Source organism: Calonectris borealis, chromosome Z (assembly GCF_964195595.1).
Source record: "Calonectris borealis chromosome Z, bCalBor7.hap1.2, whole genome shotgun sequence".
NCBI classification, from domain to species: Eukaryota; Metazoa; Chordata; class Aves; order Procellariiformes; family Procellariidae; genus Calonectris; species Calonectris borealis.
The window spans coordinates 23,575,803-23,864,160 of NC_134352.1; the positions used below are offsets into that span (position 1 = coordinate 23,575,803).

The window sequence follows — 288,358 nt, forward strand, 5'->3', positions numbered from 1 at the left end:
TATTTAAAAAAACAATAATTGTTTCTCATAAGTTTCAGGCTATGTTCTGAATTTCCTGGCTGTTATTCTCCTCACATATCAAATCCTGAGGTAGGTTTTAATAATAATCACCTAAAAAGACAAGAAATGCTTCCGTGGTAGAGAATAAGAACTGTTTAGTTAGAATATACCACAAGATTGCACCAAAGCTAGGAAAACAACAGGTCATAGGGCTGAAGGAGGCTTTGAAGATAATCAGGTTCAATCTCCTGCCATTAGCACATCTGAAAAATAGTTTAGGTTTCTTGCCTCTGCCTGGAAGCCTGAAACAGAACTATGTTGCTCTGTTAGTTTACTTACCTAATACTCCCAATATTATGTATGTAATTTATAACCAGGATGAAGATAAAATCCATGACGACAAGTCTGTTTTGGATTGGCTGAGAAAATTGAGGCATTTATTATGTCCATATCATTAGCTGATTAAGACAGAATGTGTGTTAAAACAATTACATCATATTCAATTCATTAGGCAAAAAAGTTTAGTTATTTTCAACTGCTAATGCCATTTTCTCAAAGGAAATAGCTCAGACATCCAAGATAAATGTATCTTATTTAACTGAAAAGTTGCCAAGCAAGCTTCAAGATCTCAAAGCTGTAAGTTCTTACCCTGGAAGTACTCTAAGTAGTTTCCATTGTATAACAAAGATAAGGTGGCTATTTTTCTAAGAAAAAATAACATGTAGGGAGTGTTCTCGCTTAAAGAAAAAAATTGACAGACAGAACTAGATAAAGGACTGTGTGCCATACTGTTCTGTCATCACACAGACAAATCATGACTAAAAAACTCAAGGGAAAAAGAATCCAGCTACAAATCTGTTTCTGGGAAGCAAATGTAAGAGAGTTAAGTATTTCAGAGCATATACTGTATAGAAAGAAATTACTAAACCCAAGCATTTCAGTCTAGCCTGGAAATCATAAGGGTCAAAAGAACTCTTGCTTTTCTTGACAATAGCCATGACTGTCATACAAAAAATAATCTTGAAAACAATGGCAGCCCTGTACATAAACAGGTAAAATGGTAAAAGTGTCTGCAGATTTAGCGTATTCAACCTGACTTGTAAAAGAATCCAAGCATTGTAGAAGCAAGTGTAGCAGGAACAGGGTTCCTAGTTCTGCTAAAGCCAGGATTATACCAAAGCAGAGCAGAGTGTGGCCACAGGGTTTTGCAGAACATGTTTATGGGAATATAACACAAAAAACTACCGTGCTGGTAGGGCATGGTAAATTAAATAATTAAAAGAAAAACCCACAGAGAAAATGGATCTGATATTTACTCATTACTGTTTCTCTTTTTTGCTTGACCCACGGTTTCCTTAAATCTACAGCAACTGAAGTGGTAGACAGCTTGAGTGGGCAGAGATTGAGCATGGCAGAACTGTGCTACCGGTGTAACACCACTGAGAGGACTGGTAGGAGTAAATGCATCTTCAGCTCTGGCACCATGTGGCTGCAGCAGCTGGCTCCCTTAAACACATCCTCTGTCTTTGGGTGGCGGGAGAAAAAAGGAAACATGGCAGACACTAAGATTTTAAGAGTATAACTGCAGAAATCACAACACATCATGTTCCCACAATAATCCAAAAGCTGGAAATCTATGAGTAGTTGGCAAGAAGCTTTCAGTGCAGCACATTTCTAGAAAAAATTAGCCTTCTAAACAAAGAATGCTAATTATTGCTTTAAGTTCTCCCAGGCAAAGTCTAACATCCTGGCATCTTAATATGTAGTACAGAGTCTTTGCTTTGGTCCAACATCTGCCTTTCAAAGAACTGCAATCTCAGCTTTTAATTTTTGTTTTGCTATTACCGTGGTAAAAGATTTGCTTTTCTAAATCTGAATCTTATCTTCTGGCTGTGACCTGAGCGATATGTCTTTCTTTTCAAAGAACACTTGCATCAGTCCTGAGGGCTTTTTACGATTAACACAAAGAAGTTACTTTTGTTATTCATTAACAGGCTTCTATGTACACCAAATTAGGAATTCCTTAGCATGACCGAGATAATGAGTTAGAACAGGCAGATATCCAGCAGTTATGCCTTGCTGATATTACTCCCACATGTCTCACTACAAGCATGGACAATTCACAGAAAAGACAATGAAGTGACTGCTTTAAATGAAGAGGCTGATTTAGAGTAGCTGCCTGAGTCTGGAAGGGATCAAACTGTTTTAGGTACAGCTGTTAATGTACCACAAAACAACATTTCAACAGCAGAAAATGCGGGATCAGTACTTCTCACAAAGAAGTGTGTTGTATGTAAAAAACAAGAGTTAACAGTACGGTGAAGATTTTTTTTCTCCAGCTATACTTTTCTCCTTTTATTACCAGGGCAAGTAAGTACGGACAGAACTGACCATGATTATTTAAGCAGGCTGCAAAGCCACAAACGACTGCTCATTTCCTGCGTGCGAGAAAGTTCTTCTGTACGCTGCCTCATGGTCCATGATCTGTCCTTTTGATACTTGGCCAAGACACAGCTATTGCACCTGCAGAATGGTGCACTATTTGACTGGCTCAGTAAAGAAGTCTCTCTACCATTGGCACATCACCAAGGCTGCCTGTCCTACAAATAAAAGCTGTCCCTGTTAGAAGGCAAACAGCTGGGAAGGCAGCAGCAAATGAGGAGATTAGGGACAAAAAAGAAGAGGCAATAAGTTCCCAAACAGATAAAACTAAAGAAAGCTCTTGAATGTGTCACTGAAGGCTGGCCAAAATATGTTCAACAGCTTTCTAGAGATAAGAAATACTACTTATAAAGACTTTTTTGGTGAGAGTCTTTCTGGTTCACTAAGACAAGATGATTGCGTTGTCTGCGGGAGAACAGCGGAAATATTTTTATCAGATTAAAAAAGCTCTCTGGCACTTTAGAACATGTACAAATTTAAAGACCCACTACAACAAGATGGGGGGAGGACACAGATGACTGTGTCAAAGAAACCAGGTAAGGCGAGAGAGGTTAAAACCATGTATGTCCTTGGATATGGGTCTTTTACTCAGATTGCTACACTTCGGTGAACGCTTAAGACCCCCTAAACATTATTAACTACTGTGCCACACAATGTCTTCTCTGGGTTACAGCCATCACTGTGGGGCATTTAAGGGAGTTTGTGGTACAAGACTATCCAAGCAATTGAGAACTGACAGTAAGACTCCATGTACACCACTACTGCTGATCCTATTGCTACACACTGCTACTATTACACTGTTGCTACTCATCCCATGCTTATGATGCAATTGTGACCATTGCTTTTGAAAAAGGAGATGGGATGTTTTAAAAACCATTCTATTAAGATTACACTGAAGGGACTAGCCAGGAGAGGAACAGAATTCATTCATTTGAAATTCTCTTGCAGAAAAGATTATAGCAGTTTCTTAATATCAGATGACACAGGCAGATAAAGAACAAAGGTGATTTTAAGACGCCTCTACTTTTTATTCTTCACATCAAGATGCCTTCTGAACCAAGTCAGCATTTGAATCTCCTAACTGGTTTTGCAGTCAACTTTGGGAATAATGTGAAGGTAGATTTTTTGCAAGGGCAGAGTCAGAAAGTATACTAATAAAATATATAAAATGAGGATTAATCATAACTCAGGAAAATCATGGTTCTTCTTCCAGATACAAAGAGACTTTATTCTGCATTTCATTTGCCTGTACACCATATTCCAGTGGGATCCAAAAAGCAAATAATCAGGGTTAGCTTTTTTACTTTCTGTCTATAGCAAAATTTGTCCTGACGCACAAACAGCAGATAAGAGAAAGATACAGTACTATGGTTTAGCGCAAGTCACAGATAGATCACCTTAATTAAAGGAATATCTAACAGATTTCAAAACTTTATAAGGCTTTAGCAACACTTTAATACGGAAAATTAGCCTGCTTCTCTACCGTATTTGGTTTTAGATGGTACTTGCAAGTCCAGCTGCTTCAGCAAAAAATATTTATTTTGCTTTCCTGACATCTTGTGGCTTAACCGCAAAATGCACTTAAAAAAAGAGGTACAATTGCTGGTTTGAGAAGAAACTGCTTTTTAAATACTATTTGGCCTAAGCGGTGCTCCAGACCACCACACCTCCTCCCTAAACAGCACTGCCGATTGCAACAGCATGGATCTTTAGCCCAACGAGTTTCTCTGACAACTTGATCCTACAGAAAGAAATTGTGTCGACTAGCCCAGATTTCACCGCAGAGGCGATGGGCCATTCTGTCTTCTAGGGACCGTTCCCTTGACCCAGGTCTGGCTAAGGCAGTGACTGTCTTACTGCATTCACATTTCTTATATAAATATACTAGATTGAAAGTGATTATGTGAGAAGTGAACTGAGTTCTAGGCTGGCTCACTCATTAGCAGAGACAAATGTTACCAGTGCTATACTAGTGAAACATGCAAGATTTTTAGCTCTGTTTCTTACCATCTGGAAAGTTGCATTTGGGAACATGTATGAGTGCTAAGAATCCAGTCTTAGCCTTTGGGGTTTATTTCACATTTACAGGTAATGGTCAAGGCAGCTGATTTAATACAGCTGATTTAATACAACTCATATTAGGCAAAAAACCATGAAATCCTAATGCCATTTCCGCAGTTATATGTGGGCCAACCAGCACAAAATAAATAAAGACTTGCTTTCCATCACACTCTGATGTGAGTGGATCAGCACTCTGTTCACTTATCCAAATCCAGTCAAAGAAATTAAATAACTGGTTGAAGGTCAGACGTGAAGAATATTAGAGATTTTCTACCAAGTTTTTTTTGTTGTGGCTTATTTTTTAACAACATTGCAAGAATCACTAGCTAGCCGACTATCTAGAATGGCTCCACTGACTGAACTGCCCAACAGCAAAAAAAGTTCTTTGTTTTCTTCATACCTGTGACATATTTCATGAAAAAAACCACATTTTGCCCATGATGGATTAGAAAGAGCTGCCTACCACAGATGTATAGTCAGTTGGATTTAGTGGCTCATGTGACAGTTAGTGGGTGAATAATATTTATGCATATTTTTAGCAAGAAATCAGCTCTTAAGAGTGAAGACTTCACTGGCTGATATTCCAAGAAAGCCAGACTTCTCCAGCCATTTTCCTGCCCGTTGAAATGCTATGCTAGTCTGACTGGAAAAACCAGGAATGGTTAAGGACAAAACACTTCTGCTGGTCTATTATTTAGTGAGAAATATCATGGGCCGCATCATTTCAGATGAGTTCGTAGAAAGTTTCAAGAAAAAAATGGTTTTGATTAAATATCAGGCCTGATGTGCAACTTGCAGAATGCTCTATCTAGGACATTTTCAAGATCATGGTTTTCCAAAACAGCTGCTTCTGGAAGTTCAACTTTCAACTGTTCTTCTACTTAGAGCTGAGTTACAAACCTGGAAACCCGTATTTTATTTCCCTGACAGAGAACATGAATCGGGTGGTTAGAGAGGTGAAAAAAACATCTTAGGAGTCAACGGCAGATGAAAAGTAACTGCAGGATTTCTCACAAGATTCTCATAAAGAAGCTGTGGAAGTACTGGCTGGATGAGCAGACAGTGAGGTAGATTGAAAATGGCTGAACAAAGGGTGGTGATCAGTAGCACAAAGCCTGGTTGGAGCAGTGTGCCCTACAGGTCAATACTGGGTCCAGTCCTGTTTAACATCTTCATTAATGAGCTGGATGATGGGGCAGAGTGTACCTGCAGCAAGTTTGCTGATGACACCAAAGTGGGAGGAGGGGTTGATACACCAGAGGGTCGTGCAGCCATCCAGAACCTGGACAGGCTGGAGAAATGGGCCAACAGGAACCTTATGCAGTTCAACAAGGGGAAGTGCAAAGTCCTGCGGCTGGGGGAATAACCCCAGGCACCAGCACATGCTGGGGGCTGCCCAGCTGGACAGCAGCTTGGCAGAAAAGGCCCTGGGGTTCCTGGTGGACACCAAGTTGGATATGAGCTAACAACATGTCCTTGACCCAAAGAAGGCTAATGATATCCTGGGCTGCATTAAAAAAAGTACTGCCAGCAGGTCAAGGGAGGTGATCCTTCCCCCCTACTCAGCACTGCTAAGGCCACACCTGGAGTGCTGGGTCCAGTGCTGGGCTCCCCAGTACAAGACAGACATGGAAATACTGGAGAGAGTCCAGCAAAGGGCCACCAAGATGATGAAGGGACTGGAGCACCTCTCCTAGGAGGAAAGGCTGAAAGAGCTGGGGCTGTTCAGCCTGGAGAAGAGAAGGCTCAGGGGGATCTCATCAACGTACATGAATACCTAAAGGGAGGGTGCAAAGAGGACGGAGCCAGGCTCTTTTCAGTGGTGCCCAGTGACAGGGCCAGAGGCAATGGGCACAGACTGAAACACAGGAGGTTCCCTCTGAACATCAGGAAACACTCTTTCACTGTGAGGGTGACTGAGCACTGGCACAGGTAGTGGAGTCTGCATCCTTGGAGATGTTCAAAAGCCATCTGGACATGGTCCTGGGCACCTGGCTCTAGGTGGCCGTGCTTGAGAAGGGGTGTTTGACCAGCTGATCCAGAGGTCGCTGCCAGCCTCAACCATTCTGTCATTCTGTGATACTATGTGTCTGCAGCGAAGAACAATTTTAAAAGGCTATAAAGCCCGTGTGTTTTGTGCAAGACCCAAGGCCTGGGTGTAGAAAGTATGAATGTTACCATGAAACTTGGTCCCTGTGCAAAGGCCCCAAACCTGCAGAACTCTTACATATATGGAGTGTTTTCTACCTTTCACAGTTAAAAGCAGCATATCTAGGGGAAAAAAAAAAAAACCAGCAATATTTTGAACTGTATTTACAGTTGTAAGTACCTTCCACTGCTTGAAATTAATGAGGTGTCTTGCACCAGTGGGCAGGTTCAAGGAGGTTCGAGTCTAATGTCCTGGTAACACTGAGCAGAATAACCAGCTCAGGAAAACTGAGCAGTCAGAAGAGAGTAATGGAAAACATAATGTTGATGACCAAATTGAGCACTCGCCTAGGAACAGATCAATTGGTCAATTAACCAATCATAGCACTCTTCAATATTCTACAGAAATTACTAATCGGAAAAAAACCCCAACAATTCATTCAGATAGAATTGTACTACAGAACACATATTGGCACAGACATTGCAGCTACTTCTTGTAATTGCACAACTACTAAAAAAGACTCAGGCTCAGAATATGTTGGACGACCTTGATAATCACCGTGCACTGATACACTGTAGTCTATTCACCAGAAAAGAAATAGTTTAAAAACCAGCAAGAAAATGCTGCTTTTTCCTCACAAGTGTTAAGCAATACTATTATTTAGTTACACTTTCCTTCTCAAAAAGTTGTATAACAGCTCTTGGCAACCCATCAGCCAAAGGGAATGCAGATGCCCCAAAAAAATAAAGGATGCCAGGCCCCATTACCTCCAGACTTCTGCATGGGAATTCTCTGACACCTCTAATTGCACAAGCCTTAGTCAATGCTTGTATGAAGCAGAAAGCTCCTAACGAAGCAGAAAAATAGGAAAAAAACCCCAGCTTTTCATCTTGTCTATAGCTATTGATTAGCTAGTAAAAAGCAGTCAGAAAACGGGACTGATCTTGGTAACACTGATCTTGGATGGCCTTTCGATTTCCAAAATTCAGATTAGATTCTGAAGAGCTGTATTAATTTAATCTAAAGGGAGCTATTGTACCTCCGAATGATCAAGCCAGCTCAACAGGCAAGGAGCAGCCTTGGGAGGACAAAATGTGGTATAAAGTGCCTATTGGACAGAACAGGCTTTCTCAATAACCTTTTTAGAGTTCTCTGTGTGACACAAGTTCAAATTATATTTGAGACTATTAAATACATTAGTAAGTGCAGCCTGTTAGCTTTCTATCTGGAAAGGGCACTAGTCAGTCTGGAGACATGTAAATTTAGGAGAAATATATTGGTCAGAATAACTTTAATGAGGTAACCATGTGCCGTTTGTTCTTGTTCTTCCAACAGCTGGAGTTCAGGTTTGGGACAGTAAAATACTTCAGTACTGTTTTGGACTGCAACCGGCCTGCTGATTGTCATATAGGAGCGAGCACATTAAATACTAATGGTTCTATACCCTCTTCTAGAAAAGCACAGTTTGGTCCAGGGTGTTTGGTAAATTGCACTCATTTTATTCCCTCTAACACAGTTGCAAGACGTTAGGGTCAGATGTGTACAGTTCCTTGTATTTGAAAACCACCCAAAGTGTCCTCCTTACTATTTGTTATACATTCCACAGAGGAATACCTTCAGCGATCAAACCGATTTTTAGGCATGGGTTAACTGAAATTAAATTCCAGTAGTTAGTCTCACACTTCCCCATACTGTAGTATTTCTAGGATAAAATATCAGGCATTCTAAGACAACAGTTCATCTTCATGGAGGTGAACGCAGTAGTTTTCAGGATAAATTTTATTTTATCAAGTTACCTTCAAGTTGGGGGATAGAGGTATTTTGGGCTTTTAACAGTGCTCATGGATCCCATTTGTCATGATAATCAAAATTTCCCTGTGCAAAGTGTTGTATGACAAGAGGAACAGTTGATGTTCTACAGGAATACTGCATACTTCTAGGGCGACATGGCTCTGGTGTACTTTGGGAACGGTTCAGGAGTTACTGCTGCAAAGTTGTGCCACAGAGGTCAGGAGGAAAGGAGCAGCAAAGGCTCAGCTATGGCATGGTTAACAACATTTAACATTTGTCTCCCCATAGCAGTTTCCTCACATAGGCAAAGTTTGAGTTGGTAGCAATGTAGGTATTGCTGTCGTTTGTGAAGGAATATACCTGGGAAACGTATGTAGCAGCACTTGCACACCATTATCTCAGGTGCTTCACTGACGCTTTGCACCACACAGCTGCGAAGCCTAGAAGATATGGAAATACTCATCTCACTGTGGTGAAGAACAAGCCCTGAAAGCACCGAGTTGGCCCAAATCATAAAATTAATATTGAATATCAGAATATAGAGTATCCAAGGGCTTTAAAGAAGACTTATAGACCTCCTAGGCTTAAGAAACTTGTTGTATGAGCTGCCAGAGCAGCTTTCGAGAGACCAGGAAGCCTTCCATTAAAATCCATCCAGCTCATGGAAACATAACACATTTCTACAAATAAGGTATTATTCAAAAACCATCATTTTCCAATAAAAACTTGTCATTCCCGCCTTCAAAGAAAAGAAGTCTCCCTCTAAAAAAAAGAACAAGCTTACATTGGTGGTTTAAATTAAGTAACAGTCCATGGGGAAAGAAAGTCATACGCAAAGAAAAGAAAACACAGGACTTCAAGAAGTGCGACAGGCCAGGGAAGAATGGAGAAAGCGTCCAGGGGCTGGTCAGGTGCACACTTTTTCACTCACAGAACAGGAGTCTGAAGGAATACCGGTGAAATGCATTCCTATAACGTTGCTACACTTTCAGCTCAAAACTACTCTTTTCTGTATTGTAAAATTTCAAAGATTACATGTAAGACATCTTCACATTTTGTTTAGTATGTCATTAAAAACACAATCTGTGTTTAAAGACCCATCTTCATTTAAGGAAAAATGACCAAGACCTGTAAACTGCAAGGGGAGCTAGGGGCATTTCAAAGAGCCTGATGTAAAGCCATGTATTGAGAACACAACAATGGTCAAACAATTCATTTTGGGAGCCAGCATTAGCCAAAATGAACAACATACTACACAGAATCATAGAATCATTAAGGTTGGAAAAGACCTCTAAGATCATTGAGTCCAACCGCCAACCCAACACCACCCACTAAAACCACTAAACCATGTCCCTAAGCGCCACATATACACATCTTTCAAATGCTTCCACAAATATTACCACACAAAGAAGATCTGTTGTCCCCACTCTTTCTAACCACCTACTTCTTGCCCCATTTCTTTTTCTGCCCTTCCAAGATTTTGGTCTTTTTGCATGGATGTTGCCCAATGTGATTCTGTTGGACTGAGTTGGGTGAACAGTGCAATTCTGCACGAAACAAGCAGTTACCATTGAAGTCTGCTTCAGCTCTGGGCTGACCACAGGTGTTGCCTTATTCCTGAGAAGAATCTGGTATGCTTGCTGCTTTACAGAGCAAAGCAAAACTTCAATACTTTCTCAGTCTGCTGAATCACACTGTAAGCACTGCTGACCGAAAGCAAGTGTTCCTCAGGCATTCTCACCGCCATGTGCCACTTGCTGTGCTCCGCACCATCTTAAGCATTTCACGGCTGGACAAACATTTTGTTTTCAGTTTTAGATGCTGTGATAAAAGTCATAGCTAACAGCAGCCCGGGAGCGCTGACCCCGGGAAGACGCTCTTCATCGCTCCCATCCACTGCATCTGTGCTTGCAGGACAGGTCTTGGCTGAGCAGCGCATCCACAGCACACTTCAACTGGAGAGCTGCAACCCTGTGTACACCTTTATCAACTCAGAGTAAAAAAAGCCTTTACAAAGTGACAGTAACAGGCCACACCTGAGAGAACGAGCCCCGAGCAGACCCAGCCTGGCCTGCTCCCAAGGCGACACAGCGACGCTGTGGTAACGTGCTGCCACTGCAGTCGGCCGGGGCCAGCCCGGTGCTACCAGGCCCGTCCCGCTGCCCGGCCGCAGGGCTCCCCACCGCCCCGGCGAGGCCAGGCCAGGCGAGGCGAGGCGAGGTGAGTGCAGTGAGGCGGGGCCGCGCAGCAGCCACCCCGCCCCGCCAGGCCCGGCCTCGCGCTGCCCTCCAGCTCGCGCAGGCTGCCCTGCCGGGCTTAACCCCGCCCCCTCCCATCACTCCACTCCTCCCACCCAATCAGGGCGCCCTCCTTCTCCCGCAGCAGCGAACGGGAGGGCGCCCTCCTTCCTCCAGCTTATGACGACACGCCGGTGACATGTCGAGAGATCGCGTGATACGAGAAGGCGGTGAGCCCTCTCCTCCGCCCTCCCTCGGCGGATCGCGTCGCCATTCGCTGCTCCAGGAAGACGGCTGCGCTCTCATTGGCTGCCGGTATCAGTCGTTGGGCTGCCGGGCCGGCCGGCTGTGCCGCCAGCGGGGGAGGCGGAGGAGGCGGAGGGCCGCGGCCGCAGGTGGGCGCGGGGCGCCGGGGCCGGGGCCGGAGCCGGGGCCGGAGCCGGGGCCGGAGCCGGGGCCGGGGCCGGGGCCGGGGCCGGGGCTGGGGCTGGCAGCAGCAGCGTCAGCGGGGGGCTCGCGCCCGTCACGCGCTGCTAACGGCCGCGGAGCTCCGGGCGTGGCTCTCGGCCTGCGCCCCCCCGCCGCGCCGAGGGGTCCGGACGGCCGCCCGCTTCACCCGCACCAAGCGGGGGATGTGCCTGTGGGGGTGGGTGGTAGTCCTGCTTTCTGTGTTCGAAGTGCGCGGATTTAAATGAGTCGCGCTGTTGTCGACGTCCCTAATGTGGCGTCTGGTGCCGAGGTGTGTGCCTGTGTGACAGATCTCTACGCAGGAGGAAAGCAGATGGATCTCCTGCCAAATTCAGCACCCCTGGCTAGGAAACTGCGGAACACGCTGATTCAGTACCACAGCACCAGAGACAGCGAATGGCGAGTTGCGAAGAAAACTGTGAGTGGTCTGGAAGGCTTCATGCTGGGGCCCGGTGTGTTCTTCCGCGGACGCTGTGGCTGGCGGGGGGGGCCGGGGGGAAGAGCTTATTATGCCGTGTGTAGCGAGTGTAAAACATTTGGCAAATTCTTGCAGGACTTTCAGATGAGAGGCCCTGTGAAACCATCCTTGTAGGATAGCACAGCTTTAGATGACAGAATGCCTTTTTCCTGTCTACAGACACACTCTGTCATTCTTTCTACCCATTTTGAGGGAAGTGTCTCGCAGAAGAATCCTACCTGTATAGGACTATAGGCTTTTCTTAAAGCAAAGTTTGAAATGCTGAGAGCCCTGTCCGTGTGTCGAGATGCTCACCTGTACTTTCTAAAAAAACAATCACAGCCTGCAGGTAGGCTCTGCTGGCCTCTGGAATCTTTTTGTCTATAATGCTTGAACGCATCATGCTTCACCTTCCAAATGTCTTCCTCTTAAAAAGTGAGATCATTCTCAATTCTTTCTTTCTTATTGCTTCATGTTTCTGTCGCCTTCAGAGCCCCCACATTATCAGGAGTTTCCTTCCATGACAGAGAATGCAGTTCTCTAATGTGTGAGCAGACATTGATAAGAGAGGTCAAGTGTTCCAAATGTAGCTTGATTATTTGCAGAATTAGCAAATTCACAGTCTTGAAAGAGAGGAACAGAGCATCCAAGCCTTTCACTCTTGTAAAACACCTACACCACCTCTGCTCTGCTAAATGCCATGTCTTATAGCAACACCATTATTTTCCTTTAAGAAGTTATGCGAATCTCACTGTTTCAGATCATGTCACTCCCCAGGTTTTACCCCTGTAAAATTTCCAGCTGGACTTCCTTCCTTCCTTCCTTGTGTTTTGGTACTGTGCCATGAAAAAGAAATTCAGAACATTAGCTATCTGCCAGGGAGGTGTATTTTGCCCCTAAATATCCTCAACAGTTCTGGATGCAATACTTATGCTACTGTTCGGACGTTTGGTCCTTTATGCCTACATAATCATGATTCCAAACAAAAAGGTGCCATACGGTATTCTCTTTAACACTGAAATTCAGAGATTTTGTACAGAGGTTCCATTTTATAGTTAAATAAAAATCAGAAGATACCGTTTTCGTTATTTTCTCTGGCTAACTTAAAAATAAATAGACTACTGCTTGCAAGGCACTTCTAGTCAGGCATCTAGGAGAGAAGGATAACTTAAGCTTTCTTGTCTGCCAGTATCAGCACCTCCTGCACCCATGTGCTTGTGTTACAGGAGTGCAAGCAGAAGTTGTGTGGTCTTCCTGTCTAAACAGTGTCCAGATAATGGTTTTCCAGTTGCCTTTTAACTGAAAGGCTTTACCTAGTAATGCGGTTCCATTATTCTATGTGTTTTCCTAGTAAACTGGCTTGGCCTGCCAAGCCCTGTTTCTGCACAGACTTCTAGCATTTGACACTGAGAAAGGCAATTGACTGATTTTTTGAAAGAATGGAAGATTACGAGCAAAAGATGTCTGAAACATCTGCTTATCTTCTTAAGAAAAGTGTCAGTGAGCACTTTGGGGTGAACCATAGTTAACGGTAAAGTCTTTTGCTTTCCTTCAGAAAAATTGAGGCATTTTCTGCACATCTTAGAATTGTATGTGACAATTAACATCATATCTTCCATTTTCTTTCAGAAAGATGCAACTGTGTGGCGTAAACCATCAGAGGAATTCAGTGGATACCTGTAAGTTTGCCTGCAGAGCAGATACATTTTTAAGTTCCACAAATGCATTTTGTAGAATTTAGAAGTGAAGGCTGTGGATTCTACAGCCTTCAACTACACAGATTCTCCACAGGAGAAGCTAATTGGATCATCTAGGGTGCCTGTACCATTATACTTTGATGCATTAGGGTTGCATAGTATCTAGAACAACTAACAATGAAAACTGCGGAACACACTACAAAACTCCTCTTGGCTGAAGTGGGCAACAACATATGCCCAGACCTTTTAGAAAGATGGTCTGCAAACCACAGAATCAAGGCCAGGTTCAGTAGGTCTGAAGTGTCAGTGCTTGGACTGTCACCCTGACTATGCAACTACAGTAGAGTAAAATATCAAGCATGTAGTTGTGTGAAAGATGTGTGACATAAAGGCCCTTCCTGTGTCAGTTTCTGTCACTGGGTTCTGTTGGTATCTGTAGGTCTAAGTAGAGAAATAGTTACTAAAAACCAGCACTGTAAAGAAAGGAAAAGTCATGTGAAAAGGTAGTGTTTGACAGTATCTGAAAGACTGATGCGCTCTGTGGAATTTAAATCCTGTTAAATCTGCAAGAGCTGATGACCCCAGACATCAAGAATCTGCTGACCCTGTACCGGGCACACTGGCATCAACAACAGGTGTAGCTTGAACCACTGGCAAGAGGGCAGTGGCTGCTATGTGCAGATGAAGACTGCAGGGTCGGGTATACACCTGGTGTGATAAAGGACACTTGGAAGACCTTTCCAAACACCTACCTAGAAGCCACTGGCATGTTCATGTCGTCCTCCAGTTCTGAGCATACAGCTGAGAATGGCTCCAACTGGGTAACTGTGAGTGAATACGGGTGAACTATGCAAGTGAATAGTTGAATGTGTTGCTTGACCAGTTACCTACTATTAATAAGAACAGCTTAATGAATAAGAAGTTTTTTGAAAACAATGGCTCTGATGGATTCTTCCCCTTCAGGAGCCGGAGGTAACTCAAGTAAGCAAAATCTCCAGTGTCTACAAAAAATATCTGATAACAAATGAATGTTCTGTAGTGTCATGTAACAAATTAGATACTCTAATAAGCCACCAAAGCATAACGTACATTCTCATTAGGTTGGTCCTAGTACTGTTACTTCTACTTTATGAAAAATGTTTTTCCCATTGTACCCCTGCTGTCCTTTCTCTTTGCTTTTAGCTTTACTTGTCCCTGGTGGGCTCCCTTGCTCTGCCAGCAAGAACAGGAAAATACCAAGTTGTTAGAGAAATAAACATGATGATTTTTATCTCAGGAAAGAGTTGAAAATACTGATTGCAGCATAAGGACAAAGCTTCTCAGAATAACATGTATTGCAGAAGAGACTAGATGCACCCATAGGTCTTTTTCTGTACTGTCTTTCTGATACAATTGCCCACTGACCATAACTCCAGGTACCAAGGTATTACAGTAAGTGCTATTGCAAATTAAAGGAACATTTATAAAGAATTTCTCGCTTTTAAATGTAAACATATGTCTCTCTAGCTACAAAGCTCAAGGAGTGGTGGAAGACGTTACTAACAGAATAGTGGATCATATTCGCCCTGGACCTTATAGGCTAGACTGGGACAGCTTAATGACTACAATGGACATCATGGAAACGTTTGAAGAGGTGAAGACTTGTTTAGATTCTTAAGGGAAATGTGTATAGATGCATATGTGAATTTAACAGTACAGCAGAGCAGTTGTTCCAACAAATACTAACATTTTTCTGCCTGTTTTCTGCATGCACGTGGGATATTGTGCATACATGCTGTAGGTGACCTCAGCCGAGGCTTTGTGGCTGCACAGTCCTATTCTGAAGCTTGAAGTTCAGCTTTCCACCAATGCTAAAAATAAAGGAGTAAAACTTGGTTGCTCACGATTCTCTCAGACCTGGGAGCTCTGGTAGCCTCTGATAAAATTCACATATAGAGAGTTACAGTGTAATATTTTATATGCCAAAACCTTTTCATACAGCTTGTTTTCTTCCATTCCACAACAAACAAAATTGTGGGTATTAGTAACCCACACATACAGAAGCTGCAACCTCTCCCTCCTCCTAAAAGACTGACTTCACTGTGTGGCAGGGCTTTGTGCTGGGAGCCAAAATAGTTCATACTGAGGGGCAGGACTTGCTAAAGAAAGGTAGGTTTGAAGTTGATTACAGAAGAGCTGGTAGATTTTCTTTGGTTACTGGGACATTCAGTATGACTTCAAAACCCTGTGGACATCTGGCTTAAACATGGATTGTCTTTTGCTCTGGCTATTAAGGAAGATAATATATGGCAAGCTATTTTTGGTAATTCCCTAAAATTTATACAAATTCCATTGTCTTATAAGAAAGCCTTTTCTGAAGACTTGTTTGTGTTCTATTATTTACTTGGTGGATTAAAAGTACTTGACAGGGCACCTTAGTCCGGAGAGACACCTCTGGCAATTTATACGTGGTCCTTTCAGACTTGCTAAGTAGTGGCTAAGCCACATAAAAGCCACATGGCTTTCAGTTCCCAGGCGTTAGTTCTCAGAACTCCCAGACGAAGTTCTGTAGTTTTAGTCAGTATGGTTTAAAGGTGCCAGATATTCTCAGCGCCTGCAGCTCTCAGTTGCAGACTGCAAGTTCTTAGAAACTTACAGCATTTAGACTGAAAACGACACAGCCATTCAGACCTCATTTATTATTTGTACAGCGTAGTTGACAGAGGCTGCGACCTTTGTGGAAAAAGCTAGCTGCCTACAAGCATAAATTTTCCTGTATTCATTATACTAAGATATTTTTGTTTTTTACCCTCCTCATTCTGTCACTCAACAAGAACTGCTGTGTGATGCGCTACACCACTGCTGGCCAGCTCTGGAACATCATTGCACCAAGGGAGTTTGTTGATTTCTCTTACACTACAAGCTATAAAGATGGACTTCTAACATGTGGTAAGGCACCACTTAACCTCTGCGTAATTCTTATTTTGCAATAGCTGCTTGGCTTAAGATTTGATTCAAATTAAGTGTAGTTCTGCAGTAAGCATTCAAAAATGGTGTAAGATGGTGTCCAAAAAGTATTTCAAAGGTATTTTAACATTTTACAGATTTAAAGAATCATACACGTTACAGATTTACCCATGAGCTAACCCTCTGTGCAAAGTTTCGTTTATGCCAACTGTGGGACAGGAGCGGTAGCGACAAGTTGAGAGCTGTGACCCAGGTCTTACAGCAAACTGGGTGGAGTAACAACTTGGTAGTAAATACAAAGAATGTCTTTTTAATGGCAGAATTTCTGCTTATCAAGTTCTGTTTGCCTGTTGTGGAATTTGGATGAAGAGCAGAGAACTTTCATGCAAGAAAATACCCAGAAACTTGAAGTGTGTCTGTCACTTCTACTAAATTCCCCAAGCAGAAACGTGTACCTTTTAAATTTACTGTACCTTTATTTTTTATCATCTGTCTCAAATTAATTTCCCTTTTTCTGTTTGTTTTCCTTGATAGGTATAAGCCTAGACTATGGAGAGGTGAGACCTAACTTTGTCCGTGGATTCAATCACCCTTGTGGTTGGTTCTGCATCCCTCTCAAGGACTGTCCTAGCCACAGCCTTTTGACAGGTTATATTCAGACTGAACTGCGAGGGATGCTACCACAATCTGCAGTAGACACTGCCATGTCTAGTACCCTGGCCAATTTCTACTCTGACCTCAAAAAGGCACTGAAAACGTAGACAAGTAGTGACTTAAAAGCCCACACATTTCTTGCAGTCAAATTATATTGTTTAGCTTAGTATAGGTTAGGCTACTGAGTTAAGAGGTGAGTAACATTGTTCCTGAATGGTACCTGCACCTTTATGTAGAGGGATCCAAACAACTTTACTAAGTACTTTTTGATGTGATACTTAGCATACATTCCTAATTTACGGTGCGAGATTCTGTTTCCTGCTCAGCACTCTGCAGCTGTGTGAGGAATAGCCTGAATGTATAAACCTCTGGATTCCTAGGTAGAAAACACAAGGAGTGTGTGTGGGCTTGAAAAACGCAGCATGAACTCAGCTCTCACCAATAGTATTGAGAGTGGAGCGCTCAGGATTTTGCAGGGGCAGGTCGCTGTACAGGCAGGATCTCATTGAAGGTATAATTTTGCAATATATATATTTTTATATTTACTTAAAATTTTTGATTTATGTAGTTTGTAGAGGTGCATCTGTAATTTGTTTTAAAAAATTTGCTGTGATTTTTCGTAGGGATATCATAGCTAAATCGTTAAATGATAGTATTCATAAGAAAGCTATTTGCTTTTGTTAGCAAAAGTAAGTATTCATTACTGGCATTTCTTTGATATTGTAACTGTAACTTAATTAACTGTTATATATAAGAGTCTCAGTGCATAAAGAAATGCCCTTACAGCTGATCCAAAGCTCATTTAAGTCATCAGGTGTCTTTCCATAGTTTTTAGTGAGCTTTTAATCACACAGTTGTCAAAATAGCAAACTGCCAATGGATCTTCTGTGATACTCTGCACTTTTAAAGAATTTTTTACTTAAATTTACATGTAATTGTGTGTGTATGTTTTTTGTGTCTTCCTTAACTGAAGAATCTGGAATAACTAGAGCAACAGAAAGGACCACTAACTTGCTTCAGGTATAGGCGTTGGTGTAGCCACAACAACACAGATTGCCAGCATGCTGGTACAGCGCACTGGAGTGTTCTGTGGTAATACCTCTAGATTGATCTGTGCAATAGATGAGATGAGCATCTTAAAATGTGAGCAACTGAAGGCCAAAGCTCAAGATGCAGATCTGCTGGAGGATGGAGGGTCAGATTTTTAAGGATATGTAGCCACCCAGTGATGCTGGCACGTACATAGCAGGGGCTTTCAAAAGATTACTGTCTGTGCTCTTAGGAACCTGAATTCTGTTTAAAACTTGACATTAAGCTTTTAATGTTGGCATGCATCATTTGCTCAGGTGAGATTGTAATTATCCCTATCCTTTACCAGTGCTAGTAGAGGCAAGTTTACTGCATAGCAATTAGGGAAAGTACCTTGGAGCCCTAATATTTTGGTGCCAGTTCTATGCATACAATCCAAGGATGATAATAGATTCTTAGGAAAGAAGAATTCAGATGAAAATTGTTCCCCTGCAATATTGGCTCTTTGGACACTGGCCACTGTAGCTGAACTCCGAACAGTGATGACTTCTCTTTCTCATTGCTCAAGTGGAGAGGTAGAAAAACCATGGCACCAAATATAGCGAGGGCTCTCCTGATGTGCTTCATGTATTAAGGCATTTAGTGCTGTGTAAGACACTTAAAAACAATGGCATCAAACAGCTTTTGGTGTCTTCATAGGGAGAAAATGTCAACTCCCTGTTCGTTTTTGTGTATTCTGCAGTTCCCTTTAAATTCCTTGGTTACTCTTCCCATCTTTTTTATCTTCCTTGCTTCCCCTGCAGTGCTGGATTCACAGGTGATCTTGCACCACCAAGGACACAAAGGAATCAGAGTCAGCAGACACACTTTTTCCTAAATGCTAGGGTCCACTCCTTTCTAGTATGTGTACAGAGGCAAGTATGAAAGCCCTAGCAATACTGCTCTGTGCGATGAATGCTGACATGATTATAGAGGCTTTTGCATTATAGTAATTTATTCCTTAAACACTGATTAAACTGGCTTTGTGTATTTTAACAGATGTAGTCTATCACTTCTGCCAATGAGGCTGAACATTCAAGTGAATAAAAGAGTAGAGACTACCAGAGACAGAGAATGGAGGCAGATTTTTTTTTTTAATCAATAAAAGAGCATAATACAATTCTCCAGTTTTCGGATAAGGAGAAATCACAGAAGGTGCTAATAAATTTTAAGGATTTATTTGGGGAATCTCACACTTTAAATATATTTCTGATTTAGGAGTGCAATGATTGACAATGTATGCTGATTATGCTGCTGAAGCAATGCATAGCTGATACCCTACAGTCGTTATTCCAAGCAGTTCAGCTGTAGAGTAATACAGAACTAGAAGAAAGATGTCCAGTTTCCTAGTATTGTATTTATTTGAAACCAAAACTTATCTTCTTTTTATATAGCTGCTAAGGATTGAGAGGAGTGTTAGATCTTGAAGCACAGTACATTCAGAACAAAGAAGACCACAGAATCAAGTACTCATCAATCAGAACCTCTTTTCCCACTTTGGCATTATTTTTCTCCTAAGTTAGTGAACAATCTAGATGAAGCCAAGACAGTACTAACAGGAGATCAGGTGAAAGGACAAAGTGCAGGAGCCCATGTTTTGCTTCTTAGAAGGTGGTGGGAGACAAAGTAAATTACCTAGTATAGATTTTTGTCATCCTCACAGCACCAGAATTTCTGCAAGTTTGTGAGGTTTGCTAGTACTTAAGAGTGTTTCAGTTAAGCTGGAATACAGTTATCTGAAAGCAACTTCTGAATGAGGTGCCCAAGAATAGCAGAGACCAATTTTTGCTAGGGAAATGGCATATAAATAGACACATCAAAATTATTTTTATATGACTAGTATTTTTTAAAAAGACTTACTTTTTCAGGGGTTTAGACAATATGACAGTCTAATCTTTGGCACTTTACGTGCTCTGTGTGTGGATGGGAAAGGTGGCTAAAGATAAGAACATTTTCATGTTAGGCTTCTGTTCTTCATCTAAAACCTCCAGCACTGATCTTGCCTGCAGTTGTGCTCCTTATTTTACATATGCAGAAGATACAGATTGGGCTAAGTTCAATTTGGGGGCAGTCCAAGGTACTCTACCACAGCCTGCTGCGAGGTGGACCAGTACTTCAGATAGACACTCTGGGAACAGCACAGGCCCTGATCTCAAATTTGATGAATTTATAAACGTGAAACATGATGAATTTGTAAGATGTGAAAAGTGTATAATTCCTCCTGTAATCATAAATAACCAGAACTATTGTGATGGTGTAAGCTGGTGATTCAACCTAGGAGGTTAATTGTGGTAAAAGTAGCCATAGTTCTGTTGAAACCAGTCAAGTTGTGCCTATGTTCAGAAAGTCGAAGTCAGTCTATCTTAACAGTGGTTTTAACTGACTATGTTCAGCACTTAAGAGAATTGTATTTATATTTTGTATGCAATTACAGAATAAATTAAAACATGGATTCCAACAGACTCATGATGTAGCTTTTTCAATACTTGTGCAGGCAGATGTAGCGTTCAGTTATTTTTTGGAGAGTTATGTCTGATGACATAGTTAATCTTCAGCTGCATGGTGATCTCTAATGCTATCAGTTCGTCTAATTTAAAAGCCAAAAAGCTATCTTTATTTAGAAACTTGATTTAGGCCTAGGAAGATGCACAACTCAGATTTCTGCTAAATTGAAATCTCTTGAAAACAGTACAAATAGGATTTCTCAAAGCTTAAATTCTAAAAATATATATTTTTTTTGTAATTAACCCATGATTGCTGTGGAAGAACTTTGTTAGTTTTATCTTAGTATTACTTACCTTTTAGCATGTTTAAGAAATGGTTTATTAACCATCGGAATTAAGTTAATCCAAAACACATGAGTGTGTAGCACCTTGCAAAAGGCATATAGATGTACATTAGGGTTATAAAGCATGCTGCAACATGTATTTTGACATTTATTTAATTAACACCTACAGAAACCAAGGAAGAAAATGCCTGCATCTTGCCTAGAACCTTGTCTTGTTTCTCCTACTAAGCCTGCGTAAAGGCAGGAGCGTTCTGTAGCATTTGACTTCAGGGCAAGGAGCTGCAGCCCTCTTCTGTTGCTTTTCTAAGGAACTGTGACCTCTGAGATACAGTATGCTCTGTATAATGTCACCTGCAAAGTGGGGTAGAAATAGGTGCAGAGGCCACTGCAGATCTTCAGAAAATGATTAAGGACATTAATTAGAATTATTAAGAAAAATTGTGATGTTTAAACCCATTTCCTGGTGAGAGAGAAGATGAAGATGGGAGAGATTAATAACAAAATCTATGCTAAAGATTAAATATTCTCTAGCAAAGAATATATCCTGAAGTCCTAGACCATAATTTAAACTTTACAATACATTCTGCCTTTTCTAGTCCTTACTGAGCTGTGCTGGTGACTCAGTTTCACAGTACAGGTAGGGACTGATTATCGTGGGATTAACCTTCCTCGGGATTATGCCACTAGCGGGGAGAAAATAGGATAGAGGATGACAGCACATGACAAGAGATCAGCATGTTTCACAGCTGATCCACAGAATAAGAGATGTCACATACCCTTGCTTGGGCATCTGGGTGAAGGTGCCCCAAATCCCCAACACATTGTCCAGAACTGTCTCTTCCAAATGATTTTCTTCAAAATTTCTCATTCAATGAGTCAAGCCAGTATGACTGCCAAATGATCCTTGAAAATATTTCTTTGATGCAGGCAATGTAGATGGAGCTATTAGAAGATCAGTTACTGCCCAAACTGTAATCAGAAACTGACCTTGCTCAGGCCTTCCGTGGACCAGTTTGGCTGTGCCCTGGGATGCCTGACAGAAAGTATTTCCTGAGCTCTGTACCCGGGACTGCTGACCTGCCTGCCAGCACAGGCCCAGCTCTGAGGCAGGTTATGACCCTAGGGAGCAAATTATTATCCGAAGTAAGATTCCCTGCAGGGTGTCAATCTGAGTGCTGCCATTAATTTGGGTTCCAATCACACAGCATTATGGCTAGCGTGCTGGTGTTACTAATTCAAGCTCCAAGGCTCACTGGGGTTGCAGGGCAATGCTCAAGGGGGTGCATCTGAGCCGTTGCAAACATGAGTACTGTGTTATTTGGGTACCGTACAACCTCTCCTCCTCTGTATGCCTAACAGGATTTTGAGCTCCTTAGAATTTGGAGAAAGAAGGAAAGAAATCGCAGCATGCCTGCTCACTGGAGCATGAGGAATGTCCCTAGAAATCAGCATCTCTTATGCATACAGGATTAAACATGGACCCCCTATGTGCACAGCCATCTCTGCTGAATTTCATGGTCTCCCTGTCTCAACCAATCAGGCTAATTTAAAAAATACAATTAAAACTTGAAGATCTGTACAGAAACACAGCCCATTGGAGTTGAGATGCTGAAAGTTTCCCAAGACCAGCAGGTGTAGTAATCTTCACCAGAGGACTGTCGTACATGGAGATGTTAGTGACCGCACAGCGGTTAAGCGGAGCTGGGCCAGGCCCGTGCTGCGCCGTGCATGTTCCCTGGCTGCAGGATAACCTTACCCAGCTAAGGACAGCAGAGGAGCCCGCAGGCAGCTGCCGTGCGGAACCAGCGATTACACCTCCTGCCTGGTCTGCCCTGCATCTGACAGTGCAGCAAGAACTTCATGTGGACATCCTTCCTGCTTCCTTCCTTGAAGTGATAAATAGTTTGGTGAATGAAATGATGAATTGTTTTAAGAAAATCCTGTAATAGCTTGAATAATAAAACATGGGGTAACCCTTCCAAGGGCAGGATCTGCAGAGCATGCAGGGGCCTGTTTGATGCCTCACAACTCAGGGTTCCCAGCATTTGAAGGCATGCAAAATTATCTGTACTACCCTCTCTTTCTTTATTGTGTTAGCTCTAATAAATAACACTTTAAATGATACTTTACAGAGGCTGATTGCCTTTTATTGGGATCGTAAGGAACCAACACTTCCTGGTGCAAAACTGCGGGCAAGATGAAGACTGAAGTTTTGTATATGCTCTACATGGGCAAAACTCTTCCGTCTGTGTGCCTCCCAACCCATACCATGTAAATTGAGCATTTGTGGAAGAAAAATCGAGGAATCGATGCCCACCACACATTCTACTCCCTACACGCTACACTGAGCAAGAGGGAAGAGGCCTTTCATGCATTTTTTTTTTAAATGTCAAAAGTTCAGAGAATTTACAATGCATGTAAAAATATTGAATCATTTCCCAAACCTTCTGCATCCTTGGATATTTTAGACAAAAAGTTACTTGCATGTGTACTACATGTTGAAAGAAAAAGGTGTTTTAACTGCTCAGAAGGACATCAGAACTACAAAAACCCAGGGCTTTATAAAGAAGCAGACTGCACCAGGCATCAGCAGAAATGCAGATTTTTGTTACTTATGAGGCAGGATGCTTTTGTTTAACTCTCCAGCTATGCTAACTTATGGACAGTCCCTCTGAGTAGTTCTGTCAGGTTACAGACTTGTCAGTTCTTTCTTATGTCCCATTTTCTTGTTTGTCTCAAGTTTGCTATAAAACCAGTGTAATGTTATGCTGTAACACGAGCTTCCACACTGCCGTTTGATGCGCTATTTTTAAGAGGTCAGTCCAAAGCACAAAAAACTTGAGCTCCAGGGAGAACTCAAAGTCCATAAGACCCAGCTCCTATACATGCCCTCTTCTCTCCTTTTGACTTTCCACTGCCCTTTTGCACTATGTTATGGAGATGGGAAGAAGATGATTTAATGAAATTGTGGTAAGAACCTATGCCTTGCCTCAACTTGGGAAAAGATTCAGCTGCATCCATGGAAGTGCCAAATTAGACAGTTTTTCTGGAGCACTGTTACCACACAGTATGTCTTGCAGAGCTTATCATCGTTTATTTCTTACACCCCTCAGGGGTTTTGAAAAAACATCTCCATTCAAGCAGTTTGCAAGCCTAAGGAGTTGTAGGTGGCAGAAATATAACAAGCTGCACCAGTACAAGACAGTGGCCACTGGCCAAGCAGCCGTTCTGCAGACCCATGGCAGTTGCGACCTATGGCAAACTGAGCTGGAGGGAACACCACCGAGGGTTCTAAATGACAGATACGGAAACAGAGCAGAGAAACAAAAAATAATCCTTCCAACACCTCAGTCTTGCCAAGGCTTGCACTCAGGTACCATGTGCAGCTTTTGGCTACATAGCTACACAGCTTTTGGCTACATAGTTCAAGACAGAGCACAGTCAGTTACAGGCAGAAAATCCGTAGTCAGTTACAGGCAGAAAATCCGTAGCAAGAAGAGCAGTGGAAGACCTTAGGGTGCGTGACCTGTGGGGAAGGACTTGGTTTGTGCTGCTGAGAGAGGAGGATGTTGAACAAAGGAGCATTTTAATAACCTTTGGATTCATAAGAAATGGTTGCAGAAAACAGATCACCATGATAGACAAACTGTTAACTGCAACAAAAAGACTCAGAACTTTATTAAATACTTTCCAGTCATAAGAGTAGCAAAGCGATTTGGTAGATTGCACAAGGAAGTGGCAGTGTCTTCATTGCTGTAGGTCTATAAGAACAAGAGAGACAAGCACCTATCTCACATAACCCGCCCCGGGGCACGGGGATAGCCTGGACAACCTTACAAAGGTCTTTCCAGCCCCCTAGTTCTGTGCTCCACCACTAATAACAGATTTAGTTTGTGATCCAGCTGCTAAGGTTTTGAGGGAAGAGGAGAAGGGGAAATGCTATGCCAAGTTGGAATTCATTCAAGACTGTGCTAGATAAACAGATAACACCCATTGTTACATCTCCCTATAATGATGACTATTGTTCCTTATCCTACACTGAGCATTAGCTGTCAGCAAATAATAAATGTAAGCATTTCTAGATTTACTAGTTTATTTAGTATCAGATCAGTCATGCAAGCCACTTATTAAAAATAGACTTCCCACCATCAGAGCATATTCTCATGGCTTATCAGCATTTCCATGCAAGCACACAAGCAGGTACATTGGTCCCAAATGCAATACACTGAAACAACAAAACTCAATTTTTTCTGGTTCCAATTTCTCTCTGGTTCATTTGCACAGTATCAGAAAAATTACTACACAAACAGGCTTAGTCTGAAGTAAAAGTGTGCAGTTAAACAAGCAGTACATAAACTTCTATTTAGTCACTAACATCTTTGCTAATACAAGCAAACACCGTTGACAGTACAGGATATCTTACACATTAAGCAGTAAAAGAATGAGTCAGGTACACAGGACACAGAGCTAATTTGAGAAAGTCTAATAGATATACGACATTTTTCATTGTTATTATTAAGAGTCCAGCCGCCATTGCTCTGAGATCAATGAGCTTCTGTAACAGGCTTATAAAATACTTTGTGTTACAAGTCAATAGCACCATTTGTCTGTTTGTCTTGGAAGCATCAGCACATAACCTAACCATGCAGCATATATTCCTCTTGAATTAACAAAGAACAAAACTGCCTGCTTACAGTCTGGTCCTTAACCAGCCTCAAAGCCAAGAGCCACCAGGGGCCTCCAAACCAAGGCCAAGCCAGACATAAGCCCTTAATGTCTCACATTTCTTCAGGTTAAAACCAGCTTAAGCTGATGAGCTCCTTACCGTGGGTCTGGAGCAGCCAGCCAGACTCTGCTTGCAAGGGCAAGAGCATGGTGGTATAGCTGCTTGGGAGTCACAAGCTGCTTCCCCCAGGTGAGACAGAACTCAGTGACTCTTCCCCTCTTCTCCCATTCCCTCACAAGCTGGATCAGCCACCCTTGCTGTTCTGAAAGAACATTTTATTTCTCTTAGTCTTAGGGACTAGGGTTCACCCTCCACCTCTCCATCTTTCCTTCTCCCTGAGCATCTAATCACTTCAGAGTTAATTTTCTGACAAGCAGAGGCCTCTCAACACTGTGTATTCAAAAAAAAACCCCACAACAACCACAGCCCAAAACAATGTCCCTTATGGAATATTAAATGAAATTTCTGCTATTTAATCAGAAGCATTAGTGTGACTTCTCATGAGCGTGTGGTGTGAACTGTTATCCTGTTGTGCATAACGGCATGAAGACACAGCTGGGGTTAGCTCTCAGCAGTTAGTAGTTTAACTCTTCTTGTTTCTAATTACTTTCAGTAAAAAATGTCTTGGTTTGTAATTACTGTTTTCCTGCAGCCAAGATGGTAAAGATTTGAGCAGAGTGAACAAGGCACCCACCACTACACTGAGGGCAGCAGGTTGGTGGTGGCACCGGCCTGCGACCCTCTGCAGGGTCCCATGGATCACTGTCATTCCCAAGGAAGGTACTTCTCGGGGAGGACACTGCTGCAGCAGGATTTAGAAAATCCTTCGAAGATATTTTTATCTAAATATGCATACAGTCCATTTGCTTAATTTCATGAAATGTTTCTTGACAAACTCCCGTTTGCCGTTAAAGGCTGCTCCAGGCCCCATAGCAAGCTGAGGAAGAGACTGGATATTAACAGTACAAACAAAAGAGCTTTGATGTCTTACAAATTAAAAGTGGGGTCAGTGGTGAGGTTTTTCCATCTAGAGGAGGCTGGTGCCGGATATATTTGAGGTACTTTCATAAACATGGCTGATGGTGATGTCTGGAAAATAACAGAAATCAGGGAACCTGAGACCTTGGAGGAAACACTTAAAGACACTTTTCACTTTATTCCTTGTCCTTCTTTATTCCTAAGAAGGAGCTCTCTTTGATGTGCTCTGTAGCAAGATCCTCTGTTTTTTTTTTGTTGTGGGCATTTATGGTTTGGCGGTCCTTAGGGATTTGTGGCGGTGGTTGTGCTCGTTCATGTAAAGTTAGCATTTGTAAGTAACACAACCATTCCTTGGGATCTGTTTTCTCCTAGATACCTTGGTTCTTGCACGTATGGTAGCTATAATTTCTCACAGTGCAACACAGCTATTTGGAGCTAAGATTTGGAGGGTTTTGTGGTTAATGTCTGTAAAAACTGTGCCTTAATCTGCAAAGATATTCTCACACGAGTGCCTTTATTGCTGTGTCTAGGCCAATTGATTTAAATTGGCCTAGTCATTTTGGTTAACTTCAAGCAGAAGTCTAAGATGGAGCTGAACAGCAATGTCTCAGATATATGGCTCTCAAATAGCCATGGGTCTTTGCACTTTAGTCTTCATACACCCTGTTTGGTTAGCTAAATATGGTAATTTGATCAGGTAGTTTGATCACTGGACAGTTGCAAAACCTACAGCTCCTCCGGCTTGTCCAGGGGGGAGAGAGAGAATTCTTTGGGCAGGATTAAAATAACATTACCTTATCACAGCTAATGTGGTGCCCAACACTATTGCTTTGACAGGGGTTGAAAGAGAGCCCCCCTCGGGGCTGCGGTGTTCAGGAGACGTGGATGAACAACTGTTGACTTTGTGGACAATTAATTTAAATTTCCTAGATGAATGAAAAAGCTGTCTTTTGGAAGGAGTAGCTCAAAAGGACATGGCAGGTGATACTGAGGGCTGATATGATAAAGCAGACCCCTACGCACAGTTCTGTGGATGAATAAATACGACTCAGTGGCTACTGGAGCAAATTGTCTCTGGGATGCCATTTGCAGCTCTAAATCATACCCAACAGCTTGCCTCAGCTTTTAAGTTACCAGAATAACTGCCTAAAGTCTACCACAGAGTAATTTCAGTCAGGAGAGCCATCCCAGATGCAGCCAACAGGGGGATAAGAATTAGTCTTTTTTTTCTTTGATAGACTTTCCCTGTGTGTACATACACAGATGCAATGATTAGGTCCACACAGTTTTGTATTATAAAGCAGATCATTATTTACAGTTCCAGAAAACAAATGGGACCATGTGTTATGAACTGACTTTGCTGTTTCTTCTGCCAACACTGTAAGTGACAATGCTGCATAAAATGTGATACTAAGTATATCAACTGGTATTAAGTAGATGCTATTAAGAAGATCACTGGTCATAGTACACATGGTATTTTTCAGAGTTCCTAAGCCTGATGTGCTTCTTTGGATTGACCTAAATGACATCTTCTCCACGGAAGGAAAAAGATCTGTTGATGAAGGACCTTGCTGGTGCTGAGGAGCAGAACCTGGCACGGTGCTGTTCTTGTGCCACTTTTCTCTGAACCCCTCACCCTGAGCGTTAGCAGCTCGTACAGCCAAAGCATCTACAGCAGCCCAGGCGCCTTCATTTTCTATTGGGAAACTAACTCAAGGAGCTGAATTCTTTTCTGTTTCTGTCTGGCATTTGTTGCACAGCACTGGGCTATTTCTGTCAGCCAGGTGTAGGCTCTTGAGAAAGGAAACAGAAGGTGCCAGAAAACAGCGTGAGTCTAGGAAATGGGGAGGGAAAGGAGGAACACCTCTCCCTGGGTACTACCTGGCAATGACAAATCACACCAAGGGCAGCTCACAGAGGAATATATTTATACTCGACCCAGACTCTTTTGGAGCACAAGCAACTCAAAGAGCAGGAGTGAAACCATCTGACAGAGCAAAGGGCAACAGCAGATTTGTCAGGGCAGGGCAGCTGAAATCTGCCAAGCGTCAGATGGCTCTTCTCCCACTGACTGGCAGCTGACAGCTCTTCCTGAGTGCCTCATGGAGTCCAGGGCCACAAAAAAAGATGAAGCATAAAGGGGAAGAAAAACAAACCATTTGGCCATAAATGCCAGAATTAACACTTGTTTTTGAAACCAGAGTTTCAAATGGAAAAGCAGAAAAGATCCCTTTCTTTTAAGATTTACTCTTTATTTATCATCATATAACTCTCTGGAATGCTGCAATTTCTCAGGCAGACAGAAAAAAAGTAGCTGATACTATGGGAGGAGCTATATGCTACTTAATAGGAGTGAACACATGCTGTTTAACATACCTTGGCCAGTAAACATTTTCCTGATATAGAAGTTAAGGCTTAGATCGTCAGTTCTCAGTCACACGTGTGCTGTGGATGGAGCATCACTAGGCAGGGGCCTCTGGTGCAGTTTAGGGCAGCTCTAACCCATCACAAAATGCTGTGCTTGTGTTGTCACCCCACTTCAGCCCATGTCCTGAGCACGCGAAAGGACGAGGCCACTGAAGCACTCTTTCCCCAGCTGTGTCTTGGTATGAAGGAGCCAGATCTGGGGAAAACTCTGTACCAATGTATTTATTAATCTTTCATACCTTGATATCCATTACACTGAATTTCATCCAGCGATGATCCATGTATACAAGAATGTGAAACATTATGGTTTCAGTTCCAGCTGAGTAATGCTGGCAAAGGGCAAAAGACGGCTTAAAAGGTTACTGCGACTGTTAATGCAGACATGGCTTTTAAGAGACTGTTCAGCAGTCTCTGCCTCTCTCTTCATAAATTTATGTATTTGTGTGTGTGTGTACATATATATATTTTAATATATATCTATAATTTTATTGATAAATTCAGAATTGGGCCACTTTGACTATTCCATTCTGTTCCTGCTTTTGTACTACACCTATGCCCACAATATCTGAATGCCTTCCAATAATGACTAAGTTCATGACTGTGTTCATGTTCTCTGTTCCACTCTGGAGGGATAGAAGAGCATGCAATGCAAGGTTTTTTTTTTGCTTTTGCTGGATTTTTAATTATATGCATGTACATCGTTCCATCCTTATATAAGTTAGAGGATTCACACCCCAAGGGATGCTCTCCGTATTTGCGCTGACCCTCTGTCAATCTTCACTGAATTACTCTGGCCAGAAGTTTTACCTCCCAGACATAAAGCAAGATTTTGCTTATGTGGAGAATCTAGAGTCTTGTCAGTAAAAGTTTATACATGTTCTGGAACTAAGATCTTTACATTCCAGATATAACTAGACTAGGTAATTACTTTATTCCTATTTTTCTCCTCTTCGTTCCTTATGATTTTATTTTCTTCTTATTTTGCAATGCAGCTTATGTTTTTTGTTCAATGCAACATGGTATTGTGCAGGGACTTACTGGGGAAGCTAAGTTTCTTTATATAAAAGCAGAATTAACTCTCACTATTGTAGCTGTATGTTCTAACTGAAATTACTCTGAAAGGGAGGAAAAGACATTCTTTGAATTATTACTGTTTTATACAGTAACTTTAAGGATGTTCTGAGCTGTCTCTTTGTTTACCTTTGGTATCTTCAGGACTTGCTTGTATCGCTGCCATTGTGCTCTAGGTCTAACTGTGCATCTTGCTTGGTCAGCCTCATTCCTGCTTTTCTCCCATATAAGAAGATCTTTTTTGTTACTTGAATGACATGCCTACGTGTAACCTGAGCAGCAAAAATGTAGACTCAGCCACACAAAACTGAGTTCTTCACCAGGGCAAATATACAGGCTCTGCACAAGCCGGGGTTCAAGGCACTGAGCTGAGACTTGTGAGTGTCTGTCACTCTGTAAAGCAGGCAATATGCAGGACACTGTGCAAGGATCTGCTGGGAGTCCTCCATCCTACACTTTCATATACCACTCTTAAAAAAGCCCCCGAGAGCTGTGCCGCAGGGCTCTGTGTAACAGCATGCCCCAGGACGTGTGTGGCAGCTGAGGGACAGTTGCCAATCGTTATTTGGAAATGGATGTTTATTCTCCAGAGTCCTCCCGTATTTGCTGCTTAGCAGATACTGCTATCTATCTGCTAAGTTGGACACTGAAAACTCCTAGCATCTTCTTCCCTTTCCCTGCTGCGTGGTTGCAGAAAATGCGATGTTGTCCTCACTTCCCCCATGGCTGCCAGCTGCGTCTGTGTTTCACCTGCAGCGCAAGTTGTAGGAGAAGGACCTTTATTTGGTAAGTGCCGAGGCGAGGCTGCCAGTGAGCCACAGCCTCCTCCAACCTGGGACTCCCTGCTGATCTGAACCCCTCCCAAAAACTTTTTGGTTGCTGCTTTTATCCTGCTCTAGTACCACATGGCTTTTCAAAGCACTTTGCTTTATTCACGGAGGCATGGCGTCCTTGCAAAGGAGATGCTGGGCAGTTTTTGTCACTCCCCTCCACGTGTCCAACAGCCTGCTCGCTCGTGGGGACAGAGCCCTTAGTACTCTTCTTCTGAAGCACATGCTGTATCACAAACTTTTGCCTTGATGCTCTTTTGCATTCAAAAGTTTGATTACAGTGTATCTGTGTCTTTACAGCACGCTTGCACAACGCAAAGTACAAACTTCAGCTAACAATCCAGCACTGGGCTCATGCAGTGCAATCTACTGTGTCATCCACAAAATCGCAAGCAAAAGTGTTCGAAATGACAGGAAATCTGTTCTATTTTGGAGTGAATCTTCCTGAACTTGTAAAAAAACCTGTTGTTGTGCAAAGGCAGGACATCGTTAGCCATTTAACAACCATCAGATCCTCAGCCTAGCTCTCAAATATTAGACTTTAGTTGGCTAATACTACAATCTGCCTCTAAAGGAAAAGTTTTACTAAGTTCAAATATTTCAAAAAGGTGGCAAGGTTCCCCCTTTTGTACTTGAAGGACTTTGTTGAACTTTTTAAAAATTTAAGGCGTAGGATTTCAACAGGAAAGAGCATCAGTAATTTTCTACCTAGTTTATAACCACAGATGTGGAACTGGCCCACCTCCAGTAGTTTTCAGGTGTGTTCATATTTTTCAGCCACAGTAAGACACTGGTGTTGCACTCCCAAGTCCGAATTATGGCAGATGCCACCGGGATGTGATTTTTCCGATCAAACCAATGCACATAACACTCCGTAACACTTCAGTTACATGCATGCACCCTAGCGCTGCTCTTCCCTCTGTATAGTAGTGTCATACATAAGCCAGGCATACTACTTTAATGAGTCACATATTGGTAATTCATTCATCACAGACATCCTGATTGTTTCATATTAAGCATAATAAAAAAAACCTAAGCAAAACCAGCTGAAAACCCAGAGCCTTTATGCACAAGACTGAGCTGCCACCGAGATCATGCTATCACAGAGAGGTCTCCAGTTGCATGGCATCAGTTCATATTTATGATATGCTATGGTATAATTTAGCAAAAAATAACTTCAAGAATCATCTGGGACTACTTTTCAGCTCACAAACCATGTCTCAGATGAAGATGCTTCTGCTCAAGCTCTCATAGACGCACAATGACTGTGCAGCCGGCTCTACTTCTGCAGATTAGAAGCAACTATCCCAAACAAAAGAGGAAATGTTACAGAAATCCAACTTCTCCCGTCAAACCTCCGCACTGACCGGCTTCACCACTGTAACTGGGGGAGGAGACCTGTGGCTGAGAAATGCATTTGTCCTGCAGTCACCTCGCAGGAGATAAAAAAGATAGTAAAAAGTGAGACAGGTGGATGTTCCTATCACCTCCTCCAAAGTGATTAGTCTTACTGTACTTGTTTTCAAGGGAAAATCTGCAAAAGTGTCTTGTTGGCCTGTTCACAGCTGCCATGCCCCCAGCAGCTGTTTCAGCTGACCTCAAAGTGTGTCACCTGGGAAAAGGATGGATGCATGTACTTTAAATTTCAACCGCGATTAATTAGCAAACCTTTTTGTACAAGTTCAAAGAGTTATAAGAAATGGATAAAAAAACTCAAGTACAATACATTCATTAGCATGCATTCTCACCTAGTAAAGACAGTATCTTCAATCTTCATTTTTCTATTAATCTAGATTACATTTTATTTATCAAACCTACCATATGAATAACATTGTATTACCCTTTAATTTCATCAGAAAATGTAGCTACTGAATGTTTTATTAATGACTTGTTTTTTCAGTAGCTGTTATATTTTTCAAGGCAAGTTGTGCAAGGTCTAACTTAACATAAAAATACTTAAAGCAAAAGAGGAATGTTGAGTGTATTAGGGTGTTAGGTAACTATCAGTATTAAAAAGTTTAACAAACATAAATGACATTGTTGTACATCAGGTTCTTTTTGCCATTTCTGTTATATATTAATAACATTAAGAAATTCATGTGCTATCGAAGTGATAACAAACAAATGTAAATGGTCATACATACTGATGTTAATTTTTCAGTTCTTATCAATTACATTCAACAAAAAAAATCAAGATAGCTGAAGAGCTAACCCTAAGTTAGCTAGCTGATCCATGCACACAGCTTTTAACTTAAGACACAGGAGCTCTGGATGGATGCAAGATCTGTGCTGGTGGATCACTTTACAGGAGGGGTCCTTTGTTAGGAAAATCTGGACTAATTATGCTGACAAGTGGAAACTGATTACTCATGAGGTTAAACTATTTGGGAAGCAACTAGATTATACTACATGCTCCCAGACCTTGTATAAGAGTGTTTCCCCAGAGCAAAATCATTAAGTTGTGGAATAGCTTCCTTCAAGCATTTACAGCTTGTATAATTGCAGATTATTCTCTTAGGCCCTATAAAAACGTCTTCTAGCTGCACAGTTTAGAAATTAATGAATAAATACAATGGTATTTCAAAAATTTGCATCTACTCTAATCCTCTTCTAGTCTACAGTTTTATTTTGCTAACACTTTACCAGAGAATGAAATGGCAGAAATCTGAGTAATTTTGGTTGTCATTAAAATACTGTATATAAACAGGAAAAGTCAGAATAAGGCATTCTCAACACAAGCTTGAGGAACGTACATTTTCATGCCCAGTGGAACTAACATTTCAATTTCTTCCCAGAAGTAGTGGAATGTTTTTTGCATATAGATCCCCAAATACTTTTTGAATTTTACAGATAAAAAGCTCTATTTCGTACATGAGTTTTAAAAGCATTGGCTTGGTATTTCCTTCCATTTCGTCTGCTGCAGGACTCTGAATCTGGAAGGAAGCAGTTCAAAGAAACTGATGACATACAGAAGACACATACTTCCATAAAACCAAATTAAATAGTATTTTGTTTCAAATGCCATCTAGAAACACTGGATAGATGTATATGAAGTATACGCACTATGGTAGGTAGTTATTCATCCCCATGTTTTTACCTGCCGGTATTACTGCAAATAACACTGTTTCCATGACATGCCTTATGGAACAGTTTACTATTTTCATAAGCAGTCACATGCATTGAAGGTAGGATCACCAGCCAGTGCATTTGGCACCCCAAAGCAGAACCAGAGAGGCCAAGCTTACGAATCTCTCTTGCTGAATGACAAGATAGCTGGTGTATGAAATGACAGATCTCAGCTGAAACACGGAAGCACATTGACCTAAGACATTTCTTCTGGAGCTGTTTCTGCTTCCTGAGTGGGTTTCTCTTCGGGTTTGCCATCGTGGACGGGAGACGGGTTACGGCTGGGCTTGTTGCTGTCGTGCGTGCTGTGACCGCTGGCGCTGCCGAGGCGAGTTGATGCCACCACAGCTTTTACTGCGGCCTGAGAAAGAGAGGATCAAGCAAACATTCCTTAAAGGACACAGTCGGTCAGCACCGTAGCCTTAGCATCGTCCTGTCAGGGAATGTAACTGCGTTTAGTCTTCACGGTAATGTCACATTCAGATACCTGCCTGGGCCTGGACAGATTTAGAAGTCCACCTGAAATATCGGATTGAGGTTTAAAATTGCTGCTGTCACATGGTTACAAGTTGGCCAACATGAACCATGAACAGAATTTTTTTTTTCAGCTGCACATGCTGCATTTTTTTTTAGAAACTACTTTAGGTCTGCTATGTTGAAGTTAGATGGCAAAAAGAAAGTTATCTTCTGTCATAATAATAACAGTATTATTACTGATTATTCCATGAAAAGTTCACAAAGGGAAACAATATTTATCACTATTGCACTATTGCACATGCCAAGCACAATGGTGCAGAGCACACAGGCAACTTCCTCTGTATATATATAAATACATATTGAGGATAGGCTCTCATATCACATAAAATCTCACAAAATGAAGACACATATTAAGACAGTTATCTTAGCCCTCGCCTTGAAGAGTTTTATTGCCTGAAAAAACAAACATACAGAGTTGAGGAAAAGAAATACTAATCTCTGTGTATGACAACTCTACCTACTTTTGACTTGGCTAGCTTTTTGCTTAGGCATCACAGAGGAAGCAGGTCTGCAGCAAGGGATAAGGAATATAGCAAGTTTTGTGGATGGTTTGGAGAGGTAACCATGCAAAAACAAAAAAAAAAAAAAGGAAAATAAAAGAAAAGGAAGATGCTAATGAAAAAACAGACTATATAAACATTGGCAAGAAAGAAGAATCAGCTAATATAGAATATGAAGTCAAAGTACAAGGCATGAGCCAATAAAAGTGGCAATAATTTTGAAAGTGAAATGACAGATTACAAACAGAACAGACCACTCAATGACATTATAATGTATAAAGATACTTTTAATGTAATTTACTCTCACTAGCCATGTGGATGTTTATGAAACAAATTCAACACAATCTATGAAAAACCAAATCATGACTGAAAGCTTTGGAGTTATTCTATAAAAATATGTCTTTACGTAAAGAAAGCCTGCTGCTGGACTTGTATGTTGGGAAAGAGAGGATAATTTTATGTTATTCTTATTAACAAAACAACAACAAAACCATGCATTCACTACCTGGTTTTCTGCTTTGTTCTTATTTTTTGGACAGGAATTAATTGTCTAAAAATTGATGGTTCATTTTATACATATATATGTGTAAAACTATTAACTCTACAATAACTGCTAACTCAGTTAATTCCCTTAATAATTGGAGATTTGGTCATTTAATCATTAATAGAAAAACAATGAAGAAATAAACTTATAAAACTTATAAAAAACACAGAAGTATAAATTGGTTGACTATAGGGATCTAAATAAACTGGGCTTAAAAAAAAATCTCGTTGGTGATCAAAGGTGTAAAAATATAAAGAGAATCAAAATCAAAACACGCAAAAAGGGCACGTGTTTCTTTGTGACCTCCTGGGCAGGGAATGTTACAGCTCACTCAGAAATAATGAAATTTATGACTTTGCTTATGCTCTGAAATCATCTTGATATAACAATGTTGCATGGCATCTTCGGTGAATACACAGCAGTCCTGCTGTCAGGCTACAGAAATCTTTTGAAGGGAACAATGTTAATAGATACGTTTACTCAGTTTTGGATGGGGAAAGCGTCACTGTGAATTGTATCTACAGTGTCTGAGACCTTTGTAAATGACAAAACTTTCTTCTTTGCCCTGTAGAGATTCGCTATCAGAGTTCCCTAATAATACTGAAAAAAAAATGAGCAAAACCAAAGTTAAGGGTCATTGTTTGTGAATTTGCTTTTGCACAGGGGTTGAAAGTCTCTCAGACAAGATTTCTTATTCCCCGGGGCTACAAGAGCAGCTTCACCGAAGCTGTTGGTAATAATTTCTGTGCTGAAGTATCCCTGGAAGTCTCTCCTAAGCAGACATAAATCTTTAACAACTGAAGAAGGGATTAGGAGAGAAGAAAGTTTCTCGATGTTATGTCAGTTAGATGCCCAGCTGCCTGCCTTCTGCACCTAAAAATGTTTCCCTGCTTCTTCCCATGGTAGATACATAGACTAGATGGTAAAGGAGCATACTGGTGACTCAAAACCTAATGTAATTTTCAGCACAGGTCCCACCTGTACTCCTGCCTTGCAGCGCTTAATTTCCAGATAAAGAATGCTATTGCACATTTGCTCTCAGAGGTACTTGGAAATGCATGTTTTGGACCTGTTAATCTCAACCCACACATTTTATGGAGCTACAGGGCTGAAATGCTGACTCTAGTTCATACAGAAGGATGGCTTAACCTCCTGCTTTGTATTGACAGGTATAGAAACTGAGGGTGGCTACAGATCAAAATATGCTATAGTAGATTAAATATCTTCGGATTTATGGATGCTCATGAAGATACTACTCAGACTTTTGTTCTTTCTGGTCAATACTCTGAGGATGCGCAAGCAGTACAGGACAGATGGCTGGTCAGAAGCAAGGAAAGAAGAAGGGAAGAAAGAAAGGAAGGAAAGAAGGTAAGGAATTTGCAAAAGCTGTGTACACTCTCAGCAGTTCTGTCTGTGTAGATAGAGTTTTCAATCAACCTCACACATTTTTGTTTGTTTGGCTGCAGACATTGACTAAATCAGCTTCAACTTTTTCATTTTCATCAATCATCTTAAATAAAAAGCTTCCATACCACTATTGAACATTGTCCTGAAAAGCGTGCAAGGTTTCTGTAAGGGTACTAATTTAATTGCATGCTTTCATAGCCAAAACAGAGACCATGTCCACAAACTTGCCTTAAGTTTACGCCGGGCATTGAATTCTTGAAGTTTCTTTTGTGCATTGTCCATATGTGCAAAGTTTGCTGCCTTCCCTGTGACCCATGGGTGCTGCAAAGCCTGTAGAGTGGTGAGGCGTTTCTTGGGGTCTAAAACAATCAACTTTTTAACCTGCATCACAAGGAAGAAATACAGAAGACTGTTAACCATACCCTTCATTTACATTTATTGAGCTTTGCATTTTGGGGCTTTGGTCTTGGTTTGGGAAGCATCTTAGTGAAACACATTCTAAGAAACCAACAAGAATTTGCATTCAGATCTTTGCATGTGTTTTGTTTCCAGCATTTCTTGGTCCTCCATAAATAACATCTGAATAAGACAGTCACTAAGGGGGAAGAGAGGAGAAAAAGAAGCAACTGGTTACCAACATTTGTAAGAGTACATACCAATGCAGCTGGCCTGTATCCGCCATAGGCTGTTCTATGTCGGAATTGTCACATAAACCCTAAGAGATTCTCAAAATACCCCCATCCAGGCAGTTCTCTTAGCAGTATCCCCACTTGTGGATTTGGACAAGGTTTAAACTGCATTAGAATGTTTAAATTCTAGTGTATGCAACTCATGCAGACTTGTACCATGCAGTCACTGCCAGGTACATCACAGACGAAATGCTTCTTTCAGTCACCGTAAAACCTCATGTACACATGAATTAAAAAGTACTATACAAGTATTTCTCTCTTAGCCCATTCTGAAATTAATGCTGTTTATGCCATTGTTTCTGTTATTGAAACCAGGAAAGCCGCACCTCTTCAAACACAACAGTAGGACATTTTTGGGAACAGGGCACTGCAGACATACCCCTGGGAGTGGAGGTGGTACAAACTCTGGATACAAAGTGTGTCCAGTCAAGCTGCATTTCATGGGTTTTGCTGTATGTCTGGACAAGTGGTGTTTTGAAAAAAAAGAAGGGTGAGGATAGAGTAAAGAAGTACACGAATGGTACTCTGCTGACTGCACACCCTCTTGGAGCAGAGTGCAAGTGACGGCACAGGGCTCCACCACTGCTATGTGCCCAAGTGTGAGGGGAGGACTCACTTTAGGGCTCTCTGAAATATCCCTACAAAGAGCTATTAAAGAAACTCAGTGCCCTGAAGTGGATGCAGGAGAACAGGCATCATGATGAACACCCACTGTGCATCCACAGAGGAGTTAAGCAAACCACTTCAGCTGAACATCCCAGAACTTCCCACAGCATGCGTTTTGAAAGCCATGGTCTTCATCCTTATCTACAGCTTGCTATACAGTGTTCAAACCTGAAACTCTGAGTGGTACTGTAGCAAAACAGTAGGGACCAGTTTGGACCAAAGCTTTCTGTATACAATAAACGAGCAGCTTTGTTGCAGGCTGCTGTTTATCTGCTTTTGACGACACAAGGCAGTAAATGATATTTTTTTGACCTTAAAAAAAGTCACATCTAATACAACAACAAAAAAGTACGTTGAACTTCTACAGTCCTTCCATTTGAGGCATCCTGAAGTACTTTACAAACACTAATTACGTAGTGTTTTATGGCACAGTTTGTATAAGTAATACGGAACTGAGCATTTGTGTCTTCAGTGCTAATGAAATAACTGAATTGTGCAAGTTATTGTTGACTAAAAATCAAACTCAAGCATACCTATCTTTGCAGATCAGTGTCTCCTGGATCCAATTTACTTTATCCAGTAATAACAAAATACAGTGCAGACAGCATGCCAGCCCTTGCATTTTGCTAATGGACCACACTTAAAAGCAATGAGTCTTCCCTCATTTACTAAGAAAAAGCTTAAATGGACAGAAAAAGGTTGTCAGCAAAAGAGGGGGGGGAGGGAGGTGTTTCACTCCTTTTTATATCCTTCCTCCAAAGGTCAGATTTGAAAACTGGGCTTGTTTCTACATTCCCCTGAAGGCGGTTGCCTTGCAAAGAGAAATGATGAAACACCTCAGAGCTAGCATGAAAGGCCCGCATACATGAACACTGACAGCTGCCAACAATCTGTGGCTTAGTTCACAGAAGGACCTGAACATCCGTGGTTTTGAGTGCGAAATTACAGCACTGGACTAACAGGATATTTAACAGCACATAGTATACCAGAGATAATAAGAAGAAAAGCACGGAGCCATATGAACAATTAATTAACTAATTATTCTGCCCCCACCCCAAAATGGACCCTTTTTCTCAGTGGAAGTGATACTAGCCAAATACGTATCAGCAACAGTACTCCAGTCTCATTTTTGCTTTACTTACTAAATCCTTGGCATTCAGAGACACGTCATCCCACCAGGGGGACACAAAGTCATATTCACAGTTCAGGATTCTCTTAAACATGTACTGATCTCCCCTTTCATCATAAAATGGTTCAAAGCCACAAAGTCTGCAAGGATAAAAAAGAAAGAAATTTATCAAAGATTCATTAGTCTTGGGCTATTAGAAACAGTTCCTGGTATTATCTTTCCCTACTTTGTGTCCTGTACACCACTTTGGGAAACTAGACCTGGATGTACCTATGAACTCCTAATTCTACAGAGCCGAGCAAAATGTGGTCATAAGCGTTCATAAGCAATGGGAAAGGCTCAAAGGCTCAAAGGATCAATGGGAAAGGATCAAACTGTAAATTTTCCATTTTCACATGTCTGTAATTGGAACTATTAATATAGGGACTTAACATAAGAGTAGCCATCCAACAGTTGATACCTGATTACCTTCTACATGCCAATAAGTATTTTCTAGCAGCTCTTTGCTCTGCTGGTCTCAGGCTTAAGTCCCTTGGACTATTTAGTCATTCCTCAGTCTGAAACTTTGCTCATCCCTGCTTTCTTCTGTGAGTCTTCTCCAGCTGTGCGTCTTTTTGACGTGGGTGCAAACAGCATTCAGCATGGGCACACCATGGAGTTGCAAATTAGCATAATGATGTTTTCTATTTTAATCTCCATTTCTTTGCTAACAACTTTTGACCTTGGATCTGCTTTTCTGGATTGTTTACAAGCACAGAGTTAACATGTTCATAGAGGACTTATCAGAATCCCTGTAACTCTTTCCTGAGGGATAGGAATTAGCTGAGGAAGCACACTTTACCTGTGAAGTTAGACGTTTTTATATGTCCAGTTAGGACTGGTTTTTTATTATGTTCATTGCTGTATGTTATTTCATTTTATCATCCACAAAATGTAAAAACCTTTGGTAGGTTTTAATAATCAGACCTCATCTTTACTTAGGAAACCTACATAGTATGAAGAAATTTTGTAATCTCACTAATGACTGCATTTATGAATGTATTGAATAATACAGATCCCGATGCAGATCCACACTGCTGACGCTGGGGAAGGCAAACTCATAGAAGTAGTTTCCATTTATATAAATTCCTTTTTTGTTGCTTCATTGAACTTTATTCTGCCTGCACAGATAATCCGATGTTTTAAAGTGAACTTCCTGTTCAACCAGTATGTGTTCTGAACTAAACAGAAAGTCTATCTGCTACTTTGCCTCCAGAAAATGCAACAAGCAACGAGATGACAGGAAAAGAACAGCATACCATAAAGAAAAAGACAGCAACAAATCTAGAAAATTTAACCTTACTTTTTAGCTTGTTTTTATGGTTTTAAACCCAATCAGTGTGCTTACTGTCCACAGAAAGGAGACAGATGTTCAAGGAAGAAATGTGGTTTTGAGAGTGGTGTGTAGCCATGGGTGGAACAGCTGCATCACTCTGCAATGCTGGAGAGGAGAAAACCTCCACCGTAAGCACATTCTGGGTGCGTTATTTATTTCCAAGTCTGGCAGAGATGGGTTAAAACACAAGAATCCAACCTCCAGATACTTTGCTTCAGTAGGTGGGAGTTGGTCACAGTCCCTCTGTTTGCCTGCCTCTCCCACCACCATTTCTGAGCTTGGTTCAGGTCGGCTCCTATCCCCACGGAGCACCTTTGCTGAGCAGTGTTGTTGGGCCACTAACTGGTTCACCCAAAACAGGCTTCTGAATACCAGGTAATTGATGACATACAGTGAGACCATGCTTAAGGCTTGCTGTGACTGTGTTGGAAGCCTTCTAAGTGATTCTCTATTTACTCCTAAAAATATTTTCATCGTAACTCACTACTATCACCTATTGTTGTCTTATTAACAATTTCTAAGGATATGCTTCTACTTAAAAAAAAATTCATTTCAGCAGACAGATTAGATGAATAAAACTAGAGGTGTGATTTCAAATTAGATAAATTAAACCAGGGTAAGACCCAGCATGGCTGCTCTTGATTTCATTTAAACCAGGATTGTGCTGATTCATTTTAAATCAATTACCTACCAAATAAAGAAAAATCAACGTAAACAGCTTCAAAATCTATTAGAAATGACCTGACAGTGTTTAGTGCCCTTTTAAGTAAGTTAGTAAAAAACCACCTTTAATTAAATCCATGCAATTTTGACTACAGGCAAAGCCTCTGTATTTGTTGACCACTATCTGCACCTCAAATGTGCAGTAGCATTTCTAACCTGCTGTAGGAGTACAAAAGGACTGGTCCTCTTTGCTGTTAAAATTATAAATGTGGCTTCCTTGGAATTATGACAGTTATCATCAATAGGTCTTAATATAATTTGCCTCAGGAATAATTGTTCAGTCATAATATGTGTCAAAGTTTTTTTTAATCACACGGTAAGTCCACTTTGTATAGGTGAGAAGATACGGGTTTATGCACATGTCTTCTGTAGCATGGTAGTTAACTCTTAAATCCGCTCTATTTTGGAGGCACATACAACAATGTATTTTTTTGACTGTACATAAGTGCATTCTCTCTATTAAACTACGAGACTGAAACATGCAACACTGCCCTTTAGGCTGCAGGATTAATCAATTAATTACTGTACATGTACCTTTCTGGTCTCAGCTTCTAACCCATCAGAAATGTTGACCTACAAAGCTTTACACTCAAGTAAAGAGTTTTAAATGTGGAGTATTATTAAAGCTAAATGGAAGAGATGGTCAAGTGGATTCAACTAGCACCCTTTTTGCCTGGCTTGCTCCTGTAGGTCAAATTGGATTTGGGAGGGGAAGGAGGAGAGGAACAGAAGGAGGAAGAAGTAGAGGAGTATCTGTATCGGTGGTGTCCCACCCAGAGCAGGAGCTCACACACTTGTGTTTACACCAGTGCAGAGGTTTAATGTGGCTTGGGAGCATCTTCTGAACAGCTGGAAGGTTTTGAAAGGCTGCATATAGCAAATGCCACTCCGTATATTCAAATAGGAATTTGCTGTACGTTCTTGCTTGGAGCTTGCCTACACTTGAAAGCAAGTTCTGCTTAAGGAAGGCTCTCAGTTTCAAGTACAACAGCTATCCCTCAGTCGTTGACTAACTAGGCAAGCCTGTGGCTTAATCTAGATATCTTTGTAAAGGGACAAGAAAAGGCACCTCTCCAATCACAGGGACAGCCGTGCTGGCAAATTTCACATCTCTCTGCAACGCATGGACCACTAGAACTGAGAAGAAATGATCACCTGGCCGGCAATATCTGAGATGTGATCTTCTACAGACTTGAACCAGGCCTTGAGATAAAGATTCATTTTAAAAGGAGCAGATAACAAAATGGCAAATAGGAATATTGTAGCCTATTATTTACAGGCACCCAAAAGGACAGCTGTGACTTATTTGAAGCTTACAGGTGTTTTCTGATATTTTAATCAGAGTGTTTATATATCCTCACAAGTACTTTTCGTATAAACCCTAGAAAATATAATTCTTTCTTTGCAAAAGACATAAAGAAAAGAATTGTATTATTACACACTGTACTTGCTGTACACATTCTTCTCTCTAAACTGGAGAGGTATGGATTTGATGGGTGGACTGTCCAGTGGGTGAGGAATTGGTTGGATGGACGCATCCAGAGGGTGGTGGTCATCAGCTCAATGTCCAGATGAAGATTGGTGACGAGTGGTGTCCTTCAGGGGTCCATATTGGGGCCGGTACTGTTTAATATCTTATTCAATGACATAGACAGTGGGATTGAATGCACCCTCAGCAAGTCTGCAGATGACACCAAGCTGAGTGGTGCGGTTGACATGCCTGAGGGACGGGACGCCATCCAGAGGGACCTGGACAAGCTCGAGAAGTGGGGCCCTGTGAACCTCATGACGTTCAACAAGGCCAAGGGCAAGGTCCTGCATCTGGGTCAGGGCAACCCCTGGTATCAATATAGGCTGGGGGATGAAGGGATTGAGAGCAGCCCTGCCGACAAGGACTTGGGGGTACTGGTGGATGAAAAGCTGGACATGAATCGGCAATCTACGCTCGCAGCCCAGAAGGCCAACCGTATCCTGGGCTGCATCAAAAGCAGCGTGGCCAGCAGGTCGAGGGAGGTGATTCTGCCCCTCTACTCTGCTCTGGGGAGACCCCACCTGGAGTACTGCGTGCAGCTCTGGAGCCCTCAGCACAGGAAAGACATGGACCTGTTGGAGCGGGTCCAGAGGAGGGCCACAAAAATGATCAGGGGGAAGGAACGCCTCTCCTGTGAAGAAAGGCTGAGGGAGTTGGAGTTATTCAGCCTGGAGAAGAGAAGGCTTTGAGGAGACCTTATTGCAGCCTTCAGTACTTAAAGGGGGTTTATAAGAAAGATGGCAGCAAACTTTTTAGCAGGGCCTGTTGCGACAGCACAAGGGGGAATGGTTTTAAACTAAAAGAGGGTAGATTTAGACTACGTATATGGAAGAAATTTTTTACAATGAGGGTGGTGAAACACTGGCACAGGTTGCCCAGAGAGGTGGTAGATGCCCCATCCCTGGAAACATTCAAGGTCAGCTTGGACGGGGCTCTGAGCAACCTGATCTAGTTGAAGACGTCCCTGCCCACGGCAGGGGGATTGGACTAGATGACCTGTAAAGGTCCCTTCCAACCCAAACTATTCTATGATTCTATGATTCTATGACACAGTTAATAAGTCCTTAGAAGGGTAAAGAAAATGCCCAGATGTATAAAATCCTCCATATCTTTAATGTATATGCGCAAAATCCCGTTTTCTTCCTGTAAAAGTGTCCTGCAAGTATCGCATACAACTACACAAGCCAGCTTAGCATTGGTGTTGCCAAGGGTATAAATGAAGTTATTTATTCTCCCGTAAAAAGAAGTGTCAATACATCAGATAAAATTTTCCCTTCTCAATAATCTTCCTTTGAAAGATTCCATCGATACAATAAAATAATTACAATGCTTACCAATTGAATTAGGACTATCCATATTAAGATGCAGACACAAGTGCCTACCTTTAGACACAACTGTTTGAAAATTTTGGTCTATAGTTGCAACTAGAACTGTTTAAAATATGTATGGCCAGCATCGCTCACAGCCCTCTGTCAACATCGTCTCTGGTTATTTTGTAAGAAGTGGAACACTTCAACATTAATCATTTAACCCATCGGACTGATTTGCAGACAGAGAGTCCGGGGCTGTTCCCTGCCTCCTGGCTGAGATGCTGTGAGACAGCAACACTGATGCCAAAGCTGTAGCAGTGTCTGTGGCTGACACAGATGGGGCAGCTGCATTTGGGAATGTTCACAGACACTGTGAAACTACTGCAAGCACCTTAACTTCTCCTTGCCCCATCTGTAGTTGAGAAGCTGCTTAGGATCATAGTATATCTCACAGTTTGTGTGAATGAGAAAAAAAAAATACGATGGTTTCTTACACTCGTATGCTTGTATTTTTGCTTTCAGAAGCTTTGCTGCTTTCATTCACATTAGTAGCATGATTCTGTGCAGACCTTGCTGCTGCTCAGGAAGAAGTGTTACATTTATCAAATATATAACCTGAGTGTTTTGCCATGGTCCTCTAGGATTTGACTTACTTAAATAAGATTAGGAATATCATAATTAAAGTTCAGGATCTCGTGTCTTCCAACGGCACAGCTTATAATGTCATAAAAACCTGCAGGTGCTCACAAATGAGCCACTCTGTAATGCTGTCTGCACTTACAGGATGTAGGTGATGATCCCCAGAGACCACATGTCCACCTCAGGGCCGTAGGCACATCCCCGTAGTATCTCTGGTGCTGCAGATGATAAAACACTTGTCAGTAAGATGAAAGTTGAATGCAGAAATAACAGTCACAAAGTCAATTTGAACTCTGCGCACACTCCTAAGTGTCTTTTAAAAAGTTAGGGCCTGCTCTTTTAAGCCCTTAGTTAGGCAAATGCTTCCCTTCACTGAGTATAAAGCAACAGAAGTCATGTCCAAGCACAGTCAGAATAAAATTAAAAGCGGACTTTGGTTTCAAATTGTTTTTTAGGTTTAGGTTTGTTAAATGAACCACAGAAAGCTACAGCAGCACTGGAGCTGCAGGGTGACAAAGGAGGTGGCACTTTTACTTTAGTATTTTACTTATTTACTTGGTACTTTATTTGGGCTTTTTTTTTTGATACTCTGTTTTAATTGTAAGGAAAGACATGACCATTTCAGGCAATTGCTTTTGTTGCAGTGCGGAGCAGGCGGAAAGGCCAGGCAGTCTACAGGAACTCCGGCTCTGCAACGGTAAAGAGGAGTTAATCTCTGCCCGAGCAGCTTGACAGACACACCTTGAAGAAAGATGAGCAGACCGTCGTATCCCTCAGCAATATCTCTTGCTGCTGTGTGTGACTAAAAATGTGCACGGTTGCACATTCAAACTGTGACGTGCCTACCTCAAGCACCCCAAGGCCCGGCGCCCCCAGGGCTCGTAGCTCCGTGCACCCTCGAGGTTTGCTGCCTCCCTGGGCAAACCTCCCTGGGCAAAGCTCCTGAGGTGGCAGGATGAAAATGCCACATCTCCAGAGGAGGAAATGGAAGTGCTTGATACTGGGGGAAGCAAGACCCTTCCCTCCCTCATCTTTTGGCCACAGGCAAAAATACCCAACTAATTGGAAAAAAAAAAATTAAAAAGACACTGCTGAGCTACGCTTCCATATATCAGTTGCCCTTCTTCTCAGCAACCACTGCATCTGTATTAATATCCATCAGATGTACGGGATGGCAGCACAGCCCCTGAGCCCACCGGCTGTATGATGCACGTGGGATGGCTGCCACATTTCCGGGGCAGAGTGGACTTGCTGCACCTACACGCGTCAATGCGGCAGCACGTTTGCATCTCTTCACCTTCTTGCATTACACTTTTACAGCCATAAGCAGCAGGGCCAAGAAGGGCTGGGGCTTCCCGAAATGTATGACAGCTCCCTGCTCAGCCTGAAGCTTTGGTTGCCCGTCCGGACTGATCCAGGCTGCTGGCACTCTCTTGCTTTGCTCCAGCCTGTGGGAAGTCTCCGTTGGGGCAGCTAGCTCTCCCGAGGCATGTGCTGCAATATCCCGGGGGAGCAAGGCTCCCCCAAGCATGATTTTAATCAGAGTATACACAACTTCCTAATGGCCTCCAGGCAGCTGGCTCAGACTTCTTCAACTTACCTGAAGGATTTACCATGCAGGGAACACATCAAGCATTTTTACAAAGCATTAATATAGAAGGCAAAGGACATTAATCACTAAGTTTGCTACATACCACTCGTACAGCTGGCAGCTGGGCAAACACTTGCCAGTCTAAGCACAGACTTTCCCTGCCTCCTTATTCTTCTGCTAGGTAAACTGATGAACAGAGAGGGGGTGTTTTTGAGAAGGAACACTAGATCCCAACTGATTTTAACTCAGGTCAACCCATAGCTAACAGGACGGCCTACAAGCAAAGCAGCCAACAGCTTCAGAGAAAGAGATGGAAATGGACCCAGAAAAGAGATCTTAACCACCGTTCTCCCTGCCATGTTTGTTAATGCCATGTGGGGGGTTCTGAAGTACATAGGACTTTACTTCTGAAGTAAATAGTAAAAGTGGCCAATATGCTTCCTCTTCTAGAGAATGCAATGTTTCTTGGGATGTCTCCTTGCTCAGGACAAGGGCAGAAGACACTTCCTGCCCTTCTTTTCTTTTCTCCTCCTTTCACCTCAGTATTGTAAAATGGTCACAAAGGAGACCAAAGCTTTGTATATACAGGGCTGCCTTGCTACCTGGACTGTGATCACACGGTTATACACCTTGTAAATATGATTTTTTAATATTTCCAGAAGTTTGCTTTTGGTGAATGGATTTGACAGATATGTTGCTGCTAGTTTAGATGTTGACTCTAACAGACTGATCATGAATCACTGCTCTGCACTGGCTTATTTTTATGTCCTACTGTCAGAAATCACTTATGCCCTTCTCAAGTTCACTGAAAGCACAATGCCTCAAAGTTAAGTTCTTTGTGACTATCTTCTTGCTTTCAGTCCTCTGCATCACTTTGCACGTTCCAGTCTTGATGCCAAAGTATCCTGGCTCCAGTAAGTGTTTTTGTTGCTGTGTCCTTTCTGGAGAAGCTGCTGATAGCTGGGTGGGCAGGATGTGGGAGTTGGCAGCCTGTGACTATCAATTATTCATAGTGTAATTTGGCATTTCAACAGTATTGCTCCCGGGTTTCCTCCGCTTCTGGAAAGTAATGCTTTAATATTTTCCAGGCACCAGGAATTCTGCATGTTAACTCGGGTTATGTTAACGAGTTAACTCAGGTCGTAAAGCAAGGACTGCAGGTCCATGTCTGTAGGCACAAAGCTCCTTTCTTCTCTTCTCAGCACAGACATTCAGCCCCAACCCTCCCCAGCAACTCGTCCCTACTCTGAGGGCTCTTCTATGGGAATAAGCCTCATCCTATTTTTATATTATACAAAGACAGGCATAAAAAGGGCTAAATACTAACTACAGTTTTATGGCATTTGTAGTATAACTGTCATGAGAGAAGACAACCAGAACATTAATAGCCAATATGTGAAGTACAGTTTTACGAAACTAAGCAGACTGGAATTCAGTGCTGCTCTAAAGCGTACTTGGCACCTGTGTGTGCTCGGCAGAGAATGTCGTACAAGGTATTGGACATGTCACCTGAATTGCATTATCAGCTGGTCTACGAGGTAACAGAGTAATCTTATGGTCTTCTCCAATGTCCTCTTTCCTTTGCTTCTACAGTTATAAAAGCAAATGCCAAGTCTTTAGTTTCTGCATGGCTTGGCTCAGCTCTGTCCAAAACTACCTCAGATGCTTATCACCCAGAACACTGCTAGCAACTTGCAGCCTCTTGCAGGAGCCCATTCAGGATCTAGAGTTCAGCAAGAATGGCAGAAATAGGTTTCTCCACAAGGTCACATTGGTTGCTGGAGGTGAGCACCCACCATGGGAAGCCCAGCAGGCTTGCCCTGGTGTAAACAAGATCACCAGCCTCCCGGGCCATTAGCTGCTTTGCTGACATGGAAGTGCCTTGCAATGAAGGGCAGGCAGACTGCAGAGGCAGCTGCAATCCTCTTTTGCCATGTTCTTTTTTTTTTTGCATGTCCTGGCACTGGAGGATCCATTTCTAGCTCATTTTCTGGTTCCAGGAGTCCAAGTGAGTTTCTGCACGTGTCCAACGTGTTCTGCTCTGACAGCGAAGCTGAGCACAAGGGTGCTGTATCGGGAGCTGGACAGCATGCACGGGATGCCCTGCTGAAAGCTCCAGGCAGTCTGCAAGGCGTCGTCCAGCTGCTGGCTGCTCAGCCTTGCACGGCTCGGGGCCACCACAGGACACGGAGCCAGAACCCAGCAGGGGTCTGCCCTGCTGCACAGACCAGCCGCCCGCAGGCAGGCTGGAGGCTCTCCGCAGGGACGGAGCATCCTACAGGCCAGTGCCATCCCTCCCTACCTGGGGACGCTGCTGAAGAAAAGTCTGCTGTGTGCAGGGGACAGCCAGGCTGGGCACGTCCCCGCCTGCAGTAGGACAAGCTCTCGCCGCAGCCCCGTGGGCAGAGGGAAATGTTCGGGCCCCACGAGTGAATGGCCGCCGGGGCTCGGCAGCATGTTTTTGATTATTTTTTTCAAGGTCAGTTGTATGCTTCCTTTCTCCCTACTGTGGCAGGTTATGTGCTTGAACTCTGATTTTAGATTTTGGATTTTTTGGGGGTTGGTTTTAGTTATATCCTCTTTGGATTACTGATATGCAACATATAGCACAGCTATGGCATTGTTTGCCAGATGTAATGCATATGGCAATTGTAGTGTTCATTCTCTGCCCCACTTATTTTCTCCCCAAAGCAATGGAGAAAAAACCCACATTCCTAATTATTCATGGACTGTTACCAGTACTGTTTTTTCACTTACTGATCAAAACCTCACTCTCCCGTATGACAGTGAGGTAACGTATTTTTACCTAAATGTGATTCTATGGAAATTTGTTTTAATTTGAAGTATCAGTGGTGGTTTTCCTGCATTCAAATTAGACACCTTACATTATGAAAAGCTACAAGACTGAGAAGCATGAACTAGCTGTGATTTTGGAAAAAAGAGAAACATGTAAGAACAGGGCAACTGAGATGAAACACAGTTTCTAAACTTTGTTAACTACAGTTAAACAAGTAGAAAGTGTCCTTAAAGGCCACCAGCTCAAAAATATAAACCCAATATCATTAAGTATATAATTTCCTAATTTCTAATTACTAGAGGAATTAAAATTGCCATCCTTGTGTAATACAGTGCTAAGCTCATGAGTTAGATGTTTGTTCTGAAGTCATCCATAAACTCATGCTTGTTGAAGTATTGCGAATGCACAGGCAAATTAGTCATTTTGATAAGCAGCCGTTCATGCTGACTCTCACTCTTGGTAAAACTGAAGCAAACCTATGATTTCATTCTTACTTTGTTAAGGAGAAAACAGGATTACTTAAAAGTGCCAAAGCCTTTTTACTGCTGAAAGGATGACTAGATCTACACCTGTTGCCCCAGCTGACAAGATCTGCCACAAAGCGCTCCTTGATATTGCACTCATAATTCTGTTATACAGGTCCCACTCCAAGCCTGAATTTAAAACCATGTATCTGAAATGTTTTGGGTTTAGGGGATTAATTTATGACCCTATTCTAAGGAATAGTTTGATTTTCTCTATGTCAAAAAAAATTACTTTAAGATAAATTCAATGTAAGCAATATTCAAATATTCATAATTGTTATGAACTCTATAAATTTTTAGTGTTTTCCATTATGCCTTTTATAGTCCAAATTTCTCCTAATGCCTCTCCAGTATTTTTTTAGTAATTTCAGCATTTTTACGATGGTCAAACTTCTTTCCATGCAAGTAATGAACTTGCATCTTAACATATCTTTTGATTATTAAGCTTCAGTGCTAGAGAATATGAGTTTAGAAAAATTTAACCCAGTGCCAGTTCTGAAATTTAGTTTTAGCCCCCCTGCTTTTTAGGGGCTTTTTGAATTTTGACTTTAGGAAGAAGAATTTCACCTTGGAAAGAGAAAATGTTAACATCCTCACATTAAGTGCAGCATACTGTAAATAATAAAACAACGTACCACAGTACCCTGGAGTTCCACAAACTGTCTTCATGGTCACCTGATCTTCCACAATCTTGGAAAGTCCGAAGTCAGCTGTTAAGATTGTTTAGGAATATTAATGTTCTTACTTCCTTATAAAATCCTTTTTTTTTTTTACATTGTATATGTAATTGAAAGAACATTTATGCATTAAATAAACAGTACTGTCATTTCCAGAGATGAGGATCAATTTAAAGAATCTACCCAGACTGTAATCCAGAAGTAAAATTTGTCCATATAAATGAGTATCCCTGGCTCTTGTTTGACAGAAATGTAGCTTGTATTTTATTGTGAAGACTGCACAAAGCCAATACAATGAGATGCCTACGGGCTTACAAGCAGCGATCCAGAAATGCATTCTAGGTATATATTCAGCATCCACTCTGTGAGTAATCCAATAAAATTAACAGAACAATTTTGGGTTAAAAAATTGTGCATTAGTGATTTCTTGGGTAAGAGTCAGAGTATGCAGTCCCTGCGAGACAAAATCCCAGCAGTATTTTGATAGAGGACTTCTAGGGGCATGGAGATTGTGCCAGGAGAACAGGATCATCCTTTTTGCAGCGTTTCCACCCTGAATTACTACTCAGACAGCAAAAGCCTTCATGACATTACATGTTGTACTTGCATGACTCACTTTTTAAAAGACATAAAACCCGAAGTCTTTACAACTCTTTTAATTTTCACTGAGAATAAACTGAGCTTCTTCAAATTTCAATTTAGGTGATGACAATATCTGGCCTTAAAAAATGCAAAATAAAAGCATTTTTTTTTGTTACGGTGAATATAAAAGGGAATGTTTTGACTCAAAATCAGGATAAAAATAGTTCATATTTTATTCCAGAAATGCATAGTTAGGGTTCACTTGTCCCTAAATGGTTATAATTTGTGTATTATTATTTATCTAAACAGAAATATACTTTACTTTTATAAATACCGTCACTCATTGCAAATCTGATTTCAATTTAAACAAGGCAATAATCTTAACCAGTGGCCGTCAAACCAAGGCCACTGGCTGCTGCATTAAACTATCACATTACAGCTGTTTAGAGCCTTTCCAGGAAAGGTAAGCACTAGGATAAAATGTAAATTAAGGTACCATCATCCTGAGATGCAAGACTTTCCTAGAAAGTTATATTAAATTGCTTGAGACTAGTTTGTGGAAATCTGGCTCCTGAAATCCACGGTGAACACCGGCCTGATGAACATGGCAACACTCATTTCTTGCATGCTCATGTGCTTCCACACTCCCCGGTAAGGGAGCACGAGGTGGTATTTCCAAATCGATCTCAGGAGCATTGCACACAGCTCCTCTTTGCTCAAGCAAAAACTGGGCATACCCAGCATTTTTGGAGGTCATGCCCTTTGAAAGTGGCCACCGTCCCCAACAGAACTGGCATGATACATCCCCATTCAGGAGAGCCTGGTCTCACCTTGTCCCTCTTCATCCCCCCCATGGTGCTGACCATGCTTCAGATAGCTTCCCTATGCTCTTTGCGAAGATCACTTCTTACCCTTCAAATCTGCCTTCAAAACAGAAGTCAGCCTTGCTCAGTTTGCTTTCTACCACTTACCTGCACATTTGTACTTTCATGCCAATGAATCTTTCCTCTTAGAATACTAGTTTAATGAAAAAAAGGGGCACAGAAGTGGTGCACACAGCTATATGCTGATCTCATGATCCTTCCTGTTCCTCCTGAGCTCTTTATTCTTTGCCACATTCTGCACCATTTCGGCTATAAATTCTCTAAGCAAGCATCTAGTTTTGTATTGGTTTTAAAAATACCATGCTCAGCTGTGCTGCTGAAGTAGTAACATGCTGTTCATTTGAGTATAAGCATTAGCTTTGAATAAAGTGGTGGTGAGATGTATATACTGTAAACATCAGTTAGCACGTATTACTGGTACAAAGGAATTAGGGAAGCATACATTTAATGCTGCTCACCAATTTTTAGTGGTGCATCCGGTGCTGGTGTTGCATAGAGTAGGTTTTCTGGCTTCAAGTCACGATGCACAATTCCATTTGCATGCAGGTACTAGAAAAAGAGAAATTCAAAACATTTAAGTGAGAATAAGATGTTATGGTCAAGCATGAGTTAACACCTTCCTAATAATCTATAGCAGCAGATTAATAATCTGCTATGTCTGTGACACAGAGTCACTTAATTAATTTTTAGCAGCTGTTTTTCTGCAAACCTGCTCAGCACAGGACGCTTGGATGCATATTGTAATCTGAATGGGAAATTAAAATTTGGGAAGGCAAAGATAACATCACGTCCATTTGAGAAGAAAAACACCTCAGAAAGTATTATTGACTTTTTAAATACAGTGGTAGCTTCTAGGAAGTAATCTAATAGATGTGAGATGCCAAAGTCTGGCTCAGAGGAAGGTAGTTTCTGCACATTATAACATTCTGAGAGATAAGAAAATGGTCATACAACTATTAAGCTATTAAATAGACACCTTTGAGTACAAAGGGTGCAGTATGTATCCTGGGCTAACTATAAAATCCTTGAGGTCCCTGGAGCAGACTTCTCAAGGGTTTTAAAATCACCCAATTGCAGAGTCTCAAAAATCCATCTGTCTTGCTGAAGCATATGCAGTACATGTGAATTCACTCACCACTGAATTCCTTTAAAGATGCTGTTCCTGCCTTGCACTAATAGAAAGAAGAATTTCTGGAATATATGGCTGCCTCTTACGCTGCTATAGACAGACATAGAAAAAATATATAATATACTGATAGACAGAAAAGGATAAACTAGTGAAACAAATCCTGTATTTTTTATTGATAAAACATTCAGCAGAAACCTCTGAGGACTTGGAAGAAAGATGCTTAAGGCTAGAATCACATTATCTTATTTCAAAGTCTCTTGGTCTACATTTTAGTAGCATCTCTCTCAGCTGTGTTTTCACTATTAAAAAAAAACTGTGTGTGTGCACTGTTATGCAGCAAATGACAAATGGTTGAATATTCATCTAGAAAGCACAGCTACAGTGTTCACTTGAGTTAGCATCTGAGATGAATTCTTGACTGTGTATCTCATTGGAATTTTAGTTTGTATGAGTTGCCAGTGATTAAATAACATTAAGTAAGAATACATTGCTCTTTCCTTGGGCATTGTTTTAGTGACACTGAGTGCTTTTTCAGTGTATGTTTCTTGCAGCGCAATAAATGTTTTTTGTTGACTTTCTCTAAAATCCTAAAGTGGCAGTATTTGTCATGACGTGGCTTGTGGAGATCCAGCCAAAGACTCTCATCTACTTTACTTCTCGTCTAAGTGCTTGTCCCAGCTGTGTTTTCTACAATGAGATAGCTAATCAGTTATCCGAGGTAAAAACAGGCAACAATGTATGGAAACTGATGGATTGCACGCTGCTACATCATTTAATGCAGTCACATCTGCATGGCTGCACACAATCATGTCCACCCTGGATAAAAGTATATCCTTATCAGCCAGTGAAGACATAACTGTAGCAAAGATGCTCCCACAGCATAACACTGATGTGTTTGACATGCAGAGGTAATAGTGGCACACAGGGAGTGCCCCAAAAGCCATCAAGTTGGAGCGGACAGAAAGAGATGTCTAAACTGATCTGTGTTCCTGTGCTGCAAATCAGTTTAGCTGACTCTGTAGGAGTGAGAAGAATCAGACATTTCACGATCGCTCTGTGGAAAGCAGACACTTCCGATTCATTTGTACAAAAAAATGTTGAACAAATTTGTGCAGAGAAATGTTCCAGCCAAGTCTGCAGCCTTTTAGCAGGTCCTTTTTTACACATGCCCATAATCTTAAAAACATTTTATGATGTAAGGCTGAAAACATTGAAATTTTCTTCTCTTCCCAGAATTGCATTTTTGTGGGAGGGAAATTTGGGGAAAAACTTTGGGAGAAGCTGTTCAACTTTTCCTCCCTTTTAAGTTGTAAAGTGAGACTGGCTCCCAGGGCTCCTTTCTCAGACATAGCAAGAACTATAACCAACGACATCTTCTTGCGCCTCATGACTGACTGACATTTTAAGAGATTTGTATTGAACTTGCAGCGTAAACTCTTTTTTTATTAGAAACTCGTAACACCCCCATGTAGGGAAATTTCCCTCCTCTACCCAGCCCACCATTTGCAGAAAACTCGCGGCCAAGGGTGCCCAACAAATGTGAATTCCCTCAATAATCTAGCCCATGTCTTTCAAAGACTGCCACTGCAATAGTCTGAGCTCTCTCTCTCGTGTCCACTTCTCACAACACCCGCAGCTCCTCCTACCCTCTCCACCACACCTTCCCTTATCTCCCCAGCATCCTAGCCCAGAATTCCTGCCCACTCATAGTACCTCCTCTGACCTCTCCCTGCGGTCCACATAGATCCCGTCACAGTTGCTACAATCCCTAATCTCAGTCCGTGCTGCTCTGTCCTCTCTCTTCCACCATTTCTTTTGCTTGACTTCATATTTGGGCATGAGGTGATACCTGTGGTGCTCAGACCAGCCACGCGTGCGGCTGGGGCTGCCCCAGGCTGCCAGGTCACAGGTTTAACAGACCTACTGTTGGCATCTCATATCTTCGAGACCTAGCCTCCGGTCAAATTTTGTTGAGCTTGGCCAATAGGGTCAATAGTTTTGTCGTGAACTAACAGATAAAAGGGCAAAATGGACAAAACACTTGCCAGTGTTTTCACTGATGCAGAAATCCCATTCTTCAACCACACAAAAGTATCAGCTCGCATCGTGGATCCCCAGCCCTCCGAAGGGAGAGACCACTGGCTGGACTTCTGTAAAAGGTACCTGCCTCAAAACAGCCTTGTTACTAAAGGTCTCCAGCACACGCAGCGACCTCCTGTTCTCCAGTCTGAGCCACCTGTCATTCACTGAGCATGTCTCTTGCTCCACAACCCGCTACGAACAGGACCTTCCAAGACTGTATCCATTTTCAGCATTGGTCCCTTACTTCGTAAATACGCTGGGACTTGTTTGCAAATTTTCACCAGTCCCAACAGCTCTGCTCCCCAAGTAGCATGATAGCTCTTGGAATTGAAGACTACTTGATAATTACATTGTCTTGTATATACGTGAACAGTATTCTGAGTTAAACTATCTTGATTTAGAAACAGATTTAGTTAAGTTAGCACAATCCACTTTCTATAACACTTATTTCAATTTATGTATGCTCTATTTTGGTTGCTCTTCACTATATTTCTCACATACTTATTTTAATAAGCTTCATGGTCCTTCGCAGGCAGTGCCTCTGCAGCATAAGTTCAAGGATAATTGTTTCTCTCTCCCAGTTTGGAGTACAGCTTTGGGCACTGCGTACTCTCATTGTAAAATAGACAACCTCTGCTCTACTATTTATGCATTATGTCTCTTAATGGCTAAATGATGTGATTAAATGAGGGCCCAGGTATCACGCCAGAGCAGCGTACTGACTCAGTTTATGATCTAGGCATTGCTGAATTACATCACTTTCCCTACCTATAAGATATGGACAAGACCTGAAAAACATTTGAACAGTTTTTAGATGCACAGTGCTGTATAACAGTTTAACATAGCATGCACATAAAATGTGATCAAGACATGATAGTCTTATAGTAGCTAAAATGTCCTGTTTTCACTGTCTTCTGATTTTCAGTAGACAATGGCAAGCACTAAAAGATAATAAAGACATGGCAGTTCTTTGATTGCAGCTTTGCTTATTTGTGTTAGTGAAATAAGGTAGATACAGAAAATTTATATTTACATCAAAATTCTGTATTTCCATGGCAACATTAGATGGATATATTTAGCTCTAGTTATGTCCTGTAACATCTATGTACACAGGATCTCACAGCAAGGCCTGTGGAAGAAGACTTTGTGGAAAAAGTCTTCCCCATGAACAGTTTCATCTGAGCAGCTGGCCAACGGCACAAGGAAGAGAAATTATGCTTTCTCCTGTACCTTCTCCTCTGATTTTTTTTTTTTTTGAGCACCACATCAAGGCAGGTGCCATAAATAGGGACAGTATTGATTTTAAGGAACATATGGCTATTCCACTCAGCGAAAGAGAATGAACAAGAAAAAGTAAAATGGAAACACTAGAGACCCTGAGCAGTCTGTATTAAATTAGTGAATTTAAATGCAAAGGAAATAGAATAAATACTGAAAAAATATATTTGCATATCCTATGATCACACTTCCTTTTCAATTGCTTTGGCCAATGAGATGTAAGTAGGCCAGGCGGGTGAATTGGCTGTGCTTCAGGCACACAGTAGGGTACTGCGTTATTAGTGTAGAGCATCTCAGATAATTTGGGAGAAATGTATTCTAGCAAAATTGAGTATGATAGCCTTATTACTCTTCGATAAATGTTGAGGAGAGACTCAGCATGACATTAGGTGGGAATAATACACAGGCCCTCTTCTGAAAGACTTACCGGTTAAAATAAAGGCAGCCTTCATCTTGGCCTTTATTCCCACAGTACACAACAGCAACTCATGACTGAACAATTGCTGTGACTCTAACTGTGACTGCAGCAGAAAGATTTTTTTTTTCTTTTTCTTTTTTTTTAAGCTTCTTTCTAATTGCTGCATTAGAATTCCTTTTGCTCTTGTTTTATCTTTAATAATTCAGGTTCCTATCTAACTTGAAAGATTTTATGACAAAAGGACAAATGAAGACAATGCTTAAAACTCTGGCCTTTTTCCTTAATTTTATTTATGGTACCTATTACACAGAACTGTAGAAAAGTAGGGCTGAAATGAATCTGAATCATCTACTCCTCTCTATGCTCCTAGGCAACATCAATTACATCTACAACAGTTGTTCGTCCACTTTATGCTTAAAGACCTCTGATACTAGTGACTCTGCAATTTCCCCAAGCAATTTATTACAGGGCTGTGCTATCTTGACCATTAGAAAGTACTTCCCTGTGATTTACCTGGATCTTGACAGGGGCAGATGAAGCCCATTACTTTGTTTATTATATACCGTAGAGGCAGAAAGCAGATTATTCGCTTTTTTGCAACAGCCTTTCGAGTACTTGTTACCATGTACACAATCATTCTTCTCCCTAAGACTAAAGGACTCTAGTTTGCTCAGTCTTTTCTTACAGACCATCTTTTCTAGACTTGTGATCATTCTTGTTGCTCTCTTCCAGGCTCTATTGGCTTGCATCAATGTGTTGAAAATGCAAAAACGTATTCCAGCTGTGGGCTGACAAATTTTACAGGATGTATTCATAAATCTGTTTGCCTTTTTTGCAACATATCCCACTCCTCTTTGCCTTTTGATCCAGTGTAACCTTCAGGTCCTTTCTGTTTTGTTCCCACTCCCGTGTTTTTACTGTTGACTATTCAATTTCATGTACAATTTTGTCCTTGACAGCACAGAAAGGACATTGAATTTTACCAAAGTTATTTTATTTCTAATCCTACTCTCCAAAATACTTGCAGTTTCTCTCAATTTTATGTTGTCCAAAATTTTCGTAAGTGTACCCTCTATTCCATCATCCGAGGCTGTCCACAAAAACACTAAAAAAGCAGACCAGAGAAGATTTTTCCTGAACCTCCTCTCTTGATATCTTTAGATACACTGATAGATATTCTCTCAGTACAGACAACCAGTCTCCATCCAGCTTAAAATCATATCACTGTGACCACATTTCACTAATTTATTGTGAGACTGTCAGGTGACATTTATTTTAATAAGCTGCATGGTCCTTCGCAGGCAGTGCCTCTGCAGCATAAGTTCAAGGATAATTGTTTCTCTCTCCCAGTTTGGAGTACAGCTTTGGGCACTGCGTACTCTCATTGTAAAATAGACAACCTCTGCTCTACTATTTATACATTATGTTTCTTAATGGCTAAATGATGTGATTAAATGAGGGCCCAAAAGCCCTCATGTCAAGTATGTATGATACCTTCTGTTCCTCCCCTACTAACAGCACCTCTTACTCTGCTTGAGAAAAAATCAAAGTATTTCGGCGTGACTTGATCTTGACAAAAACTTGCCTTGCTGGTGACCTCCCTGCTTTGTTATCTCCCAGGCGCCTCATATTCCTTTGCTCCTCCTTATTTACTGCAGATTTTTTTCTGGGGAGTGGAGTCAAGGCAGCTGGTCTATAATTCCTCCCTTCCTTCGCTTGAAGTGAGTGCTACATACATCTGCTTCTCTGCCCAGCCTCCATCAGAAGTGAGTGTTACCTATTCAATCTGTTTCAGACTTAAAAAGCTTGCTCTTTGAAGATTGTACTGTGAAGGTCACCGGGTGCAACCAATTAAAACAGATCTAAATTATTTGATACTCTCTGACTTAGTCTTTTTTTATTGTAGGCTCACATTTTACTGCTCAGTCACTGCTGTTAATTGTGCTAGGCATCTAGTTATAGCTGAACTTTTACTGAAAACCAGTGGGACAAAAAAAAGACAAAAACACTGCTGCCTTCTCCTAGACATCTTTCAATAGGTCTCCTTCACCTGGGTTTCTTCTTATGAGCATGATTTATTTTGCTACGCTTCTTATCTCATGCTAGATGCATCTCATTTTCTGCTCTGGCTTTTCTGACTTAATCCTTTGAATTCCTGCTATTCTTCCAACTCAGGGTTAAACCTGTTTTCTGCTTTCTGTATATTTTGTGCCTGTGTTTAACTCCAGGATGGGCTATCCCTGAGCAACAACCTTCTGAACTGATGAGAAACCAGCTGATCCCTGATGACACTGCTATGCTCCCAGGGTCCTGCACTCTCTCTGACAGGCACAGGACCACTGCTGGCAGTGTTGCAAGTTCCCTTCTGTCAGCAAGTAAGGGAAAAGTCCTAAAATACCTTTGTTTCCACTTGTGATTGTGTGCTGCACAGCCTTTGGGTTTCATGATGTCTCCTCATTAACCAGGGGATTTTGATGTCAACTGGATCCCAACTCTGGACAGCATCTCCAGTGTTGCAAAGAACAGAGCTCCGGCAGCAATGACTGTCCTCACGATTATTGTTGTGCATATGCTCTAACTCTTTTGTGAACCTCTCCTGTTCACTAGCTCTTGGTCTGGCTTACAGACCCTCCTGCTGTGTATGAACCTAGCTCCCTCGTAAAGTTGCATTAGACAATCAAAGAGATGGTTAAGGGAGCTCCACCTGCACCTCTTGTTCACACCCAGCTCACACTTGCCCTCCCAGGCAGTGCTGCTTTGTACAAGAGCACACACCACCCTCCCAGGTTAGTGCTGAACAGCCACTGCCATGGAAATGCTCTGGATCAAGGACCTAGTGCTCCCTTTTCTCCTCAGACAAGACGACGGTTTTCTGTGTGCATTGGTTTAATAGTGGGGAGAAACCTATGGTCTGGTGTGGCTGGGGCAGTGGTATCATTATACGAATTTCTGTCCAGGATGCCTATAATACGACTGCCATATTCATGAATATCAGATTTGCACGTGTTTTCAAAAGGAAAATTTTTACCAGTTTTATTACTCCACAGAATATATTTAGGACTTGCATGTTGGATTTATTACAAAATCAAGCCTGTAGGGTCCTGAAGGGAGAATCAAAGCCATACATACCAATTCAACACTGGACATCTTCAGCTATAAATGCAGTCACTACAACCTTAAGAAACTGAAAAGAGCATGTTTTTTTCTCCCTTTTCAGGAACGTCTAGACTTGTAATTAAGCGTTTTCTGTAACCCTTACAAAAGCGTGTCATTGCATAATAAAAGCTACTGCACAGTAATTTAGTTTGATTACAGCCATATGCTGTTTGATAGAGATGTGGTTAATTGATAAAGTGTCTGAAGCAGTTAAGAGAAAGTTTAAATAGACTTTTAATAATCTAATAGGACAAAAAAAATATATATTCCTATTTTCTATTCCAAGGAAGGTGAGTGAGCTCACCTTACATTTATAGAACGGCAAAGACAGCCTCTATAGAATTCATGTCTAAAATAATCGTTCAGCACGGATCTTACAGAGTACAAAGAAATAATATAGAATCATAGAATCATAGAATCATACAGGTTGGAAAAGACCTCTAAGATCATCGTGTCCAACCGTCAACCCAACACCACCATGCCCACTACACCATGTCCCTAAGGGCCTCATCTAAACGTCTTTTAAATACCTCCAGGGATGGTGACTCCACCACTTCCCTGGGCAGCCTGTTCCAAGGCCTGACCACTCTTTCAGTAAAAAAATTTTTCCTAATGTTCAATCTAAACCTCCCTTGGCACAACTTGAGGCCATTTCCTCTTGTCCTATCGCTAGTTACTTGGGAGAAGAGACCAACACCCACCTCGCTACACCCTCCTTTCAGGTAGTTGTAGAGTGCGATGAGGTCTCCCCTCAGCCTCCTCTTCTCCAGGCTAAACAACCCCAGTTCCCTCAGCCGCTCCTCATAAGGCTTGTGCTCCAGGCCCTTCACCAGCTTCGTTGCCCTCCTCTGGACGCGCTCCAGCACCTCCATGTCCTTCTTGTAGTGAGGGGCCCAAAACTGAACACAGTATTCGAGGTGCGGCCTCACCAGTGCCGAGTACAGGGGCACGATCACCTCCCTATTCCTGCTGGCCACACTATTTCTGATACAGGCCAGGATGCCGTTGGCCTTCTTGGCCACCTGAGCACACTGCCGGCTCATGTTCAGCCGGCTGTCAACCAGTACCCCCAGGTCCTTTTCCTCTGGGCAGCTTTCCAGCCACTCTTCCCCAAGCCTGTAGCGTTGCCTGGGGTTGTTGTGGCCGAAGTGCAGGACCCGGCACTTGGCCTTGTTGAATCTCATACAGTTGGCCTCGGCCCATCGATCCAGCCTGTCCAGGTCCCTCTGCAGAGCCTTCCTACCCTCCAGCAGATCAACACTCCCGCCCAACTTGGTGTCGTCTGCAAACTTACTGAGGGAGCACTCGATCCCCTCGTCCAGATCATTGATGAAGATATTGAACAGGACCGGCCCCAAAACTGAGCCCTGGGGAACACCGCTCGTGACCGGCCGCCAACTGGATTTAACTCCGTTCACCACAACTCTCTGGGCTCGGCCGTCCAGCCAGTTTTTTACCCAGCGAAGAGTGTACCTGTCTAGGCCGTGAGCCGCCAGCTTCTCTAGGAGAATGCTGTGGGAGACAGTGTCAAAGGCCTTACTGAAGTCCAAGTAGACCACATCCACTGCCTTTCCCTCATCCACTAGGCGGGTCACCTGGTCATAGAAGGAGATCAGGTTGGTCAAGCAGGACCTGCCTTCCATGAACCCGTGCTGGCTGGGCCTGATCCCCTGGTTGTCCCGCACATGGCTCGTGAGCACCCTCAAAACCAACCGCTCCATGATCTTCCCCGGCACCGAGGTCAGGCTGACCGGCCTGTAGTTCCCCGGATCCTCCTTCCGGCCCTTCTTGTAGATGGGAGTCACATTGGCGAGCCTCCAGTCGTCCGGGACTTCCCCAGTTAACCAGGACTGCTGGTAAATGATGGAGAGCGGCTCGGCAAGCTCCTCCGCCAGCTCCCTCAGAACCCTCGGGTGGATCCCATCCGGCCCCATAGACTTGTGAACATCCAGGTGGCATAGCAGGTCATGAACTTCATCCTCTTGAATTATGGGGGGTTTATCCTGCTCGTCGTCCCTGTCTTCCAGCTCAGGGGGCTGAGTACCCTGAGGATAACCATTCTGACTACTAAAGACTGAGGCAAAGAAGGCGTTGAGTACCTCAGCCTTTTCCTCGTCCTTGGTGGCAACGTTCCCCCCCGCATCCAATAGAGGATGGAGATTCTCCTTGGCTCTCCTTTTGTCATTAACATACTTATAAAAGCATTTTTTGTTGTCTCTCACGACAGTGGCCAGGTGGAGTTCTAGCTGGGCTTTTGCCTTTCTAATTTCCTCTCTGCACGACCTAACGCGATCCCTGTACTCTTCCTGAGTTGCCTGACCCTTCCTCCACAAGTGATAAACTCTCCTTTTTTCCCTGAGTCCCAGCCAGAGCTCCCCGTTCAGCCAGGCCGGTCGCCTTCCCCGCCCGTTCTTCTTGCGGCACATATGCATCATTCAAAATGTATACTTAGTCATACACTTATATACTTATATACTTATATACTTATATACTTATATACTTAGTCATACACTCCACATTGGTATAGACTTCAGAAAACAAGACACATGCAGCTTGGGGTAATCAAGAGAAGTCTAAAATTTCACTTTGAAATACACTTGCAGAAGTGTACCTAGAATTTTTGCTTAAAGAGCTTTAAAAAAAAGACACTGTCAGTGATAGTGTCAGAACCCAGCTCCAGAGGAATCAGCAAGGTTCCAGTAATAAAAGTGTGAAATCAAGTTACATACACAGCATAATCTTCCCTCTGCCACTATTCCCTTACTGCAGTCACATTGGCTTTGGGGCTGAATGAACAGAAGACCATTTTATCATTGCAGAAGACAAGACCAACATTGATTTCTTTTCTGAATATATTTCAGCAAGTTTTGGATTTCTGTATCTGGATAACAATAAAATGGAGTCTTAGAAAGGCACCAAATAATGAAAGCTTCTGCAAACATCTTGCAGAAAACCTATTCTTTGCACTTGTCTTGCTTTTACTGGTTGCTCTGGGAAATCAGAGTAAGCCATTATGTCTGCTACTTGATATACTGACTTCCAAATATTTTCATAAAACTTCAATTAGTTTAGTTAAACTCATTTAACAGAATATTGTTTTAGTGGAACAAAGAATATTTGCCTTTGTACTTTGTATAAGTATGCATTAATACAATTAATTTCATGTATGATTTCAGATAATAAAACTGTGTATTATAAAAAAGTATGAAGAAATGCATCAGCATAGATGCATAAATTCAAATCTGTTTATTTTCTTTGCTGGTCTACTATATTCGAAGTGATGAGATAGCTCAGAAGGAAAGTTCTAAATTAAGTAATTAGGTTATGTAAAGTTTTAACTGCAATCTCCACAATTATTTTCTTTTACATTTGGAAACAGTTTTATCTTTTGAATGTTCCTGCTTTTAGAAGAGTGAAGCAGCCTTAAGGATGATGACATTACACCAGGTGTGATCACAGCAATCATGTACAGTCATTTCTGTACAGTCTGACATATGTAGGAGAGGATAACGCACACACCTTCCCACACAAATCCCACACGAGCGGGCTTTGTGCAGAGAGCTAACTGATTGCAGTGGCATGAAATTCTCCTCTTAAACTGTAAGTAGGCCACAGCATCAGAGTAGGTATAAGAGCTTTGCTGTAGTGGCTTCTCCTTAAACCCATCCAGAAGAGCCGCCCACTTGCAGACTATTTGAATTCAGTGAAGAATTAACATACATTAACAATGTTCCTCACAGGGCCACTCTCCTTAGACTTCCTTTTTCTGCATGTCTGCAGAAAACAAAGATGTTGTTTCTCTTCCTGCAGTTGCCCAGACCTCTCGCGCAGGGGAACCTTCCCACTGCGGTCTCCACACCTACCGGGCACCCGCCGCGTGCCTGCTCTCTCTCCAGTTGCATAACGAAAAGGTGAAGGATATATGTTCTTTTGGGAAAACTCAGTCATTTGTGATGGAATTTGAAAGAACCATGATATTAGATGCAGCGTAATGCTACAAAATTGCAATGGGCAGAACTTACTTAACGTGTGACTTGACCTGTCAGAGCTGCTGAGGTGCAGTACACTTTTTTTCCCCCTCCACAAGGAGGAGTTGCAAAAACAGTAACAGGAGAACTACAAAAACCCACCAACAACCCCCTCCTCAAAATAAGAGCCAAAAACTAGCAGTCCTGCCCCCTGGTACCAGCACCCCTTTCCTCTGTACAACTCGCAGAACCTCTCTGCTCAACTTATTTCGAGTCACTCTTACAACCCTCCAAAGTGTGCTGAGGTTTTATTGTTTGTACAGTGGTCTGAAGACAAAAAGCATTACATCCACATTACATTGCTATCACTTTGTTCTACTCACTCCCTGTCTTCAGCATTTTTCATGTTATTGACCATAGTCATGTTATAAACAAGTAGGAAAAAAATCCATAATAAGCAAGAGTTTTTAATAAACTTCAAAATATGAAAAATATTTTAAAAGTATAAGAGGTGCAATTATTTTAAGATGAAGCTAAACAAAAACCTCAAAACTTCATAAATCCACTATATGTGCCTTTGCAAATTTATGCCACTATAGCAAATTTAAAGGGAAGCAGGGAGGGATTTTGCAAAATCAGGCTTCTTCCTTTAAGCCGATGGCATAAAACTGCAGAAGGTATTTTATCAGTCTGCCATCCCTGTTTAGAATACGAACTTCAGCAACATCATTGTAATTCTAGCAAATCAAAAAAAGAAGTAGATTCTGTATTCTGAGCAGATTACCAAAAAGCAAGTAATGTTTTTGCAGTCCAGTAACGTCTTTGGTTTTGTTATTAGGAAATTAAAAAGATAAAAATGAAAAACACAATCTAGGATAGATCTAAGCTGCTGTCAATGATACCTGGTGCTAGCACAGGCCCCAGTAACTTCCAGCATCAGAGACCTGATGGAAAAACTATTCCTGGCAGTGTTACAATTCGCTTACCACAGAGATTTGCTAACCATAGCTCTAGTATACCTGTAATGGGGCCATAATGGAATGCCCTAATTAGCCATGGGTGCACACCTGTTCATTCTACACCGACATATTTTAGTTTTCTTGCAATAATTTAATTTTTTGTATTCTAATCAAAGCACTACATTTCATGGCTTTTCTCCCCCTTTTTAAGAGGAGTATTTAATAAAATAACGTAACTTAGATGGATAGGTTGGAGTCCATACTACTTGCTTTTTAAGAATAAGGTGATTTTGTTCTGCCTGTATAGTACAGTTATGCTAGTAAATTAACCCATGCCAAGGAGTGCTCCTGGGTGCTAAAACTCAATTGCCTACACCGTTCAAATTTTCAGAACAGTCTTGGGTAAATTAGCACTGACCAAAACAACTCCCTGTTAGTTAAGCCAAAGGTTATTCCCACCAGCCAATTTTAAACTGGCCACTTTGTTTTGAGGGCTGGCGCAATTTAATGGTATGGATATTGGCTGTTGCAAGCCAGTTGGCACCGCTGAGAGAGGGTGATCCCAACTAATTTACTAGCATCCACAGAGATCTCATAATTACAGTTGTGGGGTGCTAGTAAGACCAGACTGGAATTTCACATCAAGGATGCGCGTGACCACAGCAGGGTACAGAAAGCCTCACGTGTTTTGGTAGGGTCAGACTTACAATTGTTCAGAAGGTGAGATTTCAGGGTAATAAACCAATGAAGGAGGATGACATTTCTCTTGCCCATCTGTGAAACTCTTCCTGAAATATGTATACAATAAGTCTGTCATCTTTAACATATCATTGTATCTAACGAATAGTTATATTTCTGCATTTGCATTCCTATTTATGCATAAATAACACATAGATGTTGTTTTGGGTTAATTACACTGCTTTCCTTGAATGGTGAAGCTTGGCCTACATGTAATAGCATCATTTGCTAAGCCTAATATTGATCTTACATTTAAGAAAGGAATGCCTAGACCATATATTAGAAAAAAAAAAAGAGTTCTTTTTTTCCTTTTGTTACAGACTTTTTACAAAACATAGTTCTAAATAGCACAGCCTTCACGGTCTACGTGCACAGAAGTGTTTCCATTTATTCATCCGCCAGAGGTGAGCCCTCACCCCGTGTGAGACACAGGCCCATCTCAGTCTTCCAGGTGCCATTACATTAAACCATAGCAGTGATGTAGCAAACTTGGACTGATCCTCACGCACTGTGATGCATGCATTCTCCTATTCTGAAGCGAGGAAGGAAAACAATGTATAATTTCTAGCAGCAACACCATACCTCAGGAACCTCCTTGCTTGCAGGCTAGATCTGCCAACTATTCTGCCCTTTCATGCTTTTGCAACACAAAATTTACACTCAAAACCAGAAAAGATGTCTACTGTAGTTCTACCATGGTCTCTTAGTGCCCTCTTTATCTGAAAAAAAAATTAAAAATCTTCATGGACAGTTATTAAGGATCCCCAAAACAGCTAGAATTCGTAAGATCCACTTCCATTCTAAGGTTCCAAGCCTGAATTTGTCTCCAGGTGATGACATTAAGAAAAACATTCCTGTTGTACGTGACCAGGTACCAGCAGTATTTGGGAAAAAATCATATATTTAAAAAAAATTGAAACCATAAATATGAGTTACACCTGCAAGAACTGGAAAGAGTTAAAAAATTCTCATCTACAAGAAAGAGGAGGAGGTCAGGATGATTCGGCTGTGGATATCTCTATTATGTAGGTGACTGCTTCCTTTGAAAAGCTATCTCAGATTGCATGCTAAAATAATTATGAGTTTTTTGAAAAGGAATAGTACATGGCTTATGGAGGCTCCTGAATGCAAAAGAACAATTCTGCTGGGAAATGTGACGACCTTGTCAAGGCACCCAGCATTCGTTTTTTGAACAACTGGAATTCTGAAACACCACATGCCACCCAGAGAAATGCCGAATTGTAAACCTGAATTTGCCATCAGCTCCTCTGTTTTCAGAAAGGTCAGCAACAGATCAAAATGGGATGTTTAATTTCTGTCTAACAAAGAAACATCTCTGTGCGTTTGGTGCTCTAGTCCAGAACTTTAAGCAACACTGCTGATTTTTAAAACTTGCCATATTATTTTTGTCTAATGTACAGAAGGCTACAAATATTGTCCCTGATGAGATCCACTAATACTGGAAGAAATTTCATTTCAAATTCTATTTTTGTCAGTGAAAAATTTTCAGTATCCTGTTTCCATACATATTTTTCCTAGTTTCTACATGGATCTTTAATTCCAAATTTTGCTATTATAATGGAGATCTCCAGAAGAACCTAAAAAAATTAAATTTCTGTTTCTCAGTTATTGTGCCATACTCTTCCCAGGGTTCAGAAAAACCTTGTGAAAATATTTGACTGGAACAAAACTGTTGTGCTAGGTATCACATTCTACCAAAACTTGCAGCTATGGAACTGAGAAGAAAACCTTAGTATTTTGACTTTACTTTGTGGACAGATTGTATTCCCAATGCAAATAAGCCAACCTTTTCCAACTGCAACTCCCAGGGCTATTTCTGTAGGAAAGCGACAATAATTTGTGACAAACTCGTATAATACGAATGCTTTCCACAGTGAGCAGCAATAAAATATGGCTATGAACATGCTGCCACCTCCAGCGTCTGCCTCAGGTTCTGTCAGAAAAGCTGCTGATGGCAGAGGAGCCTGGGGTGCAAAACCAGCTCAGATGTATGTCTTATGGACCACTGGCAAATAGTAATTTTCAGTTAGGACTTATAGCTAGAAAAACCATCAGCCAAACATGACAAACTGCAATGAATCCCATGAAATCAGTGGAAATGCTTCTGTTATCTTCAAAGAAATCAAAGTGTGTGTGCTAGTTTTGGTTTTTGTACCACACTATCATCATAATTCAAATATCTCTGTAGCCTTGATCAGCCTACAGTTAACACTGTAACTCTGAAAAAGAGTGGAGGCCTTTTGTTTTAAAACTGTGGAATTAAATGCAATGACTATCATTCAGTCCCATGTTATCACTGCACTCTGAAGAATGGAGATACAGTGGCAATATATTTTTCTTTTTGTATTTTTATTTAGGATTGTGCTTTTTATATCATGTAAAAGGGACTTAAAGATTAGAGACAGGGTTAAATTTATTCCCATACTAAAAAATAGCCACAGGATAGATTAGGAATCTGTCTGGTCCACAGTTTGATCTTTATTGATTAGTCTGGCAATCATTATTAACTATAATTAATAATATATTACAATTATTATAATAAATTTTAATATTTATATTTAATATAATATACTTTTATATAATATGGTAATATAATATATTATGATATAATGAATATTATATATGATATAAATAATGTAATTCAATATAATTAATATTAAAATCGTGTTTATAAAAATTATTTTACTCAAAATCTCAGTAAATAAAATTAAAGCATGTAATGAGAAACAAGAATGTCAACTGGGATGAAAAACTTTTAATCTCACACCTCTGAATCTAAAATTAAACCAGTGTTAACAGGAACAAACTCTTTTGGCCTCATTCAAGTAAACAGCTAAATTCCTATTGATCACAGTGAGAAAACAATCTGACTGAAGAACTATGAAGAGTCTGATTGAAAGTTATGTCCCCTCTTAACACGCTAGCTTTCACCTCCTCAGTCTCTATAATGCCATCATTTATGGGTGTTTCTAATCACAGAGGCTTCTGGCTTGCTACAACCTGATTATGAATGTGAAATATGACGAGGAAACATACAATTAAAAATTCAAAGCCCTTCACTGTTTCGTATGGTATAAATAAGCAAAAGGAGCCCAAGCCCCCTTCAGTCTTTGCAGGTTATGGTTGAACAGATTTGCTAGACTAAAAAGTGCTAACGGAAGATAAATCAAAGTTAATTTTAACATACTTCAGAACACGGGGTGCCACTCTTACCTCAGATGAACCTCTTGTCATCAAACCACAACTGCACTGGGCACAACAGCAGATGTGAACGTAAACACCAACGCTGAAGGAGAAAGCAACGCTCTCCCTGTGGACTATTTACAGAGCAAAACATCCTCATCTTCAGAGGTTTTGATCACCTAAACTTCATGCAACAATCACAGACATGAACGTGTCTGCATTTCAGTAAGGTATCTGATACTACTTCAGATCAATTACTGGTTTAGCTAATGGAAATGGAGATTAGCAGGAGAAATGCAAAATGGGCAGGAAATTTAATACAGTGCAGTGGGACTGGAGGAGGACACTCGGGCTGGAAGTAGGAAGGCCAAAAGAGAAACAATGAGCATTGTTCCACCAATGAACTGGAAATGACAACTGCATCCTTACTTAAGTATTGATCTCAATTTAGTACTTGCCAGGGTAAGCATCCTACTGAGAGATGGTCTCTGCTCAGCCAAGGCAGCAGTACACAAAATGCTGCAAACTAGTACAGGGAAACTACTTTCCTGTCTGCTCAGCGCTGCACTGGAAGAATTTCAGATGAGGAATGTCTTTTGTCAGGCAAGAACAGCTCAGGCTGCAAGGTTGTTAACAACATGTCAAAGGGGAATGATTTAAGGGGCTGCTAGCTCCAGTTCAAGGCGGAATGCGGAACAGAGAGATCTCGGAGCTCTGAGGAAGTGATAACAGGGAAAGTTACTGCTGAAAATGACGTCTTTCAATCTGTGAGGCTCAGAGAAAACTGGCAAACATATGTTTCAGTCAGATTTTTGGCAAACACCAAAGATAGCACTGCAGACTATAAGGCTGAGCTTCTGCACAGTCTCGTCTATGACAAGGTCTCCAGTCTATGTACGTTCTTTTGCTTATGTTTTTAATTTTGGATAATTAACATTCTTCAACTTAGCCCTCATAATTCTGCTAATAGATTGCCTATAATCCATCTTTGCTTCTATTGCTGCTTTTTTTTTTTTTTAACTGGTTTCCAGGTACCTTTTTTTTTCTCTCTCCTATTCTTCATCCCGCAAGGCTAAATAGTCAAGCCAGTTGTATTTTTTTTCTCATTTGGGGGCCTGACCCTCTTCTCTACTATCACACTGACTCTTTGCTTTAGCCTGTCCACCTTCTTCTGCTCGGGTCTCTCACAACCCCTTGCACTGTTTCTGTTACCCAGATACTCTTACCAAGATCTGTATTAAGCACCAGCTCCCATCCACCTTTATGCATCTTTCAGCATCCTGACAGAACATCCTGTAATACACACAGCTCTGCCATTTTCCTCACGGCAAAGATAAACAATTTCATGTGACTGCTAGAGATGAAAAGCATTCAGTATTGTCAGGTCCACTGAGGTCTGTAAAATATCAAGTTCTCTCAAGGGTAGTAATTATTCCTGTTACTGGACATCTGTATAATGTTGCTGAGCACACAGATGGGGAGTCATCAGCTGGAAATGCAAGAGGAGGGGAGAGACTTAGGTGTATTTATACACCACAAGATGTACTACTAGTACATCCTAGATGTACAAGATGAACTCCTAGTGTGATGCCATTTTTGCAACAGACAAATGCAGTCCTTGGAGGTAACCGGGGAGGTATTGCTACAGAGAGAGGTGCTGCTGCACAAGGCTCTTGTTAGACCAGATGCCAAAACAGGCTGATGGTTGCACTACCATATGCTGTAGCACCAAACTTATATATTGAGACTTTTCTGGACTGAAGAACAAGCAGGGATTTTTGGAGAACACGAAAATTCTTATTTTGTCAAGGGAAAAAAAAAAGTGGGATGCAATATTTTAAATTTATAAGGGGTTACGTGTAAAGATAAGGTCTAGCTGAGTGATCAGGATAATTTGTTCCATTTTGAATTATTTTACCTTGAACATGGGTGCCTACAATGGTATCTGGGACTGAAGTTCTCCCAGAATAGTTGAAATCACGTTCAGAACTCCCAATAAGAAATCTGTTAACCCAGAAGACCGTGTCCTTATGAGCAGAGATTAAACATGCTTATTTAGCTTGACAAAAGTTGTAGGCTTGGAAGGGAAACAACTGCTGTTTCTCAAGACAGCAGGTAAACATCTAGAAAGGAGGAGATGGAAGGAGGAATGAAACCCTACAGCTGTTCCCTAATCACTGGGATGAGAACAGGTTTTCAACAGGAATTCAGGAGCAAAAAGATGACTGGTCTTACGATTGTGCCTCATCACGCTGTGAGAAGACATATCTATGATGGCAGCACCACAAAAGAAAACTGTCTAAACTAGAACTATGGAGAAGACAGAAACAAAAGGTTGAATTTCAGACTGGAGCATCCTCCCCAGGCTCCAAAAAGGAACCCCCCTGCGAAGTCAGGGATGCTTTTTTCCAAGCTGTGGAATCAACAAGGCCAATCTTAACGGCTGTTTTTGCTCCACTGACTTCAGTGCAGCATTGATGATCCACATGAATGGGGGATCCAATCATGGTAAAATCTGTACTTTTATGTAATTTATGCCTATGTTTCAGTATGGGCATGTATTTTTCCCCCTGCTAAATCAGTGAACAGAAAGTTTGAGGTTTCAGCTGGTAGTTACATGCAGTCAGCATTCAGCTTCTGTGAGCTTGCAGAGATGAGAGTAACTGTGTTTAGACAAATATGATTAAACAAAGACAGAACAGTTTCAGATAAACCAATGCTGTTTCCAAACAAGGAAACAGACACTATCAGGCACACGGTCAAATGTAAGATGTAGCAGGAATAGCTCAAAACTATAACACTGATGAAAATGCCAACATTTTCCACCATTAATTTACTGGAGTTACCTCTTGGAGGAACTGAATTATCTTAACTGCCACTGTGTTTAAGCTATCTTATCCCAGCTTTGGAAGCTTTTATCATGGAATTGTAACAGTATGCATATAAACTGTGGGCAAAAGCTGACTATTTTCCACACAAAAAAAATACTACAGAGCCTACTGACAGCAGCCAATGTTAAGTTACAGACTATCACATTACATGGATGACTGTATGCATATAAATATATACCAGCACACAGTACACAAACTGAGTTAAACCAGACACATTTTTCTTAGAAGAAAGCACATGCATTTAACCTGTTATACATTAGTGCAAAATTAAGAATGTGCATCACACTGACATCAGTTCCACGTGGAGCTGTGCATTTGTACCTGGTGCTGCACATCAGCCCCTACAACAGCTGAGGGACAACACCCTCCACCAGTATTTTAAGACCCCTGTTTGGTAAGCTGTGTCCGTCTTGGAAGGGGACACTAGTTGGCTGCCTACCACATGGCTAGTCTATGCAGAGTTGTAAAAGCAAAGGGAGAGGTCATGCAATGACAGACACTGTGGCCGCCAGGAAAGTATTACGTTTTAGCTGCTCTCTGTTGGCATGCCTCTTTTAAAAAACTCTGAAAAAGAGATGCACAAAGATTTCAGCTGAGGCTTTATGTGCTTTCAGTGGCTGGTGAGAAGGCCTATAGGTTTGTATTGCCCTCTTCAGAGCATCTTCCCTCCTTTTGCATAACCCTTCATGAAAGCAGGAAGGATTGATTCTGGAGGTATTATTACCCACCGTGAACTAAGTATGCCACAATGAGTTAATAAAATCCCTAGGAAAAAGTGTTGTTTCAGGAAAATGCTTGCCAAAACCAAAGTATTCTAAAATTCAGGACAGGACCTGAAATCTGTAGTCTAAAGGGCTTCAGTCTTTGAGACAGCTCTTCTTGCTTCAGCCAAAGCCTATCAGTATATGACACTTGAGGATATACATATTATGTCTTAAAGACTGAATATACTTCTCTGTGTACTGCACATTAGAATATGTGAATCTGTGGTGTCTCAGTCCTTTCCTCAAGACAAGCTAGTTCTTTTCAGGAGAAATGCCAAAAGCAAAATACTAAAAAAACAAATAATAAAAAGAGGCTTTAATTTTAGCAGCCAAGAAGAACTACTTTTTGTAAATGGCTGCAGGCCATTTGTATTTATTTTTTCCAGCCATATCTGAAGGCATCATTTTCTTTACACCGTCTTCTCAAGGCAAATCCTGGGTAAAAAGTTGCAGTGGTGGTTGAAGGCAGAAATACTTAAGAAGTATTCAAACTAACATTCACTCTTACTGTGCTGCTCTCTATTGCACAGCCTTTTAAATATTCGCTCTTCTGACCTTCACCCCATGGAGAGGAGACAGAAGCTTACACAGCCTGTGGTCGACAAATGCCTTTAATTCTACCAATCAAGGCCAAAACAAGAGTTATATCCACTAAAAATGTGGATGACATTATTAGCCTTGCAGAGTTTTTTTCTTGTATTTTAAATCTGGGAAGATGAAAGTTTGAAGATTTCTTTCCTATCAACATCAGGGCACAACTGGGGCTCCAGGCAACCCTCACTGCCCCAAGCAAGGCAGCATGAATGGCTGCTGCTCCTAGCACTTGGACCCTCTTTCTGGAGGGGGCAAATCCACCCCAGACAGATGCAGAAGTGGGCAGTGGGACACTGTGGAGCAGCTGCTTGGTGACATCTCATTTTTGCAACCAGGTGCCTGGTGTGCACAACCTTCTTGCAGAGGGGTGTACTTTTCAGCCTCAGAAAGGGCTCTGGTAACCCAGCATGGCCTCAGCTTTTTTACCGAGATTTGATTTTGGGTTTATTCTGGTTTGTCCAGGTCACATCTCACAGCACACCTGTCTTCCAACACAGTCTTTTCCTCTTTACATTGAAATAGGGTAAGGAAGCTTAATCAAATGCAATAGAAACAACGTTTTAAATAAATTTATTTCTAATATTGTATTTCAGTAGGCTGCATTTATTTAACATGCAGAATGCTTTGGTCTGAGTAGACTTATTTGAAATACAAAATGGAGCTATATTGCTAAATCACATTAAACAATTTTCTAAGTTAATTAAAACATAAGTTCTGTACACTCGAAGTCAGGAATGGAACAAGCCCACTACTGTTATCAACAAAATTTGCAGATAAATTAATCTATCTATTAAACTAAACACACCGCCTATTATTGTGGGGTATTGATTGTTAGTAATGTTCCCCTGCTTAGAAAAAAGCAAATTAACACAAAATGCAGGGGAAATGCAACAAAAGAAGACCTACGCTAGATCACAAGAAAGAGTGGCCAAGCCAAGTTCAAAGTGCCTTTCCACGTGGTTAAAGTATATCCATGCACAAATATACTGCAACAGTTATCTTTAAATACCATGACTACATTACATAGAAGATGAACTCTGCCCATAAAGTGATCATCAGCGCTGTCTGCCCCAGTGAAAGGTCCCAGTGGCAGAAAATCCTTTTAGGGTGCCCTGAAAATATCTGCACCTCGCTCAGGCCACGGTTGTAAGGTCGATGACACTCCTGCATAGAAGTGCAATGGTGCTCAGAAACTCCTTCTTGCCTAAATACAATGTCTATCATATTTACCACTTTCTTTAAAGAAACAGGTTCTTTAAAGTCTCTGAGATTTAAACTTGACCCCTAAATGATCCTTGGTAGTGAAGATGGGAAAACCGGAGCTTTTTCTTGAGGCTGAGTAATAGCCAAGGGTAGAGATGGGAGTTTCAGTGTGTGTGTAACACTTGACTTACTGGAGCTTCTTTCCCGTCCGCTGCAACAGGGGTACCAGCTCTCGATTCAAAGCAAACATTACTAAGGCTAGAAGGCAAGTAGGCGTTGAACCTCCCGACACTGGACAAAAACCATGCAAATCAGTAAAAAAAGTCATAATATCTTTCACTTTGAAAAACATCACCTTCCCCATAAGTTGCAAATGATGCGCATGGTATTTTCCCGGGATAGATAAGAAGAAAAGCATAGTGGATTTCAGAGCTATCTCATTGCACATTATCCTCTGGTCACTGTGCATTAGTAAATCATTTTTTAGTGAAACCACACAATCAAAATCAGCCAGTCATTCTGACTATAAGGTCCCATATGTCTTTGTCATTACAGACCAGCAGTCCCTGAATCTAATTATCATGAAATGTTAAGTACAATTGCCTGCATTGCAAAACATCACAGAAAAAAGAGTAACTTAACACCTTCTCAAAAGCACAAATCTTGCTTGAATATTTCACTCTTACATACTTCTTTGTTACTTTCAAATAAATTTTACACATTTATGTATAAAATTAAGAGGAAATCAAAATGGTTAGGAGCTGAAGAAAACTACAGTATGTAAGGTGCTACAGCTTATTCTCAAATCTCATGCGGTTACTCCCACTGCAAATCTAAATAGCTTTAAGGGCCTATACCTGCAGTAGAGGGAAGGACAACAGGCATAAAGGTAGATTCAATTTTGTTTCAGCAGGAAACATTGCATTTGGAGAGGGGCTCAGAGCTGGCTCTTTGATCTCCCAATGTTTTAGATGTATGCTTCTTTGCAGTTCTCTTCTGGCATGCTGGACTGTGTGAGGAAGGGTCCAGACTTTTGGGAACTGGAGAGCATTTATGGCCTCACATCCTGCATTTTTTTGCATTCACTGATCAACCCAAAAGCATGAATGCAGCTGTCCTCTCCTCAGGATTACAGGAGGAATGACAGAGAAGGTCCACATGGTCTCTGATACCCCCAAGTACACTGGTGAAGGATTATATCTCCCTGTCCTGGCAGATAACCTCCTTCCCCACGTGCAATTCAGAGCTCAGAATATTGATAAAATACAAACTACTTTTTCTAATCAGAAGAAACTGGGCACTCCCCCTGAGTGCTGCAATGTTAACAGAATAGCATTAAGCTACCGTAGGAAAGCAAGAAACACAGTCGAGAAGGCCAGTGACGAACACGTCTGCAGTCCCTACTGGCAAGGGCACACTTCTATGTATGCAGTGCTTTTCACACCATTTTTCATGAGTAGGCTTTTGTGGGCACTCTGGGGTCTTAAGGGTCTCATGTTTGAAGGACTGCCAGGCTTTTTTCATCACCTCTCGCTGCAGATGAGACTTTTGGAAGGGGCTGTGTCAGGGACGATTTTAACTGATCTTTGGAGAAGGGCTATGAAGAAGGCTTTTGTTCTTATGATCGCCGATGGGAGGGCCAGCAGGGAAGCATAAAGAGTTACCTTGTTTGGCTGGTGTCATTTCTTTTTACATTTCCAAAGCTGCATGAACGGATTTCAGCCAAAGACCCTTGCCAAGCATGCAACGTATTGGACACAGCTCTGAAACAAACCCCAATTCTCCAAGGAAGATTGCTAGTGTTTGAAAACAACAGCCTGGTGAATTACTTCTTTTCTTTTGCTCAGCTGTGCCCTACCATGTTAAAGAACTGAAGTTTCCTTGCGTAGATCAAACACATCAACTCTACGATTTTAAACATATCAATCAAACTGACAACTGACAGAAAGCTGTGAACCAGTCCATGATTTTTCACTATTTAGATACACTGGTCTGTATTTCATGCGGAAAAAACAATTCTAAGAAATAATAAAAAGAAAAGGTCACAACAGAAAAAAAAGTCCAGGAAGAACAGTAAGTAAAAGGTAACAGTTAGAGATGAATAATTTACTTTTAAAAAGCCACATGCCCATTCTGTGTAACAGTTTAAATACATTATATCGACTACATCAAACCTGAAGGGTGGTAGCATTTAATGAATCTTTCCTTTCATAGATTAAAGGCTTTCTGGGGAAGACAGAGTTATCCGAGTGACAGATCTAAACCTATCTAAATCCAGCTGGCTCTGGCATTTGTTTCGTGGGGAAGCTGGCAGCAGGCTGGCGCATGGGGAGCCACGCAGCCCAGGGAGTATGTCCTGCACATCTGCGTGTGGTGGGGACACCAGGAGCAGAGGCCAGCCTGCCAAAGCCATGCAGCTGCTTCCAAAGCCTGATGTGTGATGTGAGCCACAGAGCATGCTTAGAGCACCGTCCTGCTTGACAGGGGCACTGGAGAACAGCCCCAACATCTAGTCCTTAATTTAGATTACCTGCAACAGATCTTAAAAAGATGCCCAAAAGAGACATGCTTTTCTGGCTATTTCAATACCTATCTCTCAACAAATGCTCTTGCAGCAATATTAGCCCAACTATATCACTCTTCTGCTTACCTTACTTGATAGTTCGGAAAGTACCTTTCTTACGTTATTTAAACATTTCTTCATATCACTAAAACGCAATTGTAAATATCTCCCATGCGTTCCTGAAACAGGCACTCAAGGATCTGCTCAGATACATACCTGCTTCAGCCTGCTGCTTCCTCCAGAGCATTAGCAGAGATGGAGAAAAGGCAGCAAGTCTGAAACAGAAGCAGGTCTGTATTCTGGCTAAACAGAGCATCCTTTGCAGACCTTTACTTTGCAATTTAGCTTAGGAAAGTGGCGGCTTGAACACCTCTACTGATAACACTTGTGACGACCCAGCATCAGACAGCAGCAGTCTCGCACGGAAACAAGTGGAAAAACAGGTAGGGCTGGAAGTGGTTATTTTATATTGAAAAGTGACATACCGGAGCTGATCCTTGCTGTAAGTTTCAGTGACCACACGGGTATTTAAAAGCAAAATATATAAAATATATATAAATATATAAAATACATAAGGTTTTGCCTCCGAGTTGAGTTCTCTGCATGTTACCGGATTTTTCTTCACACTACCCGATTAGAGAATTCAGAGCTTACTAGAGACTGGAGCTTTTAATTTTATTTGCAGATTTACTAATTTCTTTTGACTGGTTTGTCCTTCTAGACAACCATACATAAAAAATTATTGCAGGGAGTCATGCTTGCACAGAAAACCAGATAAATCCTTCAAAATAGTGAGATCATCTCCTATTTGTTAAGACTATTTTGTCTAAAACGATGCTGTTCTTATCAACAAAAACCAGCTTGGTAAATCACCCATTTGATTTACCAACGGATAACTGAACAGCAGAATCCAAAATTTACAAAATAAATACCACGAAGGCTTCAATTTCTGAATCGACACTGAATCATTACCCAGCCTTTCAAATGATTCCAACCCTCTTGGACGAGACAGACCTCTCTTTTACATTTCTCCCTTATCAGTTTTGCCACTGAATCCTTACATTCAAGCAAGGGAACAAGCGATGGTAAATCGATCCTTCACGACTGATGTGTCCTGTCCCAGACGGGTTACAAGCAGCATGAGGAGCTGCGCTGTGCTGTTAGAAGAAGAACTGCAGCCCTTTTTCTCTTATGTGAATGCAGCTGCCGTGGTTTGCTGCATTTGAAAGGCGTACACGTGGCATTCATTACAGATGCACTGAAAGCAGCCTGCTGTGTTGCAACATCCAAGATGGTTCATCACAACAACGACAATTTTAACTGCTAGAGTACGAGCTAACACTCACGTGAGCTACAGCAGCCCATCCTGCTTGTTCCTCTGCTCTCTGCAAAAACCCAAAGCTGAGTATAGAGTACATCACATTGTTTGGAGAGCAAGATTTGAGGAAAGCTTCCAACGTGGAGGGCAATCACCCCTCCAGCAATCCCTGCAGAGCAGGCAAAGATGCTGGCAGACCCCAGCCGTGCACACCTGCACCGGCAGCCGTACCGGCAGGGGAAGGAGAGGAACCTCCCTCTGCTGCTGCACGGTGGCGGCGGCACCCCTGCAAACCCAGGGCAGAAGCAGCGGCCGAGCGATGGAAGCACCTCTCCGAGGCGATGTTGGTGGCTCGCCACCAAGTGACTGTCAGTTCGCATCAGGTGGGGAACTGCGGTGCTTTGGCTGCCTGCGGCAGTGCACCAGCATTTGTCTGCTTGTTGATCCTCCCGACTTTGGATTTCCAGTGAGAAATTAACTCAGAGGGAGGATCTCAGAAGCAAAAACATGAGATGAGGACAGGGGGAGGGAAACCCTATTTCCACAGACCTGCTCTTCAGGACATTAGCAGCATCGTATTTATGTCTTCCACCCTTTCTTTTTTGAGGAAGGAGATGTAAGGAGTCTGCTTGCTCCCTCCCACTAATAATTTTTCAGCCTATTGACTAATTTCAACTACATTTTACAGGAAACTAAGACTTTTGAGACTTTACCAGCCATCTCTCTCCCTAGGTTGAAAAAATTAAGCAGCCAGGAAGAGAAAAGAGATCTTTTTAGTCCTGTTACCAAGGGGAAGACTACAAGACAAGATGCACCTTCAGTATACACCTGAGTGCTCATGTGGTGCTCAAATTAAAGATACTTCAATGAAGCACTCTGCAGGAAGAGAGAACTCTTATTTATGAGAGACGTGGAGCTGCTAAGTTTCTAGTTTGTGAGTTTGTTCAATTACTGATCCTTTCAGACAGTCACATGTGCAAACTTATTCTAGCGTGTTATATCTGTACAGACAACCATGTTGAATTTTTTGTTAGCAGCAATATTCCATAATACATCTTATCACATCATAATGGAGTTTTAGATTAAATCTCGGTTTTTAAATGAAGGACATAATTTTAAGGCTTTAAAACTGAGAGAGATTTTTATTGCATGCCTTTCAAAGTTCTTTATAGCAACATAAAAACATGCATCAATGTGTCACATAGAAAGATACAAGAACATCAGTGAAGCAGGCACAGTCAGATGCAAGAAAAAGGACCAACTTGCAGCTCTGATAGTTTATGGTACCTAGCTCTACAATTGCTAAATCTTGCACACTAAAGTAAAATCCAGAATTACCATATTTTATTACCATACAGTATGATAATACTTTATAGATGGGAAAGCACAATGATACAACAAAGTCATTTTAAAACCCAAGCAATAAAAGATGTGTATGTTTACTTTCTAGCTGCCAGCATACTGATTTTCTGCTCTTGCTGCTTATCAGAGGGACTCAGCTGACCAGGGTATTTGCAAAAGCACATTCCAATAATGAAATACACTGTTTACACTCCAGCTGCTGCCCATCACTACTATTGAACAAGAACTTGTGTCAGAAAATCCACCAAAACCCCCACATCCAGCACCGTTCACCAAACAGTCAAATATCTCAATGCCCAGAAATCAAACTACCATTGGCTGTGCGCTACGTTCAGGCACCATGCAATAAATCTGGAAGGCCTATGCTCCTGAAAAAGCCCGTGATCACCCATTACCTGAATCAAGGAGACACCCTGGTTCTTACATATATCCTCGCTCATTATTTCTAGCTCATGAAGTAACATGCACCATCATGCACTCCAAATCTACTGGAGTGATAAGCGTGAAGTGGCATTGACTCCTGAAAACATCAGCTTCATTATTCACCTCTGCTAGAGTTTGGATCTTCAGACACAGGAGTCTATGAAAATCTCAACTGAAAAGAAGGGGTGTGTGTAATTTAAAGCCAAGACACTCCCTGGTTTTGTTGATAGTTATTGAGAAACATTAAAAATGGAGGTAAAAGAGTTCAGAAAGCAACTGGCACATGCCAGCAAACTAGTATGAGAACACCATGTAAAACCAGTCACACAGAGACATAAAAAGTATCAGAGAAGAGTAAATGAAAAAGGAGAAAACTAGACTCATTACAAGTTCCAAAATATCCACTGTTGCTGGCATTTCAGGGGATCAGTATGGAATCTCGAGGGAATAAGTGAGGAATTTTGTTTCACTCATGCTGTCTGGGCCACAGAAATGGAGCCACTTATCTGAAATGACAACTGATAAATTATTACACGGCCTGTTTAAGAGTGATCAATGTCAGTCAATCTTAATTCATGCCACCCCCTTGGCACATCAGGAACCTCCCCCGAAGACAGCAGAAATTCTCTTAGCATTTCTTCAAACCACAAGCATGGAGATTCGGGTAAGTTTCCATATTACCTAATGAAAAAATGTAATTTTGTAAATAGCCATTTTGCTGAGACCCTGCTATCTAGTCAGTCCAGTACTATGAAACTGGAGACTAAAAATTGCACGAGGCTATAACAATACTATTGAGCAATTTTTTTGCAAATGTCTTTCATTTCACTTGTTCACTTGCAATTTACGTCTGAACAATCAATGTATTTTTATCCTTACCAGGATTACTGAGGCAGGAATGACAAGACACAGGGAGACAAGCCTGTCTTCGCCTAGATCTGCAGGCACGGCAGGCTTGGGAGACAGAAAAACACAGCCCTGTAGATGGGGAGAGCTGAAGAAAGGGGCCTCCTTAGGCTTCAGCAAATATTTTTGGGGATAAAGCAGTGACTTCTGCAAAGGTGCTGCTACTTTGTGCCAGTTCCTTGGGGAAGCAATTTTCTGCCTGGCAGCATACTGCAGGGACCGGGGCTGCTCCTGTCCTCTGGCTGGTGCCTGCGCAGGGGAGCAGGGGGAGGCTTCTTGTACACAGACGTGTTCAGGCCCTCCTCACTACACTGAATTCTCTGAAAGTCATTAAGCCTCTATATGTTTCCTCAAACCTTAGAAAAGTTTTAGGGAATTTAATGTAACATTTAACTAGATGCCTTTTAGCCCTTAGAGAAATAAGCAATGTAATATCTGTCCACACAGTGATCACTTTATCAAGGTTGCATGGTTTCCATGAAGAGCAGTAGCTACTGGTGACGCTCCTGCAGTGCCAGTTGGCGTTTCATGCACATCTGGGTGGTTTTTTACTTTGATATTTCCCCTAGGGCAATTTCTAAGGCAAGACCTCCTCAGTCTTCATTGGGATCTGCCATGAATCCTTCTTGACCCTTTCTGTAGCATCCAATTGCTATTTTTTTTACTGTTTCTACACAGTATGTGAGGCTCTCAGGATGCTTTAGGAGCCTCTCCAGGTCAGAAGCCTTCAGAGCCCTGCCAGACTCCTAGAATGAAATGTATATTTTGTAGATACAGACCGTACACTATTTACATTCCACAGGGACAGATATTTGGATGCCATGCCCCTGCATGACAGTCTGCACAAAACATGCAATAAAATTATAATAAAAAAGGAATATTAGCAGGCTAAATTCTGAGATAAAGGCAGTCTTCTCCCTTTACTTGTGCTTTATTAATTGTTAACAGCGTGCTCGGTAACATACAGAAGAGAAATGGGTAGCTCTTTAAAGCCAAGACTCAGATGCACGCCCAGCATCAGCACAGAGCTTGTTTCCTGTGCCAGCCCATTCTTCCTCTTGGAGAACCTCTGTTCCCGGTGGGAACCCACTATGGGGTGGATGGCCAGGCCACTGCCAAATGATGCCCCAAAGATCAGTTCATCAGGCAGACAGAACCAGCCTTTGGACTGGGGCAGCACTCTCCTCACATAATATTTTCAACCTATCTTACAAATGAAGGTACAGGCAAATTGCCCATCTGCCTGAGATGAATTGGGAAGAGGTAGAATCTGTGAGTTCTTAGTCAGTTCTTAGACAACAACTTCCCTGTAAATGTCAGTCTCTTGGAATAAGAATCAACTGCAGGCACTGGCTCGAAAACAGCAGCATTTAGCACTTTGTGGAGTCTTGTGAGTTAAAACAAGAGCTAATTAATCACTTCCATTGCTATTTTCAAATATTTTTCAAGATTAATACTGTGTAACTTGTTTCCAAAATGAGAGAAAGACATCTTACTTAGATGAAAACATAATTTAAGATGATAACAACTTGGCAAACATGATCCTGACTTTTTGCTGCACTGGACATTAACTGTAATACAGTAGATCTGCAGCATGATCATTAGTGTTTGTTCCATTTCCTCTATTAGAGATAATAACAAATACAATACCCTCATTTCCTTATTGCTGATGGCAGCATTGCCAGACTCTTTCGACTCTAAATCTTTTTTTCTCTGTGTGCTGCAAAAACGCTTTGCACTCAGCTTAAAACAGGTCTCCAAAAATGTTTTTGACAAAATAATTCTGAATCAAGGCACTGATAAATCAGGCTGGTGTGAAAATAAAACCCACTCTATTTCCCTTCCAACAATTTAAATACATCATTAACACGAAAAATTTGTTTTAAATCTGTTTACAACAAACAGGAAAAACAAATGAATGTAAGCTAGCAAAATGATGAAGCTACTCGTTCAAAATGCCCTCACCATCTGAACAGATTATTCTATGTATGAAACCATTACCTAACATTGCTTCAGAAATAGCACATTTAGGACACAAATGCATTCCTCTCCCAGGCAGTGGCAGCATTTCAACAGGTTTCCTACATAACTTGACAGTTTACCTACTTGCTTATTTGTTCTTGACAGCAATGTGCTAGAAAGGTCTCCCCGGGACACTCACGAAGCCCTTGTTAAAATCTTGTCACCAAATGGAAGAAAAGGCCAAGACGATTTCCCGGCTTCCTTGGAGTCATCTCTGTACATGATGTGTTAAATCACCCCTCTCCGAGAAGATTCACCTTCAAGCCTCACAAACAAATTTTGAAGAAATAAACACTTTGTGCCTGGAATACATCAAATGGCAATTATTTTTTTAATTAAAAAAACCCTCAACAACAGTGCCTTAGGATAGATACTGTTACTTCTCCCTAGAAGTCATTAAATTGTATGCCATGTCCACAGCAATACTTGCAGTTCAGATTCAAGGGAAGGATGTATATAATTGCCCTGCAAAACACAGCTTGATATCAATCCAATCATTGGTCCTGCCTGCCTTCACTGACTGCAATTATAAGAAGGTATATGCGAGCAAACAAAAAGATTCTCCCCTTATTTCATTCCTCCTCTCTGTCTGATACCCTGCCTTGATATATAAGGTTTATTATGCATATGAAGCATGTTTTTTTATGGAAGTCCTTTTTAGAAATACTGTTAGAACCTCTTTATTCTGCAGTCTACTACAATCACTATTAAATTGGCTGTTTATGCTATTTCAAGAGGGTACAAACAAGCTCACATCAGACATACACGTTTCTCATTATGGAGACTAATCTCCATGGTTTTTCTCATGCTGTGATTTGCCTACATAAATATAATTATAATTTTATAAGTATAAATGCTTATAAATAGCAAAATTACAATTATATCCGTTCTCTTCCCTTACAGTGACTTCAAGTGCACTGTAAAACCCTTTGCAGTAAGCTATCCCTATAATAGGATCCCGTTTAGCCACTGTCTCGTACCTTCCTTCAGGACAAGACTTCACAGGGAATTCAGAATACCTATCAATTACCCAAACTTTGTTAAATCACATGTACAACCAGTGTATCTGCTGTGACATTCCTTGTATTAATTTGCCTAACAAAGAAAGGTTGCTTTGAGACTTTTTGAAAGTCACTTCACTTACATATCCATCTTCAGGCCAGGCATTTCTTTATAATTCATGAAGTACAACTGTTGTATACATAGTTAGTAATCATTACGACTACTGTCACATTGAGTGTAATATATTAAGTATATATAATTTTGTCACATCCACAAAATTAGCTTAATAGAAGCAGATAAAACTGCCATTATGGAGGCTTACCTATTAGAATATATTCTTCGGGACATCTGTTTACAGTCAATCATATACAAGTTAAAAGTGACTTGTGTACCAGGTAAGCTGCTCTGAAGCTAAAAAAGATGCCATACAAAAGAAAGCAATACTATTGGGTTGCTTTTTTAACTGAGCGAGATAGTTGGAAACATATCACGTGATGATACATGTGGATGCAGGGAAGAGAGGAAATTGGCATATTGCGTGTGACAGAGAAAAGACAGGCAGCCCACTGATTAAACCACTTTTGGGCACAGCCTTGATGGGAAGCAGAGACAGATGCACGGGCTGCAAAACTGGCCAGCAGGGCTGATGTGGAACCTGCCTGCTCTCCTTCCCCTCTGCCTCCAACAGCCTTTAGAATAATCAGGACTCAGAAAGTAACATGCATGACATCAATTTTCTTGTACTTTGCCTACAGAATATAACTGTGCAACTATGCAGTTGTGTCTTTGAGTATAGGGAAACGTCTAGAGTGAAGTGAAGGTTATTATAATTCCCTAGGTCAGAGAGATGTACAAAGTTTTATGCTCTATATTAATTTTTATTTTCAGAAAACAAAATCTCTTTCAATAAAGCAAAAGGAAATACCAAAGAATAGTAATAATTTCAATGCTTTAATATGACAGAGCCCAATTTGTAATTAGAGCTTTACACCTATTTTGGTAAGTTTATTTGAATAAAAAGCAGATGTTCTCAGTATAATTTTCAAATTACTTTTAGATTTATGTATGGCACGCTTGCATATCATGTACATATGCAAATCTCTTATCCACTTAAACATAATTCCAACTAGGCATTTAACTGGAAACGGATAAAAGCATATATCTGATTTCTGCACAACTCTGCAGAGCTTCATATGCACAATTTGTGCAAGGCCTACTGCCACAAGCCATGCAGATGTCCTTAGCATGAAATTTTTGACATTAGCATTTGTAAACAAAGACAATATTTTATAAAAAAACAGTTCTTTAGGAGTTCTAGGAGTGATCATAGCTGAAGATATTAGAAATAATGAAACTTGATGAATGAGTGCACAAATACTGCTGTAGTTAATGTTCAGGTGGTAAATCTTCAACTCTTGAGCTAAATAGCTTCAAAATATTTGGCATCTAACCTAACTCTTACAATTAAAATGCAGTACTCTCCTGTATTTCTGTGTCAATGACTGAATATTAAGAAGGGGACTCTTTTTCCCTGTAAATAAAGCGCAAAGTACCGGTAAAAGATGTCAATAAAAGGAGGGGACTTGGAAAATGTTGGATGCCTTGTTACTTCAGGCCACATTTCTGAAATGACCACAATTTTTAACTGGTACTAGAGATCTTGCTAAATTTCTTTATAAGGATGGTTCCACCATCCTCGGTTCCTATTGACCGGTTCAGTACTGCGGGAATATTCCAGAATATGGTTTTGTAATTCTCCGGTCAATGTCACTTTGACATTCGAGTAAAATGAATTATATTTAGCTAACAGCAACAAACTCTGCATATGTCCAGTCATGTCAATGTCTTATGATTCATTAATGTTTTCTATAAATTGAGCTTTCTTAACATTAATAAAAACTTAGCTTTTTAAAAAAAGTTTTTGAGAAACACAGTAATTTGAATTTTATGTTAGTTTGCTACAGTTATCCTTAATATAGATTCATTTGCCTCTAAAAACCCTGAAATAGAACGAATGCCAAAAGACCCTCTATATGTATGGGAATTTTAAAATTTAGGGTTCCATTAAACCCACTGACCCACTGGTTCCTATGTAGTTGCATTAGCCTTATGACAAGCTCACAAGAAGGACCAAATACTAATAAAAACATAGAAAGTTACACAGAAAACTCTTCACATGTTCCTACACAGATTTCCAAAACAAGACCACAGAAGACATTCCTGAAAAAACATGACGGGACCTATTATGGATTGCTGGACCCATCTCCTCCTTTTTCTTCACAAGTTATATCCCTACCACAAAATGGAAAACAGCTAAAGTCCGAATGCACATGGGTGTTTACACAGCACTTGTGAATTTCCAAGATTAAAAGCCACCATGTGCTTCACCACTTCACTACTGAACACTGTAAAGCAAGCATAAGTCCTAACCTTTGAATGCTATTTCAGAAAGCCCTTCCCCTGATGTTTATCTTGAACAGGACAGGACAGGAGCCAACAGTGTTATGAACTTACTATTGCTTCTTTGATGAAGAGCACACAGCAGTGTCAACGCTACAGCTACCGCAAGCCAACCCTGCAAGCCAGGCTGAGTACACAGCTGGTCACATAGAATATTGTGTTTTCCTCTTTATTCTTCTCAACAAGCCAAGAGAAAGTATCACCCAGTGGCAGTTTTGGTTTTGTCTTACTCTTCAAGGTGACAGAACACCAAAGGAGGACAGCTCCATTTGGAACAGGTTCCTCTCCTTTTCATGTGGTGCAGGGAAGTTCAAAGACTTTTGTCTCCCAGTCCTCTTCCTGAAAACAGGAGGATTATCTGAAATACTAGCAGCTAACACTAACAGCTGCTATGAAGAAGCCCAGAAACATGTACAATTTTGTACCTATTCTTCTGCTCTTCCTTCACGGACCACAGTTTTAGGAGATTAGACAGACAGCTAGGGAGCACACTGAACAAGGTTTGGTGACAGAAGGTCACCAGAGAGCAAAGACTGCTGCTGGGTAAAGTTATGTTAGTAGGAGTTTTCCAGTCACAGTTGCTGAATAGAGACCAAACTAGCTGGCGAAGATGAAGACCACTTTACCAAAACTGGTCAGGAGACAGGGTGTCCCTTACAGCCCCAGTCAAGACGTTACGGACAACAAGGCACTCCATAATCGCATCTTGTGTGTCCTCCACCTGCAGCCCATTTGAGAAGACTGAAGCACAGAACCGCCCAACATATTATATGTCAAAGGATAAAACAAACAAAACCCAACAACGAATATACAGGGAGAAATCTGGCAGGCAAAATAAAATGTCTACACAGTCAGTTTTCCAGGATATTATAACTGATAATTTTACAAAGAAAATGTATACTAAGGACTTTGTGTTTGTGTTTCATCCATTAAAAAAAGGCACCAAACACCCCAAGATCTGCTTCTCTACAAAAATCAGAATGAACAGGACAGCTTATGAGGAGCCACTGGCACTAACTACTCTGAACTACTCCCAGCTCAGGGACACAGGTATTGACATCACATCCCCCTGAAGGTTCAAGTTCAGTTTCTGTGAGCAACCCTTACTTCCCAGGCAAGCTTAAGGCTAATGGTGCCACCTCGGTGACAGGAGATAACTGAAGAGTTAGCACAAAGAAAGAAAACCGATTCAGCATCTAGGTTTTCTATGTTGTGTTTTTCCCTGCATGAATTACCATAAAAGTAATACAGAATTTCTCCTGCATATTGACAACCTTTTTTCTTCTAAAAAAGAGAAAAAATACAAGCGTCCTCATTATATATTTCCCCAATTACATTGCAAATGGTGCTTTTAACTCCAGATAGCTGCTGTGCCTCCTCTGAACTCAGCATTCATCTGCCCCTTCTTCCAAAATGCTGCCATGCAAATTTCCCAGAATGAAGAGTATTCCAGAATGCAAGTGTTAAATCTGAAAACAAACAGCCTCTGTGCTTTCCTTCCCATTCCTGTTGGCAGGCTAGAAGAAGAATGGCAAAAGCGGACCATGCTGTCAAGAGAACACGATACGACATCATAATCCTCAGCACAGAATTGCAGCCGGAACAGCAAATTCCTTCTTGTCTTACAGCATCAATCATTGGTCCTTTTACTAACAACTGTATTCTGAATGAACACGCTGAATCTGGCCTAAATCTGCAAGTTACTGAAATACCACTTTTGAGCAAACATTCTGAAAATTTGACAAGATTTTACATTTCTCCTTCCTCCCCCACCAGAAAAGCAGAGATTGCTAGGTTTTGGTAGCTTTAGATCAGAACAACTGCTGTTTCCTAACCAGACCCTGAACAACACTTATGCTGGGAACAGACTCAGAAAACCACTCCCTACTGCCAGAGGGAGAATGGAAAACACTCGGCATTCATCAGGGAATGGGGAGAGATCTGAAGGTGCAAATGCCTCCTCTATTAAAACAGAAATCTTTTGCAAAATTTTCTAAAGAGAGGAAGTCAATGTTCTTCAATATCTACAATCATGCATAAGATTCCTCGTCTTACATACAGTATTCCCAAATTTTGTTACTATTTTACACAGGTCTTTATCCTGTGTTGTAATACGTAGGCGTCCCTGCCATTCTCTTTTGTGGAATTTAACTTCATTTTCTACAGAATTGAGCCCCAGGTTTCTTCCCTATTTGTCTCAATACACTTATTCTTCTTAATGGTGTGCCTTTTTAGGCCTGGCTAAGTATATATTGGTAAAATAAGACATTTGCCGAGTTCAAAATTTCAGGATTTTGTGACATTTATACCTTGGTTAAGTTCACCTCATAGCTGGTGGCTAAAACTAAAATCCATTAGTCACCTCTACCTCCAGCAAGCACTAACTCAATGATTGTATACAAAAAATGAAACCTTTTCTTAATCTTTATCTAATGTTCACTCTTCTTTCAATGCTAAGACCCCCAAATATTTTAATCAATTCTCTTGGGTCTCAGCCAGTCTTTAAAAGTCTGACTACCTCATTTGGTTTAAGCTTTAATTTTTAGACACAGCAGTGCCTCAGGGTCTGTAAAATATACTTGCAAGCTGCACATTCGCAGTAGGTTCTTACCTACTATCATACAGCTCATTATCGGACAGATCAAAGTTCACTGAAATGAATAGAAACTTTTAATCTAGATTTTCCTTCTCAAACCTGCAAGTGGCTAAGTGTCCTCAGTCTTTGCAATCACAGCTGAGAATTTAGCATGCTCCCTGTGAATTTAAGCTGACAAGGAACTGAATAGAAGTGCAGGCATAGAATCAACCTTGAAGTGGTAGAAAATTGAAATAAAAAATAGAAATGAAAATGGAGGGAGTCCCACATATAGCTTCAGGAAAATGTTCCTATCTAGACAAGATAATGGCCAGTCAAAAGAAAACAACCTATTATAAAATGTGATGGGAAATTCACTTAGAGACTGTTGGATGAGTTCAAAACTACATATAGAAGGTATGCTAGTAACCACCCTAATTACAAAAAGTAAACTGTTAAAAATAATTTCAAATTTAAATATAGTGAAAAGATTAATTTAACCCCTAAGCAGAAACCTATAACTTTGACATTAATGCAGAGTAGGGAAGAAGGAACACGGTTTATTTTTAGTGACAAATATAAGATTTTGAAGGTACACATTTAAAAAAAATCAGTGTCATTTTCTTAAGTTTGGCCAGCTAAAAAGTAGACGTCTCTTACAGAAAAAGTGTGTAAGTGTCTTTTTCTGACCAATATTTCAAGGATGATTTGAATTCCATAGCATCAATAACACATTCTGCAAGTCAGGCAGTGAAGATCTGGCCTCAGGGCACCTGTGTGCAGAAATTCATTAATTATACAAAATAGAAAAATGCTACCAGAATAAGCATGCAAGAAAACTACACTGTATACAACTGATCCTCTGAGAAGGAGAGAAAGGACAATGATGTGCCAAAAGAGACTGTCCTTAAATGCATCTTCTCTCAGGAATGAAATTCACCCTGTTCTGAGACGTTGGGTAGCAACAAAACCTGTTCTGAATAGCGCAGCAAAAGAGCTAAAAGATGAATGCTGGTTTGCCCTAGTTTTGCACAAGCCTTTTATCTTATGAATCAAGCTATCTCCCAGCTTGAAGAACAGCGGAAGAATAATGGAAAAGGCGAAGGTGCAGAAGAGAGAAAAAAAGGTAGTTTGTTCCCACTAAGGGCAAATACAGTCACGGACTGGGAACACTGGATCAGAGGTAAGCAGCAGAGAGAAAAATCATGGAAAAGCGCAAAATGGATGTGATGGTCTTCAAAACTACACTGGTTTTGTTATTTTCTCTGTTCTTGGGAGGACAGATGTTGGATATATTTATGCTGGTTTGTGACCTGGAAGATTAAGATTCATTTTCTGTGTGCTACTCTGACTGCTTGCTTAATTCTTGGTAAGCCAGTTAGAGCTAGGCTTACAGGTACTCAGATATTACCAGAAAGAGATTTACCTAGAAGCTTTATGGGATTCTTTTTTTTTTTTTTAAGAGTATTAGTCCATTTGGTTTAACAATTTCAAAAGGAATTGAACAAAAATACTTAGGTGCTTTTAAAATCCCACCTTATACTTTTGATTAAATCCTTTAGAAGTGTCTCAAAAAAACCTTTGCTGAATGAAGACATAATACCTCCTCATGTCAATGATCCACTGTGACGACAGATTCATTACTACAGTAACAGCCCTTAACAAGGGATTTATAAAACAAGTAGATAGACTAGTTCAAGAGAGTTCAGCAAAGGGAAGGCTAAATGCTTCTCTTGCTAAGAGCAATTTCTAAAAATTGCAGAGGTCAAAATACCTACCTGGTGCCAGGAGGGTATTCGTTGGCACGGTCTATTGAAGGGATTGTACAATTATTTGGTTTTAACAATGGTCTATGGATATATTTCCTCTTTATTCTGGAAAGATTACTCTGCTGCAGCAGTATTTTCCAGTTTCTAACAATAACTCCCGTTCTGCTCACAAATGCCATTCTGTCAAGTTTACAGCCCCAATCTACCACAGTACTTCAGCTGGGCTACAAAGATCCCAAAGTTGGGAACTGCCACTTCCAAAGCTTTCCAGCTTTGGCTTAGATGTGCAATGTCAGCTGTAAGAGCAAAAGTCAATGCAGTCCATCCCAGCTGGGGATCTAGTACAAGGATCTATAAAAATCCAAATTATCGCATGCTCATATAAAGGCCAGTCTTTTAGCTTTCGTACATCACTGTTCCATTGATTTCAACCAAACTATTATATAATTCATAGAAGCTGAAGATCTTCATCTGGTTCCTGGCTTTTAAAATAAAGAGCTGAAACACCTTCTGAAACATCTTTCAGCAAAACTTAATCATCATTTTCGCAAAAAGAATGATAAATAATGTAGAACCATCTTAACTAGGGCACTTCCACTGGAAGAAAAAATTGGTCATAAAATAATAATCTGACCCAATTTTAAGAAGTTTATACAAATGCATTATGCTGTGTGCTAAACTTAAATACATCATTTAGATTATGTTGGATGAGAGTGACTCAGTAAGCATCAGATCGTTCAGAAAGTAGCATGAAGTGAACACGATGGTCTTGCAGTATGTTTGGTTACGCAGTAAACACTAGTTCTCACATCTTAGCTAGTGTTCGTATTTAGACTTACAAATAATACCAAACTATGATTTATAGGAGTTTTTCACAATGGGGTATTTCGTTGGCATCCCAGGTAAACATGCCCAAGTTGGTCTGTTCCTTCTGAATAACTGCATTACTGCTGTTTATTTATTAACTTTTCCTCACCTCTAGGTACCTTCCATAGAGGTCAATCATCACCACCAGTGCTATCCTGAGGGCAGCTCTTCCGACACTACATCTCTGTGGATTATCTGTACAGATCCTGCCTCACCACTACCATCCTTCAAAAGAGCCCTTCAGGCTGACCTCTCTTTTTTCACAACTGTGATCAACAAGTCGTTTTTTGTTTGAAAAGTCTGACGGTCTGGAAATACACCCAAAGTCAGTTGCGTCCCATCTGCACTATTTGCACACCTCTGAGCACTTGTGTCTGCTCAAAGATCTTTGTAATCTTTCTGCTACCTGGCTGCTTCACCCCAAACATCTGCTGCAGACAACCACACAGTGCCACTGGATAAAATCCAAAATATCTCCTGCTGACTCTGAAGTCAGACTACCAGGCACAGCAGAAGGCAAAATCTTTAGCATCTCTCTCTCCTTAGGCCTTGCTAACATCTTAGTTTCACGAAGTAAAATTGCCGCTATATTACTATCCGTCTGAAATGCTCTGAGTGTTCCCAACTGGACCTTTTTTTCTTGTCCAACATGTCCCCTCTCTTCTGCACTGGAAGTGATCAGTGCTAGCGTATAGACTAGATGTTTGACAAATTAATTTCTTAAGCACTTTCCCAGCATCTGGTTGCTGGTTTGGTGAACATCTGGTGTGAAATCAGATGGAAGAGCTGCAAGTGACTAAGAAGTATGGATAATGTACACAAATACTGTATGTACCCACTAGACGCCTTCATCTTCTTGTCTCAAAAATCTTTATACCTTTCTCTAAGCGATAGAATGTGAAATAGTTGTACAAAAATTCAAATGTTTGAAAACTACACAAAATATAGAGGAAGAAGGTATATTAGGAACTGCACAAACTAGTGGCACCAAACTTTATTCTGATCTCTGTCAATATTACTGTCATTCTGTGTATATACGTGCAATTTGAAGAGCAGTGAGAATTGATTTTTGGTTAGATATGTTGTAACCTACACTATCTACTTCCCCAGTAGACACTCCATACTTCCTTGCAATGAGCCTTGTTTGTATAAATGCTGCTGCATAGTGGCAAAAACTGTGATGGGTCACCTTCAGGCAACAACTGCAAATGAAGCGTAACTATTTTCATGGCAATATTCTGCAGGACTATCTGACTCAAATTCTTGTACCTCTTCACATCAGCTAACATGCCCGGCCCATCTACTACCCTTTTAAGTTGAGAGGAAAAGTAACGAATTTTCTTTTGTTTAAGGTTCCAGATGAATTACTGTGACATACTCTGCAAAAAATGAATGAGAGACTACACAAGTGCCAGTGATTTCGAATTACTTTTAGGGCTAAAACAACCACTGCTGAACTCCACAGATTTTTGAGATTGGACAGAGCATACACTTCACTGTAACGGATGACTTAGAGCATTAAATGTATTGCTGTCTGCCATCCAAAGTCACTTCTTGCCCTTTAATATGCCACTACCTTAAAAAAAATCAATACAAAATTAATTATAGGAGGGAACTTGTGTGGACTGTCTCCAGTGAACTCTGCTTCTTTCACATATAAGTATTTATTGAGCCATTATAGGTGAAAGATTAGGTGCTGAGCGTATGATGCTAGGTAATACTCACAGCAACCGCCTCCAGGATTTGTTTAACAGCATCAGCAGCATCTCGTTCACTGTAGTAACCCTTTTCCACAATCCTACAGAAAAAGCAACAAGAGAAATCATGTTCAGGATTATGTATTAAGGTAAAAGCTTCTTTTGAAAAATGAGCTAGAAAACAATCAAACTTAAATATGACCAGGGCTCTGGAATGCCCCCTAAAGAATAGAAAACAACGGTTTTGCAATTTAGGTTACCTTTGATTCCCAGTTAAATGAAAAACTGGAAATAAAATATGAACTAGGTAAGAAGCTCATAATATATACACAATCAGTTGAAAGGTTTTGGAATTTTCTAAAATTTAGGGAGTCTGAATTACTCTCAGATAAAGCTAGGTATCCTTTAGGAACTGCTTTTTCACTTTTATATTTAACTTAAGCTTCCCCCTGCCCCCCTTATTTATTTAGTTAGTTATTAAATAAAAGCTTTCTTCTTTAATAATGTTATCTCCCTGGAACCTTACCATGATAAAAACATTAAGAAAGAAAATACTTTTCTGTGTTAAGGTAATGTTCTGAAGTGTTGTATTTCAATATGTTGTGTGCTATCCTGCACAGAAATGGCAGTAAGGGTTAATGCAGACTTCTGGGTTGGCCTCCCAAAGCCCAGCTGTGCTACTGCAACTCTTTTAGAAGAACACCAGCAGTGGCACAGGGGCCTGACTCAGGATTTGCATCACATGTTCTCCAAGAACTGCCATTACAGAATGAAACATTATATAAATGCATAGTTCAGTTAAACAGAGTCAGCAGAAGATAAAGATTTGCACAATGACATATAAGAAGTTAATAAAAGAGGGATCTATAATTAACACATACTAATGCTCCATTTAAGAAACCTAACAGGCTTTTTATTATTGTATCTAACTACATACAGTATTTGTGAACTACAATAATTTTCCCTCAGAGAGTTACCATAAAGGTCAGATCCTTGACCTGAAGTTTTGATTTTTTACCATATTCATTTTTCAAAGCCCAAGAAAACGTAGACAGATGTTGTCTAGAAACAGAACCTGTGGTGCCCATTATACATTTTATAAAATGATCTCCTGCAAGCACACAAACCCGTTTTACAAAACAATGTCCTAAAATTCCCAGGAAGAAGAAGAGCAAGAAGCCTGTAACGTCTGAAGTCAAAAGTCACTGGAAAGACCTTCTCCCTTTGGGGTCCAGAAACTCTGCTTGTGGCAAGAAGGGTATACTCCTTTCTCCCCACTTCCCCTGTTTTCCAGTATCTTTTTATCTTCTCCAAAATACCACACTCATATTGAGCTACCTTCAATGCAACTCCTTACAGCTTTACAAAAGCTGACAGAAAAGGTGTTGACTAATGTACATACTTATTAGAAGATTAAGTGCAATAAGAAAAAATACAAAAATGATAATCCACCAGAGGGAGATGTAACAAGCATGGCACTGCAGAAAATAGTCTATACAGGGATATTCCTAACCAGCTGCAATTACTTTACCTTAATACTCATTGTGTTCACAGATAACTAAGTCTATTCATGTGGCATCAGTAATAGCAAGCAATGCCTCTCAAGCAGGAGTTCTATTTCACCATGATTTCTTGGCTGCATAATTATTTGGCCTTATTTCTAGAAGGTTTTTTTTTCTGGTAGCCCTTCAGCTACTATCCCATATGCACTGCTTTACCTCCTTTGCATTTTTGTACCTCCAGCCCTTCCCCTGCTTTGGTCATCTGTTTAAACCATCAGGGAGAGCTTTACTTGACCTTACCACCACAAGGGTAAAACAAAGCAAAGTTTACTCAATGGGACATTATATTAGGCTTTTAGCCTCAAGTTTAGGAAAGAGGTTACAAAAAATCATAAATTACACAATAAAATGCTACATTATGCTTGAAAGTAAGAATCTTCCTCTGCTATTTCAGGCTGAATTATCCTCCTCTGGTAGATTACATGGTGAGACCTGAGTCCCAGTGACCCTCTTGCTTGGATCTTTGTTCCCCCAAATATACTGGTTTGGCTTCCTCCTCATTTTTAATTCAAATGAAGTATTTAGTGTCAGCCAGCAAGTTCCTGTCTTTACCATCCTTAAGCATTTCTGAGAATACAGACCTCGCCCCCATCCCATCTTCCCCCTTCCCTGCTGGTATTTTGGGTGCTAACTTGCTCCTCCCCCCATGGCACAAGCACCATGTTAAAACACTGTCCTTGTTTTACAGGATTCCACATATTAAAGGCATTCACATAATCATTCTGTTAAGCTTACAATCTTTAGTAGGGCACGGGAGATCATAACAAAATTTCAAATTTGGTCACAAGGTAGTAAAACCAAGAAGTCTCCTGTGCTAGTTTGATCCTCTGCTTACAAACTGCTGTAGATTTTGGAATACATTCCACAATGCACCACAGGAAAAAGACAGGCATTGCGGGGCTGCTGCTGGGGAAGTGCTTCACACAGGCTGAGCTGCTAGGAGTGCACCAGGTTTAATTCCACCATCGCTCAGGCATATGTCCCCTGTGAACAGGCCACCCTGCCCATGCCTCGTGCCCAACAGCTGCAGAATGACCTTGTGCACCTGACCTCAGAAACGCATAAGGCAGAAGGTTTTAAGGTTTCAACAGGATTTGAAATTGTCTGATTTTCCAACATACGTGACTAAGATCAGAGAAATACGCAGCAACAGTTACAATTCAATATACATTTCTCCCTTCATCCAACAAATGGCTAATTTTACAGTATGGTATCCCAGTATTTGTTGTATCCTTTCTTTTTCAAACAGATAAACATGGGTAAAAAAGCCCAGAAGACATCTCTTAAATGCAGCCAACTTCTTTCTCTTTTCCTCCACTAAAAATCAAAGAAAAGATGAGGTTCTTAGCTTCCTGTCAATGCCCAACCAATGCAGGAAAGAAAACCACCAATTACCTGACCTCTGGAAACAAGAGACATCAAAGAGATGCTCAAGACTGCCCTCCTGATCACAGCATGTAGAAGACCACCCTGACTTTGACAACTATATGTTGGTATGGATAGGATACTGCTCTCATTATTTACATTAAACACATAACAGAAGCAGCACATAGACACTGAAGATGAAGCCATTGTGAATTTACACTTTACAGTAAATAAATGTAACAAAGTGTGGGCCCATATTTCAGGAGAGCAATAATAACCAATTGTAGAATTATTGTGCAATACACATGACTTATCCACTGATGTTACATGTAAATGACATGCACTGGCAAGCCAATTTCAGCTTATGTCAGTGCAGTTAACTTTCTAGTTTTTCAGAAGTTTAGAATCTAGACTTATTGAGAATACAAACCTAATAATTAATAATAATCTAGCAAGTTGAAAACCTAATCTCCTGTAACAGCAATAAATTAAAAAAGACATACTTCTTGCTAAAGATGAAAATTTATTTCTAAGGGCACTCTGCTTTAAAGCTAAAACCTGGCTATTAGGCAGTAAGGAATAATACTGAAAAAAGATTATCCTGTAGTTTAGGTCCTGTAATAATGCTGGGGAATCATTTGCATATCTATTTTTTGCATCCTCCCTGCGATAGTTTACATAAGACAAATGGTAAGTGTGCCAGCTTGCTTTATTATAACAACACTCCTACCTGAGACCAATGAAGCTTCTTTACAAGGATTTTTCAATTTCAGTCTGCAGATTAACAATGACTCATTGCCCTTTTTTCCTTAACGAGAAGGAACTGGCACAAATGTCTTATTTTGTTATTATGGAAGCAAAAAGAATTATTTATACCCAGTTTACAGAATGATCTTTAAGAAAAGCGTGAACGAAGAAAGATTAAATCTTTGTTGAGAGGCAGAAAGACAGGAACAGTAACAATAAGGAACTAATTAAATACTGTCTTTGATATGCAAATGAAAGAGCCAGGTAGGCCAAAAGAGTGCTGGAGAGAAAAACTGGGAGGAAGACAGCAGGGAATCCAGAAGAAGGGATACAGAAATGCTTAAAGTCAAAGAAAAAAAAACCTTGGAAAAACACTGAATTTGGTGTTGCAAACATGCAGGAAATTCAAGACAGCGCTTCAAATTGAAGATGACATTCTAGAACAAGCAAAAATGCAATGCTGATGAAATAAACGATTCATATTCTAATCACATTTGTGTAGAATCACTTTTTCATGCTTGCATGTACAGATTTCTTGAAATATGCTGGCTCAGTTGTTTACACTTGTACACGGCCAGACACACATCCAACAGAGCACGTACGGACAGACACCAAGCTACACGTCTCCTGAAACACCACCTGATTTAATCTTGGCTTTCCAAGCACGTGTGAACATATTTGAGACAAATCCGCCTCCTTCTACAAAGAGGAGCTGGGATGTATTTCCCACAGGCCCTTCCTCGCTCCTCCTTCCCACTACGGCCAGAGATGGAGATGCCCCTTGGGAACAGCCCCGCTCCCCGTGGTGCCGCGGCGCACCCCTGCCTGCCTGCAGGGTCCGCTCACCTGGCAAAGCCCACCCCGCTGCAGCCCCCGACCCAGAGCCCACGGCCGCCCCACCAAAGCAAGGAGAACGCCCTCTCAGCTGCTGATGGAGCTCAGAGGTGGAAAAGCCTTGTGCTGCCAGGTAACGTGAGGAAAACCACCCTTAGCGTCACACCACCCAGCAAGCCTGTGGAAATGGTATAATGTGTTTCTTGTGATCCACGCTCTCTTATACACAGCAGGTAGTTGAAATTGGGCAACTTCCACGTGATCGTCAAGCACACGTAGGCATTCAAGTGTTTAATAATTTGCATAATGCTTGCCAGCTTCCATCCAGCCTTTCTAGCATTTCTGTTCCTTCTGAGTACTGCAAGTTTTATGGCGATATAAATCCTTTAGTTTTGCACTGACGGTTTTCAGTGTAGCCTCCACTGTGCCACTCTACCACAGCAGTGCAACATTCCCTATGCTGCTTATAATGTTTCCATTATGCACATCTTCATCAGAATCTACATCAGCAGAAGCATAAATTCTTACCAGCGTTCACCATAATTCTGCAGCCTGCAGTATAATTTGGGAAAACCATGCACTGGATTTTACTCCTTTTGGGACATTCTTCTTAGGACTTGGTACTATGCTTTAATTCATCACATCTGTATGAAGTCACTGAAAGCAATAGTATATCACAGTGAAGGGAGGTAGGTAGTGGCCACGTTTGCTCTGCAGAAACTTTATTACTGGTAGGAAAAAAATAAAAGGAAGAGCACCGTCCTGCTAAATTAAACACATTTGATCTGAAAATCAATGAGGAAAGAGATGGGGAATCCCGACATGTCATTTTAGAATCAATTTTCAGAGCAGTATTAAAAGTATATCGATACACAATTTTTGTGGTTGACTGGAATAGATGTATCTGCGGATTAATGGCAAGCATGTTAGGCAACAAGTGGAAACAATCAATCAACTCCTACAAAAACAAACAAGTGAACCTTTCACCACAGAAGGAAAGAACTAGGCTTTGGGTTTGATTTTTCAATGAGTAACAAAACAGAGGGACAGATCTTTCCAAATCCAGCAAGAGAAACAGCTGTTTGCACAGCTGCAGTGGTAAAAGAGGAGTCAAAAATACCCAGCAACCTGCTTTGAACAAGCGGAGGACTCATCCAATGTCAGAGGATGGTAGACTGGGATAGTCACCAATGGCACACACCTCTTCATGCAAGACTGCCAATACCTTAAATTCTTGGTCAGCACCGGCTGCTGCCTTGGCAGTGAGACCTCTTGCTAAGAGTGGGGAAGGGCTGCACATCCTTCCCTGGCAGCGCAGCCTGCAGAGCCACTGCAAGCCTTGCACTGTAACAACTCCTGAAACGTGTAATTGAGGACGCCAGGGGGTGCAAGAAGTAACAGAAAAGAGGAACCAAACGGTACAAGAAATGGGTACTTTACCAGCTCCCTGACTCTGACAGCAAAGTCTCTTTCTCTTTTGTTTTTCTTGGGTATGGGAATCCAGTGCAACGACTATTCCTGCAATTTTAAACGCAAGCTGTTCTCATGACTCCTTGTGATCAAGAAAATTTGAAATCTTACCCACTTTAACAAACTTACTTTTTCCTCCCCCACACCCTAAATTGACTAGTTGTCCTATTCTTAGCTTTACTTCCCTGCTTCCCTCCTGCGCAGGCCACCCTACCCATCCTCCAGCCTTGCCTGAAATCTGAGCAGGCAAAGCCTGTTTCTTGCTTCCCTTACCTCAGATTGGTAAGTGCACCTAGTTTTATGCTAATCAACCTAAACAGTTACTCTAAAATTTGCAATATTTAGCCATATTTAATATTGCTACTACAAATACTATTTCTCTCCAGTGTGGAGTTGGTTGCATTTCGGTATTAGGTGAATCTAGAAACACATAATGTAGCTTGCAAAAAGCCTGCTAAATCAATTTAGCCATCCAAAACAGTAAAATGTATTATTACTTTATCAGTTCCCAACATTACTTCTCTTTCTTTCTTCATGCTATGTCTGTATTTGCTTTTTAGATCATTCTTTATAAATATCACAATATTTTTATATATATATATATATAAACCGCATTATAGAAATACATATATCACAGAAAAAGCTGTCACTGTTTTTAGGGTCATTTTCATTCTGCTTCTAGCTGGCTTTTATCCAAAACTCTTGTATCACATCTCACCTGTGGGCCGCATTCTATTACATCATGTACAGCCTCAGGCAAGACATGGGCCTATATAAATACAACATCTGTTCCAATGTCAGTATGTGCTAAGAATTTTTTAAAATATTTGGTTCTATATAATAAATGTTCACTTATCTAAAATTCTTTGGTTGTCATGGAGATTTTTTCTGTACGTATTCACTTAATTCTTATGTAAATTCTTATATTTCATTAAAATGAAATAAAAAAATTTCTACAAGGTGAAGTGAGACTGAAAATTAGTTGAAACAGGAGAAGAAAATGACATCACTCTATTCAACAGCAAAAAGATTTCCACAAGGAACACTTTCTCAATGAGTCATTCACAGATCTATGGGCTCATACCTGTACAGAAGTGATTCCAATTCCTTATTGCTTTGATGCATTTGTTTAGTTAAAAAGAGAGGTTTCTCTCTAAATATTTATGTATTTTCCATACTACAGCATTGAAGAGTAATAAATATAAGAAAAGGAGCTCTGATTCTCCCTTATTTTACAACCATTTTCATAATTCAGTGCAGACTAGCTGTTACTGTTGCTAATGACTCAAACTGTCTGCCCATGATCTGAAGAACGATAATGGGAAATACAGAACTAGGTTTGGATCTGACTCAAAGTCAAACAAGTGAAACATTTTTCTTCATACCTTGTTTAGAAATGAAATGCAGCATTGCAGTCATTCAGGAAAACTATTTTCCCTCCATCGTTATTAGGTAAGAGGCACTTTCTGATAAATGTGGCATGTAGGAGAATTTAGAGAAAGACTGCATATTTCTTATATCTCATACTAGGGTTTGTTTTCCCCTCTTTAACTTTCTTTCTACTTCCTACTCAGTATCTCTATAGCACCCACAGAACTATAAAAATCTTGTAGGAATATCAAGAATTATGCATTAAAAGCCTGGGGAAGACTAAATAAATGGCCACACCTTCAAAAGTAGCAATCACCCCGGTGTCTGCAGTGAAATCAGTAAAAACAGTTCAGTGCCCATCATTTTCAAAAAGACAGGTTCATCTTTCAGAAGCTTAATTTCAGTATACATTTTTAAAAGTAATAATCTTTTATTCTAGAGGTTGTGAAACCACAATGCTCATAAACTAGCAGCTCAAACTTCTCTCTCAAACAAAAGTTTCTGTGTTACTGACTGTGTGAGGCAATGCAACAAACTGAGTTATTTCAGCATTTCACAGCTCCTGTTTGGTGAGCAACAGGGATGGGGCAAAGGGAAGGGTCACTGCCAGCTTTCAAAGGAGGCAATGGCCTGGCGGGGCGGGGAAAGAGCAGCACTGAAGGCACTGATGAAGCCGACCTGCCAAGAACCTCTGAGGCTTCCATTGGATTTCTTGTCTAGCTAAGTCACCACACTATAAGAAAGACGTGGAAATGTGAGAAGGTTCAACGGACAGTAATTGAGACATAGAAAACATGACCAGGGTTGAAAGATTGCAGGGACTGCAAATATATAGTCTTCCACAGTCCTCCACTGCGTGAGAGTTTGCTATAAAGAAGGAGGTAATCGCCTTCTCTCTACTACTGGGGACAAGGCAAACAGATTTTGGCCAAATTTGCAGAAAGAAAGTTTTTCCTAATATTGAGGCAGAATCTAATTACCAGGCTGGAGAGCCACTAGAATAGCCTACATAAGAAGATTACAGAAGTGTTTAAGAAACAAAACCCAAAACCCTGGACCCCGAAGGATGGTTGAAGTATACTGCCTGAGCTCAGGTGAACAACCTGCCCACTCCAGCCCTCCATGCCAAACCAGCACAGCTGTAGCTGCCATGACGTTTTAAACACATTGCCCCAGAGCTCACTCTGGCACATGGCTTACTTCCCAGTAAGAGAGAAACAAATGGCCATCAAATTCTGAAACTGGGCACTGCTTGCATAACATACATTGTGCCTATATCCCTCCATGTCACAATTCGCAGGAGTATTCACATTATCATTATTCAGTTCAGGATTATTTCAGGTTCACCTGTTCCAGTCCTCCTTTGGTGGCCTTGGCACCTCTTGCAGTGCATGGATGTGTGATACATTCCTTACTCCAGCGACTGAAGTTCAACGTTGAACTCAGAAGTACACTAACTGAAAAGGATTTGCTTTTCAGGCTTTCATAAAAAAATCAACTTAATTATCATTTAGGACAAGCATTTTGGTGGTCTGAATATTTAGGATAACTGTACTTCTTCCTAAAATATTTTGGTTTCCGTTTATACTCTTGTCATAATGTACATAGAAAAAGCAACGAGAAACAAAATGTACAAAGCACTCACATCCTAAGCGATTTCATAATTTCAGGAAAGATGTTGAGTCAAGGCATAGAAGACACATCATTAGCTCTTGGATCAGTAAGAGACTTCCCGTATACATATATGTAGGTATATATACCTCAACTTGTCACCTGCACAGAGCTGTTAAAACCTCTCTGCATTTCAAACAAATATGAAAGCTAAATTTGTTAATAATTGAGCAAATCGGCTAAGGCTCAATCAGCTTCCTGTTTAATTTAACAGGTGTATCTCTCCTCGTTTGTCTGGCATCCAGACCATGTATGTCTACACAGCAGTGAGGCTGTGGCAGAAAACCAAGAATACATATGTCAGAGATGCTCTAATCACAAGAAGTATCGGTATTAAAAATACCTAACAAACTGAAGAGCTTCACCGGCACTAATGTGTCCTACCTCCAAAAGGTGTGCCCAGTTCCAAGAGCAGGCTAGCAACATACAGACTGGTCCCAACTAGGACATACTCATGCTAACAATTCCTGCAAAGTTATCTTGAGCAATAACAACAAAAGGCAAGAGGACATTTTAAATGAAGGTGTTTTAAGTGAAAAGCATTCCACAGTGAAGTTAAGAACCAGGCAATTTAATGTCACATCAGTTCACATTTACAGAGTGGCAGGAAGCCAGCCAGTATTATAATTGCACCATCATCATTGCTTGAGTCATTTAGTCATTTATAAAGCTGCAAGTGTGTTTCCTCTGGCATCTGGTGTTTCACCTAATTGTAAGTGCATACCTTGACCACACCATAAGTAGTATCCTATGCACAAACATTTACAAAAAATCATTTATATCTCTCATCTTGAAGAGAATATTGTAGTCAGTAGATACTGACTGACTTAGCGTAATTCTGTCCAGTGACAGAAAACGAGATGCTGACCACAAAAAAGTGTAAAGGCATTATTACAATTCTCTACAGGAAGGAAATATCAAATTACATTGGAATGGCTACAAATGAGCATTAACGCACGCTTCTTTATTCTTAAATTACTGGGCTTTATCATTACTGCAGCTGAAATCAAGAGACACTAAATGAGCTATTATGACATCAAGGAGCACTCTTACCAGAGCTAATTTGTGTGTTGTCTTCTGATTTCAGAGAATAGGGCATAGTTGGTAGTCAAGCCAGACCTCTTTTTTTTTGGCCAGTCCTGAGTGAGGGGTCTGTAACTTGCTCATGTGAAATAGAGAGTCCAGAGGACTGCTCTGACCCCTGTTCAGAAGACAGACTGCCACCACATAATGAGACAGAGCTCAGAAACAAATAAAAGATGCTACTTTGCCACTAGATTATAAGAGACCCCCACTTTAGTGACTGATTAATTCCTTGACTCTTTTTGATGTCCCTTAGCAATTCCAATTTCCATAGGCAGAAACATGAAGGTGTGTGCCTGAAGCCTGGGAAGGCTTCAGGAAATTTTGTCCATAAGAGGTAATCATTCCCACATCTCTTAAAAAGGCAAGTTCTTTAGAACAAGTAATTAATATTTTTGTTAATGTACACTCCATAAAAGAAGATAGTATCAGCTTGAATCTGTATTTCAGCGGAAATTATATGAAATCTGAAATGGAAGCAAGTCGAGAGACTGCCAGCCATAAGCAGTATTTTTAGACAATGTTTAGTGCACTTAATAAGATGAAGGAAGAAACAGAAGAGTTTGTGGTCCAGATGCCAAAGTACAGACAAGGAGAATGTACGGATTGACATTATCATTTGAAGTTGAAAAAAGAAAGACTCTAACAAAAACTACTCTTATCAAACTGCAGGTATTCTGATTAAAATGAGATCAAAGTAGAGTTGGTGTTTTTTGCTGAAATTTATATTTGGAAAAGTGATACATTGGTGATTCAGCCTAAAGGCAACAGATATGAATAAAATCTGAATGTAAAAGACCAACTTCAAAAAAAGTTAGCCCATAAAAGACAGATACCAGACTTACTGTGCTGCAAGATCTATTACTGCCTGTAAAAATAAAGAGGTTAATTGTCAAAGCAAAGCCAGATCAACAAAGTGACCAAGAATCTGATGAAATATACCGTGCGATAGAAAAGAAAGTCAAAGTTAACAGTACCAAGAAATTACATTTAAGTAAAGAACAGTGAAGGGACAGAGGGCAAAAGGAAGAGGCAAGAGAAAAATATAACTGAACCAAGCTTAAGAAGAATCATCATTATTCTAAAAGGGAAGAACTATGAAGAAAATGGAAGAGGCAATAATCAAAGGGTTTAACACAATAAAATGAGGCCACTGGCTACTTATCTAACCAAATCTTTGAACAGTCTAAGGTTTACTGTTTATTAATAAAAATGTGTTAAAAAAGCAATTAGTTTGACAAACAATTTGCCTATATAAATGAAATGAGTCTATTTTTTTTCCAGGAAAACTACATCTATTTTTGCAGTGTCAATTCATTCTACATTCCCTTACGGTTCACTGCATTTAAACTCTTTTTTCCACTGTGATCTTCAATTTATATTAAAATGTTTGGTTCCATTTATTTGAGCTCAAATTTAGTCCCATCTATCTGAGAGCACCTAGAGGGTTAATTCCATCAACTCTGCCTCTCGCTTTCTCCTGTTAAATGGAGAAGAGCTGAAATGGAGAGAAGCTTTCTGATTATAAATCTGCCTTTTAAAAGTACCCATATAAGGTTTATAACTTTATTTTGTCTGCGCAATATGATGTCATCCTAAAACCTAATAAAAACAAATTTCGTCATGTCTTTCCATCACTCAAACTTCTCACGTAAAAGATATGTCTATGGTCTGAACTATGACTCTGCAACACTCTTCATAAGAAGACGAGGTGAGAAGGAAGATGCGAGAGAGGCATGAAAATTGACCTTTGCCTGCCACTTTGCTCCCTGTCCTGAAATTTCCTATCCACAAGTGTCGTGGAAACAGGGTCCTTTAAAGACTGTTCAAATGTTAGAGCGATCACTCTGCCATGCATTTGAACAGCTGTGCTGATTTGGGGTTTTTGTTTGTCAGCTAGCTCCTGCCCTGGTGAGGACCACTGTGATGGCAGCCTGCCCTCGGTATCGTGGCAGCGTGAGAAACACGGCTGCCTGCTGTTGGGCACGCCGCTGCTGGGACACGCACAGCCACACCGGAGGGTCGTCCCTCGGGACTCTGTCAAAACACTGCTGGTTTAAATGCACTTCAACCATGCATGTCTGTTTTAAACATGCAGGAATGAAAGGGGACGGCCAAGCAAATGTCAAAGTCGTATGTGCCAGTACTGGGCTGGAGACGCGGCAACCGGAAAGAATTAGAATAACAGTTAATGTAGACCTACTGCAGTTTTCTCTTTGTCTTGGTCAGTGCGTTCATTGGTTTGTCTTACTTCAAAAGCTCTTTGTCACCGCTCACTTACTGGGTTGGCAAAAACCATCATGCAAGTTGGCAATAAATATTCTAATTTACACAAACCTCTCCAAGTTTGTGCAGAGTTATATTTCTTGTGTTTGGGATGGTGGAATATTATATGTCAGGATATGACCTACTACATGATTTATGAAGTATGGGAAGCAGATTTCGTTTTAAAAATACAACCAAAACCAACCCGATTTCCGCTGTATTAACCCAGATGTGTAACTGATACTTTTGTTTGAATTTATCTCCTTTTGGGTAACACAACTGAAAAATTGTCAAAGCTCATTTTAGCAACAACGTGGATGATTTGACAGAAATATTAAGTATGGTTAAGGAAGTGAATAATTGTATTACCCAGAACTTTTATGTTAGAGTGGCACGAAACCAGCAGCACATCAACAATGCTAACAGGATTCTAGAAAACTAATCGGATCTTGGGTATTTATAAAATCATCTTCATCCTGACAAGGGGAATGTGTACGTGAAAGAACTTACTCATCTGCAGCTCAAATACTATTCAAAAGAAGAATGGACATCTGGGATGGCAGAAAACTAGAGCAATGAAACCGTTGATATAAAAAGTACCAGCATATTACCAGAATTAGCAGTAACAGTAACAGCAATGAAGATGTTTACAGTAAGGAGAGCAGATGCGTTTGTGTAATAGATCTATTTGTATCATTTGCTGACAGCTAATTTGAAAGAGGCATAAGAGTAACTCCTCCAGAGTACAGAAGTTGCTTTGCTGCCAGTGTATGGACAGTGGTTTACAAAGTCACGTAGCTGTGCACCAAGCACATAAGGTCCTCCAAACCCTTGGGGTGGTCCCTGGCCACGTCAGGGTCCTGCTTGCCCACATGCTCTCTGCACAGAGTCTTGCCTTGAGGACAACCATAGGGTGGATTTCAAGACAGGGTCACAGCTCTCCCTCCACATCTGACACAACCCCGCTGCCCTGCAGGAGATTTTCCAGGGTCGTTTTGCTTTCTCCCGGGACAGGAGTCATGCAAGCACAGGGGAAAGAGTGCACAAGGCCTCTCTGTGAGTCAGGACATTTCCTTCATGCGTGGTAAAAAGATGTATGGATTGAAAAGATTAAGCATGAGAGGGGAAGCCTGCGCTAAGGCAGAAAGTGAAGTTTACCCTCACTAAAACTCAGAGGGCAGCCATTGTATAGCACAATGCAAGTGTTAATCCTTCAGCCCAGCCAAAAGAGAGGACAGGGACAGCTAATACTTAACTGATGTGACTAGTGCAAAACATCTTGGCTGCATATTTCTATTAAATTATTTTTGCTTTAAGGTTGAAGAGTGAAGTAATACTCCTATTGCTAGGCTAACAGCTGAAAATAGCTTTTTATGTTTTTTGTTTTACTGGTTGTTTTTTTCCCAAATCACACATCAGAGAGGACTGTATTGCCAAAGTTTCCAGTTCTGTTGTATACGGAGAAAAGGAGGACGCTGAATTCAGAAGACCTCCATATTATTAGTGCTCATTCGTAGCATCACAAGGGGGCATCGCAATTCTAGTAAGTGACTAAATGGCTTTGCTTCTCATCAGGCAATGCCAGACAGCTCGTCCTAGCCAAACTACTGGATTAAGCGTATAATTTGGGGAAAGATCAATCTGAGAGCTCAAATCCCATAATCACTGCTGACTACAGATTCTGACAACAGATTACAGAATGTTGAAAATATTGTAATATTAAATCCTAGTTCCATCAAATAATGCAGTTCCCCATCCTGGATCCCATGGAGTCTTTTGTCTTCAGTTCTTCTACCACACAGATGGCTGCTTCTCAGGAACCATCCATCTCACTGGCATATATGTTTTTTCCCTTTGCAAACTCTTCTCATCAAGGACATCTGCAGAGTATTCACCCTTCCTGAAAACCACCCAATCTGAAACCACGTGGATATATAAAGGGCTATGTGAAAGGTAAGGCATCTTGCACAGGGTCCTCTCCAGCTCAGGACTGGGTGCTTGCTGGAGGTTTAATTTGCAGCACATTTCTCCTGATTGCTTTGGCTGAGTATTGAGACAGTATGCACCTTCCTTCTATAGAACTAAAGATGTTACAGGAGGAGTTGCTTTTGTTGTTATTCAGAAATAGTTCATCTCAAGGTTGTAGCTATGACCATTGTACAAAAAAAAAGTATGCTTTTGTTTTCTCAAGTCAAAGATACTTCAGATTGAGTCTTTGATGCGTATTTGTGTAACAGTCCTCTAAAATACTAAACTTTAATTACAGAAGAAGGAAGATCAAATAACCTGTCCTTACATGAGTTGGAAATCACCAATGCCAGTGAATTAATTGATTTACTCAAGCCAGTATCAAATGTTTTTCATATCTTCTCTTGCTCTAAAAAACCAAATCCCTACCAGTAAAATATCATCCCAACACTATTACAGAATTATTTCGCCTTATGCATATGCACCTACACCACAGGCATGTGCAGCCTTATGAGCAATACCTTCAGAACTTAACAGCTGTCTTGCAGAACCTTCATAACAAAAACAGAGGTTTTATAAATACAAAGAATACCAAAGAGAATTTCTTTCTTGTTACTCTGCTTACCAAATTTTTATCTGACATAACACTATCCTCCCGGCAGGCTGATTGCCATCTACCGTATTTTATGATGACCTCTCAAGGGGATTTTGCTAGTTTTTCCTGCCTTTTGTCTGCTCTAGCACACTCTGATGCTCTGTACCTGCTGAGCACCTTCCTTCAATAGTGTGCACTCTTCAGAATTTACTGACAATTTCCTCCATTTTCAACTCACATATCCTTTCCAAAAAAATCTCCTGATAATCCCATTTCCAAACACATTTTTAAGCCAATTCCTGCAGATATTTATTCATGTGAATAAACTATATGCTGATGAAATAATTCCAGTAATCACTTACACAGGGATTATGTGCAGAGAAGAAATCTGGACTGTAACATCCTTGGGGAAGGTACTGAGTGAGGTGTGTACAGTTAACTTACCTGTCAAATAGTTCTCCACCTGTGACCAATTCCAGAACAAGACTGATTTCTGTAGGGGTCTCAAATATCTCCTTCAGTTTTATCTGGTAAAAGATTACAAAAAGGATTCATTTTGCTTATTTGTCTTCTTGCTGAGCATATCACAGGGCCAACAGCAGGTAACAGACCACAGTCAATAAAGCAGAGGATGGTACCAACTGAAGTTGGTGCATCATTTACCTTGCAGGTGAGCAGGTTATTGTGCGTGTTCTCTCCCACCTCCCTTCTTTTTTGCTAGCTTTATCTCCTTTGCATTCACTTCTTTTTTGTTATTTTCATACTCCTCATACCTCAGCAACCTCTATGTAACACAGGAGTTTAGGAAGCTGCTTTCAATACCTGTCTGCCAATCTTTCAGAGTAAGTGAATGTAAGACCTTCCCCACCCTCCAAGGACTGACAACACCAACTTCCCCTTTCATTTACAGAACTTCTTTCTCACTCAACTTTGTCAGAGCATCAATTATTTATTTTAAATTGCAAGTATAATTCAACAGTCTTCCATAACGAGCTGCTAACGTGCTTATGAGGAGAACCCAAAGCTTTAATCCAGGACTCTCCCAAGTCTGTATAGGTAAACCACAACAGTAATCTGTCAGGAATAGAAAGAATTTAAAAAAAACAAAGAAACAAACCTGGAGTGAAAGAACAAGGCTAAACTTACAATGTTTGGATGTGAAAGGCGAAGAAGAACTCCAATTTCTGTGCGGACAATTTTCTTGTCTACCTGGATAAAAGCGGAGAGGGAAAAAATGAAAAAATTATTTCTATGTCCACCATAGAAACTTCTAGAGGCATCACAAGAAAGTATGTATGAACAGCATTTCTAGATCTCCTAGGAGAATAAGTTGATGTGAGACCCACAAGTCAAATATACTGTAAGGAGTAATTTTCCTTTAACACGAGACAGATACTACAAGAGAAAAACATCTGCATCTAGCAAAATGATTACAAATGTACATGTAAGTCACACAAGAAGTAGAATATAGGAAAGACATCTGAAAAAGGTGCTAAAATTCCTATTTTTATTCAAGTCCTGCCCTCATCTATTGCTACTTCTGTTGGTTCAGTTCATGCCAGAATAGCTTCCTTTTGACACACTGTTCAACAGCTGTACTGGAAAAAGGTTTCTGCACACAGACTTAGAACAAAAAAGTGATGCAAAGGTCAAACACCCCCACCCACAGACAAGGTATAAGGTTTAACTTCAACTTGCTTCAGATATATCTAACAGAATGGTCTATTTATGCAAAAGACTATCTGTTCATTAAACCTCTGGGAAGATTAGCCCTTCCCTTCTCAAATTGCAGTCTTTAACAATCCAGGCATAAACCATGTCCTGTTGGGGGACATCAGTCATTTCTCACAAGAAATGCAGACCTAGGGAGTATTTCACTCAGCAAAGACAACTGCAGCTCTCCTGGAACTTGAATGCTTAAGCAAGCAAGAAAGGAAAATGCTCGTAAGCAAATTATGCATGCTTTTATGTGGGTAAGGTAATTAATACATTTATGAAGAAACTATCTGGTTTGCAAATATTCTCACAAACCCTAGAGAAATCCTACACTGATGACAATTATAAACATATTTCTTCTACAGCACTTTTCATCTCAGGGGTTACGAAATGAATGAGAGTCAGCAAGTTCAGTCACTACCTGTTTCCAAACAGATGACACAGATCATGTCAAGCAGAACATTTTGAGGGGGGGTATGTGGGTTTTTTAGTGGAGGCTTTTCATCAAACATGTTTTGGTTTTGTTTTTTCACATCATATGGGAAATGAACAGTCATAATACAGAAACCTTTAAAAGGAACATAAAACTACCTTCAAATTCTTAGTGAGAAAGAGACATGCTTAAAAATGATCCCCTTTTTTTATCACCCGAAAGAAGAGATGAACTTCTCAGTATTTTATTTTTTCCAGCAACAACAAAACCAAGTATCAGTCACATTCAGAACTACACGATAAGCAGAATTTGATTATCCTCTTGTGTCAATCAGGAATGATTCCAGGTTAGTAATACCACAGTACTCTGACAGTGGTATAAATGAGCAGAGAATAGAGCCCTTAGGGATGTCTTGAAATTCATTGACATTTAACCTCTTCTAGTGGCTCTGCCAGAAAGCAAAATGAAAGAAAGAAAAAACAACTTTGGACACATTCAGTGCATGTGAGAAGCAGCAGAAAGCAAAAATCAAAGAGGAATGAAATATTCCATTAGCTGAACACCTAATTGGAGGTAAAGAACATGGTCAATAACTAAATCTTCACAGGTAAACACCTGCTCTGGGATCAAACACAGGATCCTTTAAGCTCTGTAACCGTCACAGGCTTTATAAACTTTATTGCCTTCTACTCCGAATGCAAGTGTTTCCTTGCTCTTGCCTGCTACATAAATACTGATCAGCAGGTTTGAAGAATGGTCTCCTGTGCAGTTTTCCTAAAATGCTATGAGCACTAGCCTGTGGTCTTACTCAATTTCAACATCTCCTTGGCATCACTGCTGTTACTCAACTCTGGGTTACTTTTGTGAGTGCAAATGCACAGCCAGGGGCTCCAAAGCTCACTGCTGGGTAGCAAGGGGCTCTTGATCAGAAAGCAATACACGCCTGGACTGTTTTCATATGCTTTGTACCTCAGACAGGATTAGAAAAGTTAATGTACAATATCGCATGGATGGTCATTTCCCCAGGAGAGCTGTTTAGACTGAGCAATTTACCTTATCCAAAAGCACCACTACAAACTGAACAACCTACAGTTTGTTTTCTGCAGTTTTGAAAATGTTTGCGCATCATGCATGCCTGGCTACAAGCACGGAAGGGGCTGTCCAAACTCTAAAGATGCTTCCTTGTGGCACTGAGTAGTTACAACTGAGAAACTATACAGGCCTCCTCTCATCTTGCAGGTGGCAACAAGTTAAGTGAAAAAATGAATTGAGATCCAGTTTCGGGTCTTTTCTTAGACATTTACTCTGCAACCATAGGCGAGCCCCTCTGTGATCCGGTTCCTGACCTGACAGAAAACAGTAGACTTTCATAATACTTCTTCAGGTGGTGGTATGAGGAAAAGGTACCTAAAAATTGAAGATGCTAAGAGGTAATGGCAAATATGCCACAGAGAAACACTTAGGGGTGTTACATATTTATAAGCATCCTGGAAAATGGCTATTGGGATAGATCTTACAACAGAAGCGTGCATGTATAAGTGATATGAATCGTTCCAGAGTAAAAGCAGCAGCATATGTAGTCATGGCATTTTATTACAGACAGCCTGTTTTATCACTTTTATTTTCTTACCTTCTCCTACACTAAGTATAGAGCTATATCAACACTTACCTTGTTTCAGCTCCTTCCAACAAAATGTACCTATGTATATCAGGGCCAAACTTGGCCTATTTTTAGTTTGGGCAGGAGTACCAGCAATTCAACTACTTATATTCCTGACAGAAATTATTTGATAGGATGACAGTCAAGCATTTCACTTTGTAGTGTATGTTGCTAGAGTAACAAATTTTAAAACTCAGATATTTTACCAAAATATCCTATTACCACCAATATTTGGGCAAATTAAGTATGTTTGACTAGATCAAATACAGTGGTCTGATTTGTGTAGATATAATAACAGACCAAAATGAGGCTGCAAGACTCTTTATTTTTGTCTCGTCCTCTTTGGGTGCAATTTAAATATGCAGTACAATATGTAACAATTTATCTGAGCTTTCCTTAAATTAACATTTCTCACAGAGGCATCAGTGAGACCTTTGTGAGTATATCTACAGTCAAGAATAATAAGGTCAGCAGAACCGGTCTGCTTGTGAAGAGAGAAAACAATCAAATGTTAACTTTCAGATGTTTCCCGGTTCCACTAGTTCAGTGATTATCCTTGTGCAAGTTTCCTTTATTCTTTGCTTTTAATCTAATCCATGACTAGAGTATGCTTTTGGTCAAACATTTCATTAGTAAAATTTGATTTCTTCTTAAAAGATTACTCTTCTCTGTGTGAAAACTTACACTAATTCCGTACCAGGTCATGTGAATGGCTGGTTGGGTGATTTTAACACTGGTGCGATTTTACTGAGATGTATTTTCTGTTTGCAAACTTTAAATTGCAAGCAATCAAGAGGCATTTGCAGTGATAGGTCTATGAAGCAGCATTCTGCTGCGGTACATTGGCGTCAATTTGAGAAGTCATTTGCCAGGTAATCCTGAAATGGTTATTTATCAGTTCTTCACCACTGACCCTAGGCATGAAGGTTTCACTGCCCATAGACCAAAAAAATAAAAAAAACGTTGCTAGATGGCCTGTAATTATTAAAAACCACATCTATATGCTTCCACAGCTTACCTGTGGAGACATCCACAAGAAGCGCTAAAATGCAGCAAATCTGCAAGAACTGCTTGTAGGTGTGATATAGTCCTGCCTTGTGCTGTGGCTTGCAGTGGTCCACAGTACGCTTTAGTAAGCAAACCAGAAGCTGCGACTGTAGCACAGGTAAGCATCTGCATGCTGGCTTTAATCTAACTGGAAAAAGTACCTGTACCAGCAACCTGAACTTGGGAGCAAGAGGCAGTCCAAGAACCCAGTGCACTGAAACTGAAACGTCTATCTGTACTGCAGCTGGACACACGGCTTTGCAGTGTTATCTAAGATCACTAGATAAATGGTAGCATGCTGCATGCACTCAAAACTGCAACCATATGTCCTGTTTACAGACAGACAGACATAGGAATAACAGCATTAACAGAGTATTTCACACAACCAAGGCCCAGGAAGTTAGGACAGCATTTGCAAGCGTGGGTGAATGAAATTATCCACCCCCTTAATTTATATTAAAGCATTTACATTAAAAAGGTAATTATTCCCGGATCATTCCTAGTATTTTGTCTCCTCAGTTACTTCACTTCTCTAGAATTAGGCATTTATCTATTTTATAGATATGTGTCTACAAACACTGTGTCTTTGAAATTTGATACTGGTCATGCAGTGAAGTAGTGCTAGGTCTATACTCAGTCTATTTCTGATTTATAAATTTCAGACTATTTTGACAAGGGAAAGGGCTGGAAAAATCTTTAATGAAAGCTGAGATTCTTCCATGTTTCCATGCCCTGAGATGGTGAGGTGGAGTGATGCTACAAACTTCTGAGAGGTAAAAGTGTTACTTCTATCTGAATTAAATGAAACAAGATAAAATGAACTGTCACTGTAAACAGATTAATCCAGCTGCTGCCTTGCAATATGGTACGCCATCCTGAAAACAGGTGGCCAACAGGTGTACAGACCCCTCAAACTTAGTAAACAGCAAGAAGCAGAGCACATTCCTCATCGTGCAAGACCAGTCTCTGCTGCTCTCCTTCCCCAGGGCGCTGTGGACGTGGAGGGGCATATCTGGCCAGGTGTGACCACCATGCAGGTTGGGTGACAATGCTGTGCCCAGGCAAGTGGTGTGAAGCAGCCAATGCAAACGTCTCTCAAGAAGTTTCATAGCACTGCCCACCTTAGGGAGGCTGTTCACCCCAGCTCTGCACAGATCTTTATTTAATATCCCACTTATTGACTAACATGAACACCTCTAATTTGAGCAATGACTGCTTTATCGAACCAGCAGGTCAGGCTCTGAGCATGTATTTCTTTGCACGTACAGGGAGCATGCTGCAAATCATTATTGGCTTGCCACCACACTCTATTAAAAGTGCTTCCAAGAAACAATTTTTATGTTCATCTCAGCTAAAGTAACTGCTGTGCAGTCTAACCCCTTCTGTATTCTGTGGAGTCAATTGCTAATTACTGTTTATAACTTTGCCATGATTTTGTTTTCTCACAGTTAAGCTGAAATATTAAAACCTATACAGACATAGACTACCCACAAGCAGAGCTGTCAATTCCCTGGTAGTCTAAAAGGTCTGTTCCCAATTGTCACAATTACACACAGGGCTGCTGGGTTACCCAGGTTCTCTTGAAAGGTTTCAAGAAAAAAAGAAACAAGCTTGGATTTAAAGCTTGAATTTAAATAAATCTTCACATGAAGAAGATTCAAAGTACATATTTTCTATACAGTTTTAGGTTTTGCTTTTTAATTTCATAATGTCCTGGGTAACAGAAATTCCAGTTTCTGCTCAGCTTATATATAGAATATCTTCTCAGAAAGTCTTTCAGTCAAGACTTCAAGATTAAAACACTCTAAAGAAGACTTCTGAATGTGCTTTTTCATCTGTATAAGCTGGGTAGTACCGCTGCAGTCATGCATCTGAGCTGGTCTATGTATCAATGCAAGATACAGATGTCAGTCTTCACTATAACTGGTAAAGAATCTTGGAGGATACAAAAAGTGGTATGACAGAAAAATCCCAGAACAAATGAAAATAAATGCTTTATATGTGACCCGGTCTATCTCTCTGAGTTACTCTGGTGTAATTCAGTAACCAGCATGGCAGTGAACAGTGGGTAAAAGCAGAATCAAAAAAAGTTCACCCTTCTGAATGAAAGGATACTTCCATCTTCCAACTAGGGCATTTATTTAACACCTGCTTCAGGTGATTTGATTCTTTGCATGACCTTTTTTTTTTTAATGAAAATAAGCGTTTCTCAAGTAAAGAATTCCTCCTATGTTTTAGGGGCTGTTCTTGCTGGGCCATTTCTTGACCTTCTCAGCAAGGTCAGCTGCTCTCTCTTTATATGGGAGCAACCTTTGTACTCCTAATGGACTAATATTATCTTTTTTATATTAAAAAAAATGGTTTAAAATAATCTTTTTTGTATTTTAAGCTTGACAGACTATTCCGGCTCTATCTCCATTCAAGCTGAACATGAGGTCTCTGAAGAACTCATCAAACATTACAATCAAGCACAGCAGTAATTGCACAGCCCTGCAGTAACTTCCATAAACTCAGCAGGGAGTTTTCACTCTGTAGGTTACTGAGAATTTTTATTTTGAGCCTCCATAAGTAAACTTGTATTATTCATGCAAAAAAAAATAGACTATTCATTATTAAAGCAACTATTTTCTATGCACATGTCCACAATTCCAATTTGTGACTATAATCCTTCAATCGATGCATATTCTTCAGACTGAACACACTAGCATGGAACTACTGCAAGTTACATCAATGTGCTCGCATTTGTCCTGTTAGGTGCCTAAAAGTCCTCTTGTACATGCAAACCTGCTGGCTGCAAATACAGATTAGCTGGGCTTGAACAAGCACATGCTTTTAAAAAATGAAAGAGAAATGCACTATCTGCATATGATAGTACTGTTAATCTGTTAAATATAAACCATTTCATCAAAGAAGCAACACTTCCGTTTCTCAAAAAGCACAGTACATTTGCAGGCAAACTATCAGGTAAATGAGATGATTTGTGGGATTGTATAAACATCAGCATAGTAAATCACATGCTGGCATGCCTGATTAACAGGCCCTGCGTCTTGTAATACACGATTTCAATGGTAAAGCTTACTAGGTGCAGGTAATAACCCTCAAAGACACACAAGCCTCTGTGAATGGGTTCTACCACTTACCCGCGCTAACTTGATAGCATCACCGAAGGGTGAAAGATGGGTCCAGAGGCCCTTATTGCTTGCACAACACTGGTCATTTGCAATAATACATTTTATGTCTGAGTTCAAAACAAGTTATATGTTCATTAGAACAGGCCTTATTATATGCTGTGGTCTAACTATCTGACTAATTTGGGTGTTATTTCTGTTCCTGACTCATTTATACACAGATTTCTGCAAATATGTTTGATAATTGTTGAACCGTTTATGCAAACAAATTTCAGGCTATTAGGTATTCATGAACTGCTCATTTCAGCTATTCACTATTTACAGTGTGCTACTGCCATTGCCACTGTTCCCAAAGCTGAGAGGGGGAGGACACTTTTAAGACATAAGAACAATGTGTAAATGAAAAGGTAAGTACTTTTTCTTTTTTCTCGTTCAAAATAGTCGCATTTATAGGATTATTTAGAAAATTGTACTTGCTATTTTCTTGCCTGCTCTTGCTTTTCACCTCTACAGTTACAAACACAAAAATTTCCTCTCTTCTCAGTGAAAATCTATTAATCCAGCTTTTATTCTAAGTGATGTAACTAGTTTTAGGTATCTGGCATTTTGTAAAAGGCTTCACATTCACACCATTCCTCTGAATCAATAAATTGCCACGTAACAGTAGCCCCTTAAAAATTGAGAGCTACTAGGTGTTAGGACATTTCCTATCATCCTGTACAACATTTTATCTTAAAGCTACTCAAATTTCTTAGGTGTTCTCAGCTGCATGATAAAGATCTAGAATACATTATGTCTACTTATATTATTAGCCAAGTGCAATGCCTGCTGCAATTATCAAATTGCACACAAATAGTAAGCTAGTGTACCCATCCTTCTCTGAATTAACTCACACTTACAGATCCATGCGAACCTTCACTGTTACCCAATGAAGGTTTGATGCATCAGGGTTACCATTAATATTGTAATCTCCATCAAAGATGTCAAATTATTCCATGTGATCAATGTACCAGTTTTGGCTGGGATAGAGTTAATTTTCTCCATAGTACCTTGTATGGGGCTATGTTTTGGATTTGTGATGAAAACACTGCTGATAACACAGGGACATTTTAGCTATGGCTGAGCAGTGTTTATGCAGCATCAGGGCCTTTTCTGCTTCTCACGCTGCCCCAGGCTGGGGGTGCACCTGAAGCTGGGAGGGGACACAGCTGGGACAGCTGACCCCAGCTGACCACAGGGATATCTCATACCATGTAACACCATGCTCAACAATAAAAGCTGGGAGAAGAAGAAAGAAGGGGGGACGTTCGGAGTGATGGTGTTTGTCTTCCCAAGTACGCATTACGCATGATGGAGCCCTGCTTTCCTGGAGATGGCTGAACACCTGCCTGCCGATGGGAAGGAATGAATGAACTCCTTGTTTTGCTCCGCTTGCAAAAAAACCTGTCTTCATCTCAGCCCTCTCATGAGTTTTCTCACTGCTACCCTTCCAATTCTCTCCCCCATCCCACTGGGGTCAGTGAGTGAGCGGCTGTGTGGGGCTGAGCTGCTGGCCAGGGTTAAACCACAACAATCAACCATATGCTGTACCACTCCATTTTTTAAGCAATAACATAAATGATGATTGGGGAAGGCCTAGCTGTGAGTCTGATGATCAAATGAGACTATTTTGTTCAAAATATTTCAGGTGGGATGAAATCTTGACAATGTCAGGTGCAGGTTAAGTCTTGCATGTTGTGTCTGATGAACCACCTTGAATCTCTGGACCTGCTGCTTAAACGACACCTCTACTAGGAGACTTGTAATCTCCTGATGCTAGACAATTCTTCCTGTAGGTCAGCCCTAAACACTGTTATATTGTTAAAAAACTGCTTAAAATTTACAGGTTATATACTTTATAATCTGAGTAACACAGAAAACCAGTAGATCCTCAATGGAAAGCAGGGAAGGAATCCCTTGCAGAAACTTTTCAGGAACTGAAAATGAAAAATATTTGATATAGTTGGAAGAGGCCACATAGCATGTAGAGATGGTGAGATGGCTAAGAAAGGCAGGCAGACATGTGAAAGCAAGGCCTTATAACTAATTTAGAGAGTTTGCTTCACAGATTAAAAACTGTGAGTTGAGTTTCTTGTCAGCCTTATGTGTCAACAAGTAACATTAGAATTTACAGGACTGTTTTTGTCCCTCCATCTCTCCAATCCCTGTGGAGGATGTCTCAACTACTACTACTAGTGACAGCACGTTAACTTGCCTCCTCTGCCAGGATCTATGAGCTGTGCTGGAAAAGACGGACAAGTGACTGAGCAGGCTGAGAGCAGCAGGAACATGCAGTGACCTCCCTCTCCAACAGATCACCCCAACCTGTGAATTCTGCGCACAAGAGCCACAGGGTGCCTTCCATATTTGATCCTGTGTTCCCTGACGCTTCATACAATTTAGAAGTAAATGGAGGAGACGCTGAAAGGAGGCAATTGTAAGCTATGTGAACTTGAACCAGAACAGGTGAATATTTGAATTCAGGAGACTTGTCTACGTCTCCCTTTATGGCCACTGAATTCACATGCAGATTTGGCACATCACACAGAATCAGACCCGAAAAACACCTCTGATGCATAAAGTGTGATTTGGGGTGCAATTTTGGTAGTTAAAAAAAAACCACAACCCCTGAAAAACCCATGGGTTCTTAAGATACTGCAGGTAAAATCTGTGGCTACTTCAGCTTTTGGTGAGGTCTAGCTACTCAGTGATGAGAAACTATCCAGGACCTTCAACCTCAGTTTTCTGAGGTCCTTATTACAACTGCAATACTCTGACCATACTCTCATAAACTTTGGGATGAATGTACGAAGCTCAGTGGTAATAAAGCTCTCTCTTTGAATACGTTTCACATATCCACTACATGATGGGAAGAAGAACTGGCTTATAACACACAAGTTCTCAGGTAACATAACACACAAGTGAAAAGGTGACATTATAGTGTGTGTCTGCTATAGTCCACCTGACCAGGAAGAACAAGTGGATGAGGCCCTCTACAGACAGATAGGAACAGCCTCACATTTGCAGGCCCTGGTCCTCATGGGGAACTTCAACCACTCTGATATCTGCTGGAAGGGTAACACAGCCGGACACAAGAAATCCAGGAGATGCACCTGGAGTGCATCGATAATAACTTCCTCCTCCAAGTGACAGAGGAGCCAGTGAGGAGAAATGCTCTGCTGGACCTAGTACTCACCAACAAGGAGGGGTTCATTGGGGATGTGAAGATCAAGGGCAGCCTTGACCGTAGTGACCATGAGATGGTGGAGTTCAGGATCTTGAGGGCTGGAGGAGAGTGAAAAGTAAGATCACAACCCTGGACTTTGGCCTCTTCAAAGAGCTCCTCAGAAAAGTCCCATGGGATAAGGTTCTAGAAGGAAGTGGGGGTCTGAGAAAGATGGACAATATTCAAGGATCACGTCCTCCAATCTCAGAAGCAGACCACCCCAGCGAGTAGGAAGTCAGGCAAAAATGCCAGGAGGCCTGTGTGGACAAACAAGGAGCTCCTGGCCAAATTCAAACACAAAAAGGAAGCATACAGAGGGTGGAAGCAAGGAAGGGTAACCTGGAAGGAATACAGAAACATTGTCCGAGCATCCAGGGATGAAGCTAGGAAAGCCAAAGCCCAAATGGAATTGAATGTGGCCAGGGATGTCAAAGGCAACAAGAAGGGCTTCTATAAGTAGACAGGTGACAAAAGGAAGGCTATAGCCTGCTGCTGAATGAGGCAGGTGACCTGGTGACACAGGACATGGAGAAGGCTGAGGTACTGAATGCCTTCTTCACCTCAGTCTTTAATAGCAAGACCGGCGTTCAGGAATCCCAGGCCCCAGAGACCAGGGGGAAAGGCTGGAGCAAAGAAAATGTACCCTTGGTGGAAGAGGATCAGGTCAGGGAAGACTTAAGCAAATTGAACTTACATAAGTCCATGGGCCCTCATGGGATGCACCCACAAGTGCTGAGGGAGCTGGCAGATGTCATTGCGAGGCCACTCTCGATGATCTTTGATCAACCATGGTAACTGGGAGAAATGCCCAAAGACTGGAGGAAAGCAAATGTCACTTATGTCTTCAAGAAGGGCAAGAAGGAGGACCCAGGGAACTACAGGCCGGTCAGCCTCACCTCAATCTGTGAGAAGGTGATAGGTGCTGGAAACCATTTCCAGGCACACGAAGAACAAGTCAGTCATCAGGAGTATTCATCACGGGCAAGTCATGCTTGACTAACTTGAGAAACTTCTACAACGAAATGACTGGCTTCATAGATGAGGGGAGAGCAGTGGACACTGTCTAGCTGGACTTCAGTAAGGCCTTTGACATTGTCTCCCATAAGATGCCCACAGACAACCTGTTGAAGTATGGGCTGGATAAGCAGACAGTAAGGTAGGCTGAAAACTAGCTGAATGAACAGTCCCAGAGGATGGTGATCAGTGGTGTGAATTCTAGTTGGACAGCAGTAACTAGTGGTGTACCACAGGGTCAATACTGGGTCTAATCCTGTTAAACATCTTCATTAATCATCTGGATGATGGGGCAAAGTGCACCCTCAGCAAGTTTGCTGATGACACCAAACTGGGAGGAGGGGCTGAATCACCAGAGGGTCGTGCTGCCATCCAGAGGGACCTGGACAGGCTGGAGAAATGGGCTGACAGGAACCTCATGCAGTTCAACAAGGGGAAGTGCAAAGTCCTGCACCTGGGGAGGAACAACCCCAGCTATCAGTACATGCTGGGGGCTGCCCGGCTGGAAAGCAGCTTGGCAGAAAAGGCCCGGGGGGTCCTGGTGGACACCAAGTTGAACGTGAGCCAGCAACGTGTTCTCGTGGCAAAGAAGGCCAATGGTATCCTGGGCTGCATTAGGAGAAGTGTTGTCAGCAGGGCAGGGGAGGTGATCCTTCCCCTCTACTCAGCACTGGTGAGGCCACACCTGGTCTACTGCATGCAGTTCTGGGCTCCTCAGTACAAGACAGATAAGTCCAATGAAGGGCCATGAAGATGATGAAGGGACTGGAGTGTCCCTCCTATAAGGAAAGGCTGAGAGACCTGGGTCTGTTTAGCCAGGAGAAGAGAAGGCAGATTTTACCTGTGAAGTAAAGCATGCAGGAGGTAGTAGTTATTGATGTGTTATGAACTGTGGTACTGATTTCCTGGATACAAATACTTCACAGTATTTGTCTAGCTCCTAGCCTCAGTACTTCATGTGCTCCTCACCCATAAAACATGGAAATGCTAACATGTTTTCTCACTGTGATGTTGCAGTTGTAACACAGCAATGGCCCAAAAAGAATAACTGAAATTAGTTATAATAGCGAAACAAATAATTTTCCTAGAGTTTTGATTAACAGATTTTTGGCTTCTCATTTGTAGAAATTAGGGCTCTCATCTGCAGGAATTAAGACCTCTCCCACAAATTCTTGAAAGCCATGTCACAGAGTTCTTTTGACTTTGTATTTTCTCATGTTTTTACATTCCAAACCTACCCCTACTATGTTTGCCACTCAATCAAGAAACCTACAATTATTATCATGCTATTTCTTCTTGTAGCAGTATTCTTTCATCAGTGTATAAAGAGCTAAAACCTATATGAGTATAATGTATCTTGCAGACACAATCTAAATTTCTGCAGGCTGATATTCCTCAGAGTACTGCTTAGAGGTCCTCAGAAGTTAGCATATCATGTAATCTTTGCAATTCTAAAGTAAATTTGAAATCAGAATTCTCTCAAAAAAACTGTAAATGAAAGTGACTTGAATACCATAGGACTGAAATACAAAACAAGCCATCTTATTTATGCTATTTCATTTTACTTATGGAAATGCTTCCAGCTGGTTTCAACTATATCTACTGAAAACATGCCCAGTTGGAGTTTCAAACATCTGCTCATTCAATAAATGCCAAGTATAATGGAATAGCTTGTTGGAAACAAACACTAGTATTTGAAGGCTGCTTAAAATGAAGGAAGAGGAATAACAAAAAAAGTGGGGTGGGTTTTTTTATATTTATAGCAAAACATGTTATTAGTTATTTTTTATTTAGTCAGGGTTTTGGGGTTTTTTTGTTTTGTTTTATTTTGTTTTGTTTTTTTCTTAAGGAAGCCCTTCTTAAGTGATTCGAGCAGAGAGCAAGTTTAGTTTGGAAAAAATTTGGGATGATCCTCACTCATACACACTAGTTCTGCAGCCATCAACTGTCACAATATTCAGCTTAGAAAGTTGTACTGAACCTTAGTTCCAGTCTTAAGAAATGCTCTGACCAGGCAACATATCTCATGGAGATCAGACAGTGATACCAGCATCATGTCTCCACGATTTCTCAAAGAAGCTTCTATAACCAGAACGCACGGGTAGTGCTGCTTACACAGTTGCTGTGTTAATTTCCACCTTTGCTTTTCCATTCCTACCTACATGCGGTTGGTCTTTCTCTTAAATGACATAAGACAAAAGGAGACCACCTCAGCCAAAGAGGATATATTTTATCTTGAAATATGCCAGTGTAACCAGTTTGTCAAGTGAATACATGCTGATTACTGACATCTTGGTAAAATAAATCCTCTCTCTTATAGACCTCAGTTAGATTTGCCTCTCTAACTGAGGGCTACAGAGAACCCTGCTTCAGGCCAGAGGAATAAGCCCAGGATGCTATGTTGTAAGTCGTATGCTGTTCCTGTTTTATTCCAACAGCTGAATTGCCAGCGTTGGAGAAAACACTGTGGTTTCTTATCTTTCGCCCTTTTTTCTTCATTTTTTGTGCTTGCAGCCAGTTTTCCCTTAATTCTTTGCTTGACAGCATAGAACAAGCTCACTCTCTCTCCCTATCCTAGTTTCAGCTGGGATAGAGTTAACTTTCTTGCTGGTGGCTGGTGGAGGTGCTGTGTTTTGGGTTTGGTATGAGAGGATCTTGATGGCCCATTGATGTTTTGGTTGTTGCTGGCTGGTGCTTGTACCAGGGACTTTTTGACCTCCCATGCTCTGCCAGGTGCACAGGAAGCTGAGGGGGAGCACAGCCGGGGCAGCTGACCCAGCTGGCCAATGGGGTATTCCACAGCTGGCCAATGGGGTATTCAATACCATGTGACATCATGCTCAGTATAAAAACTGGGAGGGGATTTGTCTCGCAGTTCGGGACACACGGGGCATCAGTCGGCGGGTGGTGAGCAGTTGCACTGTGCATCACCTGCTTTGTATATTCTGTTATTGTTGTTATCATTGTTATTACTACTGTTCTGCTTTGGTTTATTTCCATTATTAAACTGTTTTTACCTCAACCCATGAGTTTTTCTACTTGTGCCCTCCCGATTCTCTCCCCCATCCTATTGGATGGGGGGATGAGCGAGCGGCTGCGTGGTGTTTAGTTGTTGGCTGGGGTTAAACCATGACAATCCCCCAAAATGAGGAACTGTCACAACTGTGATGATAGGATCGCAGCATACACTTCTTGAAAACAACAACTTCCTAAAATGCAGAGGGAGAAGACTTTCAGAGACCCCCAGCACAAGCCTCACAGACCATCCATCTATGCCGAAGCCCTGCCTGCCCTGCAGTACAGCTCCATCAAAGGCACATCTCCAGACTTCTTAACATTAAATAATGAAGGGTTTCTAAAGAGGAGGACTATAATCTTAGGATAGCCTAATATTTACCTCCGTATCGCCGCTCAGCCCTTTTGCAGGGTTACGTCTTTGCTTTAGGCATTAAATATATCCTCACACAGCAACACATTTCATTCCTATTGAGTCTTACCTCTCTACATGCATATGCACCTTAGACACACAAAGCTCCTCTAGCTTTGCATAAAGCCGTGGAGAAGACAAATCACTGCAGGCAGGAAGGAAGAAAAATGTGCATGGATGGTTGGTGGAAGAAAATGTGCAGCTCAGATTGTTTCACAAAAGTTCCTGTTAAGTTATTCAAAGCTAAACGTGTGTCATTTGTTTCTTTTTTTTTACTGAATTAATCATCTAAGGGATATTATTTAGTTTCTCAGAACTACTTGTTCAACAATGCAATGTATACAGTAGGTTGAGTCTCCTTGAACTGCATAACAATGAGTTGAGCTTTATATTTTCCTCTTTTTATTAGCTGATCTTTGTATTTCTGAAAATTAAGCTATGAACACCAGAAATGAGTGTTAGCTAATTACCTATACATTAAATGGAGTAAGGAAAAAGAGATATAATACTTATTCTCTGTTCTTAAAATCTTAACCCAAGGTATGAATTACTCAGGAAGAGCGCAACAATTCAATCTAAATGGCGACAGGTAAAAAATATTGTTCTATGTTAAGTGATTTTTACACATCACCTGCGCTACAGTGTGATATAATACAATACATTGTGATGGAGACGACGTGAAATAACTTTATGTTTGTAGGACAGGCTTTTTTTCAATTGAAGAATGTGATTTTTTCCTTTTCTGAAGGATGTTCTGTCAATACAGACAAAATCCACTTTTTGCTTTCCAAGGACTAAACCAGCATATTACAAAGGTATTTTTCAGTAAAATTTCCACTTTTACTAACTGGTATCTGATTTCATAGCTTCTAAAGCAAAAACCTATTGGTATCTTACTGCAGGAAAAAAAAAATCTTTCAGTTCTCTATTCCTTTGTAGGGCATTCACGTAAAATGAACTTTCTTTTTCTTCTTTAGACACTATGCATTTGATGGACTTAACTTTTACTTAAAAGCCCTTTCTTTTGGAAAGTAGTCAGACTGTGGGAGCCAGATTCCCCTTATATGTGAGGGAAAACTGGATACAAGCAGTGGAAAATTGAAAGCCTTACTGCCTTATTTCTTTATTCAAAATAATTCTGACTGAAATATTTTTTTCATCTTTCAGAAGAAACATAACAGTGTGAACTGCACATGAATGAGATGATGACATAGAATCATAGAACCATAGAATCATTAAGGTTGGAAAAGACCTCTAAGATCATCGAGTCCAACCGTCAACCCAACACACCATGCCCACTACACCATGTCCCTAAGCGCCACATCTACACGTCTTTTAAGTACTTCCAGGGATGGTGACTCAACCACTTCCCTGGGCAGCCTGTTCCAAGGCTTGACCACTCTTTCAGTAAAGACATGGATGACTAAAAATGAGCAAACCAGGAGAAATAAAGTAATCTACATATATAATAGCTAGTACTGCAGGTGGACTGGTAATTAAGAAACTACCATTTTCCCAATAATAACCAAGAAATGGCATGTGTGGTGTATATGAATGAATAATAGAAGAGAATGTGTGAGCTAGTTGACAAAAATACACCTTTTTAATGGTGAGGACTGATGTGCAGATGACTGTTTTCATGTAGACTTACATATGACACTATTCTTTTTCCTTTTTGAAAAATTTGAAAAAAATTAGAACATTACGCATTAGTACAATGTATTAATTAATACCAGCTTTGTGAGGAAAAAATTTACCTTAAATATACATATGTATGTAAATATATTCCAAACATTCGTAATCTGGAGAAAAAAGAATACTATTATAGCACGTCAGACAAATTGGAGTATTATGTCAGGCTCTTGCTTTCTCTGTGGACCAGGTATGTCTGCTAAACTTCATCACTCTCAGATGTCAGTCCAATAGGAGTACTGACAATTACTGCACCACAGGACAAATATATATATATATATATAGTCTCATTATAAAGTCTATAGAGAAACAGGCATATGGAGGCAGGAGGCACTCAAATTCTAAATCCCATAAGGCCACATGGCAGCAAATGGAAATTTTCATTTTATCACTACATACATCTTTTTCTCCAAAAGTCAATAAAAGACTGACTTACTAATTCTGACTATCTCCAAGTGTGATACATAGCCCCCACCCCCCTGTGGCACTTGCCTTCTCAATCAGTTGGGAAGGCTCAACCAAAAGCAGCACTCCTCCAAGAAAACAGACCAAACATTTGCATGAGCCTCTTGATTGCCACTTAATACCACCAATTCACTGCAACACAAAATGAAAAACCCAGCCAACTATACTCCCTGTATAGTTGGGAATATATGTAGTTTATAATATATATATGTATATGTTATAGTGTGTCTATATATATGTTTGTACATATGTGTATATAATATATATGAAAGTGTATATATACATATATATGTGTGTATATATATGCAAACACGAACACAATTGAGATATTTTATATATGCCTTTATAGACCATAATAATCTCCTTCAGACCCTAACTCTAGATATCCAACCCCACTTATCCAGGAGGGAAGCCTGTTACCTTTACATATGCTCACATTCCTCTCTGCTCCACAAACTATTTGTTTATGTCCCAAATGTTCTCAAATTGTCTACCTGATTAGTACAAGTAGATTAATCCCAGCACAACTATTTCCAGCATATGTGTCGCTTGAAAACTATTGCTCTGTTACTGATCTGAGAAAAAGTTCATGTGCCTGAACATTTGTCTGATTTTGAACACCAACCAGTCTGCAAGAAGAACACTGCTTCGTAAATACTGATTTTAATTGAAGTACTGAGGAAGTATTAGTTAAGCATCACAAACCCTGTGAGGGAGGATGCCCACACATGAAAAAAAAGGAAATAAAAATGAGAATTCTCCAAAATAGTCTCTGTACTTGCATGCCTCACTGACTGATACACAGAGGGCCTAATATTTCATAATACTTAATCGCTCTTAGGGGACCATACCTATCAATTAAAACCCAGGAATATTAACCAGGCTACCCTTCAAAGCATTGCTGAGAAGCAAATCAAATAAGTATTATCTCAATTTTATGGATCTGAAAGTTGAAACCAAAAGAAATACCTCGGCCAGGCTGAAACAGCACAGGCTGAATTTGGAATACACCAAGACCCAGGCTCCAGAAAACCCAGCTCAGCATCCTGCTCTCCTTTCCGCAAAGCGCGTTGCTTTACTGCAATAGCAGCTCTCAAATTACTTCAGTTACAGTTGTTAGCACTTGGTAGACCTATAATGTAGGCAGACACTCGGTGTCTTAATTTAGAAACCTCGGAACAGAGGCCATCTGTTCTCTTCACTATTTTTAAAGCAATTTGTCCAGACACAGGTAGGAAATTTAAGGCAGAGGTGGATCTCATTTCTTGGAAGGCATTCCAAGACAGACTATGAGACAATCTCCAGGCTGGCCCTGGTTCATATGCTGCCTAGCTTTCTCCAAACACACCAAAAGCAGGCAAAGGTCTGCAGATGAGAGGTTTCATTTCATAAGTAGAACATAAATACGTTTGCTCCCTCCAAGAATCCTGTGTTCTTCCAATATGATCCATGTGCTGTATGTTGTTTGCAACAACAACTGTTCCAGAATGACTGGTTGTAAATCTCACATAATATTTAAGTCTTGGCTTACAGTAGTAACAATCATATTTGTAAAGTGTATCCTAAAGACACTTCATTTTTCTTAAGCACTGAGTCATCAAGCAAGGTAAATTCCGTAGTGAAAAGCAAACCAACCTCATATTTGCAATTGGAAGTATAAAAGTTCATCACTGTACTTTGCTCATTTGATGATTTTTTCTGAAGTGCTATATGACTGCTTTTGCTTCTTTCTTGCGTCATGAAGTGGATTTCCCCACAAAGAAATTACATGATTCAAATCTTTATATTTATTACCCATGTGGAATTTAAGAGATCTGCTAAACACAGCAAAAATCAAATAATGAGTACATAATACAATCCTACATTTTAATTATGCTCAGAAACTGAGAATAAAGGTTGGATGAGCAAATCAAAGGCAATAATTCAGCATGCTTATTCACTTGTCCTATAGATGTTGTTTTATAAACATATTTCTTTTTGTATCTGTTAAGAACTATTCCAAATTTAATTTCTTATACATCATCTGAGAGGTTTTTTCTCACTAATACATACATCAATTTTTCTTTGGACCTCCTTAGCCTTTCTAACAGTTATCTTCTAGCTGCTCTGGAAGTTATGGTCCTAATTCACCTGTCAGTTTCCTAACTTTGACAGTCAGACACTTCAGTAGTAAGAACCAGAAGTGTTCTTTGAACTAAATTTTATTCACCAAAAGCGTAACTTAAAGGATTCAAAACTACTCCTAAACTTGGGCTGAATTTGACAAAACCAAAACAAAACAGAGTAGTTTTGAACCAGCAAAAAAGCATTTTTCTCCTCCTTTTGGAACTGTACAAAAATTTAATTAATGGTTAAGAACGATTAAACCTCTAAATTGAAATAAAATATTCCCAAAATATTATTTCATTTTATTAACAAAAAAAGGTTTGTATAAACAAGTTTTCTCCTGTTTTTCTTTGTTGGTTTAACTAACAATCAGAAAAAAACAAACAGAACTGAACAAATAATCTAAGATTAATATTTTATTAAGCTAGATGGAGAAGAAATACTAATTACAGAATCTCCTGAGAACTCACATCTCTCCACAAGTGTGTATTCTCGGAATTGGCTCATATGTCTCGCCCAAAATTTTATTTGCTCTTAAATGAGAATGCATTAGTCAGGCAAATGAAAAATTAATCTTATTATTTAAATGAAAAGAACACTGATAGGCAATTTATTTTTCTTGCAGTCTGTTCCTAGCACACTACTTCAATCCAAAAGGATCATTTGTTTCTTATCTGAGCTGTTCCCATGCGACAAAAGTAATAATTTCTAATGCTTTACTTCAAATTACAGTACTGTAGTGATCAGCATTTACAAATTTAGAGCTGCCAGTCAACCATCAGGCTCCTAATTACACAGAACTTGCTACGACTTCCAGAACCAGCTGGACCACCCTCTCCCTGACCCTCACCCTATTTTTACAGATACTCTTCCTCAGCAAGTTAGTCTTGTCCAGTGCAATGTTTAAAATCAATTAGTTTGAATGGAAAAATCAGAGTATTTGCTCTTTCGCCATCTTCCTTTGTCGTCTTCTAATCTCCTGTGCTCTTCAGAGCTCCCTTACGCGCATTTAAGAAAGGGAATTGAAGAAACGGGACTCTGCATCAAAAGCAAACAGTCACAGGCTTTTCCTCTTTTTCTCCCATCACTTTTCTTCCACTATTGAACTGCCATCTGTTTTTTCTAACTGTTTAAAAAAAAGCCAACAGGAAACTTAAGTCGATCAACATTTTGGTATATGATTTGGCCCACACTTGGTTATTTTTACACTGAGATACTCTGAGCAAAGATCAGGCCTCCTGCTGTGGAAGCACTGTAAGACACAGTTAGTTCTGTCTCTGTGATAATAATTACATCTCCAAATTGGAATAGAGCTACAGTAGCTCATGGCGCACAGACACAAGCAGTGGCACACCCTTACAGTATCGCCTCCCATGTTCTCAATTATACAAATAAGATCAGTTGTGTAATAAAGTCACTTGTTCTCATAACAAAACATCCCAAAGTGTATCAATTACACTGGGAACAACTCAGTTGCATGAAGTGGTTAACCACACTGCTAATATAATCAACACTGCTTTAGGCCAAGCTATTGCTGCTGTGCAAATAACTTACATAACCATATTCTTATATTCTTCTTGCTTGCCACTTTTCCTACACTTTTTAAAAAAATCTGTGCTACAATAAGACCACCAAAAGTCTAAATTGAATAGTTTCAGAGAGAAATAGATGGATCTAGTATTAATGTGGCCATGGTAAACATGAATTAATCTCCACAAAGGCCAAAAAAAAGGCAAAGAAATATTTTTAAGTAATATCATTCCTCCTAGTGCATTTCAGAATGAGACTTATAAGAAAGTATACTCCTAAAACATTATGGGAATCATTGGCATAAAGAACTGATAAAAACTTAAAAATTAAGTTCCCTGCATTTCCATAGGAAAGACAGAGCGTACGCTGCAGCAATGCAAGCTCCTCACATGCTCTGCTTCCTCCAGTGCACCAGATGAAAATTCAAAAGCAGCACACACAACTGAATTTCTGTGCCAGTTTAAACTCTGGCTTACTTTCAAAGACGACAAATTAATGCCAACATTTTACTCATGTGGAACCCACTTACTATGTCTTGCACAGAGACCACCAGTTAATTCAGCATTGAGACATGTTTACGCCTACCCTCCCATCATTATGTTGCTACATGTGAACATTCCTGAACTTTATGGAATAATGTATGATTTAACACTGGAATAAACTGAATCAAAACCACTCATGAATAAAAATCATGTCCATGCCTCACAGCTTGCTCACTTCCTCTCAAATTTCTCTTCCCCTCTTAGAAACATGAACTGCTCTACCCTATCACCCATGCTCTCTTTCTCCTTGAAGTCTCTCAATCCATTACTACTCTTTCCTCTTCAGTCTCTCTTCATGCTTTCCACCATCTATTTTGTAATACACACAAAAATATTCGTGGTAGAAGTGTGACATATATGGAGCTCTAAAAATAAGTGATGTGTCAACTGGTTCTCTTGCAATTTTGTGGGGGGAAAAAAACCTCCATGAAATATTTAATTTTACTTGAGTTTGAATTGGTGTTTTAATCAGTTTCTGAAAAAGATAAGTCATGTAATGATATTTTTTGATCAAAACAATGTATTAAAGCAAAATGAAATCACAGAACATTTAAAGGATTCAGAACCTGCTTCTTTTCCATAGTGAAAGAAAAAGACATTTTTGTCTAAAAAGTTTTGCCCAAATCTAAGTCTGTACAGACAACACCAGATAAAGGTACAAGCCAGATTTGTGGGGATAGGGCATTCCCAACAGAGTACTGTTACCTCTCAAAACTGTTTTACCGATGAGCAGCAGAAGAAGCTCGGTCACAGAAAATATAAGCTTAGCGGGGTCCTTAATCTAGCCCATTTCCCCCACACAAAGAAACTGCACCAAAAAACCCCAGAGAAAATCCCAAACATATCCCAAAGCAAAGCAAAACAAAACAAAACGACTTACTGTCTTCTTCAACATTTTGATGGCGTAAGGTTTCTGGGTCCCTTTCTGCCTGCATCTGTAGACAATGGATGTAGCCCCACTAAATTAAAAAAAAAAAAAAAAAAAGGAAGAATAGTTGTACATATGCCTCTTCGAATATGTCAATAAACAGAGTTGCCTAGCTGAAACTACATTTTCTACTCCTCCCAGTTTAGGCAAAAATACCTCATTTTTTCCCCACAGATGCAACCAAAAAGGAGTATAAAAACTGCTCTCTGTTGAACCAGTGAACTTCAGCGGTTATTCAGCCAACAGAACTTGCAAGAGCTCAAAATGCCTCATGGTCATACCTCTTCTGGCTCCTAACGCATCCTGGAGGTTTCCTCAGGGTAGCAAGGAACACTGGCCCCAAACCTGTGGCAACATATCTTGTCTTTGTTAAGGCAACCCTTTTGCAACACTTAGTTGCATTGGGTTTTTTAACTAGCTGCTGATGGCAGTAATGGGGAGTGAAACAGAAAAGAAGAGAAGAGACAATTATTGTGCTGCTCCCTGCCCAGTTGCCCAAACCAATTCAGCACCAGATGGAGCAAGCAACACTTTTGGTTAATTCAGTTGAAGCTGGTGGGGCTTGTTCTGAACTGGGCTTACATCTTCTGATTGCCTTCAAGGCGTACCCATGTGAATGTGCTAATAACATAAAATTATGGCTCTGCTGGTTGGAAGGCACTTCTCTGAGTGGGAGGTTGGGCTAGACAGTCTGCAGAAGAAGGCTCAGCTGCTGAGGTTACTTGCTGTGCTCTACTTGTTGCCGTCGAGGAAGGGACCTGTACTCTATGAATTAGCTAAGGAGAGGAAAAACCTCTGGCAAAACCCTAATGCTTACAAACAATTCAGATACTTCTATATTCTACCGCATTTACTTTTAGATGCTGCTGAGCAACCCAGTGTCAGCCACCATCAAAATGGATGCATTGAAGTGCTATGTGTCAGCACTGGTTTAAGGCATTTTTGGAAGGCTTTTGTCCTCAGGAGATTTGTCACACACTCTTACGCCTCAGCACTTCCAAGTAGCTGCAGATTTTTAAGCTAGAAGGAACTGCCATTATCATACACGACTCCCCGAATAACATACATTGCAGAACTGCACACAGCCACTTTGCAGAGAAAGGATTTCATATATACCACACACCAAATTGCACTGCAGATCTCTCTGAACCAGAAGAAACCCATCTCAGTATGTCTATAGAAGATGACCATGAGCTGCAGAATGACACAAGCAGCTTTCTTGGAATGGCATAGCCATGTTTGACTATATGAATAAAGCTGTGACACAGGGTTTATTATTCTGGGTGCAGTACAAAACCGCCATGCATGCTCTGCACTTCTCCCTCCTCAGCATGGGCACAGGTGCCATATAATGCTCTAAGAGGCATGTCCATAGTTTGACGAGTACATGAGTGAGCACAAGAACTGGCATTTGATTGAGAAGATCTATTTCAGAAAGACTTCTTCATCAGGAAAGGTCACCTATGGCAAGGGTTATGCAGCTCAATCATCCCAGGGCTTGTGTGCATCAAATACACATAAAGTAATCTTCACTTCATCTCAAATGCTAAAATGATTTGTCTCTCATAACAATGTATTGATGAATGTGTGGGAGTATTGCAAGCCTCAATGACTCCCAGAATCATTACATGAATTTAATTAGATCTCCTCTCCTTGGCCAAGTCTCAAAAGGCTCTGTTTAGCAAGAAGAAAAAAATACACCACATTGAAAAAACACTCACATCTTTTAAGTACAACCAGAAATATTAAAAGATAAAATTCTAAGGACTTGCTGTGATAAGGTTTGTATCTCCAGTATTTCACTACAGCACTGTAATACGGAAGTCTCTGCATAAACTGCAAATCATTCTTGTACCCTGCTTCACATATTCAGAGTGCAATATAAATATTAAACTCATTAGTCTACATATGCTCTTACTAAGTAGGCAGCAAACGTTCTAGAAGCGATTTTATTTGGTTGAGGGCACAATTAGATAAGCTGTGCAGCTGACGATTCAAATAAATAGATTACCGTTCCCATGCATATCTCCAGGTGTTTGCTGCTGCGGTGATGGAGGGCAGTCACTGTCTCTCAGTAATTGTCAGTGCTTGCTTTAACAGTTTGTAACCTGGCTCTGCAGTCTTCCACATGAATAAAAACCTAGCCACTAGAACACCTCTTATGATTTAACAGAACTGGCGTAGGGGTGAGAAGGACATGCTACCAGCAGGGGTAGCATGGCACCACCTTTACCAGTTCATTTGACTGTACCCAAAGCTGGAAGAGAGGCAGCATAATCCTCAAAAGAGGCATATGACAGCCCGGAGAGACAGGAATTTATGAAGGCATGTCCAGATGAACAGTTTGCCATCAGGCTCGTTAGTCACCGTTCAAAACACACAGAGGGGCTAGTTTAGAAATTATTCCCTACTGTAAAGATTTCTGACAGCACGTCCTTGGAGTCCTAATTTGGGGGAAAAATGATGACAAGATATCACAAGACTTGGGAATGCTTTCAGAGAGTGCTCTTTTGGTTTATGTGCCTATGCCCAGCTCTGACACACATGTTCCCACCAGCCGGGAAAGAGATCACCGAGCTAGCAGCTAACACTGCCTTCCTCTTCCATGCCAGAAACCAGCACTGGGGCTCAGGAACAGGATGGCAACCTGCTTACACCACACCTGACGCAAAGCTTAGAAGACAACCATTACTAGTACAGACCTGACTCCTTGTCTCTTTGGTGATAACAGAATCTCTCTGCTTCTTCCCATTAAAAAAAAAAAGGGGGGGTGGGGTGGGGGGGAAGCAGCCTATGGGTCTTAATGTAAATGTGCAAACAGAACTCCCTTGTGCAAATAAGGTGATTTTGCTTTGCTTATGTTGGCTTCCGGCTGGAGCTCAGCAAGCCTTCTGCAGAATCAGCACATACAGCTTTCCTGAGCCTGTATGACTTGGAAGGTCACCAATATAATTGGAGTAATTCACGCTTTCATCACCAAAGAGCAGTGGGAAGCTTCAGCTGCAAAAATCTAACGTGCAACTGAAAAGCTCAGAGAGCTGCTAATTGTAACCTCTTGCCCTTAAGTTTTTCAACATCAAACCTTGACTGCCATCAACTGGGCTCTCAGAACCAGATCTGGAATTTGAATCAACTAAACATTTCATTGATACACATAGTCAGAAAACACAAATATACAGAAACCAAAAATTCTTGTGGCAACGTGCCACTTTCTATGGGCATGAAATTTATGGCCAGATAGACAGACTGCAAGCCTCTCAATGTCCCATTTTCTGCAGGTGGTGTTCCACTTCTTCTGAATGACAAATATTAATGGTGCTATAGAAAGAAATCACCTATAGTCAATGGTTAAGGCACTTATTTGATAAACAGGAGATACCAACACTAGGGAATATTTAATCCTACAGCATGAACAGTTTCAACAGAAGAAACTGAGAGGACCCTAAGCCCAACCATCTAATAATCACTTGCAGAAGTACGTTGCAGTGTGTGATTGACAAGCAACCCATTCCCAATTCAGATTAGAAACCAGAAATTAAGTCTCCCATTCTCCAGATGAGTCCAAACACAAGATTACTGACTATATTGTGTTGGCATATTTAGAATTGATCCTACCAGCTCCTCCCTCTTTGTAGTTGGTGAATACATACACTCACATATATCTATCTATCTACCTTTGCGTATATACACACACTTACATTTATAAGAAATATTTTATTATATATATTTGTGTGTGTAAGTGTGCACTTACTTTTAGGCTTAAAGAAGCATCCAGCTGTTGCTTTTTTGCATCTCTGTCTAGAACAGGCTGCCTGAACTCAAAACATAAACTATTTGAAGTTGGGTGGAACCATAAGAAAAAAGGCATATTCTTGGAATATATAGTTGGCCAAGTTAGAGAATAGTAAAAATTAGAATTCCTACATTGTTGAAAACATTGTAATTCTCTTTTACTAACATACGCGTTTCTGTCTGGAAAACTGCTTAACGATTCTGTTAAAGATTTACTTTTAAAAGCCCACATATAACTGTGAACATGCTAAAGAACAAAAAAAAATCCAAATCACTTTACTATGTATTCTATATGCTTTACTACACAAATATGTTTCTCTATCCAGTTTTGAACTTAGAAAAAACCTAAAAATAATGTATATATCTTAACTATGTGATCATAATGGACAATGAAAACACTCACTTCCATGTGATGGCACCTACAATGAGGACAATGACAACTCATGAGAAACCTCATGACATCCTGTGCATGGAATGTATCACAGCTGCTACACATGCAACTCAGTATTAGCACAGAACTAGTTTTCCTGCAGTACAAATACTTCAGCGACATGATAAACTCACTCAGTCATTAGTCCAATGATTGCATGAAAAATTTAAAGTATTAAAAGTACCACTTAATATGGGAAATTAGACTAAAATACAGTGACTGATCTCTGCATGTATGTTGTTTTCCACACAAATTTGAAAAATCTTTTAAAAATATTGAAAATGTACATGTAAAACTTTTTGCCCCCCTAATATACACTTTGTTGAGTATTCTGGATTATTTTTCTTATTATTATCCTCAGGTGTTACTGAATTCACAATTATTTTAGAAGGACATGTTTTGGAGATTGAGCAACAGCAACGTAGTGCTCTGCCTGTGCTAAGGAGTCCAGACTGCGAAGCCAAGAGAAAAAGCATGGTCACACTTCAAGTACATGCAGTCAAAAATAGTGGTGTCAGCACAGATGGAAGGAAGGCTGGGACGCCCAGGAGGGGTGTTAAGGAGGTGGAAGTGATTAGCAGAATTTGCACATAAAGGAGAAAATGGAATTTGCAGGGTCGGGGTGGACCTGTGGTGCAGACTGGCAGAGAGAGAAAAGCCACGGCAAGAAAAGACAGAATTTGAGCCAGGTTGGAAAAAGCCTTTCTCCCACACACCCACAAAAAGCTTCTGCCTCTGAAGCAGGAACAGGAACCAAAATGAAACACAGCCAGATGTTCATTTGGCCACAGGTAGGTAGGAAAGGCGAATTTCAAGAGCTGCAGTTTTTACAATAAAATAAACAAACAGTCACTGACAGTATTTTCACTGGAAGTAGGAAAATTGGTCCTTTCAAAAGTAGGTCTGCATCTCCACACCATGCCCGCTCATCCCGGGTTTTACACTGCATTTTGGATCAACCCAGCACAAATACAGTCTTCAAGGTAATCACCTGTAAATTTAATTTGGATTAAATTCCTTAAGTTCTGAATTGATTTTTGAAAAATAAATCAGTTTGTGCTTCATGCAGTCAAAGAATGATTACACAATCTAGTTTGTCCACACAAATCAGATGAAAGAATGAATGATCCCAAGAAAACTGCACCTATTACAGAGCCGTGGAAATCTGTGCTGCCAAAGCTGCAGTAACAGATTAAAGTCCAGTATTGGTTTCCATAAAGAATACTGATTTTTTTTGTACAGTTTACAGAAGTCTAAAGTTAAAATACATTAATTCACTCTTTCCTATATATACACTAGAAGGTCAAAATAGATTTATAGGAATGAAATTACTGTTCCTAGACTTCAAAATTAAATGCCCTGTTTGAAGTTAAAGACTGGACAGAACAAAAAAAATCATTGACAAAGCTATTGACATACATACAAATGAAAATTACATTTAAAATATGCATATTCTATGGCATTACTACTATTGCCTTCATTTTAAAAAGCACATACATGTAAATTTGGAAATTCTCACAGCTTGCATTTCATGTGAAAGCGTATCAAAACAAACTTTCTTTCTACAGTGAACTTATAAGCAATTCTTAAATTATTCAAATCTGATCTAAAAGCTTCTTCTAAACATCAATATCTACATATACAGGACTTGCAGGCAATTGTACGGAACTGCAGCCCTCCCTTCCCCCTCATTATTTCACAACTTGTAAAAAGAATGGAAAATTTCACAAAACAAACATAATGTAGGGAGAGAAAAACCCTTGAACTCCCACAGTCTATAAGGAATAAAACTAATCTTTGAGGAAGGCAAGGCTGGTGGAAAAAACATACACAGTTCTGGAAAGGAAAGCTAATTCCGTTGCATTCCAGACTTCCATCTGGTTTGATTTTGACAACAAAAACATCCATACCTTTTCAGATTTTAATTCTGTGATTTTTAGCTGCTGTGTTGATTTTCTAATATTTGAGGTGAGAGGACTTTTTAGCAATTGATTCCTGTTCAGGCTGGCCTGCGAAGGCAATGCAATAGACCAACAAGATATTTTCGATATTCGGCCTTCACTGCATTCAACAGACAAACAAAAGGAGCCTTACATAAGCACATTCCCAACAAAAGACATACACTGTTTTTAAATAAACGGTAATCAAACTAGTGCTTGCCAATATTCTTGAACCTGTAACTTCCACAGATAACAATTTGTAGAACTGTAATCCTTTAGATGTGGGCTAGGTTGGCTGGTGAAACACTAATTAAAATGCAGCAGTCCAAGCCACCCCCGCTGCAGTGGCTGGACCAGTAGCTGCTAATTCCGGCTGGGACTGCAGCAGCATATTTCTCACTAGCTTCCACTGGGGCTCCTCCCTCAAGTATTGCAGGAAATTTATAGAAAAAGACCTCTATCCCACAAGGAGTATAAACACTTCATTACACCTGGCATTATTGCCTTTTAAAACAGTGGGCATTCAGCTAGGGGTTAAATTAGCTGCATTCTACCATATCTATGTTAACATTAGATTATTTTCCCCACCTCAAATACTACTTCTTAATTCGCTGTTTAACTGGTGGGTAAACATCGAGGACCAGAAACAGACCACCAACATTGCATATCTTAAAGCATTTTGACGAATCTGGCTTCCCTGCCTTTCGTTGAATGGAAGAATACAGCTGACCCAGACTTACTAAAAGAGCAAGAATCGTTACCTCGGACCTTAGTTTGAAGACATGGAAGCAAAATTCGAACTACATTGAATTTCAGAGGTTACTGCTTTACTGTCTGTACATTGCTCTCCTTGGTGTAACTCAACTTCCAGAAAGTTAGTCCCTGAACAAAGCTTCAGGTTAGACTGCTGAAATGCAGATAGGAGGTGAAGATCAGAGCACTTCATACAGCACTGTGGAAGAAAAATATATAGAAAATACATTCACTCTTTCTTCTACATCCTTTAGCCCCTTTAAAAAATTGGGTTAGACTGCACATAAGAACAACTGTATTTCTAAAACAGCAGGGGAGTTCTCAATAGGAAAACCAATTTCTTTCCTACCAACTCTGAAAAAAACTTGCAGTTGAAAGTTGGCTGAAAATGAACTTGTAATAGTGTCAGGTTGATTTTTTTACGTGAAGCTCTTGCAGCCCAACAGATCCAGAAAATGATTTTGAATGTTTTATTTAGAATGGAGTTTCCTTTGAGACTGCTCTTTTTTTTTCAGGGACAGGAGAGTACTTACTTACTCATGTTTAGGCAGTTCAATGAAATAGGGAGAGCAAAGAAAAGAGGTAGAAGAGTGGACCGAGTGAACTCCTACTGCTTCCAGCAGGATGCAGATTTTTGTCCTTGGTACTGAACTTTGGAAACACTGGGGGAAATTTTCAAAACCAGGTGCTTAGACTACCTGTGCAAGACGCAGGCCCAAATCCTTGGGTTGGCAGTCTCAGGCATATTCTCACGGCCACAGACCCTGTGCATGCGCTTTCCGTCTAAGTGACATGCCGTGCAGCTGCCGTCCCTCCCTAAGCAGCACACAAAGCCTGACAACTGCAACAGTTCGGTGAACATAGCTCCCCTGGAAACACACATGCCTTATTTTAAGCACCGTTTAAATCATTATCTCATAAGCAGCACTTTTTTCCCACCCTCCTCTTAAGAGATACTAAGGAAGGATAAACATTGTTTATTTAATCTTAATGAAGAGTGCATGCGAGGAGCAAGAGTGCTGAGCAGTAAAAACTTTTAAAAACCTTCAAAAGTGTGTTGCGAGACGTTCCTTCCTGGGCCGTTGCAGTATTGCCTGCCTGTTTTTCTCCCGTGACACATTCCTTCATCTGGAAGTGTTTTAAACAGTCTGTACTTTGAGTAGGTGACAACATCATTGATCACTGCTCTTCATGACAATCTCCAGGTGCAGAAGGCAAACTGGCCTTTGCACTAAATGACAACCGTATGAAGAATTTCACACATCCCGTAATGACTCTCAGTTTTCCTGGTCGAGGGAAGGGAAGTAGAAGGGACATTACCTAAGTTTACCTACTAGCAGCTTGCTCTGTACAGAAAAAAGTAACCTTTTTAAATCAGACAGGGAAAATTTCATGGCTATTCATGTCTGTATATCTAAACCAAGCTTTGAACAAAATTCTTTACCAGCTAATTTAGGCCAAGTCATTTCTGGGATTCTGCAAACTCTTATGCTCATACTTACCCTGAACAGCCCTCATTTTGGTAAGTTATGCAGCTTTATCCCAGGAGGTTCATGTTGTGCTGAGTCATCAACTCCTATGCAACGGTTTCTCTGAAATAAGTTGCTTTTGCCAAGAAGTGCAGTGCCAACCCTGGACCTCTTACCACAAGACAACAAACAAAATTTTAATATATGGCAGATTTAAAAGTACTTTGGCTTTTTTCTAGCTACTCTGTATATTTTCTTCTTTAAACCAGGTAGGACAGCCATTTCTTATCATAAGAGGTAAGACTTAAAGCCAGGCAATGCAAAAGAGTTTGGAGGAGTGTATATTTTGCCGATGCTCCCTAAATGAACACTTTTGTTAATGCTTTGCAAATTCTGATCATACTTGCATATATTCTCCATTAAAGATACTATATTTTTGAAGTAAAAAGATAAACTGAAATAACTGATTTTTCATAATATGGAGCACTTTTAATCTTTCATTTCTAATATTTTTGTAACAGTCAGAAAACCTAATTTGCCATCTTCATAACAATAACCTGCACTTCATTATAATTTTATTGCAATAAGAAAGCTACAGTATAAAGAGGAAGCTGAAGCAGGGAACACACTGATACTATACATAAAACAGATTTCCTGAGAAAATGAAGATAGCATTAAGGCAATATACTCTGCTGCAGGTTGTGTCAGTGGGAGGTTATTGCCATCAGAGCGATAAGTTTTGCAGTCCTGGTAAGTCTGATGACCAAATGCCAACTTACTGCAAGCATGGGAGAGGTATCAAGTCAGGTCTGATCTTTCAAAACTATAGAGGCCGACCTTTCTAGCTGGGCAGACTTTGGTTCTGGTGGCTGGGAAAGACCTAAGTAGATCTACCCCTTCCCTAAATGTTGGATTTCCTCCACATGCACACAGGAACAGTGCTACATCAGTCCTGAGCTATCCCCGCCACAAGGAGGCAGCCGCCCTGGAGCACTCCCTACTACCCACCCTGGTGCCACCTCCCACCCTCCCCAAGGGCCAAAGTGGGCAGGAGGCTGGGGTCACCACACTTTCCTTCTCAGAGTTACAAGAATGCCATGCACGACTGTGGTGGATTGACCTTGGCTGGCTGTCAGGTGCTCACCAAGCTGCTCTATCACTTCTCCTCAACAGGAGGAGGGTGGGAAGAAAAATATGATGGAAAAGCTCGTGGTTGAGACAAGGACAGGGAGATCTCTTACCAGTTACCATCACATGCAAAACAGACTCAGCTTGGGGAAATTAACTTTAATTATTGCCAATTAATCACAGAGTAGGATGGTGAGAAATAAGAACAAAACTAAAACCACCTTCACCCACCCCTCCCATCTTCCCAGACTCAACTTCACTCCCAGCTCCTCTACCTCCTCCCCTCAAGCGGTGCAGGGGGATGGGGAGTGGGGGTTGCAGTCATTACACTTTGTCTCTGCCGCTCCTTCCTCCTCACGCTCTTCCCCTGCTCCAGCGTGGGGTGCCTCCCACAGGAGACAGGCCTTCACAAATTGCTCCAGCATGGGTCCTTTCCACAGGGTACAGTTGTTCAGGAACGGACTGCTCCTGCATGGGCTCCTCTCCACAGGGCCGCAGCTCCTGCTGGGAACCTGCTCCAGCGTGGACTCTCCATGGGATCACAGCTTCCTTCAGGGCATGTCCACCTGCTCTGGCATAGGATCCTCCATGGGCTGCAGTCTGGATATCTGCTCCTCCGTGGACCTCCATGGGCTGCAGGGGGACAGCTTGCCTCACCATGGTCTTCACCATGGGCTGCAGGGGAATCTCTGCTCTGGCACCTGGAGCACCTCCTCCCCTCCTTCTTCACTGACCTTTGTGTGTGCAGGGCTGTTTCTCTCACATCGCTCTCACTTCTCTCTCACGCTGCTGCTGTGCAGTGTTTTGTACTCTTTCTTAAATACGTTACCACAGAGACACCACCAACGTCACTGACGGGCTCAGCTTTGGCCAGCGGCAGGTCCATCTTGGACCCAGCTGCAAGCAACTGTGTCTGACATGGAGGGAGCTTCTGATGTCTTCTCACAGAGGCCACCCCTGCAGCCCCCTGCTACCAAAACCTTGCCACGTAAACCCAGCACAACAGCACTGTGGGAATCTCATCAGAAGTCAAGGTACACTGTATTTACCATGTCTACCTTATCCCCTAGGCCATGCACACTCTGCAACACAAAACAAACAAAAAGTATGCACTGAGTCACACAGAGACTCAAGCCATGCCAGTATTGCCTGCCTCTCTCCTACCACTCTCTAAGCTCTTACAAATTGATCATTTAATAACTTGTTTCAATATTTTTCCACGTATTGATGTGAGCCTTCCTGAACTACAATCTATGGACTCATTCACTCTCCAACCTTTTTTCACTCACCTATATTTTGCTTTTGTCTAGACTTTTGGGACCTCACCTCACTGTAGTCACTTTTCAAGGATAAGAGCTGAAGACTCAGGTTTTGATCCTGAGAGTTTCCTTCTTCAGTGTTCTGGGATGACATCATCAACTCTCCACCAAGATCAGCACTCTGACCTACCGAAATATTCTCACTTCTGTTCTAATTGGGCCTTTAATATTCTATTAACCTTTTACAAAGATCCCAGGTTTCTCTACACAATGCTTTTTTTTCTTGTCTTCCCTATTAAGTAAAGGACTTAACTTTTTCTTCTTTTTCCTCTTCCCTCTAGCACATTTCTCAAATCTCTTCCTTGGTAAATTTAATCAATGATGCACCTTCAGCTTTCTCCCTTCGAGACCTACTGCCTTGTCCTCTGTTCCTTGTTGCTTTTTCTGCTTTTTGTGAAATTCCATTTTTTATCTTCCTATCATGTGACAGCTCCTGATGCAGGTATTTATACCTACAGGAACTTCAACAGGATGTTCAGAATGTCACAGAAACCATTCTCAGTGACAGTGATCACAGACCATCCTGGTACCAAATGACATACATATGCAAGCAAGGGCCTGCACAGTGAATTACGTTTTCAAGAAAGTGTCACCACTACTCAGCGCTTGAGATGAGGGAGCTCTTTTTTGAAGTTAACGAGAGTGAAATTACTGTTTTCCAGGAGAAGATTCCAGATCTTCTACTCCATGAACTTCTTTTATCTTTTCTTGAAGCTCCCTATACCAGCCACTGACCAAGCCACTGTTTAATCTGCTGTGGCAAAGAAAGACTGCCGTTTCCAATGACTGCAACTTCCGTTTTTAAAGAACTGACTTTTTTTAGCTGTCAGAGCCGCTCTGTAATCCAGGATAATGATTCTAATCTAATCTATGTCGGTCTGTACTCCTGCACATAAAGAATTCAACACAATGGTGTATTACAGATTTAAAAATAAATTAATTCTTTCATGTTCTCTCCATTGTACTGAAACTTCAAGCACAGCATACTCCAATCACACATCTGAAGACTGGCATTTCCAACCTTTATTAGAATGTAAAATAGAATCACAGTAGAACCGTATTTTGCAACATAGTCTGTGTAGGATTTACATATTCACAATTTATTTTTTAGACGTATGAAATAAAGTTCCCCATGTACTTTCAGAGAGAGACTTGGAATAAAAAGTGTGGTCAGTCATGCCCACGCACTGGTTCATGCACTTATAAGCACTAATTGGGTTACAGTCATACAATTAGGTGTCGATGTAAGCAAATAGCTGGTGCCTGCCCTGCACAGCAAATGTCCTCCGCAGGCATGGGCTTCAGCCTCCACATCAGCCACAGTCTGACGCCACCAGACCTGTGAAAAGAGCTGTGACGCACAAGCAGGGAGGAAGGCTTTGACACAGACCTCCACAGATCTTCATGAGGCTGTTGTCAGACAAGCAGGTTCTTCAAGAGGGCTGACCAGCCATGCTGCACAACACTTTGTGTCCCACAGAGAGACAGACGATCAAGCACTGCATTCATATGCAGAGCATTTTCCTCTGAATAAGAACCAAGCTGTGGAAGGTATCATGTACGCCTGCCATCCCCTCCCACAATTTGTTTTCTTGATGTTTAAGGAGAAAATATCCTTAATGAGATCGTATGTGCTGCCAGCTACCGAAGTCAAACTCTACAAACTTAGTGAGCTTTACGTATGTCAAAATGCTGCTTCTGGGCTGGGACTTTCTGAGTCTGATTTACCAAAACTCATCCAAAATTGAACAACAATTCTTTTCTGAAGATTTAACAGAGTATGTACAGTACTTATTGTGAACAACAGACTATCCATCCAGATTGCCTAATTATGTATTTACATATTTTCATATGCAGTGCAAGTATCTAGTTAATAATACTTTTACCTTGCAAAAGATACATCACAAAGTTTTAGCATATGTCAGTTATATAAAGAACTTCAGTAAGGTCAGGATCTCTAAAGCTTCAGATTCAAAAAGGAAGGCAAAGTATAATATAATTTTAAATTATTGCATACATCCTGGGGAAAAAAAAAAGATATACTTTTCCGAGGTTCACTATAATGCTAGGAAGTTTATCCAGGTTTTCATTCAGAGATTCTTTCCTTATGCCTCCACCCGTATCTTTGAAAATACAACTTTCCCCCCCCCACACTGACTTAATAATAAACCTGTTGGCAATGGCAAATTTGGGAATTCAGTCAGGAAACTGATGTTTTTAATGAAACAACACTAATGATTTTTAAACACTGAATACACTGACAAACTTGAAAAACTGTTGCAAGCACACAGATCACAGAAATTTGTGGAGGACCATGTCCTGTCTTGACAATAAAGCCAAGTGGTGATGGCTGACAAAACATTCATCATTGTGCCTAAATGCAGCCCTGGCCCTTTAGTGCCAGCAGTTTATATTACATTTTCCATAAACGCCCAAGGATCCAAAAAGTGTTGTGCATAATGCAGACCTCAGTCTCAAGGACACTGGAGGCTCTGTCCCACTGTCTGTCCCTCTCCTCCTGTAGTCTTCCACTTCTTCCATTTACCTGCTGGAGCTATCAGCAGTTCTGTAACTTACTACCCATGATTCGTGTTCCTCTCCCCTAAGCATCTCCGTATTTTGGGAAGACTGTGCACCATTTATCTCAGCAGTTCTCTTTAGGGTCAGTTAGTAAATTAGGTAGACAGAATGTAAACTAAAATGCCGTACAGTAAAAATGTTATAGCCTCAGGTTACACCTAAATGTCTATCCTTTCCCTGGTTATATAAAAAATGTGGTTCAGATTGATGGAAACTAGGGTATATCTACAAACTAATTCAGGTACTCAAAAATGTTTAGCCATAGGAAGAGGAAGTGATGAACATAACCTCAGTATGACTTGAGGGAGGTGGAGGGACTACACTCACAGCCACGGGGCCATGATTTTATCACAGGACACTGGAACATGCACAACATATAAACTGAGGTTAATGAGGGTTTAAATGCACTTCACCGATCTGTTTTCCCCTGGTAAACCCATACAGGAAGAGAACTGATTCAGAGCTAGCTTGAGTAACACTATACCACATTGAAACCAGTAACACTGACAAAAACCCTAGATTTTTCTGTTTTCCTGGGGAAAGATGTTATGGAAATAAAAGCACCAAACAGAACCATCAGAAGGACATCACTAAGATGTTTTTCTAGCACTTACAAGGAAACAGAAGTTTTCAATAACAGCATTACTCTTGGACACCATTTTCCTAGTAAAAGAGAAGTTTAGCACTCTCTAGAGTTGACAGCCAGCCTCAAATGCATCCTGCTGCTGCTTGGGGAGGTTAGAAACCTTCCATATCTCCTTTCAAAGACAGCAGAAAGGAGGTAGGATATAAAGAGAGGAGTAGCTGAGTTATACAATAGCCTTTCAACTGTGGACATCTAAGGTAGGTCTGAAAAATAGTTTTGGTCAGAAGTGGGACATGGTGATGTCATGCAGTTGTACATGTAGACAACAACTGCACAATGTTGAAAAATATGTCAGGTGGGTAAAGAACAAAACACACTGAAAGCACCCTAATGTTAAAGACTCAGAACTGGCATTCCAGGTTATAGAAAAACTAAGTAATACCTGTCTAGCGGTATCTATTAGTCTTGCAGATACATAAGCAGATGTTACTGAGAAATGTTTCTATCTGTTACATACTCTTCTTCTTACTGAAGCTAGTTACAGGCTATTGCAAGCCACTTAGAAATTTCAGGTCATATATTTCAAATTAACAGCTTTATTTCTCTATATTCTTATTTCTGAATAGGACTCTTCAAAGCCATTGTGTCAGTCCCCTTAGGAAAAAAGCCTGGTACCTGAACAACACGCTGCTATCCTACATTTACTCCAACATCTCTGGATTTCCCCCTATGGCTGCATTTAGCCAATTAGAGCACTTTTGAAGTCCCTTGTCTTTGGAAGCCTTTCCGTAGCAGCATAAATGCAAAATTTATTTATAGGGCAAATTTGCCATCAGCAACAGAGTAGGATTAGGACCTAATTGCACGGTGTTGTAGTGTAAAATCTATGAAGATGAGTAATTAGAATATTAAATTTATGCCTTCGTTGCTCCAAAAGTAAAAAGCCAAAGGCACATTCCTTGAGTGGCATCACCCTTCTAACATGGGACTACTAAGGCCTTAAAGAAAAAATAACAAAAGAGGGAAATGAAAAAGAAATGACACATATAGTTCAGATACCTCTTAGCTTTTATCGAAGGGCAAAAAGGCCTCCTCGTCATAGACCTCACAAATTGCTCCAGTAAGACCTGAGCTTACTGTGGGGGTTGTTTTGCAGTGTCGAACTACAATAATAGAAAATTAAGTAAATTTCCCGAATTATTGCCCTGAGGCAAAAACTCTCCTGCTTGTTAAAATACAATTTTTGTGCCAGCCTGTGTCAGGGACGTGATTATCTGAGAAGCTGACTTCCAAGTGCTGTGTTATTCTTTCATTTGAATTCTTCGGGGAAGTCAAGTTAGACCGACTTCTTAAGAAGTGGCATACTGGCCTTTTTGAAAGGTAAAACCAAGGTGTTTAAATACGCATGCGTTGCACCTCCAGTGAAAACTGCTAACTTCTGACATAGTCCATTTGCTAATCTTTCAGCAGGGTGGGCCTGGCTATAGACAGAGGAATCAAATGCTGCTGCTGCTGCAGCAGAGATGCTGAGATAGCCTGGCTATATGGTGAAACTCTGTACAGAGAAAGAGGGAAAGAAATACCAAAAAGCTCCCCCTGACTCAGAAGGCCCACATTTCTCTGGCTGATTCATTTGGGTGGTGAAACAGCTCTTAGTTTTGGACACTGAATTGCGCTCAAGGCGTAAGCACGCAGGTCAAATATTATGAAGTTACACACAGCAAATACTTCAGAATGCTGCAATTCCAAACGTTATTTATTGCAAATCCTCCTTCTCCTCTCAAAAGAAAGGAAAGAACCAGGACAGATGGAATTAGGGTATTTCTAATCCATTTATCAGCAGGAAAACTGAAGTACATTTACAAATATCCTTTTTGCCAGCCACATGAGAGAAGATGAACTGTATTATTTGTATCGAGTCAGACCTTATCCTTTTGTTGAATCGGTCTGAGACCATATTGCCCCTGCTTGGGAATCCACTGTAGACTCTCTGAGCTTCCACTCAATGGTTCACTGCTCATGAATTCAAATGAATCTTCTCCACTTCACAGAGGTACAGTCAAGAGCAGCAAACACAACAGAGAACTCCACACACTGCAAGGAGCCGAATCCGTTCTTCACTGCATCATGGAAATTAAAACATCTCAGCAACACACAGGGACTGGAGGCAGTGCTTTAAAATCTAGGTGCACAATTTTTAGCCAGAGATTCTTTCACCCTACATTTAACAGAAAGCAATGCATGTTACATTGCATCACCAGACTACAATGGGAACAAAAATGCTAATGTGGGCCACAAAAGTGTGAGAGAACAGGAGACTACTATTTATGGAAGTAGAACATACTTCCATATGGAACATATGGAAGTGCAACATACTCAGTAAATTTCTCAACCTCTGGTAATTTCCTTATGCCGCAGTATTAAAGTATTGTAAAAGAACACATGTTCTGCATAAAAGAGTTTGCTCTGAATGCAGTTTATAACAAGTTGTATTATTTCTCTTGCAGGTAAACCAGAATTATCAGCCATATCATATCACCATCTTTCACTTGTATTTGAAATTTAGTGGAGAAACATTGCCAAACCTAGGCTACCCTCAGACAGCAAATCTGTTACCAGAGAGCTGATGTGTCCTCTGATGAACAGAAGATCTCTGAGGCTTGGAACACCTACCCGCACTCAGGCACGATGCTGTTCTGTGGGAAAAGCACACCATGGCCACGCTGGCTCTTGAGATTACTTGTTCGGAGTTGACTCAACCTAGCCAGTAAGTTTTTGACTATTAAGAAAATTGGGCAAACAGGAAGACATCTTTAAAGAAAACTTAGCAGGCATTCAGACAATATTCAGCCAGTATCAAGCTACCAAATGTTTTAATAGCCATGGATGGCAAGAGGGAAAAATGCACGGCACGCTGTTTACTATTTGCAAGGTAACAGAGGTAGATATTGTGTCTAGTTTTAGGAAAAATTAAAATCTAAAGAGATGAAATCCCAACCATTCAAATCTGAAGAAAGATATATTTGCTGCTTGTTCAAAGGCACCATCATGAAGATAAATGATCAGTAAGTAATCAACCTTTGATAATACCCTTAATGCTATTCAGGACCTTAATGAGCTCCAAGCTTGTACTTCAGACTATGATTTCACCACACATATGACGTATTTTATACACAGTTACTGGTAACAATAATTATGTAAGTTATCCTAGATTAGTACACTATGGTTTAATATATGTGTTACTTAATACATTCACTGCAGTCATACTACAATAACACAGGCAGCAAAAGTAATTCCCAGTTATGGGGAATTTCTAGGCTCTCTTGTTGATTTCTGTGAAATAGCATAGATTTTGTGAGAGAGGCCAGAGAAGACTTTTTTTTTTTTAAGCAAACTGTGTTTGGAAAAGACTCTTGATTTCCAATGTCTCAACAAATGTGCTTAGCTTCCTGCTGAAACTAACAACTATTGCTAACCTTCTACTCAACATAATTTTGTAAATATTAAGAAAAAATGAAATAAAATCAGCAAACTTCCCATTTAGTATGTCACACAACTGACCACCTCAGCTCCACCTTCATTCCCCTTCTCCCACCAAGGGCCTATGTAATTTTGTAAAAGCATCACATTTTGTTCCTAAAGGAGGAACACAGGATTCAGCACATTTTCTACAGTTATCAGAAAGGTCTATTGCCAGTATCATTAACAAAATCAAGAGTTAGCTTGTTTTCTCCCAGTTTGCTCTATTAATCTCCCTGACTAGAATTTAAAGATGTGAAATTATTCCCCTAAGTTTAAAATCTACTCCTATCAGCTGTAATGGTAGAAAGTCAGAGCTTCATAGTTTGTCCATCAGAGTGAATTTAATTTGCAAAGAGTTAACTGTAATTATCGATAAACAAAGATTTATGGGTAATTAGTTTGAGTGCTTAGTTTATAGCAGTGTAGTTTGCCCAATAACAAAAAACACTGGCTGTGATAAATGAAAGGCCCTTGCTTCTACCAAAGTAAAAGAAAGGAGGAGATTACTAAAAAAAGAAGTCATCTGGTTTTGTAATTTCATTACTCCATGATCAGAAAGATGCATCCATTAGTCTGAGACAGGAGCGCTGCCCTAAGAGATGGCATCTGAAGAGGAGGGCGAGCTCATGTGAGAAGCACGCTCTGCCAACTCCCAGTGCAGAGAAGAGGAGAGGGGATCGTGCAGGACACCAGTGGCCAGCCCCGGGGAGGAGGAAGGCGCAGGACTATAGCGGGCAGCCTCCTGCCGATGGCAGGACTGGAACTGGAACAGCTGCTGCTGCCACCGGTGATGACAAGAGGCAGCCTCCCCATCCTTGGTCTTACTGAAAGTTCACCATTACATGGACCATTTCAGTCACATTTCAGAATCACTTCAGTTACAGAAACTGCAGAAAATACAGCTATTTACAACATGGTTGCCTATAGCAGGCTCACAGTCTTTTGGATGCAGTAATTGTTTTTCCCTTTTTTTTTCCTTTGGGTTGCTTTTGAAATTTTGTTTTGGAGGTTTGCTGGTTTTTTTTTCCAATTTAACCTCAAAAACTTCATTTTGTAAGGGCTATTACAAATGAACTCACAAAGTTATTTTTGTACTCCCCAAATGGAGAAATGGGCAGTACACAGTAATAATTGAAATTATTTCCATTTACTCAAATACTCCTGCAGTGCTACACAGAAAATTGCTGTTCTGGTTTCATTTCAGAAATCCATGCATGAGACAAAAAAAAAAAAAAAAAAAAAAAAGGACTCCATAGTTATTTTAAGTAATGTTCATATAATAAAGTGAACATCATATTCCATACAGTTATTGTAAGAGGAATAATATTATTTTAGCTATGACAGTCTAAAAAGGCAAGCTTTGCAGCTTTGCAGGAAGAGGTAATACTTTATTAAGTATACTGGCATTGTTGAAAAAAACAGACAATCATTTATTTCTTTTTTCAGATACTACATGAGTTAACATGATCTGAGGCATATGATGAAAATGCCTAAGGTTTCCTTGTAAAGACCATTTCAGTAAGCACTAGAAAAATTTTTGCCAACTTTCAAAATCGGCTGTCCTACTGATTTTTTAAAGCCTTTACTTCTCTAGCACATCTTAGTCTTAGAACGAACTGACTCTTCACCTTCTTGTTGAGTTAAAGAGATTGAAGAGGGTATACAATCAGGAAGAATTTGGCCAAAGCACCTGTCAGCCATCAGCACAATGTATTCTGACAGACCAGTTAAAACTTCCACAAGCATCAATGGAACAGCCTCAAAGTTAGCCGGCCTCTTTTCAGATAAATTTTCTTCCCAGCCTAACCTGGAGGAGGATTCTCAAGTGCACCCAGGGAATTAGTTCTCTTCAGAGAGGAAAAAAAGAGTGAAAACCAAACAATGTCAGTTCAAGGGAATTTAGACAGATGTCTATTTCAAAGTAAGATCATAAGTATTCAACTCAACTCAACTGAGACAGTAAGTGTTCAATTCCTCTGGCTAATTTTAACTCCCCACAATATTTACATCAGCTCTGGTTAAAACACAGGACTCTGTGCAATTCTTACTTATTAGCAGACTCATCAGATGCCTCATTAGCACAAACAGTCTTGCTCTACCTCAGCTTTATCTCCCCATTTGTGTAACAGTCTGCGATGCTAAGAGAAATGCTGAATACCTTTTCTGAACCATCAAATTACTTGTCTGACTCAATACAATTTTCTTCTTTCCATCTGAGTCTGTACAAAACCAGTGAGCAAAACTCATCTAATCAAATGTTGGTATTTACTTCCCCGATAATCATCTAAATTCCCTTTGCAGTTAACAGAGAGAAATGGGCAATTCTGGAACATGATTCATTCCATTCTAAGGATGTTTGGAACAGGTCAGGTGAAACATGCCCTGAAGGTGTTTTATTTTAAATCTGATCACCAAGGAAGCTTTATATAGGCAACTATAATAGTAACTGTCTGTGGTTAGGAGAAATTACTCCCACCCTTTCTAAGTATTACAGCCCATATAGCAATGAGTTGGTGAATGAAGATCACGGCAGTCTCTTCTCGAGACTCTCAACAGCAGCAGAAATGTCACCATGATGCCCTTCCGTCATGAACAAGAGGCTTTCCACTTCTCTACCATACAGTTATTGTAAGAGGAATAATATTATTTTAGCTATGACAGTCTAAAAAGGCAAGAGTGTTTGACACTCTTTTCATACAGCCAATACCAAAAAATTCACGGACCTCTCTATTCTCTGCCTCCCCATGTCCCGTCCCAAGTAGCGCAGACCAACATGTGTGATGAAACCATGCTGAGAAAGCAGCTACCTTGTGTGGTGAGCCATACACCAGGGTATTTCCCCTCCAGGAAGTTCCACCACTCAAAGCAGAAAAAGAATATACACGGGGAGGACAGACCTTTGGAAAAAAAGAGAAGCCATCCCAGATGGGGAAATGGAGAAGGACATGTATACAGGTATCTGTATCTATCTATATTTCTGGAGATGAGATAGGCAGAGATGGCGAGATGCAAGGGGACGCTGAGAAGGGAAGCATGCTGAAGTGAGAAGACAGGCAAATGAAGACAAGGGGGTGAGAGGAGCGGGCAGTGGGAGAATGCAGAGTGGGCCAGAAGACGTGCCAAGTGAAGAGTTGGAGAGCAAGAAAGGAAGGGAGAAAAAGGACTTCAGAATAGAAGGAGCAGCAAATAGAAAATATGTAGACAGGCTTATGGTTTCAGAGTTGAGGAAACAGAACATGCAATGACAAAAAAGTACAGCAGAGAACAACAGCTGGAGAGAAAACTGCAAGCAAAGTTTGAGGCAACAACTGTATTGCTTTTCAAGCTTAGAAAATGAAGAATAGTACAGGAAAGAATAAAATGAAGTGAAGAATAGGTAATAGCTTAAGTCTTTCTTTTTTTCTTTCTTTTTTTCCAGCTTAGCTCAATCATTAATATCTTAGAGAAGATGCAAAACTTGCAAAACAACATTAGCTGTTATGCCAATTTTTTCAAGCTCAATGCAGCATCTAAGTGTGAAAAAACAGTACTGTAGACTTGTTACACCCAACACAAACGTTACACGTTCAGCAATTGAGGGAAAAAAATCCACATTAAATATGTCATCTGTGGCACCCACATCAGGCTAAAGTATCAAACCCCACGCTTGCATGTGAGCATAACTCATAACACCTTCACTAAAATACGGTCTAAATGGGACTGTGCCAATTGTACACACCTCTGTTGTGCAACCTAGCAGTCTGTGGTCTGACAGATGCTACTGCGGCTTACTTAAAGTGAACAAATTTCTTTAAATCAAATATGCCTCAACAAACCTGAAAAATCACCATCCTTAAAAAACATCTGCCTGCTATTCATATAAAAATAAACATATTCTGTAAGCTACAAAACCCCCAACTTTTAAAGAATGCAAAAAGTAACAATATCAATCTACCTTTAACAGGCTGCCTATAATCTTCCCCCTCAAGCCCATCCTCTCTTGTACAAGTACAGAAATTCCCTTGTGCTCTCACATGTAAATCTAAGTAAAAAAAATTTAACTTGATCTACTACTAACAATAGATTTAGTAAGCAAACTTTGCCCTCTTGCACTGTCTTTACCTACCTACTGGCATTCTGTATACGTCAGATTTTTATGCCAACCATATCATCCAGTTTCAGGCGCACTTGCAGCATATCACTTAACATTTAAATAAAAAGGGAACTGCTTTTACTATTGCTTTTGTTGTTACTGATCAACTACAGCTTTCCTACCATGGTAATGAAAGAATAATTCTTACAGTAGTTATCAGTCACTCATGGCATGGTAAGAAGACAGCAGGATCTAATGATCCTAGACAAATCCTGGCTGCACACAACAGCGGTTCTACAGGCAATGGCTGGAATAAAGTTATGTACTCTTCAAATCTTGTTACTTTGAAGAAAAAAAAACAACCGAGTTCATTTTTACAGTAGAAGAATCACTACTGATTGCCATGAATTTTGAAAAATGGCACTGACATTACACAACAACTGGATAAAGCATGATAGCTCTCAGTTTTTATGGAGTGAATATACAAAGCACTGGGTGGTTTTACCCTAATTAAATTCTACTGGTTTATTAATAAGATGTCCATTCATCACTGAATCGGGTAGGTACTTTTGGAAGCACTTTCACACTTTCCTAGCAGGCCAACAGTGGATGTCATGGCTGAAGCACAGTGAGCAGCAAGCCTAGGGAGGGTTCTGCCATTTGCAACAGTAAAATGTACACTGTACATACTAACAAGGTTTATTGAATGGTGCTAAGAACGGCTTATCCAGAGAACTCAGTGACAGGTATAGGACGCTGTACCTTTTTCTACCACTGGATTTGAAAAGAGATGTCTGTACCAACTCACTCACTCCTTTTACTCTGTGGGTTATAAAAAATTGTAACATTCTAGTAAATGTACATTTTTTTTTTAAAGGCTGCCGGTTCGAGAACCTCATTACACAAGGGAACAGTGGCTACAGCAGGAACATCATAGCTGATTTCTAAATAGCCAGCATCTGCGCCAAATAGGAGGGTGATCTAACACTGACATGAAATAAATGTACTTTTAAAAAGAAAGGAAAGAAGAAAAAGAAAAGGAAAGAAAGTCCAGGGAAGCAATATGATAAATACTTAAAAAAACCCCTAAGTAAATGGGAAGTGATTTTGAAATACTACATTTGAAATACCTGTACAATCATATACCACATCACCAGTACTAGCTGAATAGACAACCGCAAACTGACAAAACACCAGTTTTGTCTTTCTAGGTGCTTTATTAATACAGCATGATGACAAGTAAGATATTTATATGTTGTGGTGTAACCCCCAGCTGGCAACTGAGCACCACACAGCCGCTCGCTCACAGATTATCTCTATTTGTATTGTTTTCCCCTATTCCTGTGTTTTCAAAAACAAAGATATAATAACTTTGCTTAAAAGCACGATGTATCCACTATCTCCAGTTATTTCATTAATGGATGACCTCAGGGGAATACACTGAGTATCCAGCACTCATGCTTTAAAAAAAAAAAAAAAAGAGATCACAAATCCCTAAACATAGATTTAGCTTGAAGCACAAAATTGCAAAAACACACTTTGATCTTCCATATTAGTTTGCAGTAACTGCTTACTGCTAGTATATCTTGTAAGATATCTGTGATTACAGCTGACTGGGAACACTTTAACTGCTGAAATTTACTAGACAAATCAAGCCTTATCAGCAAGCCATTTTAATATATTCCTGACCATCTTTGTTCATGTAGGTTAACACAACATTCTAATAAGCTGATAAAGAGCACAAATATCCCATTTCAAAAGCAGGACAGAAACCTGTTGTTTGTTAAACATCATGTACTAGACCTAGATAAGCGTAGTCTGGTTTCAGAAGAACATATTTGCATGTATAAAATCAGTCTGTTAAGATACTAACAGAGATTGCAACCTGTTACACAGAAACCTTCGAAATTGTTCCACCTCTTCATCAAGCATGTATTACAACTTACAATAGATCAAAAATAAGAACTTTAAAATACATACAATGTAATAATGATATGTTCTTGTTATACCACCTAAATTCCGTGTAACCACTTTCTGGGAAAAGGCAATGACCTGTGTTTTTTTCTGACAAAAAATCTGTTTTACTTTCTTTACTCTAGTTATCCCACAAGTGCTTCAAGACAAAACTTTCTGCTTGAGCAACATATCCTTCTCCCCAAGCTAGATAAGAGGAAAAATATCAGAATTCTTTAAAATGCTTTCAGTGCACACATCATTTCACTAGGTACGTATGAATCAAAATAAATAAATACTACCACTAGTATTTGGTTTTTATACTCTGTCTGTGGGTAAGTCTTTGTTACCTGAATAGACACATGATTATTTTGCCAGCCACTTAATTCTTTTCTGTAACTGAATTCACAGACTTGTGTCAACTCCTGAGTTCTCTCCACATACCACTTGAAGTGAAAAAGCATTGTATTTTTACCAGCCTTCTCCTTTTCAAACCACTTCCTCTTAGGAACAAATATTCTTTTAACAAGTTTCTGTTATTAACCTGATGTGTGAAAAAGGCTAAAGATTTTGGAAGAGTGCACACTTTCACTGCTTACCAAATTCCTCATGATAACCATGACAATAAAATGTAAAAGGATGGCAAGACATCAACCTTTTAAGAAATCAATGGGCTAGGGAAATTTTTATATCAAGACCTGTGGTTCCTATAAGAAAGCAGCCTTTTTCTATTTCTTTCTTATGTCTGTAATAGGTATCCTCTAAACATTTCCTGTCTTTTTCAAATTTGACACCTAGCCATTTAAATGCATGTTTCTGTCTTTAGCAAATCATCAGGACTGAAGAGGTTAGCTGTCAGACTGTTTTCCCTGTCATTTCTGGGTCCATTTAAAAAAAAAAAAAGTGTTCTACATGGTAATCAATTGTACCTGATAGCCTTATTCATGTTTTTCTCGTTATAACAACAACAACAACAGGTGTTTAACTTGAATTACAGTAGCTACCATTTCAGAGGATTTCTCTTACAATCATTCACTTATATTTGAGAGCAGAAGTGAACCAGATAATCAGAAAGCATTTTTTTAATTAATGCTGTTCACCACTAATTAGGTGACTGATTAGACTCTGCAACCTTTTATCTACCATGTTTTAAATTCTGTGCATGTCTCAGGCAGACAGGCAGGGGTTTTAGGTAAAAATTCCAGCAGGGACATAGACTTACGTGGGTTGGCAGAACACTATGAATATTTGGATGGATGAACACCGTAATCTCACACCACATCTCTGCTTCAGACAAGAATTTGCAAAACAATTGGAAAATGTATCTGAAATGGTGAGCAACAAATTCATGAATTTAGGAGACGTGGCATACATTTGCCATTTTTCTCTGCACTGTGTAGATCGAAAGCAGAGAAAACTGAGAATCCAGCACTTGGCTCTGCTTTTCTAAATTAAATCCAAGCATGTGTTTCTGATCATTCGTCAGTCACAAGGATCCTGAGACTCCAGAATAAATACCTGGTTTTTTAACCATGCTAACGGGGTAACAAAAATGACCAACCTTCTTATGCATCATTTACATTCCAGTACAATACATAACTTCTTTTTTTCAAAACATATTTGATGTTCTCTCATCTTTCACTGAAAGGTATTTAATTTATTATGACAATTTCTTGTTGATGCCATAAGGCAGCCAAGAAATAAAGGGAGAGTTAATCTTTTAATTCAGTGACTTACATGAATCATTAGCTCTGTTTCAAACATAATAAATTCATAAAAAGTAGACTGAATCTTTATTTAGATTGCTTGCATTTCTTGTGACCGGGAGAAGATTCTAACTGTGCAGGAACTCATTAGGTACACACCTTACTCCCTCTATTTTCATATTTTTGAAGTTCTAAACATTTCTGCATGCATCCTGTGTTTTTCCAGCAACCAAACAGAAATGACTGAGACATAGTCACGTTCTTGTTTGTTTGTTTGTTTTTGTTTTGCTAAAGGCTTTTTTCTTTTTTAACTTTGTCTGACAGGAAGAAACACCTGTGCAGAAATTATTCTGATCAGCAAGACTGGCTCTTCAAAAATAGGAGAAATCAAAGCTCAAGGTCAAGTGAAGAAGGAGGGGAGGAGGTGCTCCAGGCGCCGCAGCAGAGGTTCCCCTGCAGCCCCTGGTGAAGACCATGGTGAGGCAGGCTGTCCCCCTGCAGCCCATGGAGATTAACGGTGGAGCAGATATCCACACTGCAGCCCATGGAGGACCCCACGCTGGAGCAGATGGGTGCCCGAAGGAGGCTGTGACCCTGCGGGAAGCCCGCACTGGAGCAGGCTCCTGGCAGGACCTGTGGCCCACAGAGAGGAGCCCACGCTGGAGCAGGTTTGTTGGCAGGACTTGTGACCCCACGGGGGACCCATGGAGCAGTCCATTCCTGAAGGACTGCACCGTGTGGAAAGGACTCATGCTGGAGCAGTTCGTGAAGAACTGCAGCCCGTGGGAAGGACCCATGTTGGAGAAGGTTGTGAAGGACTGTCTCTAATGGGAGGGAGCCCATGCCAGAGCAGGGGAAGAGCATGAGTAGGAAGAAGCAGCAGAGACAAAGCATTATGAACTGACTGCAACCCTTTGAGTTGAGTCTTGGCAGATGGGAGGGGCAGGGGGAAGGAGTTCGTTAGATTTGTTCTTATTTCTCACCATCCTACTCTGTTATTAATTGACAATAAATAAAATTAATTTCCCCAAGTCAAGTTTGTTTTGCTTGTGACGGTAACTGGTAAGTGATCTCCCTGTCTTTATCTTGACCCACGAGCTTTTCACCATATTTTTCCTCCCCCCCATCCTGTTGAGGAGGGAGAGTGATAGACCAGCTTGGTGGGCACCTAGCGCCTAGCCAAGGTCAACTCACCCCACCTTCAAAGACTGGTTTGCAGTTTCTACACCATGGGTAAGAAAGAACCATCTGAGATAAATCTAGGGTCTGATTCAAAATCCAAGGTGTATAAAGTGATTCCAATTACATTTAGGTCAAAAATTAGGCAGATTTAACCACCAGAGGAACCAGGTTTTGATCAAGCTTCTAATAGAAACAAATGGCACAAAAAGCTGAACACATTTTAAAATGGAACATGACTGACATATGAATAGGGTTATAAAATGAGACTGCAAAAAATGGTAGAGTATTGGACTGAAACACAGGAAGTCTTTTCCGGAACAAATGTTTTAGCACTTCTTTTATGATATAGTTTATTGCTCCAGATGACAGCTGATGCACAACAGACTGACTTCAGGTTTTAAAATCAGTCTTGTACTTGAGTTAGAAAGGACTGGGAGCTTCATTTCAGTTGTGGAAGTCAAAACTTCTGTCTTGATGTTACAGGAAGATCTGGAGAAGATGAAATAATCCTAAATCTCCAGTTACACAAACGTTTTTCAGGAAGGAATGTGGAAAACTCAGCCAAAACTGCTAACTGTAAGCACAGACTTATTAACCTTAATAGCTCTAGAAATAAGACTCCCTGGTGCTATTTACTCTTTTAAAGATGGAATATGTGAATGTCTTGCAAGAAACTTTCCTTTAGCTTAGAATTGAAGTGCCTGAATAACGTGTCAGAGGTCCCTTGCAACTGAATTTGACTGAAGAATATAAATATATGGTTTCTGGTTTTAATACACTATAATGTCTTATAAATTAAAATTAAAGCTTGCATATTGATTTTAAAAAGAGTTTTCAAAATGATGTTTGGCTGACACTGATGGCAGTGTAGGTTTATTCGGTGAAAGCATCCAGAAATTGAAGAAAGATGAACTAGCACTAGGACTATTAACCAGGAAATTAACTGTAGATAGGGTCCAGAGAAATTCAGGGCCATTCTGTGCAAAAGACAGCATCATGTGGGATAGACTGCTGGAAGCCATGACTGGGGAAAAAAAAAAAACAACACAAAACCAAGAAGAAAACAAAAACCTTAAGTGACTCCAAGGCATGCTAACGATTATTTCAATAGATTAGCACTGTAAAAACAAAAACAAAACCCCAAAAAACAAAGGTTAAGACCAGCTCGAGTAAGACACTCGTGCTGGGCTATATTCTTTCCACAATCCTAACATTCACCAAGACAGGTTTTCTGATAGCTCCACTCTGACACCTTCACAGCCTGCATATGCGTTTCCTCTTCTTGGCATGGGAATCCTTGAATTTAAATGGTTCTGCACCACACCTTTACAGCAATGATGCATGAGGAAACCATAAATATCCAATAACACCACTTATTGGAGGTGCTCTAGTAATGTTGTTAGATTAATTTAACCTAGTTTAATATTAAGTCATTGGCTAAATGAGCGACTACATTAGATGACAAATGTGGCTTGGAGTCTATCACCTTTGCTTCTTTCTCCATCTTCTTGTCCTGCAGTACTAAGGCCAGTGGAGCTCAGTGAAGTCAAGTGCTCATAATATACTACTATGACTAAGGAAAAACAAAACTTTGAAGGTGAAAACTGAGCACAGGCAATGGCTTTATAATAAAATTAACTTTATGCTATTGCTCACGTTCTTCCTTTCTTCTAACACTTATTTGTTCCACAAAATACTTCCCAATGCCTACTGCCTTAGTACCTACGGCCTTTGTTGTGTATGCTGCCTTCCATCTCACAGAAGCAGCAAAACACATTATTTTCAAATTCCCTAGTCTATGACAGTTAAGTTATAAAACACCAAAACCAAAAAGAGCAGCAACACAACAGGAAAACAGACAAGCAGGTCTATCGCTGACCAGTAGAAATGTAGAACTTCTGAAATTGAATACACAAGCCACAACTGTATTTATTTTTTTTTTCCTGAAACGCATTAGGGAGATCCCAGCTGACTTGCTGTATTCAGACTCATGACCTCAAACCACCCACATTCTGCCTGCTTGACCTATGGGCCTGTGGGTTCTGCCTTTCCATTCCAGTGGACAGGGAGTTTCCCTGTGCCAGAGACCGTCTTCCTTGTTACACACCGTTTTGTACAGCCTTAATGTTCTTGAGTTTGTGCTATACACAGTAATGTAAAGTAAAAGCCACGTAAATAATTACACCCGTGAAAAGCACAATAAGATTTTCGCATCCAAGCATGAAGCTAATCTAACTAACAACCTATCCTGATATAAGATTTTTCATTCCAGTTCAAAGAAATCCCTCTCCTCTGTTCCATTCCACTTCCATTGCAGAATATTTTATTTCCACCTTTCTAGGAGATACTCCATAGTTCCATCACATGTTATTGCATTAAACAAAGGAAAGCCTTGGTGAAACTCCATGACCTACACAGGTGTTTAGATACAAACAGTACATTGACACTTTCTGACCTTAAAAACACAGTGAATCTCTCTTATCACTGAAAGGAATTGTAGCATGTATTTCCACACATATCTAAGCTCTATATAATCATTTTGGATGCTAACAGAGCTTGCAAACAAAATACAATACAGACGTGCTCAGATATAAATTCTGACTTCATGTTTATGTAAAATATAAATCTGTTCAGATATGCTGAGTCCCACAGGCACATATCATCATCTAAACTCTCTGGCTACATTTCATATGCAATACTACAATTGGAAACCATGAACACCCTACAGAATTTTGTTCAGCTCCTCCAACTTATGTAGCCAAGACAAAAAATTTTGGGGAAAAATGCTATTGGCTGAGAACAGCATTAAATTCACTGTTAAGATACGTTATGAAATGGTGGTGGCATGTCACAACCCTATTTTGAGAGCAAGAAACATTCATGACTGGATTAAATGACACTTAGGAAGCAACGTTCCTATACTCCCATTGAGAATACCAAGCAATGAAAGACAGAACCAGCTTTAATACCTACTTGTTATTGTTTTGCTAATTGGTATGGTAGTTTCTCCATTCCTCCATGTGGTCACTCATTGTAGTTTCAATCATCCATAGCATTCCTACTTTATTTCAGATGAGTTTTTCGGTCTATAAAACATCATGAGCATTTACACCACTAGATAAAAGCTGTGGCTACACCAGACAACTTTTGTTTGGGCAAAACATCTCCTTGACTTTACAAATGTGTGGCACAACCAGCTGAAACAAAACAAACAGCAACAATCACATTCTCTTGTCATAATGTATCCCTCAAATGAATTATGACTTATTCCCTGAATCAGTAACAACTAACAATTAAGATTCTTTGACTTCACTCTTCTGTAATAGAGATATGGACTGTTTTAATTTGCTGGATCAATGTTTTTGTCTTTTTCCCATCTTACAAGCTAAATTTGCAAAATTTTAACGTTCTCTTAAAGAGCGTATTTCTACAAACTTGAATTGCTCGGATGTGACAATCTCTCATCCTCTGACAACGTATCTTGCCCAAGAAAACTACCAACTATAACACAGAACTAAGTAAAAGATTCTGATTCAGTGAGGTGTTCAATAGATTAGTTTAACTGCAGGGGAACTGCTTCAAATATGAGTGAGAAATAAATGTAATAAAAAAACCCAAACCAACCAAAAACTGGTAATAACAATACTGCCAGGGGAGACCCAAAGCCTAAAAAGGCTTTGGGGATGAGGGTTGTTGGCATTAGGAAGAGTATTGCCAGCAGGCCAAGGGAGATGTTACATACTCTCTTTTCAGCACTGGTGAGACACATCTGAAATGCTGGGTCCAGTTCTGGGGTCCCATCAAAAGACATGAACTTACTGGCATGAGTTCAGCAAAGATGTTTTAGTCTAGCCCTGAAGACTATTTAGGGTTTGGACCATCTGCCATACAAAGAGAGGCAGAGAGAGCTCGGACTGTTCAGCATGGAGAAGAGAAGGCTCAGGGGGTTCTCATCAATGTGTGTGAATACGTGATTGGGGTGGGGATAGGGTAGTAAAGACTCTTGTCAGTGTTGCCCAGTGACAGGACAAAAAGCAATTCATATAACATGAAATACAGGGAATACCATTTAAGTGTAAGAAAAAGAAAATTCACTGTGAAGTTGCTCAAACACTAGGACAGGTTGCCTAGAGAGGTTGCTGGTGTTTCCATCCTTGGAGAATCTCAAAACCCGTCTGAACATGGTCCTGGGCAACCTGCTGTAGCTGCACCTGCTTTGAGCAGAGGGGTAGGACTAGATGATCTTTAGAGGTCCCTGCCAGCTTCAGCCACTCTGCAATTGTGCGATCCACATTTGTTAGCATATCTTATCCTTTATAAAACTCTCATCTGTTGTATTTGTCTCAGTAGAACCACTAAACTCTGGCCCAAAGGAGTCAATACTTTCTGGATGCAAGTGGAGTTCTGTTATAAAATATTCCCTCTGCTTCCTCAATATTTTCTTATCACTTTCTAGCTTGGAGACCTGCTAAGAAAGGCTTTTGACTGATAATAACTTTTAAAGAGAAATTCCTTAGACAGTTTCTGTGAGATAGCATCAGAGCTCCTGATTTGGCAGGAGTAACTTTTATGAGGCTGTTTGAATGGAGTAATCTACTTTTTAAATAGATCTTCTTTCAAATTCATAGTCTCTCTCCTATTTACACTTAGCTTCTACTGAAGTCAAGTCCAGCTCACTATCATTATCAGAAATCAATTTCAGTCAGGTTTCGTATTGAAACTATCCAACACATTAATAAGGAGCAAATCAGGTAGCTTCTGAGACTGAGATAGGATGCATCCTTCTCTAATTAATTTCCTAAAATTTAGGGAGTAGGGATTAACTGACAATTCATTAAATTTTTGGTTGATGTGCACCATCATGAGAAACACAAATGAAAAAAGGAATGGTTAGATTGTGGAAGGCTTTGAGATTCATCTTTAGTAAGAGTTCATTTTTTTAATAGGGATCCACAAGTAAGAACATAGCATTCTGAAGCCAGAGGCTTAGCTATCACTTCATTGAAGTCCATGAAGTTAAGTAACTTCACCTAAGCTGAAGTTTTGATTCATCAAACCTAATTTTTAATATATTTAATGTTTTCCATGGAAGTTTAGCTTTCAGGACAACAGACTGAAAAAGCAGAAGAATATGCAACCAAAAGCAGCAGCTGATTAGCACTTTCAAACACTCCCAGAGCTCAGCAGGATTTAATTAAGAAGTTAAAGGTAACAGGACTGATACCACACTGCCAGTTCTCTGAGCCAACTACTTTCCAGCCACCTTGTAAAGCCTTTAAGCACTCTAAATTTGTTTTACAAAGAAGATGGACAATATGTGATTGTACATCTATCAGTGATTAATGATAGTATATAGCAAAAATATGATTAATAACTGATTTTTCGAGATGCTAAATGCCTTTGTGTGTTTTGCACAACAGTCATCCATAAGTTCACATCACCCACGGGCTTTTAAAGGTTTAAAACATCTTTCTATTTTTTCTTTTTCAAAAATCTATCTATACTTTTTAATCACAAGTAGATCTGACAATACATTTTCGGCCGACATCTTCTATCATGATGACATGAAACAAATGTATAACAGAAAGTTAATACATATTTTGTCAATCAGACAGATTCTGCTTAGCAACCACTCAAGGCAGAGAAAACGTGGTCCTGGCCAGGATTAAGATCGTAGGAATTCATTGTCATTTAAGTGTACCAAGTGTCAACCTACACCGCATCATATCACATAACTGCGATGCAGTATTTAGAAAAAGAAGACATGCATCCATAGGAAAACTTGATAGTTTTATGCAGCAGAAAACCAGACAATACAGGGAGCCGGGGGGTTAATTATCATGTTCTGCAGTTTCAAAAGCTGTGAACAGTGATATTTTGCAAGGATCCAAACTACCATGGCAGCCTGCATGAAAAAAAAAAAAAAAGAAAAAAAGAAAGTCTACAAAAGCCAACAGTGTGCAAAATCAGCATAACAAAAAAAAAAAATCTCAAAAACCAGCTTCATTTTTCATAAAAGGGCAACTTTAAGGAAATAATGTCATCAGGCAGTCACAAAAATGAGAATGGCAAGGGTATGATACTTGCCACCAACAGGATGTGGTTTAACTTAACCTTCCCTCAAGACTTTTTTTATCCAGTGAGGTTGTCTCAGAAGAAAGATAGTTGACATTTCATTGTTTTTTTTTTCCTGATTCATCTGTTATAGATGTGCACACACTGATAGTAATAAACAGAGACAATTAAAAATACTGAATAAATAAATAAATCAGATATACTTTGGATTGAATACAAACTGGTAACATTCTTTAGATTTTCTTTCGGGGTTATGCAAATACAAATGTCCTGGCATCAGAAATAGTTGTGTCAACCTAGCAATTGATAAGTCTCAGAAGAGAGATTAGAAGAAACAATATATATCCTAAAATGGAAAGAATGAAAATTATTTGAATGCACAGCTAGGTGTTAATAATCAAGAGTAGAACAACTGATACTGCAAGTTGTCAGTGTGCAAGAATAAAATAAACGTTCAGGAGAGAAGCAAATACAAGATCTCCCAGATGCAAAATGTACTTGAAAAAGAACAGAACTCACATCAATTTCAGAGTCACGCATTAAGTCCCATAGGGGCATGGACATGTTTCCCCCCACCGGTATTAATGGAATAAATCCAAACTATGATGGTAACAATCAAATTCTTTTCCTCTCTTGACAGCTGCCCTAGCTTGCCAATAAAAGTTTTTGCTCAGATCCCAATACACAGATATTCAGACCACAAAGATTCTGCCACATAAGTGCTGTAAATAACTGTTTTAGAATGACATAAACAACTTTGAAGATTAAATTTCTCCATCAACACTTCGAGTTTTCCTCTCTGCATCATGTGCATATGCAAAAGCAAGAAGCATTTAGTGTTTATACTATGGATGCTTGAAGGATTTCACACCTCTAGGATGATTTTGCCATTTTTACTGCTAGAAAAAGACAAAATGGGACTTAGTTTGATATGTAAAAATATATTTTTACAAGACAAGGTGCTTTTAATTTTGCATTGTCCAGTTATATTGGATCTGGAAACAGTAATTGACTTTGCTGCTGCCAGATGAAACTGAACATTTAGACACTAGCAATGTTTGCAATCAGATAAGCATTAGAGAATGAAAGCAGATTTTATTTCAGCGAGTGCTCTGAAAATGTTAGCTCTGAGTGAAAATGGAGAGAAGTAAGGAACTCCAGTGGACAAAGATGAGCTCCAAAGCCATTTCACATTGCTACCGTTTGTTTAAGAATGCCTTGCTATATTTTCCTTAACAGTAAAGAAAAACCTGTAAAAAATTTGTCTCTAACCTCAAGCCCACTCAAGCCGACCTCAGATTTAAGATGCAAGATGGTGTGTGAAGTTAGAAGGAAGAACTTCACAGCTGAGAAACCAATCTGGAACGCTCCTTCTCAGTTGGCATCTCCTCTTTCAGATTTCTTTCCCCAAATACGTTAAAAGCTGCAATTTTGCAATGAACTTCAGGGGTGGTTGATTTTGTCCTCCCTTTATCATCACTTACTGTCCTGAGGGTCTTCTCAAAGGTTGTGACACAGGTAATCTGTTTTCATACATTTTAACCCTAAAGGCAACAAAAATGTTGTTATTTGTATTGCTATATATAATAGTGCCTTACACTGCCATGGTTAAAAGTTTTTAAATGCATACTGCATATACACAGCTTGACAGTCCCTACCTCACAAGGGGTGAAGTCACCCAGCCAATGTGTAGTGGGCCACTGCAGAAGACACTGTAATGAGGACATAGTGATTTCAAGCAGAATCTAGGCAGAGTTTAATCATAAGCTTTGGTTGTGGAGACCCATGTGTTAGCACGAGCGACTGCAATATAACCTCAGCACATACCCTGGCATTAGTATGCGCTGACTTTAACAATACTACTTGTATGTACTGCTTGTAAGAGCATGTTCCTATGGAGATGTGTAAGAGCATAACACTCTCAGTGAACCTTGGTGTACCACTTAGCATGTTTGGTATTGTACAGGTAAAAACACTCATAGCTTTGCTTACATGGTATGCTGTAAAGATGTGAAGAACAATGAAGCTGTTGAACCTCACCACAGACAGGATCAGCATGCCGTGATCAATGTGAAATTGCTTGTCTGATGCCGCCTACACCAGGTTATCCAATATCTGAAGGGACATAAGATAGCAAACACTTTTTCTACCATTTCTATTCTTCATTAGCTTTAAGCGTCTGTGCCTTTTGAACTGATATCCCAGAAGAACTGACACCTCCTCAGTGCAAAACACCATGAGATACAAGAAGGTGAATAAGACCATAAAGCAATGAAGAGCTCATGAGAAAGAATAATAAAATGACTGGAGGCCAGTCCCGGAGCAATAGCAATTTGGCCACACAAGAAAGTAACTGAGAAAGATGTTAGAAATTCTTTTGTATCATTTCATTTTGGATAGAAAATCATCAAGGTAACTGATTAGATGCCAAACAAGCAGGCAAAGAAGTCTGGCATCACATGGCAATCAGAAGCATAAGCTGACATCCTGCTACCTAAGATTGAGCAACAAAAGTTCTTAAAAGTAAAAACAAGCCAGCAAAAGCAGACAAAAAAGAAGGGTAACATGATCACCTTTTTGGTCTTTTGCTTTAACCATTATAATAGCATTCTGTGTAGAAATAAGAAAGGCAAAACTGCATTGTCAAGTTAAAAAAAGCAATGCTAAAATAACTAAGATAAAAGTGATAGCTATGTGTATGACTAGATAGAAAATCCTACATTAAAAAAAAAACAACAACAACAAAAAAAAACCCAAAACCTTTACAAGAGTTAAAAAGTTATGTAGAATGTAGGCCTGAGGGATGGGGAGGATGTAATGTGATCAGGAAAGGAGTAATGGATAAAAGCTGGAAAAAGACCCACAGCTTCAATGTCCTGGCATCATTAGAAAATGTCAGCTACAGAGGCAGGAGGTGATGCACAAAGTAAGGTGTCAGATCTTTGATTTTTCAACACTGAAATGACGACTGTGTTTGCATCGGTAGATGAGATTATTCAAAAATAAACTGTAGAGAAAGGTAAAAAATTAAAATGTCATTCATATGGAACCCTTATATAAAAATGGAGAGTGGATTTGGAGGATCCTGTGGTGGAGCGAGTGTGATTAGACAGGTCTTAGCTATTCTATTCCTCTTCATAAAACAATGGTTTTCTTTCATCACCTTCTGGTTGCACTTTTTGGGTGAAATGTGACCCCAGTTAAATTAATGGATTAACATTTATCTATAGAACAGTGTGCACCTGTTCTTCCACAAAGTAGTAATATTGAATTTTTTTTTGCCTTTTTCTCCAGGACAGCATTAAACAAGACAGGACACCTAGATAAAAACTAAAAATTCTATATGACAATTATTCCCAACCAAGATTATTATTTTGCTTTCCTGCTAATAAAACAGCTGTTGGATCCAAAGGAGAGGGGGTCTGAATGTTTCTTCCTATTTAGGCTCTGACTCGTCATCTTTCCACCCTTATGTCAATAGTCCTGTAGCTCCTGCAATGCTTAGGTGTTTCCCAGCTAGCCTCTCTCTCCAGCTTCAGTACTGCTATAAGCAGAGAAGCAAAACAACACAGAAATTTTTCTCCCTGCCTTCTTTGGGCATCGCATGTCTTTTTCAGAAATGCAAAAAGCAAATAATTTCCAGCTCCGGTGACCACCTTCCTATTCCTCCAAGGGAAGATCATAGCTTTGCAAACACTGTTGCTTCTCTGAAAGCTCACACAAGTTCCCCTGGTTCACCACAACAAAAGAAAGCTCCAACCTTCGAGCTTTGAGCCTGACTTTTGTTTTTCCAATTCAGAGCCAAACTTTAGACTAAACAAAATTTTGCAAGTCGAAACTTTATTTCAAGGTATCAAAGCCAGAGAAAGTCATATGGCCACTTTTCTACATTTGATGAACAAATTATTTAAGTTATACTACTCCATTGCAGTCCATCTGCTTGTATATAAAAACCTGATCATTTCACCTGCAAGCTGATCATCCCAGGAATTTTACTTACAGACTTGCATAGTTGCGTGCCCAAGTTGTTTTGTTTTGTTTTTCCCTATGGGCACTGTTCCATTTGTGATTCATATACAGATCAGTAGTAATATTTTGAACCCACACAAAGAACGCCAGAAAAACTGGCATTAATTATATCACAAGCATCTTTTCTAGGTAGTTACAAACTCTTTGTCAATTATTTCCATGAAGCAAAACTATTCAATTTATACATTCGCATGATCGGCTGCAAGTGCAAATGTTAAATCATTTCTTTACGAAGAATTATATGGGATTTTGCAGATCTTTCCAATAGAACATTAAACCATTTCATCGTAATAGTATATTGAAATAATAAGTATGCATCTAAAACAGTAACCTACCTTCTAATTAAACAATAGTTTCTTATGCTGCTTTTGCACTTATTCATTAATGCCCTGCATTTATTTAATCTCAGCAAGGACTCAGCAACATCACTTCATGAAAGTGAAGGATAGAATCTGATCTTACTACCTGTGATTCCCACATTTCAAACACTGGTGAAATTGGTGAACCGGTGCAAGAGTGATGACTAGAACTCTGACAAGTCAGCATCTTATAGAAACATGTACTATCAAATGGGTTTTGCTAGGCTGTTTAAGGGAATATGAGAATTCTCCTGTCACAAAATCAGGTCTGCCTTCAATATCCTCAAAATCTGGGTACCTCCATGACATGTAATGGTCTGGATTATGCGGGAGGTAACATTAGACTATCTAAGGATCTCTTCTGGCTTCAGACTCTACTAAATCTATCAATATCAAAATTAAAACCAGCCAGTGTAGAAAGGTTAACAGAACAATCAGCTTCCTGCAACTGATTTTGCTTTTGACAACATCATGAAGATTTTTCTGCCTCTCAAAACTTTAACCAAAGAAAATGAGTAATTCATTGTGGCTTATTGAAATAAATTGTGTTCTAATTTCATAAAGGAGAGATTTGTTAATAGCTACATTACCAACAGTAAAGCAAGACAAGCAGAATGCCTTAATCGTGCACATCTTCTAGTATAAACAAAAAAGCAACTTGCAGCAGCCTCAAAGGGGGAGGATTTCAACCACAGATGGCTGGCTGCAAAGATGGATATAAAAAAATAATGTTGACTACTAATTTGTTCATGTGGGAGAAATTAAGTGCAAGCTTGGCAAATGCAGACACATTGCTAGAGGAGGTTCTTCAAAAATGTTCAAACCTGTCTTTTCCATCTAGCATGTTCAGATGCAATGAGATGGGACTTTTCCAAATGCTGCACAGCATACAGAAACTTAACTTTTAAAACTGGTTTTCTCAGGCTGGAAGGGGGAAGACATTGCTAGAAAGGATTTCTGTTCCGTTGAAGGGAAAAAAGGATTGTTTATCATTGACATATTTGCCACTCATCAGTGTTGTAAAGGGATAAAGAAAACTGCCTATGATTTACAAACAGAGCAGGTCAGCATATAAGACTTCAAATGTTTCTAGGGTGACAGGGAAGAAAAGTGCTCAGGCTCATGTCATTTTACTACTTAACTTGAGCAAACTGAAGCAAAATTGTTCTCTCACTTAAAAGCAAGCACAAGATTAGACATGTTTCAGAAGGGGACTAGCTGTCATTCTTTGCTCTTTCTCCTTTTCTCCTACTACTTATAACCTCCAACTTTCACCAATTTCTTCTGCCATAAGTAGCCATGTGGCTTACAGTTGAAATTATTATAACAGCAATTCTGTAATGAGCCTGGTGTAAAGAATGTTTGAATTCAACTAAAGCTATTTACCAAAAAAGTTCAACAAAATTTTCACAGTTTTGTGAGTTCTTCTGCATAGCACTGCCATCTTTACTTACAAGGAGAAGAAACTAATGGAAACATGTGGCAATCTTTATTTTCTCATTTTCTCCATTAGAAACACCTGTCCCTTTCCTCTTTTTCCTCTAGCAACAGCTGTGATTTTTCTTCTGGTCTGGCGTAAGGGTCCCATGTTCTCCACACCCCACTCCCGTCAGTCCCGCCGGCAGCGGCACGGGGCTGCCGCCGCTCCCCGTGCTCAGCACCCTGGCCAGCGCCACCCACCCGCCGCCGCGGGGGATGACGGGAGGAGGTCTGCCCTACCGAAACTGTGATGTCAAACGGAAATCCTTTACCTCTGTCCTCACTTTTCTTTGCTGGTAGATCAGACACGTTAGTAATAACATATGGATGCCCTGATGCTGTGCTGTTTCAAAGCAGCTGTTGTTACACTGCACTACATAGTAAGAAAAAGTTTTCCAGCGTAAATGTTGTTTGCAACCAGGAACTGGTTATAATTTTTACAATGTTTGTTGTAATTGTGGTGAAAGGTCAAGGGGTGGAGTGTGTGTAAATTGTCCACCTTTGTCAGTGTTGTGTTGATGTTATTTTGACTGTCGATGGGGAATTCTTGTTGATGTAAGTGAAGTTAGTGAAGATTGTGTGATGAATATGTATTTTAAAGACAATTCTGGTTTAGTCTGATAATGATAATAACTGATTTATAAAATGATGCTGCAGATAAGCAACCTGGGTTTTACAGAGCTGTTATTATCTCTATTTGTCCAGTTTATGCTCAAATTGCATTATGCTCAAAACAATGCCCTTGGGAAAAGCATCTGGAGAGTTCAGAACATATCTGTTCCAGATCTGCTACATAAATGTATATACACTGTTACATAAATGCACAATGCTGTAGAAATAATTAAGACTAATCTCACCCTTTGGTTCAAATACAATTTGCTGACATCGCTTTTTATGGAGGGGAGCCTTATTTCTAAAAACGCTAAAACTGATTTTGCGAACTTCAGTTAGGAAAGACTTACTAACACATCTTACTCACTCTCCTTTTATTAAAAGAAAAAATGTAGGCAACCTCACTAGTTGGTTTTGATCACATTACCAAATTTGGTAGAGTTATAAGGTTTCTGAATGACAGGTATATAAATGCGGCTGTGTTTCAGATCACACATTTTCTGGACCTCTGCTGCTACTCAGCCTCCACCCCTCCTCCATGCAGCTTTCTAAAATAACTGCTGTTCTGTCAGTTACTGACAGAAGACACATCTGCAGTTACTCTGACTTTTTAATTTTCCTGCCTATTTAAAGATCTTGGATTTGAGTTCATAAACTATTGAAATTATCTTTCTTCTTAGGAAAAAAATAATGGATAGGAGCAAACAGTTAAATTTCAAGTCAGCAAAACAACAAGTTGGGGTGAAAAGCTCCAGATGACACGTATTTAAAGTATATCCATGCAAAGCTGTTTAGAAATTAAAAATAACTCAATTCTGAAATGAAGTGTGCTTTAGGTTACGTGAAAGTACCTTCTCCCACAGCAGAGGCCTGGAATCTACCAACTTCGCTGTCTGATCAGATGACTACATTAGCAACTGTTTCAGTGGCACTGTAATCTGTAGGAGTCGTGCACAAGTCATGTGAGCTGCACCTGCCCTCAGTAAAATGCGAGTACCTATGCTGTATTATACTGTTATGAAAGACAGACTTAATTCACTACATTTTACTAATCATTGCAGTGCCTTACAGACTAAAATTAAATGTACAGCAGACAACTGTGACCATTTATCTTGCAAAGAATTATTTTACTCAACATATCCAGTTGCTGATGTTGGACACTGTGCTTGTTTTATGGACTCAGAGAAAGCGTGGCAGATTTTTACATGTTTCTTCTGCAATGCAAGAGCGAACAGAAGGGAGAGTGAGCTCATACTATTTTATTTGAGCATCCTTAGTTGCACTGTGTTATGTGACCCTGACCTATTACAACTCTAAAACCCATGCTTAATTTTAATCATAAGAGTAATACTATTGACTTCAGTTCTCAAGTGCCTTCACAAGTTGAGGCTTCAGTTCAGGCTGAAGAATCATTATTATTGGTCAAGCACTATTAGAAGGAGTAGGAAAAAAAACTCTTTTATAAAAATCAGATTTAATCCAGGACTCAAGAAAATACAAAAAGAATTTGTATCTGTCTGTACAAACTCTACAATGCTATTCACAGTATTGCTTTTCAGAGCAGAACCACATCTTTTTATTCTCTTCTTGCAGGTTTCTATTTTTATTCTACCCTCTTATCCACAAAGCCTTTTGCATCTTAAAAATAAGCTTATTTTGTCATTTAAATCCCCCAAATCTCCATAATTTCCTCAAGTAAATAATATTGGTTCACAGCAACCCAGTAATTTTCACAACTATGATCAATCTGGAAGCTTTTCCTTTTGTTGCAAATTTAGAGCAGATAAGTACACTTACATAAACTTCTAATAAATAAAATGGGTTTTAAAGGAAGGCAGAAAAAAGATCCATTTTAAGGAAAAAGATTTTTGAGTCTGCTCCAAAACTTAATTTAGGAAAAGTTCCGTGAAAGCCATTCAACTAATTAGAAAAATGGAAGAGATGCATTTTCTACAATGTTTTCTTAGTATCGCTGGAACATCCAGAGCGTCAAAAAGTCCTATATATTTCTTGTGATCCATCCCTTTTCAGGTTCAGTTCAAAATTTCTTTGAAAGTAAATTTGGACAACTTTGACAGCAGGAACATCAATGGCCTTAGGCTCTAAGCGTATTCCTAATTAATTCTTTGCAATCTGGGGGTTACTCTGCTCCACGCATTTTTAGGACCTCAGTCAGCATTTCAAGACATTATGAGGAAAGTACAAGCTGAGGACACTTACAATTTTACTAAAAATATGTTCAGCGTAACAGGCCAAAGAAAGAAATCTATTCTGAGAGCAGATGTTTGACATTTAGTAACTCACTTACCTATTTGCTGTCTATACTTTCTCAAGTGTTTGTATTTGCCCTTTTCTGCACTTTAATATTAAAGGACTATGTATCTCCTTCTCGCAGTTAAAATCAGACCCTCATTGAGTGGACTGTTGTAATTGCAGAGAATTTTGTAGCTTCAAGTGACAGATTTATTTCGAACACTGTTTGATAGAAATATTTATTTGTATGTGCTCCTGATAAATCTTTTAAGGTAATCTTGATTGTGCAACTGTCTGCTCTTCATGTCAACAAAACCGGACAGCCACCTGATGACTACTCTCAAGTTTTATTTATAATTTGAATGAATATGCTCTTTCACTTCACTATCTATTTTACTGAAATGTTTAAAACGCGCATCTCATCTTCTTGATGCTATACTTTTATAAAGCCACATGAAAAACGTAATGTGTTGTTATCAACATTCCTAAATGTTTTTCACTGCATATCATACCTTTCTTTCATCTCAGGTGATACTGCTGTTGGACTAATAAGCCTCTACTTGTATATAGGCCAGCAGGAGACTCTGCAACAGATGCTAGCTTTACACTGAATTTATTCCATGCATGCTTGACAGCTGTATCACAGCAACAGCCACTACAGACCAGGTAATGGAGAAGAGGAGAAAGGAACTTTCATGGCTTGTCATAGCTGCCATTACTTACTTACTTGCATTCCTAACTAAAGCAGTTAATGTCTTGAGTAAAAGGACACAAACACACATAGGTTGAGTGAATTTACCTCACAATACACCATACTAGCTTATGAAATTGCAACTGAAACTAAACAGTGAGGTTACTCTATATGAGGTCACTGTTTGAAAACAGATTTAGACAGTTACTCAGATCTCCACAATGCAACTAAAAATGAAGCCTACTATTATGAAGCACTTAGTGTTTACTTTATATCACCTACAGCCAGATATTTTTGAAGGTAAAAGTTGATATAACTAAAAGGTTCAGCGGTGCCTTGGAGAAGGAAAGGTTACTTTGGGATGTGCATGGATGTTGCAGTCACATGCCATTATCCGCAGGACAGAGAATCAGCTCTTAAAAGTGAGTATAAGCAGAAGCTTATGTTGGATTAATTTTTGGTGGAACCTAAATGCCTGAAACATACCAACCAATAAATCTACATTGAACAAGTCAACATGCTCTCTACACTTCTTTTGCGTAGCATTTTCTGTGAAAAAAACATAGCTATTGTAAAGCAGAGGTATAAATTGGAAAGCTTTGTCCTTAACGTTCAGATGCTAATGACATAATGGTATTTTAGTACTAGTAACCACTGCATTAGCAATTTCAGAATGTGGAAGTAAACTTTGTAGGTATCATAGCACTTGCACTGCTGTGGCACCACTTTAGGATCACCTGTACACTTAATTCATAGTGTTCCTCCAGAGGCGTATCTTCTTTTAAAAACGGAAGGTAACACAGCCCTCCTTTTCTGGTTTCTTTGTTAAGAACTTTTCCTCTTATCTAGATTTCTTACAAAAATACTATTTTTTTTTCTTTCTTAATATTTAGAGCAGAAAAAGCTCAGTAAAGGCTAACTTTCTCTGAATTACAGACAGTAAAGTTTGTTTCTATATTCATGGAAGTAGAATGACTCAGGAAAATGACTCAGGAAAAGCTGTATTAAAAGTTCAAGAAACTTAAATCTTATATTCACAGTGTAGGGCAGAAACACCACCTTAAACCAAATTAAAAGCTTCTAACATAACACTCATAAAAGGATTAAATCATATTTTGAAGGATATTGCTTTTTAGGAGAGCAAGCCTTTTCACCATCTGGAATTTTCCCACCTCTAGAAATGCAAACAAGACATCAAATTATTGCCAAACAGAACAGTATTTTTGTCAATTTCTGATTTTTTTAAAACCTTTTTTTTTTTTCAGTTTTCTTCCCCCGAATCTCAAGGAAAACAAAAGAAAAAGACAGCAATTCATAAACTAAGGCCTCAAAAAAGACCTTAAAGATCTTTTCCAACCTAAACAATTCTATGATTCTATAAGCAACTTTTTAATCAAAATTACGGAAGAATATTCTGAAAGACATAGTAAATTTGCATTTGAACTCATAATACAGTCATTATTGTAAAACAGCAATGGTCAGTTGTGTCTCATCTAAAAGTGTGAACTTGGCTTTTACAACATGAGATGTCCTACAGAGCTGAATAGAAGTGCCTACTTAAAAAAGACTCCCAAACCTTGAAATGGACAGATTTTGAGCTAGCTAAATGAGCAGAAGTTAAATCATTTTTTTGAAAGATCAGAAGTACACACACAAGCACTGTCAGTTTTATAAGGATCCAAAAATCTAGTATTCAGAAGCATCTGGTAAAGTGAAAAATTTTATGTTGCTAATGCTACAACTGCTCAGACTTTACTTTTTGTTTCTTCTTCCAAAGTATCAGATATAGATACTATATCAGATGTAGATGCTATCACCATTTCACTCTTGGGTTTCAGCCTGTCATAGATGAAACATCAAACACAAATAGTTATGTGAATTATTAAGAGTTTGTGACATCTCACAGGACCTGGAATTCTTCCCTGTGAAATGAAAATTATTAGCCTATACTGCTTAACTACTTACTTTCTTAACAGGCCCAAGGAAATGTATTACCTCTGTGCATCTCCCCATTCAGACAAGGAGTACAATTGCACCCAATATCTTGTGGAAAAGAAACATCAGGCTGTTAAGATTGAACAAAACCAACAGCACACTCTATGCAAAAGATACTGACAATGTGTTTTACTTTTTTATGTTTATATATAGTCACTATATAGTCTAAGTTTCTTTTTATGGAAACTAGTTCCCTGAATATCTGGAAAACTCATCTGAATGAGTGTACATATACAAGATATCTAGCATAACTACTAACAGACTGCTCAGGAATGGAGGCAAATCTCCACATTTGTGAATGCCATATTCTGCCATTTGTGAACAAACATGTCCACAAAGTCTCCATTTGTCCAGTCTGAAGTAACTCTTCACTAGACATTACAATCAAAAATAATAATTCCCACTGACTAAATTAATCTGATATTAGCTAATATTTACTCTATTTGCAGTTGACAGTTCTACTGTACAGAGGGCCAAATTTATAAAGCAATCAGGGTCTTTCCAGCTTCAAAGAGAATGTACTGATTGGTACATCACTAAATAAAAGCCTTTTCAACGTTACACTTTCCGCAATAGCCAAAAATTGGCAACAAACCTCAGCTGTGCGAGGAACCTTTGCCTTATCAGCACACTAAATGAATAATAAAAATGGCATTTTAATAAAAGAAGTCAAATCCCCATATCCTAACTTCATGCGTGCTAATAGTTCCAAGTGTTTAGAGGTGGAGCAGCAGGATCCCATTGGGAATAAACAACACAACAAGGAGTCAGGAAACCCAAGGGCTATTCTCAGCTGTACCACTGACCTTCCCCGTGACATGGTAACGGCTTTATTTCTGTTCCTCACTGTCTCTTGAGAATGATAAATATGAATGATATCTCAGATCATTCACTATAAAAACTTTGACTGCTATGTATACATGCTATGTGACTTAAATACTACTACGTGCAATGTTTCAGATATGAACGCTGTACCAAAGAGGTTAAGCATGTGGCTTTAAGAAAGAGGAGAGCAAATAAATAAATAAAATCTAAAAAAGGAAAGAAAATAAAAAAAAAGAGCAGTTTGTGTATAACCTACATTTGTTCACTGCTGAATATGATGTGGTTTTGAAAAATCACCAGAAAACTATTAAGTTGTCATAGGGTACAGGCTATAATAGATAACAAGCTGAATATTGGATTTGCTGTTTTGAAGTCAAACTCAGAACCAGTAAGTTAGATCTCAGGTAGGCAAATGTAAGGCAAAAGAGCATTTACCAGAGCTGACAGAAAACACAGCTACGAGCAGCAGTGCAAACTATTCCAAGGCAGCACAGGGATGGGGAAGTATAATAAAAGATCAATGTGGGAAGTTTCAAAGCCACAAGTGGTAATATTTGATAACTCAGGGGAAACAAATGAGGAAGTAGAAGACTAAAAGAAAGCCAAACTATCACTGTCTCTAAAAGAAGAAAGAATACGAGAGGAAAATAGAGTCCAGACAGCTTCACACCCTGGAGAAATACCAGGGGAGTAAAAAAATTAGGAAAACTATTTGTCAGCAGAAGAGAATGAGGAGGAGATGACTGGCAACCAACTTCCATTTTTCAAGAGCAAATCATTATCAAACTGAAAATTTTCTCCTACACCGTAACAGGCCTCATTACTGGTAGAGGCAGCAGATGTCACACACTTTCACTTCCATGCAGCTTACGATATTGTCTCGCACGACCTTCTCAGAAATAACACAGGGAGACAGTCAGGATTAAATGCCAAAGGGTCAATGAAACATTAGGTAGACACATTGAAATAATAGTTATAAATGGCTTGATAGTTAAAAATAGTTATAATTTGTTCAAATGGACAGATGTGTCATCAGTCCTGTGTCTGCTTCTGTGTCTGATGCTGCTTAGTGTTTTCATGAATTACCTAAGTAAAAGAGGTCATTAACAGACAGGTCATCAGTGGTTTAGCAGCATAAAAATACGTGGCTTTTAACACAGACACTACCTGTACACTGGGAATGTACACTGGAGAGCATAAAAGAATTAAAACTGATCTTGACAAACTAGAGAAACTAGTCAGGAAGATCCCTCCCTGACTAACTAACTTTAAAAGACACAAATACCTTCCTGAGCCAAAGAGAACCTTTGTTCTCCAGATGGAGCTACGTCACACAATCAGTCTCTCTATACGCACATGCCTCTTCAGCACAGAGGTGAATCTTGGCAAATCTGGAGACAGCTGAACACATCTTCTGTTATATCATATTTAGAGAGAAATTTACCTTTGTCTCAACAGTTTCCTGCAAACTACTGCTAGTACAAGGAGACACTTGATGCTGCATGCTAGTGCACTTTGAGCTGATCCTGGCACTCTGGAGTGCCCTCCATTATTGCCCATTCTTTAGAAAGTGGATTTGTTAGTCTTTCAGGCATAGAACAACATGCTTTTCCTTCTTTCTGTGCAAGCCTTTGGTAAGGGTACCAAAGATGACTGCTGCACATTATTTATTAATGGTATCAGAAATTCATTCTGAAAAGGAAATTAAAGACTTAAATAAAAACTAAAAAGAAAGCCTTTCCTTCCTGTCTAAAGTAAAGCCCAGATGAAGAGCTGAAAGCATATATTTGTATTTTTAAAGAATAGAGCTTAGCTGTGGTCACTGGCACACGTTCAGCTCTTGTATAAGCAACCTGGTGAGCCACGGGAGTCAGAGCACAGGAGAATTTGACCCACTAGAGTGAACTGGCCAGCAAGAAATACAGTCCTCAATTGATGTGAGATAGCATAGCTCCAATACAGTCAATTATGATTTCCATTTGATGAAATCCAAATGCTTTTTCTTCTGTAAAAACCCTGCCTCCAAACAGACCTGTATGCATGTCTGAGGATATAGTTTATCACTTTGGCTTTTGTTCATAAGTATCTATGAGTTGCTAATGTCTTTTTATAGAAAATGACTGCTCAAGAGCTAAGGGACAATGTCATAAAGATCTGAGTATATGCAAACACCACCTTAGAGACAGCAGTCATACAAAGCAGTACCATATGGAAACGGCTGGAAATATTCTCCTTGCAACAATGGAGCACAAATGGGAATCCAGATAACGGCATAAAAAACAATAGATAGAAATGGACTATGTATTTCAAAACTACCTATAAAAATCTTGCAGGTTTCGGTAAAAGCCGTGTATGAACACTGTCTCAAATATCACATTGCAAGCTACCCTAAGAAAGAAAAAACAATCTTATGGGCCTGAAGTACTTCAGGGAGAATTACCACACCTAAGTACAAAATGAAATACCTCTTTCAGCCATAGGAGCATCCCTGATGTATCAGACTTTCACTATTTTACCACAGAACATGCCCATATGTTGCAGTTTCACTCAAAAGGAATTATTCAAACTAATGTAATTACCACAAAAATGAACTTGTTTCAGTCTTTTTTACCGTGTGAGTTATTCTTGTAGCATACCAGATGAAGGGATAAGATCAATAGCTTAAAGAAATTGATTTCTTCCACTTCCTGACAAATGCACAATATTCAGAAACTGTATTTTACACAGACCGGGTCACACAACTACACTGTGCACAATCACAGTTGATCTCATAAAAGTCTTTGGTAATGAAACTTCAAGAAGTTTCATTTTGGAGAAACTCCCCCCAGTTTTATTGCTGAGTGTGGTATAAAATATGTCTTTAGTCAATTCAGACCAGCTGTCCCAGCTGTGTCCCCTCCCAGCCGCTTGCCTACCCCCAGACGACTGTGAGGGATAGAGTGAGAAACAGAAAGACTGCTGCTGCTCTCCTCTGTCTCTTCCCATCAGCCGGGGGCTCAGAGCCCTGGGGGACTGAGGAATCAGGGGCCCAAGCAGCAGGTGCTTCTGCAGGGAACAGAATGGAAACTTTCTTGTTTGTCATCATGAGACATAAATAACTTGCATTTGACATAGCAGAGTTTATTTGCTAATTGGGTGAGAAGAAAAATAAAGCCTTGCAAAAGGTTAATTTTTTGGTCTGGAACACAGCTAGAGGGACATGAAGATGTCTCAGTGTTGGATGACAAGAATGTCCTCCTAACACTTTAGGAGTGTTAGCCAATAGTTTAAAAAAAAAAAGGGGGGGTGGGGGGGAGGTGGGACATGCACATTTGCTGGGAGAGCTCCTACTAGCTTTCTGGGGAAACAAGCTCTTTCAGTTCTGAAAGAAACAGGTTTTATAGCTTGGATTCTCATCAAGCCACCTTCCAACGTTCAGCTTCAGTGTAAGAGATTTGGCCTCCACCATTCTATCCCAAGCTGCTGCTTTTTTCTTAGTATGAGAATAACTACAATAGGACTTTCACTGCCTTTAAGTCCCCTGATGTATTCAAGGGCCTTAAAAAAGTCCCAGCCTTGGCTGATCAATGTAATTATTTGTTGTGAAAACTAAATAGATAAAAAGTTGATGTATGTATCTCAATGCATGCGTGCATGTGAAGCACTCAGGCGTCTGCAGCTGCTAGACACACAGAATGGTGCTGACAGAGGCAATGATAGTATCCCCTCTTTGCTAACCTACGCAAAACATCACTAGACCACAGAAACTCTCCACTGACTACCTCATTAAAAGCCACCTTGTGAAGCTTGTTAAACAGAGCAGAGGATCCGTTCATCCTCAACATTACTGAGATTTTAGTTACGCAAAACAGATTGCAAGAGGTTTATCCATGCACCTGTGCACCTACCTAGCCTCAACGAAAACTAAAATTACTGAAACAAGCACAAGTGCTTTCCAGAATCAAAAAAAAGATCTCTGGATTTGCAATGGTATATACACCATTTCTCGTGGTATATTCTCATTACTTATTTCAGCTCCCTGAAACAGATATCAAGCCCAATCATTCACAAGAGGTGAGGCACACCACCGTCCTGGATGAGGTTCAAAGCAGAAGACAAACCAATCAGCTCTCTTTCGGTTATGAGTGCTGGCTGCAAGCCAGGGTCAGCACTGCTGCAGGGTCACAGAAAGTAGACCTGAAAAGGGGCAGAAGCACCTTCTGCTTAGGCCCCTGATTCCTCAGTCCCCCAGGGCTCTGAGCCCCCTGCTGATGGGAAGAGACAGAGGAGAGCAGCAATAAAGGCAAGCAGAAGCGTGCATGGGGAGGAATCCCAGTATTAGGGAACTGACCCAGGAGACAAAGGCTGAGGGGTGTGGGGGCAATGGAGAGGAAGAAGAAGAGATGATAAGCAACTGAGAGGCCCATTGGTATAGACCGCTCAACAGAGATGTGCCAACTGCATTCCTGGACCACCTCATTAAATCTATCCTGCACTTTCCCTATAGCTCATCTAAATCATCCTTACTGCAAGTTAAGCCAATGACTTGTCCTACTCCTTGCCACTGGTGGTTGTGTACTTTCACATATTCAGAGATTGTACAGAGCAATTATAAGGAGTCATCTCTATAAGGATCTGTTTGTAAAACAACAAAATAACCTGTAGATCCTAATACCTGATCACAACTGAAATGAATACATTTTGCAAAAGGGATTAAAAATGTTTTCTGACAAGACTCTGAAAATTCACGTATCTTTTTGAAAGGTAATGGAAGAACAACAGAAAAAGGTAGGTGTTTGTGTGTATGTGCACACATTCCATATGTGCCTACCTTCCTGATGGTCTACTGTTTTCTGAAAGTTGCTTTCCTGAGATATTTGAAATAATGGAATGAAATTGCTGTTACTATATGCAGAAAGATACTTTCAAGATAATACATTTTTGTTGTAGAAATGAGCATGAAGACTGAGAAACTATTTGATCCTCATCACATCAAGCTATTTGGAATAAACAAAGCTGTGACATATTCCACATACATTCTTAAATTTGAGTCTGTAAAAAAGACAGATTTTGCAAATCTGAAGCTAGCCAAATTTCCAAGTTTCAATTATGCTTCAGAGTGCTGTTTGGATGTAGATATGTTTAACTGCAGATCTGCCGTAAGAAAATAGTGGGTAAAAACTCTCTATTTAAAATCTATCTATGTAATGCATCAGTATTTTTATATTTTTCTAATTTGGGTTTCAGAAGCTGTTCCTAAGCAGCTCTGTCAGAAGTGTAATCACCTGCAATGCTTAGATGTTCAGGTTCCCCCACATTTAACTGCTTTATTGAAGCAGCTCTCCCACTTCTTCCCTTACTGCAGACAATTTTTTGATCTATTAAAAAAAAAAAAAACACACAAAAAACCCCAACAAAACTTGTATTTAATTAAGAATAATTAGAGAACAAACCAGCTCATTAAAAACAGATCCAGCGAAAGACTCTTCCAGTCAGATTTAAATGATACAACGCCGTTCTATAAACAGAATTCCATCTGTCTGGTGGCAAGATAGTCCACACAATCTACATGCAGAACATTACAAATGCTCTGTTATTCAATAATTTGATGCCAATGCTTAATTTTCAACTCTAATAGCTAATTTAGGTCTTTCATCCTATAACGTATAATATTACTCAAGTTGCAATGACAAGCCAGGTGAGTTGACCTGACTTGCTTTATTGATATACTTGAATGCATAAAACTGCATTCACATACCACCCATAGCCAGGCAGACAGAACTCATCCAGCAGGAAAGGGTTTAGAGCACAGCTCTTGCAAAGGTGCTACACAGTTTCTTTAGACATGAATCTCTTAATGCTAGCTGTGCAAAAGTATTTGGTTTAATCCTGCTGTCAAAGCATCCTCTACAGTTAACAGAGGCACTTTCAGAAGGTGACCCATATATCTGTGAAACAGGTGTGCAACACAGGCAGGATGAATTACTATTTGCTTCTTTCTAGTGATAACAGCAGGGGTCTACATAGCTTGAGAAGCTAAGCACCTTCTCAGGGCACTAGGTAATTAGCTAGGTAAAATTTTGGATCTCCTAGCTTTGATCCAACTCACAGAGCTTAAAGCCAGACTGGCATATTTAAAAAAAAAAAAAAAAAATCACACTTTCTTTCAGGGTCTTCACTAACCATCTTTTCCTTTGACTTACTTTACATTCAAAACCTTAAATGAACGGTCAGTATTAAAGATACGCTGAAGATCTAATGTCAGTTAGTGCCATACAAATGACATCATATATTTGTCTACTTCAAAACCACCACTGTTACCACAAACAAAACAAACAGACATTCAAATCATATGTCATACTGGGGGAAAAAAAAACCCACAACATTCTGTGTGGCCTCATACATGCAACTTCGTATCTCTAAGGTGTGACTACAGTACGTATGGGCACAATGACAGCTTTAATTTAGCTTGAGAAGATAGCTATTGTGGTGGCCAATTAGCAGGAAGAACTTCAGTGCATGGTGTTCAGGGGCTCCAGGAGGGTGGCACCTCTGTGCCTTCCCTTTGCCAAAGGCAAAACAATGGAAGCTTCACAGCAGTTTATACGTGTTTTGTCTTCCCTAAAATTATCACTGGTAACCTGTTGTGTATCTTCACTTGTAACTTCTTTTGCACTTCTAAATGCCAAGGGTACATGTCAGGTCTCCGAATAGTTTTCAGAATCATCATTATTTAGGTTTCCCAAATAAATTGCATGGCATTGTGTAGCAGAAACAAGTACCATTTCCCTACAAGAAATCTGCTAAATAGGAGGAAGAGAATGATAGAACCAATGCACAGAAAGAATCATCATCATTTAAACATGCAGATGGTGCAATAAAGTTCTTACTTGCTGAAGTGGTGAGCAATGAATTTACTGTAGAGTAGCAGACAGACAAGCAAAGTCTGTTTTCCAAGTCTGATTCTGCTTAAGTATCTGCTTTTAACGAGAACAACTGTGCCTACTCAAGCAATCATTTTAATGAATTGAAGACAGCTTTCAAGCTAACATTTTACTTCACCGAGTAATGGTGAGAAAGGAAAAGAACGGGCTGAAGCCAGTTTTTAAAGCTAAACTTTCCTAAAATTTCCTAAAGTTCATGTTATGTGAAAGCATATTTTATGTTATTTTTGCTGTGTACCAAACATGCTATTACAGGCAAAATTTCTTAAATACAAACAAAAAAGGTGTTTTATAATAAAAGGTTCCCTTTTGTCATTTAAAATAAACCACTTTTTATGTTAAATGTATTTTAAATGTAAAACAAATCAGCTTTGTTTCACAATGATTGTAATGGCAGTCTGACGTGCAGAGCACTCTCTATGAGGATGAAAGAGTACTCCCCTATCCACAGCTTTTCAGACTTGAAAGTCAGAAAGTAACAGTTCCAGTGGTAGATTTGGCTCATACTTGGAGGGGGGAGGAATAAAATCAACTAACAGCAACCATATTAGTCATCCCAATCCTGTCAGAATTCAGTCCTATGAAACCCAGAGGCAAAAGTCTACATGGCCAACTAATAATTTTCATACTTCATGTTAGTCTTTCAAGACTAGTTTAAACAGCTTCAGTAGAGAGTCTGGCACATAAGAATCCTATGAAAGAAAGGTACACTTAAAATATATATTTTGCATTGGAGTTTGAATTGAAATCATTGCCAGGATGGCATACCACTATCTCACTTTAACTACATGGCAGGGCAAATCCTGACATGACTCCCAGTTCAAGGTAAAGCCCTCCATGAAGTCCTATGACACTATACAATAAACAAACAGCTTCTGAGTTATGTAACACTCGTTTCATTTTCAAGTCTCCTCTTCAAATTTTTGAGGTAGTTCATTTTACATGAATACCTCTTCTTTAGGAGTGAATGAAAATGTTCATTTCTGAATGACTGAGGGATCAGATTAAAATGTATTGCTTCCCAGCAGCAGAAAGTTCTAAAAAAATTCAAGGTTGTGGAAAAGGCAAAATCAGGGATAATGGACTTCTGCATTTTCTTTGAAAAACTTAAAAGTGAGGAAGAATATTCTCACAGTGGCTTTCCTCTCTGCACTGCCCACAGAAGTGCAGTGCGGCAGCTGGGGAAGATAAAAGGGTTTTTCTTCTGTGTCATGTTATTAGAAGGGTGACCCTAAGAAGATGCACAAAAGGAGCATTTAGCTGGAGAAAGATGAGAAATTGTCAAGCGACCTGTGTCAAGCGACCTGTACCTACTACTAGACATTTACTCGCAATTTTGGACTGCAGCTTTTGGCAGAAGTTTGACAGTCTGAGAAGAGATGTGGAGTCAGCAAAACACAGGCATGAAAGAAGGAGCAGATTCAATCCCAAGCATCTCTTCTGAGCACCTTTGTACTAGGTGGGAAAGGAGGGCAACACCAGTAGGGGTGCTGACAGTGCCTCAGAAATTTCTCATGCCTGGAGCATCTCAGGTATGGGGAAGTACACACAGTCCCTGAGAGGCTGCTGTGCACAACCATTGGAGCTCAACATACCTTCATCTGATCAGGCACAGAAGAATGTTGGATGGCCGGGCCCAAAGAGTTGTGGTGAATGGAGTTAAATCCAGTTGGTGGCTGGTCACAAGTGGAGTTCCCCAGGGCTCAGTACTGGGGCCAGTTCTGTTTAATATCCTTATCAATGACTTGGATGAGGGGATCGAGTGCACCCTCAGTAAGTTTGCAGATGACACCAAGTTGGGCAGGAATCTTGATCTGCTCAAGGGTAGAAGGGCACTACAGAGGGATCTGAACAGGCTGGATCAATGGGCTGAGGCCAACTGTATGAGATTCAACAAGGCCAAGTGCCGGGTCCTGCACTTCGGCCACAACAAGCCCATGCAACGCTACAGGCTTGGGGAAGAGTGGCTGGAAAGCTGCCCAGTAGAAAAGGACCTGGGGGTGCTGGTTGACAGCCGGCTGAACATGAGCCGGCAGTGTGCCCAGGTGGCCAAGAAGGCCAACGGCATCGTGGCCTGTATCAGAACTAGTGTGGCCAGCAGGAGTAGGGACGTGATCGTGCCCCTGTACTCGGCACTGGTGAGGCCACACCTCGAATCCTGTGTTCAGTTTTGGGCCCCTCACTACAAGAAAAATATTGAGGTGCTGGAGCGTGTCCAGAGAAGGGCAATGAAGCTGTGGAAGTGTCTGGAGAACAAGTCTAATGAGGAGCGTCTGAGGGAACTGGGACTGTTTAGTCTGGAGAAAAAGGAGGCTGAGGGGAGACCTTATTGCTCTCTCTAACTACCTAGAAGGAGATTGTAGCGAGGTGTCAGTCTCTTTTCCCAAATAACAAGTGATAAGACAAGAGGAAATGACCCCAATTTGCACCAGGGGAGATTGAGATTGGATATGAGGAAAAAATTCTTCACTGAAAGGGTTATCAAGCACTGGAACAGGCTGCCCAGGGAAGTGGTGGAGTCACCATCCCTGGAGGCATTTAACAGACGTGTAGATGTGGCGCTTAGGGACGTCGTTTAGTAGTGGACTTGGCAGTGTTAGGTTTGCGGTTGGAGTCGATCGTCTTAAGGCTCTTTTCCAATCTAAATGATTCTATGATTCTAGCCAGGCAAAACTTAAAATGCTGCATTTATCATCTCTAATGGGACTCAAGAACTGTTACAACCTACAGCTTCCAACACTCTTTGGAGAGACTTTTTACCTAAATTCAGAATGCTATGTTCTCCATCACTGATACAAGCTGGGACAAACATTTCCAAAGAAAAATAAGTCTTACATTAAGCTTCTAAATACATATAATTTCGTTTTCAGCAGTGCACACTCTCTGATGGTTCCCATTCATCAGATAGCACAAGGAACCATAAAAGTCATTATATGTGAAAAACTTGCAAGTTACCTTCTCATCCATCTGAGGTGTGCCTGTGTGTGCCTGCATGTGTGTGCGCATATATGCATTTAAGGCATCTACATGAATTATAGAGAGTTCAAAACAGCAACTGTTATTGTTTTAGGGACAACGCTAAGCACAGTTTCAGTCAACACTGTCACTTACCTGTTCTACTTCCAAGCAGTTAAACAACATTGAGTTTTTTCTACAACAAAACTGGTATTTTAATGTAAGGTCATAGATGAATACTGACACTATGAAAGCTGACAGAAAGGACCAACAAGCTGAGGAGCTAGCATTCAAATTATTGATTAGTAGATACTGAAACACTCCTTATATAGCTTAGTCAGTTTAAATGGAGGTAATTTAGGCACGAATTTCACTGTCCAATAATGACGGTATTTTTTCCAGCCATTCAGTCACATGTACTTCTCTTACAAGCTATACAAACAAATTGTTATCTGAATCATTTCCAGCACCACTGGAAAACAGTAGATTTGATGCAAGACTTGTACTCGTCATTCACTATTTCTATACCAAAAACTATGCCTATAACAGCAAATAAATTTTCTCAATCTGCCTATTAGCTGGGAATTCAGCTTCTATCCCTCAGCTTCCCCAACTGTTCTGTCCCTTGCACAGTTCATCAAAAAGATAAATGAACTGATTAGTCACAGCATGGGAATGTAAAATAATTTCACAAAATTTTTGCTTATCTTTAGTCATACAGGTTTCTCCTTGGCTGGACTTAAAGTAGCTAACACCATGTGGACAGACATAAAAAAGAGTAAAAATATGTGAAGACCTTCACCTTGCCCAAACTGTGCTACAGAACAGTAAAAGGAAGGCATAGGATGAAATCTCGCAAAGATGAACAGCAGTCATCTGCTTCTGCGTCACTCTTCCCTCAGATCTACTATTTACAGACATTTGCCTCAAGGGGCAGGAGAGCAACCTTTTACCTGTTTTTCACTGAATGAAAAATATTCTGCATTGAAGGCAATCTCCACAGCATTCTGCAGCACAAAATGGCCATAATACAGTGAAGAGCGGCTGCACTGTGATTATAAAATTTTAATTCTGTAAAGAGTTTGTGTCTACTGAACAACCTGTGATAAATCTGATGTTGAACAAACTGATGTTTTTCCAATGCTAGAACTTTTCTGTACTCAGAATATAAATGGAAAAAAGTCTTCAAACCTCCCAAAATGAAGAGAGTGAGAAGAGGCAGAAGAAATTATGGAAGACACAGATAAAATGACCAATAGCACATTACGGGCATTGGTTGAGACTCACTTAACGGGTTAACTTGAACTCATGGGTGAAATAGCTCAAATTAAGGTGGTATGTAACCTCTTGTACACCACTTACTTAGCCTTTTTAGACTGGAAAGAAACAAATTGCTTAAAAAAGCAATTTTTAAAAATGGTTGTGAGAAACATCTGGAGAACTGGAGGACTGTACGCTTGCTCTATATTGCTGAAGTCATTTAAAGCTCTAAGAATAGGATCTGTGGATATATCGATACGTATGATAGCCTGAATCAATGTGGCTTCTATAAAGGGAAGCCATGTCGCAAAACCACAGAACTTCTTTGAAAGGTTTGGCAAGATTTGAATAAGGGAGATTTGATTGATTAGTCTACTTGGATTTCCAAAATTTATTTGCAAGGTCCCCCACCAAAGGTTCTTAAGGAAGCCACAGAAGGCAGAAACGCATTAGTAGTTGGTTAAGAGATACAAAACAGGGAAGCAATAAGTTCTCAGTTTTCACAGTACACACAGGTCATCAATAAGTCTGACAGAGCAGAGCTAGCGTCTGCTACTCAATGAGCCAGTACAGGAGCTGACATGAGAAATGAGGCGACACTAGTTAGTTGGGTTTTTTTTATAATCACAGTTCTTCATAATAGTAAGTTTCTGCCCACTAAGAGCTGCAAGAGGACTCTACTGAGATTCAGTGACAGGGTATTAAATGTCAGATGAAATTCAATGTAAATAAATATAAAATTATGAATATTGAACACAATCCTAATTTCATACATTAAACAGGCTAAGTGGCCTATTATCACAAGCAAAGAAATCTTGAAATCTAAGCAAAAGTTCCACAAATCATCAATTCCATGCCCACTTCTAGTAAAAAAAAAAAAAAGCTACCCAAAACCTAACAACTGTTAAGAAGTATTAAGCATTATTCCCTGTATAAATTCACTGTGTGAGTATCTCCATCTGTGGAGATACCCAAAACTCCACTGGACATGGTCCTGGGAAGCCTTCTCCAGCTGACCCTGCTTAAGCAGGGAGGTTGGAGTAGATGATCTTAAGAGGTCCCTGCCACCTTCATCCATTCTGTGATTCTGTGTTACGTCTTGAGCACTGCATGCAATCTACATTATTATTCTGATATGAGGAACAGAACTGAAGCTTCAGATTTGGCTTCAGATTTCTGAAGGTTGAGGGACTGCTCTGGGCAAGTATCCTTAGATGCTTGCCTTGTTCTTACATTCCTTTCTAGGTATTTGCTTTTCACTACAGATGGAGACAGGGTATTGGCCTAAACAGATCTTTGATCTGACCCAGCACAGCACACTTTACACTATAAAGACTCAAATACCTTAAGATGACCAGTTCATTTTAAATTTATATTGCCAACATATAGGCATACATTAGTCAGTATAGAGAAAACAGGATTTTCAGATGTGTTTGAGGGTTTTTTTTGAGATTTTGAAATGGCTGAAAGTTCTGAAAACAAACTTAGTGTTTCCAAACAAGATGCCTCCACAAGCGGAATGGAAGACATATCCATGCTATCATTAGAGTTGATTCTTACTGAAAGGCAAATTTAAGTTTCCTTTAAACATGGTAACGCACATATCCAGTGCAATACATGCTCATCTCTGAGAGCAACAGCTCCAGTTTAGATACATTTTCCACTAGCCAGGCATTAAGGATGTAGAAGACCACAACATCGGCCCCAAAGAGATTTTGATTTCAATTTGAGATAAGAATGTGGATAGGAGAATTTGGCTGATCCCTTGGTGATGTCAACAGATCGATATTGAACTGCCTTTTTCACTCAGTTTTATTCCTGTTCCACCTACTTTTGAACACCTATAATATGAATTATACATAGAGACAGGATTTGAATTTAAATTTAAAAAATAATTTATCTGCATATTTGTTATGGAGGTTTTTACGGAGATGGAGATGGGTTTCATCTCTACGAGAGTCAGAGCAGAAAAAATGCCAGTGAATTTTAGGCTATCTCTTTCATTGCGTATTTTCCATTACACATTGACCCAATCTGGCAATTGATTACTGATCTTACTTAGCATTCATCAATTATTAATTTTAACTACCAATCCAAATTCTGTTCTTGTTTGCAGTTAAGATATTCTTGAATTAAATTGCTGTAAAGGGAGAATCAGATGCAATAAATTTACCAGCCTTCCTCTCCCCTGCAGCAAGCAAAATGAATTTATTATTGCCTTTTTACTGTCAGAAGTGTTGCTCCAACATTACCAGTTACTTGCTGTTCTAACATTATTTTGTTAAGACTAGACCTGGCTTCCCCTTTCAACTGAAGTTAATCCCCTGCCAGTTAGCTAACAGACTGGTGCATAGTGAACAGTGCACTCCATAAGCATTTGCAGCTTCCATCAGGCTGCAAAGAATCCCAGAAAAAAAAAAGGGGGGGCGAGGGGGAACACACACCTTTATTATGTTGCTTCATCTGATCACCTAAAACTTAAAGTAACTAAACAAATCATTAGTCATTTCCTAAATGATCATCAGTATCTACACCACAAAGTGTTGCTTCCCATTACAAAAGCAAGTTTGCAGCCCTTCCCTTTTTAATTTTACTAAGCTAATCTGCCAGGAAATCATGAGGGTTTGAAGAGAATGTAGAGAGATGGATCACTCGCTGCCCCTACAGCACAAGGTGGGGCAGGGCAGGGGGTAGGCATCCGATGAAGCTAGCAGGTAAAAACATTCATGCACATGTATCTTACAGGTCTCGGAACTTAAGATTGTGACAATGATGTCAGAGTTCTCAACATGTTTTGTGTTCAGTTTTAGCAAATCATTATTGCACAATATAGAAAGCTGACAAGCAAATGTTCTCCATTGGGAAAACAAACATCTGTAAAGGACTGTATACCAGATCAAAATTGTGGTTAATTAATCTAGAAAACATGTCAATAGGCTAAAAAAAAAAAAAAAAAAGAAAAAATCAGTACTCATCCATGGCAGACTTCATCTTGAGGCCTTATAAGCCTTACCAAGACATCCAATTTCTCTGCAAAAGTATAAACCTATGTAATACCACAACATTAAAAAAAAAATCAATGTGTGCCAAAAGAATTGAAATAATTCCTGGCCCAAAGCATGTTCTTAAAACACTCTCATTGTTCACAATGTTAGACCGGTGCAGGACACCTGATAAATTAGAAACAGCAAACACTACCTTGCATATAAAGAGAATCTGAAAGAGCTACTTTCTCAAGTTTGAATAAAATTCAAACAACTAATCTCCAAAGAATACAGGCAGCTAGAAGGTCTCATTATCAACTGAAAGTTGCACAATTTATGGTCAGCCTTCCACAGAAGAGGTATGAAAGTCCACTCCTTTCAACACAGTATTAAATTTTTTTTACAGCTAAACACAAAATAAAGTCACATAGTACATTCTTCGGTACTGGCGGTGTGCTTCCGTTAACAAGAATTATTTAAAGAAAAATCAATATGAATATTATTTCAGAAGTATTTTAGGATAATACAAAACTTCTTATTCCATGGATATTCATTGAGATCTCGCACACTTTTTTATTTCCATTCATTCATGAGTGAAAATTGTTCATTGAAAGTAATTTATTTAGATTAAATTGGAGTTCCTGCATTTCATTTCTGAGCTAATCCCAACTTCTTTACATGAATTTGTTATCTACTAATGTCAGCGTTTGAGTTTTTTAATAAATGAACAAATGTCAACAAGCAATTCACAATTTGTGGTGACTGATCTGATTGACTGACCCTCCTCAGTCACATGATGCTATGCTGCCTCATCAGAAAACATAAAATCAAGACATTTGTGAACATTTTTGTTTATGCAGTATTCAGTTCTGCTAAAGTCTGTGGAGCAATCAGGGTCATCTTTATGAATAAAACCACAATCGAGTATTTTAAGATGCAGTATCAGTTCCCAAAGGCAGTGAACCTGGCAGACATATATGTGCTTTAAAGATCAGAAGATTGAAAATAAGTAACAATATTGGTGTGTTTATGATGATCTGAATTGAGCAGAAATTACGAATACTTGCAAGAAGGAAAAATTATTGGGGGCGGGGAAGCGGAGGGGAACCCTGTTTCAGAATGATGCCTTTTCCATAAACCCAAGCAACTGCTTTTTTTCACAATGCCTGGAGAGAGGCCAGAGGAGAGATGCATCACATGCTTCTAGTGAGGAGAGTTTGGGGAAAAGGACTGTGGAGATGACATCAGTTCTGAGGTAAAGTTGCAGTTCTGGCATCTCACCTGTGGCATATGGAGGCTCACAGCGAGGTATGCTTCGGAGCACAGACTATACATTTGTTGAAGGACTTAAATTTTAATGTTGTTGGTTTTGAGGCTGTGCATTATAAATCTTGGACTTGCCTTTACCACTGCTTTATGCCCCCCAAAAACCCATGATAAATAGATAGTAAACTGTCAAAGGGCAGCATGTTTCATAAGTTTCTTTTCCTCAAAGGGGTCCCCATTTTCTTTATCTTTTATTTTACATTTTATGGTTCTTGAATTCTAGCACGGATAACTGCATATGTGAAAGAAGGACAACTTATAAGCTACAGCACTATGTTGTTCAGGTGATTACTTCACTTGTGTCAGAATTAGCGTACAGTTCTGACCATGTAATTTGGTGGTTCACACCAAATAATTTCTCTCCTATTACCCCCTGCAGATGAAATTCAAAGAGACAAAAGCTTTGGTTGCTACAGACTGAATGGTCCCTTTCCAAGTCATATTGTTGTAGGGTCTCCTAACTTAGAATTACTTTACAAAGAAAGCAACAACACCTCAGCAATCTACTCTCAGGGCAACAGATGCAAATATTGATGGTCCCCAACAGTCAGTGTGTTTTAACTGATAGTAACCTATGACACTATTTTTGCATTCATTCTATAACCAGAAGATATATTTGCAATGTGTATTGGCATAGTATTATATCACCACTACTCCATCTTTCTGTTTTAAACATTATATAGTCTAAGAAACTGAGCACATATAATGTATATGTTGATCAAAACCCACACCCTTGAAAATGGTCTTGGATAGCTCATTCTCAATGATCTTTCCCATTGCATCACGCTAACAGATCTTAAAAAACCCACAGCTAACCAGGTGTTGTAGTTTAACCCCAGCCGGCCACTAAGCACCACGCAGCCGCTCGCTCATTTCCCCCCGGTGGGATGGGGGAGAGAATTGGAAGAGTAAAAGTAAGAAAACTTGTGGGTTGAGATAAAAACAGTTTAATAATTGAAATAAAATAATATAATAATTGAAATAAAGTAATACAAGAAGTGAAATATAATAATAATAATAATAATAATAATAATAATAATAATAATAATAATAATAATAATTTGTAATGAAAAGGAAAATGACAAAAAGAGAGAGAAATAAACCCCAAGAAAGACAGGTGATGCAAATGAAAACAATTGCTTACCACTAACCAACCGATACCCAGCCAGTCCCCGAGCAGCGTCCACCTGGCCAGCTAGTTTATATACTGAGCATGATGTCATATGGTATGGAATATCTCGTTGGCCAGTTTGGGTCAGCCGTCCTGGCTGTGCCCCCTCCCAGCTTCTTGTGTATCTGCAGCATTCTCAGTTGGTAGAGCATGGGAAGGTGAAAAGGCCTTGACTCTGTGTAAGCACTTCTAAGCAACAAAACATCAGTGTGTTGTCAACATTATTCCCATCCTAAATCCAAAACACAGCACTATACCAGCTACTAGGAAGAAAATTAACTCTATCCCAGCTGAAACCAAGACACCAGGAAAATAGAAATATGCTTCCATGTGATGGCCACAATCTTCGTACACACTTCAGTAAACTCAAGGGAAATGTCAATCTGTCCTTAAGACGTATAATCCTCAGCAGTTACAGTACGTTTGGGTTGCTCCGAAGCACGCTGCTAGCCGAGATTCCATTCTGAGCAGAACCTGCCCTACTAACCCCGTCACAACAAAACATGCATCTACCTTCCGAAAGAGATCTTATTTCTTAGATCAGAAAGAGCTGGGAAAGTGTCACAGGCAACAAACTGCTCTCTTGGAACAGAGCAAGGAAGAGGTATGCTTTTCTGGCCTTGTTCAGATGAGTTTCTAGAGGTATAAAAGCTAACACAGATAGATTCTGGGAAAACACACCCTGTGCACAAAAGAGGGGTCACTCTGAAAGACCTTTCTTAACACTGAGATACAAAAGTAAGGCAAACGTGACAACAAGAAAACGACATACTTCCACAACACAAAAATTCCTAAATTAAATTCTTAATGATTTACCAGCTCAGATTTCACAGAGCTGCTAGCTCAGACTCCAAAGAACAAGGAAGGAAAAAAAAAATCCTCATAAATTAGAGATGAGTTTAGTTTTTAAGAGCAGTAACCAGTAAGTTAAAATACATTTTCTGATGATTACTGACTGGCTAAGGTCACTGACAATGCAAGGATCTCTAACAGCAAATGTAAGAGTATTTCTAAGGTATCAATGACTGGTTGTAAAAGCTGTCATTCTTACCCATTTTTTTTAAAATAGAGGAGATAGGGAAACATAAATATTAAAAAAGACATTAAACAAACCAAGAACCAAGAGTAGCATGACCACTTGGAAATACACAGAACATTTGGTTTCCCTTTCTCAGAATGAGCATCACTGTATTGTAAAAAGAATACCCCTTGTGAAATTAGTGATTGTTCAGATAATAAAGGTCTGCTTATCGTGAAGAGAGGAAGCATGGTAAGTGTCTAAACGAAGAAGTCAACAGCAAATATGCAAGTCCATATGTTTAAATTCTGCTTCGTTGTGAAAGCACAAGGGAGTAAATGTTCTTTCTATTTATGCAATCTTAACTCCTACTACTGGTTCATATGTATTGTACATACATAGATGAAAAAAATATTCAGATCTTTGCACTTTTTTCCACACAACGTGCAGTGTCAGAAGATCGCTTTCCCAAAGCCCAGCCAACATTCTGGCTAACAGAAGACCACAGAAGAATCATTCAGGTTTACTGTAATAAAGCTAGCTCAATTTGTTGGACTATAAACAAAACTAGGGCCAGGGATGACTACTTTTTTTATTTCCTGATTGACCTTTTCAGACAATATTCAGAAGATAAAACTTCTGTGATGTGAGTGACTGAAGAGGATAGCTAGTCCTTCCTAGCAAATACTTGGACTTCCACAGATGGGGCACATGCTACACAAAACAGTGAGTCTTTTTTCACTGACTACCATCATAATTGGTGGTCTTTTCAAATGTGGCTATTTACTATACAAGCAAGAATTTAAACATCTGTTACTGGTACAATTCTGCCTAAGAAACTGTGTCCATTACAATCCCTTACACAATACTGTGCACACTTGGACACACACCTAAAGACACAGTAGAAGGAACACGTATTTGTTTCTTGTACCACAGGGCTTCAGTAAATTTACCTGCTCTCCATCCAGAATCATATAGGCTTATTACACAATCACACTTAGGGAAATGCTTTCAACTGAAAGCACAAGTATGAAAATAACTGAAAATACTTATTCAGTTCCAGATGTACTGTCTCTGTAACAAGCTAAAAGAATGACTGTGTTTTATCCGACCCCTTGCAGAGTACTGCAATGTTTTTCAAGTATGACAATTCTCGTATTAACACAAATGATACCATTACTTTCAATTCCTAAAAGCTCTATGTGCAGAAAACTTTTCCAGTATTCTTAAGAGTACTTACTTCAAGAGCTATTAATTTTCTCTATTAGAAATATAATTTTTTTAATTAAAAAAGATAACCAAATCCAATGACAAAAATGCGTAGTGGCTGACAGAAGAAATAACTTGAAAATAAAGAAGGAACAATTGTCTAATACAATTTTTCATTATTAATAGCTCTTTTTTAAGTACAAGAAAGCTGTGAAAATTACACAGAATGATGATCTATTCATTCCAGCTATTCAAAACTGCTCCAACACTCCTTTTATAGAAAAAAGGTAATGGCTCAATTTATTGACAGAACAATGCATTGAGTACACAGACTAATAAGAGTACAGAGATAATGCAATACTCTGCAATGACTAACTACTCTTTTACTGCCCACTCTCAGTACTGAATTTTAATTTATATAATATATATTCCCTTTAGCTTCCAAGTTAATTAAAACTTGAGCAGACAGACATTGACCTGTGCATTATGTTGAATGCATGGTATCACAAGCATCCTATTAATCAACTTGCAGATTAACTACAGTTAGATTCAAATACAGTATTGCTAGGACATAAAATCTAGGTCTGCACTAGCAAGTAGTGCAGTGCAGTAGGAGCACACCAGTGTTACAGATGGTGGCAACGTGCTGATATCATCACCTTTTTGCAGGTTTTACAACAGATAAGCCGTGATCTGGTCCTGTGAACTGAATGTTCACAAAAGGTTAGAGTGGATTAAGTGCTCCTGAACTGCATCTTCTGGTTTAGCTACATTCAGTCTGCCCTGTGCGCTCCAAAAATGCCCCTTGATGCAAAGCAAAGCACAGTGAGAGGGGATAATTGGGACATTTGTTTCACAAAAGTCACTCCAGATCCAAATTAAAACCTCAGTGTAGATGCACCCACAAATTGCCTTTTAAAAATAGGAATGGTGCGATACAACGTTGCAAATAAAAACTCAGTGCTTCTGTAATTGGAAACACGCAAATACATGCCATTATCAGTAGTCTATTCAAGTCCCTATTTAGAAGAAAAGCTTGTTTCAAACTATTTTTTATATAATACAGCTATGACTTAGATATTATGGATTGTACTAAAAACCAAGTAATCTGTTTATTTACAGAGGTAGCAGGGAGATTTCTCCCACAGAAACAAGCATTAACATATTCCTGAAAGAACACGGCTACGATAGTGTTAGTTTCTCTGATGTGACTGTCCACAAGTGTTGACAGCTAAACACTCTGTCCATAGCTGATTGAATCAACAAACCTACTTTCCATCACAGCATGACAGAAACAACGCCTCAGTCACAGTATTAACAGGAATCAGATATACACATAAGCCATTGTGAAAAATGCATATTTTATCATCTGTTTTCTGAGACCTAGTGAAGGAGGCATTGAGTTTGCAGTTCAGTGCAAAACTCCTGGCTGCAGCAGAACAATGGCTTTGCCACAAATGTCAATGTAAAGGGATTTGAAAAACTGTCTGTAAAACTTAAAACTCATTTTCTAACAAGAATGGAATGTCAACTATGCCAACAAATACTGGAAAAAAACTGTCTTAACCTAAGATAGGCATTTGGACAACCGAGTCAATTACCATCTCCCATGGCAAGGTTCAAAATATCTACCCTAGGAGCCCATTTCTCTCCATGATTAGACAGCCTCAGGTGAAATGGTATGTCTACTCTCAATTGTTTTTTATTTACAGAATGGTAGAGGAAGTTTTCTTTTCTTGCTTTTTCAACATCCAGTTTTTTAATTCTGAATCAACCAGTTGTTGAACTGAACCAGACAAAAGTGAAGAAAATACTTTCCCTGCACTGAGTAAAGAATTTTAGCTGTTGAAACCCAGGCTATATATCGCAAGTTCTGGTTCCTGGTACTCAAGGGAGGAATTTCATCCGGGAGTCTGGGTTAAGAAGCGACAGAGCTTCCACAGAAAACATTTGCTGCTTGGTATTAATTTTTATTTATGACTTTCTGTAGATCAACATACCTTTTGATAGGAACTGAATTCCGCCCTCTCAGAGCAGTGTCTTGCTTAACAAAAATCTGACATCCTCTTTCTGGCCAATTTAGCATTGGATTGTCTTCTCTACAACAGCACTGCTTCAGTAGAAGGAGAAAAGCGTGTGTTCACCATAGAGGAGCCTGCAGTCAAATGCTTGGGACATTTTTCAAGGGGAAAGATGAGGCAGACAGAACCTCTTCAAGAGGAAAAGGAAGTGAAAATCTTCAACTAGGGCTATGCCGGCTGGTGCGATGCATGAAGACCATTCTCCACATCCACCTGCCACCTTGGCCAGCACAAAAGGACACCGTGACGTCTGTATCTCCTATCTTCCTACCTCAAAGCAAGATCCAACATACCTACTGCAACAGTCCCAAATGAGGCCTCAGGGGCCCACCTCTTCAACAACCTTCCCTATCAGCAGGAACTGCCTGCATGAAAATGCTTGCTGCCTGCCTGAAGGTGTGAGGGTAGCAAACAAGTTGCATTTCGTGGCACGATATGACCTGGAAGACAGGCAAACCTACACAGGCAGGTTCTGCTCAAAGATGATTCTCATCCTGGTTCAGCTAAGTACTCCACGCTCACGTTCAGACAGCTAGCACCATGTGCTGTCGGCAGCATGCCTGCATCTCTTTGGAAAATCCTCAGGTCCAGTACTGAAAGTCACAAGTTGCAAGTAAGCAAAATGTTACTGAAGGAGAGACTGACCTACTTTAAATGCACCCCAAAGCAAAATGAACAAGTTTATTTTCAAAATAAACATGGCAAACAGTCTGTATAACAAATTACTCTTGAGATAAAGAGAAAAAAGCCCCCCCCCCCCCCCCTTTTTTTTTTAAATGAAGGAATGGAAGGGAAAATAATTGGCATACTTTGAAAGCAAAAACTGTTTGAACTTCAAAGCATCAAGTGCAAAACCAATCCATTTCTATAAAATGATGCTTATACAAAGGAGTTCCCTGATTTCATCTACTACTGCCATTACAAAAGTAGATGCTACTATGTCAATACTCTTTATGAGTGCTGTCAGAGTAAGACGTCATTCTGCACACTGAAATCTTGAGTTCAAACCACACATTGGATTTAAACTTTCTCAGCGCTAAGAACCCAAGGACAGAAACCACCTATGATTCAGCTCACACTGTCAATTCCAGGTGAACTGCAAGTTCTGAGCACCTTTCAGTTTCAGGTCCTCAGCAAGGATCTGAAAGATCCAATTGAAAGACTGCCCGTGAAGGAAAAGGTAACCTTGATTTATCATGCTTACACAAAGAAAAGTGCCTGTATCTTTTCTGGGTTTTTTTAAATTATTATTATTTTATTTAACCTTTGAAACTGAAAGAAAGCCCTAAGGATTTGGTTGGAAATACTTCCAGCTGCTCTTGACATTTAATAGATCTGCAATATGCCTACAACAAATAACATTAGACAGTTTCAACTCAAATAGTTAGTAGTTTGGTGCAGTTAGGCAAGAGAGTGCCTGCTAAGTGAAATTCCATAACTAACATTCCAACAAAGAGAAATTCCTTTTTCATAATATTGCTGACTATCAAAAAAATTGTTACTGAATTTCCTCTTCACTCAAATACCATTTTTTGACTAATCCTGAATTCAGAAACTTTGTACCAAAAGGTACATCATGGGTTATATAAGGCTACAAAAGGTTTTAGTCTTTAAGGAACATACGAGTTTAGAACCTAAAATTATTAAAATCTTTTTCCAAGGGAGTGTGGAAAATAAGCTTTTAGATGAAATACACTCAGAACAAAATTCCAATGTCCACAATTGACCAATGTTGCAACCTTCAGAGAAGGAACAGATACTCTTCGTAAAACAAAGACCAAAATCTCATCTTTACAGCATTTTGAACTCCAGTTACATGGTACACACAAAAACCCCTTGTCAGAAATGGACTGAAAAGAAGGTGAACTAGCCAGGCATTCAGTAGAACACAAAAATAGCTGTCCTGGGTCAGAATAAAAGCCTGCCTAGCCCAGAATATTGTGTGTAACAGTAGCCAAACACAGATGCCTCAATAAGAATGTAAGAATAGAGCAAACCTATTATCAATACTGTCAAATAATATTCTCATACCATTCAAAAACTTACAGTTCAGTAGTAACTATCTTCATGTTTAATCAGTCTTAATGGATTTTCTGAATGTAAACTTGCCTAGTTACCCATTAAACCCATGTAAGCTTTTGGCGTCCATAGTATCCAGTGGCTAGGAGTTCCACCACGTAACTACATGCTGCACTGAAATGGCCTTATATTCTGTGGTTCATTTTTGACTTGCTAGCTTTGTCAGATGCCCTGCAGAGCTTGCATCAAAGAAAACAGCAAACAAGCACCTCTAAGCAGGTGTTCCATCCATGCCACACATGTCTCCAGAGATCTTTGTCTTAACCTCACTATAAGATTTACTAGGGAAAGAAAACAACCAAACGGTTTCTCCTCCACCCCCACTTTATTTATCTGAACTGAATTTCATCCACCATTCAAATTCCCTGTCAGTCCAATAAAGTCTTCCTGCAATTCTTCATAGACAATGCTGTCTTTAAAACCCTCAATAATTTAGTAAGACCAGAAAACATCACTGTTGAACCCCTTTATTTATGAGCATGTAGAGCAGCACAGACACCTGAACTGATCCCTGTGGAACTCCACTGTTGAAAGACGACTGTTTACTCCTACTCAAGCTTTTAGGCATTTATTATTTTTCTCACTAGCAGAACCTTCTCCTTCTTCTCCCATGATCCCTTAGCTGGTCATACAAGCAAGAATTACTGACTATGATGGCTTAGGAATTTGCCAGACATACTTTGCAGAAAGGGCACTCCTTCCAAAGGGGAACTCCCATGCTTTGCAACAGCTGTCCAAACGCAGGTCTTTGCAGTCTGACAAAAGACATCTTCCAATCCCGGTATTTGTTAAAGATGTTTTAGTATAGTGTCTCCTGTTGGTTATTTTAGTATATTATTTTGATTTACTGCATCTAAAGGGATCACATACCTACATTTTTCAGCCTCACCTGATATACTTTCACCACCATTAACCTAAGCAATTAATATTTTTTTGTAGACGTACTCAAAATCATCTCCAAAATTAAAAGGTCAGAGACAAGGTTACCAAGAGAAAACAATACAGTTTTATATTACACTTAGGAACCAAGAGGCATTGTTGGATCTCCCTTATAGATTTGCTAAGATACACCTGGGCTACAAGAGGAGGTCTAAGATAAGCATCAGCACTCTGGATGCTGGCTCTGAAAGGATCTCAAAGCTAGCCTTGAGACCTAAGGACCGAGATCTCACTGCCATACCCATTAGTGCAATTTTCCCTCGGAGCATGTACCCCTCCGAGTTCTTCTCTCTCCCTTCCCTACCTCATGGTCTTTGATTAAGATGGTTCTTATCTCTTGTTTTCTTTCTGCTTTTGTTTTAAATCTTATTTCCTAATTCTATCCAACAACAGAGCAGACTTAGTGGCTTGCATTTCTACATTAGTTGGGTGTGGTTATCTTCCTTATTCAAACCTTTTGTTAGGGTTTCAGTATTTACTGTCTCACCTTGCAAGGTAGAAAAACCCACTGCACCTCAGCTTTCTTAACTCTTCCTTCCTCAGACAGGAGAGTTCACATTTTAAAACCCCTTCCGAAGCTATGCAATCAACCCATGATGTATCATCAATACAGTCTATTCTTAAACGAAGCCCACAGTCACCAGCACACGTTGAAAGCACTCTAGACAGACCACACGTAACAGTATCAATCCATAGAGTTGGTATCAGCTGCTGTTACTCAGCAGTACACAGGGGTTTTTTGTCAATTCCAGACACAAAACTAACACAACAATATTTCCCGCTTCACATTTTTATATTTCTGCATAGGTGTACAGTGAAGTCAAGTATAAATGTGGTACGCATACATAAACCTATGCCTATTTAAATCTGGCTAGCATGAGTAGCAATAAGGCAGAAAGGTAGCAGCAGATGTTTAAGACCTAGCCAGCAAGCCAAGAATGATACTATATTGTATTTCTACAGCCTTTCCTGCCCCTATCAGTTACAGTACAGCAAGCACAGGTAAGCTCTGTAGTCACAACTTTCATTGTATGCCCTTCCTGCAAAAAAACTGTACCAAGGCAACCATATTACTACCTGCAAATTTCCCACAGTCATCCAGGATTTTAATACTCCATTACTGGCAAAATTAACAATTGCTATTTGTTACCTGTTACGTTACAGTAGGTAGATTTAAGTCATCTACTGTAAACCCTTAAAAAAGCTGTCATTTTCCACTTTTTTTTTTCTACCCAGAAATTCAACATGAATCAACAACTGTATTTAGAGAGTAAAAATCACACATTAGATATAGCATTTTACACTGAACTTCGGTTTAAAAAAAACTTAACACTTGGGACCTTTAAGTGCCAGGCAGAAGCATCAGGGCAGTAGTGCAGAATTCATGAATGAACATGTACCAGCTCACTCGTCTGCACTGCACTCCAGTGAAAAGACTCTGCTTACAGAGGCCTATTCCCGGACTTCAGTCTTGGGTGAGAGTTTTGTCAGCACAAGTCTAAAGGTGCTGATAATGGCAAAAATTATAAAAGGTCTCGTATGAAGTGAGGCTGCGAATAAGCTGGCATTCTAGGGCTCTCGAAGTGATGCCTACCGTGCAGCTGATACAGAATTAGGTCTAGAGTCTGCTAATATACAGGTATCCTGACTAACGTAAAGCTGCTCACGTGGACCAGCGTTTACCGAGATGGATTGATGCTTTCTCCCGAAAATCACTCGTTTCTTTTGGGGATTTGCACAGCTTGGCTCCCGGGAGGTATAATTTTCCTTCGAAAGCTTACATGCCGTGAAAGCCAGCACGCTCTCCCGACGCCGTTCACACACACCAAAGTTTTGCCGCTCTCGCCACAGCGACGCAGTGCCGGCAGGGAGGGGAGATCCAGCCCCGGCAGCCCCGGCAGGGAGGGGAGATCCAGCCCCGGCAGCCCCGGCAGCCCCGGCAGCCCCGCCCGCGCCCCGCGCCCCGTCCCGTCGCCGCCTCACCGTCCCAGCTCGGACTCCAGCTCGAAGTAGTGGGCCAGGGTGTCCTTGTTAGAGCCGTCGATCCAGTAGTCGGGCGCGGCGGACCCGGGGCGGCCAGCGGCCGAGGAGCCGGAGGAGGATGAGGAGGAGGAGGAGGAAGAGGAGGAAGAGGAGGAGGGCATGGTGACTTTCAGCATGCCGGGACGCCCGCCGGGGGCTGCCCCCTCCTCCGCACCGGCTGCAGAAAGCAGAGCGACAAGGCGGCTGGCGGCACCTCACCTCACTTTACCTCCCTCCCTCCCTCCCTTCTTCTCTCCTTCCTTCCTTCCTTCCTTCCCTCCCTCCCTCTCTCTCTTCCCCCCCCCTCCTCCTCCTCTTCTTCCTCTCCCCCCCGCCTGGCCGGGCCGGGCTGCAACGGCGGCGGCGGCTGCGGCTCCCCCCACCCCGGAGGGGCGGCGGGGGCGCCTCCGACGGGGCGGGCCCGGAGCTGCCGGCGGGGCGGAGCGCGGCGGGGCGGAGCGGGGGGGCGGGCATGGCGGCGGCCGCCGCGGCGCAGGGGGCCGCCCCGTGCGGGGGTCGCACCGCCCCCGGCCCCCCGCGCCAGCCCCGCCGTGGGCGCTCCGCGCTGGCAGAGAGCGAGCCCCGGGGCTGGGCCGGGAGGGCGGGCGCCCAGCGAGTTCACTAAAAGCACAAGCGGTCATCGGGAGTGCAGCCGCCCGCAGCCCCGTGAACGGTGGGACCGAGCTCCACGGGGGGACAACTTCACGCAGGGAGAAATGGCATCCCGATCCGGAGGGACCGCTGCCGTTTTTTGCCGGGGCTGGGCGGCCCGAGCTGGAGCGGCCGGCGATGGGGCCGGGAAGGACGCGTAACCCGCAGCGCGGTGGGCGCCACCCCGTTACGCTGCACCATTTTGCCAGTTCCAGATCTGGGATCGGTTATCAGGATGCAACACGGGATTTCTCTCTCGGGGTTTGCTATGAATTTGGGGAGGAGGGTGTGGAGGCAGGGACTGAACAAGACAAATAGCAGTGGAGAAGAGACTGGCAAATGCTCAAACATGACCGCAAAAATCAAAAAAATATAGCTTCCTTTCCCACCGCAGAACCAAAAGAAGCCATAAAGAAACAAAGTTGCCATGCTGCTATGCCACTCGTAACAGGTCATGAAATCTGCAGGTTATGAAATGCATGCAATTATAATACAGTATATTGTATCCCTGACTGTAAAAGCCTTAGCCAGAAGTGTCTATATAAGGGCAGTTTCTGTTGGTCTAGTGGTGAAATAAAACAGCAGCAGTTGTGTGTGCCTCGCATGCATAGTATGCCAGATCAATCCTACTCACATCCTCTCCATGCTATTACACCCACTCATACTGTCATGCAAGCACAGGCAGGAGGTAAAATGGACCATGTGCAAGCCTGTGCAGCAGAAGTGACAGAAGTATTGTCCTCTAATTTTCAATCACAATCCACTAGCCTGTTTTTAAACATTGTATTCCTTGCTTAGATAAAGCACAGTATCCTGTTCAGTGTTGTGTTAATTCGGGTGTATTTATGTTTTCCAAGATGTTTTGTTTCCCCCCCATAAACAAGTCTGTCTCTTACTGTTCCCTAGCTTCCCTACAGTATCCAGAGGGGGCAAGTAATCTTACCTCTGAACCTCTTAATTTCTCAAAGACCTTAAAAAAGAAATGCTCCTCTCTGCTTAACTACATAATAGAAGAAATATCTGCTACTCTGGTCTTTGTTAATGGAAGGAAGGATAAAAGAGATAAATGAGAGAGATAAAAGAGAGATAATGCCCTTTCCTCTCAAGTTTACTTTTTGCCGTTATAAAACTAAAATGTAGATCCCCATCAAGATTTGAAATGTTATCGTTTTCAAATCCATATTTGAAAGTCAGGAAAAAGTAACCCGAAGTCCTATTTTGCAAACCACGTTTTATGCAAGCCAGTTTGACAGAAACTCCAAACTTCCTTTGAGACGAACTTTGTGCCCAGAGCACCTACCGTAACAGGGCTGAGGTCAGCGCCAGAGCCAGAGCTGCAGACAAGCAGCCTTTTCACTGTTGCTCATGCCTCCTCCCAACTCCCCAGCTCGCTCTGTCTCTGCTGGTCAGTGTGGAACTTTTCCTCATAAAGCTTTGGTTGCTAGGTGACATTTTTTCCTCTTTTCTTGTGACATTTTCTGACAGCATCTCCTGGGAGAAGAAATGGTAACTGATGATGAAAATCACACTCACACACAAAAAATGGCCAATCAGCACACTTAGAAGACAGTGGTATTCCACATGATATTTTTGTTTAGTTAAATACCCAACATATTCTGTAACCCAAAGGGCACATATATTTCTGTTGTGGTGGGGTTTTTGTAATAATTATTTTAGTAAGATTATGTTTATCCAGGTACCTGCAATCAGATTCACATCTCAGATGATCTACATAGGCTTACCATGAGCCTTTATGCACTCCTTGCTAAATGACATAGCACCAGGGGATTTTTTTTTGTACTGGGCTGCCTATGTGAAAGGCATTTGACTTTCCTTAAAACTCTGTCTCAAAGGGAGCTGGATCATACCATGCTGACAACCTAGTACTTGAAAACTGACTGGACCTTATTGTCCAGGAGCTCCACTTCCTTAAAAAATTAAAACAACAATATCCAAATATGTCCATATGGAATTAAAGAAAGTCTTCAGGTTGCACACTGCATGTAAGCAGCACATGAATGCCTTTCTCAGTCTCCAGGAAACCAAAGGCAGCATTTCAAATGCGTGGTACTCCACTCATATCAGATCTATGTTAACAATGTGAAGATTTGCACTGTCATTATTGGACATGAAACTAAACCACTGATAAAACTTCATTTATGTGTTTGTGACATACTATGTGTGAAATTTTATTATGGCGCTACAAATATCATAATTTTCCTGCCAGCAAACCCAGGTTACAAACTCAGAGGAAAAAGGCAGGTCAAGGAGGCACGCATTTTTCGCAGAGGAAGCAGTTTTTATGAACAAAAAATACATGCAAGAGATGTCCAACGTCCTGCCCCTCTCCTGCCACCCATAAATTTAAACCCAAAGCAGGAAGCTAACGTGGTGCCAAGCTAACCTTGGCAGAGGTGGGATCAGTAATCTTTCTAGTTGCTGCAGTCCTGTTTGGTGAGTGCTCTTGTCATTTTGTATAGACATCACTGCATTAGATATAAGCAGTCCACACTTTCCAGGGTTAACTTCCAAAGTAAGTACAGGATAATAACCTTTTAAACCTGACTTCTGGAATTTTTATACAATTCTACCAGCTAGACCTTGGGTAGAAACTCGAGAACAAGCAAATTCTGTCTAGAGTTTTGAGTAAGTAGTTCCCAGTTTGTGGGCATCATTTGAAAGAGTAGCATGTTAGTCCCTTGCCAGCCTAGGCTAATATTTCTTCCTTGACAAACTGTAGCATAAATCTTCAAGATACTTAAATAAAAACTATTTGTTTGCCCTGTACTGCTATCTTTCCTTAAAAAAATAATGCAGCTTCTTATTGAAGGTACAAGGTATCCACACCTATAGTAGAAAAGGTAGTGCCATCTAAAAGAAGCAAACTGTCAGATACTGTCCTCAATAAGGAACATTTCTCTCAAAATAGTTTGCAGATACTAGAGCTTCCCTCTTTGCATATATGATCCACTATGGATTCCATGTTTGCACCCATGCTAGACCTGATGCTTATCTGCTATATGTGTAATGCGAATTAGGTCTTCTGAAACAGAAGTTACTCAAACCATGTCACATATAAGTCAAAGAAGTTCAGATCAGGGAAAATCCCCAAAACTTTCTCTTCCCTTTCCTGTCACTGATTTTCCCTGCTGAACACAAAGCTTTGCATTACATTTTATTTTCTGCAACATCTTTCATATTGCACTCAACTTGCAGTACCTCTGGATGACTATGCAAGATTTCATTGAATGCCCGTCAGTTAGGAATGCCAAAACCTTCTGCTAATTTCTTTTTTTTTATTTATGTAGAGAAAGCCTTATGACTTGTATCGAACAAGTTCATCACAGTCTCTTAACTTATCATCTTTCATGCTGTTTTATATGTAAATCTAAGCCTACTTAATGATTTATAGAGCTGCTGGAAAAAGACAGACTCTTTCATCAGCTGTGTATGTGAGGAGATTAAATCAGGTAAGAATGAACACAGCGCAGGGAGAGGCCAGCAGAATGGTGGTGGTGGTGAGGAGGTGTGTTTATGCAAGAAAACAAAGAGGAGGAACAGAGACATCCTTTGTAAAGTAGTAATAGGGGAGTAGCAACAGGGGAGTAGCAACGTGCACTTTTGCCTCAACCCCTGCTCATAAGTTTTGAAGTCAAGACCATTTTTTCCAATGTCTGGGAAAAGCAAACATGTAAGTGGGGATAAAAAAAGTGATTAGCTGAAGATGAACTGTTAGAAAACAATGTGATTCAGCCATCCCAACCACATTATGTGGACCCCAGGTATCACTAGGGTCATTTTATAGTCATTGCAGGAGGACACACAGAACAGTTATCTTTGCAACATAGTCACAGCACTTATCTTTCCTGTCCCTCTTTAAGTGATTCAATCAATCCTTTGATTTCTAGAATGTAGAAAGATACTTCAAGCATTCCCTTTCATTTTGCAGGATCAAACAGCATCCTTTGGTTCACTAAAGAAAATAAAGCTGAGCCGCAAGCCTACATAAGTCATTAAATCCAAATAAACCAACACCTTGAGGGCAGGCTTCACAAACCAAAAGTCTCCTAGCAGGACCCACTGAAGTTACACATAGCCCTTCCTGAGTGAAGCCCACTTAGCTGCTTCTGCCTCTCTAATCCCTGCTCAAACAAAATCCAGCTGGAGGTCCTCTGCCATTATTAGCAGCTCAAGAAATTTCTCTAGGATAAATGCTTCCTTGTTTCTAATGCAGAACTTTTTCTTTTTTATTTTCCTATTCTCCCCATCCCCCACCCCCACCCCAGAATGCTATTATGCAGTTTCAACCCACTCCATTACAGAGTGGTGGAAAAAGAACCCCCTCCTTGCCCCACCCCCGAAAAAAAAAACAACCCATGAAGTGAACTCTAAAACGTACATGTAAGAATACAAATTGTCTGCCAGGGTTAAGATGATGCCAGCCATACAGAAAGTTGAAAAAACAGAAAATATTAAGAAAACAGCCAGGAAGAGTCAGAGTCATAGCCAAGCATTCTCAAAATAAAAAGGTTGACAACGATTAATATTGTTTCTTTCCTTTTCAAGAAGGAAAAGACAATTTCATCATTGTTTTGGTATTTGGAAAAAGACAACTACATACAGGAAATTATATAAAAACTGTAAGAAGAAGGCAAAGTTAGCAGTTTCTGAGAAATAGTCATTTGTATGAAGCAAACTCACTTTCACAGGGTAGGCTGGAGCCCAACCTCAATTCAGTAGTAAATCAGTCATTTTGGAGGAAAGTTAGAAGGAAGTTTAGGCATGAGAGCATTAGCAGCTTGGATGGATATGCAATGAATTGAAGAACTAGGAAACCATACTTTAAAAAACTTTTTTTTTTCCTAATTTCTGCAATTTATATTTTGTCCAGTGTCAAAGCAAACATTAAGGAATCATGTGAAGAGAAGCAGCTGCCACTCACCTAATTTTAAAAGTCACTCAGTGGTTGTGCACCTCCTTTTGCTGATTTCTGAACAAAAGCCTGCTAAAAATTCAGCAGACCCCTCTGTGTTACATTGCCCAGCAAAGAGAAGCCGTCTAAGCTATTTGCTTGATTTTCCTGTATAACTGTACCCAGACTCAGCAGTGCAAGATTTCTTACTACGGATGTAAAGCAAACTCTTCACTGCCAGCACCTCAGCACCTTATTTAGCATTAAAGTAGGCTCAGTAGCTGGTCCATTAACAGAGAAGTTAATAGCCATGTTAATAGTCATAGAGCTAGAATTCAAGGTTCATCCCTACTGCTGTTCCATAAGGCAGCTAGTTTACTAGCTAGGCTAGCTAGTAATTCTCGCCTTTCCAAGTTGTATTATTTTGCAATCTCCCCTCATCCCAAACAAAATAAATAAAACCCCACTGTGAAAAACAGTTATGACCATTGGTTCTGACTGTTGCTGTCCAGTATGGAACAGATCTTCTCCATTTCATTTATGTGCCTCATATTTGAGTGGCTACAAGTTGAGAGGCCTCTAGCTGTAGTGTAGTTGTGACTGGTTTCTTGTGACTTGAGTGCCAGTGAAAACAGTGGGAAACACAAACTGCTTTTACCCAGGGCATGGTACAGAAGAGGAAAAATAACTATGGTTATTTACTTCAGTGATTTCTGATTGGATTGATGCCAGTTCTGTAAATTCTGGAAAACTGCAGCTTTTATGAGCAAGGAAATGGATGTGGTTTCTTGATATTGTTTTGTACATCTTTCTGATTAAACATCCAGATATGGTCTTGCTCAATTGCAATATAATCTCTTTGAGTGCCCTGCCCAATATTGATGATAACAGACTTGCTATGTGTTAGCAAAAAGGTTTCTAGAAAAGATCAAACTCTGCAGAAAAAACCCAGATATTACAACATCATCCAATTTAAAAATAAAGGTTAACTTTTTAGCTACGTGTTTTGGTCCAGGACTAGACTGCACCTTTGGTGTTCATGAGGACAATCATTTCAAGTAGCAGACCTGATGCTTCTGTTGATGGATCTCACAATGAGATAGCAGACGTGGGGAAAAGCTCATGCAGAAAATCCAAAGGAGTCAAAATGCCTACACTTGAGTATTTCAGAGAATAATTCCTCCATTTAGTCCCCTCTAGACTGAACGTTTATGTCCTTTTTTTTTTTCTCTCAAGTCCCTTCAGTCTTTGGATCCACATGGCCCTAGTCATCACTACTTTTATCTCTCTGACACAGGTTGGCCAGATACACACAGCAGAAGAACATCCTTGTCCCAGGAAGCAATGTTTATAAGCTTATCTGCAGACAAATGCGGAGGAAAGGATTAGGAAAACACACTCTTAAAATCATATTGTCTCACCTAAATGTGGTGCTGATTTCAAGCCTGCTTGAGATTGCCTCCACTTTGTCTCCTCAGACACGTAACTCTTACCTAACTGCTCAGCTCTTCAACAGAAGAAGCTCTGGGGATCCAGGATAAAACTTTCCTCACTGTGATCATCTTTCTCCATCTTATCCCTGGATTTGTCCACAACCATTCATTTCTGATTCCTGAAAATTTACTGCAACTAATTTAACTTTCAAGGACAAGAACAAGTTACTGTTAGGTGAAAGGAGGACTTAACAGCACCTCATCTGCTCTCTCATAAGCATCCACATACAGACTTTTACCCTCTATTTATTACAATTCAAGGGTAATTACTGTAATTCAAGAGTATACACAGGGATATCTTACATTAAGCTGCTGATGAACTGCAAGGTCTTAGCATTATTCAGCAAGTCAGTATCATTAAACCCACTGACAGAGGTGCAGGGCTATATACATATAGCATAGATAACTTCTGCAGTTTTCATAAAAATCAGCTTTATTGGAAATACCTAACAAATTCAGTTATGACTCAAGATCATATGAGATTATACTTTCATAGAAGATATACTACATCTTGTAAAACAAAAAAATCTGAATCTCTCCAAGGCAAAACAGCTTAGTATTTCCAAGTCATAGAACTGTAATTTCTTCTCTAGATGAGATATATATATTCAAATATATATTCAAACAAGTTACACTAATAAAATTGTGCATTTCCAAGCACAAGAGATGAGTTTAATTTGCACTTTGTGGAAATCAGCTGCAGTTCATTTCGTATAAATTCTCATTTATCTAAATTTTTAAAATCTGTCCCCCTCATTTAATTACAGTAGTGGGAATTAACAATGATGATCACATCTGCAGACTGAACAAATGTATTGTTCTATTCTTATACTTTCCCCTTCAACTACTGTTTTTTCAATAAAATTGAACAAGGATTAAATGAAGAATTATAAAGAAATCTGGTAGAATTTCCAGTAGTGCTAAGTGGACATCATGTATAGAGACTGTATTTCAGAATCCCCACCTCCATAAGTCAAAAGCAAAGCAAAAAGCAGAACAGTTTCATTGCTTATGTAAACAGTTTTTCTTGTTTATTTCTCATTCAGTAGTTTGCTACTATATATACCCTTACCATAGTTTAGACCCTTGGTTTATGTAATGTATCTAAAAGCTTTGGTAACATCTGACTTGTACAAATCCCTTTGCAAGGACTTATAAATTCCTTTTATTGCCATTAAAAATTTTAGACACATGATTAGGGGCATTCTTGTTTCCTCAAGTAGTATTTCTTATTTCTTTTTTTTCAATCTAAACTGAAAAGCAATCAGTGAAATACTGAACATTGAATTCAGTGAAGAACTCTTCACTAAATCAAAATGTTATGATCACAAATCAGTATAGTGTTCAAATGAATCTGTCCATTTTTTGCTTAAATATTCATTGATGTTCAAAAAATATATATATAAAAAAGCTGCATTGGGCCAGCCTTCATGGTAAAGCTGAGTTCACCCAGAGGATATAAATGATCCTTCAGCATTTACAGATGTAAATGACAAGATATGTGTATGTAAAAAATCATGCATAATTTGAATATGCTGATCTGCACATTATTACTGTAGGTGTACAGAAAGCTTTTGTACTTACAAAACAATTCCTCCTGCTTCCATAAAGCTCTTCTGCAGGACGGCAATATTAAAATCACTAACCAGTACATGGAAACAAACTAACCAAAATATTAAGCACTCTCCAGGCTATTCTTGCTGCATGTTTCCCAATGCTTCTTGCCTTCTGTCTCCTAGATAGAGGCTTCTTTTTTTTTTTTTTTTTTTTTTTTTTTTTTTGTGTCTTGTTAAGGGTTAAACAATTATTTGTATGATTTAATAATAGATCAGAAACTAATGCTGGTTTTGTTTATACTCATGCAATGCCAATGAACTCTAAGCACATTAGCAGATGTAAGTGAAAGAAATATTTGGCCAGCCACCTTGCAGGAAGATTGTCACCAGTTCCCTTCCAGTGTCAGCAATTGTACAACTGATTTGGAAAAGGGTTTTTTGCAACACCAGATGAGAAGTGCACTGATACTGCTATATATATATGCTAACCTGCCAATCTTGCCTTTTTCTACACAAAGTTTCCAGAAAATAATCACACAAGGCAGCTTCCATTTTACTTGTCACTTTCACATTTCTCTAAGAGTTGTAGAAGAAACGGTTACGAAATGTCAGCAGTTATGTAGATAAGCATCTTAACTCATAGGGGGAAGGAGCTGTGAGCTGTCTAAAGTGAGCTGAGGAATAGCAGAGCACATTATGTTTTGCTGACTGCATTTAGAAAGAAGTGCTTTCAGTCTGAAATGAGAGAAAACAACAAAGAGTCCCTTCGCTCTTCACCAGAGTGAAGACAGTGTGTGTGTTTGCTCTTTGTCTGAGACTCGCTCTGCAAGAGACTTCCTGGTTGGTTGGCCAAATCCCACACAAACTTATTCAAAGCAACTTGAAATCAGTATTTTTGGGTCTTGCAGTAAAATGCAAATAACTTATTTCAAGTAATCAAAATACTTCATTTGACTCAGTTCGGTTATCTTTTTCAATAGAACTTGTATAACAACAAATGTTAGTTTTGAAGCAAAATGTTTAACGTCAAAAGTACCTATACAAAGCATTTGGTTGTTTCCAGATTGTCACTTGATTTGATTTTTCATACAAAATTATTTACTGAGTTTAGCTCAAAAAGTACACTGGGTTCCTACAAAGGCTTTTTTTCTGTGGAGAAAGAGTTGGTTAAAATAGTCCCCAGTTCTATGACAGACAAGCAGCAGCAGCACAGACAACAAAAAGAAACTTTGTTCCCAGCAATGTAGAGCTTAAAAGACAGGAAAGTGAAGAACCATCTGTTTGGTACATTTATGTTGGCTATGGCTTTTTACATCTTTCAGAGTTATGCAGCTCAACATGGCAAAACACAACATGTTTTTGGATAGCACTCGCAGCCATTTCCTTGGGTAATTCTTCCCTGTTGGGATGTCAGTGGGAAAACTGTTTAGCAGGTCATGAGAAGAGAGACCAACAAAGCCTGCATCAGCCACTGCAACATTCAAACAAGTGGAAATAATAAAAAGAAGCATGAGTGTAAGTGCTGTGAAGGTGTGAAGGTTTTCCAGGAGTGATGACATTTAGCTTAAGGGCAACACAGTTAGGTTAGCACCTTGTCATGAGAAGGACTGAGTGAAGTGGATACTGTAGCACCACCATAAATACTACATCCTCAAAAATTATTTTTCTCAATAGACTTAGAGTTGTTAAGTAGGAGACTGGTTTAATACTTTGGAAACTACACAGGTCATCTATATCTTGATCTATTACTTAGCCTTCCTCTGCCCCTAAAATTGTACAAAATTTCTGAGCCAAATCTTGAAGTTCTTACAGGCAGATCCAAGATCCACTGACACCAATGAGAGTCTTTGCTCTCAGAAGTCAACATTTAAATTGTATATTTCTCCTTGTACCAATCTGCAGTAGCCTCACCTGGGACCTGATGCTCTACCAGAGGAAGAACAGTTTCCTAGTTAAAAAGGTGCTAATGGCAAATAAAAGCAAGACATAAGTGCAAGATTTGGCCAAGTCATACTTACCATTTTCAGGCACAATAATGAAGAGAGTGTAACTGTCAGTATAACTATTCCTAATATCTTCTGCCTGTATCCTTTATGTATTGCATGCAGCTTTTTCATCAAAAATGGTTTCTTCTGTACCCGGCCTGCATTTTGACTAACTGCATGTAAGTGACAGGAATAGGGATTGTAAAAGTAATAAAAACTAATAAAATTAAGTTAACTTGGAGGCCACAGCAGTCACCCTGTTGTTAGAGGAGAAAGCTAGGCAAATAGAATACTGAAATTCAGGGTAACCTTGGCTTTACAGCAATTCACTCAATTCTATGTAGGATGCTTTTCTCAAACCTCCAAACTTACATCTGGGCTTCTTCTATCTAACCTACCAAAACCAGATTTTTTTTTTTATGAAAGTCGCTGTGAGTGTGCAAAATGTTTAAAACAAAGCAATGAGGCTAGGTCTGAAGAACAACAGATCACTGAGGAAGACATGTAAAATTGTCTTTATTCTAAATAAAACTGGACCGTGCCAGTAAGCAAGCTTAAGATACAGTTTTAAAAGTGCATGTTGTGTTTATGATCAGCTTCTCTTAAAGAATCTAGTCTTCCTGTTGTACTATTGTCATATTGGTAAATCGTCAGCAATGTGGTCAAGAAACGTAGTATTTTTGTAGAGCAACATGCCAGTTTATACACCTAGAATGACACATTTCTGCAGAACTCCAATATTGTTATTAGATCTTGGCAAAACCTGACAATTTCAACCCAAACTTTGTTCTCAATTTAAAAAAAAAAAAACCAAGGCCAGCTCTTGATTTAAGACCACTTAAGGAAGTGCTTCTCCTGTAGAATTCCACTCACAACGACATATGTATTTTCAAGGATACAGATTATACCACTGATACTAGATTGGTGATAGATTTTCAGAGCAAAAACCTTTTCTTTTTCTCTGACTGAACCCCAGAATCACTCCCTCAGCAAAAATACAAATTTTCTACAACGTGCATCTAGAAAAAGACAGCGCCAAAGGCTACAAACGAGAAGAGAAAAGCAGAATGAAGTTGTGACAGCCAGACTAGCAGTACAGAACAGAACAGAGACAAAGAACACTTCTTAAACACTCTATATTTGATGTGCTGATGACAAATTAGATAGGCAATCGGGAGGCTGAATGCCTGGTCCCACTCACGTCAGTGGAATTTGTTGCCATGGACTAACACCAAAATGACATGTGTAGGTGGTATCCACACAGACCATACACCGTTTCATAAATACAGGTGCATGTGACCCGCTTTTGTAAACAAGCTTATCTGCTTTTGGTTTGGTCAGGGCAGCACCGAAGACTGTATTAATCTGCTGAAACGGCATGAATTGGTTTCAGTTGAATTTGGATCACGACCCAATCTATGGAACTCTGAGAGTGTACCTACGCTATCAGATCCCTCCCTTGTAAACACAGGTAATTTTGTCATGATCCGTTCTTCCTAGAAATGCTTCTTTAAAGTTTTTAATGCAGGAATAGGCAATCAGGTTCTTCAATTCCTTCTGACTGATTATAGGTGTCTAATTAACATGTACCACACCAAGAATAGGGCAGGTTCCCCTCTTTTCAGCGCCAGTTCACTTCCACTGCATACTCATGCTGGAAAACAGGCTCTCATTCTTGATCTAGTATCTTTATTTAGCAAGGCATAAAAAATGGGCTTCTATTCATGCCATTGATTTTATTGGAACTTAAGCATGTGCGTACATCTTGCTGAACAAAGTCGAAGGCTTTGGTGGATTGGTGAATACAAACTTAGGTCCTGACGCCCAGTAGCAAAATTTTCAAATTTTAAAGGACAGACTTAGTTCCATGCCACTCGATCATCCAGCCTTCCCTGTCAGCTTCCTAAAAAATGCAGATTGTTTAAAACAGCAGCTACACCAACTGCAAACTTTTTCTACAGACTACGGAAAGTGTCACCCACAACCAGCAGTCTCCACCATGTTTTCTTAGATCAAAAAAAGTGGGCAAAGGATCAGATACGCATATATTTTTTAAAAACCCCGGAAGACAAGAAAACAAAAAGGCCCTCTGCCTAAGCCATCTATACATATTACAATTTTCTGCCAATCATGTTTACATACTGAATTCTTAAAAATGCTGATTTTAAAATGGAAGCCTAAACAGGACAGCAATAGCAGGAGCTCATATAAATTTCAGTGAAGAAAGATTCCAGGGACTGGCTCTACAACTTATTGTACATTTGCTAAATAGATCTTCTCCATGACAAGATTTAATTACTTCCTAGTAGCCTAATTCATTAAAATACATCTATGAACAATCAGCCATGGTTCACATACTTGAAGTACAGGCAGGCTCGATTTTTCCATGAAAAGAATAACCAACTGACAAGTAAAAAGCTGCTTCTGGAGCTGAGTCATTTATATTTACTATTGAAGATAAGGAGTCCTGTGCAACGATGCCAAATTTAGTATGGTGTATTCAGCACATCAATACAAGACAATTATTTTTCTCTGCAGTCTGACATAGCAGTGATGCAATATATTGTGTGGGCCACGCTGGCTACATTTTAATTTAGAAGGCTACTGGTCTGCAGACTGAATAGGTACAAATTGGAAACAGGCCGAGGATGCAGAAGGAACAGACCATTGCAAGTGATGGAAAAACACTTCCAGGCCCTGCCTTTGCTGCTGATGTCCGCCGGCTGCTGCACCAGAAGGAGCATCTGCAGCTCAGAAAGGCAAGCGCGACGTGGCCAGCCCCACCACCACACACCTCCTCAAGGCCACGACCGCCCCAGCACTGAGATGCCTGCCTCTCGGGAAAGAAAAGGGGAAAGAGGCCACCTCGGAGGGGAGCTAATCCTGGCAGCAGGAAGGAGAGCTTTGTTGGTGGAGGACGAAGAGGCTGTGGATGGACACAGGCGCTGAGACTGTTGTGATGCTCCATGGGGTAGGGGAGAAGTGTTGATCAGAGAGCTCATTTGGGAAACAAAACAGATGCTATGACAGACCAAATCTAAACTTCTTGAACCTCAGTGGCTTCAGGCAACTTCCAGTGTCTGAGAGTATGTTCTCCATGCCAGCATGCCAGCCTCCCTGACCTGCTCTTAAACTGCTTACAATATATCCAAAAGTTTTATAACCAAATGCAAAGTAGCAGATGAAAGCAGAAGGACACTAATGAATACATGTAAGTTACAAAATTATCTTCAAGTGGTATCTCGTTTTCTCATTAAATGGTAGGTCGAAAATATCTGTTGCCTCCTGGCAATGTAAGGAGAGTACCACCAGCTAGATGCTATCAACATGCTCTTTTTTTTTCCCCTTCCCCATCCTGAGCTTCCTGATCAATTTATCACATATGGTTTATCATTAAAATCTGGCAATCTTCAGTGAATTTACATTTTTGCATCTCAAGCCTGCTTAACTCACTGAAAAACTGTAATACTCGAACTTAGTGCTCACATCATTGCTATAACCAATATAGCACATGCTCCTTTTGTAACACCGTTAGCTAGCATGGAATTTCATTCCCAGTGGGGGTCAAATAATTTACCATGTGAAATTACCAAGAATTATTTAAGACAATGAGATAACAGAGTTGCTAAAAATGTTTTCTAGCCTAAAAAAGATAAAGGCTGAAAACACTATGAGTTAACATGGCTGCAAATCTTTGCTGCCTTGCAGCTGCTGAGGTTCCCTTCATTTGAAGATCCAGAGATTTTAAATGCATGGTGCTCTCCTCCAATTTAAAAACAAATCCTGGACAGATTTTAATCTGTGAATACATAACAAGAATCAGCTAACACATTGCAGACAGCATGCAGAGCATTATTAAAAACTGACTAGGTACACAAACCTGTCATTACCAGCACAATTGCCTCGTATGATGTTTCATGTTTTCCCTACAGCCCCAGAAGCTGCCACTGGACTGTATCCGAATTCAAATTTCAGTTTCAAAAAGTGAAAAAAAACGGAAATTTTTATGGTTGTGAGTGACATTTATGTGAAAAAAATGGAAATGTTAGCATCTTGAATGCAAGAATGAAGAAAAAAAATGATTCAACAGTTGTTTTATAAATCTCAAGTGTTTTATAAATCTCAAGACCCTTCACTGGGGAGGTGCGCTCACCTCTCCTCCCTCTGCTACCCCCTATTGAAATGAATGGCAATCTCCTATTGACTGGTGGGTCCTGGATTAGGTGTCCAAGCACGAAGTGTGCTGCTAAAAAGACGACATTTTCTTCTTCAAGCACTACAGACTTCCTTTTGCTATTATTATTATTAAGTCACTTTTTAACACCAGCTTCACGAGTGATTAGGTTTTTTGTATTCAGTATCATAGATGATGCCTGACCTCCAGCTCCACTATATCCTACACCAGATTTTCCTTTTCTTTCTCAGACAGTATCTCAGTAATGGTGACGTCATTAACTTTTGCAGGGTAATCCAATTCCTTCACATAGCTATAAAGCGTAATAAAAACATCATTCTTAGTGCATGATGATGCTTACAACAGTGGAAGAATGTCTAGACTTTTTTAAGACTAAGAAATTGGTCTTGAACAGACTGACCACACCTCCACCGAAGTGAGTGACTTTCGCCCCTGAGGCTCTCCTGGACTGGATGTACTAAACGTGGGGAAGATGCACAGTGATTCAGTGCTGTGGGCAAATAAACAACAAGAACCTGACTTAATCATCAGAAGTTCCACATGTAAAGGGGAAATGGGTAGGGTGAGCTATTACTGTAAGACCTCAGACCTCCAAAGCAGATGGGGAAGCAGGAGAGCTACCCACCACCTTGTGTGTCAAGAAGAAGGAGTGGAGCTTACGGAAAGTCACTTTAGCAGATGGCTTAGGAACTGGATGTGATTTTCAACACCTGATTTCTACTGATCAAAGCACTTTCAGATTATTCCTACTTCTAGATACCTTCTCTCAACACCACATCTACTGCCTGCTACTTGCTACTAGATGGCTACCACATCTGCCTGCCATCTGGGTCTTATCTATGACCGTGATCTCCCTGGCCACAAAAGAGAGTGTGTTTAAGTCTTGCAGATTCTTCCCAGATAGTATTTGTGGATATGTTTTTTCTCCACCTATCCATATAACCCAAACTATTCATATCTCAATTAATTCAAGTTCTGTTCCTGGGCCTCAACTAATGCAATGTAGCCCTATTCAGAAGGGTGCTGATATTCCCTCCCAGACTGTTGGTTTGTTTATATAACTCCTCTAGTTCAAGTCATCAAACATAAAAATTACTTGTTTGTGCCTCTGAGTCCCTTCAGAGCCTATGACCACACCCCTCACACCTCTCGCTCACCATGAGGATGACAAGTCCCCCATTCACTAGACAGGGCTGGCCACCGACATCCCCTTGTCACGTCTGTGTAGAATTTCAATATTCTTTCATGTTCTGCCCACATGAATGGGATGGCAGTCTTTTAACCACCTGCCATCAGGAGATTATTTCACTGTCCATAATGCAAAAGGCCAAACATTAAAATTATTCAGGAATCTTAATATGCCTAAATTTGACACTTACGATCAAGAACTGCCAATATAAATTTGTAGCAAACCATATGCTTGTCTGGTTTGAGTCAGGTCCAGTGATGTTTCCACCAGTTCCTGCAACAGAAATTCCTGGCAAATGTTTTTCTCCACAACACACTCGATCTGAAACAATCTAGGTTATTGGGAAAAGAAGCAGCCTTGGAAGGCATCCAAATTACTCAATCATTCTGACAGTTATGGGAGGCCAACTGCTGGAAAGATTTTGTGAGAGCTAAATGAAACTGTTCCAACAAGACATGTAGAAGCACAATATGATACTCCGGCACAGAACAGGCCACAACCTTTAGGTACTAAAGTATTACTTGCATATTGAGCAGGATGTTCCCTTCTAGTCTGCCACTCTGTTTTGCTCATTTTTTAAAAATTCTCTTGAATTCTTGGTAACAGTAACACACTGAGCATTGGTTCACTGATGAAGGAACTCAAGAATACATTACTGGTTTATTTATAGGCACTGAGAGATGGTGACAGATCTGAGAACAGAACTTACAACTTTCTGTTCCAGTTTTGCATGCAACACAAGAAAATTCTGCTTTTTCACAACCCCAGTCTTAACTGCAAGTTTTTACCTTCTTTCAACTTTGCTCCTCATGATCCCTGCCTAGTGTATTTGTCCTTACAGGAGTGGAACTGATCCTGGGAATTAGAAATACTTTAGGCAGCTCAGACCACTAAACAGATAAAAAGGTCAGACAAGAGCAGCCTGAAGTGCTACTGAGAACAAGTACCCTTAATGGGAACAAACACAGGCCATAGTCTGTAATTTCCATTAGCTCTGGGTCAGCACAGAATCTAGCATAATAAATGTCACATGTAATTTATCAATACCTAATATTCACTTTGCAGCACTTGAACATTAACATTGAATATGCTTTTTAAAGTTTGTACAGAGTCCCACAGAAGTTACTGAGTTCTCAAATGCTGGAAGTGATCCCATTAAATAAAAAAAAACATTTAAACGTGTATGCAAAGAGAGAACACAATAAACTATTTATATTCTCAGTGATTTTTCTACCTGTTTAAGTGTTAAACTCCAGGTCATACTTTGCAACATGGATGCTCTGAGATCAGTCCACGGCCAAACATGCTTCACCAGCTGCCAGCTAACTCCTCTACAGTGAAGGAGAGAAAGAATGCTTTCATCATGACATCCCAAATGGGGCTGTCCACCATTACTGCTGATGGCTCCATACACTGCAAAGAACTGCAAAAGCAGAGTCTCCATCTTTCAGAGGGTCTGCACAACTTGGAGACGTCTCTTCTCGGGCCAGGATCTCATCCAAAGCATTGTTTACTATAAAACTTCCAAGGAAAACCAATGTTACGCTGAAATGGTTTTCCCTGCAATGCAATGAAATGGAGATTTTGGAGTTTGACAAGCTAGGGCATATTACTGACAAAATGCTGATACATTCTGAATGACCTTTTTTTTTTTTATTCCAGAAGTGGTACCTGGTAGTTCATGAAGTATCTGAAAACAACTTGAATTTGTTACCTGCAGTTTGTCTCTCGTTTGCTGCTTTGTGAACCTTTTTTTAAGATGCATTTAAAAAACAGGATAGGGATTCCAAAAGGTTTGCCTGTGTTTTCGTTCCAGATTAATACACTGCCAGCTAACTAAGAGGATGATGCAGCCAGTGACTTACTCTCTGATGTTTACAGTTATCCCAAGCTGCCTACAACTAAAGAAATAATCAGCCTTCATGGTTGTTTATCAAAGCATTCAAAACATGAAGTCACATAAAAATTATTTTTTATTTTCTAAATACGAGTGCCTACACAGCTCAGCATTTGTACATACCTATATCTATATTGCTTAGGTAGAAGTTTTTCCTTCCCATTACAAGGTCATCTTTGCAACCGCTTCCTTTTTAATTTTACCCAAACTAAAGACCTAGAAAATCAAGAGCGGAGCAGGGGGGAACCCCAGATGGGTAAGGATTAGTTATTTGCTGCTTTTTTCAGTGAAAGAACTAAGGGGAACAAGATAGAGTTAGCAAGCAGCTAGCCTCAAAGCAAGCCAGAGGAGGTAGCTGTGAGCACCTAAGCTGTGGAACTCCTTGCCATGGGATACTGCAGATGCCAAAAATGAAGGTGGATTCAAAAGAGGCCAGGTGGATTCATGAAAGACAAATCCACTGTTCAATATCCCAGACCAGTTAGAAACCAGACAGTCCATTAATTTCAAATTGGTAAAGGCTGAGAAAGTATTTCAGAAGAGGTATCAGATATGCTTGCTGTGCTTCACTTTTCTTTGGTATCTGCTTTTGGCCACTTTGTTCAGATCTAACAGAGACATTATTATTGTTACCTAAAAGTTTCACATTTGTTATCTCAGCATAAAGCAAAACTTATGGTTGGATAAAAATATGATCTTACTGAAGTGATTTTTCCTGTAGGTTATTTTCCTAAATAACTTCTCAGTTCATCGCAACACAGAAAAACTTTGGCCAAGAAAATCTCCTGCTGTGTGGGCACTTCTGAAGACTGATGGGTTTGACTCACAATAAGGCATTTGCACAGCTAATTAGTTAGTTACGAATTGTTTTTATATATATCCTGAAGCCCACCAAGTTTGGAACTCCATATGGTGCCTCACTATGGCCTAAGAAGTCTGACATGGGGTTTCTGATGCCATGCGGCACATGTATGATTGAAGTTATATGCAACTAAAACCAGAAACTTGGGGGAAATGGTCGGCCACTTTAATAATGCATCACACTACTAGATCCACAGATAATGAATATCCTGAAAACCAAACACACTAAAAAGTCAGGCATATGACAAAAGCATATCTTCTTGCCTTTTTGTTGCTCCTTCATGTATATTTACAACGCTTCATTATATGAATTTCAGGGATATGATTTGTGGGCTCTAAAGCAAATAGTCAGGGCACGACAGCATGGGAAGGGAAGTAATTACACAGCCACACTTCATCTTCAGTTCTTTGTCCCTATCATTTAAATGTAAACTTCCTTCCATCATATGTAACAAGAGTGAAATGACTGAGGGACAGCGACACACTCTTTACTATGACTTTGGCTATCCAGATAGTAGTCTTCATAGGGGAAAAGGAGAAAGAGAGGGGACAGCTTTTAACAACATTATGACTAGATTTGTCAGCTGACAGATGACAACACGATGACTCACATGACTGAAGTGATGCAATTCCTCATTCATTGCATTTCTGGTAGAATCAAACCCAGAGGTTGCCATCTATCCGTCTATGAATATGAACACTATTATATGAACCAGTCTTACTAGGAGCCAGACTTGACCATTGAGTATTCTTTTATTCTTGCTAGAAAGAAATCGGCTTGAGTTGAAGTACAGTAAGGCTGTAAGCATTTGACTGGGTGGATAACTTATTTTGCACAATGGTGATATATCACTTTATTTTGCCTGTAAACCTAAAAGTGCTGTTTGGAGTTAATACAGGCAAGTACTGAAGGTTTTGCCAGAGATGGAGAAGATAGGCTGAGTTATTAGGAACTCCTAGGTAAAATGCTTGAGCAGTGATCTTTGCAAAACACAGTTGCTCAGACCTTATAACCATAGGACGCAACATGGAAACTAAAAGATGGGGTTTGCTCTTGTCCAGCTTACCATGCATGCTTTTCATGATTTTCATCGCTGCTCTTCCTTCACCCCCAACTTTCTCAAGACAGGACTAATACTGAGCAATAGGACAAGAATTGGAATTCTTCTATTAGTCTCCTATTTCTGGTCTCTCTGCTGACTTGTTAGAGGACATTCAGCAACAATGGATGTATCAAGACTGCACAATGAAAAAACCAAGAGATAGCAGGCTAGCACCAAACTATTTAGGCCTGGAAGCCACAGCTGGGAACGCAAACTCTAGCTAACACTCCTGTGTGACAACACACAGATATTTCTACATGGTACTATGCTACACGGTCCATTTCCCTACATGCCACACCGTTCCAATAACACTTAACCTATATTCATGGGTTGCTGTCAAGCTAAATTTATCCAAGTCAAGCGCTTTAAGCCTTTGGATGAAAGGACCTCCCATTGAGCAAGTGGAAATTATTACCACCATTATAAAAGGAGTGGGTGCTGCTTAGACTGAGAATTAGCTCATCAGAACATGGTTGCTAACGAAATAACAATGGGAAAAGAAGCACTTGCCTTTCAAGTTAGCCTCTAACAGAAATAGAAACAGACTGTAACAAAGGATAATTGTTACAGTTTGAATCCTAGAGTTGAAATTAAAGAGATTAATGGAACAAATAAGATTTTTCCTTTATCTTAGTACAATCTGAGGAACAATCCTGTCATTTTAGTAAGACACCCTCCCTTTTAGTTAAAGGAGAAAACCATAACTAAGCAATGTAAAGAGAGAATCTTGTTTAGAAATATGGAATATGGGTGAGAAAATGCTGAATTGACCAGATGTGTCCACAATGTTTTATTCAGCTCCTAGAATTTCTGTAGATGATACATGGAAGCAGTGGGGTGAATACTGCAAGAACGATTTCACAGAAATTGAGAGAGGATTGGCAGAAATAATTGGAAAGGTCATCAACTAATACTAGTAAACCTTTGCTTTTCTGGTTTGGGGAGGATGATAGTTATAGCTAAAAAGAAGATCTTGAGAGTGTCTTTTGGGAAAAAAAGTAAAAACTGTTTGGAAAAGGAGGAAAATTATACAATTCTTTTAAGCACAGATTTTTTTTATAGTTTATTAGATTTAAAATCTGTTTTCATTTGTCTGTTGCTATCTATACGTATTTCCAATACCTAGTTAGGTTAATATTTGTGAGAGGCAAAAATCCTATGGCCATGTAGACTCATTTCGACAGAACAACAGAGACTGGAACATCACTCAAAACTGCCAGTTGTCCTTTTCTATTTAGAGGCAATGGATTATTTCATTTAATATTCTCCAATGCACATAAAACAGTTACTTAGCTTTTCTGAATGTAGTTCTCAATCCTGATTAATTAAGATTCAAGGACTTTATTTAGCAATCTTTTCTTCATAAGTTTTGCAAAAGTCTCTCTTATTTAAAGCTTTTACCCCAATCCCTTTTCAAAACAACATACCATTTTATTATGGAAAGGCAGTAGAAAATTCATTTATAGCTTATTATAAAAAATAAATTTTTTTCCTGTTATTACAGCAGACCGTCTTGTAGCATAGAAGCCTGCTTCTTGTCAGTAGCTAGAGATTCACTGCAGATATCTCTAATCAACAGGAATCTGTCATTTTAATTGACAGTTCACTTAGGGCTGTCAGTTATTAAAAGCAGAGAGCTAACACAGCTTAATAGTTACCTAGACCATAGCATCTCTTTTAGGACTGTAACCAGAATTTAAAACAGTATTTAAATCAGAAGAACAACAAATCTGGAACTAGCGTATAAAGCTGTACTTCAGAGGGGCTGTTGTAACCACCTTCTTGCTGATGGAACACACTGAGATGGTAAGAATATTCTACGACCATAATTTGGATTTGGCTCCTTCTGCACCATCAGCGTTCAGCTTAACATTGACACTCCACTCCTAGGTGCCATCCCACAGCTTTTGCTAGATTAATTTAAATGATGTTAGATTCATCTTATCTGAACCATTTTCATCTGATGCCACAGTCACTGCATTATCTATTTGTTTAGGCTCACCAGCTGTATCAAGGAGCTCACGGTCCATGTTTAAATTGCATATCAATTTAGAGGGCCAACTTCTGCTAATCCCAGAGCTCCATGTCTGTTTCTTAGTCCAGAGACTTCAGTGCAGGTTACCTTAAGATTACTGGTAACATCTGTAATTACCTGGGGCTCCAGGATTTCCTCCTCCAACATGACAAGATGATAAATAAGCTGAGGAATGAGTATCTAAGCTGTGCTATGGTTCCGCTTGGAAAAATTTACGAGATTTTTCAAAGCCCCTCCTTTCAGCATGAAAGGAAATGGCATGTGCCAGAAGAACACCACCTACTCAGTCACGTCGAAATAGTCTGCTTTTGTATGTGTATGCTATAATCAAGATTTATTCTTTAACTGCCAGGCACTGGGCTCAGCATATGCATGGAGCAGAGAATCTAACATGGTCAATCTTTCACGAGCACATACTGTTTTCAGTATCATTATCCCTTAAGATTAAAGTTTACTGCCTTATTTTACCTCTAATATTTCATTGATTTTTTTCTTTCATTCTGACAATTTCAGTATTTTCTTTCTTTACAAAGTAGATTAATCAAATAGTTGTAAAGTAGGCTAACAAATTTTCCAAGCTCACAGAAACAGATATTTTCATGAAAAAATAAATCTTACCTTAACCTTCTGTTTCGTAAAGGCAAATCTCTTCAGGTTGAAACATTCAGTATATCTCACTAATAGGTTTCTGTTGGGGAAAAATCAGTACATTTTCTACAAAATTTTATGAAGTAAACGCTTTGACAATATCTTTGTATTTGCCCACTACATTTCTTTGTGTTGCCCTTTAAGATCTTGACATTGGCAATCACAATACGCAGACACAAATCCCAATTTATATAGAAAACGAGCTACAGTTCTCCGAGAGGTTGAATTCCAGCTTTCGCTCCTCTGTTTATGAGGAAATCATTCCTGTCTGGTTCCCTAAGCATGGCCAGGAGACATCTTGCAACTTGCATATTATCATGCATATGATATCCTCAATGTTTAACATTAGCCAGCTGGGGCCACTTTTGGACTCTGTGACCCTGTCTAAGCAAAATTGCCCATAGGAACTATGTAGGGCATAAAGGCAAGATCTTGCAGTCACCTTGCTGTAAAGGAAAAGAGGGCTTCTTCGGCATGGCCACAATGTTCCACTGCTGGGCAGGGAAGAAGAGGAACATGTGGATGCCTGTCTCTACCCACTATGGGCTTTCAGCAATCAGATAATTGCTTGCCTGTGGGATCACGGCTATTTGCTTCACTGTCTCCCATTCCTCCTGTGTAAAAAGAGGCTCTGTGTTCCCCTCTTCCGAGCAGTTTTTCTGTCATAATTCCTGCTCTGGTATTCAGGTATCTGCTCTCATATTTTCATTAATTATTGTGGGAGATGCTGCAAAGGGGACAGCATCACTAGAAGGACATCCTCTCCTGGGCCAAGTACTACTGTACTGGGGTCCATCCTCTTCCTGAGGTCTGACAATCTTTCTTATTTCTGACTTCTGACAGTTTCTTTACAACACTTCAGGTGTTTTCCTTGCTAAGGAGTGAGATTTAATTGCAGTAAGTCCCTAGCTCCTGAAAAGATACATCCCAGTCTGTTTCTTTTACAATTTTGAGATTCCTACTGTCTCCAAGTCTAAGCAGCAGTCTTACTCCAGAAATACATTTCTAGACCACTTTTTCCCTAAGAAAACCGCACTTTGTGTCTTTTTCTCAGCTGGCTACATGCTTTTACAGTCTCTCTTAACAGCGTTTCTTGGACCTCTCACCATTCCCAGACTAAGTGCCTTGAATCCTAGAAAGAGGGTCTTTCGCCAAGCACAAATTGTGTTACCAAATGGTTATAAAATAGTCAGGCTGTAGAAGCTATTATAAAAAGAAGAAAGGTCTATAGCTGCAACAGGGGACATAATACGGTGGCGACACATGAGAATGAAGCCTCCAGGGATAAAAGGCAAGAACTTGTAAATGGTCAAATGTGTTGTGGCACCCACCAATTTTTTTAGAATAATTTTTCTTATCAGACATTCACTTGAAATACTTTCAACTTGCTTGCCAATCTAATTCTGCTACGCCTCACTGCAAATCTCTCAAATGCCAGTAGCATTATTCAAAATTGCTGCATCTAATTTATTGAGCTTCTTTGTTATGGGATATTTAACAAAATAATAACGCATTAGGCATAATTAGAATGTGACTAAATTAATTTCTGTAATGCCGATTATACTAGATTACTGCAAAAGTAATTCACACCTCTATGCTGTAGACCCATTATCACCCGTAAGCCAGCTTACAGTATGAAAGGTACATGGCACACAGAATGCAGTGAACAAGCACCAAAATTTGCAAAATTTTAACTGACAGCATGCCTGTTGACTTTAACAGTAGCAATTTGAGCTGCTTAATAATAGACTATTAAATAATTACATACTGTGGTACTTGCACTGAATTTTGTCATTAAATTAATGGCCCTTCCTTTGTCTGCCTAACCATCCATTTCATCCTAGAAGGCATCAAGCTTGGTCAAGCATGGTTTGCCCGCATGACTCTCTGCTGGCTGTTCTTCATCTTGCCCTTTGTGTACTGGAGAGGGATTCCAAAAGCACACGCAGCACATGCTCCACTGTTTAGGAGACTGAGATAAGTTTGATCAACCAATAGTTCCCAGGACAACTGGATTGAGGCTGTTGTGCCCATTTTTAAAAAAGGTGAAGTGGAGGATCCTGGGAACTGTAATGCGTCTTACCACAATTGAAGTGTTCCAGGTAGACTTAAAACACATCTGTATATGATGTAAGAAACTGCATCAACACATTTAATGATGCAGTCATCCAGACTGCAAATATTATGTCAACAGTGTTATACATAAATGGTTCAAAAAATTAGCTTGCTGGTTTTGTTTTCACAAGAATGGCCTGTTTGGCAAAATGTATGTCTTTTTTCTCCTAATTATATCAACTAGTCCAGAAAAATAGAATGAAAGAAAAAAAAAACACCTCCTTTACAAATCTCACAAGTTTTGTAGACAAATCTTGCACATACAGATTTAAACCTCTGTGCCCAAAAAATATTCTTGCATGTCAGTGGAAAAATACATGTGTGCACTCCTTAAAATGACATATCTCCTTCACAGGTAGAAACCATTCCACAACTGCTCTGTGGCTGAGAGGCTGTGAAGCATGAAGAATAGAGCACAATTATTATTTGTCACATTCAAGAAGTAGGAGGGGCATACAACATTAGAAGATAGCAGGTCTGGAGTATACAAACAGAAATACATTATTTCCCTTACTATTTAATTAAATTGTAGGTCCCATTACTACAGGATGTTGTGAAGGATAAATGGGTTCTAAAAGAGATTAGATGAACTCACAGAGAACAAACAGGTCTGTCACAGAATATGACTGGGTCATAAAGTACCTAAATAGCTGCTGAAAGCTGGTGCGATGCGCTTGAGAAAGGACCACTTTATACATGACCTGTTTGCTAGACCCTCTGCATCTATTCCTTGCTCCAGTTGGAGACAGGATACTAGGCTTGACAGACCTTTGCTCTGATCCAAGAGGAAAGTTCTTTATCCAGTGTTCCTTCTTCTACTGAGGCAGGTCTGCAACTACTGACTCACTCATCTTTTAATATTCTAATGTCTTGGTTCAAAAAATTATTCTTTAAGATCTTCTAAATTAGTTACAGTAACACCTATAAGCTCAGAAGTTTATAACATATCACATTAAAGTTTGAGGGATGTGGGACTGCTTCAGATCCATTCAAGAAATTAGGAGTAATGGGTTCCTGAGAACCGTATCACCAGAAGCTAATCGTTCTATGGTACAAAGGATTTTCTTAAATCTCAGTAGTAAACTTCATAAAAAAGCCTCAGGTGTACATCATTCCCATGGACTCCACATTCTCAGTCCTAACTGGCTTGGAATGCCACAGTCTGTGAACTTCTGTTCTCTTCAAGCTTTAACATGAATCGAAGTGTGGCCAGCAGGAGCAGGGAGGTGATCGTGCCCCTGTACTCGGCACTGGTGAGGCCGCACCTCGAATATTGTGTTCAGTTTTGGGCCCCTCACTACAAGAAGGACATGGAGGTGCTGGAGCGTGTCCAGAGGAGGGCAACGAAGCTGGTGAAGGGCCTGGAGCACAAGTCTTATGAGGAGCGGCTGAGGGAACTGGGGTTGTTTAGCCTGGAGAAGAGGAGGCTGAGGGGAGACCTCATCGCGCTCTACAACTACCTGAAAGGAGGTTGTAGCGAGGTGGGTGTTGGTCTCTTCTGCCAAGTAACTAGCGATAGGACAAGAGGAAATGGCCTCAAGTTGCGCCAAGGGAGGTTTAGATTGAACATTAGGAGAAATTTCTTTACGGAAAGAGTGGTCAGGCCTTGGAACAGGCTGCCCAGGGAAGTGGTGGAGTCACCATCCCTGGAGGTATTTAAAAGACGTGTAGATGAGGCCCTTAGGGACATGGTGTAGTGGGCATGGTGGTGTTGGGTTGACGGTTGGACACGATGATCTTAGAGGTCTTTTCCAACCTGTATGATTCTATGATTCTATGATTCTATGAAGTTACAGATAAAGAACAGCCAGAACAACATAGAGAAGCTGTAAAAGCTGACTTCCCATCACCTCTGCACTTCTTTGATAACGCTGACGGAATTTCTTACAAGTTTGGGCAGCCAAAAGGATGCTGATCTGATGATACCTGTGGAATTGTTGCTTGTTTCAGGCAGTATTCCGTACTCTACACTACATGTACATGTTTGCAGATAATTTGTTCCTGGATACATACTAAAGAGAGTCCCATAATGTGATGGCATTAAAAAAAAAAAATCACACATATAGAACAACAGAACTTATTGTTTCAGTCTTATGCCAAATGCAATGAACCCATCTTTCAAGTTTTCTCATCAAAATTGCCTACAATTGTATTAGTTACCGTGTTAGTCTGTGTCTGTAGCTGGAGTGTGTGCAACACAGCAAAGGCCTTGTTCAGGAGATTCTTCTGCTGTGAGGCAGTGCTCTCAAAGAACAAAGTTTAAGATAATCCCATTCGTGAGTTCCCAAACTCTGCCCAAACCTCATTATTTGAAACCTAAATATCAATTCAGAAAAATAACATCCGATTCAATTAAAAATTCCCCACAACTCAAAGCTTTTATTCTGGTAATCTTTATCTCCTTAAGAAAAGAATCCTAATTTTTGTAAGAAATTGAGCCTCCAAAATTAGAGCAAGAAACCTGGTTATAAAAAATGGTTGCGTTTTTTTTTTAGTTTAGTTTAGGTTTTTTTTCCCAAGTTCCATCATTTGTAGTGCAGCTAGAAATCTTTGCTTTTAGAAATAGGTGTCTGATGCAAAATAGTGAACACAGCTTGCCAAAGTGAGAAGAAAACTAATTTTTACAAACCTTATATGAAAAGCACTCTGATTGCAGAGGAATGCAATTTTTATATTCATTTGCTTTAAACTAATGTTAATAAATTGTTAATAATTCAGACTTTTTGTTTTATTTTTGCATCAACAATAATTGTTTATTAAGCACATTAAGCACAGGTTTTGGTCTCCTGCACAGAACTTACACTTTTTTTTTTTTTTGCAAGTCATTTCTTCACTTTGATTTACATTTTTGGTCATGAAAGCATAAGGTAACTAGCTACATGACCTATACCTGTTCAACTGTTTGTTCACTGACAGCACAAACTAATATAACATGAATATTTAAGCTACACATACTCATTTTTGCTCCGACTGAAGTTAATAAAAATACTCAGTTATGCACATTCTAAAATACTTTGCCATACACAGATGTACAAAATACAGCATCAGAAGTCCCAGTATAATTCTTGGAATCCAGTATTTTTGGTAATAAGTTGTACTATTATTCCGAGGTGAATTTTATGCAGACAAAACCTTTAAGTATTTTACAGCAAAGCACTTTTCACATATGTTAACACACACAGACTCTGATTGAAGAGCGTCCGCAAATGAATCCAAGTTTCCTCAAGTTGTGTTGACAATCTGGATACCTCTTCCAATAGGTTTGGCTCTGATGAGAGAATCTTAAGATGTAACTGAAAATGAAAACAAACAGTTAGTGAAAGAAACATAGATAATAAAAAAATTAAAAGATCAGTTTCCTCATTCAATTCCAATATTTTGCTTTCAGGAATGTCCCAAGTAAGGGAAAGACTCTCTTCCTTCAATTAATTCCCTCCATTTAATGCTGCCTCCCTTTTGCCAGTCTTTTACAAGCCATTTTACTCCTACTTATGTATTAGATGGGATAAGGTAGCAAAATGTCTTAAATATGTTATTGCTTTACTCCATCATCATCTTCTTCACACACTTCTCTAGAGGGTATCTTTCTCCTCTTTTCAACATGCATCACAAATTCCTTTTTCAGGCTGGAAATGCTAAACAGATGCCCTGAGGTCAATCAGGATTATTACTTTAATTATCCATATGCATAAAGCAAGTAGAATGATGCCAAGCACACTCTATACTGATACAGGGAGATGGTGTCTCTCTATGTAATAAACAGTAACCTTGGAAAAGCATAAAGAAAAGAAACCTCTCAATCCTGCAGAGAGGCAATAAATTATTCCCGCTTAATGGATGGAATAGTTATTTTTCTGGCTACAACTTAAATCTAGAGTCTTGCTAAGCTCAGAGCTGTTTTACTTGGAACCTACAACAAAAGATGCTGGTGTTCATGTGTCACAGGGTGAGTTTATATTATTCTACTGTAGTTCAGATCAGGAATACATTTCTGAGGCAAATTACCTAGCTGTCCCAAATATACCCTGCAAGAACTAAATTTCTTTTGTATGAAACTCAACAGAAAATGAATTCTAACATCTAATATTGCAACTATTAATCATATCCAGTCCATGGGACCAGACTAATAAAAAACAGACTAATAATAAATAGACATGATAAAAAGCCACTGGTGAATGAATATCAAGACCTCAACCCTAACTGTTTCACTCTACAGACCTACTCCTATTCGTCTGCACTACTTGTTCTGGTGGAAGCTGCCTCATGCTTTCTATTTAACGCCAACAAAAGGAAAGAGGCGAGTCATATTTGTCCAGCATTACACTCTATCTTTAAAACCAATCCCTGCAATATTGCTATTAAGAAATATTCAGTTAAATAGACAGTGTTAGATGTGTCTGAATGTTTATAACAACTTTTCTTCTAGTAAACTAATTAATTGCTTTCCCACAGTTTCATAAATCAGAGTATCTTGACAAGGTAAGCATTTGTACATCAGAAGGGTTTAAATCTTCTGCTGAACTACTTTCTCTCTAAGAGTAACTGCTACTGTATTTTATCACAATAACTTTCTAACTTCCACACACCTGGCAATAATTTCATTAGCTCTGTGATGCTTAACGGGTAACAGAAGAAAGGCAACCCACTGACATGGAAAGTAAAACTCAGGCTTGCAATGTCTAGTGATAAGAAAGAACACCTATTTTACTCCCCCAAACATTGTGCATTGTATTATTTTCTTACTTAAGACATAGCGTATCTTAGCTTAGCAATTAACAACCATTAAGAAGTTAGGTATGTTACAAAAAATAAGAACAATTCTAAGTAACAAATACTAGAACAATACCCGTCTAGCATGGTCCTCTTCACAATATCTGGTTTTTGCAAGTTTTTCCTGACTGTATCCAGGTGAGTTATCAAATTATCCAATACATTCAATTAGTCATTTTAAAACCATCCCCAACAAAAATCACTTAAGATAATTCTTTCCAGCAAACAATTTACATCCCTTTACTGGACAACCTTCATTTTAGAAAGGACTAACATAAAATTTTAAGAAGAAATTTGGTTTGGTAAGAAAATTGTTACCTTTAAAAATAGCGCAAGGTACGCCTGAGCAAGTTCAAAGTTGTACTTCTTGTTCAGCATCATCCCAATCATTCTCAAAAAGCTTAGCATCACTTCCATTGAGCCACCACCTTCAGGGGCCAAACCCCTTAGTTCTATCTCAATATTAGAAGGTCCCAAGCTTTTCAGTAAGTTAAGTGGAGCTGTATCTGTGTTAAAGCATTGAGGGATACATTATCAACAACATTTGCAGAAAAGAATCTTACAAATCCTTCATGTAGACAGATTCATTCCAAAAATTCTTAAGCAGTGACTCTATGTTTCAAGTTTCTACTGTTTCCTTACTTTTTTGTTTTCCACAAAATGCCATCCTGCCTTTAATTTACTTTCCCATCAGATACTACAGAGAAGTACATCTCTAATAACACAGCTGCATTTTATTTGCAAGTTCACTTTGAAAAATACAAGTACAATCTTTGTACTTGTATCACTTTTTTTCCCATTTCTGTCTTTTAAGCTGAAGAAAGTTTCTTATTAACAATATAACATTGTCATTTTACATCTCTTGGCAAAAAATATATATATACTTGGGACTTCAAGCTGTTACTGCAAATATATCATAGAAGAGGCAGGGTACTACTTTTACTAGGAATCTTTACAGTGTCTTATTGACATTAAGCTACATCAAGGATCACCTGGTGCATCTAAGGTAATTATTACTTTTGTTAAGTGAATTCCTCTTGCTTTTCCTGGGACCTGGGGGGTGGTGGGTGGGAAATCTTTTCCCTGGTAGAAATACATGCAATTTACAAACTCTTTCCTCCTCTTCATAAATGTTCTTCCTCAGGATTTCTACAATCCTACCTGATCTTTGAGAATTCCATCCATTTGCTTTAAAAATGCAGAAATAAAAATATGTATGGCTGCAAACACAGCTGTAGGTAAAAACATTTTAAAAGATGCTTCTAATTGATGTTTCTTTCACTAAGAAGTTGCTAAGAAGAGCAACTTCTTATACTCTTATATCATGGTAACTAATGTTATCTGGCATTGGCTAACATTCCTTAGGTGGTATAAATCTGTTTTGATCTGTATTTGATTCCTATGAAAACCATTAGCTAGCTTTAAATGCAATTGTGATATTAACAGTACTAAACAGATGCATTAACGCATTTTTGTGTGGTGACATTAAAAAACCAAGCATGGAACTTAACTATGAAGTTGGTATACATACAATATGGAAAAAGTGCCCAGCTCAATCTATGTTCCATAGTCCTGATCTGAGGTACGCAACCCTGTCTCCATCCCAATAGTAAGTAAGGATGGCTTCTAGTATAATACTATTTATTTGCATAGACTAGTCACCTTTAGAAGAGATGCTTGTAAACTAGCAAGCACAGAGCCATGTTACACACCAGCAGCTTCCTGAGACAGGATCAACAGGCGCCCCGGATTGGGATTACAGCACAGACCCTGGAGCACAACTGCCTTACAGCAGAGAGGTGGCCTGAAGAAGGCCCATGGGATCACTACTGCAATGCATCACAGAGTGCCCTTGCTCCCTAGTACAGCCAGCCTCTAGGTGCTTGGTTAGGTTTTTAAATATTCACCTCATGTTTCACTCTTCCCTGAGCAGCTCTAAGGCAGCTTAATAGAATACTAACAACAGAAATACTGAAAACACAGCATAAAAACACACCTTGTTTGTGATAGATAATGAAGTTCTGCTTACAAAATGTTTTAAGTGCAGTTGAGTAGGCTGGGCATCTCAAAAGAGTTTAAGAAGGGGTAGAAAAATTCACACAAGAACTGCCTTGTGGACAAGCTACCAGTGACTATCCATTTACATTTCCAAGCCAGCTATATTAGCAATCATTTCCAAAACTCTGAATTTCAATGATTCTGTAACAACACAATTAAACAGGGAAAACAGCAGGTACATTCCACAGGCAATTTAAGTGACTGAATTTGAAAATGTATTGAATGTTAGAAGAAATCCAGCAGCTTATTTTTATATCAATTATCTCTTCTTAAGCTTTAAATTATAAAGCAATCAATTAAAGCTCTAAGTTCACTGAATGTTTAGTGAAGTAGCCCTGGAAAATAGAACTTGCTAAGCAAATTATATTTTTCATGTTTCAGTGAATCACCAGACTATTCCCTACCAGATCGTTCCTTTCTTTTCTTACCATACAAATAGTACATAGCACCTTTTCTGGGCGAGATCATCACAATCTCCAAAAAAGTCTAACAATCTTAGAAATGTTACCTTTTTCCTCTACATGGATTTTAGCCAGAACTGGGCTCCATGCTGCGGGCAAGCTGGAGTACCAATGGATCTCTGATGTATCAATTGGCTATCTATGTATTAGTCAGCTTTATACATAAAAGGTCATTCTCTTTGCCTTTGCTACTGTACTATGCATATTTTTCTCCTCACACATGTTACAGTTCTGGCATTATAAATCAAACATATATCAAAATATTATTAGCGTCTACATTTTTAGTGAAATGCCTTGTTAACTTACATTCATTAGTGCTCAGGGCTTCTTCAAGATGAATGTAGAAATCAGATTTCTGTGCCAGTACTCCAAGGTTTACTACCTTTGACTAGACCATGAAAGTACAAGAGAGGGTACATGAATATCCAAACATATTTTTACATCTCAATTAGATTCTTTTCCTACTGACAGAATAAAAGATTTTAAGAAAGAAAGCATTAACGTAAATGTGTTAAAACTGGTACTTTAAGTCGTTAGCAAGAGTTCACTCAGCATTAAAAAGCATTTAATTTTTTTTTTTAAATGTACTAGATAAACACTATTATATCGATTCTTGGTTTTACCTGTGTATCATTTTCTTCCTCTGGAGCAATGTATCGGGGTATAAGACCAGGAACTGTTGGGATGAAGAAAGGGGCTGACTTGGGAACTTTCGGTGGCTCTCTTGGTTTATTTTTTTTCTGTTAATTAGATATTTGAATTAAAATCATCATCATAGTAAGAACATGTGGGAATTTTCTTTGTCAAGCATTGTACTATGAAAACTGTAAAGACTAACTGAAAAGTAAATATATAGGTAAGATGTTTTACCACTAAATATGAAGCTACTGTTTAGAAGAAAAACAGCCCCTCTCCCAAATCCCAGAAATTGTGAAAATCACCATATAGTCTTCTACTGCAAAATCTTGAAAAATACCTGAAAAGTGGTATCAAATTTTCTGATTAGGTAAACGCAGCTCATAGAACAAGGGCAAATATATCTGGCTGTACACTACTATTTTTTGTGCATTCCCTCTTTTTCCGGTTATGGGAATACCCGACAGTGATTTGGAGGCATAACCTAAAACACTTTAATAGCTGCATTGACAGGGAAATATCTGCCTTCAGACAGCTATTTTGCATGTTGCAGAAATAGTAATGGCAAAAGTTATGAAACAGTTCCTTCTTCTCAAGATTTCTTGAATCCAAGAGAATGGTTAAGACAACTATCTCTTTTACATTACAGGAGAAAGAGTCTTTATTTCAGCTCTTTCTTAAAAAATACAACCCAAACACTACAGTAGATAAGCAGTGGTGTGCCTATCATTACCTTGATAACATCAAGACTGAGGAGATTTTTCCATCTTGATTCCGGTAATGAGGAAAGGGTCACCAGCTGCTCTCCCAATTGCTCAGGTGAGACATATTCTATCATCTCATCATATGTTTCTTCATCTCCTGCCACATCTACATCTTTCAAGAACAGATTATCTTTTATGAACATACATATTTCCCATTTATTTTTTTAAAAATAAGAATACCACGATTATTTCTTTTGCAATTTTTGAAAAACATGCATAACAGCTAAATATATGGGTACTAGCATAACATACAGCTGAAAAGCTACAGAAACAATCTTTATTAACCCTATGAAATATTAAATTTAAATTGCAAACAGTTATAGCTAAAACGCAGAATTGAATAAACAAGATTTTAAAGACTAACATGATTTATCCGCTTTGGCTGAAATGATATAAAAGCAATTTATAGAAGTCCTAAAGGAAGAACAATGGATTTCTCTTAAAATTTTGTTAATTGTTTTAAAATATATACACAGCAGTTTTAGTTCTGAGTTACAAATCTGAAAAAATCTTTGCATTTAAATACGCACAATATTCACAACCTGTTCATAGGTATGACTGAAGTGGCACATAAAAATGAGGAAAATCTCAACACTAAAGCACAACATCACACACAAAAAGATATGAAGTCTATCATTAGGTTTTCTCTAAACTTCCTACGTGGTCTTGACCAAAAACCTCTACTTTCACTTCCTTTTTGCAAAATATTAGAGGGCTGAAACCATGAATGTGATAGAAAAGCCTAAAACAACAAAGAAATGTAAACCGTTAAAAGCTCTGAGGGTCTAAACAGGAACTTTACATTTGCTGAAGGCAGAAAGTGCATGAAAGCGTTCAGCCAGAATCAGTTTATAGGATTAAAACATTCAAAGTTTTGGGATGAAATCCTGCCTCCCTAATTTAAGTATCTAAAGTATGTATGTGCTTAATAAAGCAGTCATCATAAGTATGTTTCTTGCTCTTTTATGTGCTCAATAGTTAGATGTGTTTTCCTCCAGACGGAGATCTAAATGAGACACTGCTAAACTTGGGCAGACAAGATCTCCATCTAGAGGCCTTCAGAAGCACAACCATTTCTAGTAAACGCATCAAAAATGCAATTTAGGCCTTTCTTTCACTGGGAGTCTAGCACAGGTACATGGCAGGTCAGCTAAACCCAATTCTCTTCCAATAAGACAATACACAGCAGTGAAACTACTATGGCATACAGGCAGACAAAAAAGTTGGAGGGAAAGCAAAACAACAATCAATCCCCTTCCCACCACCAAACAGTAACGTTAATTTCAAACTGGCCTCACAGATGTCAAAATGGAAGGTATTACTCAAGTCTGTGATTAAAGAAAGCCAGCAAATAGCACGTTTTTATTACCTACAAAATCTCCTTGAAGATGTGCAGATCATCACAATGTAATTCTTTATGTCTGAATATAGAAACGTGACTAGATTTTAGCAAATAGTATTAGTGTATGAGTAAGTATGCCAAAAATGGTAGAAGCAATAGGAACAGTTCAGAGAAAGAATGTTAAGACACAATGAGTTTTCACTGAGGAAGCAAACCATCTCCTGTTTGAAATATAATACCAAACTGAAAATAAAATACTCTTTCATCTGAAGATTACCTTGCATAGGGCAGGTGCTAGGGCGTGTCACCATAGAAGGTTCATAATCTGCTGGAAGGGGCCGTAAAGAGACAAGTGAATACAGAGAACGGTTTGACCTGAAAAATAAGACAGGCATTTTAAAACAATTTTCAGGTGAACAGGAACAAGTATTTTAGACATAATTTTTACTGCAGTCTAATACTACTGCACTACAGCAATTCACCAGGTTCTATTCAAGATGAGTTTTCCTCATCTGCCAGATAAACAAGAAATGAAACGTGGCGATATGCATCATCTGGAAACCTGAAACATAAAAGTTATGTTGGTGTATTATTGCCAAGTACATTTAATACATATGGCATTATGAAGTATGATTACTTCAATCATTGCCATTGTATTTACTTGAAAACGCAAAATTGCCTATCTAAAAAGCTTGCTTTGTACTTAATATGTACAATACATTACGCAAATATAAATGATTCATCCTGCTTTCACAGAATTTCAGAGTAGTACTCTTAGCAAATTTTCTTGAGGTTTGGAACATGCACACAAGTCATTCTGGCAAATGATTTTTTCTGTCAATATAAACCAGGGCTAGGTAAAAACATTTGTCATTATTCACAATGAAGCACTTTTACTTAAGCATAGAAAGGTCTAACAATTGAACACCCCTCGGGCAAAACTACAGGCAACAAATGTAATCTGAAAGATCTATCAATCTATCAAAAGGAAAAAAGAACACCAAACCCCTTCAAAGGTGTGTTACTTCAGTACTGGACCTGACCAGTCATTTGCTTTAAAGCTGTACCAGAAGGAAATTGAGCTAAAACACATTTTACATCTGTGCAGATCTATCATTAATAAACAGAAATAATCACAACTTCCAAATTCTACTCAGAAGTCTCAGACAACATTGTATATCAGGACAAGAAGAAAAGCCCTTCAGAAAGTAACACTGTATGAGCACCGGCATTTCAAAAGGGGTAAAAATAAAAATAGTAGAGTCAAAGAAAAACTTTAGGAATGGCATAACAGGAAATCTTTAGAGTAAGAAAGAAACATTTAGAAAAAATGTTTAGATCATTTAATTATCAGAATAAGTATCTTAACTGCAAGAGATTTCAAGATTTATGAATCACAATACAGAATACCTGTCTGAATTGGAACCAGAGAAGACAAAAAAAACCCTGGAGACGATAGTTTGCAGAACAATTCTCTATTTGCGATAAAGGTGATTAAAAGAATTCTTCCCCATCTGAAATTCTGTGTAGAAATAGACATTACATACTCACCACAAATAAATTCCAAGATCATCCACATGTGTTGAAGCTAGAAAATCTCCTGTGGGAGACATAGTAAGGCTCACAGCTGCAGACTCTACCAAAAAACAATCTATGAGGCTAAGGAAAGAAAACACAACGGAGAAATTCTCAGCAAGATGAACTTGTTTATCTATGCATATCTGAACTACAGTACAGACACGACTGAATGCAAGCAGGACACTGGAAGTATGTATACAAATTAGCGTATTAGAAGTATTCAAATATGACATATAAACTTAGCAAATGAACGGCACTGTGCAACAAACCACTCACCTCTATAAAAGTCTCTAAAATCAGCTAAAGCTGGTAAATTTATGCTACCTGCTTAGACATCCACATTCTGTGGAAAATATGATGAACCATCTGTCCACATTTAACTCCGTATGCCTAACACTAACCTTTTTAGTGGCCATAAATTTTGTACTTCCAATCAGCCCCATGCTGCTCTGACCTCATCTTTTAATGCTGTGTCGTTAATTGTCAATTCCCTCTCTCAAGATGCTTCATATACACCCGGTTAACACTAGGACCTAATGTTCCTGAAGTAAAGAATGAACTGTACACTGCTAAATTTGATTATCTGCAACAGTTTGTTTTGATATTACCATATCTTCAGCCTGATATACCATTCCTTGACCATTCCTTTCACTACTGCAGAAAACTGAAAAAACACCACATAAAAAGAAAGTTAAAATATTCAGTAGTATGAGATTATTTTAACAATAAGCCACTTCTGAGTTCTGGATGATGCTACAAGTCCTGGATGTTGCACACCCTAGTAGACTTCCACTCAAGCCCAGGTTCATAGCACTGCTTGCCACTTGTTGAGGTATAAGTTTCAGTTACTTCAAATTGCAAGAAGCGGTTGAGTTTGACAAATAGTTCATTGAGAGAAACAAAAAGAACAAATGGAGAGCTTGAATACTTTGTTCTTGTTTACAGACCAAAATCAAAAGCAAAGTGAGAAGTGATGACAGCACCTAGTTCTACAACCCTGTTCTGTTCATAACAGGTAGAAAAAAATACCGATGTAAGAACGCAGTTTAAAATGTAAAATCTTGTGGGCATGTATTTTCTTAGATACTGAGCACTCCTGTGATGGTTTGACAAACCATGCTAAAAATAAAAGCCGCATTTTTCCCTGAATGGAATGTTTTATTCCTTCTGCATGCTGTTAGATGTATGTTACAAGTAAAACGTAATCAGGTTAAGAGCCACATCATTCATCACTTTCAACATAAAATATACAAACACTAAATCCGTAAATGCCAGAACATGTATCAGTTACACAGATATATTTTGCACACAGTGCACAATGGCTAGAAAATTTACCATAAATACTGTTTTTAGTTTCAAATCCATCCTTTTACCACAATCTTTATCAGTAACTGAGAAATACTGTTCAATAAAGCAACTGTAAGAACAACTGCAAAACAAACTTAACATTAAATTAAATTTTTCTACTTACTGAATTTAAATTGTGATTAAAATTACAGACTTAGGGGTGTGGGGATCAATCCACTATAGGACAATGAGAGACATGCTTGTACTTTTTACACAAAATATACAGTAATTGCTAAATAAATCCTGCCTGGGGGCTGAAGGCATTCACCTTTACACTTCCTGCCTAACTGCAAAAGTGAGACAATGGAAAGTTTAAAATTGCTGAGCTCACAATATCAACACGTTTCTTACACCATTCTGTCTCAAGTACTACATCCAAACTATAAACAGTCAGCTTGTACCCTTGATTCCTTAACTTGTCTATGGAAGCTGCACTGCAGAAAGAAAAATTTGCATAATGCCAAGGTTCCTGCTTGTAACTTTCTCTACACAAATTGGTAATTTTTTCCGAATTCTCAAAAAGTCCTACATGAAAAACCTGCACTAGAAATACTTACATTATATAAGGACACTTAAGCAGCATTCCCAAGTAAAAAGAGATGTTCAATAAGTAAATGGTACGACATCTATTAAAGTCAGTTGGTGCTTTTCGTAACGTAGGACTTACGTTATTTAAAAACATGTTTTCCATCCTTTTGTAAGGACAGTATCAAAACTGAGTCTTTCGAATGCACAGTTTATAATTAGTTTCTTCTATTTCTGAGCAAATATACCACAGTAGAAGTAAACCAAGCACCTGGCTTTTTATTAAAAGCTGTTCTTAATTTTCAATACACTCCTCTGCCTATATTTACGGGAAAACCTTTCCTTTAAATTCTGGAAGAAAAATTTAACCTAATTACTTTCAAAAACAGGGTTTGTCATGTAGCTGCCTAGATTTCAGCTTCACCAGAATTTCTTGCGGGGAAGAAACAAAATATTTACTTACGTGTTACATGCAAACATGAACTACTGTTAGAATACTTTTAAAAAACAGCATGAATGGATTCTTACTGCAAAGAGTTATGTTATTAAAGAAATGAAAGATACACGTAACATTTCTGAAGTTTTATAATTAATGCCGCAATTTTTTGTAGGCGTATCATTTTGGAAGGGAAAGAGGGCTAGAAAGAGGAAGTCCAAACATACTGTTAATTTCCCTCCCACTTACACTGGAAAGAAGACAGTTACTGTCCACCCTGCCCCATCATGTAAGAATAGATCAATTGTTTGTTGAGATTCAACACATGAAAACTTTTACAGTATACAAAATTATTTACCAAACCACATCAACAGAAGTAATCAATCCAAGTGAAACCATTCAGTCCCAGGTATGACCAGAGCTGCACACTGGGTAGCACTACTTTAAATTACTAAAAATCTATTTGATGTGCTGCTAAAAGAATGCACTGGTAGAACTCAAAGTTACTTTTCGGCCTGTTTTTTCTGGGCTCCTGAACTTCTTGTGTGTACTTGTGTACTTCCTGGCCAAATTTCATTCTGGGAGAAGACTACTCACAGTTGATCATAAAAGAGTATTTTTGGCAGTTGCAAGCACATGCAAATGAAAAATGTAACTGAAGTAATGCCTTATTGTATTGCTAAAATGAATGTAAGTGAGAATAGGCTTCTATTTACAAAACCAACTGGAGTACTGCATCCAACTCAAGGAGGCCCCCAGCACAAGATAGATATGAAGCTAGAGCAGGCGATCAGAGGGCTGGAACACGTTTCCTACGAAGAAAAGCTGAGAGAGTTGGGGTTGTCCACCCTGGAGAACAGAAGGCTCCGGGGACACCTTCTTGGGGCCTTCCAATACATAAAGGGGGCTTATAAGAAAGACTGAGAGAGACTTTTTAACAGGGCCTGTAGTGACAGGACAAAGGGTAACGGTTTTGAACTGAAAGGGGGTAGGTTTAGATCGGATATAAGGAAGAAATTTTTTACAATGAGGGTGGTGAGACACTGGAACAGGTTGCCAAGAGAAGTTGTGGACAGCCCATCACTGGAAGTGTTCAAGGTCAGGTTGGACAGGGCTCTGAGCAATCTGATGTAGTGAAAGATGTCCCTCTCCATGGCAGGGGGGTTGGACTAGATCTTTGAAGGTCGCTTCTAACTTAACCCATTCTATGATTCTATGAATACTTCAACATATCACAAAGCAATCTCCTGCCATTTAGATTATCATGCTGTTTCCAAAGAACAAATTCACACTCATTCACACTACATGAAAACTCCAGGTTTCATCATTCCATCTTCAGGACGTTGTTACTCTGTATACCCAGAAAAAGGCACATATTGCTAGCATGACACACAACTAAAATACTGGGTACTGAGTTGTTACACTGTGTACAACTTTGAATATCACATAGTACAGGTTGGTGACAGATAATCAAACCAGAAGGCTTTTTGCCACTTAACAGACAGAAAGGCGATTATAATAAATTTCTGCTCTATGTTTTTAAACTGACTCACCATCCAGAGGGAAGGTCCCAAGTCTTAATGGTACAGTCCATTGATGAAGTTATTAGCCAACGACCATCAGGACTGAAAGTCTAAAATAAAACAGTCAATTTAATGGCACAACTGACAAGTCAGTCCCTACAGGAGGTCCTGTTTACACAGTTCAAGATTAGATTGCTCCCTAACACCAGGATGAAATAGTCTGGCCACAAAACAAAACAGACACCACCTTATTGAAAGTGAGAAAAGGACAAAAATGGAAGCTATTTCAGAACAGGTTTAAATATATGACACACGATACATCTGGCTGTTAGTAAAAGCACTTTGGTCCTCGCTTTTACGTTAATGATTAAAACCACTGAGCACGAAACTGAAGAACTCAAATAAATACTTACTTACTAGCACTTAGAATTAAATCAGAAGCTAAAAACTACTTTAATGAACACTACAAAGCACTATTACACAAGATGTAAAATAAGCAATTATCAGCGCGTTGCATAATCTCAGATCTATTTACACCTTTTATGTACCTGACTCATCTTTTCTATATATACAGTTAAGACTGTTGCACAATTTTTCTCCTCAATGTGGTTTTCATCATTCCTAATACTTTCTTTTGCTAAACCCAAAATTAGCTTGTTGCAAAGTTATAGTAAAATCCCAAAGCACACTAAAAATACATGGCCATTTGAACACTACACATTTTAATTTGAAAACTAACATGACCAAAATTGCTATAGAGCTGAACTACAACTTTACTATTCACAGCTGAACATAATACTCAGTGACTTAATGTACAGAGGAATCCACATCTTTAAAATGAATTAGGTATTTGTATATGTCACCTGTTACAGAAAATGACTTAACAATTACCATGTCATTAATCCGTCCATGGTGTCCTGAGAACGTCCTGACAATCCTCCTGGTTTCTATATCCAAAACACTAATACTGAAGTCATCAAAGGCAATTCCCAGAATACCACTGCCAAGAATCATTAGCACATATGATAGTGAATACTCAAGAGACAAAAAATAAAACCAACATCCTAACATTGCTTCTAAAATCTCTTATCCTGAGATAATCTCAGATAAACAGTATTACATTCCTTCAGTCTAATAAAAGGTCTTGTAGTCATTTTGTTTTGTCCACCAGTAGTCAAACTTTATTAGACTATTTGGTTGCCATCATAGACTTACATATTTACAGCAAAACAATATGCACACGAAATAGCTTCAGTTTCTTACCTGTCTCTGTGAAGCAGAATTCCACTTGGAGAAGAAGAAAGCTCAGTGGAGTAAACTAGATCTTTAGTTTTGAATTTCCAAAATTTAATTAATCCTTCACTACCAGCTGTGATTATCAGCTGGTTTAATGCATCCACTGCTACTCCCCTAATGGCCCCCTCATGTGCTGCAAATCAAGGGAAAAGAAAGTTCTGCTTCAGATTTAAACACAGCATAGAAATCAGCAGAATGTCAAATACTATTCTGTATGTCTTCACCTAACTACACAAAATAAGCAATAAGCATGTGACAAACCATTCTAAAGCCTTCTGACAAGACTGCTTGAATATTAGAAGTTTCTTTATCAGTACAGAAACCAAGTTGCTTTCAAGCAAGCACCTAGAATACAACACAAAAGTTGTGAGTAATTGAAGCTGACTACTGTATTTTATTTCTGCTTTCAGTTTAGGGGGCTTTTTTTGAATGTGAGATTTGAAGGACTTTTTGAATCACTTATGGATTCCGACCACTCCAGACAAAAATTACAGCTTCAGTTCTGGCACAAAGTCTGGGAGTTTTACTAGGCACTTTACACTGCAGTGTAAAGGTAAGACATAGCTCCTCTGGTTTTGGATCAATTTTATTTCTTAATGTATGCCTAGGGCTACTGGCCAGTAATCAAACTTATAAAATTCATCCCACTATCAAGCAATGATGTTATTAGGACACCACTTCATGTTTGCTATGCCAGATGGCTTTTAGAAACCCAGTAAGGTTTAAGGGTTCATCAGGACTTTTTCCTTATTTCTACAACAAAAAAATTCAGATCACAAGAGCCCTCTTATAAATTGCAGACTTATAAAGCAACAGCAAACACACATGAGTATACATGACATGAAATATATATATGTATGCAACCATTAAAAGCAAAAGTCTGAACATTGTCACTTACATTAAGTCCTAAGTTTGCAGCTGGGTAATTGAAAATAATAGCATATGCAAAGAACTGGACTTGCTTAGTATTTCAATTTCCCATGCATGTAAACTATTCTTTCATTTTTAAGCAGGGATCACAAAACAGATGGGAAAATTTATTTCAGAGATAGAATCCTATAACAAGATGCCAAGTACTGGAAATGTGATTATCTCAAAAAGAGCTGAGGCCAGAGGATCTCATTTTAGTGCTATCTATCTTGGTAACTGACAATTTTGTATTAATTAAAACCAAACATGCTAACATCAGAGCTGTTAAAACTAGCAGGCATCCTGTCCTTCAGAGTAGGTTTGAAATTACTTCTGATTACAGTGCAAGATAGGACAGTGTAGAGTTATCACAGAAACTGAAAAGATTCCCAAATTCAACTCAGAAGCTATGTTAAATTTCCTAGATGATAGAACACCAGGTTGTTGCTGTTCTGTTAAGAGTCAGTATTTTAAAAGTGTAGCAATTCTTACCTCTTTCTTTGCCGTAACGCCCTCTGTGAATGCCAGACTGCATGTTATACACATCCACCCACCCAGTTGACAGCCCAATTACAGCAAAGTTCCCACATGAGGTAATGTCAACTGCCTTCCAAGGAATAAAAAAAAAAACACACCTATGAAAACACTTCTTTAAATGTATATCTAATTAGCAAAGTTGTTAGAAGATATATAACATATCGGGAATACAAAATACTAATATATTTTAATTAGACTTCTTCAAGGAAAACTGCACAGAACAAAAAACATGTTACATCTCAAAAAAGTACAGAGGAGCTCTTAAAATAAGCAAATAGTCAACAAGTAATATATATGGCAGTGCATGCTTATGAAGAATAATGAAATACTGACTTAGTGACATCCATCAGAACTCATATCTAATAATATCAACACTGTAACCTAAATGACTAACCTATATAATCAAAACATACACAAATTCAAACCCTAAGATACAGTCCGAGCACGACAACTGCATGCCTCTTTCAACGCCCGTATTGCCAATGGCACCCCAAAATAGGGTAAGTTCACACAGAGTTTAAATAGTAAGAAATAAAGAAACAGTGGTCTAAATGTCTTTGGAAAGATACAATCCAAAGAATCTAGTAGTTAAAAAATAACCAGGTATTTACAACCAAACTTGTCTTGTCTATCACTTAACTACTAAGCATAAGGTCAGAAAAACAATTTGTCACAAAATCTAGTAGTATCATGAACGCCTAGCAGATGAAGTATACCACAGTAACTACTTGTCTTGCAAGCTCATAAGCCTCAGTAAACATCTCTTTCATTGAGTGTTTGAGTTTCACTGTGTCCAGCTCAAGTTGTAATGCATTTTAGAGGGAATATCCTGCCTGCAATTTGGAAATACATTTTTCTGTATTGCCAGAAAAAAGTATCTTCAGCAATCTGCATTCACAGAGCAAGTTTATCATCACAGGCATAAAGTCAACTCTGCATCACTATGACAGATTAAAGGTAAACACCAACCACCTATCTGCATCAGAAAATAAAATCTGCACTTAACCTGGATGTTCAAGGAAAAAACGCACATGCAGCATTTTTCTTAAGACCGTATGCATTACAAAACAGCCAGTAGGACACACTGAGCTGGCAGAAAGCATTTTGCAAAGCAACTAAAACAGATAGTGCTTTTTCATTCTAAGTATTGCTTCTGTACAAATAGAAATCAAAACAGCATATACTGTAATGCTGAAGAAACATTATCCTAAATAAACTTACTGTTGCATATATATCAATTGGTTTGTGCTTGCTAAATTCTTCTGGCCTCAGTTTATGAGCTCCCATGGAAGTTTTCTGATAGTTCCAGGTTGTACAGGTTATATATCCTTGATGGCAGGCAACAATACTATCCCAATCACTCTGATGTGCCACTTCTGCAATGTAACACATACTCCTTTTAGAAACAATCATTCTAAAGCCAAATAAGCTCTTCTGATACCGTAAGAAAGAGTACTTTGAAATAACTTCAGGCAGAACAGTTCATATTTAGTGTTCTTGTTGGACAGTCAAAAGGCACATAGGCTGAATGACTGGGATTGTTTGAATTCTATGCATGGGTTTTAAAACTTGCCTGTTAGTTAAAAATAAGAAAGGTTTTGTTAGTCAAAGACTTGCCTCATATGCTTCTAGTGATAATATTTAAAAGTCAGTCTTTGGGAATCTTTTCAATTAACTTCTGATCCTTTAGGGAACAAAATTCAGAAAAATCACCTGGCAAACTGTGGTGCATATGCTAGTGTAACCAAAACGCTAACAAAACCACAAGCATTTATTGGTATGTTATCTTTCACGTCTTTGCATATTTGAGTCTATGCGGTTTGAAAAGCATATTTAAACTTAAATGGTTTAAGCTGCTCAATGTATACACATTTCCAGCTGAGTCTCTTAACTGTTTCTTCAGCTGCTGAAGCAGCAGAAGCCACTAGATTAATAACCTAAAGCAGGGTTTAAGAGCTAAGTGTGCTTCACATAGCAAAAGACTTTTCTGCATTTGCAGGAAAATCATTCCTCAAAAGCTCAGTATCCAAATTTCATAGTCAAATATGATATGCGGGGATCCAAATAATGAACAAGTTTGGTTTTTATTCTGGAATTCATACATTTAAAAAAATTGAGAACTTGAAATCGGGTATTTCTAGAACTTCAAAGAATAAAACAACCAGATACAAACTGGTTCACTTCACCAAACAAAGACAATATAGCAAAAAAGAAACAACTGTAATTAAAATGTACTTAAATAAATGCTTTCTTATGTCTTCAAAACACATTTAAGGTAGTTCTACTACCTTAAATAAATCAGGCAGGTCTAATATTAAGTTAAAAAATGTGTATATATACATACACACATATTTGCAACAAGTATGTAGAGATAGTCTGTATCACTAAAGTCTGCAAACATAAATACCATATGTAGTCAAATGGCTACACAAAATTGTACATCTAAACCTTTCAACATATGAAACAATCAGCCACCCTCAGAAGACAAAAGAATAGCTACACTTAAGACAAAACAGACTTCCAAGTCTGAAGAAGAGATCATTAATTTAAAGAAACACATTTTGATGAAGCAAAGATAATTGCAATTCTTAAATCCTTAAAAAGTTAGGTTCACTATTTTCATACTGAATTACAAATGAACAGAGTAATTGAAATTTTACTTTGAAAAGTGACTCAAATAAAGGAATTAGGGAATCAAAATAAACCACTATAACTAAGATTTCCTCAGCTGACAAAGATCTTCATCCCCTCTAATTGCTGGTTTTCCAGCCTGGAATAATATGTATACCAGAAGATTCTGGCTCCCTCTGGCTGGAGATTTTCAAGCCAAGAGCCAGTTAAACATAAAGACGTTTGAAATAAAATGCTCTTTTTTGAAATTATAGAAAAGTTTACCAAGCAAAATATCATTTTAAACCGCCACCGAACAGCTCACAAAGGCCCACAGAATCTCAATAATCTCATCTTGATATCGTATGGGCTTTCAAAACAGTAGCGTCTTGAGGGTTAAAAGACAAAATGAAGACATGATGAGCCCTGTAATGTATCTCAAAGACTTCTTACCTGAAGCAAAGACTGTAATTGGTGGAAGTGCCATCGTATCAAGCTTAAGACCTTTCTTTTTTGATTTCTTTTTGTTAATTGAACCTTAAAAAAAAAAGTTCAGTGTCTCAATCTCATGGCTACATCTGAGAATAATGGTTTAAAAGGGATTATTTACTAAAAGTAAAGTTTGTATTAAACTCAGAAAAATTTGGCTTACATTAACACAGCATTGCTGTTACCTAGGGTTTGAAGAGCTAAGAACATTAATAGATTTCCTGTCAAAATTCATGTGATGCTGAGCAAATCACTAGCCTATTACATTCACAGATGTACTACTCAACCTGTTTGTTCCAGGATCTTGTGCTGACATCCTGAGGCACAAGTCCCCCCATCACAGATAAAACCATGGTCATATCAACATGACTATATAAAGCAATATGTAACACCCACCCCTTTCAATAACCAAAGAGTCAGGAATTTCAAATTTACGCCCAAAGGATATATCTCTAATCAATTAATCTACATCTGTCTATTCAAATCTATTTAAATACATATATATCAATACATAGATACAGTAAGAATTATTCTAGTCTTTCTGAGCCTTGCTCTCTGAACTAGAAGAAAGTGTCCCTTAACCATGGCATTGTGTGGAAGGTGTGTTTTTTAAATTAAATTCTACATTAAATCAAAGGAACTAAAGTCAGGAAATACAAATTAACACAAAAATCATACCCAATGTTTCCCACAGGGTACAGGGTACAGAAATTACTTTCCTTAAGTACAAAAAAATTGACTACACTTTATATACTCCAGGAAGGACTGAGTTTGTAGAACAACTGAGGTGAATAGTTCTCATACAACAGTTAAAGTGAAAATAAGACCTACCTAATGTTTTAGCTCCTATTTACATAAATACTTTTCAGGGCTTTTTTCATCAATATTTCTACTTTCATTGAAATACTTACCACGTCCTAAACTTTTATTGAACTTTTCATGCACTGTTGAAAAAGACTGCAATGTTCCATCTTGACCTGACAAAATATTAGCAGAGAGCAGTGAAGGGCAAAAATCAACTTTCTCTTTCCTCATAAGCTATCTGAGTAAGAAAAACAGAAGATAAGCACTAAGAAACCTCAAACACCATAATAAAGTATTTACTAAAAATTCTGGTGCAAGAAAAAATACAGATGTACTATAAGCAGTGGACCTAATGGAGCCTAATTTTTTATGGCCTATATCCCATTCCTACTACTTTGCCCCATACATGATCAGAATGACACCTCTTCTACGGACATCTTCTCCATGTTCAATTCCTCTGTCCCCGATCCTTTCTCCACCACAATATCTAGCTGTTCCCAGCTTTCTATGATTAAAATCTTAAATAAACTGTTACATCCTTCAAATACCTCCATAATATTTCCAAGACTTTACTATCATCCTTTATACTCCCTCATCAACTACAATATTGCTTTCTTTATCCTTTGTCTAACCAACACATGCTGTGGCTGGTTAAGAACTACACCTAGGTTAGCCAGTAAGCTAACCCAAACAAAAATGGTAAAAGCCGAGTTGTCCATCCTTCCTGTAAACCAGGACACTAATGGGACTTCCCTCCTCTTCCCAGTGACCAATGTTCACTGAACTGATAGGAATTTAATTTAATTTAATAGAGGGACAGAAGGCTCAAATTTGAAACTAGCAAACAAGTCCACTTTGTGGGGGAGACATGGACACGACAGAACCAGAAACTAACAGAAAATTAAATTGCACAACACATGTAAAATTAAAGGCACCGAGATGATTTTTAAAAAACCAGAAGAATCACACAACATTTTTACTAGGCCGAACAAGTACGGCAACAGAAAATCAGTCAAAGTGAACTTAAACAATCTGAAAGACAATGGAACAATTACAGTTTTCAAGCAACCTTTTCTTGCTGCTATGCTGCTATGCTGCCTATAAGGCAGGATGTATATACTGGGAACTGGGAGAAAAGTTAAGCAGGATGAAAGCCAGTGACATCGGTGAAATTTTACAAAGTTCATCTGTGGAGATGCCTATTCTAAGGACACCAGTAGCACCTGAAAGGCACTCCACAACACTGCTACCTCATTTCTGTTGCACAAAGTTTTACCACTGATTCAGAAAGGAATGTAGAGTGTCAGCCTCCTTACACTGCAGATACATCAGATCCCAAAGCTTCAGACCCTTTTCTTTAGTGGTTGCCTCTGTGCCCTCTCTATATGTTTCAGTACAGTTAACAAAGCAGTAAACTGCAAAAGCAAACGTGAGGATTTGTTAAGCTACTCTTGATTGTTACTGTGGTTCATCTGGTGTGAGCTGAATTACTATCATGTAACTAGTTACTTGAATCCAAGTTACTAGCTGGACGACCAGCAAGAGATTTTAGCACAGGTGGTTTTAGCACAGTGTATTGATGTGCCGTATTAGGTGTAACATTCATCAAAATGTAGTGTAATGTTTTCAAATGTTGCCCATGTAGACAATTTCATTACTTCAGAGGAATCAAAGATTAGGTGAAAAGTCTCAGTCATTCCACTACTGAAGTGTTTTGGGCCACAAAACAGCCTGATCTAGTACTTAATTTCCTAAGGGGTCTATTTATAGGTTTTTAAATGTGCTAGTTTCTAAGGAAGGCTAGTCACTTACCCATTTTTACGCTTTTAGATTAATATCTTGGGGAATATATATTACAGACACAATTGAGCTGTAACAAATTACAAAGACATTGCAATCCACAAAGCTTGCTCAAACTAGTGGGAAAAGTGGAGTGGCTCCTCTAAGTTACTAAATGTATTACGCTGCTTATTTTTTCCCCTGTCACAACAGAATTTCCCTAGTTGTTACAGGTTTTCATTTTTACTAGCTGATAGTTCCTGAGGAGATAATGAAACCATTTTTATTCATCAAACATATAAATACGGATGACAAAAGTAACTCCTAAGCTTTCCTCTTTGTAACTACTTTTCAGCCTACCCACTGATATATGTTCCTCTAGGGAAACCATGAAACAGTTTGATACGGTAATAAATGATACTGTCTACACTAATCACTTACTATGTTTCTTAAATACACATACATAACACATGAAATATGATCTATTGTATTAATAAAACAAAGACACTTAGCGCTGCATGTTTTCTTTACCACAGCAGGAAATCAGACTGAAGAATGAGAATTCATACCCGCACTAAGAATTTGCTCTCCATTTTGCCCATGGTATCTGATTTTTGTTGGTGGTGCACTATGTCCCATTCGGCTTCTCAATACACGTCCTGTACCACCAGGTCCATCAAAAATCCACACCTGCCTCCCCAAAAAAAGCAGAAAAACGAAGCTGATAAAGATTGCCCTGCCAATAATCGCACCTCTTAGCAGTGAAACAGGCTTAGCTGGGAGCTGGTGCAGCAAACTTCACACATTGCTTTCATTCTTGATCCTAAAACTCTGAAAGTTTCCACCACAGCTGATTGTTTCCCGCGGTTCGTTCTGCCCCTCCACCAAAGACTAACGGCATCAGAGGACACACAGCACTAGTGACTTTTATCAACAGCAACTGCTCATGAACCAGATCATTATAAAAGATCAAGATTTAAGATCGTGCACCAGGATATAAAGTGTGGTTCTGGAAAAGTGGATCCAAAGCTTTGTTCTTCAAGGCTATCATGAAGCAATAAATGAGGCAATGACATCATGGTAGCAAATTCTTAAACTGCCCCACTGCAGATCAACTGAGAGCTAGCAACTTCAGTACCCTGAGTTTTGTCATATTTGTTTCATTTGAGAACAGCTACTTCATACTAAACATTTACACTTTGGAGGACTACAGCAGAAAAAAAACCCGTAACAGCAGGTAGCAGCAGCTATTGTAACTTACCCGTATAGCATTATCCGCACCATTAGTAATAAGAAGTGGCTCTCCAGGGACAAACGACATACCAGCTATTGCTGTGGAATGGGCATCTTGCATCTGACACATTAGTTTCTTCTCTTCTAAATCCCACAAAGCAATGTGTCCAATTGGGCTACCAGCTGCCATTACTGGGTGTCCATCTGCTCGAAAAGAAAGAAGTTCAAAAGGTTTGCTCATTGACATCCAGCTCATCCTTACCGACTTTTCATATCTTAAAACTGATGCAAGAAAAGGCTACAATCACAAGAAAAAAAATTTCTCAAGCTGATTCTAAAAACAAGATGTTTTAACTGAAATATTCTAGTATTCAAACAGAAAAGAAACAAAGTTCACTGATAATAAAAACACGATTTTTTTCATATCAGATAACAACAAATATATCTAAAACCAGCAGCTGATGCTAGAGGTTTTGCTTGAAAGCACAAGAGATACTGTACCTGTACCTTTTTCAAAAGTTAATCTATACCCCAGATTCTTCCCCAAACTTAGCTTTCAGGGTGTCAGAGTTACTATATCACCACCCTAGAAGTTATCAGTCCTTTTTTTAAATCCTTTTAAGTTTTTGGCTCAACAGCTTGCAAAAATAAATTCCTGAAGTTGATTACATGTTTATTTAATCATTCTAAGCAATAATTAAAACCTCAATTCACAAAATTTCTAATTTTGTTCTATTTGCTCTATCCTGTCTAATATTAAGGAGATAAACACATCATACCAACTTCTAAAAACATACTACAAATATTCAAGTAAGTTTTAAAACTTATTGTATCAAGATAAAATTCCACCTGCATAATAGGTAACTAATCTTTTCGCTCCAACAAAAGAAAAAGCCAGTTTCCAATTTGCAATTACACACATCATAGAAAACTAAACCAGACAGGCCTAGGGTTTTCTTTTTCGGTAAAGCTTCACAGATATAGAAATTTGCCAAGTTCATTTTAATTTAAATGAAGAGCACTTTACTCAAAGACTAAAATGAGAACATGAGTTCAAAACAACCAGGTTATTTTCACTAAATTTCCTAACTATAAAGACAGGAAGAGAGAGATTAGAGAAGGTCTGAAAGCCACACATTCAAGCAGGCAGTTGAAGTTATTTAACTTTATTAACATTGAGTTAAATGGCTGACACAAAAAGGCACTCTTTCCACTTCTCATAAGCCTTTCCACAAGTCTCTCCAGTAGCATTCTTCCTCAACAGGGTCTGCATTAATCTATAGTCTGTTAAAATTTGCAAGTTTGTCTATTCAAATGGGAGATTCGATTCAGTATCAACAGCTCTGCAGGCAGGATCAACACCAAAGTAACTAGCTTTAGTAATTAGTACATGCTCGTTACACAAAAAAAAAGCTGTGAATATAAACAGTGTTCCCCAGTAACATCCATTCAGTAGTCACCCAACTGTTAACATTCTAACTTTGTTTTGGAGGGGGAAGACACTACTGAGAAGTAGGTTTCGATACTAATTTACGGTGTACTGATTACTGTGCACTAACTCTGGTAACTGTGTACTGTGTTAGCTCTTGGCACATTGTAAACATAAACTGTCTTACTTTTCTTTGAAAAAGGAGTACTCTATGTCATGCTTCCTGTGCACTGAGTCAGTACACAAGAAGATGCTATAAAACACCCAGTATGATGAAGATGCATGATCTCCCTTACTTATTGGTAACTTTTCTAGATTATCTGCAGCTTTTGAAAACTAAAACTCTTAGGCGAAATTTTGGTTTTGAAATACTTCATCGGAACATATTTTCCTAGCTTTCACTTAGTTTTAGTGATTTTATACATATTTTCACTAAAAATGCTAAGACTTACCTGTACGAAAAGATATCGCTGTGATGGGACCCCAGTCTTGTTGAAATTTCATCAGAGTTTCATCAAACTTTATGTTATGTAGAATGATATGACCAGATACAAGGCCGACTGCAACAACATCCACTGCTGGAGCCTGCAAGAAAAATTGAACAGCAACTGAAACAAAAAAGGAAAAGCTTGTTGCTACACTACTAACACCAACACGTACAAGACAATGTATCTAAGCCCAGGACAAATAGTAAAGAAACAAATACGGCATCTCACATGAGATCTTCTATTTATATTACCTTAAAGCATGACTGAACATGATAAATCTAAACCAAAAATGAGAGATGCAAGATGTTGCGCTTAGTCTCCACTGGATGAAACAATTCTGTTTCCAGAAGCTGGAACTCCTTTGACAAACATCTCACTAAGTTTTCAGTAGTTCTGGTAGACCATTATACACCCTGCCATGCATCCCCATCTTTACAAGTTTTATCCAGGACAACTGCAGACCATTTTCAAAGCTGTCATCAATGCTACCAGTAAGTTTTCATTAATTTTTATATCTACAAAAATACAGCAAATACAATTACAAAATATTTTCTTGAATCAGCAAAATCTTCACTTTATTAACCTCCAAAGCAAAATAAATTTAGCAAAAAACTACCAGTGTAACAGAAATTACACGATACACATGCATCTTGCAAACAAACTGTTTCTGTGAATTCTTTACATCATTCAGTGAATAAAGACTACAGACATCACGAACACAAAACAGCTAAGACACTAAATGCAACAGAACTAGGACTAGAGGAAGGGCAGATAATAAGCCTTCAAGTCTACCTCTTTTCAATGTCTAAAATACTCAGCAGAGGGTTATTAAAATTACCTGCGAGAATACGAGTCATCTTTATGGCTGTAATTTTAAGCGATATTTTGCCTGCTATTCTTGACCAGTTATGTAAGAAAATAAGATACCAAAATTACTAACTTGTTCAAGAGTTGTGACCGCTAAATTCCATCCTGGAAACGAGTATAAGAGTTTGCTGGAAAACAAACAAACAAAAAACATAAATCAATCAACCGCTGGGGATTTTCCACAACAAAATGGATGCTTTAGATGCACTTACACAGAAAAGTACCTCAGCTTTCTGTCCTTATAAATCAGTTAAAAGGGAAAAAAAACCCCTGTGATACTAATAAGTAAGGTTAAGAATAAAACTTATGGTTAATTTTTATTGAAAAAGTTAGTGTCATGCATTAATATCTCAAAGTTGACATAATTACATAATATGAATAGGGAGGAAGATCCCTTCTATGCCAGTTGCTCCCCACATATTTCTGCTCTGAACACACTTCTTCACAGTTCTTAACAGCAACATAAAAAGCCAGTCTTGGCCCAACTTCTAATTAAAACAAATCCTTCAGCTGCAGAGTAACTTCCCTAAATGAAGACACTAACGCATATTACAAGGACACCCCATCTTCTTTCTTTCAGAAAAGGTAACAGCAAAAATGTGACGCAGGACTGTTCATCAACACGGCAGTCATGCAGAACTTACTAAGGGTGAAATTATGAAGACAGTATTTAAGAACAGACATGACTAAAAAACTATTCCATCACCACAGATACAGGTTGTCATTCTTAGCAGACTGCTAGCAGACATGTGTTATCGCCTCTCACGTTCCTTTCTTGCCAGAGACCATCAAGCTTTCCCCTCAGTTCTTCCAATTTATTTTTTGTCTAATTGTGCCCATATCTATCTACAAAATAATCTATGTAGGGAACAAACAGTCAAAAATAGAAATTGCTTAACCCAGCAACATTGCTAAAACAGCAGTAACAGTCCCGTAAGTTTTTACACAATTAAGAGAAACTAAGTCATCTAAGGAAGACTTTTTGTCATCTAGGATGTATTGCATTTCAGATGCTGTGACAAGCATTGAAGAGACGTAAGAGTGCTATGAGTAGAGACATTTACTTTTCTGTATTTTCAGGTTATTCCTATTTCCTGATTTATATAGCGTATATGGCATCTCCAAAACATTAGAATATGAAACAAAAAAATTAGCAGTGATATCACTGAAAGTATACAGTAGTTACGAGAATAAAATACTGAACTATGTAAGTTGAGTTAACACCTATTTGCAGTATGTACATTATCATGCAGGCAAGTTCACTGTAGCTGTAACTTTCATGAGTTAGAAAAGCAGCTGATCGTGGTAGGCATGAAATATTGCCATTACGGATGGTGCTCTACTGGGACATGCTCAGAGACAACTACATGTCTACACACCTCTTATCTGAGTATAAGGAACAAATGCTAGTAATTACCTCCACGCTACCTGCCAGCATTTCCTTGGACACACAACAACCAAAAAATTAAGCTTGGAAGAAGTGAGGCAGAAGGCCTGAACATGCATTTACTATTATTTTAATTATTTTCATGAGAAAGCTATATGATTCCAAGAAATAAAAAAAAAAACCCCAAACCGTAATTAGAAAAAAAATTCTTGAACAATCCCTGACATTTTGCAGGGAGAGTAAACAACACGCAACTTGAAAGGCATCAGCATTTAGGGAGCAGCAGCATTCTTTGTTCCTGGAGATAAACCAACTGAAAACTTGTGCCAAAGGACTCAGTAAAACATTCCGTGTTCAAAACCTACTTAAAAGTATTGTTTGTTGCATACGAAACTACTTGGAGCATGACGTATATCCAAGTTATTAAGAATCTTACTTGGATCTTATATTCCATAGCTGCAAGCTCCCTTGTTCACTTCCAAGCAGAATTTTATTCAAATAGGTGCTGGGGTGCAGAACTGCAGAAACTGCAAAAGTGGCCTTATCAAAATCCACTTGAAGATACTCCTCTGCAAAAAGTAAGAAACAATGTTAGCGTGGCTACCCCTGCAAATCTGCAGGCTTGTCATCCCTTGGCAAATGTAAAGGCAGAACTGATGTTTACTCTGTACAAATCCCATAATTGGTGTTTCTTGCATTAAAGGATTAGCTAATGCATAACGGGACAGGCTAAACTTGTTTACATTATAACATCTGTTGGCTTGAAGGTATATTTTTTCCCTATAAGCCTACCTAGCACAACAATGCTGGCAAAACTATAGTGATTTATATCTTTCTGAAGGATTCCTGCTTCTGCCTGAGCAAAACACCTCATCTGATTAACATGCCTTTTGTTTGTTATAGCAACTTCAAATCTCTAAAGCCTGCCTGCAGCCACTTTCGAGACTCAGCATCCAGGGAACGACACTGGTCACAGCAATGTGAATGCTTTGTAAAGAAAAAAAATTGAGGGCACTGAAGCAGGATTTCTTAAGGCACTTTACAATGGCATGAGAAGATGCCAACTACAACCAAAAGATTATTCGTAAGAATTTAGTCTTACCCAGACTGGTAAATATCAAGGAACTACAGGATTTCAGAGATGGTGCCAAAGCTGCTGTACCACAGTCTTTACCAGAAAATGGAACACTAAAATGCAATTTCTGTATAAGCATATCTCTTTACATCCATATGGAACCTTACTGAGTCTCTGCATGTGATGCAGCATCCATTCATGAAAAATTATTGCAGGGTTAGGACTTCAGACTACCGTTTAAGTAGCATTATCATTTAATGATTTTTTTCTTTTTTTTAAGAATAAACTACTTCTGAACATGCGCATTTAAAAAACCCTTTTTAAAAAATTACTGGATGTTTAACAATGCTGTCCTACAAAGTAGTAACAAAAATAAAGTGTCTCTCACCTTCTGATTGTATATTCCAAACAATAAGAATATTATCAACATCCACGGAGATGACATGATCACCAAAAGGCTGCAGAAGGTGTATCCTTGCCTTGTGACCTTCATAGGTATGAACCACCTATAATTTCAAAATAGAAATGTTTTCAATATAAGTTGTTCAGGTAGCATATCATGTTAACGTAATACTGGAGGACAGCTGATACGTCAGCAGCAAGTTTAAATAAGATACAGGGAAAGGCCACACAACTTTAAGTGGAAGATACATAATTTTCTCTGATATTTAAAACTGTTGGCAGAAATATTTTAACTAAATATTTTTAATTATTTAGTTTAATTTTAATTCATTTAATTTTTGCAAATTAACAATTTATTTTTCATCTTTAAATAACTACCTAATTATTATAATTAATACATAAAACACAGGTCAGCAATTACAGAATTTCCTCTTACATTCTCCTATTTTATGCTTTTTATTCCTCCTTCTACAGTTTTTGTTTCCCTAAAACTGAAGGTAGTAAACATCTACGGAAATAGACGTTTGTAAGAAAATTAACTGTCTTGAAAACACAAACACTACACAACTGTTTTTTACTACTAAGCAATAAGTAAACGAATGAAAACCTCTTTGTTCCTGGCAAAAGCATGGAGAATATTGTCGTATGAAGCAAATATCAACATGCGGTCAGCTGCCAAACATGTAATGTCTTGTGGCAAAGCATTACCTGTTAATCAAAGAGAAGAAAAGTTCAACAAGTTTCAGGTTCATAACAAAAGAAAAAGCTTGACAGTGTATTTATTTAGCATGGTGACCCACCAAGAAAGTTCTCCTCTTGAACGTTACGTTGAATTTCTTAGAGAAATGTACACATTTCAGATGCACATATTACCATAAATAACATCACACCAGTAACAACAACATAAATAACATCAGACTGATAGATCACAAGGTGGTTCTTTTGAAAAACACTTAATAATAAATTACTGAATTGTCACTGCAAGTAAAGGCACATGTTAGCTTCATGAGGGCTTATAAAAAGTTATCCCAACATAACACTTCTGCAGACTGTCAGAGCCCCACAGCCCACTGGACTGGAAACACAGATGATAAATCAAAGTCTCAGCATTAGCAATGCCTATTAGGTTAAGCCATTCTGCAGACCTGGAAGCTAGTGACCCACTCCTGCACCCACTTCCTGATTACAGCTAAAGGCTCCAAGAATTTGCATCTCACTCTCCACCTTGTGACCGGTTCAGAAAGAGTATCTACTACTGTGATCTGATACTTTACTAGCTCAAATGGTAAAAGAGTCAAAGCTCCAGACCACACTGAGAAGCTGCTGGTGTCGTCCCAAATGGTAGAAAATGGAAAAAAATACTCTCGGGAAAAATACTCTCAATCTAGGGAAATATAAAAATGCAAATCACAGCGTTTAACGATTGCACAGAGAAACACCAGATCAAAAATCAGTCACTGTGGGAGCGTGCCTATGATACAAACTTACATGATCACACAGCAGCCTTCCCCACAACGTTGCTTTGTATTATGAATTATTACGGGACGCAAAGAATCCTGTACCCTTTGCTGTACTGCAGCACAGCTTCAATGGGAAGAACTAAACTAAGAAAATAAAACAGATTGCGCTTTATGAGAGGTTTCCTTTGTTAGACATGTTCCCATAGCGCCTCTGAAGTGACTTAGGCCTACAATCAGGTTACAGATAACTGGTACTCCACATGAGGTGTATGCAAGTCTGCTTAGGCCAAGACAGTTTTAGGCACACCCCAATTAAAAACACCACCACACAGAGGGGCACATAGTTTATTTTTTCAGTCACAATTTTGTATGTAAACACCTCAATTTCTCAAAAAACTTAAATGATTATGTCTGTAAGATGTAGCCCACTGAAAAGGACTTCACAGAATATGCAATGTTTTTCCGATTTTGTAAGCCGAAAACAGAAGTTACATTACTGTGTTTACAGCTGTAACTATTTACTGCTGATCTTCTAAATCTAGTCCCGGTTGTGTGACAGTTATTTATTCTCAAGTTTATAGGTGCTCTGCTAATGAAAAATATTTTGCTTTATGAGGTCTGTGTAAAAACTTTGTGGTATACAGAAGTAAAAATACCTACTTGCCAAGACAGCGTGCATCTCTCTGAATCATCTAAATGTCAGTTGAAAGGGACATTTGGAAATCGTCCAGTTCAACCTCCCCACCCAGCTCCTCCCAAAGCTGGATTATCACGAGTACTAGATCGGGTTAACTGCAGCTATGCCCAGCTGAGTCTTGAAAACTTCTGGGTAAGGAAATCGCTCAAGCTCTACACTGTGCTACAGTTCCCTCTTAGTCAGGGCCATTTTTCCTAACCTCCACAGTGACCCTCTCAAGCTGCAATCTGTGGCTGTTGCCCCTTACTACTCTGTCTACCATTACTACCACAAATTCAGCTCTGCCATCTTCATAACAGCCCTTCAGGTAACAGACTGCCTCTAGGTCACTCCATATTTTTCCCTTCGCAAGACTAAACAGATCCAGCTACTTCAATGTCTCTTCTCATACTGTGTGCTGTAGGCCCCTGACACACCCCAGTTCCTCAGCATCCCTCCCGAAAGAGAAAGACGAGTGGTGGGAGGGGGAGAACCACACTAACTGGGTGTCGGAGTCCAGGCACGGCCTCACCAGCACGAAGTACAGGAGAATAACAGCTTTCCCTGATCTGTTGGCGGCGTTCCTAACGTAGCTCAGTACATGGCTTGCCTTATTCACAGTTACTGCATTGTTGGTCCACGTTCAACCTGGCACCAGCACAGCCCCGGCTCCTTTTCGGCAGGATGCCACGCAGCTAGTCAGTTCCCGGCTTGTTCTGTCCCAGGTGCAGGATTCTGCACGTGCCCTTGCTGAACTTGGCGAGGTTTCTGTTGGCCGAGGCCTAGCGTTTTGCAACACCTCCCTGGCCTAAAGCTTTGCCATTCTGGGTGTCAGCTACTCCTCCCAACATAGTATTGTCTGCAAAGTTTTACTAAGAGTGCATGCCACATCACCCAGGCTGTTGGTGAAGGTGCTGAACAACACGGGCCCTGCTGTTGACACCTAGGGTGCTATGCTTTGTTACCAACTGCCAACTGGATATCAAGCCATCGATTCACATCCTTTGCATTCAGCAGTCCAGCCAATTTTGAACACTCCCTGAAGACTTTTAGTCCCATCTACACCTGTTCTGTTCCTGTAATTATTTTCCTCCTATAACGCAGCCTTCTAGTAACCACAAAACAACAAAAAAAGGGATCTGGAATTAACAGCTTTATTCACTGCTCGCTCCTTAAGGCCTAGGGGTGTTCTTCGAAGAACAAGATGACAAGAATAGGAGGTTCACAAGGTATATCCCTAAGAAAACTAAGTTACAGTTGCAACAGCAGTCTCATTTCCAAATTGATATGTGGTATTTCTGAGACTCCTTTCAACATATTTCAGTGTAAATATTAGTACATACAATTAATTTTCCATTTTTGAGTTGAGAATCAAGTGCAGATGTCAGATGTGTTAAAAAAAAAAAAAAAAAAGAGGGATGAACAATCTGCGCATACTTACTCACAGCAACAATACCAAGCTTCTTCACCTACAATGAAAAAGTTAAAAAAGGCATTTTTAGTGATTGGTTGCAATGAATTTGCTATAAACAGAAATTCAAAATTCTAGGAACCAACCTAGATGAGATAAGGAATTTACATGCCTGACAAGACAGAAAAATTATTCACCTTAGTTTACAGCAGTATCTACAGGAAAACCCACGGATAGCAAGTCAAAAGGAATGGGATAATACATTTGCCAAAAGACAACCATTCAGCAACAGTATGTTGTGCTTCTTGATATACTCTACCCTAATGCACAGGAAACTAAGCACATGTTTAGACACCTTGCAGAGCTTGGGCAAATTTGTTTTCACATCATCTCTGCTTCTATTTCCACTACAACCACACTATGTTATTATCTTATCCCTGCTCACAGAGAATTTGCTTCAGTTACAGTCATCTTTGCTCAGTGATGATCATTGTTACTATTTTAGTTCAAAGTCTGTGGAGAAGATTGACAGGAGTGAACACTAAAAGACTACCATAAAGGCACAGGAAGCTCTATGCTGTCTGCAGTCTGCTGTTCACTATTATCACTTGAATCAGTTCTGTTTTGTTACTGTTTCTATACATTGAAAATGCTTTTACCATACAGCAACAAGCGAGTCAATATCACAAGCTCTCATCTTGCAGAACTGAATTATGCTCCTCTGCTTCCATACAGGAGAAGTTTTAATACTAATGGATTGCCCCCCAAAATTGTAGCCCTCAAACGCTAAACCGCAGCTATCCAAACTGCAGATGTGCTCTGGTTTACCTAGCAACGAAAGAAAAGCTTCAGCGTCTGGGCGCTCCTCTGCTGGATGGATGGGCTGTGCTGCACCCGCCGGGCTGCCTACACGGCTCAACAAGCCCGTTCTGCCCTGTTGAACCAGCAGCCACCAGCCCTTCCTCCCAGCCACCCGCCGGCAAGCAGCCCCGCCTGCCGCCGCGGCCCTCCTCACACGCTCCCGCCTTACGACAGCGAGGTCGGGGAGGGAAGAGGCGGCGGCCCGGCCCTGTCCTGTCCCGCGCCCGGACGGGTCGCCCCGCGCGGCCCCGGCCTCCCCAAGGCCCAGCGCCGGCCAGCGGCTCGGCGGCTCGGCCGCCCGGCGGGGGACGGAGGCCGGGGAAAGGAGAGGGGGTGCCGGGGGCCGCGCACTCACGTTGTAGGTGTGGACGCTGCGCCCGACGGCGGTGGCCACGTAGAACTCGCGGTGGCGGCCGTGGTAGCGCAGCACGTGCGGGACGTGCCCGCTGAAACGGCCGAGCACGCGGAAGCCGGCGAACAGCCCGCCACCCTCACGCGCCATCCTGCCCGCACGCGCCCGCCGTCCTCCCGCAGGAAGCGTCCCCCGACCCGCTTCCGGTCAGCCCGCCCGCCACTCCTCCCCTCCCACCCCGGCGTGCGCCGCCGAAAGCGGTCCCCGCGGCGGCCCCAGTTCCGCTACCGGGGCGGCGCTGCCCGGCGGTACAGCGCCCAGCCGGCGGGGACGGCGCCCCGTAGCCCCGCTCCGGACGCGTGTTTGCCCGGCGAGGCGCGCAGGGGAGCGTCAGCGCCGCCAGCCTGGTGGGCGCGAAGGCCGGCAAAGCCCCCGCGAGGGCCGCGCGGCCGCCGCCGTGGCAGGCAGGGCACCGCCACCCCCGAACGCCCCTACAGATACTCCCCACAGCCACGACTGCTCGTTTTTTTCTTTTTATTCTTCTTTTTTCCCCCCCTTTCCCCTCAAAAAGCACCATCTCCGGCTCCATCTCCGGGTGCGGGGCGGCCCCGCCGCAGAGGCAGTCAGCAAGGCAGCAGAGCGCTCGGTACACCGGCCTCCAAGAGCGCATCCCGGCGGGCGGCGGCGCCGCTCCGGCCACCCGCCGCAACAGCCTCTGTACTTCCGAAGGTGTTTGTTTGTCTTTTGTTTGTTTAATAAATTATGTAAAAAAATCCCCAACCCGCAGGATGATTTCGTTGCGATGGCTGCACGGCGAACAATAAATACTCGGCAAAGTCCGGTGAAGGGGAAAAAATAACAAGCCACCCCCCGCAGCCACCTATCCCAAATTGATGTAGCTTCTGCACACCGCCATCAGCTCCCGGGCCTTGCTCTCGTCGCACGGGCCTCGGCTCGCCTTCCCGGCGGCGGCGCCCTGCCACCGCACACGCGTTAGCCGTCCGCCGCGGCAGAGCTCCCGGCCCTGCCCCCGGGCCTCCCCGCGGCAGGGCAGGGCAGGGCACGGCTGCCCCACCGCCCTCGCCCCGGTCCCGCACCCACCTCTGGCGACCGGTAGCCGGGGCAGTGCCGCCGCACGACGGAGAGGGTGCTGGGCCACAGCGGCGGCGGCGGCTCGCCGCAGCCCCGCGCCCTCTCCAGGACGCACTCCAGCAGCCGGCCCGCCCGCTCCGCCTGCCGGGACCCCTGTGGGCAGACGGCCGGTCACGCCCCCGCGCCGCGACCCCGGCCCCGCCGGAGCCGTCAGCCCTCAAGCCCCTTTCCCTTCAGCGCCTCCCCACGCATCCTTAAGAAAAGGTAACCCGCCCACCCATCCCTTCTCCCCCCTGGCTCCCCGCCCCGCCCCCTTCTCCCCGCTTCCCCCCTTTTTCTCCCTTACCCCCGTTTTTTCCCCTCTCCCCCCTTTTCCCATCTTTCCCCCCGTTTTTTCCCCTCTCCCCCCTTTTCCCATCTTTCCCCCCGTTTCCCCCTTTCCCCCTCTCTTCCCACCCTTTCCTCCTTTTTTCCCCCTCCCTCCCACCCCCTTTTGTGTTTGTTTGTTTGTTTGTTTGTTTGTTTGCATGGAAGGGGAATGCCACCTAGCCGCCGGGGGATGCGTGCACCCGGGCGAACCTCGGACTGCTGCAGGCCCGCCGGCGGGGAGGGCGCGTCCTCGCAGGTGTGAAAATCGAGTTGTAGCTCCTGGAGGGAAACAATAACAGGGGATGCTCGTTAAAGCCGCGGCCCCTGGCGCGGCCGCCGCCGGCTGCCAGCCCGCCCCGGACACCCCCTTATAGACCTCCCTCCCGCCCCGGCGCGCCGCCGCGCCCCCCCGGGGCCGCGCAGGGTGCGGGCGGCTGCGGGAGTCGGGGGGCGGCGGCGCGGGGCAGCCGGTGCCGGGCTGCGCCGGACTGCGCCGGGCTGCTCCGCCCGGGCCGGCGGCAGGGCTGCTCGCGCCGTGCGCCGCCCCGAGAGCCGCCGCCTGGTCTTTCCGCTAAGCGCCGGCTGCACGTGTGAACCATCCGCGTAGCTTCTAAACCACTTATCACCTTTGCAACCGTGACACCATCTTCAGCGTCGGTGAGGCATTACACAAGCGACTTTCAGTCCTACGGGTCTGCAAGGCGCCGGGAAGAGTCGGGTAGCGCTCTGGCAGCAGCCGCCCGGGCTCCTGCTCTCAGTCCCTGCCAGTCCCAGCTTCAGCGAAGCACATTTTAGGAAGGTCGCCGGAGGAGAGTAGGAGATAACTTCCCCCTCCTGTTTCACAGGCACCGGTTTACTAAACTAGCCAACTCCCGGCTTGCTAATCGAGATTTTCAGAAAGTAGCTGCCGGCGGTCAAGGGTAAAATCGTGGAGGCAGTGCCGTCCCGACAGTTTCCCTCCGATGCCACCAGAGAAACCACCAACCTCTTTTTTAAAGGTCATGTCTGGATTCAAAACGTTTAGGAGATCCTCTTGTATTCCGCCGTGGTTACAGAGGCTGAAATTGTAGGTAGATCCCCGCGCTAAGTCGGCGATCTGAAGAAAGATGATCAAGCCACAAAAGACTGCGTAAGAAAAAGCCAAAGGTTAATTCTCCTGCACCGCTACGTGACCCGACAAGGCACGGAGGACAGATCTGAAGAGAGGGATGCCGGTGCTTCGGGAGCACTAGAAAAACTGGTTGGTTACCCTTGTGATTATCCATGGTGTCTTTACACGTCGTTTTTCCCCTGCTGGGCTTCAGATCGCTGCTGGCTTCATATATGTACCTGTACGCCTACGGAAATGGAGGTTTACAATTCCATAACCGGGGCTCATTTGGACGTCTCATGCACCTCTTTCCAGAACTGTAAATAATAATTATTCAGACTTGAAGTTGTGTCACTGATTGGAAAAGAAAACCGGGGTAATGAATAATAATCAAACGCAGCATCTGAACCCAAAACAAAACAAAAGAAAACAAGAAACTGCGCAACAGCCAGTCTTGCATGAAATAAGTGTGAATAACCCTCCCCATAACTGCTTGGAGTCCACCTTCAGCGTGGACTATTGCAGTAACACGCAATTTTCTCTCAAAGGCGAGGCAAAACGCTTCAGGGCACCTGCAGATGGACTGCCCAGGGGTGGACGGTCATAACCTCCATACTGAGGTCGCAGGGGCATCTCCAGTGCATCGTTTTAACACTCTAGGGCGGGAGCGGGTACAGGGTAGTGGTCATTTCCCCCTACCGCCTACAGCTTTTTTTTTTCTCTCGAAGGTGAACGTTTTGTCTCACGAACCACTTTCCCCGGGGAGCCCCTTCGCTTGCACAGGCTGCGGGCGGTGCAGCCGAGGAGCACTTGCTCTGCCGTGGAGACAGCCTAGCTGACAGGGCAGGCGGCTGCTCCGGGCACTGGCGACCGGGATGCCCGGGACGTCGGCGGCCAGGCTGCCCCGGGCGCTGGCGACCGGGATGCCCGGGACGTTGGAGGCCGGGCTGCCCCGGGCGCTGGCGACCGGGGTGGCCGGGGCGTCGGGATCCAGGCTGCCGCGGGCACGGGGGACCTGGATGCCCGGGGCGTCGGGGGCCAGGCTGCTCCGGGCACTGGGGACCAGGATACCGGGGGTGCCGGGGGAGCCTGGCGAGACGAGGCATAGCCCCGCTGCCTCCCTCGTCCCGAGGAGCCCCCGGAGCCCTTTCTCCGAGGGCGGCCGGCACCCACGCCTCTGCCAGGGTCCCCACCGGACATTCCCTGGTCCCGCGAAAGTGGTTCACGGAAAGTGCCCCGGGAGCCGCTGGGGAAGCCCCGGCCGGGGCGGCGCGGCCCCCGGGGCGCGGCGGGGCAGGCGCGCGGGGCTCGCACTGCGGAACCGCGCCGAGCCCGGGCGAGCCGCACCTAGCCGCGCCTCCCGTCCCGCCGCGGGCACAGCCGCGGAGGCTTTAAGGCCAGGCTCAGCTCAGTTTCAGAGAAAGTTCGTGCTCGTTTTCGGGGAATGCTTCTCCGGCATGAGTCATTAGGGAAACCCAGGAGGACCGCCAGCGCCGCGGGAGAAAGGGCTGTTCTGGCCAGCGGAGCTGGGGACGAGCCGGAGCAGATTAGGCAATACCGCCTGCCGGCCCGGTGGAGCGGGTTCCCCCGCCCCCCTCCCGGATATCTCCCTTCTCTCTGTCTTCTTTTCCTCCCGTCCTTCATCTCGCAGCCCGGGCGGGTATTGCCTGCCGTCCCGCCCGGGGCTCGGAGCGGGACGGCGGGAGGCGCCGGGGTCCGGCCCGGCCCGGGGAGGCGCAGAGCGCGGCGCGGCGCTTCGCAGGCTTCGCCGGTGAGAGCTCCCGGTCGCTGGTTCAAAGTGTGGCATCGGTCCTGTGACTCTGTGTGTGTGTATAAATCTAATTCTAGTCAAAACGGACGTTTAAAAATGGATGCCTTAAAAGCTATTGCGCTAATTGAGATGCGGCTGCAGAGCAGATGTGCTGAGCTTTAGCCGAGCTTGAGGGAGCCTTATCGGGGTACTTCCCTTCATCATTGTCACAGTTTTGCCAAACAAGCCAACAAAATCCCAGTTTCCTAAAGGATGCCTTGTTCTCAGATTCCAGAAGCTGTTGGGGTTTTCTTAACTTGCAAAGTCGCGTGCCTTCATCTTTCTCTGGGACTTTTTGTCTGAAGTTGCTAATGGGCTTCATAAAAGTTAGTAAGTTAATAAAAATACAATTCTTCTAAATAGTTTCGTGTTTTTTGTTCGACAGTTGCAGAAAGGTTCACCCTAGCATAAAGGAAGGTAAGTTTTACTTAGGTAAACTTTAGGTAAGTTTTACTGTACTGCTGAAAACCAGCAGCATAACCACCGAAAAGCCTATTCCTGCCGTGAATTCAGTGTAATACTGATCTAAGGAAGGCAGTCAGGACCAGGAACATGTTATTTTTTACTTTCCATTTTTCATTTGTCTTTACTGAACAGGACACAACAAGCCTGTGAATAGTTAAATAAAGGTGTTTATTTGTCCTTACTAAACAGGACATAGTAATCCTGTGTATAGGTAAAAGGTATAACTTGTTTTAATGGGAATAACACTGTATTGAAATTCTTTTCCATTACTGCTAATATGCACATGCTTTTATTTCTGAAGTTGTGTCTCTGAAGTTAGCAGTAGAACAAAGTTGCAGCAGATACTCCCAATATAATCAGATCAGCAAACAAAAAATGTAGTTTTTAAAGGAAGCAGAGATGTATATGGCTATAAAAGATGGTATGCCATTCAAAACATGCTTGTAAGTAAGTTTAAATGAAAGATTATTAAGAGAAAAGGAATTTACTTCCTTTTTCTTTAATCACTTTTTTGTATGTGAAAAGTTCTGTGAATAAACAGTGTCTGTCACTTTCCTGCTCTCTAATTTCCACCCAGCAGTAACCTCAGAAATGGCAAATAATGATGAATATGTTTTAAAGTTTGTTTTCTGTTTTAACTTCTTCAGACGTACAGATTTGATTACTGCCATATGTACCAGAGACGCTGGGGGATGGAGGGAGGGAGGGAAAGAGGAATTTAGAAAAATCTGTCCATTTTTATAAGTATAGCAATTCCAAACTTTCAACTTTTACTTGCTCCAGCCATAAGAATGCTGAGGCCTCATGTCTGACAGCAGCTTTTGACGTGAGCCGTTGGCCAAATTTGAAGAATTTGGAAGTGGTTTCCATTAAGAGAAATAACTCATGACAAAAGGCATTTTTCTGATGGAGCTTTATACTTACAGCACATCTACTTTCTTCCCTAGTCCCTGCTGCCTGGTTGCCTTGCAGACCTCACATTTGTGACTGTGCTGGAGCAGCAGAAAGATGTGATTGAGAAATAGCTGTTGCTGTTTTGCTGCAGGTCGAGATGGTATCTGTGTGGTGGGACTGCTGCCAGCCCTCACCCGGAGAAGAAGAGTTCAAAGCCAACAAGAAGTCACTGACTTTGGTAGACATTTCTGATCAATATTATTGTATCACTGGCATTATAATTTGTCAAATTATTGTATTTGCTGAGCCAATTTTTGATTGTTACATCTTGGTACATGTAGCTGAAAGGCAAACCTTATGCTTTTTTTTTTGTACACATGAGCAATATATTCCTTCCTAAAATACCTCACTGCTACGGAAATGCCGTCATATCCAGGATGTTTAACATGATTATACTTTGGATATGTAGGATTCGGGAATTTCTTAAATTATGAAATTATGTACTTGGAAAGGAGAGGTGGGGGAGGCAGTGATTACCTGAGGGAAGCTGGGAGGTGGGAAGGAAGTGGGTCGGTGCTGAGGACATGCACGGTGTATGTCAGAGCCCCAGTGCCCAGCACAGGCTGCCCTGGGGCAAGGCAGGTGCACACAGCCTGCCTGTGACCTGCCCACACTTCCCAGAAGCCACACGCAGAGGAGATCCTCCATCTCCCCAGGCAAACACCGCTCAGGTTTCTATTTTGATGGATCGGGCTGTGGCTGTAGAGTTCCCTGCTGGCCCCTCTACTGGTGCAGAAGGCACTGCACACTTCTGTGGTGCCCAGCACCATCTAATCGCTGGTGACAGCACCCAGCCAGCTAACCAAAAATGCCTTGCCTGTAGAAGGTTTCAGGTGTGAATGTCACCATCAAGAAACCTGTGCTTAAGCAAAGATGAAGATGATGTTATAGATACCCTTCATGCATAGACCATGGGGGTAAAGCTCAATGGCCTCACATTTTTTCATATGTTTTTGTTAAAACAGTTTTATTTCAGAAAATGATGTAAATATTTTTTTGAAGTATTGTAATTTCCAACATAGTGGAAATTTGAAGCGTTGGCCTAATTTTTTTCCATATTCTCATCTGATGCCTGGACCTTGCTCTTCCTGGTCCCAGGCACACAAGCCTGGCTGGTTGTCCCTACATGTATTTAGGAGCTTACCTTCTCAAACTCAAGCAGCAGCTGAATGCTGGTGGTGATCTCCACATGCCACTTGGAAGAGGTGTGTGCATCCCTGTCAGAAGCACCTGAGGTTGGCTGGTGGCTGGTGATGAAAAGAATAATTCTGAGAGAGTGTAGCCGCTGTTGCTTTTGGTACTCCTCAGCTTCCCCCAGAGATCAAAAGACATGTCAGCAAAACACAGGAGTATATCCACATTATTGGGAAAAAAAAATAGCCCTTTTGATTTAATAGGCCATGATGATGGTATTTATTTGGGTAGCTGCCGACTAGAACATCAGCATATCAGCAGGATGTGGGTCCTGAGATGAAAACAGATTCTCCCAAACCTCCAACGCTGGTGGCTTCTATATTGCAGTAGAAAACCCTAGGTTTGAACACCAAGGTGGCTAAACCCCACAACATCAACAGCAGGCACAGCCTTTCTTTTAAGAACTTCATACAGATCTTAACAGTATTCTCAGGACTATTTGTTTCTAAAATCAAGTTCCTGGCTCTTCAGGAAAGCGAACACCCATCAGGAAGAGAAGCTTCAGCATCAGGAGCCAGACTGACAGCCACCTTGCTTTGGCAGGATCCAGACTCTCAGCTGAGGTCCTTTCCATCCAGGCTGACTAATCATAGCAGTGGGGATCTTTACTCTCTGTGCAGGTCAGTTGCTAGGAGGAAGAAAATATACATTCCCAGCAGGAGTCACACTGATTCATTGCCAGAAGAAGACTGCAAAGGCTCAGCACACTTGCAGTTAACATTAAAACCCTTAAGAGATTGCAGTCTATGGTTTAAACATATTTTTCCCTCCTGTCCTACCCACTGCCAACTCCTGTTCTCTTGACATATCCATTTCATCTGTCCAAGCATCTTCTGCCTCCATATCTCCAATGTCAGCCTCTGAGTCTTTTACCCTTCTATTCTTATCCAGTCCACCATTTTCCAAGTCCACCCTTAAATGTTTATTTTTAAGCTTTTACTTTTCCTAGGTAGAGAAAAGTCTACCTGCTGTCAAACTTCTCCCTTGCTTTCTCCTACTCCTCATCTTTTGAGATCCCATGAGAAGTTACAAACAAATGTCTTAAGACATCAGTTGCATCTACTCTGGTTCACAAATGCTAAAATACCAGAATTGTAACCATGTCATGATTTTGGGGATTCTCAGCTCATCTGAGTTAAGGCTGTTCAGATACTTTAGTCTTGCATGTTCAAACCTTGTTAACATATTTAACAAGTGTAGCGTGCATTTCCCGAGTTAGTGAATGGTCATTACAATAGTGCTGCCATCTTTTACCTCTTTGTCCTTGTTTCGGCTGGGATAAAGTTAAATTTCTTCCTAATGCTGTGTTTTGGATTTAGTATGAGAAGAATGTTGATAACACACTGATGTTTTTAGTTGTTCCTGAGTAGTCTACGAGTCAAGGACTTTTCAGCTTCTCATGCTCTGCCCTGTGCACAAGAAGCTGGGAGGGAGCCTAGCCAGGACAGCTAACCCAACTGGCCAACGGGGTATTCCATACCATATGACATCATGCTCAGTAGATAAATAGGAGGTGTGGTCCAGGAAATAGAGGTCACTGCTTGGTTATCAATCAGCACATGGTGAACAATTGCATTGTGCATCACTCATTTTGTATATTCTACATCATTATTATTATTATTATTATTATTATTATTATTATTATCCCTTCCTTTTCTGTTCTTTTAAACTGTCTTTATCTCAATCCACAAATTTTACTTCCCGCCCACCCCCGCCTTCGAGTCTCTCCTCCATCCCCCTGGGCGGGGGGAGAAGTGAGCGAGCGACTGTGTGGTGTTTGGCTGCCTGCCAGGTTAAACCACAACACCCTTTCTTTCAGTAGTACTCCAGTTTAAGTCCGCTGTTCTTCTCTCTCAAATTTAATATACTTACTTCCTTACAGTAGGGACTTACTCTCCCTACACTTTGAAATGTAGTGTTTAAGGAGAAATTGAAATGAAGCATATGGAAGTACTTCGACCAAGTCCAGGGTGCATGCAAATCCAAAAAAATGGAAGACATCACTTCAAACTGATAACAAAATAACTCTCAGCATGCTGCTGGAGTGTAATGAACCTGCCTTACATCAGAATTGGATATCCACTAGCTGTCATTACAACAGAATATGTCTGACCATATGACAAACACTTTTTAAATCACCAAAACAGGATTAGGAAACTCACCTGACCTCTTACTCGTCATTTTTCCTTCAAACTCTAGCTTCGAAGTCACCACATTTAGCTAGATTATTCCGGCTAGTAAAGATGAGGAAACATCAATTTGAAATATTTCACCAAATATCTGGGGTTTGTCACATCCAAGAATTATTTCAGCAGAAACCCAGTTGGATTATTGACATGGTTTTTCAAGGGAGAAACCCTGAGGCCCTTATTCAGCGAGGTGAATTAAAAACTCTGAATTCTTGAGAAAGTCAGTCTCACCGCTGTTGAAAGCAGTGAAACCGAAAGGACATCCTTCTCCTCGATCAGTCACTGGATTCACAACTTCTGGAGAAGCTGAAGAATGATATATATCCAACTGGAAACATTGATTGCTAAATAACATTTCGTTTTTCTGATATACAACTGATAATCTTTAAAAAAACCACAGTAGCCTGTTCCTTCTCCTATATTCGCTCTTCCATACACTTTGTTGCTTACTTTAACTTTATGCAATGAAAATTTTATAAAACGTTTCTGAACATTTCAGTTGCACACTGTTTAACAGGAATATAATCAGACAAACACTGCATTTTCTCTCCCCCTACTCTCAAAAAGAGCAATGTGCCAGAAATCTGCTCTATGTAAATAATGCTGAATTATATTTCGCCAGGAAAGATTGCCAAGTAGAGTAACAGATAGATGTAGTACAGGCTCAAGGAAAGCAAATGGAAATTCCTTCTAACTAGAACCAAGAGGATGTCTAACTCTCACTTTACTCCTGGTTTAAAGTACCTTCACTTAGAACTGCAATCCCCAGTGCTGCTGCTCAGCTGTTGCATATCCCAGGGATACTCACTCCCTATAGGAAACCCTCTACCCAGCAGTCTTCCTTAATAACATCCCAAATAATTTCAAGGACTCCTTGCATCTCACGGCCTTCAATTGGCATCTGGTGCTGCAAACAACCCATGGTCTCAAGACAGCCCAGGAAAGCTACAGCACATGGCAGCACCTTACAAGGCACTGTTTTGGACTGCCCTACTTGTCAGCCTGGGAGAGTTGGAGGAATATCTGCACTGAAAGCACAGCAGTTGGTTTATTTGTTCCTGCGTTCATGGCTCGCTCCCTCCCTCACCAGCCCAACAGCAGAGAGAGGCAGGCTGCCTGTCCCACACCTGGGGAGGGCAGCGGCATTTCCCACCTGCCCTGGAGCCCCGAGCAGCGATGGGAAGGGTCACAGCCTGGAAATGGAGCTTTTGCCTCCCGCCAGAACCCCCCTCTCCTGCTGGTGCTTCCTTCACTAGTTGGCCTGGTGGCATGCTGCAAGATACATCTATCCCAAAAGCCACCGGAGTATTACATTGGACACAAGCTCACTGTAGCTTGTGTGAGGCTAAGAAAGCTGGAGTGTGGGTATCCATTTCACCTTATTCACGTATTACATCTTGTTCGAAGTTTCACATCCCCCACCGATCCCTGAGCACACAGCACGTCTCCGAGCAGTCCCTGCCTGCTGGCCCCGGGCTACTCCCCATGCCCCAGCCTGGCTGCAGGCAGCCACATGCTCTCTCAGCCCTGCTGCCACTCCTGCTTGCTCTCTACAAAAGTCTGCTTTCAGATAACCCAAATGTCTCCCATCTCTCTGTCTTTTAACTTTCCTCTTATTTTTCTGCTCATGCTATCTGTTAGCACAAGCCAGGCTGGGTGAAGGGTGGAGGGCAGGGGACGCTGTGGCTTTTGCACCCATTCCCAAGTGGGAAGCACCAGTTCAGACCTGCGACTGGTGTGGATCAGTTGCAGTCATGGCTTGACTGGAGCAAAATGTTCCCACATGAGTTCTGTGTGATTAGAAAACATAGCCTGTGGTAGAGGCATTGAAACAGAGCTTGAAGTTTAATTTGGCAGAGGGAATGAACCCAGAGCTCAGGCAAAGAAGAGCTCAGGTCTGTGCACAGTCTTGACAGCTGCAGGGCAGAGGTGCCCAGCATTCAAAGCAGGGTGTGAAGTAAGTGGAATGGACAGGAAAATGAGACTTTGAATTTGGATCCGTGCTTAAGTGGTGCTGGGGAGAAGGTTCTTCCCTGCAGAGAGACAGAAACATCGTCTCTGGGCACCCAAGGGAAGCACGACAGGAGCCACGCGGCAGCATGGTGCCGACTGACTGAACGCAGCCTGATGGGTGGCCATGTAACAAAAACACCTGTGTGACGTACCGCTGAGTAAACCTGCATCTTCTGCTGTCACAGCGAGGGGGCTGTGTCGCTGAAAATTTAGTAGGGAAGAGGGAGGTCGTAGGTAGAGTAAAGGGAAATCATGGGGTTTTTTTCTGTCTCCTTCCCCGTGGCACCGGAGATGCTGGATGCCTTACTGGGAATTGCCCTTGGACAGTAGGGCCCTGACCCGTAGGGGATTAAAAGCCAAATATTTGTTCAACTGCAGCTGCTCTGTGGCAGCTCATAGGCAGCGGGTACTAAGAGGAAGCTGGGAGCCAGTCCCTGCTGCAGGTGGGAGTGGGGTCTGGTAAGTTAAACTAAACTGGGGAACATTGTTCTTACAGCCTACATGAGCAGGTTCAGAAAGGTTGCTACGGGGAAATGCCTGCTTACTCATGCAAATGTATCTCCATTTAATGTCTGTTGACAAAAATTATGAGCAGCTGGAGCCAACTCACTTTGGCATTTTAAAGTTATAACTATTTGTAAGTTGGCAACCAATACCTTAATCACACTTTTAAAGGCTGTTCCGAAAAGAACATAAAGCACTCTGGCATTGATGTTTGTGTAAAACCAGCCATTTCGTTGGCTCATGAGTTGAAAGATTAAGCCAACCTTTTTCCTGGTCTTGTAGGTCTTGATTCACCGTGTGTTACACAGCATGAAATAAATCAAAGCTGCTGCTTTCAACTCCAGCATTGTTTTAAGAGAGCCGCACTCTGATTTTCCAATTGTGGGAAGAAGCTGGAGAAGCAACAAAATCATGGTTTGTGGAACTGGAAGGGACTCTGCTGTCTGAGACTCCACATGAAGCAGGTACTTCACATACTGTGTGCCAGCTTTCAGCATGTGCCACACAAGCATTCACAAAAGAATAGCTCAGTCAGAGATTGATTGACAACAGGTCTTTTGCTTTTTTATTCAAAATACTCTTTTCCTATTAAAAAAAAAAAGAATAAAAAGAAAAAAGAAAAAAAAGTAATAGAAACTGAAATTCACTCTGATCCTTTTATATTCTATATGCACACATGGTCTTAAAATAGAGAGCTACTGAAAAACAGGCAGAAATATTTGTGACAATGGAAATGTGTCTTTGGAAAGTTTAATGCAAAGTTTAGCATCATGTTGCACAAGGTGAAATAGCACAAAGGAAACATTAATGAATAGAATTACAGCATATAGATTTAATAACAACTTCAAAGCAAGAGATACTAGAAAAGTTAACAAATGTTGTCCAGAAAGTAACATATTTTACTGGGAAAAATAGACTGCAGAGTATAAATTTAAGTACATTGTTTCCAGTAAAATATGGTGATTTATATATCTTCATAAATAAAAAACTAGGAGGCATTAGGGAATTTAGATATGGTAACCTTTTCAGATAAACATATTTTTTAAAAAGTTAAGTTTTCTGAAGGACGCACCATCATTGATTTACAAGTTATTAGCTTTGTGCTGGAGCTGAACAGTATATAACTCCTATTTTGATGATAACATTTAGACGTTAATTGCCAAGAAATGTTTAAAACAGATGTTTTGCATATTGAAATGTAATATTTCTTATTTATATAATAACAACTGCCTGAATGGTAAGATTTGTTTCTCTTAGGAGAAAAAACATAGGTGGCATGAATGAATTACTCCTTTTGTGCAGCTCTATTTAGTTCCAAGGAACGTATGCGCAATCTCATTTTCCTGGAGGCTGCAGAAAGAAGGTGTGGAAAGAAGGAAAGAAGTGTTTGTGCCTCTGCTTTTGTCTCATGATAGGCGTCAGAGCAGGAGCCTGAACCCGCTAGTTTTCCAGCTGCCTCAGAACTTCCTTTTTTTTCTCTTGAACCTCAGAAAAAGATGCTCAAGCAGGTCTCCCTCTGGTTTTGCACTAAAAACCAGCTCTGTGGCAGAAATTACTACATGGTCATTGTAGTACCATACCTTATCCCAAATCTATCCATCTTTTTTCTGTTAAACTATAAAGTTGACATTCCTAGTGGTTTGCAGATCTGAAATTTTTTGGAAACATAACTATGTACAGATTCAGATTTCATGTCCTGGCTATTTCTGCCAACTTGAAACTTTGAAAATCATCTCATCCTGTTCAATTTTCTTTAGAAGTGCAAGTATTAAGTTAAGAGTAATTGCCAAGACTATTTTCAGTTTCTGAAATTGTAAAATCAAAAATAGTTTGAGCTGTTAAAGCAGCTATTGAGACCCTGTGCAAAGGTTTTGCAGCAGGAGCAGACATTATGAATGGCCCCTATAAAAACCCTATTTCAGAAGTGCCTGGAAAGCTGGCAAGCCATGCACAGCTTCAATCTTCTTTTTATTAATAGACGCGCATTCTCTCCTCTGTACTTGCACAGTAGATTTTATTGTGGAATCATTCCCATAGATATTGAAATCTGTTGTTAGTCCTTCTCTCCCTTATAATCCTCCCTTATAGAATATTTTATGATTTTTTTTCTCCTCAGTTTTTTCCAATTGTCAGAAACACTCAGGAAATTAATGACAGTCTTGTTCAGGCACACAAAAATGCCGATAGCTAAAGCTCCCCAAAACAGAAGTTGTAAAGTTTTAAATACTTCACCCCTCTCCCTTGCTGAGTGCTGATGATGTCATACTTTGTCTTCAGCATTAGAGCAATTTTCTCAGTGTGAATGAGCTGCTTCTAAACTATTTCATTCACTTATTGTTGCAGAGAAAATAGCTATAAACTTCATCTATAAAACAACTTTCCTGCTACTTAATACATTATCGATTAACTGTATTTAAGTCAAGACAGTTCTTAGCTCAAATAGCATAAACTCTGGCATTTTGTATAAATTCCAAAGAGGCAAGTTTTGCACACAACTTTCCCATAATGAACAGGTACAAATGCCCAGTCATGGGGAATCTCTGCATAAGGGCTATTGGGAGGTCAGTTTCAAAAACCTGATTTTGAAACTATTTCAAATCGTTTCCAAACCATTTGGCATATCTGACCTAATTGTGTGTATCTGATAGTCTTGCGAATTTTACAAATTCTTGTGAATTTCACAAATCTAACTACTCTTTCACCTATTAACAGATTGACATCTGTTTAACTAATAAAGTCTAATGCAAATAAAGAGGGCGAACTGTTTTACTCTCAAACTTTGATGATTTGTTTTGCTGTTCCCCATTTAGAGTGCTTTGTTCTGACTTCTTCTCAAGTTTGTTCATCTTTTCTTGCAGCCTTTTCTGGCCATCATTGCATTTATCTAAACTATTCTTCCTATGTCTGCATGGTTCTCAGACTCCCAAACCACATTTAATGTTTCTAAAGCTCCAACAAGGCCATGGGCAAGAACAAAATCCCCCTTTCTAGCCCATGTTTTGAACACAAACCTGGAATCTCAGGGTTCAAGGCAGTCATCTTCCACCACATGCATTGGAAAGTACTTCTTTCTCTTCCTAGCTGATAGGAGGAAAAGCTTTATTTTCCATGACAGGTCACACAGCCCTCCAAAAGGATTTTGTCACTGATATTTCTCAGCATCCCAGCATCATACTTTGCAAGTGACAATCTTTTTTGAAATATTTGCTGAAATTTGGAAAAAAACAGAAACACAAGTTTTCTCACACCCTCAGCTATGATACGTAATTAGATTTATCTTCTTTCTCCAATTAGTGCTTGGAGAAGTCAGATGGCTCGTGGATCCCAAGGCATTTCTCATGTTCTTAATGCAAATATCAGGGTTAGTCTTGTTAAAGGTTTGCCAGTTCATCAGCATGTAGATTTATTGTCTGGATGTCTCCAGTGTTTTAATAACCCCTTCATGTGGGCTTTCTTGAGGTTCTTGAGGAAGTATGAAATATCTGCCTGGTCTGTTTCTAGGACACAAACTGCATAAAGACATTAGCATGTTAGTGAGGCATGTCAAACACCCTTTACTATAAATGTGCCTTTGTGGCAAAGGTGGACAATGGTGTCCTGGACTGCATTAGAAGGGGTGTTGCCAGCAGGTCAAGGGAGGTGATCCTTCCCCTCTTCTCAGCACTGGTGAGGCCACGCCTGCAGTACGGTGTCCAGTGCTGGGTTCCTCAGTACAAGACAGACATGGACATTCTGGAGAGAGTTCAATGAAGGACCACAAAGGTGATGAAGAGACTGGAGCATCTCTCCTAGGAGGAAAGGCTGAGTGAGCTGGGACTCTTCAGCCTGGAGAAGAGAAGGCTCAGGGGGATCACATCAATGTATATAAATACCTGAATGAAGGGTACAAAAAGGATGAAGCCAGGCTCTTTCCATTGGTGCCCAATGAAAGGACAAGAGGCAATGGGCACAGACTGAAACACAGGAGGTTCCCTCTGGACATCCAGGAACACTTTTTCACTGTGAGGGTGACTGAGCACTGGCACAGATTGCCCAGAGAGGTTGTGGAGACTTCATACTTAGTATCATAGAACTATAGAATCATTTAAGTTGCAAAAGACCCTTAAGATGATTGAGTCCAACTGTTGACCTAACACTGCCAAGTCCACCACTAAACCACGTCCCGAAGTGCCTCATCTACATGTCTTTTAAATACTTCCAGGAATGGTGACTCAACCGCTTCCCTGGGCAGCCTGTTCCAAGGCCTGACCACTCTTTCAGTAAAGAAATTTTTCCTAATACCCACTCTAAACTTCCCCTGGTGCAACTTGGCGCCATTTCCTCTCGTCCTATCGCTAGTTACTTGGGAGAAGAGACCAACACCCACCTTGCTACAACCTCCTTTCAGGTAATTGTAGAGTGCGATGAGGTCTCCCCTCAGCCTCCTCTTCTCCAGACTAAACAGTCCCAGTTCCCTCAGTCGGTCCTCATAAGACTTGTGCTCCAGGCCCTTCACCAGCTTTGCTGCCCTTCTCTGGACACGCTCCAGCACCTCCATGTCCTTCTTGTAGTGACAGGCCCAAAACTGAACACAGTATTCGAGGTGAGGCCTCAGCAGTGCCGAGTACAGGGGCATGATCTGCACGATCTCCCTGCTCCTGCTGGCCACACTATTTCTGATACAAGCCAGGATGCCGTTGGCCTTCTTGGCCACCTGGGCACACTGCTGGCTCATGTTCAGCCGGCTGTCAATCAGCACCCCCAGGTCCTTTTCCTCTGGGCAGCTTTCCAGCCACTCTTCCCCAAGCCTGTAGCGTTGCCTGGGGTTGTTGTGACCCAAGGGCAGGACCTGGCACTTGGCCTTGTTGAACCTCATACAGTTGGCCTCAGCCCATCGATCCAGCCTGTCCAGGTCCCTCTGCAGAGCCTTCCTACCCTCGAGCAGATCAACACTCCTGCCCACCTTGGTGTCGTCTGCAAACTTACTGAAGGAGCACTCGATCCCCTCATCCAGATCATTGATAAAGATATTGAACAGGACCAGCCTCAAAACTGGGCCCTGGGGAACACCGCTCATGACCGGCCGCCAACTGGATTTAACTGCGTTCACCACAACTCTCTGGGCTCGGCCATCCAGCCAGTTTTTTACCCAGCGAAGAGTGTACCTGTCTAAGCCGTGAGCCGCCAGCTTCTCTGGGAGAATGCTGTGGGAGACAGTGTCAAAGGCTTTACTGAAGTCCAGGTAGACCACATCCACAGCCTTTCCCTCATCCACTGGGCGAGTCACCTGGTCATGGAAGGAGATCAGGTTGGTCAAGCAGGACCTTCCTTTCATGAACCCGTGCTGGCTGGGCCTGATCCCCTGGTTGTCCCGCACATGCCTTGTGAGCGCCCTCAAGACGAACCGCTCCATAATCTTCCTGGCACCGAGGTCAGGCTGTCAGACCTGTAGTTCCCCGGATCCTCCTTCCAGCCCTTCTTGTAGATGGACGTCACATTGGCAAGCCTCCCGTTGTCTGAGACCTCCCCTGTTAACCAGGACTGCTGATAAATGATGGAGAGTGGCTTGGCAAGCTCCTCCGCCAGCTCCCACAGTACTCTCGGGTGGATCCCATCCAGCTCCATAGACTTGTGAGTGTCCAAGTGGCGTAGCAGGTCATTAACTGCTTCCTCTTGGATTATGGGGGGTTTATCCTGCTCTCTGTCCCTGTCTTCCTGCTCAGGGGGCTGAGTACTCTGAGGATAACTGCTCTGACTGTTGAAGGCTGAGGCAAAAAAGACATTAAGTACCTCAGTCTTTTCCTCACCCTCAGTGGCAATGTTCCTCCCCGCATCCAATAAAGGATGGAGATTTTCCTTGGCTCTCTTTTTGTCGTTAGTATATTTGTAAAAACATTTTTTGTTACCTCTTATGAAGGTGGCCAGATTGCGTTCTAGCTGGGCTTTTGCCTTTCTAATTTCCTCTCTGCACGACCTAACGAGATCCCTGTACTCTTCTTGAGTTGCCTGCCCCTTCTTCCAAAAGTGGTCAACTCTCCTTTTTTTCCTGAGTCCCAGCAAAAGCTCCCCGTTCAGCCAGGCTGCTTGCCTACCCCGCCCGTTCTTCTTACGGCACATGGGGACAGCCCGCTCCTGTGCCTTTAAGACTTCCTTCCTGAAGAACGTCCAGCCTTCCTGGACCCCTTTGCCGTTCAGGATTGTCTCCCAAGTGACTCTCTCAGCCAGTGTCCTGAGCAGGCCAAAGTCTGCCCTCCAGAAATCCATGGTAGCAGTTTTGCTGACCCCCCTCCTTACTTCACCAAGAATCGAGAATTCTGTCATTTCATGGTCGCTAAGCCCAAGCCGGCCTCCGACCACCACATCTCCCACCAGTCCTTCTCTGTGTGTAAACAGCAGGTCAAGCGAGGCAGCTCCCCTGGTAGGCTCGCTTACCAGCTGCATCAGGAAGTTATCTCCCACACACTCCAGGAACCTCCTAGACTGTTTCCTCTCTGCTGTGTTGTATTGTATCTGTGTTGTATTTCCAGCAGACGTCCGGTAAGTTGAAGTCTCCCACGAGAACAAGGGCTAGCGATTGTGAGACTTCTGCCAGCTGCTTGTAGAATGCTTCATCTGCCTCTTCATCCTGGTTTGGTGGTCTATAACAGACTCCAGCAAGATATCTGCCTTGTTGGCCTTCCACCTCATCCTTACCCATAAGCGCTCGACCTTATCATCACAATCGTTGGGTTCTATACAGTCAAAACACTCCCTAACATACAGAGCCACCCCATCACCTCTCCTTCTTTGCCTGTCTCCTCTGAAGAGCTTATAACCATCCATTGCAGCACTCCAGTCATGGGAGTCATCCCATCATGTTTCTGTGATGGCAACTAAGTCACAGCTATCCTGCTGCACAATGGCTTCCAGCTCTTCCTGTTTGCCACCCGTGCTGCGTGCATTGGTGTAGATGTACTTGAGCTGGGCTATCGATTATATATATCGATATATATTGCGTAACTGGGAAGGAATTAATGAAAAAGACTACCAACTGATTATAGATGCATTTGGCATAACCCAAAATAATGTTTCTCTAGCTCTTAGCTGCATCCAGGCTCAATTGTGGATAAAATCTACTGTGGAAACAATTATAAGGGAAGGTGGTGAGGGCACTTTGCCCACTGAAATCCACAAGGTAATCTGGGGTAATGTAATTAAATTTGAAAAGGAATTCCAATCTTGGTGACGTCTACTAAATTTTACTTATGATCCTTTTGACAACAAAGTCAGTTTTTGTCCTGACAATACACAATGCTTTGGCATATACCATATACCAAATAATTGCACTGGGATTAAATCACAATGGAACTATCCTCTATCCATTAGAACATAGAGTATGAGCCCAACAAAACAGGAACAAAAGGCAAACCATTGATGTCGATGCATGTATGGGAACAACAGGACTTATTTGTGAAAGCAATACCATCAAGGCCCAAGACATTTGTCTTGACACTGAACAAAATATTTGTCATTTTGAAATAATCCCTGATGAAAACCCTAAAACTGTACTTATATATGCTGGAAATGGATGTGTTTGTATAAGAACTCTTTGTGATTCTATACTTACAGGCAACACTTAAATATCTGTATTTGTAACTTTACCAAAATTATGGGATGCGACTTTTAACTATTCAGCTCCTGTCATGACTCACCAACTGCTACAATTGAACTATACATCTTAACAGAATTTACCTACCCCCATTGGAATGAATCTTACATTAGTAAGAAAACTGTTGCAACATGATGACCTGAGTCAATTGCTAAAACGAATTCAAAACAACGGACAAAGAACTCTAATTGCTTCCCGTCATGATGCAGAGAAGATACACCCTGTCCTAGAAAGAGTGAAAAAGGATGAAGAACATCACTGGTGGGATACCTTATTTGGATGGTCACCAACAGCAACAGGGACTTTGAAACGAATTTTATACCCCATTGTAATTTTATTAATTGTTGTATTATGCTTGCTGTTGAACATTGTTCTATGTGTTAGGGTGTGGAGGATGGCTAGACAGATAGTGCTCTTACCAACCTTCTGCCTGGTCCATGTGGTGGACAAAATCGGAGATAATTTGTCATCTCCTGACACCTTTATCTGAGTCATAACTCAAGTGGAACGGCACCATTGTTGCCGAAATCTTGAGAATTTTCATGTATGACTAAAGCCAGTCATCTTGCGAACCTATAAACAGTGGTCCTAAGTGAGACCTTTTGAGCTCTCCTGGACCGCAGTGGGCTGTGCCCAGAATCTCCCTCTGAGTGGGATGCCTCTCAGAGTTCGCAGACTCTCGAGTTTGCAATATTCGGAGGGGGACCTGGAGACCTGGACTGAAACACTCCTTGGCCGAGACACTCCTCGGGGCTCAATCCTTTGCCCGTTGAGAAATGCCCAGACATTTGAGTATTTCACTAGGTTCGAGGGGGGACTTTTAACAGGTACCTTTATCTAGCTTTGGGATCATATGTGTGTGTGTGTGTGTGTTGATTTAGTAACCAATAGCAAGCATAATCTGTAATTAAGTCACTGTAGTGATTGTAGTAGACTCTATTAACTTACTCTGTAAATGTTAAATTAGTCAAAGATTAAGAGCTGTTAAAATTTTATGATCCACCTTAAAACTGTGGATGAACTTTAGATTGCTGCTAAAAGTTTATAATCCCTTAGACATAAACTATTGACCTAGTCTGAGACTAAGGGTAGAGGTAGCCGCACCTAGACTCCTCTCTGAGAAGGAAGGTATCCTTATCCTTTTTGTATTAGACATAAACCATTGTGCAAGTCTGAGACTAAGACTGGATCCAGCCAGGCCTCCTCTGAACCTCGTGACTCAAAGGCAGGGTCTCCCTTACGCTTTTTGTCTTTTGTCTCTGTATAAATCATTCCAACTCAATTCCGACATGATTTTCCCTGTGTATGCTTAATCCATGTTATAAGTAATAGAGGGAACCTTGCCATCGAATTCTGTTAAGTCGCAATTTTATAAATTTCTACTAAAATCACTTCCTGCTAAGACCTTTGCCAGTGATTCTTTAAGAGGCCTCAAACCACTCAGTCGCAACACATGCAGAGGTCCCTGCCAGCTTCAACCATTCTCTGATTCTGTGATTTTGAAACTCTGCAGACCCTGAAAATGGTGACTTCTCTTGAGTTCATGACATACTAGTTTATGTCTTTTTGACTGATTTTGATAGTTGTTATCTTAGTCCTGATTATAACATAGACCTAAAAACCTGGTGCTTTTCTCTGGCAGAGAGATCAAAAGTGCTTGCGCTACCCATGTAGGCCATCAAGAATGGGACAGAGACCTTTAAGGAACAAGTTCTTCCCAAGCCTTAGGGCTAAGACAATGTCCTAGTTGAGGGGGATCAAGTGTCCAACCTCTTTTGGGCTGAGTAGGGTAAATCACTCAGGTCCCCCCACCTGACAAACACTGTCTGCTGCGTCTTCCTGCTCTACACTCCGCCAGCATGAATACTGGCCTGATTAGCAAGCTCTGTTCAACTGCATTTTGAGTAAACTTAGTAAGTCAGGCCACCCCAAGAACAGTGGAGAATTTTGATTCCTCTTTCCAGTTTTGGACTGGTGGCAGGCTCTAACCCCAGCTTCCCCAGCATCGTGCTTCTGAGCACACCTCCAAGTCAGCGTTAAACATCTAAGGGAATGTGAGCTTCAAAACAGGGACCTTGATTTCATGGACTGCTTTTAGGTAGTACTTAATCCCAGGCAGCGAATTATTCTCTCAGGGTGAGGCAGTGCTACCTGAGTTGGCTGTCTGATCACACTAAGCTGAACTTTCTAAGTTTGGCTTTTTGAGGCTTTTCAAATATTTTAAAATAAATTGAGTGAGAAATTCACAAACAAAGCAGGAAATTAGAGGGTAAAATTAATCCCTATCAGAGATCTCAATCTGTTTCCAATGGTTAAAAACCTCCATTGGTCTCTGGAAAGGACTCCGTTATAGATTATGCCTTTCTGACAGAAAGAGTATTTGTTGTGGTTTTGGTAAATGCTTTGTTAAGTTTGATAAAAGTTGGCAAAACCACTTTAAGTGTATGAAGGTTATGTTTATACAGTGAAACATGAATTATCATAACAAATGAAAAAAACCACAACAACACTATTTTGATGTGTAACTGACCACAGAACTGTTTCAGATAAACTGGATAAGATGAAAAAATATTTTCCAGGATACTTTCCCCCACTTAGATTTTAGAAGTAAATGCAGTTAACTGAAAGTATAATTTCTCAGCATTGCTTTAACTTTTAACTTTGAAGAAAAAAATGTGTGCCTGAGCAACCACTGGCCTGAATGCAGCTATATGGGAGAGCAAGTACACATGTTAAACATTTAGACATTCTCCCATTCCTATGTTGGGACAGGCATCCACGTATATCATGCCAAATATTGGAAATAAATAACAAATTTAAAAAAATCTAGACATTGTCTTCCATCAGTTTTCAGACATGGCTGCTTTTATCAGAAAAAAGATTATGAGTATCACAACTCTTGGATCTAACAGCTCAGCTGTGAGGTTGTGAAGTCCATGATACGATGTTGCTTCATGAGGTTTTCCAAAGTAATCGAGATGAGAAGTTTGAACTCCTAGACCTGATGTTTAAATTCTGCATCCTACATGTTGGGTTAACAATTTCTGAAGGAGACTTGTATTTTCTTACCTGCAAGGATCAAATCTATTGGGGAATTACTCTACTTCAGTGAAGAAGACTTCATTACATTTTTACAGATAACTCCAGATAAGATTCTTATGACATTTTTACTTTATAGTTGCATAGAAGGGGAAAGAAAATGTTGATGACACCATACGTATAGAAATCACAAGGTATCTTACACCCCAGCCACTAAATCACTCAAACGACTGTGTTCAACCCTGCTTGCTAACACCACACAACAGACAAATCAGGTATTTGGAAGGAGAGTTAGGTCTTAAGAAGTTTCTCGGAAAGGCATTACAAAAGAAAGCGTACTATTCTCAAACTATCATTTGTTAGGAACAAGAACAAAACTAGCCCCTAATCAGTCCAGATTATGAAATAACTTTTATTACAGATCTTCCAAAGTTTGTGGTACAGAAATTGCAAAAGAAAGCATGCCACTTGAACTCTAATGTTTGTTAGGAGTGGAAACCAAATGGGTTCTAAAATAACTGAGATTATAAAATACCTCAAGTTACATATACTAAAGAGGTATTAGGAAGGCATCCATTAATTTCTTCAAAAAGTTGTTTTCAAAGTAAGATACATATATGATTAATTGAAAAGGTTCTCCATGATACTATTTTCCTTTTTGTCTTTAATTCTATGTGAATTTGTCATACCTTTTCAATTTAGAAAGGAACATATTCCATACACGGGCTAAAGCCATGTCAACATGGCTTAGTACACTCTCTCCTTGTCACCAGTAAGAATGAAACCAGTGGCAAGTGCCCTGTTCCAGTCCTAATAATAGCTGTTGTATTTTAGAAAGTGTCAGAATAAGGATAACTTCTTATCCAGTGGAAATCAACAGAAGTAGTAGCATGAGGAAGTATATACAAGCCATTCACACTCCCTCATGACTTATTTTTGTTTTCTGAGGTTAACATGTTAATTTTCAGTCGTGTTTGACTAGCCATCTGAGCAGTATGTTATTATACTCGGCATATATGGATGGATATGTACTCTGTGTAAAGGGAAATGGCTCAAATGCATGAAGCTTTACCGCAGAGTGAGAGCTTAGAAGTCAGAACCAGAAGGAAGGACAACATGACTGGTGTCCCTTACAGTCTACCTCACCAAGAAGCAGTGTTGGATGAAACCTCCCATAAACAGCTGGAAGAAGCTTCAAGATTGCAGGCCTTGGTCTTCATAGGAGACTTTATCTGGCATAACATCTTCTGGAAGACACTTACATATGCTATGTCCAATGCATACATACGCAACATGTAAGATCATTGTTCCTGTGGGCTGCAAAATGACTGTATTCAGTGTTGCTTGCAGTGCTACTATGTAAGCAGTATTTTATCTGTTAACTTAGAGCTAGAGCAATGGTGACACTTCATTATTCATAAAAATACATAGAGCTAGAACAGCTGTCAAGAGATGATCTTTTAAACTCTTCCTCAAGGCACAGTCAACTATTTCCACATTATTTCTGACAGAGGGCCTGTCAGCATGCACTTGATTACGTCAAGCTGTGAAAATAACATGACTGTTCAAGACAAGCTTCTGTAGTGTCGCTACAGAGCCCCCAGATATGGGGCTCTGGAACCTGAGGGCCAGGCAAATGAGGACGTAGATGAAGGTCCATCCGGGGGATTGTCTAGGGTGAGTCAGTCACTCCATGCATTGTGACTGCCTCTGCTAAGACAAAAAAAAAAGAGTAATTGTCATAGGTGATTCCCTTCTGAAGGGGACAGAGGGCCCAATATGCTGACCAGACCCATCCCACAGGGTCTGTGGGACCCCCAGGGTCTGGGACGCCTGGGTTAGAGACGTTACTAGGAAACTCCCTGGTCTGGTACGGCTCTCTGACTATTACCCGCTATTGGGTATACAGGTTGGCAGTGATGAGGTTGTGGAGAGAAGTCCAAAAGCGATCAAAAGGGACTTCAGTGCACTGGGGCGATCGGTTGAAGGGTCAGGAGCACAGGTAGTATTTTCCTCAATCCCTTCAGTGGCAGGGAAGAATACTGAAATGAACAGGAAAACACACCTGATTAACATGTGGCTCAGGGGCTGGTGCCATCGGTGGAATCTTGGCTTTTTTGATCCTGGGGACATTTACGCGGCACCGGGCCTGCTGGTGACAAATGGAGTTCAGTTGTCTCACAGTGGGAAAAGGATTCTTGCTCATGAGTTGGCGGGGCTCATTGAGAGGGCTTTAAACAAGGTTCGAAGGGGGAAGGGGTCAAAACCAGACTCACTAGAGATGAACCTAGGGGTGGCATGCCAATGTTGGGGGTGAAATTACATCTACACCAATGCACGCAGCACGGGTGGCAAACAGGAAGGGCTGGAAGCCATTGTGCAGCAGGATAGCTGTGACTTAGTTGCCATCACAGAAACATGATGGGATGACTCCCATGACTGGAGTGCTGCAATGGATGGTTATAAGCTCTTCAGAGGAGACAGGCAAAGAAGGAGAGGTGATGGGGTGGCTCTGTATGTTAGGGAGTGTTTTGACTGTATAGAACCCAACGATTGTGATGATAAGGTCGAGCGCTTATGGGTAAGGATGAGGTGGAAGGCCAACAAGGCAGATATCTTGCTGGAGTCTGTTATAGACCACCAAACCAGGATGAAGAGGCAGATGAAGCATTCTACAAGCAGCTGGCAGAAGTCTCACAATCGCTAGCCCTTGTTCTCGTGGGAGACTTCAACTTACCGGACGTCTGCTGGAAATACAACACAGATACAATACAACACAGCAGAGAGGAAACAGTCTAGGAGGTTCCTGGAGTGTGTGGGAGATAACTTCCTGATGCAGCTGGTAAGCGAGCCTACCAGGGGAGCTGCCTCGCTTGACCTGCTGTTTACACACAGAGAAGGACTGGTGGGAGATGTGGTGGTCGGAGGCCGGCTTGGGCTTAGCGACCATGAAATGACAGAATTCTCGATTCTTGGTGAAGTAAGGAGGGGGGTCAGCAAAACTGCTACCATGGATTTCTGGAGGGCAGACTTTGGCCTGCTCAGGACACTGGCTGAGAGAGTCACTTGGGAGACAATCCTGAACGGCAAAGGGGTCCAGGAAGGCTGGATGTTCTTCAGGAAGGAAGTCTTAAAGGCACAGGAGCGGGCTGTCCCCATGTGCCGTAAGAAGAACGGGCGGGGTAGACAAGCAGCCTGGCTGAACGGGGAGCTTTTGCTGGGACTCAGGAAAAAAAGGAGAGTTGACCACTTTTGGAAGAAGGGGCAGGCAACTCAAGAAGAGTACAGGGATCTCGTTAGGTCGTGCAGAGAGGAAATTAGAAAGGCAAAAGCCCAGCTAGAACGCAATCTGGCCACCTTCATAAGAGGTAACAAAAAATGTTTTTACAAATATACTAACGACAAAAAGAGAGCCAAGGAAAATCTCCATCCTTTATTGGATGCGGGGAGGAACATTGCCACTGAGGGTGAGGAAAAGACTGAGGTACTTAATGTCTTTTTTGCCTCAGCCTTCAACAGTCAGAGCAGTTATCCTCAGAGTACTCAGCCCCCTGAGCAGGAAGACAGGGACAGAGAGCAGGATAAACCCCCCATAATCCAAGAGGAAGCAGTTAATGACCTGCTACGCCACTTGGACACTCACAAGTCTATGGAGCTGGATGGGATCCACCCGAGAGTACTGTGGGAGCTGGCGGAGGAGCTTGCCAAGCCACTCTCCATCATTTATCAGCAGTCCTGGTTAACAGGGGAGGTCTCAGACAACGGGAGGCTTGCCAATGTGACGTCCATCTACAAGAAGGGCTGGAAGGAGGATCCGGGGAACTACAGGTCTGACAGCCTGACCTCGGTGCCGGGAAGATTATGGAGCGGTTCGTCTTGAGGGCGCTCACAAGGCAT

At 40.4% G+C, this 288,358-nt stretch overlaps 3 protein-coding genes and 1 long non-coding RNA gene across 11 annotated transcripts; 2 read left to right on the forward strand and 2 right to left on the reverse strand.

Moving 5' to 3' along the window:
- Positions 1-10,986: 10,986 nt before the first annotated feature.
- On the forward strand, positions 10,987-22,886 carry STARD4 (StAR related lipid transfer domain containing 4). 6 transcript variants are annotated; one of them, XM_075137896.1, is made up of 7 exons: positions 11,010-11,075; positions 11,439-11,566; positions 13,235-13,284; positions 14,809-14,935; positions 16,116-16,230; positions 16,783-16,805; positions 22,118-22,886. In XM_075137896.1, the coding sequence occupies exons 2-7, from the start codon at positions 11,462-11,464 to the stop codon at positions 22,229-22,231; spliced, it is 534 nt and encodes a 177-aa protein (XP_074993997.1). In that variant the 5' UTR covers positions 11,010-11,075; positions 11,439-11,461; the 3' UTR covers positions 22,232-22,886. The 6 variants fall into 6 exon arrangements, with proteins under 6 accessions (XP_074993999.1, XP_074993996.1, XP_074993997.1 ...); XM_075137898.1 differs by lacking the exon at positions 22,118-22,886 and having other exon boundaries at positions 10,987-11,075; positions 16,783-20,432; XM_075137895.1 differs by lacking the exon at positions 22,118-22,886 and having other exon boundaries at positions 11,006-11,075; positions 11,451-11,566; positions 16,783-20,432.
- A 9,623-nt stretch (positions 22,887-32,509) lies between these two features.
- On the reverse strand, positions 32,510-202,208 carry CAMK4 (calcium/calmodulin dependent protein kinase IV). The gene is made up of 11 exons (XM_075137891.1): positions 201,932-202,208; positions 131,206-131,284; positions 109,447-109,509; positions 108,745-108,827; positions 93,398-93,470; positions 52,480-52,570; positions 50,514-50,588; positions 45,109-45,184; positions 39,402-39,528; positions 37,133-37,285; positions 32,510-34,277 (listed from the first exon to the last, which is right to left on the reverse strand). The coding sequence occupies exons 1-11, from the start codon at positions 202,105-202,107 to the stop codon at positions 34,113-34,115; spliced, it is 1,161 nt and encodes a 386-aa protein (XP_074993992.1). The 5' UTR covers positions 202,108-202,208; the 3' UTR covers positions 32,510-34,112.
- A 27,113-nt stretch (positions 202,209-229,321) lies between these two features.
- WDR36 (WD repeat domain 36) lies at positions 229,322-262,317 on the reverse strand. Of its 3 annotated transcripts, none has more exons than XM_075137797.1 (23): positions 262,119-262,317; positions 260,933-260,960; positions 257,963-258,063; positions 257,342-257,459; positions 256,315-256,447; positions 254,565-254,619; positions 253,589-253,721; positions 251,736-251,911; positions 251,044-251,164; positions 248,803-248,868; positions 247,856-247,939; positions 246,014-246,168; positions 244,748-244,862; positions 243,314-243,479; positions 242,942-243,050; positions 242,081-242,160; positions 238,193-238,300; positions 236,919-237,016; positions 235,269-235,411; positions 234,523-234,639; positions 234,206-234,287; positions 231,699-231,886; positions 229,322-229,903 (listed from the first exon to the last, which is right to left on the reverse strand). In XM_075137797.1, the coding sequence occupies exons 1-23, from the start codon at positions 262,263-262,265 to the stop codon at positions 229,754-229,756; spliced, it is 2,673 nt and encodes an 890-aa protein (XP_074993898.1). In that variant the 5' UTR covers positions 262,266-262,317; the 3' UTR covers positions 229,322-229,753. The 3 variants fall into 3 exon arrangements, with proteins under 3 accessions (XP_074993898.1, XP_074993899.1, XP_074993900.1); XM_075137798.1 differs by having other exon boundaries at positions 229,347-229,903; positions 235,269-235,405; XM_075137799.1 differs by lacking the exon at positions 231,699-231,886 and having other exon boundaries at positions 229,710-229,903.
- Positions 262,318-263,406: 1,089 nt separating this feature from the next.
- On the forward strand, positions 263,407-268,021 carry LOC142075818 (uncharacterized). Its single transcript, XR_012671037.1, has 3 exons — positions 263,407-263,471; positions 266,862-266,893; positions 267,987-268,021. It is a non-coding gene; the product is annotated as an uncharacterized LOC142075818 (long non-coding RNA).
- The last annotated feature ends 20,337 nt before the right edge of the window (positions 268,022-288,358 follow it).

Coding starts and splice junctions, on each gene's coding strand:
- WDR36 (XM_075137797.1), bottom strand. CDS start 262,265: ATGGCGCGTGAGGGTGGCGGGCTGTTCGCCGGCTTCCGCGTGCTCGGC. Junction 258,064..260,932: donor GCTTGGTATTGTTGCTGTGA/GTAAGTATGCGC, acceptor TTTGATTAACAG/GTAATGCTTTGCCACAAGAC. Junction 253,722..254,564: donor CGGTCACAACTCTTGAACAA/GTTAGTAATTTT, acceptor TTTTTCTTGCAG/GCTCCAGCAGTGGATGTTGT.
- STARD4 (XM_075137893.1), top strand. CDS start 11,372: ATGAGTCGCGCTGTTGTCGACGTCCCTAATGTGGCGTCTGGTGCCGAG. Junction 13,285..14,808: donor GAGGAATTCAGTGGATACCT/GTAAGTTTGCCT, acceptor ATGTCTCTCTAG/CTACAAAGCTCAAGGAGTGG. Junction 16,231..16,782: donor AGATGGACTTCTAACATGTG/GTAAGGCACCAC, acceptor TTTCCTTGATAG/GTATAAGCCTAGACTATGGA.
- CAMK4 (XM_075137891.1), bottom strand. CDS start 202,107: ATGCTGAAAGTCACCATGCCCTCCTCCTCTTCCTCCTCTTCCTCCTCC. Junction 39,529..45,108: donor GGGATCATCACCTACATCCT/GTAAGTGCAGAC, acceptor TTATCCTTGCAG/ACTTTGTGGCTTTGAACCAT. Junction 34,278..37,132: donor ATGCCCGGCGTAAACTTAAG/GCAAGTTTGTGG, acceptor TCTCTTTCTCAG/GCCGCAGTAAAAGCTGTGGT.